The 245539-nt window shown below is 39.5% G+C and overlaps 3 protein-coding genes, 1 long non-coding RNA gene and 1 other non-coding gene across 13 annotated transcripts; 2 read left to right on the plus strand and 3 right to left on the minus strand.

Moving 5' to 3' along the window:
- Positions 1–7775: 7775 nt before the first annotated feature.
- Positions 7776–10970, minus strand: LOC112996616 (uncharacterized). Of its 2 annotated transcripts, none has more exons than XR_010388395.1 (3): positions 10958–10970; positions 10253–10369; positions 7776–8008 (listed from the first exon to the last, which is right to left on the minus strand). It is a non-coding gene; the product is annotated as an uncharacterized LOC112996616 (transcript). The 2 variants fall into 2 exon arrangements; XR_010388396.1 differs by lacking the exon at positions 10958–10970 and adding an exon at positions 10666–10678.
- Positions 10971–11033: 63 nt separating this feature from the next.
- SERAC1 (serine active site containing 1) lies at positions 11034–59884 on the plus strand. 3 transcript variants are annotated; one of them, XM_064509101.1, is made up of 17 exons: positions 11034–11138; positions 14941–15032; positions 16594–16630; positions 16974–17110; positions 18778–18867; positions 19798–19929; positions 22310–22431; positions 24483–24611; positions 26483–26596; positions 28269–28431; positions 31622–31772; positions 33337–33478; positions 34649–34749; positions 35769–35866; positions 36427–36609; positions 37067–37210; positions 59348–59884. In XM_064509101.1, exons 2-17 carry the CDS (start codon positions 14942–14944, stop codon positions 59479–59481), a joined length of 1968 nt encoding a protein of 655 aa, XP_064365171.1. In that variant the 5' UTR covers positions 11034–11138; position 14941; the 3' UTR covers positions 59482–59884. The 3 variants fall into 3 exon arrangements, with proteins under 3 accessions (XP_064365171.1, XP_064365169.1, XP_064365170.1); XM_064509099.1 differs by lacking the exon at positions 59348–59884 and adding an exon at positions 39195–41767; XM_064509100.1 differs by lacking the exon at positions 59348–59884 and adding an exon at positions 39195–41767 and having other exon boundaries at positions 11044–11134.
- On the minus strand, positions 45815–115498 carry SYNJ2 (synaptojanin 2). 2 transcript variants are annotated; one of them, XM_026122204.2, is made up of 27 exons: positions 114868–115498; positions 104149–104235; positions 94914–95184; positions 92384–92609; positions 83595–83678; positions 81765–81826; positions 78886–78982; positions 75217–75389; positions 74730–74811; positions 74369–74518; positions 74100–74265; positions 72483–72674; positions 71022–71106; positions 69694–69834; positions 66436–66628; positions 64565–64723; positions 64164–64320; positions 62263–62380; positions 59980–60198; positions 58671–58749; positions 57241–57409; positions 56703–56867; positions 54245–54379; positions 52906–53018; positions 52046–52154; positions 50481–50683; positions 45815–47153 (listed from the first exon to the last, which is right to left on the minus strand). In XM_026122204.2, exons 1-27 carry the CDS (start codon positions 114986–114988, stop codon positions 46341–46343), a joined length of 4569 nt encoding a protein of 1522 aa, XP_025977989.2. In that variant the 5' UTR covers positions 114989–115498; the 3' UTR covers positions 45815–46340. The 2 variants fall into 2 exon arrangements, with proteins under 2 accessions (XP_025977989.2, XP_025977987.2); XM_026122202.2 differs by having other exon boundaries at positions 74100–74268.
- A 55-nt stretch (positions 115499–115553) lies between these two features.
- Positions 115554–138259, plus strand: LOC112996610 (uncharacterized). Of its 2 annotated transcripts, XR_010388397.1 has the most exons (4): positions 115554–115672; positions 135262–135390; positions 137203–137332; positions 138121–138259. It is a non-coding gene; the product is annotated as an uncharacterized LOC112996610 (long non-coding RNA). The 2 variants fall into 2 exon arrangements; XR_003262506.2 differs by lacking the exon at positions 115554–115672 and having other exon boundaries at positions 135213–135390.
- Positions 132918–197982, minus strand: SNX9 (sorting nexin 9). Of its 4 annotated transcripts, XM_064509102.1 has the most exons (19): positions 197700–197981; positions 194400–194532; positions 177805–177891; positions 175289–175363; positions 173914–174036; positions 161946–162126; positions 161073–161226; positions 159550–159634; positions 158664–158789; positions 158226–158343; positions 155494–155624; positions 154087–154190; positions 151073–151176; positions 148350–148427; positions 142556–142632; positions 141338–141427; positions 139809–139923; positions 138243–138334; positions 132918–134996 (listed from the first exon to the last, which is right to left on the minus strand). In XM_064509102.1, the coding sequence occupies exons 3-19, from the start codon at positions 177880–177882 to the stop codon at positions 134949–134951; spliced, it is 1779 nt and encodes a 592-aa protein (XP_064365172.1). In that variant the 5' UTR covers positions 177883–177891; positions 194400–194532; positions 197700–197981; the 3' UTR covers positions 132918–134948. The 4 variants fall into 4 exon arrangements, with proteins under 4 accessions (XP_064365172.1, XP_025977991.1, XP_025977990.1 ...); XM_026122206.2 differs by lacking the exon at positions 194400–194532 and having other exon boundaries at positions 161073–161223; positions 197700–197982; XM_026122205.2 differs by lacking the exon at positions 194400–194532.
- Positions 197983–245539: the final 47557 nt, after the last annotated feature.

The following is a 245539-nucleotide window of genomic DNA, read 5'->3' on the forward strand; positions in this document are numbered from 1 at the left end:
GCTTACTATTTTTCTTTAATGGCCTATGTCCTGGTTGGAAAAGCAAAATTCACCTCAACCTCTGTTGGTTTGTATGATTAAAGACTTGCTGATTATACCAGTACGTTTATCTACCAACAAGATATTTGAAACCCTGTTTCTACAAGCTCAGCCCAAGGGCTGACTGAAATTGGACACTTTTTTTGGTTGGCATCACCACCACAAAAGGTAAAACAGGCCATTCCAGTGACACAAGGAAATCCCATTATCTTCAGCTCACCGTAAACGAACCTGTTAATGCATAAAATACATTGCTCTTGTTTGTTCTTTCCTAGCTTCCATGCAGAGTTAACATGAGCAAGAGAAAACAATAATATCTGTTATGACACACACACAAAAAAGATTCAGATATGCCCTTGAATATGCCCTGCAATTCTGGGAAGAAATTTTAAAACGGTGTCTCTTAATGTAGAGCAGGACTTGGAGAAGTTTTTGTCTATCACATCACATTGCAGCCTTTAACACTCTCAGTATTTTTCTATATGGGAGGAAAAAAAGCTATCATTATATGTGGAAGCACATTAAATCTCTAATAAAAGGCTTATAATACTCCATTTCACATAGAGTCAGATGCATATAGTTTCTTGAAACAACACTGGCAGTTTAGCTACAAAGACGAATCTGCTCAGGCAGAATCCTCTCAGGTAAAACAGTGTCATTCCCTGAAGCATTCTCTCAGTTTTCTTTCAACATATATTTGAGGTCACATCCATTCTCCCTCCTGGTTGTCGATTATCCCCTCCTTTCCTGCACTGGACAATTATTCTCCCTTAGCTAACTGTTGTATTAGAGAGAAGGGAAAGAGACTTATGCGTTGGTAACAAGCCAAGAAATTCATTACAATCCCTATGAGCTTACATGAAAGAGGAAACTTCAGGCCTACTTCATTGTACAGCCAACCCCCTAAACTGGGGGGGGGAGGAACCTCAATCTCAGAGAGTCCAGAATAGCCTCACTGCACAAATTCTGAAAGTATCTAAATACGTAATAGCATTTGAGGGGTATTTGCTTTTGTGGTACAATGATCACATATAATTTTTCTTTGAAGACCATTAATAAACAAACTTGTTTTAAAAACAAGAGCTGAGGCCTGAACAAAAAAGTAACACCAAATAGTGTCATATTTTCAATAAAAATTATGAGGGGCTATTGCTTTAACAGGAAGCTCATTTTTTGTTTCTGTCCCTCTTTTATCATATAGCATAAACCCTTGGTATTTTTCAACTTTTCTGATATTGCTTTAGCTCTCATCTTTCTGTTGAGTATTACTGACTTCTGCATTTGGGTTAGTGAAAGTCATATTTATAAACCTGTCCAAAGTTGAAGTAACTAATCAAAAGCAACTGTTTACATCACAAGACACAATCAAATGAGCTCAGAAGTTTATTTAGAGCTCACGAGTATAAATAAATAGCAATAAAGAGGAATGAAGTTCAAACAAATGTACTTTAGATGATTATTCTATCTCATGCTCTCCCTTCGGTGGGCTAGATGCTTCAGCTCAGACTGAAAGCAAAAAATTAAGCACCAGCTCTACCCCTAATATCAAAACACCATCAAGATAAAATTTGCTGCTTTACCAAGAAGTAAGAGAAAAGTCTACCATTCAAGCTCTATTTTCAGGGCTCAGGTGCAACCTGAAGTCCTTATAGGACTTCCTTTACCATACCACACGAATTACTGGATCACATGAAAATGCTTATACAACCTAGGCAAAAAAAAAAAAAAAAAAAAAAAGACTGGCCTTCCCCTTCCAAAATATGTTTATATATATGTGCATATACCTACAGGCATGCTAGCGAAGTATATGATATAAAGATTTTACCAGTGTAAGTTGAAGGGAAAACACAAAGGACAGGATTTAGTCCAAGATAAGATACCTAAATTAAGGTATCTACAGGTAGGCTTTTACATATGCTCTAGGTGTCTTAAGCTCTCACTGCAGTCATTGGAGATCTAGACCTCAGTTCAGTTTTGCACATACAGGCACCTAGCATCAGCCACAGAACATCCAACATATTCACATGGGTGTCTCAGACAAGGCATGACATATGAAGGATGTGTCCTACAGAAGCAGCAGCTGAAAGCTGGACAGGATTCCCCATGGCATCTCACATAGCTTTAGACACCTACATGGAGGAAACTAAATTGAGCCCTTAATCAATATAATCAATTGAAAGTGATTCAGCCGATCCAGTCACTAGACTGGTCTACATTTGGATGAGCTGAACATCTCTCTAGGCTCCAGTGGCCACAACAGGAACATAAACCCCTAGCTTTTGGTGTCTTAAATCCAGCCCCCCAAAAAGATCATTGCAAAAGAATGCCGAGAAGCTTTTATATTGTATATCATCACATGCATCGTATGTGCTGTATTTTAAAGAAAATTAATTTTGGCTTGGTTAGCACATATATAAAGTATATATCATCACATGACCTACATTTGTATCATTCTGTCTGTAAGATCAAGTGCTTTAGAGCTATATGCAACAGTATTTGAAGTCAGCAGGAGTTTTTTCCACAGTTAAAAACATGCACCACAAAAACTGTTGAATTTATAAAAATCTAATGTGTGATAAAAGAAAGAATCAATATAACTGCACATAGAAATTTGTCTTGCCAATAGGAAATGTAAAACAAAACAAGCTTCCAAGTTCAGATGCACAGCATGCCTCATGACTTCTGCAGTGAGAAGAAAAACACTACCTGGTGAGAACAAAAACTAACCGATGTCTCCATGATGTACTACATCTCTAACTATCTGCTTCCTAATTTTGAAGTAGTAAGTTTGATAGCATTCCTGACCACTACAAATTGAATAAAATAATCTGGCTGTTTCATTTCATCTCTTTGAAAACAAAAGCCAAAACCCTTTAGAACTTTACCACTCAAAATAAAACTGTGCAAACATTTGCAGAGAGCAAATTGATTGTGCACCTATGCAGCTGTACAATTCAGGATTATAATGCCAGTTTGTAATGCAAGAGGTGGCACAACAGGGACAGAAATAATCTTACAGAATCTATTTGTAAGAACTCTTCCACCAAAGAACAGGGAAAGCTGTAAGAGTATTCCTCATCTGAACACTGCTGAAAATATCTTTTACCAGAGGTCACATTCTTTTTCAGTAGCTTATTACAAAAATGACAAAGAAATGATGAAGTAATTTTGGAATGTACAGGAATATCACGCATGAACATAAAAGCCAAGCCAAACTCTCCTTCCCTACATTTGGCAGGGTATATGAACTGGTGGGGGAGAGGGAGAGAAAATACAGAATTCTGTAAGAATATAGAAATCACAACTGAAAATACTCTCCCCAAAACACAGTCTTTCAATTATATTTATAAAGGAGAAGCTAATCACTTGTTCACTGCATTCACCAAGAAAACACAGAAAGAAATTAACTGAATGTACAGCATGGGAAACTTTAATTAGATATACCATTAGAAATATTTAGATATACCATTAGAAAAATTAAAATTAACACAGTTGACTAGGGAGGTTGTGAAATCTCCTTTTACTGAAGGTTTTTAAGAACAGGCTAGATGTGCATCTCAGGAAAATGCTGTTTCATGCCAGAAGAAAAAAAAACTATACTGTCACTTGGGGTCTTCTCAAATATTCGAAGTTTCTGTAATTTGAAAAAAAAAGTATTTCACCCAGAAAGCATTATTAGCTCCACCAGTTAGGACAAGATGCTTCTGTGCAAGCCCAGTACTGACACCCTGAACAACTTCCATTATTCTGCTGAAAGAGCAATATAAAGAAAGGACGGGGGGGGAGAGGTGGAGAAAGTAGAAGCATAAATGAAATACGACTGAGACAGAATGGGGGGGAATGACATAAGGAAAGAGCAATAGAAACAAAAGCAAGCAGAAAAGAGTACATAGCTTATTTACCAGGATGGAGTATGATGGGATACATGAAAACATTTATCACAATGATCTATATTAAGAGAGACCTAGAAAGTACTGACTGGTAATAGTATATACAATAGCAAAGAACGGATTAAAGAAAAAAAAAATCCTTTCTTTTCCCCAGCTGTAGGGGTTTTTTTTGGCAAAACAACAGGAATTTCTTATGACAGTAACACAATGCTATCAATGTTTGATTCAAATGTGTACTTGTGTCCATGTCAAACCATATAAAGTCATAAGTGGACTCACAACAGCTCACAAAGGGGTAGTATATCAGGCTTCTCTATGTGAAATCAAACAGCATCCTTCTAATTAGCATTCAATAACAAAAGCTGACTTTCCTATGTGTTTGTTCAGCATTTGCTTGGAAGCAAACACATGCTAGTGTGCTGACAACAGCACCACAAGTACCAGAGGCAGAATACCTAGAAAACCTGAACAGAGTAGCCCTTAAATGTATACACCAGTTTTGTTCAGTCTATAAGCTGTTAACTAACATTACACTAAACATCAGGGTGACTTCCTTCTTTTTCCTGTAAAACACTACATACTTCCACCAAGGCCAACATTGGATTACTACTAGCCTTAAAAGTCAGAGTAGTCAAAATATAAAATACCTGTCTTTATAAAACTAACAGATACAACTATACCTATTTCTGTGAGCTTTTAGCAGCATTATCAGTAAGTGTTCCTGCCAATAATCTCTATCTACACTTGATTAGAGCTTTATGTTTACTGTATCTCTAAGTGGAATTTTTGTAACAGAGAAACTTACATTTAAAAAAAAAATCTTTGCTGAAGTTAAACTCAAGAAAGCGTGAAGTATAGTATTTCAGTACCATCACAAATTGCCTTAAATTCTTGCTAGTGTCTCTGCCCCTAAAGACATATCAGTTCAAAAAATATATTTGCATATTGAAACTCCCAAGCAGAATGAAAAAAAATCCAAGAAATAAAGCACACAAATGTACAGACTACTGTCAGCTGTTTTCATACATACAGATGTGTATTGTTCCCCTATAGTGGTGGCAAGAGGAGAATAAAGAAGTACCTGAGTATCTTGTTATGTTCATTAGTGAATTTATCAGCAACTCCTTTTCATCGTAGACCAGTGATTCCCAAGCTCTTGGGATAATACCAGTTGTTATCTCTTCACTCTGCTTCTGTTGACGTAGATTAGGTCTCAGGCTTAGATTTACAATTACTTATGGGTATCACCTCTATGACCGAGGTCTCTCACAGAGAAAGAACTAGCACTGTTCTGCTGCAATGAATGAAGTGTAATAAATGCAAATTTACATTTAAAGCACATCTAGAAAACATGTTCCATATGACTTCTTACTGGGCAAATTATGGGTCATAATCAAAAATCCTGTGCTATGTGGTTGCTTCCTTGTATGCTGCCCTGCAAGAAACAGCCATTATTAGTTTCTAGAACCTAACTCAGGTATTGGAAGTAGACTTTAACAAAGCAGACCTAAGATATGATTAAACAGGCTTTTTCCCTAGAAACTACACTGGATTCAACTCCTTAGACCTCCTAAAGAAAAAAGATGTATATAAAAAAAGCTAACAACTTGTTTATTCTTCCAGCATAGAATGAGGTAAGCCTGATTGGGTTGCAGGGAGGATCTTAAGCTTGACAGATTCAAATCCATTAAATACTTGCTCTACAAAGATTGAAAGCAGAAAGTATAATAAGAATGCACATACAACTGTTTAGTTTACACAGTTTAGAGCTTCTGTCCCTCTGTATTACATGAACTATATATCACTGTAAATACGTATGGAAATATACTCTTACACCCAGTTAATGTGGCAATAAGGCTGTACAATTAACCAGGAGAAAAAGATGAGAACTGCAAAAAAATTTTCAAAGACTCAAAAGAAAAAATCACAATGCAACTGTAACATTAGAACCACTAAACAAAGAAGGTGCAATTCTAATGACTTTTCAGAGACCATCATTTGATGAGAGAGAGGAATTATTTACCTTTCAAAGTTTGGATGAAAAATACACTAGGATTACAAAGAAAGAATATAAGCCACTTAAATGAACTGCATTCATCCATCATGTAATTTTAAAATATGTTCCTTATCTCTTCATTAAGAGAACATCCAATAATCTCCTACAGGATTACAGTTGCAAAGTCAATGTTTGAACAATCTCAGTAAAGAGGTAAGAAACCATAAATCATTATTACTCTCTATTCAACGGGACTTTCTTGTTTACATAGGTACCAAAAGATTCCAACATTTTATTTCAAGTGAAGATGTGTAGCTGGATCTTGAGCTACATGATCGTGGAAGCATCCACTTGCAGAACTAAGGGACCAAACTGTTTGGACCAAAGCATTTATTCTGTACAAACAGAGAGAAGTAGGGGTGGTGGGGAGGAAAACCCTCGAAACAAAACAAAATAAAAAAAATCCCCCCCTTAAATTCCAAAGGGTTATTCACTGATCCAGAAATTTGTAAGCTTGAATATATGTAATTCTGCAGGATTTTATTTTTTTTGTTTGGGAATCAGTTACTCTTCAAGAGAAAATTTCATGTTTCAGATCAAAAAAGCTAACAAAAAGTTAACTTGACATTTACTGACCAAGAAAGCAATGGTGGTAGAGTCAATTAAAGGAAAACTGTTCCTTATAAAAGCATTTCTAATTATTTTTCCAAAGATAAAAAGATGCCATCTCTCTGATGTCCACTGGGAAGAGCTTTGAAAACCAAGTTTCCCTTATAATAGTAATAGCCTAATAGGCTTTCATTCACACTTATAAATCCAAGAGATTTAACTGTTTTGAGCAGGAAGCAGGATAACAAAGAAAGAAAGGCCAATACATCTGTTATTTTTCTTGTTTCTGTATTCTGTATCTGCCATGTTTTTAAGATGAAAATCTTCACAAGTCTTGTCATTATATCCTAGTGGACTTACTGCCCCAATGTGAGATAGTGAGTTACAAATGCAAACTCAAATGCTTTTGCACTCAGTCCAAAACCATAAAATTTTTATTTGTAAATGGCAATAGAGGAGGAAGAGTTAAGCTGAAATAACAACAACAAAAATAAAAAGACAGCTTTCTTTTTCATAGGTAGAGCAAGCAGTCTTTCCCCCTTCCTGTTCACGTACCTTACTGTGACTAGGTATTAGCTGGGGGTGGGATGGGGGGGAGAAGGAACATGACAAGCAGTCATGTTTAAAGGATTAGTCTCCTATTAATGTTCTCTCTTTAAATTTGCTACTGTTGATACGTAGACACATAGGTAAGTATTAAGGGACATCTATAAAATGCTTGACCAAAGGAAAAAAAAAAACCCTTTCATTATGGTGTATAAAAACAATTATGTTAAAGCAGCATCTGATTTCATCAGATCATGCTTTCAACTTACAGGGATGTTACATCAAGCACAGATCATACTTTAACAGACATTCTTTACATTCTGTCAGTCACACTATAACCAGATTTAATCAATTGCACAGGAATATAACATGTCGATAGAGTTCATACAGCATTCCAATACAGAAACACCACTCTAATTTTAGGGTCATACCATTTTACAAGAAAGAAAAATCCTAAAGGAACACAGCATGCATCAGAAGTCTTCTAGGCAAGTGTCTGATGTATCACTTTAAGGATTTTAATAAAGATAAAATCTTTCAAAGAGAATTAGTATCCAATTCAAGAACATTTCATCTATGAAAATGATCCATTTTCTAGAGTAGCCATTTTCACATGGAACTTGCTAAACACAGAGTATCTATTAGAACAGTAACCACCCAATCTATTGAAATTCACTATTCCAAAACTCACGGTCATCTCATTTCTCTAGACTTTACTTCTGAGTAATAGGAAAAGAGTTCTGGTCCATTAACTCGCCCACTCTCTCCTGGAGAAAGTTAACCAGCTCAGCTAATACAAAGACATGAGTTTCATCCAGGTCTTGTATGATGAACTTCTTCCCCAAGGCATTTGACTCATCCAAGTAGAGCAGAAACTGCTTCATTGCTGGGTCACTGTAGAGACAAATATGCATCAGATCCCACCTCACTGTAATACAATAAATTTAAGAACAAGTAAGCAAACAAGCCTTTAAAGACATTTTCAATGTTGTTTGGGAAATAACATTCACTTCAAGAATGGCTTATAGTTCACAATCTAACAAAAGTTTATGAAGCTTTTTCAAAAGCGTCTCTTTTCCAAGGGTCAATGACCCCTTGGAATAATTCACAGATTAAAATATAACTGATAAGAAAGTCCAAACAGAAGAACTGGTTGCTTGATAGGCAGAGAAGTGGCAGTATGCTGCTGTTAAAAAGAGTAGCTTAAAAAATTTACTTTAACAAGGTGAGTTTAAACTTCTATTTCTGTTTTCAGAAATGGCATCACAGAAACATGTTTTCTTAAAGCATTTTTTTTAAAAGGGTAACCAAAACCCAAGAGAGCACTTACCTCACTTGAAGTTGTACAGCACAGCAAAAAAAGTGGTCTTTTATGAACTGTGCCTTTTTTACATCATAACTGAAGTTGCTTCTTTTTCATGTCAGCGTGTAAGTTAATTGTTTAGAAGTAAAAAGAACATTTCAAGTATATAAATTACAGCATAGCTGCATTCTATTAGGCAGCTCGATAGAGGAAAAAGTAGCTTAAAAATAGAAGCAGAGAACTCTTTGATTCACTGTAACTTTGAAGAAGTCAGTATTAGTCCAACAACACTAGTTTTCACAAAACAGGAAAAGCAGGCTCTTTGGCAAAACTGAGTATTTGATTATGGCCAGTGATGCAAGAATACGTGCAGAAAATCGCAACTAGATGGCTCAAAATACTTTCAAAATGATGAATGCGGTTGGTTTGCCAACACAGTAATCAGCAACATCATCTTAAAAAGAATTCTTGGAGTAATTTCTTTTAAATGCTGCATGAGGACCATTACCTAAAGGTACATATGGTGCAAAGGCACTCGCTGTGAAACAAATCTCTTCCCCATACCCCCCACCCTCCCACCCCCAGGGCAACACAAAAGTAACCCTTAATATTAGCCTCGAACCTGCAGAAACATAACTGGAACAAGCAGGTAAGTTTGCAAAGCATGAAGTTTTGAGGCGAGAAGAATGGGACAGCCTGTAAGCTGTGTAAGGCTTCTTCAGAGAAGCCATAATTTATGTTCACATCAAGAAAGAAACAGATCACAAGAAGAGCTATGAAAAAATCAGATACTAGAAATATGCGGTTCCCAACTTCTCCACACCTTGCTTTCTTTAGGGGCAGGGGAAGCTTCATTTTGGCTTGTTTCATTCAGCTGTACATTACTGACCCAAAGCAGTAGTACCAGATGGTATGATATTTGGCCTAGCCGGTATGAGCAGCCTGTGTGATGTTAGGCATTACTCTCAGACTAGTTTTCACACAGCGAGGATGATAGCGTCTCTGTACCCTTTCTTCTAGTACCATACCTGCTAGGAGGTATTTCAGAACTTTTTGTGCTGTCAGTCACCAGTTCTGTTCTCAATAATCACCTGCACCCACAGACTTTCTCATGCTTCAGAAGTTTTGTCAACATACCAGCACAGAGCCAAATCAGTCATCTCAGAACGCAGCTGTAGCAAGCACACAGCTGTATGCACTAAACAGACATGTCAATAAGAGGTTTAGGGTTTTTCTGTTTGTGCAGTTATAATTATGTTAGTAGGTTTACAATGTAAACGTACAGCAGAAAGCATGTCATATAATGCCATGCAATGACTCCACAGATCCTGACTGATGCTTCTCTTTACTTCGGAGTAACCAATTACCCCACCCTTAGTCTAGAGATTTCAGACTACATGTAAACATGTCTACTACACAGACACAAATAGGTTACTTCTACAAGTTTCAAGCACATTCTTTTTAGAGTATGAACTGCAAACTGACACACGTCAGCCTTAATCAGAATTTGGACTGGAACTAATTAAAAAAAAATTCTGTTTCTCTCTAGAACTAGTAAAGAAACATATCACCCATGAACAACAAAAATTTGCAAGCAATACAGAGAACAAGAGGAAACATCTAATGGTTAAGCATAAGTGGAAAGCAACAATATTTTGGAATAGAAAAAGTGGTTTGGAATTAGAATTACCTAAAACTGCCTCTCTTTCTCCTCAAATCACATACATACTTTTCTTCTGTCTGCTTGTTTGGTTATGTAACATTGCTTCTCAGAGCAATCTCAGTTTTTGGTCTAAGCTCTTAAAGTACCTAGAATGTTTCTATCACTAAAGAAATCATGAGGGAGACATGATGAATGCTGTTACTGACCATTCAATTAGAACACCTTTGAGAACATTCACCATCTTCTCGGTCTCTTACAAAGGCCAAAAAGCACAGGTACAAGAAGAAATCCTGATCTGGGTTACACCCACAAACAGAGGAAATCTGGAAGAAAAACAAAGCCTTGGTTGAACTGAGCGATCTTTCAAAATGACGCCGAGAAAAGCAAACAGAAGCCTAGAGACGCTTAAACCCCACCATCAGAAAAGGCCTAGTTTAGGGACAGGTCTCAGACCGACCCCCGTATCCGGACACCAGTCCCACGGCCACAGGCCGAGGCCCCCTCTCCCTTCCCTCCCCGGCCCCGCAGGGCCCAACGGCTGGCGCGGGGCAACTCCAAAGGCTGCCGAGGGCCGCCGCCCTCCTCTCCTCCCCCCGGGCCCGCAGCGCTGCCCGGTTACCGAGCGAGGTGGCCGGAAGGGGCGGCTAGAGACAGGCGCGCAAGGCCAGGCCGGTCTGCGCAGATTAAAGACGTCTCCCTTCCCCGCACACAGCGGCCAGGGCAGCTTCACCCCGCCCTCTGCCGGCCGCCGGAGCCGCGAAGCTCCCGCTGAGCTCCGCCACCGGCTGCGGCCGACCGCTGGAGGCGGGCCACGGCTTTGCGAAGGGCGGCCGAGGCGCGAAGCACGAAACAAGCCCCAACCCGCGCCCGCGCCCGCGACGGCGAACAGGCGCCCCCCGCCCACCACCAACCAGCCGCTCCCCGCCCAGCGGCCCCGCGCAGAGCGCACGCGCGGCCACCCCCACACACCCTCTCGACCCCGCCTCCTTGCCCTCGCCCCCGGATTGGCCGAGCCGCGTGAAGTGTGCTGGCGTCACGGGAGCGCGTGGGCGCCGGTGCCGGGTGCGGGGAGGCGACGCGGAGGCGGGGCAGGTAGCGGCGGGGCGGCCGGGCGCGGGGGCGGCAACGGCCGGGGGGGGGGGGAGGTGTCGCGCCGGGGGGCCGGACTCCGGGGAGGTGGGGGGGCACCCCGGCTCCGCCGTCACTGCGTGCTGAGGGGCGGGGGGCGCTTGTTCCTGTCAAAGGGGCTTTTCCTGTTTTAACGCTGTTGTTATTATTGAGGTTTTTTCAAAGGCCTCGGCCGAGGGGTTCGGGGCCGGGCGGGCCTGGGCGCCCGTAGCGGCGGGTGCGCTGCCGCCCCGGCTCGGCCCCTGGGCGCCAGGCCTGGGGAGCCCCCCCGGGGGCCGCCGGCCCTCAGTAAAAAAAAATCCAGAAATAAAAACGATGTTTTAGACACTCTTTGCTCCGTGCGAGTGTACAGAAGGCAGGGAGCACCTTTTTTCCTTTGGGAGGAAGCACGGGGTTATCCCCGCTTTGCACTTTGGCCGCTTAGATGTTGCATTGCTAAAAAAAATGCGTTCTTTTTTTTTTTTAGTAAACACCAGATGCGAGGTAGCAATATTTCTGCATTCAACCTTTCTGTTAGGGCCCTACGCTGATGTAGTGAAGGAAGTGTTAATACCACAGTATAGCCCAATGCGGGAGTTTATTGCAGGCTCAGCAGCTTGTTGGACCTGTTGTGAAATAGAGTGGAAAATGGGGCTTTTTGCGTTAGATTTGCATATACCTAAGCATTCTTGTTCTCAGGTCGGACCTGAGCCGAGGTGTCTGATAACAAAGAAATGATACTCGTTTTGGCCTCTTGTGTTTTTGCATGGATGTTTTGAATTCAGGGAGTTGTGGCACTTCTGTTACTGTGTTACATGTTTACTAAAGTTTTAGACTGTGGTTAAGTAGAATAAAAATCTTTTTGTAAGGAAGATTTGGCTGTATAATTGTTTTCTAGAGGTGAAAAAAGCAGATTCTTTTATGCTGCAAAGCACATTTTTTTTTTGTTTTGTCTGTGGCTATTACCGTTCTGTGAACAAAGATATTAAAGAAACTACTGTGGGCTAAACAGATTTTGGGTGTTTTCCCATTTTTTCAAGCTTCTCAAGGGGGCTGATGATTAGTCTTAAGCTTATTTCATTGTTTTGTATACCCTATTGAAATGAATGGATAATCACAATGCTGAAATGACAGATGCCAAAAAGTTGTGTTAGTGGTGGTGCTGAGGTAATGCTGATATTTTTTCCAAAATCTCCCAATAGCAAGCAGGAAAGCAGGAGAAATCAGAACTTTGGGGGAAATAGGTAGGAAAAGCAAGAAGGCATATTAATGGAAGGAAACAAAAACGAATTACCTGTTCGAGGAACTGGACACTGACAGTAACAGCAATATATGTGCTCTCTTTAAGAGATCACCTTGAATTCAAAGACAATATCGGGGACTCCCGTATTTCAAAATTAATCGCTTTCAGAGTGTATTTACACACATGATATTTTATGATTTGGAGTTAATTGTCATTGTGGTGATATGGTGACTTAATTTGACATTTTTAATTAAAAATGACTGTTTCCAATACAATCATTTGTTAAATGTCATGGTGATGCATTTTTAAGTACATTTAAATAAATTAACTTAAATAACTCAGTATTTCTGTGAGCATAACTGTAGACACTGAAACTTCACCTATCATAAAATATGAATTTCATGTTACAATATATGCAGCAACAGATTTTTGTGTGTATTTTACAATTGTTGTAAGTGTGTAATTCTTTCTGGGATGGATTCAGCATAATCGTTGCACTTAGAATACTGCGTGTATCTATTAAGAATTGAGATGAAGTCTTCAGCAGAAGGAATGTTCATAATTGACTGTTCATGTGGGTTGCCAAAGTTAAATTATATATTTTCCTAACTTTAGGTAAGTTTTTTAATATAAATAAAAGGTAAAGGGAGTAACATCTGATAATATGTAAATGCCTTGTGAGTTAAGTGGAAAAATCAGTAGGGAGAATGTAAACAAATTCTTTCAAAATGTAGTGGTTTTGGCATAACTTATTTAGTGTAGCATTCTGAAGTTTGTGCACATTTCTCACCCCATCAGTTACATGCAATTGTGCTTGCAGTTTATTACCATCTTTTTTTTCCCCAGTAGTGTTTTAAGAGCAGTGGAGCTGGGGAGCAGCTGCTCATTTACTAGTGAATTTCCACGTAGGGATCTGGCCATAGATTAACTCTGCTAGAAGTGACGTTACATTTCCTATGCAGCTTCTACACATCAAGAAAGCAGAAGTGTTGATAATGATTCAACAAAGAGAAAAAGAAAATTATTGCTGGGAGGTAAAAGAAGAATTTAGTAATTTTTAAAAGCAACGTATAGATTGCATGCGTGGAAAATGGTGTTTTTATAATAAAGAAACTAGGCTGGGCCAGAGGAGATGCATGGTTCTGGATGTACATCTCTTGTTATCCTGGACAAATAGCTTACAGTACATCTGTGCAGCATGATGTAGTGGTTTGAATGAGCTAGTGTGAGCAGTAGAAACAGGAATTGGTGTTTTGCATGGCCTAAAGAGCCTGGGGTTTTCAGGCTTGACTAATTCAGCTGTACTTTCTTTGAACCTTGTTGTGCAGAGATTTAGATGCAGCCTTAATCAGTGGGCTATAGAATGACACCTTTACAGTCCTTCCTGAAGAGTCCCATTTATTGTTCAAAGATGCAAGGTTACACCTAGACTGTATAAGTCCCAGCATGTCTTCTTTTAACGCAGTTCCCCATCTGTAAAATGGAGAAAAGTCACTGTCTTGCATCATAGGTGTATCAAAAAATAAATGCTTTAATATTTCTGAAGCACTTTGAAACTACCATCGTGGAAACCGTATTGCTGTTGAGAAGATTAGTAATTGTCTTAGGTTCTGATTGCAAATTTGCCTACACATTCAAAACTTTGATAGTTCTAAAGTATGTTTTGTGCATTTTTTTGTGACTGCATTTTGGACAGTTTTCTATTTTGCCTCATGTTTGATTTCAGCATTTGATTAATGCAGTGCAATTAGTCTGCCAGTATATGCCATTGTAATGTTGAGTTGCTGTGATCTTTATTTTAGAAAATTTTCTCCTCTTAATGGCTGTTTCTAGGTTTCTCTTTTTCTACATGTGTAAGAGTTTTTCTGGGATGATATGTGCCTTTTATGTGTGAGCATGCCCTATGAGTTTCACCAGCCCATGGAGTCAGAGCATTTTAGAACAATACTTATTAGCTGTAGAGTGTTTTGCATTCTTGAATTTTAACTCTTTCAGCAGAAGGGACTTATAAATGTTAGTTTGATTTGCCTTTAAAAGATAAAAATGTGTATTAGTTCTTGGAGCCCACTTAATCAAAATAACAGGCTTGCTTGATAACACAGAGTCAATTATGAACTTTAAAAGTAGTTGGTTACTAAGCTGTACTAAAGCATGTGTGATACTGAGTAATGTCTTGATGGAAATGTGACCACATCTGATATTTAAGGGAGAATTACCAAGAAGTAGGAAAGGGGACTTAAAAACATAGAAGAGAAATTAATTGGAGATACATACTCATTGAAAATCAACAGTAACATGTAACTGTATGAAACACTGCCTTAAACTTTTGTTGTAATTGAAATGTAGACTATTGCGTTCAGTAGTTCATAGACTTTTTAAAGTAGAGCTTTAATATAGAATATTAAAATGATACAAAGAGCGTTTATCATGACCTTTCTTGTAAAAAGATGAGGGAAAAACCTGCTACAGGTTGTCTGTTATCTTTTGCAAATCAATAATTAACTTTTCTTTCTTTCTTTCTTTTTTTTTTTTTTGAATGTACAGAATGTCAGTGGCCGCTTACTGTATATTTTGCTGTAGAAAAGTAGGAACCTCTGGTCCAGCCACAAAAAGCCACCTACCCTGGAATGATATCAGTAAGTGTAGTTGTTGTAGTTCTATAAAAGATCATTCTGAGGTCTTAATAAAAAAAAATTTTTATGGGTATGACACCTTGCATAATTAAATGATATGAAAAGATATAACTACCTGAATATTTTCTGATCAGAAGCTTTTATATATTCCTGCAGTGTATGCCTGTCTCTGGCCATGCTTAATGTAGTGATATGTAAAATGACCTTAGTAGGTTTCAGTGTCAACATGTCACTGATGTGAAGTGGGTAATTCACATCTCTCAGATGAATACCCTCACACTGATTTACAGTTGGTTCGTGTTCTGGAGTTTATATTCATGCCTGTTGGAGACTTGCTTCTAGGAAAAAGGGGCAGGTAAGAATACAAGAAAAGAGGTAAGAATACAAGAAAAGAATCCCCCCAAAGTACAATCTCATTAAGCTATTGTAAACTCAGTCAATTTTGTAACTTTTTTTCACCCTACAGCTATAAATGAATTGCATCCATAAAACCTTAGTGCCCAGGACAGCACTTTAATAAACTTTGTTTTTATTGTTTCTTCCTCCTTGTTTACTCTTTGTAGTTCTACCATGTTCCCTGCTTAGTCTCTGCTTTCCTTGCCTCCTCCTGCATAGCATGAATATTCTTAGGATTCTAAAGTTTATTTTACAGCATTGAAAGACAGGATATTTCCATTTCTGCTATGCAACGAGCATTGCATTTCTTGCCTTTTTACCTTCTCTGCAAGTTATTTCTTCAGCATGTAGCTGCCTCTCGTCTCCATGCCAGAATTCTTCAAGTCCTGCAAAGGCAGAACTGGTGGCAGTGGGCATGAGGCAAATCTCCAATTCTTGCTGACAAAAAGGAATTATTCATGGTAGAGTGAGATGTGTTCCATTGGGTTTGCTGCTGCTTGTAATAACAGACTTTCTCTGTGTTGGGGTCCTTACATCCAGGTAATCATCTCAACTTTGTCCAGGCAAAAAAGCTCAAATCTGACAGAAATCCTTAGACTTAAAAGGGGAAGCAGTATATGTAATGTGTTATTCCAGATATTTGCCTTAATAAATTAGATTTGATAGAATTACTTAAACAAAAGTATTTTCTTCAGGACATCCTGCAGGACCTGACACAGAACATACATACTGCTGTATGCATTCATATACATTGAAGAAATATCCAAAGTCATATAAGAAAAAGTTAACTCCTTAAAATAATATGGAGTTCCAAGTGAATGCTAATGATGTAGACAAAGTAAGTGATTCTTGCTGCTGAGCAATGAATATAATTGGTAGGATAACAATATTACCCCTGCCTCCCAAAAAAGAAAAAAAAATATCACTGGCAGGATAATGTTTTATCATCTTGCTTAGGAAAGCAGGAAATTGTAATTGAATGCCATTTTCTCTGTCGGAAATCTAGGTCTTGATTTCCTGAAAATCAAAGAGTAGTAGAAAAAATAAATGCTAAAAAGCTTAATTTTAATTGCTGAAATTCTTATTATCTTTGGTAATCAAATGCTAACTATGTTTATATTGAGATGATGCACACAACTTTTTTTGATGTTTTCTTTTCTTTCTTAAGGAAAAATTGCAAAGCTAACTGGATCACTTATATTAGGGTAAGTTGTAACTAAGAAGCATACATATAACTTACATATACAGTTAAAATTTTAAGTCATGTAACTTTCCAAAGATGTGGTGACATTAAGGGACCTTTAGACGTGATAGAACATACTTTTGAAGCATGTTTTCTTGTAGTTATTACTTATTCTAATGATTTAATGATTTTAAATTATTTTCTTTACTATGCTAAATTGAAAGAATCTGTAGGCTATTATATATTTGATAAAATCTGATGTTTACAGAAAAAGGCTGATTTGTACCAAAATGATTGTTAACATATATTTGTCACCTTTCTTTATATTTTAATGATGTTCATACACAATTTTCTTTTATTTAAAGAGGTTTTGTATTCATCACATATGAAGTTCTGTCCTTAAAGAAGTTACTAAAAATTGATACTCAAGCTATACATCAAGAAAAACTTAAATCTTATATATATGTACGTACAACTTCTCTGGATCCAAGTGAATATCAAGGTAAGACGTATAATTTTTTTTGATGCTAAAAATAAAAGCTTAAGAAAGCAGCTTTTCAAGTATATTTAGGATAAAAAAGAACCAGATAATATCAGCAGCAAACATACTAATTTACCAGACATAGCTGGGTATTCTTCCACCGATGTGCTGCTCCCTTTCTGTCATGCTAGGCACTTTAATCCATCCTGTGCCATTCCCATTGCGGGCTTGTTTGGAAGCCCAGGTAATTTGACGGCCGTGTGACCTGCGTGACTTACAGCATTCTCTGTAATCAAATTCCTGGGCCCTAGTGCAGTGTGAGATCTCAGCAGTTCTGCCCTTACACACTTCTCCCTGTGGTGTGCCCCTACATGGTCCTCTACTCCTTAACGCCATAAGCGGCATTGGAAGCCTTAGAGGAGGACCTCGTCTCTGTTTGCCATAATGTCTTCACAAGAATATTGCTCCTGCACTTCAATACAACATTTTCAAGTTACGCTTCTTCAGCTTTTGTACCTTGCATGGCATGGAGTGGTGTGAAACTTTTGTCCTTTTTTTGAAATGCAGCTATTAGACTTGAGTGGCATAAGGTATGTGTAGTACACTTCCAACTTTCTGTATTTCAAAAGCAAATGGTAAAGGAGATATTGATTTTTATTACATTTTGTTTTAAAGTAATATGTGATGTAGCTGATTATCATGTAAACTGCTTGTTTCATGAATCCTTGCATACAGTCCCATCTTATCATTCTTACTTGGCAACATGACTAGATTTGACATTTGTTTATGGAGCTGCTTCATCTGTCACTAGTCTCAGCAAACCTGTATGGATGAAGAAGTGTAACAAACCCTTTTTATTTCATTAACCTTGCACCCAAATTTATCTGACAGTACATGTCTAACGCCACATTAGAAATGCACTGAAGTTAGATTATTACAACATTTTATATGTTAATTTAGCTTTCAGTTTACTTATATCTAATACATGAAATGATGTGTAAAGACCCAAATCAAAACTGTGCCAATCCTTTTTCTTTAAGGAGTATTAACAACTTATGAGACTTACTGTTTCTGAATACATAGACCATGATGTGAGCAATTGTTTAGGATGGTCCCTTGTTATCTGACAGAAAGTATTTTCACAAACTATAATAAGAAGGGAAAAAAACCCACAAGAGAAGAACCCATGTTCTCTTTAAATAGAGTTATATTTATAGAATTATAGTTTATTATTCTTTTACAAATTTGTGTAGTCCTTGTCTTCTCAGTGAATACCAACACCTTTTACAGTTTGCATAGTCAGAGCAGTGCTGTTACATAGGCAACTTGAGCAGATTGTCTGCCTCCGAGCAATATATATCATGCAGTGTATGGGGGCAATATAGAGAAAATCTGGTGAGAAACCTCTAGTCTCATGAAAAGTGTCAGAAAGTCTGTGGCATATAGGTTGGTCTGCAAATCCACATCTAAGACCTCTCCTAAGTTTGCACAAATATTTTGATGTTTCCAGAAGTAACTCATATCAAGAAAGATGTACTTCCTGAGCTCTGTTAGGAAAAAAAAAATCATTAACACTGTTGCAGAATTTATTTTAAGATGGTGGCCTTTTGTTATTTAAGCCGTTTTGAGATGCAATAATGTAAGAACTTGTCTTTCAAACTTTAAACTATCTAAAAATACTCTTTTAGGGATCACGTACCAAGCCAGAAGAGAAATCCATAGAGCGGTAAGGAAAATTCTAGAAACAGAAGCTAAAATTCTCCGGAGACCTTTTAGTGGTAGGTGTTAAAAGCATGGCTTTATCTGTGGTTAATGTTTTGAATAGTAAAATATTAGTCTGTTAGGAAGTAAAATTTTTTCTTACAGACTCAATATCTTTTTTATTTCAAACAGTGGTGGGAATACTGCTTAGTAGTGTTTCATGGAATCTTCTATACTAATACAGAATACTAATATATTTTTTGTGTATTAAACACATTCCTTTTCTTAAAGTAAGTTGAAGTGATGCTTAAGTATGAGTGTGTGAGGGGAATCTATGTTTCCTTTCAGAAGAGGTTTGAAGATTCAGATATAAAGTTAAAATTTGATACCCAGCATTTGGTATACCAAAGGTGTTTTTTGGCATGAAATACTAAGAAAATCATTTTAGAAAGTATGTTGTGCTTTCATCAGAATTGCCCATATTAACTGAAAGCAGCATGGTCTTTTTGTGTGTCACTGCTTTTTAGACTAATTTAAAATAAGAATTTGAATTCATATTAAGAGACTGTGTTCGCTGAGGTAATGTCTGAGGCAAATTACTATCTGTTCTCATTTAACTATCAGTTAAATGATTATAACAATATGTACCTTCATAGAAGAGCTATGAAATTAATTGTTCAACATCTGACCCTCAAAGCTGCTAATCATTTCTAGCTCTTGCTGAAGCCTGGCAATTCTAGTTGGTAAGTGCCAGCCAGTATATATGTGTAATGCAAATAAAAAAAACCTCAATATATGGGATGTTGACTTGGTGCCACTGAAATGAATCAAAAACTTCCTATTAATTTAAGAACCAACATTTTACTAATGTCATTTTTTCATTGCTTATTGTACTAATTTAATATTAAAATACTACAGTCTGAATGACTATTAAGAGCCAATATTGCTGTAATAATGTTAAAATGCACCTTAATTTTAACCTGAGTTTTATTTCTTTTCTGGTAAAGAACACTTCAGCACATTTGATGGAGAAGATCATGAATGTGCTTTATGGCTCCTTTTAAAGAGAAGCCAGTCGGAAGACAAAGAGGTCCGACTGCAGGCTGTCCAAGACCTCGCAAAGAACAGTCATTGGCATGGTAATGTACACTGGTGTACCCTAATTCATCTCAAATGTGACAAAGTCTCAGTTAGTTGCTGCAGATCCGCTGCTAACATGGAAAAATGCTAATCACTGCGAGGAGTGTAAACACACTGAAATTTGATCTAAAATCTCTTTTTAATTGCCTCTAAAGCAATTATTTGCTCATAATACACTGAGACAGAGTGTGTGTCTGCAGTGTTTGCCCACCTCTCTCTACTTCCCCACCAGTGAATCACAAGCACCAGTTAGAATGATATTGCTTCAGTGTAGGAGAGCATTTCATATTCATCAGTTCCTTGGCCTTACTGTTGTGTCTGCCAACAGGATCACCAGTTCTGGCAGTGATTTTTGTAAGGCTCTGTAGGAATGGGATTGTGGCCATGGTTCAATTAATAAAAGTTGGTTAGGAGCTGATAAGTAGTAACAGCTTAAAGTTCCTACCAGTTTGAAACAGCAAACTAGAGGTAGAACACTTATGTTTGGAAGTATTATTTGTAAGCCATTTTTCTATCCTAGTTAATATTATTACTTTGGTAGCAAAGAAGTCATAAGAACGAGTTAAACTTCCCACAGACATAGTCCAAAGAATTTTTTTTTTAATTTACTTTGGTTTAATATTTGATATTATACATTGTATTATTACTACATATTATATGTTATAAATTATCAATAAATTTTTAAAAATGCCTTTCTTTTCTATGCTTTCCCCCTTGTTATCCACCTTCCTGTCGTGTAAACCACCCTCTAAAGCCTGATGTCAGACTTAAGGTTCTTTAGTCTCCCTATTCATTTATCAGCCAATATCTGTGAAACCCCAGCTGAAGGTGTGTGTGCCTGTGTGTATGTGCATGTATGTGCCTCCTCCCCCCCTCCATTACTAGTCTACATAAACCAGATGACATTCTAATCTTGATTCTGATTATCCTGGTAGTCCAATCAGTTGAGCTCGCGCTCTTCCAGTGCAGTTCCATATAATGGGATTTATGTTGTTTCAGATTTCCTCTTTAAAATTCTAATAAATTACTCCAACCAGTTTACATCAAAAAACATGCTTGAAAACATTTGAAAGCTAGGATATAACAAAACTGAAGTTATGTGTACTAATTTAGTGTAACCTCCTTGTGTTCATGTGAGAATGCTGCCTGTTAGCAGATGATCTCAGGATCCTTCCTCTAGAGGTCTTCTGTCTCATTTCAGTGCATAGGATGACCAGTACTCAGGGATCAAGTTGCCCTTTATTTTCTCCTTTTCTTTGTATTCTGTTCACTGTAGTGCTCATTGCTGTTGTATTTGGGTGCTTGACAAAGATTAATTATTTTTGCCAACAACCTCATAAGGGAAATGGGCTTTTTTTTTTTTTTAATCCTGATTTTCCAAAACTGAGCCCTAGGAAAATTAAGGCTGAAAATATGTTCTAGCTTTTGACAGCTAGGAGTGAATTGTTCAGCATAAATGTTATCATTAATATAATATTTTGCTTGTCCAAAGTACAGCTTCACTGACTTCAGTTTGCAGCTGTGATCTGCACCAAAGAAGAAAGATGCGCAAGCTGTGAATGTTGGTGAAATGTGTGTTTTAAATGGCTTGATTGTTTTGTTTAATAATTATGTAACAGTAACAAGGCTAGAAACAATTTTTTTAGAAAAAGTTTAATATTTTATTTTCTTTTCCTTCAATTTCCCACTTGATTTTTATTACGTACCTTTCAGTTTCTCCAGCTAAAAGGTAGGGATGTTTTGGAAAGGAACAGCAGTCAGTATTTAAGCCTGACTTCCCTTCAGTTGGGTGACTGAAGATCTATCCCACATGTTCAATAAGGAAGGGCTACTTAAAACTGTGCTGTGATGCAATCCTGCCTTTTCTAAGGTTACCTGGTTTTATGACTTTAATAACGTTATTGAAACATAGCTTTCTATATCATTTAAAATTAGGTATCTATGCAAGTCTTGGCAGCATTTAGATTTAAGGCTCAACTTTTTTTAATGCTGAACGTAGAAAAACATTTTTCAGATGTCTTCCAAATCTCGACTCAAGCCCAGGAGGTTAAGCTTGGTTTTGCAGTCCTTGTTTTCCTTTCAAAGTGGCAATACTGAATGTTTGATTTCGTGTGTTTTCATCTGATATCTGAGCCCTTTGTCAAACTGGTCTATGATGAACAATTAGTGCCCTGCAGGTATATTTCATTTCAGTATAGTGCTGGTCTAACAACTGCTGTTTTTCCCTTTTGGAATTTGTGACTACAAATTCAGAGCTAATTTTGGAGAGATTTTTCTGTATTCAAGTACATTTATGAAGTAGATCAGAAACTACGTTTAAAACCAATTGAAATACTTCAAGTTAGTTTTAACCCTAATACTAAAGTTCTTGTGCTGCAGATTATCAATACAGTACAGTTGCTCAAGCCTGTGATCAAAGGACTGCTATAGGTTTGGCTCGGTCCAAAGATATTGACCTTCGATTTTTCCTGCCTCCACCACCATTGCCAAAAATAAAGGATGTAAGTAAATGAAAAATAGGTATTAGCTGATTGTTGCTGGTTTATTTGTTTTAGTACTTTCATTGTTAGTAACCACACTAAAGTGGAGTTCTAAAGCAACTAATGAGTTGTAAAATAAAGACCAAAATATGAAACTATATTATAGCAATACAGCCGTAGGGTACATATGCATTGGTGAATAGCATATTGCAAACAAGTAAGGACTGGGGTTTGTTCCACTGTTGTTCTAGGATTAGAACAGTAGTGTCTACGCTATATGATAACCAACATTGATGTTTGTGCCCATTGCTAGTCTTGAACTACACACTGCCTGTCTGTACCTAATAGGCAATGCAAAGCAGATTTACATAGTCATCCTAGTTTGCCTTGTCATTATTGACAGGATCCCACAAGTAGAGAGCACTGCTGGCGGACGTTGCAACCCCACTGCTCGTGTGGTGCCATAGATAAAAGCTGGCACAAAACTTTAATCTTGATTGTATACACAGGGAAGACAATTTGAGTGTGCCGTGGGACTCCCAAGTGTAGATGCAAGGCAAATTAGCTGCTTGGAAAACTCCCATGCACTGAATCACTCATGTAGACACACACTGTCTTTCAGAGTTTTGATGTAGTACCGCAAATTCTGCTGTCCTACTTTTGACATCTTTATCTGCTTATTTTTGATTTTAGCAGTCATAGAAAGGGTTTGGAAATGAGCTTTACTGTTATTACTATAAACTAAATTTTAATTTACTTCAATTACAACAGTACTTGTTATATTTAATTGAATAGTATTCCAATGGACACTTCATTAAGTGGGATTTTAGCTGGTGAAATGCATTATACCTTGATGCAGTGACTAAAAATTAATCAGATAAGCAAATATTTAACATTTAGAACAACTTCAAGTACTATGTCTTAAATTCCCAAATGGCTTCAGAGATTCTGAAGGTGAGATGTGGCTCTCTCCATCCTTTCTACTTACAGTAAAATTTGCCAGTCTCGTTTTCTTAATGTCTAGGCATGCTGTAAAACTATCTCTTTATCCCAGGCTTTTGGGTAAGAACAAATATCTGTTGGATAGATTTGTCTTTGCTTTGTTTTTGTATTAATTAGTAAGTATCTATACATGACAGTGTGAGCAATCCTTTCATCGTATCAGTTTCTTTAATATACAGAATTGGTGCTGAAAGCGTAATATATGACTCTCACAATGCTAATAGAATAAATACTGGAAAAAGTCCCTGTCATAGAATACATGTACATTTTGGTCAACAAAACTTTGAAATCCAGGTTTTATTGGTAGTTATCACTTTTTGGTTTCTCATCTTTGTAACATTATCTTCTACCTGTCAGCCTGGAGGTACTCAGGTTATACTAGTATATGGTTATGTATATATTTTACTATTACAGCAATATGATTGCTGGATATTTGAAGCAAAGAGTTCCCAGTCTGCTACTTACGAGGTTGAAGCAAATCATCCTAGCATCAACTGTTGCTCTGCACGTCAGATACTTCTCTATCTGACCACAGGATTACGACAGGATTACAACAACTGCAAGCTCTATGATTGTGGGCAAATAACATGACTTTGTTGACTCTGTTTTCCTGTCACCTACCTTGGATTCTTGAATGAACATCTATATGAATACTTTGAAGATAAAAGTCTAAAGGAAATGTCTTTTTTTTTGACTGGTAATTTATAAGTTCATTTTCATGCGGCTGCACTAAAATTATTGTGTAGCTGAAGGTGAACTTTTAAGCTTCATGTTCCAAGAGGAACCTTTCTTTTGCCCTTCTAGACTTGTTGGAATAAAGCTACCAAAGCAAGAAGTTTAAAGCCTACTTTTCATCATTCTACTGGCTGATTTTAGAATTTTACATGCCCAAAATCTTTACAGGAGTTAGTATTAAAGTTACATTTCAGAGCACTAAAGTCCAGGCTTTCTGTTTTACGACTTTATTAATGTAGCTGCTTCTATTGCTTCAGATGTTCCTTTTCTTTTATACTGTGTTTTGCTTCATGGTGTGGACTGAATTAAGAGTTATTTGTGCTCCCTTGTCACAGGATTATCCCATAGAAGATGAACTTCGTTTGTTGTTAGTATCTTTACCTCAGACTGGTATTGATCCATGTGTCCGGTACTTCACATCTCTCGCATTACGTGAAAGTAGTCAGACTCTTGCTGCAAAAAGGGTGAGTTCCCACCTGCAGAACAGAAGTATTTGGGTTCTTTGTTGCTACAGAGCTCAAAGATAAAAATATATTTCCTGTATTTCCAAAGATATAAATCTATTTATGAGCACTCTAAGAGTGAAAGAAATACAGAGACTTTGGAACCTTACAACTTGCGTAAAATCACTTCCACATACAGTCTGTGCGCTTAAATTTTTTTTTTTTATCTTTCCCAGCTGTACTAGCTGATACAGTGAGAGATAATACCTCTACTTACAAACCTTCCCATAAACCTGCTATTTGAACATTTTACCCAGAACCATAAGATGATTTGTCACATTTCATCTTACTGATATTTGTTTTTTATTGCTCAAATGATTAGAGCTCTGTTAAGTCTTACTAACAAACTAAGTGACAAGTTATCTGCAGCCCTGAAAACGTAAGCTTTGTTTAGCTATCACATGGAAATGCCTGCCTGCAACAGGCCAGTACTGCCAAAACAGGATTTGGAATAATCTAGTGGTCTGTATGGCCTTGGAAACTAGGAATTCTTCGACTCTGCCTGCCCAATGACTTCTTAAGTGACTTTGGGAATGTCGTTTGAAGTGCAGTTATTTCTAGAAAAAAAATTGTAATGCTAGTTAAAAACTGTATGTATGCCTATGAGCCATATACCCTGAAATCCATATGAAAGGAATTGTTTACTGATTTTTTTACTCCAATATAGTACTATAGAATTAAAACAAATAAAGGAGATTATGTCTATAGTCCGTGGTACATAGTTTCTTCAGTAGGACTTCTTACTCATTTCCAGTTTTGCAAACTTACTATACAATAGGTATACATTGTATTTTGTAATCCAGAAAGAACATGATTTGATCCCTATCTCCAGGGTGCATTTTTAGGAGTAAATGTACAAGAGAATGGAGGTTAAAAGGGAATGAACTATATACTACTGAGTGTATTTACACTGAAGTGACTGAAAGAGAGTAATATGAAACTGTTAGGGACAGCTTTCAGAATAAGAGCCACACTTTTAACATGTTTGTCACAGTTTTCTTCTCTATAAATTGGGATAATACTTACCTGGATAGTAGTATTGCTAATGCAGAACGTTGTCCGCTATCTCTTGTGCATTTTATTTTTTATAAAAAGGTTGTGACTTTTGTAATAAGATGTAATAAGGTGTTTTGTAATAATGATAAAAATGACTGTCTTTTAACTGTGATACCAAACAGGCTTTATTTAGAGATTTCAGAGTGCGAGCGCCCTTTATTGCCTATGATACAATTATGTATAATATTTTTACACAAGGACTCTGTTTCCACAGCCAGAGCTCTTGCTACAGAAGGAACTGTAGTAGGACACCGCATTTGGAAGCTTTTTGACTAATCACAGTATTCTAGAAAACTCTTCTCTCTCCAGATTATGTTGGTCTTTCTCCTGCATGACTGAGACAGATTGTTCTTCAGAGACTATGCTAAGTGCTGAAAGCCTTATTTCCTCCTCTCTCATTTTTGAGACTATATAAGTCTAGAAACAATCTGATTATTGCTTTCTTATGCTTAGGCAAACAATTTTAAAATAAAACACGTATTAACCTAAATGAAAATCCTACATTCCCCCCCCCCACAGTCTTTATTGTATATTTTGAAATTAATAGATGATGAAGACCACTGATCTAAAATGCTATTAAATATTTTTGGTTAAGAATGCTGGACATTTTTATTGTGTACTGTTACATAATTTGTACAATTTAAAAAGCATATACATGTTGAGCACTGTCTATAGCAGCTTCTACAGATCATTACACACTTAACACTTTGGTTTAGAAATGCGTATTTTATGTAGCCATTTGGAATGTGGTATAATTTTATTGCTTCTCATTTCAGGGAGGCTTATGGTGTTTTGGAGGAAATGGACTTCCATATTGTGAGACGTTGAGTAAAATTCCTTCTGAGACAGTAGAACTCTTCTGCTTGCAAGCATTAGTGCAACATTCTAAGGTAATCTGTCTTTTAAACTGTAATTAAAAAGCTGCATTTTTAAACATTCCTTTCTAATGCGCTCTCATACATTGGGAAGGAGTTACCATTTCCTTGTCTCCTACCCCACACCCTTTTTGTAAGAATATTGAGACAGCTGATACTCATGTGAATGGGAGGACAGCAATAATAAACTCATTTTTCTGGTGGAAGTGTCCATAGGATCTATTGTTAAGTATTGTAGGTATTGTTTCTAATTAGCCGATGTAAGTTGCCCTGTAATGTATCTGCTTGTGTCTTCTAAGAAGTTGCCCAAGGCAGCTCTGTCAGAGGCAAGTGGGAGAGAGCGACTGAAGTCAGGGTGGCTTTACCAAGTTATTCTGTGCAGGGCCACCTCCCACTAGCACAGCCAAATGGTGAGAGAGGGATTTCATGAGAAGATGCCTAGTGCTTCTGCTCTGCAGCTTCTCAGTAAGCAAGATACTAATGACACGAAATTCTCAGTGCAAAGTGTGTGTGGATTTGTGTGAGTTCGTGTACATCAGCCCAGGAAGCTTACAAGTGGTCTCCTGTTACGGCTCTTAATCTAACTCTATGGCTAGGTTGCCAGAAAGCAAAGTAGCATCTTGAATTCACTCTAATCAGAAGTCAAGACAGATTATAAACTTTCGGCTATCCATAAAAGTCCTTCTCTAAGGATCTCTGCCTTTGGGCAGAGCACTGAACAGCACACAGCTAATACAGTGCATCTTCCCAGGACTAGTCCGTTCTTTGCAGACACAGATGAGAAATACGAAAGACTTTGTGTAGCAGTGATACGTTGTGATTCCTATTGCTGCACTCTTCTGTGTGCAAGTATTGCTCAGAAGCCTTGAATATTGAGAAATAGCACTGAGAACACCAATTATTATTGGTAATAGGGATGGATAAAGTTCAGTTTGTCAGTACTCCTTTCTCATCCTCCCTATGCATAGAAATTCTAACTTAGCCTAGAGTTTGTTATATTCAGGATTTTCCATTTAAACAAGTTGTGACTGTACTTACACAGAATGTGTGTCTGTCTATGTTGAAAGCCAAAAACTTGAGGACATCAGCAATTCCATATCTACAGTACATCCTTAAGCAGTGTAGATGAAATGTTCAAGTCACAAGCATTTGCCCAAAATCAGTGGTTGATGCTACAGCTGGACCATATTCTGCTTGGACTAGATTGTGTTTTTGCCTTTAAGATCAATAATGATTGCAGTACTATTTGGAAAGTAGAAATACCCTTGTGTTTCAAAGAAAATGATTTTAACAGTTGAATTTTAGGTGGTGGACAGGAAGACAAGTAGCTCCATGCTTTCACAAATACAGACAATTGTCCTGTTCGGATTCTTGAACTTTACTTGAAATTTCATCATGCCAAGTGGAGAACAATCTTACCTCCCACAGACATGGATGAGAGAGAAGTGAAGATACTCAGCATCTTTTAGGTTGTCAATCCATAGGAACCATGCATTTAATATATTAAAATATTTACTCCCTTTCCGATTGTATAGCATAACAAATTCTAGATGAAGTAAGAATTTCTATGTAGTAGATGCTTTGTATTGTATCAGCTCCTTAAAGTTCCCTACTCTGTGTATTAACAGCATCTCAAAAAACCTTCTGCAGAACATCAACTTACATTGTATTTGCTGTATAATGCCAGGTGTCTTCTCACTGTGATAAAATTGAAGCAAAAGGAGGCTTGCAGCTACTACAGAGGATATACCAGCTACGTAAAGATTCTGCAAAAATACAAAGGAACATAATTCGCATTATCGGAAATATGGCTTTGGATGAACGTCTTCATTCATCCATAGTACGTGCAGGTAAAAGGAAAGCAAGTGAAAGTAGTCTGAGTGCCAGATTTCTATTCAAAAATTTTCAGTGGATTTGGTACTTTTGTAGAATGTATAGAGGTAGAGGTGTATCTTTTTTTTAAGCGCAAAAAATATAGACAGTTTAGACAGTGCTGGCTAAAAACTGTTCTGTCTAGCCAATATATGTCAATGCCTCACAGGCAGCGTAAGTTTTTAATGGATGGTGAGAATTTGGCCATGATTAATGTCCGGTTCAGATTACTGGAAAAGATTTTTTTGAGTTTCTTTTTCTCATAGATGGGCTTCCTTGTAAATTAGATTTTTTCTTTCTGGCTGTGTCTTAGTCTCATAAAGGAACAGAGCAGCTTGCAGTCCTTTCAAAATAAACTGAAACATACCCTCCTATCCTCCCTTGTTTCATATTAAGCTAGGAACTTTTGTTAAGCCTTCCTCTGATGCACCTTTTTTCATATCCCTTAAAGACCACTGTTAAGTTCTTCCTTCTAGTTCTAGTGACAAGCAAATAATTCCCAGTGTTTTATTAGGAAATGAATAAAGGCGAAAATAGGAAATAGCAGTGTGCTATTCTATACCTCCATGGTGGTGTTTGCCTCTTAAATACTGTGTGCATTTTTAATCTTCCCATCTCACAAAGGAGAAATAGCAAAGGTACAGAGAAAGACCGTGAGGGTGATTAAAGGCTTGAAATAGCTCTGGTGCAAACAAACTAGACTAAGACTTTTCCTGGAAAAAGCAGCTAAAGGAAAATATGATGGAGATCTATAAAATCATCACTGGCCTGGAGAAGGGGAGGAAACTATGTGCTGTTTCTCATAATACAAGATCAAAGGTTCTTGTACCTTAAATTACCAAGAGGCAGAACAAAAAATATATATATATTTTATACAATGCATAACTAAAGTAAAACTTGTTACAGAATATTGTGAATGTTGAAGTCTTAAAAGAGTTCAAAAAGTGATTAGACATATTCAGAGAAAGAAAAATCTATAAAGCTGTATACACGGATGCCATTTCTTTCTCAGAAAATTCCAGATCGATTGCAGGAAGCTGAGAGGGTGAAGGAGGGAACAGCACTACATTCTTGCCCTATGTTCTTTTATTGTTCCCCAGCTTTCCTTACTGCCCACTTTTGGAGAAAGAGTGCTAGACAGCAGAGGCCTTTGGTCTGAGTTCTAAGACTGTTCTTTCATTCTTACGACTGCTAAAACCACACATATGGAGGAAAAGATCAAAAAAGAAGAGTCAGCAGCTCTTTGGGGCAAAGCTGATCAAGAGTTGATGAGCAGCTGGATGCTGCTGATCAAGAGGTGATGAGAACAATTCCCTTCTGTTACTGGAAGATGTGCACAAGAAGGAACCTCTGAGGGTCTTTTGCAAAATCTGCTGGCACAGGAAGAGAAAGAAAGAGGACACCATGTAGTGGCTGTGATGTGGTGTCTGGAGGCAGAGGGATTCTCAACACATTGTTTTTGGTCCTTCATCTTGATTCATTTGAGAGAGAAAAAAAAACATAGATCCTGCTAGTTTTAATCATGCTAGTTTGGCAGTCTTTCATTGTATTTGGAGAACTGAAAATAAATTTTTAATAGTATTCTTCTTAAGAAGTTAGACATTGGTTAACATATATTCTACTTAGAAATGTAATTTGAATTAATTATTCTTAAAAAATGTTACTTGTGCCGGTTATCAATGGTACTTACATTTAAACAAAAACCACCTCAATCCATTCTTTTTATAACTCTGCAGTGAGCTATTCTGAATTAGCAACTTACTCGTTATACCAGTAGCAAAGTACTGTGAAATCACACCTCTTGTGATGAGGACTTTACTACTAAAGCTAGTAGAAAGGAAAAGTTTGGCTGGACAGAAGAACACCTATTTTCAAATTCCAATAAAACTGAAAAAGATTTTGGAACAGTGCTCACAAATTATGTTTCTTCTCTTTTTCAAATCAGCCTCAATTTGAAAATCTCTCTTCAGTCATTCCAGGTTCTATTTGATTTTAACATACTTGTGATTTATAGACCACTGTAGCTAGCAGCAAGAAGGATTATGCAGAATTTTAAAGAAATAACACACATAATAATAACTTCCTGATAGGACTTTTTAATCTTTTCTGCTTGGAGTTTGCTTATTTTTCTATTCCGTTTAAGTACACGTTTTTTTTTTTTGGCTTGTGTGAACCAAAATACTAGTGATTTGAAAAATCTTGAGCAGTTTAGGATGTTCAGATTCCGGTTGTTGGGGGGAGATGGAGACATCTGGTACAGAACATGCATAATATATAAGCAATGTGTAGATCTGCTTTAAAATATTGGAAGTTCAAAACTGTATCATGGACACACTCCGGATATTCTGGTGTTCATTCTTAAACCTTTCTTTGTGAATATGTTCACTCATGATATGCTCTGGGAAAGGAATTCTCAAACATTTTTAATGTATTTTCTGCTCCTTTCCTCTCCTTAGTTGAACGGTTTCTGCAGAAGGTTTTAGGCAAGATATTATAAAGTGTCTGTTTTTTCTTGAGGTAGCTATGACTTAAAATTGAAGAGTGTTTTAAAGAGGCTTCCATTATTTGTTCTGTTATATTTCTTAAGTATAAACAGCATATTATTTTTAGAATAATGAGGACATTTTAATTTCTTAAAGTTTTTCACGTGCTAGATTTTAAAATTAGAAATGGTTGTATTCCTACAACAAGCATCAATTTTCCCACCTGCCGTTACTCCTGCTTTCTAACTTTTGTATGCCTTTCCTGTGCTAGAAGCCTCATTTCCTCTCCTGCGTACTGGCGTGAGGACGTTGCTCTTCTCTGTCTTTCTAAAGACTTACCTGCAGAAACAGACTGGACATCTGTTCCCTCTCTGACTACTACAGTGACCTATGGATACACTTTCTCTTCCTTCTGAAAAGGGGTCCTCCTTCAGATCATAAGCTGAATAATAGCAAAATACATTGCCTCCTTACTATTCTGGATTTTCACTTTCAATTTTGGAGATTCCTCTCATCTACCATTGGTTTTCCTTGGGTAAAGAGAAGTGGATCTGTTTTGATGTCACTATTTTATGTTCTAACATTTATTTTCACAAGCATCACTTTGAAGGATGGTGTTTCTGAATTCTCTTGTTTGGATGATATTCCTAAGTACTTAATTAGCCACTTTATTTTTGCAATGTAGGTTGGGTTTCTGTACTTGCTGAAGTAATGAAATCTCCGCATGTTATTCAGTCTTCTCATGCATCCAGAGCTTTGGCTAACCTGGACAGGGACACAGTGCAAGAAAAGTATCCAGATGGTGTTTATGTTTTGCATCCACAGTATCGTAGCAGGTAAAGCAGAAGGATCACACTGTACTTTTTGCTACTGGCTATACTGTTCACGTAAAAAAAACAAAAAAACCAAAAGGCTGGGTGCTGCTGTACTCATGTCACCTGCTTTTCCTATTCTTTGACGGGTTGAAGGGATGGGGTTTAGATTCCCACGTATGAGAACAACAGAAATGCTCAGAGCAGTCCGTAGCCATGAAAGGGGTATTACTGTATTGTATGGAAAAATCCAAATACAAACTGAAATGAATTATTGCTTTGTATACATTGCAACCATGTAGCCTTTGCACTGGCTCTCATAGGATGTGGTGCCTTGTAATCATTCTGTTGGGAGCAGCACATGTTGGCCTAAGCTGCAGTTAATTTATGGTTAAGAAATCCCATAAAACCCTGTCATCTTCTTTTGATTGTGATTATATATCTGGGAAGGAAGCAGTTTCCAGTGTGATATGTTATTTAGTAGCAGGTATATTCCCTGGCTCACTGATGTTAGTCAGGTTACAGCAAAAGCTTAATTTGAGGATATAGCTGGTTATATCAGTCTGTATTAATAGCAGATGGAGAGAGTGGTATTTTTCATTATAGAATACAACGTATGAGGTTGGTACTTCCAGTACTTGCCGTACAAACTCTTCCAAAACAGGGTTTCACCTAAAGTTGGTTGTGCTGCATTTTAAACAGCACTGTACCTGCATACTTCCTGTTTTCAGCTTCTCTTGCAAAATCTTGACAAACCTTCTTATTGAAAACATGCAGGTTTCTCTCTCTGACCCATCTAGTTTCACTTCTTCTGCAAAGTGGTAAAATTTTCTCACTGAATTATCTTTGAAATATATTCAGTAATTATTCCTACAATAATTCCTGTTATCATCTGGTTAATGCCAGCATCTCTTACCTTGTGTTAATACAGTAACTGGACCACCTTCTGTAGAGGTGGATTTCTTACAAAATCAGCCAAATATTAACTTGAATGATTAAAAAGAAATGTTATCACTGGAAGGGTCAGCTTCAGTGACAGGATATAGGATCCTTTCCCATTATTTGTGGGGTCTTTCTTCAATGTTTCTTACATGTTAGTAGTGTTGTTGGGAACTTCTGGACAAATCAATATGCTCTTCAATGTTTTGGGATAGTGAATGTCTCATGAAAATACCAGTCTTCCTTCCTTTGAATGTAGCGGGTGTGGGATGGTTGGTGTAGTTCCCAAGCCATTTTATAAGTTAAAAATGTATCTTTTTCACAAACCCTATTACTGTTATCCTCTTTGATCTCCATGTTTCAAATCGCAGCAGAGTTACTGCCAAAAAGTCAGGGTGCATATGTGGTTACCCTACCAGTAGTACTTAGACCCACATGTCCTTTGCCTCTCTCTCTGCTGGATGGATCCCTGGTTCTCATCTTGATACAGGTATCCTCTTTGCAATATCTTGTCCTTCATAAGATAAGGAATCACAAATAGTGTTAAAACTAGCATTTTGGCATTCCTTAGGGTGAAAGTTCTGTTTAAACTGTAATTTGCTAATAGAATATGTACCATCCATCTCTTAAAAACTCTTTTCTGTATCAGTCAGCCCATCAAAGCAGACATCCTTTTTGTTCATGGTCTTTTGGGAGCAGCATTTAAAACCTGGCGACAACAAGATATAGGCCAGCCTGTGGCTCAAAAGGCTTCAGAAAGGGAAGAGGACTATAGCCAGTGCTGGCCAAAGGTAAGAAGGCAATAACATTTTCATACAAGACTACTGCTTTCTCATTAAAGAGAGCTGTCCAGAGGTTCTAGAATTAACCTGTTTGGAAGTTGCCTATCTGGAATCTAAATACCTTTTAATCTGATTATACTAGTAGCACTTTCTGAGTTTCTGGTACACTTTTGTTAGCAAGTTGAAATTTTGAGCAGGCTGTTCTTGCAAAGTAACATCCCTGCTAAATTTAATGCTCTCACACCATTCCTCTTCTAGTAAAAGAGGAGGTAGTGTCTGCTTTCCTCTTAAACTTTTTCATGGAATGCGATAGCTTAGAAAAAAATAGATAAAACTACATTTTATAAAAGTTAAGTATCTTTTCATGCATAGGTGTCTGAGTACCTGAGTTTTTGCATATTTCTGCACAAATATTACTGGTAAATAAGTAATGTCTGCTTTAATCAAGTTATATTTGTATAACCAACGAAGTACCTCTGTAGAATTATATAATATATGTAAAAATACTGGTAGGTCCCCATTGGTAATCTTAGTAATTCTCATATCAGCCAGGAGAGGGAGCCGGGAATGCGTGAGTGATTAATCTGTCTCCAGCTTTTGCCTACTTTGTGGCTGGGGAAGAGGCTAAAGAGTTTGCTGGCACATAATACAAGAATAATAGTCTAGGTGTAAGATGTATTTGGGGATTAACTAAAGAGCGGATATCTTCCTTAACATTGTTCCCATAATAACAGCTTTGCTTCATTGGTGGTAAAGTGCTTGCAAGAATTTAAGTACTTCAATTATAAGCTGAAAAGGTAGATTCTCTAATTGCCAGTCTAATGTATTTAAAATCAGGTTTTAAGTCATTACCAGTAATAATTGTTCTTAAAATCAGAATTTAGCAGTTTATTTCTCTATAACTTTGTCGGAAGTATAATATGCTAACGGTATTGGAAAAGATTTTTGAGGGGGATCATTTTCAAGAAAACACCTGCTTTAAGGACACACTGGGAACACGCTTGTGGAAGAGGCATCATTTCTTATATAGCTCATTTGAACAGTCTGTGAAATGTAAGATAATTTTTCCAAAAAAATCAGTATCAAGCTTAACAGTAGATTACTGTTGAGTATGATGTCTGAGAACAAATGATTATGGATCAAATTCACTTATGCTTTTTTTTTTTTAAATTAATTTAGACATGGTTGGCGTCAGACTGTCCTGCCCTTAGAATTATATCTGTGGAGTATGACACCCATCTGAGTGACTGGAAAGCAAAATGTCCTGTTGAGGCTCATAGGTAACAAATGAAATGCAGTCTGGGGGGGCAGAAAGAAGGGGATATGTAAAGCTAATCCTTGGGGTCACCTGGGGTGAAATAGTCAACTTACTTTTCTTGCTGCATATGGAAATGAAGCTTAGAAAAACCTTGGGTACAACTGTGGTATGCTTGAGGAACCAATAGTGGTAAAGTAAATTAGACTTTTGCACAGTGGTTACCCCAATATTCTGTTTCCGTTGATCGTTTAATTCCACAAATTGTTATGTTATCCAGTTGTCTTCTATGTTTTCTTCTTGTTACGTTGCAAGGAGTAATGATGTCGAGCTTTCAGGCTTAGACTGGGAACTGGCATCAGTTTTGTGTTTGGTTCTACCACAGATTCGTTTTTGATCTTTAACATGTAGCTCATCCTTTCTGGACCTCAGTCTCTTCGTTTATAAAATGAAAACTATTATGATTTTATACTATTCCCATACAAAGTATTTAGAGATTATTATTTAGAAAGTATAACAGAAGGGAAAAAATATCTGTTATTTTTGAATGTATTGGTTGATCCTGTACTTAGTTATTCATTTCCTGTGCATTGCTGCACAATTTGAGCGCTGTTTAGCAAAGCACGTTTGTCAGATTTTAGGTATATTCTTGTTTCAGGGTGCAGAGTTCATTAGGCATTGATGACACTTCCCAAAATAAAAAGATAGTTTTTTAATGATATGTAAATGAAGTTATTCAAAAACGCATAAAGAGATGTGCAGAACTAATGCTAAAGGAAGTGACTGGTGAGTGAAATTAAAAGATCATTTTCTAGCAAGACTGACAAACTGAATTTAGCTCAGTTACTATTGTCCTTGTGAACCCAACCTTACAAAAGTTTTTGAGATCTTCAATTTTCAATGTACTAACAGTAAGTAAGCATGGTCAGCAGGTACATGTACCTAATTCCCTTTCATAAACACCCAGCACTCAAAATTCATTCTGTTTTAACACTGTCATTTAACCTGTCATGATTCATCTTGCTTGTGTTTATTCTTTTACAGAAAGTCTATTGCTTATAGGAGCAACGAGCTTCTTGACAAGCTCAGAGCTGCTGGCATTGGAGATAGACCTCTAGTATGGGTCTCGCATAGCATGGGTGGTAAGAAAATTGCCTGTTTGATATAATGTATTTATCTGCTGTTGTATTTCAGAGTAAACTGTTAATCAAACTCAGTCTGACATGCAGTTATTCAGCATAATTTATCTCCAAAATTTACAGAGATCTAAAAATGCAAAATTTATTTCTACTTTTTTAATACATTCTATTCAATAGTGCATATCTTTTGAAAGGATTTTTTTGCTGATTTTTATTTTTGTTTGTACTGTGTTGATTAAAAATGCAAAATCAAGGAGTTGAAATTTGTATAATTGGGAATCAAGGGGCTAAACTTTCTTCCTGATCAGACATATAGTAAGTGTCATTAGAAGTACTTAAGGCAAGCAGAATAAGTTTGGAGACTTGCATTTGCACCATTCATTGACATTTTATTTTAATGGCTTCTCAGGTTTTTTTTTTTTAACTTAATCTTACATATTTGACAAACTAAAGACTAATCTACCAAAGCAAGAATATGGTTTAGTTGCTTAATGAATAATACAGCATGATGATTATTTTCACAGTCGTTTAAGTCCCTGCATTAATTCAGTTTCTGCTGCCAGGTCTTCTCGTCAAAAAGATGCTTGTGGATGCTTCCAAGAATCCAGAAATGGATAAAATTGTAAACAACACCAGAGGAATCATATTTTATAGCGTACCTCACCATGGTTCCCAGCTGGCTGAATATTCTATAAATGCCAGATATCTTCTCTTTCCATCTGCGGAGGTTAAAGAACTCAGCAAGGGTATGCTTACTTTGTTACCATTTAACAGCAGGAATCTATTTTTTTTTTTTTTAATCATGCTCTCAGATAATGCTTGATAAAAACAACAACCCTCCTTTTTATGTTTAGGGTTGTGTGTTGAATTGACAGAATAAATGTTGTATTTGACTGCAGAGGGAGAAAAAGGAGTAAGACCGAGTTTATAGAAGAGTAGTTTGGGCCGTTTAGCAGTGTAATAACTCAACCTGTGCTGAAATTCACAAACTGTATCTTGTAATTAAATTCCATGCTATACAGAAAGTAATGCTGAAGTGTTGCTTATGATTACCTGAAGAAAGGGGCTACAAACAAAATATTACTCCTCTTGCTGGGGTTTTTAATTATTCCAAAACATTTCTTTGGGAATGCAATCTTTCAGACAAATTCTATAATCTATGTTTCAAGATAACACTGCAAAAATTATGTTACTCTTTCTCAGATTCTCCAGCCCTTAAAGAGCTGAACGATGACTTTCTGTCTTTTGCCAAAGAAAAGAAATTTCCAGTGCTGAGTTTTGCAGAAACCTTACCAACACACATAGGCAGCATGATAAAACTGCACGTCGTACCTCTGGAATCAGCAAGTATGTCAAATAGCCATTCATTTTTATTTAATTTTGCAAATATTCATGTAGGCATTGATGGAGGGGGGAGCGTTATAAATACTATAGTAGAAAGACCCAAAAATACATCTTTTTCTTCTTTTGTTTAAACTTTTGACTGAGTTTGAACTACAGTCATCCTGCTGAGATCAGTGAGCTGCGTGTATATCTTAGTACAGCAGTTGTTTGTTTTGATTTTTCCAAATGCCAATATTATTTGCTTGTTGAAAAGAACAGGGTAGACCCAGATCTAATGTTGTGTTGTTGCAGTCCTTTCATTTGTAATTATGAGTAACTGTCCTCCATCTGTGTATAGGTATGCTGAACAGTGTTTCAGAAGCTCCCACAAATGCCAGCTATTTCCTCCTTTTAAAAAGAAAGAAAATTAGTAAGCTCCTTAGTAAAAATAATGGATCACAAAACTATTTTTCAGTGTTAAGAATCCTTTATCTTTCATATCTCAGATAGTCAAGAAACTTAAATTCAAGCCATACATTTTAAAATAGAGTTCACCTCCTGAAAAGTTCTCTTGGTCTTTTCACCTTTTGTAGGGGAAGAGAAAAACAGGCAGTTCTTTCTCTTGCTTTGTTTACAGGTGTTCAGCTTAGATTTTTTTTAAAGTCTGATATTCTCAGGTTTTACCTGAGCAAGACCCTCTTCTGCACTGCTCAAGGTACCTGTAAGGCCTCAAACAGAAACCATTGCTTCATTGGGCGTTAGATCAGGCTTTCTGTCAGTTAAACCTGCTGGGTTACATGCAAGGTTGGCTGCTCTGAAGAAGGCTGGCTATGCATTCCTGTTTTCCTTGAGTGAATATTTAGTAGTATTTTTCAGTCTCTCTTCTCAAGAAGCAGATTTTTGTCAAAATGTGGCTGATGCAATTTTATTGGTGAGGACTGAAAAATTGGGTACTAATTTTCTCTGAGTTAGCAACACACACACACACACACACACACACAAATGGATAACAAAGTGCACAGATAAGCATCATGCACTTAAAATTTTATAGCATAGTTCTCCTCTTCTCTTCTAGAGATGATATGCAATGCAGCATGTGAGTGCTCTCAATATGGTTCACTACGGTTCAGTGATACCCCACCCATTTTGCTCAAATGTCAGGCTGCCAAGCAGTGCACTCCCTCTTTCTTACACGCTTGCTTGCACACATGCAAGCCTTCATCCTGCTCTAGTGTTGTTTTATGTGGCTAAAGATACAAAGTTCCAAGCAAAAGGTGTGATTTTTCAGGAGGCTGAGTTGAATGCATAATAACCAGAATGTGACAGTCACAGCAGAACCTAAACTGGAACGTGCAGTAGCAGTAATAGCTGTCAGGAAAACGTAAATGCTGTGATGTGTCCTAAAATCCATAGCTGAAAATAGAACACCTGTATTCTGCAAATACACAATGGATTTTTTTTCATTTACCAGGAAAGGTGTTTAGTGATTTGTTGCATATTTAAGGTCCACACTAGTCCTCTTTTTAATCACGTCAAAGTATTTTATAAGGGATATGAACAATTAATAGTGTTGTAAAAACCCTACATTCATTTAGACTTTTTCAGAATGCAGATACTTTAGATTAAACCATGTCCCTGTTCAAGTCAATGCTTAAACTTCAGTACAGTCAGGACTTTGCTCTCAGTCAGGTGCCCATAAATGAAGTTCTGATTATTCAAAGGAATCTGTATGGAGAAATGTACATTTGTGAATTCCCAATTCACAAATTCACAGTAAACTCTAGGCCTAATGGTTTACCAGGGTGAGTTCTGCAACAATATGTAGTTCTGCGTATTAGCAGAGCATATTGATAACAGCTTAGCACATTAAAAAAATTACCTGATGTAAGACAAAATAGCTGAACAGAAGACAGAAAATGAATGAGAAATTGCTAATGCTAGACGTGCATCTCAGTCTAGATTATCTACTGAACTTTGGTAGTATTTTCTTCTTCTTTCCTTTTCCCAGATTTGGGTATTGGAGACCTTATTCCAGTGGATGTTAATCATCTAAATATTTGTAAGCCAAAGACGAAGGATGCTTTCCTGTACCAACATACGTTGAAGTTCATTCAGGAGGTTTTAGTCAGAGAACTTGGCAATTGAGTTTTTACAACACCACTGCTTATTTCATCCATGTGATGTAACACAGAAAAGTTCTTCCCCAACACTTGTTAAGAGGTCTGCAGAACTGCAAAGATGTTATGTGAACAGTATCTGCTGCTAAGATAATTTTCAGTACACCTCCAACTCGGAGAACTCCACATCTTATTTCTGAAATGCATTCAAAATAAGTACAGACTGAAACACAGTACTATAACTTTGTAAAAAGAGAAATAACGTTGGCTTCGAGTGACCATGATTTATTGACAAAGTGTGCATAATTTCTCCAGCAATTTGGCAGGGAAGGGATGGGGATTCAATGGAACAGAAGCGTCACTTGGTAGTCTACAACTATCCATTTGGAGCAGCACCACTAGGCTATGGAGGGTGCCCAGTGCACCTCCTTTTTAGCTAAGAGATGTTTCTTTGAAGGTAGTTGTTTTCATTAAGGTGAATCTACATCTGGGATTAAAGTCTTACAGAGAGGATTAGAAACAACTAACTGAGATGATTATCTGTTGTGTCAAAGGGGGAAAGAAGCATGTGGCCATCCTAAAGCATTGGTTTCTGCCCATGCTAGGGAGTCTGACAGAAGCCTGGGGGAATTTGTCCAAGTGACTGAAAATAGGATTTGGATCGGTGGCCTAGATATGGGAGTTTTTGTAATTTGCCCTTTTGTTGAACAGATCCGGGCAGACTTGTTAGCAAATGCAACATGTTTTCTGCGTGAGGAGGTAGCAGCTTTGCTGAGTAGGATGTCTTGTGTAAACAACTGTAGTTGTTTTAACCTGTTTGTATATATTAAAAAAAAAAAAAAGGAAAAAAACCCCTTTCACGTTCTTGTAGATTTCTGTTTTAATGCTACCAACTTTTGAGATTGCTTTCTTTGAGACAGTTTGAGTCTGGTCAGACTTGGTGCAGTTCTGCGCACTGTCACATGGAAGATACAGAACAGAGGCCTTGCTGTTAATGTTCAGCTTCACTCTTGGGACATACTGAGAAGATGGTACACTTCATTCTCCGGCTCATGGTACTCATTTAGAAGCTCTTTAGCTGATTTAAAGAATAGCATTGAAAATGCCCAAATGGAATAAGACATCTGCAGGTCCTGACAAGATGATGCTTAGAGTGTGAAGCTCAGGGAGAAAATAAGCAAAGCAGGAGAAAATGCAGGTTTCACAAGGTCCCATGAGAAATGCAGAAGATCCCAGGCATTTTGGTTTCTTGAGGCCTAAGTGTACTTATTCATGTAGTAAAGAGGAAAAACAGCACTTTTGTCTTACGTAAGTTTTATCATTATGTCTCTTTTTGCTAGAGGTCATAAGGACACCTTAATAATATTGATGAGAAATAAGTATTCTTCAGAAAAAAAATGGCAGTTTTCAGCCGTTTTTTTAAAGTCTTAAATAATTTGCAACAGTTCAGGGCAGCCTAGTTACAGTCTAATTGTGGTCTCTTTCTTTCCACCTCCAGCTCTCTCTGAAGACAAAAATAGGCTATGGTTAGGCTGTACTCCCCTAGCTGACCATTTCTCAAATAAGGCTTTTATTGATGACAGGAAAGTCAGTAGAGAAGGCTTAAGAGGTCTCTTACCGTCGCTTATGTGAGTTGGATCTCGTATTACTGGCCTCAAAATTATGGCTGTAAAAGCCACCAGACAAGTAGAATGCACCTTGCGGTTCTGTGTGGGCTCAGTGCAGACGTCAGTGTTGGCTGCAGTCCTGCTGGCTCCTGAGGCTGCCTCAACTGTTCCCACCTTAGAGCACTCCAGTCCAGGAGGACACTAAGTCTGAAGAAGCACTTTTGGAAGTTCAGCTTCAACGTGCTGGACTTGCATGGTAAAATTCACAACCCACAGCAGTACAGAGAATGTACAGCACTACACATCAGAGAGCATTTTTTTTTCTTCTATAACCAAGATATAGGTAAGAATATTGGATGCCACTATTCCAGATAGAAAATGTAACAGAACCTTTAAAGGAGTTTATCCTGTTTACACTGTGCTTAAACTTCAGAGTGTAAATATTTTAGAATACTTTGTATTCACGAAGAAGAGGGTATGTGGAATTCAGTTTGGATAGACAAGACTTCCAGTAATGGAATGTAGTGTGACAAAGCCCATATTGACTTTAATAGACTACTTTGGCTTAAAAGGATTCAGATCAATGATATGACACTGTAATCTTATTCAGTAAATGCTTCTATGTTTTGTTGCTATAACTGGAACTCTTGAGGCAACTTTCTCCTTTTTGTAACTGTATGTTTACATGTGTAGCTTTTAAAACTAATATTTTGAGTTGTATGCATTTTTTTTGTTTAGAAGATAGTGCATTTTTAAAAATGTATTAGATATGGTACAAAATGCAGTAAAGGTGAATGATCTGCTAAATGAATGTACTTGATCATGTTCTCTTTCATTAAAGACTTGTGGGATTTTTAGTGATTGTCTTATGCTGGAAAAAAGCAATGTTTAACCTTCACCTAAGGTAAGAATAACAAGCAGTGTAAGCACCAGAAGCACCGTACTGGGGGCACAGCTGGTCATCAGTGTTTTGCCAAATTGAACAATCAGCAGTTGTGCTTTTAGGTTTTGTTTTTCCTAAAAGTGTCTCCTACACCATGTACAGACGTGGGTTCTAGGGCCAAAGGGCGTGTCGTGTGCTATAACGTCTGCTTCCCATTAGAAACTTAAGCTCTTGTGCTGCCCTGGTGTCCCATTAATCCAGAATAGAGCCTTTATGTGAAATTGCTGGGACTCAAACTATGTCCTTAATCCACTAATCCCATCTAGCTGTGAACCCAGCCGCAGATGGGGCTAGTAGGTGTGTTGTACTTGGGGTGAATTATCTGAGAAGATGGTATTTCATCTGCATTGTGGCATCCAAGAGTAACACAGCAAGGCACAGAGGGAGCACTAATAGGAATTTGTCAGTCTATCTTCCCTGTGGTTGTCTAGCACTCTTGTGCAACTTTATTGGTATTTCTGGTAGCTATCATCATCAAACTTTTGATGGTTGTGATTACAGTAGTGCAGACAGGCTTTGTGATTTGTGCTTCAGTGTAGGCACTGTAGGTAACTAGACCACAGAAATTTTCATTCTGGTGAAAATGTTGGTATTTTTCTTTTCAAACTTTTGATTTTGGACAAAAAGGTAAAAGCCAAATTTGGGGCAAAACAGAAATTCTGAAATATATTGGCTTTCATTCTCTTTTTTTTTCAGTGATCACCCACCTAGAAAAACTGATCAGTCTATAGGGAGGAACTGATGGCAACTGGCAAGCTGCAATTTGATTTTCCTGAAGGGAAGCTGTGAAAGGTGGGGGGGGGGGTTCATTAAAAATATGCTAAAGCAAAATTCTGTTCCCACCTCATCTTATTAGTGTACTATTGGATAGTAAAACACTGCTTGCTGCACAGTATCCATCTAAATAGTCAAGACAGACCAACAGTGTAACAAGCTCAAGTATGTCTCTGCAGGTTGCAGTCAGAGCAGTGATTGCAGTCCATTGCATATCCTGATAGTTGCTGAAAATGTCACAAGTAACATCGATGTGAGGTTTAGTCAGGTTTTTTTTCTTTTGTTCTCCATCTCCTGCTTCCCTTTACTTTCCTAAACTTTCTGTGCATGACTGTGCTGTTGTTGGAGGGTTTTTATTCTCCATATCGTTTATAAAAATCATCTTATTGTACTGCCTACATAGAAGGAGTTATTTCCCAGAAATCGCTAGCTCTATGGAAGTAGCACTTCCATAGTGTGATGTGAGCAGGAGGCCCTCAAGATTGACAGTCATCACTGAGAAAGTGATGGTACCTCAGTGAGACTGTGCACAAGAGCTGTAGGGAGGTCAAGGCCACACTGTGGGTTCCCCAATTTTGGACATCACCTGAATGACGGTTCTGGTTACTTAGTCTCTCTCCGCATTGTGGTGGGGGCCTGGCTTAGCTAAGCACAGCCAGACCTGCTCTGCACTTGGGAAACCATTACAAAAACTCAGAGACTGCAAGAAGTGGTGATTTGTTCCTTCTCGCTCAGGATTAAGCCAGGTCACAGCGCATGACTTTGAAAAACACTAGTTGGGGTATTAGACCCCAATTTGAAGGATAGTAAACTGAGACAGCAGATTCCTCATTCTTTGCTGTAGCCTTTTCAGCTGGACTGTCATCTGTTCCTTCCCCTTGATTTGTTGTGATTGAACAGTATGTGCTGTCACTGATTGTATAAACCAGCCAGCTGCAGGGATTCAAACTTTAATGGGTAGCTTGCCACTTACACAGACAGCACCAAAGGCCAGACACTTCTCTTATTCAAGTAGAGTAATAAGGCGACTTTTATTTGACTTGTATAAATCCACTTTAATTGGCTTTCCTGATAACAGTTTCATTAACATGTAAATTAGCTGTCCTAGAGCTGTTAATTATCTTTGCACAGAATGTTGGATATGGTCATGTAAGATACTCTCTTTTTCCTGCTCTTAATGCTTTATACTGAAACATGCCCATAAATAGCCACTATTTTTTATATATATATTTTATTATTTAAGAGGAGCAAGATGAGGCACTATGTCATCTCGTAGGGAAACAACCATCTTGTAGGGAAACAACTGTCTTGCTTCAGCATGATTCACCAGTCTTCCATCATGTTAAACTGCTACTCACATAACAAGCTTAGCACTGGGTTTTGTTGGTTTGGCCTTTGAGGGTTTTTGAGTGTTGTGTAGGTTTTTTTGTTTAAGAGTATCTGCAAAACAAGGGAGCAGAGGAGGATGGCAGGTACGCAGATAAAGGCGGCATCCTCTCTTACAGAATGTCTTGCTGCCAAAATTTGGTAACAACAATGACAGCGCTAGTTAATAATAGTAAGAAAGTGACTGAATTCCCACTTTCTAAGCAGCTGAGAACAAAACAATGAGGTTTTTCCTAGGGAAAAGCATGAACTTTGCACATTTAGCACTGCAGATAGATAGACTTAATCTTAGGCTTTTGAGAAGCAGGACTGCTGGCTTGCTAATAAATGACAGGACTTCATTGTGAAGGCCAAGTCTGCTTGAGCTGAGCAGCAATACTTCATGAGCACTCCATGGTAAGTAAGTGACCTATAATCTCCCCTTAAATGGTTGCCCTGTAAACGCTGATGGACTACTTGCTAAATATAAGAAGGGGAAAGCAAAGCAGGCACACAGGAATATTTGCCTGCAGTTTCTATAGCTGTAATGGGGGGGGGGGGGTGCTCTCCTCCTGCTATTATTTTGAGCCCTAAAGCATGCTCTTAACCCTTTTGTTTACAAGAACCTGCATAGAGCAGATTATTGCTGTTGCTTCTCCATTAGTCGGTGCATTGTTATTGCCTCCTCGGTGTGCTCCCTGGGCTGAGGCACAGCACACTTGAGCAACAGCTTTCTTTATGTAAGTGCACGCTTTGTAAATTTGTCTGTAGTTGTAGAGGTAGTTGCCTAAATTTCTAGCTCCATTTCTAGGCTTTCCAGCCCATGTTTAGTTATTGCGGTGTTCCTCAGTTCTATGTGGCCCTCTGCTGCAGCATGGCCTTAACACCTCTGCTGAGGTTAATGGGAAGCACAAAGCAGAGCCTTCCCTGGTACAAAATGAATAGCCTGCGTGGTTGATGATTAGCAGAAATGAATAGAAAGCATGGTTGCTCTACACACCCACTTCCCTCCGCCTGACCAGTTCTGTGCCCAAGTTGATCTTTACAGGGAGTGGGTAAACTCATTGTTAAGCTGTAGCAACCATGCCTTTCTGTAGGATGGGTCTGCTCCCCAGTCATGCTCTAGTGGCTTAGTTTCAAGATATATCAGCCTTCATCCCACTTGTGTAAAGGTAAGTTCCAAGACCAGCTCTTCCCTCATCTGCATTTAATACACGTGCACATAATACAGCATTTTCTTACCAAGAAGCAGAATGGGAACAGAGATACAACTAATGAATTATTAAAGTTCCTTTAGCATAATGCATTAATATGTTAATGTCCTCTATAATGAGCTGGCCTCAACTAATCACCACATTTCTACAGTATTTGCATACAGAAGCAGACTGCACGGTCTCTTCCAAAAGGGACTGTCATGGTCAACATGCTATGGGATTGGCGAGCATGATGTTTAGAGAAGGATGGCCCTGAACAAAACCAAGATGTTGTTGGGAAAGGTAGCAGAGAACCAACTAGAGATGCCTTTGATCTTGGTGCAAACCAGAATCATATTTTGAAACAATACCTCATCCTTTAGAGTAACTGTCTTTAAGATACGTTGCCATTAACAGCATAGCCCTTAGAAAGGGGTCTGTTGTAATATGGGGGTTCACTTGGCTGGTCTGGAGTAAAAACAGGTATTTCTTACAAAATGGGCAATACCCAATTCCTAGTGTTTCTGCTTTACATCCTCACAGTACACACCTTTTATGTTACTTTATAGACAGAGATGACAGTTTAACAACATACATAAGTAACAGGGATCTCCAGGCCTGCAGCTAAGTTAAAAGTTAAAAGACAACATGTTTATTTCCACAGTGGAAACTTACTGAGAGAATCTTACCACCATAATGATACTGCTGTAGTTATACTGGTATATATTCCCTTTATGGGTGTTTGTTCCAGAATGACTACAGCAGTCTAACTATGTAAGATAACGGTGCTTTATTTTAAATGACAGAAATTGGTTGATATGCAATTTTCACAGGAAAATGTTTTTCTTAAGGTTTTTTTTTTTTCATACATTACATGCTCTTACATGATTTGTACCTGAAATGAAACATTTTAAGATAGATTAATAAAAAGAAATAATTTAAAATAAAGAACTTTTCAAACAAGCTGTAGACAATGTTAGATTGTATATACTCAGTACACTTCCCTCCAGGGGCAGTACGTTTGTTTTTAAACATGAAAATGAAATGTAGTGTTACCTGATGATACATTTCCTGGAATACAGGTCCATGTGCAAAAAATTTATTTTAATTTGTGTCCTAATTATAATTTCTACAGGAACACTAAGGAGAGAAATTCTACAATTCTGAATTAGCATTTATGTTCATCAAGGTATTTCTGTTTTGTTCTAAGACAAGCAGTTTGTTGAACCCCTCTGACAGTGCACCATTGTCTTCATCATCACTAAATGTAACCCAGTGACTGAAATCTTTTGAGCTGAGGAGTTTTAGATCTTCCGGGGCGTGTGCTGGAGAAGTAGCTGATGGTGCCTGTATGGAAAGAGGGCAGGAAAAATCTGTGTCCAGGTCCAAAAGATTGGTGTTCTCTGCAAAGGAGCTGGTATCTGACAGCTGTGGGCACTGGTCCTCACGTAAAGGAGGGCCTTGAAGGTTAGCAATCAAGTCTGAGGCATTTGGAGCCAACTGCTTAGCTGAGTTATTCTCTGGGCTGGCAGAAGATGTAGGAGCTAAGAGAGTAGACTGTTGGGTGGGAATAGGAAGGACATCAGAGTCCTGAGTCTGGGGGCAGAGCCCAGGATTGTTGTTGCTGGAGTTGAACATTAACCCTCTGAAAAGTGGGTTGTCACTGCTCTGGAGAACTTGCAGATGAAGAGCTGCAGGAGCTGACTTCTTTCTTCGTGGTGGCACCTCTGGAGCAAAGGAAGTATTCTGGGGAGGCAGCGCACTGGCCTCTCCCATGCTGGGTGACAGGGGCTGCCTTTCACTGCTTCCTCTGCTCTCCTGAGGCTTCCCAGGCTGTGATGTTCTGGGTTTAGGGACTGGAGTAATCCTGGTGGGACTAAGAATAGCTCTAGCTTCTGGGCAGGGCTCTGGCAAGCCAAAAGGAGAATGCACTGTCTGCTGGTCAAACAGCTCTTCTGTAGACGTGGCCTGAGGGGAAAAAGGAACAAGAGAGATGAAAACAAAAATGGTACCTTAAACTGTGAGTCAGTTCTAATGTGAGTGTTATTGATGGCATTATTGAGGAAAGCTGAGAGTACCAGAAGAAAAATAAAGCAGTACAAAGAGGAGGCTTGACAACACGGTTTTAAACTACCCCTGCTAGTTCTGTTTTTAGGCTTTGGACCAGTGTTCATTTACAGGGTGTAGTATGGGGATAAGGATCCTAGAGCCTGTTCACTCCGTGCGTGAAAAATGCATCTCTTTCTGACCATCTCTCTTTCATATTAGGGTTTTGCTGAGGGCCAAATCAACATAGTTCTGAAGAGTTAGTTATTACATCTCTCTGCTGACTGTAATATAATTTAAGCAAGAAGGCATGGGGAGGGCTAAATTAATGGGGCCATTAGCACATGCCTTTGGTTATCTTGTGATACATAAGCTTGAAGGACAATTAGCTTAAGCTAAACCCAAGAAATGCATTAATGGCTCTGTCCTGTCTCACTGATGCCAGAGACTGAAGCTAAAAATAAACTCTAAGTTATATCCTCTATTTAAAAATACATAAATAAGTGGAGCCAAGATTAGTCCAAGAGGGTAGGCGCTGCTTCAGATTTCTCATTGTGTTATTGAATGAAAGCATTTTAATTCTTTATTGGTCTCCCATAGTATTTAAAGATAATATACAGCCTTCTAAATTTAGTTAATATTTCATAACAACATATCCTCTGCTGTTTCTGTCTATATGCTGTTCTTAAGTTGCCTACATTTGATTGCATACCTTTTTCAAGGAGAGAGGTGGATTGGATAGAGGTTTTAAAGTTACACAACTCCCATCTAAAAGATGGAGGAAGGATTGGAAGACTGAAAGAGTCAAACTGAAATAGATGAATTTGTGCAGATGATTTCATATAGCTGACACCCAAATATCGGTCCCTCTCAGCACCTTCCAGGAGTGCCCTCTGGGCAAGAGTACAAGATAAAAATGAAATAAACTGACCATTCCTTGTTATTGAAAGGAAAGGACACACTGTATTGTTTGTTTTCTTTTGTGATTCTGCCAAGTAGAGATTGCACAAAAACTCCACTATAGAGAAGATGTGGATGCCTTTACAGAGCAAGGTAAAACAGCAGTCCTAATGACTTAGAAGAGAGCTTTCTAGAAGAAGTTCTAACAAAGGAAGAATTTAAAAAGTTGTATTTGCCTCTCTCTCATACTTAAACTGCTTTCACCATTAAATCATCATTTCGGCAACTCTAGGAGGTGAAGAGTTATTATCTCTGTGGTAGAGATCTGACGCAGAGACAAATTAAAAATACAACACCTACAGGCTGGTATTTTTAAGCACTTGTGCTTGAGTAGATTCCAAAGCCCTAAGTGAAAGGTAGAATCCCATCATAAAGTGCATGAAAAAAAGGTAGATGTCTCCGAACAGGACCCAAATCAGCATACCAATCAAGAAGCTGCCTCAAAATCAACAGAGCAAAGTACTCATCAGATGGACAAAAGAAAACATTGTGGTGAAAAAAGGATGTCTTAAATCCTGCACATCAGATGCCCCTGTCTACCTGGGATTCATGGCAGAACTCTTTCCTGAAGAGGTGCACCTCTGCTCAGCCTTTTAGGTAAAGCAGCTGAGCTGAGTACATCAATACTCAGGCAGCCAAAGAGTGCTGGTGGTGACAAAGTCAGGGGGTCTAAGTAAAGCAGCTGAGCTGAGTACATCAATACTCAGGCAGCCAAAGAGTGCTGGTGGTGACAAAGTCAGGGGGTCTAAACAGTCAATGCAGTCTCTTGAGAAACTGAACAGATGTGATTTCCTCCTCAGCGTGACACCTCACACTTTAAGCCTACATCTCTGACAATGCATGTGCCTCCCCTCTCCTTCAAGGTATAGGCTATGCTAGGTGGCTGATGCTTTCCATCTTTCCAGGTGAAGTTGGATCACTGTTCAGAAAATAAATTCAGAACTGAGCCATAGAGAACACACAAGAAGGAACTTATTTCTGCAAGTTAGTGGTTCAGGCACCTGTGTTTGGAAAGGTGTTTACATGGTCCTTGTTTGAGAGTACTGGTGTATTTGACTTTATGACCATTTAATTTTAAAAGGTGATGGATACCTCCACTGGTCATGGAAGTCAAATTTACAAGCTGAGAGAGAAGGTAAAGATCAAACTCTGAGGCCTGCAGAGTTTGGATATCTTTGAAGTAGCGGGCAGCTGAATGGGGATTTACAGCATTGCAGTTTAGGACTCAAGCCTAAATGGACTAAAAAAAAGGCTCAGGCAGCATGAGATACATGTGTGACTTACCTCTGGTCGGCACAAATATCTGTGGCTAAGAAGGAAGCTGAACCTGCATTTCCAATTAAAATCATAATGGCTAGTACAGTCTTCCTCTCTGGAAAGCCTTTTCTAGTAATTATTTTTGAAGCAAGTAGTATTTTGTGTTGGTTTTCAGATCTCTTGTCCATCAGTATTATAAATTTGTCATTTAAATGGTGAATTGTGCATGAAGAGTCTATATCTGAAGCTTTGGTGGGCCAGGAACTCTCCTCTGAATTAGCAAAATCATTCCATTTTGACTCATGTAGAGTTTTGATTTGAAGAGAAGTATTTTTTAAGATAGAAATTTTGTTGCAACTGATTTTGTTTCTATGTAATTTTGTCTCCAGGTTGAACTACAGCTTTTGGATAGATTTAAGACCAAAAAAAGAAAAACAACCATTGAGCTTGACTGAAACACTAATTTTCTGTCTAGCAAGAGAGTCTTTCTTCCTGATTTTTCTAAGAAAAATCTAGATATTGCTGATGGTTCAGATGCTTCATAGTCAACAGAACAGAAATACAGAAAGATGAAAAGCAGTATGGAGGGTGGCTCCCAAATGAGATAGCAATTTATGGCGACTTCCTCCTAGATGAAATTGATGCAATTTGCAGATACAGAGGAAGCAGAATATCAGAGAGAAGACAGTTCCACATATCTTGACAAGGTTTAGACAAACCAGAAGAGCAACAAAACCTAAGAGGATAGACGGACAAACAGAAAAGCTAAATAAGGGTAACTCAGTTTGGTGACAACTTCCTTGAAGTACATGATGATGATATACAAACCACTTTCCTTCCTTTCCTGGTTGCTTAGTATGTTTTTATGCCTTGATGACTGCAATACACAAAACCATTTCAGTGCCTGTTGATTAAGAACTGGGTACAGTGTAAGTGATAGGACTTCACATGAACTGTTTAACAGCCCACCCCTTTTGCCAATGTTCACACAATGTAATGAAGTCTGGATGCATTTTGCCGCAACTATCTTACGTTTTCCACCTTGACTCCAGTCCTTTGCAGGGGTATTGGCTTCTTTGTAGTTGGAACTTTGGGTGGCGGGCGATGAGGCACAAGCACTGGTCCTACCTGCGACCCATGAGAGCGTGGTGATTTTGTGATGCTGGGAAGAGGCTCAGGTTTAGCGAATGTTTGGTTTCTGGCTGGAGTAGACTTTAGTGGATCTTCCTGTAATCCTGAAAAGTAAAAACATTAGTGTCTCATCTTGATCAGAAATGCAGCAGAGACCAATTTCTTTCATGATTGTGTTTTCCAAAACGTGCATGCCTAAAGGGAATATTGCTCAGGCCAGGAATGCAGGTTTTAGAAATAACCACAGACCTGTGCTATCCTGTCACTAGAATGCTTAGATTTCTAAAAGGCAGTTAGGGAAAAATTTCCCTATCTGAAGTATTTCACACCGAAACAGCAATGTGCCACCATTTGGCCCAGCAAATAAAACACTGACTGGGGGTACACAAGTACTGCACTCAAGTCCAGAGTCTCCTTTTGCCCTGGTTGCCTCATCTGGATAAAGTAGATAATGATACTAAGTTCCTCCTGCAGGGTAATTTGGGAAGAACTGTAAATGCCAACTGGTAGTACAGTGCAAGGGTTTGAAAGTGAACCTGACCAGACTAATTTCCTTACCTAGACTGAGTGAAATGTGTAATGTGGATTTCAAAATTAAAGGAAAGTAGATCTGATTTCAAAAATAAGTGTACTATGCTCTCTGAGGAACAAACATCAATCAAAATGTTTTTAATAATATTTTATGATATTTACCTTACCTATTCCAGACTACATTTGCTTTATTCACAAATGAAAAGAGATGTTTTTCTCCTGAACTGAGAGGCTTGCAAACACAGGAAGGAATCTGAGTCTTACTGCATTCTTTCTCATTTACTCAGCATCAGCTAAAACTACCAGCAACCCTGGAGGGTATATTCACACTGCCTAAGTTTCAGCTAGTTTCCTGCTCTAACTTGTCCTTGCAAGAACCTCTCCTCTCCAAGGACTATATGGAGAGCCTATGCAGGGAGTAGCCTTTTAACTTAGATATTCAAGGTTAAGTGGCCTGAACCCCTAAGTAAAAACTATATTTCCTTTATAAATCTGAACAGAATCCAGGTTATTTTCCCCACATCTGTATTGCTCTGCAGTTCTGCTTGGAGTAGTGAGCATTCACTAAACAGAGCAGAAAATATCCTTTACGCAAATGTAAGCAGCTACAACTCTGAAGTAACACAGACAATTTCAGCTGAGGAAGATCCCATCTGTATCTTGTAATTTTTCAGACTAAATCTGGACAAAAATAACCCAAGATGCTCCTAGTAACTGGTTCTACAACAAAATGTACAACTAGAGTAATCTTGAAACAAAAAGGCAAATATTATCAAAACTGACAGAAAACACTATCTTGCAAGAATGCACGTCAGTGTTTAGCTGAGCTTCTGAATAGAAGTAAGTGCATCTGGGCTATGGCAGGGGAAGGATGAAAACAGCAGCAGTTTTCTTTAAATAAAGATTTTAAAAGTCCATTAGAAAGCTATGCTCACCTCCTTTAGCTTCCATAAGACATCTAATAGCTTCTTCTGCTTCCTCAGCTGTGGTGGTTTTGATCTGCTTGACATTATAAGGTTTACTTATTCCGGTACGGACTTTAGGCTTTAAAAAAAAAAAAGAGAGAATGAGTGATCTTGAGACAACTTTTTTCTTGTATACCTATAATCTTACAGCTAAGCTCACACACCATTCAAGTAACCTTCCAGTTTTGTTGGTGGCTATTCAACAATCTATAAATAATCCAGAAACAGTGGTGAGGGGGGACTTCTAGCAGATATTAAATCTTTGCTACCAGCTGAGACAACAAGACAATGGCTCACTGCCGTGGCTGGTCCCTTAACCATTCCCCTTTGTTCAATACATTAGAAATCTCCTCTAAGAAGACAGGAGAGAGGGAGATATTTCCACATTCAAGTCTTTGTTTCTCTGCTGAGATGGCTGGCAGCCTTACTAGCAATGGTCAAGACCTTTTCTGTATGCCAGGCACTGGTGTGGCCCATGAAGGAGCGTAAAGAATTAAACCACCTTCTCACAGTACTGAAAAATTCAAGTTAGCATCCATCAGAAAGCAACACATGAAATAAGCCAATAATGTCTTGGTCTTGCTGCATTCTTTCTCTGCCTCTTTGGCCCTTCTAGCTCCTGACAATTCAGTACCAAGTTTTCTGGAGCCCAGCTTGTCCTACAGTCTACTATTACAGGACAACACATTCAGCTTAGCATTTTCAGCTCAGGCATGTAGCAGACTTCCTCCCTTGAATGACAGGCACATCACATACATGACGTGCAGAGCCTATGTGGATGCGGAAGGCCAGGACAATACCAAATGACCACATTGAGCAGCAGGACTCACTGGTTGCTGAGGGGCTCCGGGTAGCAGCTTTGCTGTTGCCAGGATGGAGCAGGCAGGCTGGCTTCCTGGAGAGAGGGAACCATCTGAAGGGGACTTTTTGCCCGATGTTCCAGCTGGAAAGGGGAACAAAACCAGCTTTTTACATTAAAGAGCTGGTACAACATTTTTACCCATAATGGATCAAAACTGATACCCTGTGAAAGTGCAAAAGAAGTGGTCTCACCCTCTCTGCTCCTCAGGGGTATGGGTACATTATGCAGGACCTTCCTGTGGGATGCCAGGGATCCCGAGTCCCCTCTGCCTGGGTGCTGAGGACAAGGCAATTGGATCTAGGAGGTGTGTTGGAGTGGATTGTTACTGGTCTAGTCAAAGGTCCCCCTTTTTGGGGACAAAATCTCAGTGCAGAATAAAATGATGAAACTGTTTCAGGAAACAGTTTCCTAGTTTGTCTTTTTTAATTAATGTAATAATCTCAGCTGAGTATTAACATTGCATTCCAGGCACAGAAATACAGATGTCAGTGTTGTCACTTCTGGGCAACAGACTAAAAATGAATGGAAATAATGCTGAAGAGCTCGTCTTCCAGCAGTGAGTCTGATGGAACCTTCAAGTTACGACTGGAAAATACACAGACAAGAGATATTTTTGGCTGTGAAAAAAAATGTGCTGCATGGCTTGTGTCATACAGAAGGCCAAAATGATTATGCTGGTCTAGCAAACACCGTTAGTCCAGAGGTAGCCAGAAAAGTAGGAGTAAAAGAGCACTGATGGCCTCTCAGGTGGGTAGAGCTTAAATAAACAGCATGACTTCCCCTTTGTACCTCACTGAAAATCATAAGCCACTTTGCAATTCTTTCCTAAACACAGAAGCAAGAACTGCTTACAAAGTGGAAAAGCACAAACGACTATCCGGAACAAATATTTTGTCAAAGCTTTTAAAAGGATGATTACAATTAAGTCAGAAACAAAGAAACCGTAAGCAACACTCGGTGACTTTGAAAGTCAACAGGCATAAATATGGGTATTTATTTTTCATTGTCACACTTGCCAGCCTGAGTGACGAGTTAGTATGAAACGTATGGACAATTACAGCCTCACTAAAGCACAGGATATTTCTTCATGGAGTACCTGTCACCCTAAAGACAAACTTCCCTTATTGCTAACTGCAGCCACATCAGACTGAAACAGACTGGGAAGCAAATACAAATACATCAATAGCCTGACATTTCAGAGCAAGGTACTGCTTTCTTTATCACCTAGAAATGGGGGGGGCATAGCAGAACAGGGGAAAGCCATGTTCAGCTGGGGCCAACACAACATTAAAGAAAGTTACACTCACCAGGAGGGGGAGGCCTCTGTGGAGGCTGGGGTGGCCGAGGTCTGTTAGGAACGGACAGAGATCTGCTTGGAGACCGCCGGTGGCATTCCCTGCTTGCTTCCAGCTCCCGCTTCAAATCAGCCAGGTCTGCGTCATCTAGAAGAATTTTAGAAAGTATCTGTGTTAGATAATCACTGAAAGAGATAGCCTGAAGCTGGGTAGTCAGGAGAGAGGCAACTATGAATGGTAAACCTGAACCAGATGTCTCAGAGCAATGACATGTGGTTCCTTTCATACTGTCTGCTCTCCCTGAATGTCTCCCTGTTACCACTCCAGGAAACATCTACCCTCTTGTCAAACACTTCTCTCTCTCCTTTTCCGGCATTTATTAATTGTTCATGAAACAGACTGCCTGCATCTGATTCCAGGATTACTAGTCACCTTGTTAGGCTGTGAACTTTGCACAGAGACACGTGGCAGCAACGTGCTATCAATCGAACTATGACGTGACAGCCACAAGGAGGCTACTCATGGTCAATCCCTTTTTCTTCCTTCCTGAACACAGAAATTCCCTCAGAGGACTGGTCAATTTTCCTTGCTCACAAGGACTGTTTTTATGCCAAAAGAAGTCTAGCTGAATAGCTCACTCATCACATCTTTGCTTTCCAGCGATGCCTTTAATCTGATAGTCCTGGGCTGCTCCTTAAAAGAGCAGGCTATCATACCATCTTTCATCCTGTCTAACCTTCTCTGACAGCTGCAGAGGTGAGGAGTGGGGATTGCTTTAGTCTCCCAAGGAACAGCCTGCTAAGGTGAGAGCTTTCACTTCGGTTCTCTCACTTCCCTGCACCGCCCAGCCAGACAGCTATGTTCTTCTGGACTTCAAAATCCATTTGATTTAGTTTTGTCCCTGTGGTTTGGAGAGGATGGGAAAAGAATCAAGTAGCAGCAGTCTCTCATATTTTAAGTACTTTTACACAAGTTCCTGTTTTCCTGAAAGCTGCGCTCTGCAGGGAAGACTGAGCTGCCTCGCAATTTCCTCCTCCCACTCAGCACCAGATGGTAGCTGCAGAGAGACAGACTGTGATCTGCCCAGCCCTCCCCACCCTTCTCTCTGCATTTTCAGTACCTCTAAGCTATAGATATGACTCATCAGTAGGAACTAAGGAGTCACGCAGGCACCCAAAGACACGGCTTAAACTTCTGGCAATAGCACTGAAGACGAGACAAAAAACAACCACCACCCTCTATCTGTTCCCCTAACAGACTGCTGGTTTTTGGCAATGGCTTCTAGGGACTCGTAGTTTTATGAGGGCTATGCCCTTTCTGTGATCTCAAAAACACCATTGTGCTCCTGTCCTTGGTTTCCATCTGTGTCCAACACCAGCCATACAGTCATCATACCCTCAATAAGGAGTTAACTCAGGCAGAATTGGAAGCTCATGGAAGATCTGAAATTGCAGGGACTTTCAAGATGGGCTGAATATATCATATTTTGGCTTGTGGGAGATCGTGACCCCACCTTGACCTATTCCAAACTATACTTTATAGCCTCTATTTACTGTGTGATTTTTTTGTGGAGAAGAGTTACTGTGAGTGAAAAGAATCACTGCAATTCTCTGTAGCTTAATGAATCACCACATAGTAGGCCAGAGGTGTTTGGAGAGCAAGACATCCTATAATACGAAGTGATTGGTTTCACAGTATTTAATAATGACAGACTACTCTGTGGCTCAGGGCTAGTTTTCTAGGTCTGGCCAAGCTGCACTCAGCATGGGACTTAAGGTAGGTAAGAAAGCTGTATATCCCTGTGGTTGTTTGCAAAATCTGTCTGCGTAAACTTATGAATTTCATTTAATCTTTATGAACTCCACTTCTGACTCAACCTTTGAAGATATTAAAGTTTTCATTTTTATGTCAGAAGAGAAAGCACTTCTGAGAGAGTGCCATCAACAAATGAATAGCAGAAAGACAGCTACTGAATCACTTGCTGTGACAGAGAGGTTTTTAATACATGACCCAGCCTGTCTATGCTTGGTCACTGAAGCATGTCCTGATCATATCCCAGTATAATAAGACTGTAGGCTTGGTCAGTTTATGGTATAGTTTATATTGTATTCTGTTCACAGCTTTATCTTCTGTTTACAGAGTCATTTCACAATAATGTGCAAACATGCCAGGTGACCAGGAAAATTGTAACACATTTACAAACCAGCATTTCTAAGCAGTACCCTGCCCTGGGCTGAAGACAAGAAAAGGAAGATCTAAGTTTTATTATTTGTATTGCTACTGCACCTGAGGGCCTCAGTTATAGTCACAGACTCAATAGGGGTTGAGCACTGTATGAACACGTATCAAAAAGACGATCCCTATCTTTGAAGGGCCCACAATCAAAACATAAATGAACAGGGAAATACAGACAAAGGGAGAACAAACAAAAAGCCTTCAAGTCTTACTTTAAGAAATGTACATAATCTACCTTTATACTGCCGTGGTTTTTGTCCAGTATGCAATGGAGATTTGTTTGAAGGTGCTATGGATGGAAAATGCCCCGAGCCCTCAGGCAAATCATCTGTTGTATCTGCTACTAGGTGCTGACACAAAGCATCATCTAAGTAGTCATCCTCATCCTCCATTATATCACCTGAAATAAAATATTAGATAACAAAGACTTTGTGAGCAAATGCATTCTCTTCCTACAACCAGTGATGTACTATACAGGCTGGGCAAGCTTCTTGAGTAATCTCTGTTTTCACCGCAGTTTGTATATATACAGATAACTGTAACATGCATTGGATTTGCTAACATTTTTTAACTTTAACTTGATATAATAATCTAATCAATAGTTCTCTGCACAGGCACAGTACTGGGTCAGGGCTTTAGTTCCAAACCTCTTTCTAAGAAGTGTGGTTTCATTACAAACTAAGATACGAATCACACTCATATTGTGCCTTCTCTGTGCAACCAAAGTCAGCGAAGCGATTTCTCACAACTTAGCTTAGAAACCTGCTGCTCACCTTCTGAGTCATAGTCTAAGCTTGAGAAGTCAAAATTTTCTTCCAGCAGACAGGAGTTTGCTGTGGGTGACATGGGGGCAACGCTGTCCCGTTTTCGAGCAATTTCCTCCTGAAGGCCCTTCAGCCAGTCTTTGGTCTTGGGCCGGATCTTCACTGTTCTGCCTCTGACCTAACACCAAGAAAGAATTATTTTCCCCTTGCCAAGCAACTTCATCAAAATGAGAATACTCCAGCAGAATAAGCAAGTGCTGCCAGTCTACAGTACAACTGCTTCAGAAACTGATGCAACTGAAGCTTCACTTCAGAAGTTAAAGGAAAAAGAAGCACACTTCATACCTCCATAACCTAAATCAGAATCAAGTCTTCGGACTGTAACAATATTCTGGAAAGAAAGTTAGCTTCACAGCTCAGAAGCCCTTCTGCTACATATAGGAATTACTTGAGAAGTACGGTGAAACATCAAATATCATCAAAATGATATTGTGATTGTATCAATGGGGTGAGAAGGGCCCAGTATGAGTCAGAGGCTTTTCAAAAACACAGGAACTTACTACTTGCTGCCATCTGTTAGGAAGCCCTCTGCTCAGATAATCCCAAATATGATTGTTGATCTATATGGGAAGTATATTATTGAGCAAATTAGGACCACAGCTGCTTATATATGTTGCCCTGTGATATTTCAGGTGAGACATACCAAAGACAGCAGCGTTGGCAGTAAAGTCAAAGCTCCTGACCCTGGTTCCCAATCTCTTCAATTGTGCCCATATAACTGTGCTTGGGTCTGTGCTATAAATTAGATCGATGAAATGAGGCAAACTAAAAGATAAAACTCCAAACACAAAAGAAGTGCAGGGGTTAAATCCTTTACTTCTCTGTTGTTTACAGCGCAGCCGCACAAACAGTTTTGTCAGCATAAATGAGGGGGTTGATGAACTGTAGTGCATGTGTGTGGGAAGGAGGAGCAGGGGAGGGGAAGGTAAAAGCCTGCTTCTAATGCTGAGTTTGCCATGGAAGCTAATGAATCATGCTGTTCCAGCTTGGTAGAAGGAGTTTATTTGGTACACTTAAGAAAAACAAAAAACTCTAAACAACAATTTTGAGGATGCTTTGGCAACAGTATAAAGTCACGCATAGTCTCTAAAGAACTGCTTAAAGTGTCAGAACAATGACCGAGTGTACGTATCCTGCAGTGACATCATAAGGCCAGGTCCTAAGCACTGCTTAGTAGCTCCAAGAAAAGTTAGCTCCCGCCCTCCTGAAACTGAAAAATATTAAAAGCCTCAAAGGTTGTGAGAGCTAAGGACTTTGTGAGCAGACATTCTTTGAAATAATGCTACCAATTTAGCTAGAAACTTGAGTGTCTCATTTTAAGCAACCACTTTTGAGAAATTTGGAATGGAATTACTATAATAGATTTGAAATAGTCTTACCTTGATACCATCTATATCCATAACACGAAGAGCTGACTTGCTGTCTGCAAATGTCACGAGCATTTGACCTCCACTGATCCTAGTAAAAACAGGCAGAGGAAAGAAAACTGCATTTTACTCTGCAAGTGAATAAAAGGCCTAAAGGTGACCACAGTAGCTTTGTACAGCTCCATATTTGGTTTTAGGTCTTTTTTTTAATCATGACTGTATATTCTGGGGAAGAACAGGTGGTCTAAGAATTGCAGCTGGGCTCTCCTGCTCTACCTATCTCCCCTTGTGACTCCAGCACCATGCCCATTACTGGGTTGTCCCCAAAGCCCCAGTACAAATGCCTCAGCAGTGCTTTACAGGATATCTAGTCTGTCATCCACATTCCCTCTGCACTGATTTCCTTGGCTATGCATATCCCCTGCCTCAAAGGGCAGGAGACCTCCCAAAAGATTATGATACCATTGAGCTGAAAAGCAATTAAAAAAAAAAAAAACCACACAAAGCATCTTCTTTTCTTGTTCCTTTGCTTCACATGCGAGGTGGTACTAGTGTTCCTGTGGGGCTGCTTTTGAACCCTTGACTTATATTTGGTACTTCATAATACCACACAACAACAGGTCATCCACTTTCCTCATCAACAAATGCATTAAATACAACATAATCAATTTTCTGGTCTTGTCTCGTAGGTTGCAAGTGCTGTCATCAGTCAGGCCTCACCCGGTTTTGCCTGTATTTCTCAAAACAGAAGTCTCATAGCTATGCTGGAGCCCCATACAGAATCAACCAGAAAGAAACTAAACTGCTCTGTCAGAAGATATAATCACACCCTCCCTCTCAGACTCAATAGGTGTTGGAACTGCAAGAAGCCATTTTCTTCAAAAATAAGCAAAAGGACTCCCAAAAGAAATGAGAGCCAGACAGGAAATCCTACTGAGTGTGAAAAAGCATTGGGAGAGAGCAGACCTCCTCAGAGGAAGTGAAGCAGGGCTTAAGGAACTGCAAGCAGAAGCAATACACATAAACAAGGCCTGAATCTAAAGATGATGATTTACCCTGAAACCTCTGCTCTCTGGTGCTGGACTGAATAAAATTCTCCTCCACTCAGCCAAGAGAGCTATTATACTGTTTCTTTAATGAGGTAATAAGAGGTAAAAGATACTCAAAACACATATATTCAATTTCTAATGAAGAATTCAACATGCAATAAAGGCATTTAACATACTACTTTCAAATATAAAATTAACTCTGTGGATACACAAAGGGTATCTCTAGTCTGTATTTGTAAATAGATGACACGCATCTCAGATTCCACATTTACCTGACCAAAACAACAGTGCCATAATCCTCAAATATTTGCATAAGCTCTGTACGCAAGTCCTCAGGAAATTCATTTTTCTCTTCAGGCACAGGGGATAGTAGATTTACCACTACTGTGGCATCCAGTGGTCCCTGGAAAGATGACACTTCCTGGAAAACACTCTCACAGGCAGCTTCATTGACTTCCTGAACCTCTACTTCCACAATAGCTAACACAGGTCTGCATAAAACAAAGGAGAAATGCTTATTTAAAATCAAAAATAACATCAAGCAATAGGAAATGCTTATTTAAAACTAAAATCAATGTCAAGCAATAGGACAGGTAAGAATTTAGTTGGGTGAGGGACAAACGTTATATTGTTAAACCCTTTACATCTATAGTCACTTTTAACTCCATGATGTCAAAGCTCATTGCAAATGTTTTAATTAAGCCTGATACACCTTAGAAGAAGATGATTATTATACATTCTACATGGAAAGAGAGACTGAGCAAATTGCTTAAGGTATCACAGCAAGGAAGCACTGTGGCTGGTAATACAACCCAGAAGTTCTCACTCTGGTGGACTGTTTCATTTTTTCTGCAGTGGAAGATCATGCCTTGAGCACTATCTATTATATATTTACCACTCCTGCACTAGCTGGATGTAACAGTGAGGACACACCATAGAGGAATTTAAACAACTGTGTGTAGCACCTCTGACAAAACTGCAATCTAAAGGTACCAGAATGCTTCGCTCATTATTAAACAGCTATCTCCCAAACCTCCTATACGGCAGGAACGCAATATATTATTTTCTGTTAGACCTAATTCAAGGCTAAATAAGCTGTCTTTCTTCCAAACACTAAGGACAAACACTAAGGTGCTCTAAGTGCATAATGTAGTCATGTAGCAAACATATGCCAATCTGTAACATTACAAGCAACACTGGAAACCTGCTTCTTGAGCCATTTCTTACAGATTACCTCCCTGTGTGTTAGATCTAAATACAATTGGGAAAGCTGTCTGAAAGAGCAAAGCTTGTATTGTCTCTGTGGATGCAATCTACATTCTCAGAATTCCACCTGCAAATATACACAGAGCAGTAACTGGGATGGCTGCTCTTCTAACTACTTCAAAATTGCTGCCTTCCACTTGCAATAGAGCAGGCTCTGGAATATGCATTACCAGAAGATATTAATGCAACAACAGCTAATCTAGAAAGGAATAGTGGGGGGGGGAAAGAGAGAAACAACTTTGTATAGGAAATGTTAACTATTTCTAAAAGCACTGTGAATCGTAATGCATTTCCATGTCAGAAAGATCCAGCTAAGCCCTTTTTCCGGCACAAACCTTGGGAAAGCAAACCCACCGACTGTAATTAAAAAGCAGTTTTTGCAGTCGAGTTTGCTGAAATTGAAAACCAATGCACAACAGCCATGTTTCACAGACTGCATCCTCAAGGTCCTTTATGTAATGAGTACGCTTTGTGGAACATAGCAATGTCAAATCCTTGACACAGAGAAATTGCTTGCAAGAGGCATGTTCTTCTATTGCTGGAGGACTACAGAACAGTTCTCATGTGTAAGAGTACCATGAGAAGTACAGGGCCAGCTGCTGTGATTCACTGAGCTCTGCTATGAGGAACAATACTGTAGCATTTCCAGAGGGCATGCAAGGGGTGTGACAAAGGTAATTCTAAATGCAAGGGAGCTTCCATGATGTATTTATTACAGAATTTGTTTCAGAGAACTGAGGCAGTGACAAAAACTTAACAAAGAAAAGTCACTCATATCCTCTAAAGAGGAGTTAATGATGCAGACCAGCCAGAGGCCCTGGCCTTTGTTTTTTCTTCCTTCTCCCACCTTCGTTTCTAAGAAAAGCCTAGCAGCTTAACACTTTATTACTCTGAAAAGGTCACATTTGGCCCTATGTACATGACTTACTCCTCTTCAAGCCACATAATCCCTTCTTCCTCCTCTCCCACAGCAAGCTGAGTGGGAATCTGTCAGAGCAGCTTGTTTGGGTACCAGGGCTTTCCAAAAACAAGCAATGGAAAGCCCTCAGTTTGCTGCAACTTATCCAACCCTTGCTGAGGTCACTGTGCAGCAGAAATCCGTACACAACTGTAGATGCTTGCCACCCTGGTATAAAACCCATTATGAAAAAAACACCAAGAAACTGAATGGAGAATTAGCCTGTAATGCTTGTTACTATCAGACTCAATTTCTCACTCTGAAGGTGCAGTTCTGTTTGACACATTCTAATCTAGAGGTAATTTCTCTGATTATTTGCTTAGGACTTTACCTGTGGTCAGATGCCTGCAGCTCTGCTCTCCCGTAATACATCAGGGCTCCAGGGGTCCAGGTGTGCCTGACTTTAGTTTCGGCATTCAGATCACTGTCTAGAAGATTGATCTCTCCAGCTACATGGTATAAAACATCATTTAAAACTCACCCTTACTAATAGTTAAAAGCTATTTTATTATGATGCAGCTCACAGAACGCTAGTAGTGGGAGGAGGTTTTTTAAATTGTTCCTGTATATACCATTTAAAGAACAGCTTGTATCCTAAAACACATAGAAGTTAGGGGACAGGAAACAAAATATGGAGTGTGGGAGAACAACAGGGACAGCTGATCAGTAGAATAAGACACATGCAAAATCGTAACCTGAAGGTCACCCAATCAATGATCTACACAGTCTGGGGTGAGAGTCATATTAATATTTTTTCTCCTGCCTCATTATTCAGACATAGTACTTGAGAAATGAATTGCATTACTGAATAAAACACAAGGAGTGAAGAAATAAAAAAAGGCAGTCCCATGCAACTCCAACCTCCAAATGCTTTCTTTGCAATACATTAAAGTAACAGTAAGCACTCCACACTTTATGCTAGAGTAAGATATTATATTGCCATCAATACCATGAAAATTTCTAGGTCACTGTTTGGGCTAATGAGTAACTATTTCTTGCACATGGAGTTGAAAATGAGTTAACATGGAATATAGCATTTCTCCCTAAACACTCACACTGGGGCTACACTTTCTTCTTAGAAAGCAAATGGTCCTCTAGCCTATACCTGCAAAAAAGGAGCAAGGGAAAAGAGTTAGAGCTGAGAGGCTGAAAACCTTTGCTGCCAGCAGAAAAAGAGAGGAACTCTGGTGGCATTAGAAAACCTCTGCAGAGTTGGGAAGGTAGGTGGACAGACAAGTGGTCAGTCACATACCCACGTGGACTAGCTGTGGGAGGCACAGAGTGCTAAATAAAGGAACCTGCCTACAGACAGTGGGCTCTTGCAGGCCAGCTAGATGGGTGCTACGTTCTGTGTGCGCTCCATCAACTAAAGTCTTCCCAGGGGCTAAGTTCTGCCATTTGAAATAAGGGATATACTGGAAAACTTCTTGAAAATGGAGTATTTTCTTTCTCCTAAAATGAAAACAGCCAGCACAGGAGGGAAGTTCACTTACTGCTGCAACTTCCTTATTACATCTCCCACAGTTTTCTTTCTGGATTACACCTCTATCAGTGGTTTAAGCTTCTCATTTTACTTCATTTTTGATTCCTTAAATAAGCATGCATAACTCTGTATTACACTGATATGTACTCTCTGATTACCCTAGTTCTGCTTCATAGTTTTTACACTTAGTCTGTTCATGGTATGACTTGGATTCCAAGCAGTAGTTCCTAGGCATGAGAAAATCCCATCTGCAGGCACAAACAAAATTACTTTTCTAGTAATTACACCTTTAATATGAACTTGTGCAGATTTTATAAATACTGGGAGTTCAGATACACCTGCAGACTGCAAACATGGTTATAAAAACTGTTTCTGGTTACAAAAAGAAACACTTTTTTTATTTTGTTAACTTTCAAATAACACGCACAAATTGTACATGGCACTTCTGCTGTGGTGGCCACTCACGGTCTCAAAGTACTTTACAAGCACTAATTAATGAAACCTTCTACCATTCCAGAGGCTAGCAGAAATGTTCCCAGAAGCTACCAAGGCAGAAGAAGTTACAAAAAAGTGCTTACACATCTACTGAGGTCAACAGAAACAGTAAATCTAGCCTTTATAACACAGAAGTTCACATAGACGTCACAAACTCCCTTTTTCTCCATTCACTAGATTAAATCTCCTTCTGTGGGTTCTGTATGAAAAATGAAACAACGTTCAAATAAAGAGGACGGAAAGACCATACACACCTGTTTTTTCAAATGGAAGTTTTTTTCTCCACCAAAGCACTCGGTCAGTCCAGGCTGGGGTTCTGCACTTATCACTTGTATCATAAGCCTCTGAGCCAACATCGTATTTATATGTTGGTCCAAAATTAATAGTCCCTTCATGAAAGTCTTTAAAAATCTATGAAGAGAAATACCATCTCTTTGATTGAGTTACAGGTGATGAAGCTGCCATTGTGATATGCCAGCTTTCTTGAGCATGAATAACATTCTGATTTTTAAACAAATTTATACATTTATATACTGCAAATACCAATCTGAAAATGCCCATTTTCACTCTCTCAAGGAACTAGACCAGGCCAACATGCAGGTATTCAGGAAAATGATGACTTTAAAGCATAAGCAAATGGGAAAAACTGCCTTACTTTTCCACTGGATTTTTGCTGTTGTAATTGATCAAATTCCAGAAGTGTTTTCCAATCTTGCCGTTTAAGAAAATAAAAGACTTCCTCATACGTTAGATCGATACGATAGTTAAAATCGCCACACCAGAAGACATAGTCATGTGAGAACACGTTCCGCCCCTAGTTGGAGGTACAGAATACTATTTTAAACCACATTCAAACACCCAAATCTTAAATAAACGAAACTGTACATCTCGGTTTCTCTGAAATTCTAAGTACTGGACTTACCTGCCATATTCTGTTTATTAAAAAACAACTCGTGCTAAAAAGAAATAGTTTCTTCACTGTCTTTCACATCGCACTGAGCTGAATTTTGTAAACAAGATGAACAGACTCTAGCCCCTGTTTTCTGAAGGTATGTATAAACTGGGACTACAGTTTTAAATTTGGCTATCATGAATATTTTAAAAACTGTTTATTTTTCTGACACATTTCACAAACAAATATTTAAATATTCTAAATACAACACAAAGTGTTCCTGGTACGAAGGCACATTCAGCAGCAAAGGTCTTGAGTAACATCAAGCTAAGATTTGCTTTTATGTGCACATGTCGCAGTTCTGTAAATGTACTGAAATAAAATGTCAGTAAAAATTCAGTCCACTGCTAAGTTTAACATTCTATACTCTAACCCGTCATTTTTTTTTTCAGTCAAGCTATAAACCTCTAAAACCCAGGGATTCATGAAAGAAATGCTACAGAGCTGTAGCTATCACAGCCAGCACTAGAGGGCACTCTTTATACATATTACACATGGGCGCACACACGAGGTACATCTAGCTATTACAAATGCTGAGGACATAAAATAGTTAATGAGGTATTAGAAGGAAAGACTACCATAAGGACGACTTTATGGCCATTTAGAACGCATATTCTATGCAGGACTTCCAGACTGTCAGCATTATTTCTTACATAAAACACGATCAATATGCTGCATGTGTCAGGCCTCTAAACCTTGCAAACAACAGGGAGTTAAATTTTATGCTTTGCAACCTGAATGCCATTTTTTGCTGACTAAACAGAATACACAAACTGGTCCATTCCCTCCCTGGTTTAGGACCTCTCCAGGGAAATCTGAGAAAGAGCAGCTACAGAAATTAAAGCAACCAACAATTATTAAGGGAAGCAAAAGAGCACAGCCACCAAACCCCACAGGTTACCTGCTGGCCTGAGGAGACAGGTATGAAATAAACCACTAGGGCAATGGATTTGATATCATTCAGGGGAAAAGTTATTCATACAGACCGACAGTCTGTACTTCCTACATTGAGAAAAGCCAGCTGTTCCTTGACAGTGACACTCTCGTGCACAAAACGAAGGGAAAAAAAATTACAATAGCTGTGACCAAGAATGATTCATCATACCTGAGCAGGAACAGCTAAAGCATTGATGTATTGAGTTGCAGAGATGGTCTTTCAGGAACCCTTACTAACTAGTGTCAGCAAGAGCTATCAGTATGTTCTCTAGCTGTAAGACCAGTCACCTAGATCTCATCCATGAGGCCTTAATGTATTTAATATGTCAAGTAAGGAGCACCACTCTGAAAGATCAACCTGAAACCTGGTCAAAGGCCAGGACCTTAAGCACTGCAGCATCTACATTTTTTGAAAGCTGTAGAATTTTCATAAAGCGAGTGCTTTATTGAGTGTCATCTGGTTTCTTGTGACACATTTTCCACTTTGTTTTGTTTCCATTTTGTTTACTACTTCTTTCTGCTTACTTTCTTTTATGCTCCTTCTCTATCAGCATAGACAGCCTAGGACCAATTTTCACAATGTACAGCCTTTTACCTCCCATTAGCAATGTTTCTAGCTTATGTAATTCCTTGCTTACCATTGGAAAGCTGAGTTTCTGCGTGATTTCTTTATAATCTTCATTCCTCTCTTTCACCTGAGTCTGCCCAGCTGTTAAGTGACTGCATATAAAGCAGAAACTGGTACTATAGAACTGAAAACGGATGCTCACTGCCCCTTTATTTCCAGCTTTTCCTCCCATTCCTGTCTTCACTGTGTCTATTGCTACATCCCTGTATAAAAAAAAAAAAAAAGAGAGAGAGGAGAGTAAAAGGCTGCAGGGACAAACATTTAATTGACTTTGACTGCAATATGGAAAGGAAAATCCTGTTATTTACAATGCCATGTTCCCTCCCCTCCACGAACTGATGCATGGACAGGGAGCTTGCTCTTGTTAAGCGTATCTTCTAGGCTGTGAAGTTTCTTGATAATGTCCACATACATATATTTCATGTGAAGTATAATGCAATAACAAAAGAATTAAAACTATCCGAAATTATTTTTCCTCTCTTCTTGTCCCTCACAAACAACATAAGCAAGGCATTATTTCTGAAATATTTGGAATTTCTACAAGATATACGTTTCAAGTTTACCATGATCTTTAAAAAAGTGACAATAACTAATTGTACTGTTACATTCCCTTTTACTTTTGATGATACAGGGATCTATTTCTCATACAGTTATCAATTTAAGTGGTGCTACTATGTCTTGAAACTTAAGTTCATATTGGATACTGGATTTTTTGATCAGTTGCAATCAACCCCAGCATCATGTATGTCCTTCCCATTGAGGACATTTTCATTTCCAGAGAGAAGCCAAGTAGATCTGGACTAGAATATTACAGGCTCTAAGCAAGGGGCAGGGAGAAAAGCACTAAGTCTTTGGGTTCCTGTCAGGTGTTGATGATCTGAGTGTGACCAGAAGATGTTCCAAGCTGTGCCATTTTCCTCTCTTTTCCTGACTGCAGAAAATCACCAGAAAAGACACCCTCAATTGTAAAGGGAGGCAAAGGGGACCATCAGTGTGTTTCATGAAAAGACAGATTTCAACTGCTTTGAAAGAAGCACGTGGTCAGTCTTTTCACTTTAAGGAGTTCTCCCTTCCTGCTGCTTGCCTATCCAATTGCTGAGTGGTATTTACCTGATTTCCATCCATAGGAAAGGTTACATTGAGATAAACCACTGTACATTCAACTGCTTGTATTTCCTTGTTCCTTCATTCTCTCATTTTATTTCTCTTCTGTAACTTCTGCCCTAATCTCTCTAATCTCTGTAAACACAGAATTCCTTTTGCACTTCTGATAATTTTTGTCTTCATTTTCTGGACATGGTGAAAACTACATAGGCATGCAGGCTAGTTGTGGTTGCGTTCACCTAATACATAGCAACACATTAGCATTAAATAATGAAACTCAGTCACTATAATCTAACCCTTCCCTTTTTCTCCGAGTTTCAAAGGGCTACATCTGATTCCTAGCAGTTTGACAGCTGCAACAGAGCCACTATGCTGTGCTTCTTCTGCTTTTGATCTCCATTTAACCAAGCACTTCCTGCTGCATTACTCAAATTTCTTGGTCACGAATCTTGTAATCCAGGTGAAAAGTCAACTACTGACAGATACACTTCTCTGTACTGTTTTATACCATCAAAAAATCTAATTTTTATAATCCCTTTGAAGAAAAATTACTAAGAATGCAACAATTCAAGACCACCTGGGTTACCTGTATTGCATTACCCTGGCTACAGCACTCAATGTTGCACAAGCTCTGCACTGATCTTCTCAGTAAATACGAGCTCAGTGAGAAGGAGGAAGCAGCTTTTGATATTGTGATCACAAAATGTAGTTAGTGGCTGAGCAGTGTCTCTACTATGGAGTGGACGGGTCAGCACTGTTATGATTGTTTTGGCTAATTACTTATTTCCTACCCATTCACACTTACATTTCACAATTCTTGCCCATGGCAAAGGCATTTTAATGTGTAGATCCCTGTGGCTCCGTTCTCTTATCTTTCCTCAAATACAAATGAGAATCTTCTAGGGGCAAGAGAAGTTTGGTCAGGCTCCAGTGACGTTGGTGCTAGTAAACTGAGTACACACAGCTCTGCATCCTCCCAACTAGAGACACTGTTCTGATTCTCTTAACATCCGGTAGAGACAAACACTTAAGGGGTCCTTACAGCCCCTCAATTCTGTAAAATGTCAAAGGACAAAACAACCTCTCCAACCCTCTTCCTCCATCCCACTTCCACCTATTCCACCATTCTTCTCAGGTCTGAAACCAGTGACTTCCACGTTATATTATTACTACTGTCTCTATAGGATGCTATTTTCGAAAAAAAATCTCCAACACTGTTGCTTATACCAAACAGTTTCACTATCTGCCTGGAAGTGTTAGCCCCAGAGAATATATTATATTTGCTCTGTGACAGCTGTGTTAACTATTTATTTTGGGCTGCAGTGGAAGATGCTGATACGTGTCCCTGACAGTAGGCTTGAGCTGGCTGGACAGAGACACAGCCTTTCTCCTTCTGTGCTACCGGGGTTACCGCAAATGCTCTCTTCACAGCAGTCCCTGAAGTTATTTCTGGAGGGTAAATTCTGTCCCACTCTTGGAACTCACAGGAGGTCATTATAATATTCCAGAGCAGCCAACATTACTATAATATTATCCCCAAATATTTAATAAATTTTTCTCATAAAGCATTAGGAGGAGAGAAAGACAAATCTTCAAAAGGTACTTAAGGCTCAGCCTTGCAATAGTACCCTACAGCTTCATGCCATGAAGGTGTCCAAGATGGACAATGTTTGGGGAGAGCTAGGCAACAAGAACTGGATTCACAGATGCCACATTTCTATAGGGAAACAGTAAGGATATGGTTAGAAAGTAAACCCTGCCCTTCAGGCAGAGATGGGCACTTGCCTTCACTTGGTGCTCAGCCACTCTTGGACTTACTAAGACATGTCATTCCTTTCCCACAAAGACAGCACCCAAACAAGGTGCTACACCTGAATACCTCAGGAAGCCTGGCTTCTCTGCTGAACTGGAGGCAAGGTACCAGGATTGCCTGGCCCTTGGGCTACCCAGGAGGATAGTCTCCCAGCTACTCATCTCTGCTGCCTGGAGATGTGTCTCCCCTGCGTTGAGCAGGGACTGGAATTCAGGTTTGCATGAATCCCACCAAGCTGAAAAATCACTCCCACCCTCTCTAGACACATTTCAACAGCAGCTGTTACTGAAAATGGAGGGTTTTTTTGTTTTGTTTTTGTTTTTGGTTTTCTTTTTTTTTTTTTTTTTTTACCTGATGAAGGGGACATGATAAGGCCGAACAAAGATGAAAAGACAAACACCAACAAGCTGTGCTGATGTCAGCTGAATGTAGCGATGAGTCCTTGAAATAGCTTTTTGAAGCTGCTCTCCCCACATCTTTTTATTTGTTGTGCTGGAACAAACACAAAAATCATTTAATGGAATCAAAAGAAACCACATAAAATCAATACAGTGAGCAGATAAACTGTGTCTTAGGTTTACAGACATCCCATTAGGCTCTACATATGCTGACTCCAGAACTGGAGTGCTGTGGGAGGCACAGCAGAGGCAGCTAATATCTCCTTGTGAGCCAGCCCGGAGCAAGCAGGGTCAGTGAGCCCAGCCACAGTGCACAAATGCAGTTATCCCACCTCTGGATATGAGCTGGATTGTGTCAGCCAGGCTTGGAGGGATCTGGGTTTGTTACCCTCATCCACAGGCTGTAACTGGGAGCTGACTGTAGCAATCATAACCTTAAAACCAAAAATCCGTGTCAAATCTTGCGACTTAACAAGATTTCTTTTGCTTACAGCGAGGATGAGATAAAATGGATCTTCTCTGACTGGGAGGTGACTGGCTGCACCCCCAGGGCACTAACTGTTGGCTGCTCTCGGCTGAAGGCTTATGAGTGGGTGCAGACACCTCCTCTTCTGCAGACCTGACTTCTCATCTCCAAAGTCAATGGATACAAGCAGGTATACAGCCAGTTCAGCAGGCGTGCTAAGCACTACTGTAACTTGTCAGTCCCAAAACAGACAACTAACTGCTCAGGCTGAAGAATCAGTATGCGAAACATTATCTTCACGGTTCCCCATCCCAGCTTCTCCTTCAGATTCAAACACACCGGTATGTACCACAGCCTACTGTATATGCTGACAAGCCAAGCTTAGGCTTTACTCCTTCTCTAGCAACAACTTTCACAGATACAGACAATTAGCCACAGACACATTTTGTTCATTTTAAAATTCCCCCATGAATACCTATTATGTTCATAGTCACTGACCACATCTTTCCAACATCAAGCAGGGATTTAAGGACCAACATTAAAACAATGTCAACCATCAGAATACTTTTCTGTCAACACAAAGACTCAAAAGGCTTAGAAAACTCTGTATATTCTACTGTACAGAAGTTCGTGGAGACAGAGCACTTTCAGCACAGTCTGAGTGTCATTTATTAATGGCAAACATATTTCTAGCTATGATTACAAGCAACGGACTTGGAAGGATGTATACATTGAGTATACAAAGGAGAGCTCTGGAGGATTTTGTTTGGTTGGTTTTGGGAGGCGGGGGTAAGGGGAGTATTTTCTTAACCTACCTGGCATTCACAATATTCCCTGCACTTAGTTCAACCATCTCTTCAAATCCCACTGCAAATATGTCAGGAGGGCAGTTCTCATCATCTATTGGCAAGACGGAAAAATGCATACAAGAGTTACTACTTTGTTGTTTCCTCTAACAACCTGTATTGTAATTTCTGCCAAAGAACATACCTATAGTTCTATCTTGGGTATCACCTGCCAAGCTATACATATTCATAGCTCCTTTAATCTAATCTCACAAAACAACCCCTGTAGTTCCTCTGGAATTTTTTCCTGCTTTTCTCCCAGCAGTTGGTCTCCATCTCTCTCACAAGAAGCAGCTCAGAACAGAGCATTATATTGTAGCAATGTTAAAATGAGAAAATAGCCAGTGTTCTCCCTCTCTTAGCTAGACATATCACCAGAGCCACCAGAGCCATTACTCACCATCTTACTACCACTTGTCATCTTACACTGGGTTATCTAACACCCTTACCTTCTTCCTCTTCTTTTCTGACACTGATCCCTATGTAACTGAAACTACTGTCCATACACCAGCATGTCCCTTCCCTCTCTCAATGCCTTTAGTAAATTTATCTGCTATTTTAAAGAAGCTTTTGAAGTTTCTTCTCATCTTCTTTCTTCCCAGCCCCTGCCTTCTTAGATCACCTGCACTATAACCTTAGGTCACCCTAGAGCACTACAACTCTCCCTTCCCTTGCCAAGACCTGTGGATACCACCCCACTGAAACACTGAAGATCAAATGCTCTCATATAATAGTATGAAGCACATGTATCGACACATCAGGTTTGTCAATTGTCTAAACTTCCTTAACAAAATCTGTAAATCAATTACAATACCTGGCCTTGTTCTGTAAATGAGAAATTCAGCAGCTTATTTAAGCAAGCCACAAGCACAAGGGGTTTCTATACTACTGAACAAGGGAAATTGCCTTCAACAGATGTAACAATAAATCTCTTTTTGTCTGAAGGTTTTGACAGTAACATTTCCAGACGAGCTCAGAGTTTAGATTGTACAGATACATTTAGCTGCAGATAAAGACCAAGTAGACATTTTGAGGGCACCTAAACACATAACTCCCACTCACAATGAAGAAAAAAGGAGGGAGGAGTCAAGGAGTAAAACCCAATACAAGATGTGGAATAGGAAGATACACCCCACAATGGAGTGAAAGGGACCTACAGACTTTGAACTGCTGCAGGTCCAAAACAGTATCACTTGGAAACAACCCAAAAGCTGCTCTGACAGCAGCCTCTACATACCACCTCATTGCTGAGGGGAGGCAGCACAAAGCTAAATGGGGCAAAATACATCCCTTAGAATTGAGAGAAAATGCCCTCAGAGATAATGTACTGACTTCAAAAGGAACAGCTAGTCAAAACCGGTGTCTAAATTCACTGCTGTCCCTGCGAATGCCAGAAAATATTGCTTATACTTTTTGACTTCAAAGTCTTACCCTGAAATTCAGAAACTCCAGAGAGCTTAGGAGAATCCAGCAGCCAGTCTGTTAGCTCACTGGTACCAAGGATGTTGCTTCGAAACTGCTTGCCTCCATTCACGTTCCAGGTCCCCATGGCAACACGAACACGCTTGAAGCTTGTGAATTCAAACTGACGCTCTGACATGGCCTTCAAAATACTTGGAGTTACTGATGGAGGGGGAGAGAGAGAGAGAGAGAGAATGTGTTTAAAAAAAAAAAAAAAAAGTGCTGTAATAGAATAAAAAGGATACAGACAGCAGTGGCACAAACTTACTGTTAAATAATGACATTACCATAGTGGCAATGACACTAAAAGAATAACTCCAACGGTAACGGCAGTAACTGCAAGATAACTGGGGTTAACACTGTCAGTTTCTCTTCAGAAAATCAGGCACTCTTTGAAAATAGCTCTACTTTGACACATGGAGGTGAATAGATTGGTCAGGAGGAGAAAAGTCAGTTTTAAAAGAAACAAATTGGAAAGGACTCAACTCACTTTTAACATTTTACTTACATTTTCCAGCACTTCAAGTAATAACCGAACAAATTCTTTTTCCTTCCTTAATCTTTTCAGTTTAGTCTACACAGATTGGACATATCACAAATTAAGACTTAAATCTAAGCCCTAAGAAATTTAGGGTGTGGGGGGAAAGGTAATGAGCAGCACATAGTTCTCCTAAACTAGCACTGTTACGGAGCACTATTCTAATCAGAACTCCTCACAAGAAAAGGCCATATTCATTATTTCTAATGGGTACAGAAAATGAGGAGTGTGCTTGTGTGTCCATCATTAGTTGGAAGGGCAGCTGAGATGTCCTTAACCTTCAAGTACCTGATTTAACTCTGCAATCAGACATAGAGGAGGTATCTGTGCTTTCCTTGTGTTTGCCCTCAGGGGACAAACCCAGGATTGAAGCAGTGCTGAATGGTTAATGTCTATCCTACTAAAGGCCAACCGTTCTCTGGAGCAAAGTGACCACCTGATACTGCTTGTGGGAGCAGATTATCCTGTGTTTGCACACAAGTTTCTTCTCAGAGGGAGCTAGGTTGGTTTACTCTAGATGGGTACAAATGAATGTGTATATGCTGTGGATTAGCAGGGCCCTGGAGTAAAGCAGAGAATGAACCAAAATAACAGCATAAACATGCCTTTGGAGACCCAGAAGGCTAAAAGCATCTGCAAACTGCAGGTCAAAAATAAAGACATCAAAATCTGAGCTCAAGAGACGTGATTAAGTCCGACTCATTTAGGACCAAACTGGGAATAAAGCCCTAAAATTTTTCAACCATTTTAACTCCTCTAAACTGTCAGAAGAGACTGCCATCAACAAGCAGATAAACACACTCAGAAGTCCAATACAAAATATGAGAATTAAGCCCAGGCAAATAAAAGCACACAGAGAAGTGTTATGGTAACTTGAAAGTAGTGTTTTAAATAACATATTTGTGCAAAAGTGGCTTATTAATTATTTTTCCAAAAGGATGCAATGGGTCATATCTGACAGCTGACACCCCCGTTCCCTGTTCCCCATTCCCCATTCGCCCCCGCAAAATACACACAAAAGAAAAGTGAAGGGTTTACACTGGTTTTACCTAGCAGAGCACTGTCGTCCATGAGCATCTTGCCTTTGTCTGCATATTCCTCACTGAAGAAGTCACCCATGAGCAGCAAATTGATGGCTTCCTGCTTTACTGCATCAAAAAAATTTGACTGAATCGTGCGTGACACAGAGCGGGCTCCATCCTTGAGTTTCCCAACCTGCTTTAGACAGGAATCATCAGCACAAGTAATACTGAAGAATAATTCTGACAACTTTCTTTATTGTCACTTGTGAATAAGCAGATCTGCCATTTTCCTTTACCTTGTGCTTCCCCTCAAGGGCACGACTGCCAGTAAATACTCTGCTCAGATTATGACCATTGAGAGTCCACATTGCTTTGTAGGATTCCACAAAGCGCTCAATTATAGATTTAGAGTTCAGCCCAAGACTTTCTAACTGAGCATGCAGGATCTAATTGGGATAGAAAGAGAAAAAAATTGTCCTTAAATATGTCTTTCCCTTTTATTCTCCATTTAAGTATTCCAGCCAGCATCATTCTGTATCATAGAGCTGGCAAGAAAGACTTATGTCACTGAGGCTTATGTCCTCTTTCCCATCTTTCCCACAGAACACACAATGTATGCAGTAGGGGCATCCACGAAAGGTCCTTTGACAAACTCACCTCTAATGCAATGAAGGACTGTATGCTATTAGTACGATCCAGGCAGTCCAAACAATTCATTCGAAAAGTACCTGTCTGCAGACTTTGGTAACCAAACACAAGAGGAGAGGAAGAAAAAGGTATATTTTAAAACGATAGCTAATCATGGGTTGATTGAGCAAGATCACCAAATGTTCAGCCTGAATATACCCACCTGCATTCTGCCAGTACAAGCACATTGAGTGCAACATTTTCCATTACACATCTAATTACCTGATGATGTCTGCAACTCCACATTAGCAAATCCATGCACTAGTAATTTTCCAGATTCTGAACAATGGAGATGCAGTTAAGCCAAAACAGTCGATTAACCCCAAGACTGTACTTTATCTCAAAATTGCATTCCAAGATAGTCAGTTAAGTTCTTGGTCCTGATATAGCAATGAACCTGTGAAGGTCAGAAGGGATGGTGCCTGGCTATATGGGACCATCAGGCCGGGACACTCACCGTGGACTTACATTCTTGCCCTTGGTGAAGATTCCAAAGTCTTCCCAGTGCAACTGTAGTTGAGGCCTCAGTAAGTTTTCCAGCTTCTCAGTTTTCCCACCTTTGGCAAATTGGTGGTAGTCAAAGTTTATCATGGGAGTGTCTTCCGCATGGGAAGAGGCCCATAGCAATTTCTGTTCAGAAAGTGAAAGAAAGAAACAAGTCCCGCTCAAGTCACCGCTTACGGACTGATATCAGCATGCTTTTCATCGTTAGCAAAATTGGACAGTTTACCACAATTTTAACATCAAGAAGTTCAGAGGGAATTTTGAAATGCCAGACATGAAAACAGCAATGAAAGTTCTCTATTTGTTTTCTCTCCAAAAGCAAACTGGGTTGTTAGAGCCCAACTTTCTATGTGGGAACTTAAGCTGTAGCTGCAAGACAGAGCTACAGACTTCTCCTGCTTCCTCAGCAGAAGCAGCTGTGCACTCCCTTAGCCTTGGCTCATGGCAGTCCTGCAGCAGGCAGTCTGCCAGCTCTGCATGGGAGCATGTACGGTAACAGTGATGCTCTGGGCAGACTCCCTGCATTCCTAGAGATACTGTCAGGTGAAACCAGACACAGGACTGGGACCCTGATGGGCAAGTATGTCCAGAGCTGCTTATGGTACATGAGCATAACACGGCATGGTATTTTGTAACCATTCCTGAATGCCCAGATATAGGAAAACATGGCCCTAACTTTAGACAGATGGTAGTAGGGGAGAAAGTAAAAAAGAAATTATGTCCCAGGAACCATAAAGTATTTGTGGTAAACCATATAAGTGAAAGAAGTGGTCAAATACCCTGATTAATTCATCACCCAATTCCATGACCTCACATGCATTTTCATAATCACCACAAATTTCATTATCATGTCTGTAATATATACAACATAACAGTATATTCTGCTCTCCATAGCAAAATCAGAGAGAATTTTTATATTAACTCTAATTATGTAAGCCTTTGTCTATTCCCTCCCTTCCTGTACATTCTCATCTCAAGAGATGGATACTTTTTTCCACTTAGATTGTGACAAAAAATGAACAAAAACAACTGTGATATTACAATAAAAGTCAACATGCAGCAGTTACACCAGTATAATTGTATCAGGTTAGCCAGTAAGCCTTCCATGCAGAGACAAATTTAAAGGTGTTGCACAGTGCTTGGAGAGGGAGCACAAAATATATTTTCATTACACTGTAACAAAAGTCAAAACACCTGGTATCTGCTTCTGAACTGTCAGCACCTCAACCTGCCTTTACAGGCACTGCTAATGCACTTCAAAACATTTACCCACCACTGCCTTGGTGTAAATCATTGTCAGAATATTGGTAACTCTACACTACATCATCGCTTTTATTGTAAAAATAATTATATCTGTCATAGGGGATGCTTGCAAGAAGAACAGCATTCTGGGAAGAATATTGATTCTGATAAGAGGTAACAGCAGAAGTTAAGATGGCAATTTACTTTTTTTTTGTTTGTTTCTTTTGCATGAAGTGATGATTGCGGAGACATTCTGATCCAAGGAATCTGGTAGCTGTGGCAGCAATTACAAGAATATTTTGAACAGATTCAGATAAGATTTGTAAAGATTGCAGCAAGTAGAGTGAAAAGAGGAAACCATGCAAGCAGGCAAGGGAAGACGGAGAAACAGAGATAAACATGACGGAAAAGGAGAAAAATTTTCCCTACTAATCAGTCTCTTATGATTTAGCTTAATTTTATTTTGAGCCCTTAAAAATCCATTAAAGTAAAACCTAATTATATATTCCTTCTAATCATCCATTTATTAAAAAAACAAAGGTAAAGAAAAGATCAAGAGGTTGCTGTTGTTTTGAATGGGTAGGAAATTTCAGTTTCCAATGCTGACAGTCTAAATTCTTTCAGCTCACAAGGCACTCTCACAATTTTCCTAGAATACAGATGATGTTTAAAAATATAAGTAAAAGGGATATTTAATTAAAATAAATGAATGAATGCAAGATTTTTATTCTAGACATGCCGTATTTCTAACTTAATTTCTGGTTCTGTGATCATAACAGAAACAAGAGGTTGAACACAAATAACTTTCAGAAGAAAAGTCAGGTACCATACAACATCCATGAAGATAAATTGGCAGTTATTGGCCAGAACAGTGCCTTCAAGAATGTGTTTACTAAAAATACTAGTATTAAATTCACAAGACATGTCAGATTTGTATTCTCATAGTTCCCTGAACACTTCCAAACTGGTCATCTCTTATCCCTAAATTTCAACTTAAAAAAAAAAAAAAATATATATATATATATATATATATAGGTTTTATATATATATATATATATATATAAAGTTCTCTCTCTATATATATAAAGTTCTATTTTAAAGATAGGGAAAGCAAGAGGTTATAGAGGCTTAGTTATGTCATGCAGAAATTCAGTTTAAAACTGAAAACAGAAGACAGGATCAGACTTTATTACTGTACTTTCTTCACCAACTTGCAAATTTTAGTTACAACCGCTATCTGTGGCTATGCTCTGTATGGGGGAGACTTTCACTTGCATTTTCCACCATTCCTACAATGATCCCCAGCTCTTTCAGAGAAGTAGGAAATAGTTGCACAGAAAGACTATTAAAATGCTGCTTACCTCAAGCACATTATTCTGACAGAGAGGGAAACAAATCAATAACTATGTATTATTTAACTGCAATTTTCATTTTGCTTAATTTCACATGATAAACATTTGAACTCAGAACCGTTTTATCTTTCTGTAATAATGCTAAATATGTTACACCTACTATAGTACTGTACTTAAAACATCCTTCATATTATTCTTCATAAGATATACTTCAAAGTACCGAAGTCTATTTCCAAAGTGACAGGCACTTAGGAGGCAGGCTTCCATCAACCTCCATTTGGAGTGAGGCAGCGAGGCACTGCTGAAAATCCCATTCAGTGCCAATCTGCACTGCCAAGTCTGTACTTGTTCCAGTATTAGTGTTAGTTTGAAAAATCTGGCCTTGAGAATCCTATACTGCACTAAAACTCAGTGCAGCTTTAATTTTTCAATGCCTGACATCCTGAAAACACAACAGATGCTTTCAGATATCAGTTGTGGCTAGGAATGTCTAGGGGTTAGGAATGCATCTCTCTTCAATGTATCAGATTGTCAGCAGGTACTCAGGCAGTTAAATCCCATTACGTTCTGCACAAGATAGCTAATTCCCATTAAATCAGTGCAAGATAGCTTACTTTTAGTGAGCTAGGGTCAGGGCCTGGACCCAAAGCAATTCTGACAATCCCACGAGGCACCTGACTGCAGACAGTCAACGCACAGGTGACTGAATATTGTGACAAAGCAGAACACAATCCTAATTTGCAAAAAGGACCTACATACTCTCAAGAGACTTAGGGCAATTTTTTAAAGTCTGGTTAAAGAGAAAGTGCATATAAGTGTGAGGAAATAAGCAAGAAGTCAGTGTTGGAATCAAGCCACCAGACTATGAAGTATCATCTCTCTGTATGCAACATTTAGTGAAGAGGTAACATTTCTTTAGATCCAATATTCATCACCTGACTTGGAAAGAATTCCCTTCCTCCAGAAGGGAAACAGAACATGGAGGCTCAGAGGAAGTCAGCAGTTTAATACAGAATCGTTGCTTTTACCTTGAAAGCTCTGTTGAGTACCTCCTCTCCTCCTCTGCTTCCCAACAGGTTAACAATCACTTGTTTTCCATACTGCTCTTTCAGAAGCATCATATGCCTATAGAAAAAGCAACCATAACATGTTTTTTCCAGTACCTATTACATTGCCTACCACCTTTTCCAAAATACATGAAGCCGCATTCGCTGGTTGTTCCACCTAGCAGAGGGTTTCAACCATAATAGCTACAGAATTTTTCCTCAGTTTCCTTGCAATCAATTATTAAAATAAAAATTGTGAAAGCATGCAATTAACAAAAAGAGTGCTTTGAACTGAACATAAAAAAGAAGCTGAGGAAACAGGCCACAAATCTTTTGTGTTACTGTCAGTTTTGATATTGTCCTTTGTACGCTTCCACCTCTGTCTGGAAGATGCACAAGAAAGACAAGAGAAGTCAACATATTACACTTCCACAGAAATTGCCCAGCAACTTGTAAGAATGAGCCAACAGTCAGTGGCAGCAATGGGGCCTTGGGCTCCAATCCCAAGGCCAGAGAGTCACAGACAAATATGTGTCATCAACCACAGGGGTCAAACATTTCTGAGCTACTACAACATTGACATATTCACTCTCAACTTACTTTAATTAAGTAGGAAGGTTGGTAAACATAAGAACTGCCATGCTGGATGAGACCAAAAGTCTTTCTAGCCTAGCAGTCTGGCCCAGACAGTGGCAGATTCTTCAGAATGAAATATAAAAATAGGGCAACTATAAAGTGATCTTTCTTAAGGCATATGTTCCCAGCCTCTCAGAATCTGACATTTAAGGGTTCACACGTCAGAGTTTTTAGCCAGATGAAGAAACACCCATTCTCCCCTCAAAATATTCTCTTTAAGTTGGAATGTATGCGCTACAGGAGTTGTACAAGCTCAAGAAACAATTAAATCTTAAAGCCATATGCTAACGACATTGTAGTGGTATTTAAGAGTAAGCTGTGTAGAAAAAGAAAAGAAAAATAAAGTGAGCGCTCCCACTAACAAAAAGCTATTACATGCTGCAAAGTGACGTGCCCTGGCAGAGTGTCAGAGAAGCAGCACAATTCTTGAGGCATGCACTTGTAAATCCTATAAACAGGAATAAGTCACACAGAAAACTATGGAGAGGAGAGAAGAAATAAAAAGTTGGCAGCTTGGCCTTAAACAAATGTTGCAACAGATATTTTCTGGTGCTATGTATGGTCCTGATTCTGCAGCCAGTTCTCTGCATGCCAACTCTTCCAATACATATGCACTCCTCTGACCCCAGCATCAAGGTCCTACTTTTCCAACAATGTTGTTTCCTAACAACAAAACCACTGAAGCTCAGGTTGTCTGCTTGAGCACCGCACTTGGATTTCTCAGGGAGCAGTAAGAGAAAAAAGATCCATTAACAAGGAGATTACCATTTGCTTCTCTTAGTGCCTTCTCAACACATTAACTCTCAAGTGTGAAAATGTAACAGGCTAAACCCACTCTAAAAAACACAGAAAAGCTGCAGCAAGTCATTTAGTTTCAGTGACCATTCCCATAAAAACAGTTGATTGCTCCTTGTCCATTTCCAAAAGACTGTCTTTTGCAGTTCTGCAAGTAGGGGGATTCCTAATTTCATCTAACCTAGAAGCTTTACTGTGCACAAGGGAAAAAAGGAATACTGCAAGTCGATCCTCATGTTTATGTTTCTTATGAGAAGGCCATTCATTGTTTGCATCGGAGTCAGAAAGAACAGGTTCTCTGGGCTAGATGATGTTACAGAGTTGTTCCTTGCCTGAAGCATTTTCAGTTTCTTGGGAAGTGCAAGAGAAGACTGACCAATTCAGTGTTTCCTTATATGATTATCTCTGCTGTGGAACATAAATTTTCAAGATGAAGACGAATTTCAAAGGTATTTCAAATTCAGTGCGATTTAGCAGTCCTAAAAACCTCTGAGAATCTGGACTAGGTCCCACTGGAGCACAGACTGCTACAGTGCATAGTTCCTTTAAATTCTAATCCCTTCAGTGCTGCAAAGCTATTAACAGTCACTATTGCCATCTTTCTTAACAGCTGCCGTAAAGGAAAGCAAGAAGTTAAGAGGCCTTACCTAAAATGAGCTTTAGCTTGGACATGAGCTCTGATTTGCCAAAAACAAAACAAAACAGAAATGAATCACTTGACCTTGCATTCACAATTTGGAAGTTTCCCACAGGCCAAATCTTTTATTTCCATTTCAGGCAATCTTCTCACTGATGTCAAAGGGAGTTTGCACTTAAAAGGACAGCACTTCATAGTCAGCCTTTCAAATGAATCAAGCTAATGAATGGATTGTTTATGGTTTCCAGCTGACAAGAAGAGTTTAATGGTTTAAAGAGGACTTATAAATCAGTCTTCGAGTAAAGCAGAAGAGCATCAGCATGAGAGCATCACACAGCAGTGATTGTAGAAGAAGTTGCTGTTACTTCTCTATAGCAGTAAAATAACGAAGAGCAAGGTGAATTCAGAATGGAGAGGAAGCAGCATTTAATTTTTAATTGCCTGGGATACAGGGGTAAAGAAGATGCTCTCTGTACCTTAATCATAAATTAACATTTGTTGACTCACAAAGGCTTACACAGGCTTTCTTTTTGCATACTACTCAGCAAATTTTAGCTTTTTCAGAAACAAGCCAGAGACCAGATCAATTCAATTACCATTGAAACCAGAAATGAAAATGCACAAAATAAGTGAATAAAGAAAACCCATCTAATAATTTTGCAAGACTTGGGGGATTGGCTACATCATCTGAGAGATGCTTCGCATCTAACGATTTACAGGGAAGGCATAAAGTTGTGGAATCTTCTTTAAATGCCAGGTTGCTGCATTACTGCCAAAGTCAAATGAAGCTTACCTGTCGAATGCAGGAGCATTAGCTTCCAGACCTCTGTTAAGCCTTAGATGATGAGAACCCACCTAAAATAAAATATTGGAAGAGAAGCAAAGAGAGAAATAATTCCCTAAGCTGCTAGACTCCTAAACCACTAGAGGTCTCCCTCTTTCCTTCAGAGAAAACATCTCTTTAACAGCACCAGACACCCCTAACAGACTCTACGCACCCACACACATAATATCCTTAATATAAAAGCCAGAGCTTTTATTAGACAACAACATTTACAATTACAAGTGAAAACATTATCATTAAGCAATAGGATACCTACACATCTTTTTATACCAAATAAATCATGTCTACTAGCCAACTTCCTCTAGCAAATATCCCACACAGCATCACACAAATATGCTGCATGCCTAGCCTTCTTCCTGCCCTTCACTTTGCAAAAAAGGCTGCAGTTATGACAGTTCCATGGATTGTGTCTCCTGACTTGTTTTGTCTTTCATTATTTACACAAACTAAAAAGTATCAGAACTGTCCTTTAAAAACATGAAGAACGAAATCCTGTGCCATGCATCTAATGGGAGTTTTAATATGGATGTCAACAACAGCAACCTCAAGCTCCTTTTGAATGCTAGATACCCCTATTACTACTCAATGCAGAGGGCTTCTTTCCTCTTCAAAAACTACACTGCTAATTATTTATAAGATCATGCATTGTTTTCTGTACATCGTCATCTTTTTTTTTCCTGAGGTTGGCTTATGCAATCCTTTCTAACACTGGTTTCAGCGGTGCTCACATCCAAGGAATAATAATTTTTAAAAAGTCGTAAGTATTCACCAACATGAATGAAGGCTGCATAATCTAATCCAGATTAAGCAAAAATTCAGATCATGTCCTTTCTAAAAAATTGAAAATTCTGTTTAACTAAACATGCTGCCCATTAGTCAAAAATGCTTAACTCAGGGGAAAAGCTCTATGGCTTTATAACATACAGAACAACAGTGCTGGATACAGCTACACCACGGGTAGGAAGCGTCCAAACCATACAGCCAGACCAGCTTTATAACAAGAAGAAACTACTGCTCTCGATGGTGCTAACAGAGGTCATCTTCCTTTTGCACTAAATCCAGTATTTCTGAATGACACTTCGATGCTAGATTTAATGATAAAACAACATATCAAATAATCTTTAACAAACATAAAATACACTTACGTCTTCTATTTTATAGGTGCACATATAGGTGCATATTCATTCCAGTTACTTATCCCTCTGTTCAGAGAATGTGAAGAGTACTACATTCACGTTTGTAACCATATATAAACTGTAACTCATAGACCATATGTAACCTGGTAGGCTTGATGCAATAATCTCCTGGTGAAATCCTACATTTCTGCTTTGCAGATCAGATTAGAACATTATCATGTTCCCTTTTTTACTGAAATATAGCAGACACACTATCTGGACATTACGTTTTGTTTGAAGGACATCAAGCCAACTTGGCATTGCAGAAGAAAAGGTTGTTCCAAGTCAAATCAAAAATGTTATAAAGACATTGCTGTAAGCCTCACTTAAAACATTAGGACAGACATCCACACAAAGACTTTCCTGCAGAGACACATGAACACATGAAAATGTTAAACTTAAGTAAGTATAGCCATTTGCCAGTTTTTGATGTGTGATTTTTTAACATGCAAAATGTCCTACAAGGCAATCCTGAAACGAAAGAGCTCAGCAGTTTCATAGGAGGAGGTCAGCAGCTCATTCAAAAAAATTATTTAATTTTATGAAGCTTCTAAATTATAAGTAGCAAGAGTGACAAGTAAGGTAGGCTTTTTTGTTTATTTACCTGAAGCCCTGGTTGCTCCCAAAACAGTGGAACAGAGCCTCTGATCTGCACAAAGGAAGAGATGTCATCGTCCAAGTAAATTGTCTGAAACAGTAAAATAAAGGGAAAGAGTCCTCCTGTCAGGCATGCCAGTCTGTGACTACTCGATCAGATGACAGTTTAAGACACTGAACTCAGAAGGTGAAAAAAGTAAACAATGAAACTCAGTGTCTCTCCTTACTGCTCAGTCATTTTTCCATAGACTCGCAAGCAGGGAAACAAAGCATAGCATATTCGCTTCCACATCATCACAGCAGATTCAGTTCACTACTCACCAGAAATAAGAGAATTTAAACCACCAGCACCGGTAAGATAAAAGGAATCTTTCATCCACAACGAAGATGGATTTGATCTACTCGTGGAGAGACTCAGGAAGACCAGCCACATACTCTCCCTCTGTCTCTCTCATAATATTTTACTGGGCAAAATGTCATTGCTCCTTGTGACCGATGACTGGTAATGTCAGGTGTGGGATAAGCTTATCTCTTGCTTTATATACTATTTCTTATTTCACTGAATGTTGTGCCTTGTCAGAGCGTCCAAATAAGTCTCAGCAAAAACAGCAGCTTTGCCACTCCCATTCTGAGATACAGTGAACGGTACGTGATCTATTTCCTTTCCAAGAGTTTCACAGCGAGAGGCTCCAAACTCTCCACTTCATTCCCTAATCAGACCTCAAACTCTCTTTTCGTATTTGTTATTATGAAAGCTGTTAACAAACCGATTTTGAGTCAAAGCTACATGAAGAACAAAGGCTCATTTCCCCTTTTGCTTTTGCCCTCTACCAGCCCCTGAGCAAAGCTCTGCGCTGTATGTGAACATAGCACAAAAGGTACTATCTTCAGACACAGAGCAACTGTGGAAAGCCAGGCTCACTCCCCTGGCCTATACTTAGCAGTGGAATCTGGCTGTTTTCCATGTGCGCTATATGATACACATCACTGTTATCTCATGCTTCACAATGAGTCTTCAGCAGCCAAGGAGGAACCATAGCCATACAGGTCATCCAGGTAGCTTCTTCTCTAACCACATCATATCATTTAGCATAGCAGTTGCCAGCTGGCTAGTAGTCCTCAAAACAGAAAACAACATGAAAATGGGTTACCAGACAGCCTTAACGTGATTTGTACTTTTGGATTTGTCACTAGACATACTGCTTGGATGGCTCAGGAGAAGCACCTTCATTTATCTGAACCTTGGCCTCTCATCCTTACAGTTACCACCACTGTAAGATTTTTACAGCTACTCATGTGAATAGAAGAATACCTAAATCAGAGAGGTAGACATTTAAATATTCTGTCACCAATTTCCTCTAATTCCTACAATATTTTTTGGAGGCCACTTACAATTATCCCTATTTCATTAAGAATGAAAGGTTTAAGTGGCTTTATTAAGGACACAAAGAAAGTCAGTGTTAGAATGGTGGGTAGCCCAGATGTGCTGCAAAACTGCACTTTTCAATGTTTTTAGCCTCACACCAATTAAGACCCCTTCTGTGTTACACCTCCTCCTAGTGCAACTCCTGAAAGAGAGGGCAGGTGTTTCATGTTAAGTAGCTGCCTGGAGAAGCTTCCTAGCAAGGCCTATCACTCAGCTTGAGAAACACAGGTCCAAAACCTGCTCTCCCAGTAAGGTTTTTCGAAACATTGCAGTACCTGAGTGCAGGAGTTAGTTACCATGGCGACACAATGGTGCACCTTTCCTTGTGTTTCTCTCCTCAGAAGAGCTTGTCAAACAGTTGGACTGTAAGAGAAGTGAGAAGGCCCTTCATCTTCCTCTTTATCATATCCTGCCTCACTGAGGCAGGTTGTCACAAGATGAATCAGTGACTTCAAAACACTGAATCATCTTTTCACACACAGTCACCAAGCCAGAGGAGCCAATTCTAAGGGAGAGCAAATTTGTGCAGCTCTTCTGACAGCCCCAGGATTCTACTGACTCATACTAAACGAGAATCTGGTCTTGAATCTGAGCAAAGATGAGTTAGAATTGGCTCACTTCAAAATTCAAGAAGAATAATCACCTCAGTGATAAGTGAGATAGTTGAAATTAAATGTTAATGTTTAATCATAAGAATTACAGACAAAGCTTCTACACAGAGAAATCAGATTTGTCCAATATCACCAATAAAGTACAATCTGGCCACTTAGCTTACTGCGGAGGACCAGTTCCCTTACTAAATATATCAGGTTTCTTAAAATCTTCTGGAAACTTCCCATTTTCCCTAACTGAAAAGCTGACAGCTCAAGTGCCTCTTTGGCCAGCTCTTTTAAAACTCTTAGCTGCAAATTCTGTAGACCTACTGATTTAAACAAACAATAATTCTCATTTTAATACCTGCAGTTTAACATCTTCCTGAGCTATGGTATACATAGAAAGCATTTCATCACAGTTTTAGACCATGAATATACATCCTGTTTTCTTTATGCCAAATACAGAAGAAAAATACTGACCATTTCTGCCTTTCTGCATTAACAGATGCTCATATTTCCATTTATTTAGTGATGGAACACTGTCAGAGTTGATAGATCTTTGTCCCTACCATCATTCACATTTTCTGTTCACTGTTTTTCACCCGTTACCTTTTTTTAACTATTTGCTGCTCTATTAAGCTGCCCATTTGGAGAACTGAATTTAAAAAAGTATTAAAACTAGTTGCAGACTATTCCTGTAATCTAATCAGGATGCCTGACTCAAAGCAAACCCTTATTTTTTGTTCTGCCATCAATTCCCCTTCCACTGTCATGATGAGGTCTGATACAGAACTCTCCTATGATGAAATAACATTTTAGAGAAATTGATGTTTTTATACACACCATGTAACTTTTAGAAATTCAGAGGAGGTTTCTGGTAGCATGGCCTCTTCAGTATAGGTCACTCATACGAAACTTCTCCACATTAGCACATTTTTTTCTCTCCTGTTACTTACAGGGCTCATCATCCTGTTCTTCAGAGCAATTCTGTGGTGTTTCACAATCCTCTCACCTCATTCTTGTGACCCAGAAGAATCCAAAACTATTTTCTTCAAAGCTGCCAGTGAGTTGGAAAAAGTATTTCTGAAATGAGTGGGAGTTTTTCCCAGTCAGTCCTTCCTAAACAGACTGTAACCATTTGTTGAAACATTACAACTGTGCAAATGTCTGGGATTCGGCAGAGAAGCTGCTTCATTCCCACCAAATCCTAAAAATCCTTAAGAAGGACTTCTTCATCTACCTCAAAGGGTCTGGCCCATAGAGCGATCCAGTCTACATAGCTGGATAGATTTTCATACTCATTTGCTGCAGTTTCCTCTCAGACAACATAATAGCAACAGGACGCTTCAACATATGTGAAGGACCTCTTAGCCTTGATAACAGATTGCCTGTCCTCTGACCTCTGGTATTAGAAGTCACCATGCATCCATTTTGTCTCCTGCTGCCTTAGACTCTTCTAGTGGTCTCTTTTGCCAGTTTGAGGATCAAGGGTGACAGTGCTGACAGTTCAAGAGAACAAGTTTCTCACCCTTTCTCTTCTGATCCATAGTGCCAGACCTTATATCTTTGATCCACAGATCTTTCCTGATAGCACAGTCAAAGCTTGTGTTTCATGCACAGGCAACCCTCCCCACTTTGAGCAAGAAACAAACATCTCTGTCATCCAGCTGGTATCCTTATGCTGGCCCTCACAGCAACAAGTGCCAAACTGCAAAGTAAACTGCCAAACCTAAAAGTAAACCCCAAAGTGCTGCTCTCATTCATTGCTCAGAATGATTTATTCACTAATCTCTATTGCTTAGCTCTGTTAAAAGGAAATAATTATCCTGTCACAACTTCACACAGGAGAATTCATCACAGACTCAAGGGCCACAGCCATACAGTCCATGATGAGACAGACACTCACACAGCTTGCTCTGGGATCCCCAGCTCTGTCACACAGCCCACAAAAAGCATGGACAGCAGATGGCCTAAACATACCACTCTGTGAGCTCCTTCAACTCAGACCACAGGATCCAAGGATACATTTGCCAAAATAATCCTCTGCCATGCCTGGGGCCATACTAAGACCTGATCCAGAAAATAAACTAACCACATGACTGCATCCATTCCTCTCCTAGAGAGCCATCCAACATGGTCTAAGAGTTGTTGTGAAATACGGATTACTTTTCTTAATCAGTGTCCAACATTTAAACTGGAAGAAGGGAAGGTTAATCCAAATTCATGGTATTTCCTTTTAATTCCTCACAAAGGCTTCCATTTCAGATGCTTCACCAAAAAGTTCTGCATGGGGAAAAACAACGGAAATCATTCATTTATCTTTGGTAAATTACAGTTGTTCCCCATAAGTCATTTAGGGCCATATACTACCACTCTTTGGAGAATAACTGGGGGAGAAGCTGAAACGAAAACAGTGACAGGCACATATATTAAATGAAGAAAGCATGCTTGTTTCTCATCACTATCAGAAGAAAGAATGAAAAGAATGTGACAGACACTCAATTTTAGGAGATTGCTAGGGGAGGAAAGAAGGGCGAAGGGAAAAGTGAAACCCCGGACAAAGCAAACTGTATTCTCAGTGGAGAGCTCTCAAACAGATATGAACAAGGCAAAAATATATAATTTAAATACCAGCAGAAATAGAGGCTGATTTTAAAACTTCAGTTGAGCATTATCTACAACCCTGCAAGCAGGAAGGGCTGCCCTCCCAGTATAAAATACTGGCAGCAAACCTAGAAGCATACATTTCAGAGGTTTTTTCAAAGAAGCTCTCTCTTTTTTCCCCTTCATATTTTGTTTTTGCTTAAATCTTTCCTACCATTTTTTCTTTTTTCTTTGTAAAGATGCAAACCAAATGATCAAACATCCAAAAGTTCATTTAGTAGTTTTACGTTGGAAAGCAAAAGTGAAGTGAGATATCTAACTTTTTCCCTCTTCTTCTCAAACACAGTGAGTCACAGCAGTTAAGTAAGCCCACAAAAAGTGACTCATTGCGGAGCTAAAATGCCATAAGGCTAACTCAGTGGGAGACAAAAGAATACCATCTATGCATAAAAGAGCTGCCTGGAGATAAGACTAATTGTTTCTTCCTCTTCTAAAAAGCAGAAAAATGTTAGAAGTAATTCATTATAAAGGGGGGAAAAGTCCTGCCTTTTCAGAATCCTAGGGTGCTATTTATCCATGAAAGCACACAGCCAGCATGCCACTATACTGTACAGGCTACAGCAAATGGAAACAAAATGTTATTCAGCCAAGATATTACCTCATAGGCGATTAGTCAGTAGTCTACTATGAAAGTAGGAGAGAGTTTATTCTAGGACTTTTACTTCCTAATGGTAAGTGGATGCCAGCTTGAACAGGATCTCAGGCATCCCAGTCGTTAGCCCAGCTTTGCTTTCTTAGAACATGCAGTTTGGTAAAACTACTGTTTATCACCACTAGCAACAGCAACTTCATTTTCTTCTTTAAAAACAAAACAAAAGCATACAACCACACTATTCTTTAAAACTGCAAATCCTTGTTATAATTTTCAATCTGCTTGAGCTTTTCACCGTATAACCATGTCTCTCTTGCTCTTTCGCTTACCCAGTTGTAAAACACTCAAAAGCCTTTAGTCCTCCCACTTCACAACAGCTTCTGGCTGCACAGGAACAAAGCGCAGCAGCTCCTGTGAAGAACCTGCCCCAGCCCCAGCTACTGGGAGCATTAACAACCAAGGACTGCTTTGCCATTCACCAGGGGCCAATCCCCAGCTTTTCTGATGTGATACAAAAGCCATCTTACTTTTCATGCTAATCATTTACAACATAATGTACTCCAAGAATATAATTAAATACAATGAGTTACTTCCAACCCAAGCAGTAAGCAGGGTAGCAAAAGTATTTCCTACAGTTAGACAGGTGTTAACTACAGTGCCACAAATTTGAGGCTGATCTGAAAAAAGCTGACTACCTTTTTCAATATTTTCCTTCCTTTGCATTTCAGCAAGAGAACATTCTTCAAATCCTAAGTAATATACTCTGCCAGTAAGAAGGCACTCAACTAAAATAGCAGACTGTACCAAGTAATTACTTAAAGTGGCACATGTCCCTTCTTCTGTTCCCAAGTCCCATGGGAAAATTCCACTTTTTGGTGAGCAGATCTATCTGTATTTCCCAATGCACTGACAGATTTTCTAGAAAGGATTAGGTATTGCAGGACTTGACTTGCAGTTGCTCTGGAACAGAGGCAGAAAAGAAAATTATCATTAGCAGAGAATTCACAAGCTGACAATGCAGACTCAAGCACTGCAGGGGAAGAGTTTGGTATCCAGCAAAGAGAATTTACAGATGCCTGAATACTAAGCAGAAAGCTGCCAGGACAGCCTACTGGAAATGCAGTTAAACCAGGAAAAGAAGGGACACAAGCAAAAATCCACTTGTATCCCAGGTGAGATTTTGACCACAGGGCAGAAAGTCACATGTGACATTTGCACATACTTTGAGCATGCCTACAGTATCAAACCCAAGAAGTAGACTGGAGAGTATCTGTCTGTGACTCCCCAGGCCTCCTGCGCGTGAAATGAGCTGAGCAATGCAGCACTGTCAAGTCTCAAGATACTTCTACATGTGTCATTAGCAGAACCAGGTGAAGCGCTTGAGGCTGTACCATTAAGGTAACATCTTAAGGGAAATTTTTAAAGTGCCCAAACCTTGCTGGATTTTGGGCAAACAGGTACTTGAAGGCATTTCTACATCATGCTGTGGGGTAACAAAGAGGACAGCACCAAGTGACCTGCTACACTCATGCAGTGCCATGAGGAAATACTGGTGCTAACATATGGACACTTTTGAGGCAGGATGCTATCCTTGGCAGAAGCAAACTACTCAGGCACAGTCCTGCAGTGATAGAGGTATATTTCTTCTGGAACAAATGACACCGATAGCTTAAGTATCTCTGCGATACACTCAACTGTGACACATAGAAAGGTCTCACCAGCCTCCCCTTATGAGCATCACCTATCAATCTACCTCATTGTATGTACACTGCATGGCATGTGTGCATATATACACAGAAGCACATACACACACATATATAAAAACACATTCTACACTACATGCACAGTTTTGTAGACCTGCCCTGAAAACACTCAAAACAACTGAGTTTTAGGAACAGATCCTTGTCCTTTGCTGAAAACTATTACTTGCCAATTTATCTATTCTGCTTATAGAGACATCCATTTCTGTGTATTAAATATGGTGGTTTTGACTGCTAGTAATTTCTATTTCTATTCAAAAAGGAAAGCGTGGTTACACTTGAGTAAGAAAGCACTCATTTCAGCTGGCACAGAAGATTTCAGAATCTTCAGGGTCCAGTGGTTTTAATTCATTTTCAAGGTAGTAAGTTAAACCACGTGAAATAAAAAACAACTGACTGCGTTGCTATTTTGTTTGGCTATGTCAATCACGGGAGCCTGATGAATGCATTTTACCCATGGGCTTGCTCTCCGTATCAGCTGGAACTAAGGTTTCTACAAATATGTAGACAACCTCTGTCATACCACCTCCTACTGGTGTAAATCCACTCCTTAGAAATCAACGTCCATTCCCAAATGAGTTGTACTGGAATTTGCCTGACTATGAGAAGATGGTGGCTTTTCTCTGTGTTTTGATTACTAACCTTTTGACTTCCAGCTGCCACAGTTCCTCTGTGTTTTGATTACTAACCTTTTGACTTCCAGCTGCCACAGTTCCTTTCCTGGGCAGCTTCCTCCTGACTGGTATGATATATGTGAGCACCGGGAGTTCTTCTTCATCATAGTACAGCAACCACTACAGTACCTAGCTTCTATAAATGTTGTCCTCACTGCTCTGCAAAAGTCCTGTGAGGCAGGAAGTTAACAATCACCCTCATTTCAGAGCTAAAAAGCTTACCGTACAAAAGTGAAGGCTTCAATCCAATAAGGTAGACAGGGAGTAACTTTACACTTGAATATTTATGATCATAAGAATTTATATGATTCTAGGTGACTTCCTTAGAACCAAAAGCAAATCTCAACTCTAGTCTTTGCTGAAAAACACCCCCAGCATCCTTAGCCAAAATTCTTTTACATGAGAGTAGACACAGCTATGCCATTGCAGTACAGGGGATTCTAAAGTCTATCCCAGCAAACCTTGCAGCATGGACTATGAAAGATACTTAAAACAAATGAAAGAGGGAAATAAAATGGAGAGATCATTACTTTATGGAAAGCCTTTCAAACAAGCTTTTCTCCAATGTTCTACAGCACAGGAAACACAATGAATTTTAGAAAATGTATTGTATTTGAAAATGTATGCAAAAAGTATAAAATAAATATGACCTTTTCTGAAACAGATTTAAAACAACCCTTTAACATGGACCTTATTACTGAAAATTCTAACCAAGTTTTGTGCAACTGAGACCCTTCTGGTTACACGTTGATTACACATGAATTAAGACAAAGAACTCATAAACACAGATTTTTTTAAACTATTTAGAGTTCACCACAATACCAGACAGCCATGACTTTCACATTCAGGAAAAAAATCAGAAGCATTAATCAAAGGATGTGCATGGAGAAGCCAGAAACACAGGAAAGGAACAGACTGCAAACAAATGCATAATGGGCAAGAACAAATAGACCTGTCATGTGCAGTAGTATCTTAAATATTCCTGGAAAAAGCACCTGGTGAACTCCTCTAATTCTTGCTGGAAACTTTGCACCAATTAAAGTAGAGTGGACTGAATTATTCAAAGCTATTGGATACATTTGCTTACCTGCTCTGTCTCAACGAAGTTGGACACATGCCCATCATCATCCACCCCTCGAATGTGAAACCGGGCACCAGCTCGCTCACAACTGATCCGAGATATGAGGCAGGCTTTTGCCTTCTGGTGAGAAGCATAAACAGTACGAATGTCCACGACACCACAGATCACTTTCAGCAACCAGTCAGAGCAGTTCACCTGGTAGTGTTTGAAGGGTACATGCAGCAGCTGGTTCCTACAAGGGTCAACAACGTACAGATGTATTACTTAATAAAACGAGACAGACAGAAACAGGTCCCATTTCACAGTGATCACTAATTTAAGCAATTAATGCTATGTGATCTCTTTTCTGCTGTAGCTTTGCTTTATCTGAAACCTGGAATGATCAGGAGGTAACTATTGTAAATTACTATGGTGGACAGAACATGGCAAATTTTAATAGCATAGCTACCACCAAGCAGTTTTCCATATACTTTGTACCTCTGCCTTTTAAATTCAGGTGCAAATGTCCCCTCTTTTAGCTCAAGAAATACATTTATATTTAACGGTCCCTTTTTTAAATTACAGTATTGTCAAGCTAGTTACTTTTCAAAGAGTACGGCCTGGACCTTAATATATACCACAGGATGAAAAGCTATTTTAAAACCCACCGGGATTTTCAGGAAGACTCTCCAAACAGAGACTAGACCTGTGAATCAATGGCAATATCATATCACAAAGAGGTCTAGGAAAATTAAGGCGAAATGTCTGTTTTAACCTTCAATTTATTTTAAGATCAACAACCCCAGAAACTTATCATGTCTCATTAACAGTGACATCTATTCTATCTCTTCTTCACCTCTTCTATTCTGATTCTCTTCCCATCTCACTTTTCAAAATGTGCCTTTAGTCACAGATCACAGCCAAGAAAATCCCTCTTACGATCATCCATTGCTCAACAGCAGATCTGTACAAGTTACTACATCTACGTAAACCCCCGAAGAACTGTTTTCTACAGGACAGCATTTCTCTGAAATAGATGCAAGTTAATTTTACATTTTTTTAAGTAAATGTATAACTAAAAGAGCATGTTGCAGCCCTCATCCATGTTCCATATCATATAAAAGGGTGGAACCTCTCCATGGGCTACCGTTGGATTAGCTAGAGGCAGCAAACTGATGTAGAAAGTAGAAAAGTTCAAATACTTATTTCCTCAAGAGGAAAAGTTTAAAAAGACAGTTTAGGTAAGAGACAGTACAGGTAAGAAGAATTGTTTAAAAGGTTGTTCCTTGATTAAGAGATACCTCTATCTTAGGTGTTTCATCACTAGAACACAGCTTGTTTGATCCACATGTCATATTTGACATGTTTGGAGAGCTCTTTAAGAGGGAGGCATAATTTGCACAGCTGAAAGCAAGTTTTATATTTCACTCTTCTTACTTGAACACTAGATCTTATCAATCGAAATCACATCCAGTTCATTCTGGATAAATAATATAACTATATAGTGTGTGTACATATATATATATATATATATATAAAACTATATATATAGTTATATATAACCATATTATTTATCCAGAATGAACCGCTCTCTCATATTTATTTATCATCTACTATGAACTTTTTTGCCTACTTAATATTCACCTACTTTGGGCCACAAGATATATCACTCATTCTAGCAGCATGCCCAGGTATAACTCTGACAGTTACCTGCCAGCTACATTATGTAATGCTTATTTATTTCCAGGACAGCTGTGTTTCCCATGTTTAAAAAGCAAGAGGAAGGTATAGAAATTCAAGCATTCTGCTAGAACTGGTAGAGAAAACAAACTGAATTACCTTAACAGTGAAACCACCTAGGGGAAACAAAACTCAGCTTCTATGGGTTTCCCTTTCCTCTCAACCAAACTTTGCCACAACAAGAAATATTTTTACTTTGTTTTATAACCAGAAAAAAGTAAGTAACACAGAGAAATGTATCACAGGAGTTTCCTTGTATTCAACATACATTTACACCGAGCTGCAAACGTGTTCACATTAATGTTTTCAAAATAAAAAGTAGGGCACATTATTGAAATACCTAACTACAGACTTTAAACTCATATATACTTTTAAGAAATATAAGATAATTCAGTATATGTGATGTGATTTATTAACAATTTCAGTGGAGGTTATGCTAGACTCAGATAACTTTTAAAGCAAATTATTAAAAAGAACTGAAAGGGAAACTGTTCATTACATAAAAATAAAATTTTTGTAGTGTGAACAACACATCTTGTGTTTTCTTTTTAAAAAACACAAAACTTCCAGTTATTAGAATTGTATTTCACAGACAGCTTAATTTTAATTAAACAGACATCACTTGTTTGACCCCATTTTTCCATGAAATTACACCATGATTTTACACCACTGAGGCCGTATGTCCTGTAAAATGACATGCTAACAAAATGAAAGGTGGCACACTTGAAATACACACATTCATTCTCTCTGAGGATGTTTGACCGCAAAGATGCAAATGGGGATGACAGAAGACTTTGATATAACATGCAGTACTAACCAGAAGAACGAGTTACCAGATTCATAGTAGTTATCACCCTGCTTCTGAGCCCGGACAGTCAAGTCTAAGTTTGAGCCTGCATTAGGCCAGGAGAAATAGAACATCCCAGAGTTCAATATTTTCTTCAAGGCAGTAACACGCTCCTCTTCCTTGGTTTCTTCCTGGAGAGGACACAAATCTGTTGCAGTAATTTTGTAAACTTCAGCGTCCAGGATTTTTCCCACCGATGTACAGCCTGTCACCAGGACCAGAAAGTGCAGCCGAGTGTTACCTAGAAGGTGACAGTTAGACAAAAGGGTTACAAGGGGACACAAGTGATGCCATTTCAAATCAGTCCTGTCACCTGCAATGTTGACAGGGCTCCAGCAGAGGTCAGTATCTCTGCTTCAGAAGAAAACAAACATGAACCACAAGCACATGGCCAAAGTTCATTTACATTACCTACAGTCAAAAGGAATTCAGAAAGCGAGTACAATTGCATAATATTCCACAGTATTTATATCTTCCTATCCTTTGCTGCATTAGAGTGCAATTTCCCACTTAGGGTATGAAGTGCACTGACCTTGGTGTTGGGTCACTACTTAAAGTTTCACCCCCCTGGAGAGCATAGAGTTTTCACTGGATTTGATTCAAGTGAAAGATAAACACTGGTCATTTATATTACTGTTCTCAGCTAAATCAAAGTAATGGTCATTTATCTCTCTCATCAGAAACTATTCAGGTTGCAACTGTATTTCAGCTAAAGCAAATATGCTTAAGTCATCACAGACATAAGTATATTCCTCACTGTGGACTTTTCAATTGATTTTTGCATTTTAAAGATACCAAGCACTCAAACCTATTATGGTCTTCAGCTGAAGCCAGGTATGTTCAGGCATTCATAAAGTTTCATTATTACCAGTTTCTGAGACTTTATTGTTTGCATCACAAAACAGAGTGTGCATGACTGTGCAACAACCTCAAGCATCATTAAAAAAATTCTAGCTCTCACGGTTGCAAAGAAAAGCATAAAATCATGAGGCAGTTGAACTTCAGGGCCCCAAAACTGAAAGAGAAATTTTGAAGCTTGAGAACAACTCTCTAATCAAATCATTAGTACATAGTAGGATTTCAACCTCTACTCATTCGCTCTGAAATGATAAAGTAATTAGGAACAAGTGTTCTGAAAACACTGTTTTTGCTAGAAAGAAGTTCAGCTGTTTGATTCACTTAAATTGTCCTCTAATGGAGACAATGTCATCCAACTCACTCCAGTTAGTAATAAAAGATGGAAGTGTACCAAGATTTGTAGCTCCAACACAACAGAAACAACAGCTGACTTGCCAATAGCAAGTTATTTAGCTAAGGGCACAATGACAATCTCAAACAGCAAGCTTTCAGGCAGCAATAGGGAACCATTTCTAGGACCTCTCCTTAACCTCCACGCCAGCATACTGTCCAAAAATGGGGATGGACTCTTGTGCATCAATTAGGGCTTCTGAAACATCAGCAGAGGGGGCCTTTGCTTCTAGATCACACGTCAGCTAAAGAAACTTGGCTGAGGGGTGATTTTCTGCAAGGCCAGAATATTTGCGTAGGCACATGGGGCTGGAATGGCAAGACAAGGTGGGAGATTAGATCTTATTTGTTCTGTTCTGCTGACTTTAGTTGTGCATAAAGGCCAGTGTAGGTGGTATTTATTAAGAAGTTCTGCTCATAGCGTTTCTTTCTGTAACAAGGGTATGCTGTGTTCTCCTTCAGGAGTGTTTTCAAAGCACATCAGTATTTTTCTAGCTGGCACTGTAGTTGAAGGTTAGAAATACTTATAACCTGACAGTTCATTCCTCTTTCGCAAATGATAGAGCATAATTATAATGGATTAAGAGTATGACACTACATCACTTATCACGTCGATAGTTCATACCTGAGTAAATACTGCCTTGCAACCTATAGAAAGGGTTAGGGGTTAGCTATCAATCACAAAAGCTCATAGCTTCTGTGACTTTTGTGAAACCATGCAAAACTGATTAGCCCAAAGTAAACTCAACTCATGGGAACTTGGAAGCAATGTAAAGAAACACTGTTAATGTGCCTTACAGTCAGTCAGTTTCAGGGCCAGAAAGTCAGCAGTGACTGATACAGAGAGCTCTGGCTGGGAGGCTGAGACAAAGCATACAAATACTTTCATTGGCTTCAGTGACCTTAAACTTTCTTAGAGGGCTCCGAGATCAAAGGGCAAAGTCAACATTAAGATAGCCAAAAAGAACTAAAAATTTAATAGCAGTGGGCTTGTTATCTGTAGCTCTGTTCTTCAAAGAGCTTGTAACCAGAGGAAAATAACTGGATCTAAACAAAGCAGCTCTTCGGTTTATGAAGGCTAAGAGGTGGAATAAAGCACAGCATGACAGAAAAGTCAATCAAATCTATACACAGTTTTGCCTCACTTAGAAGCTTTCTACCCCTTAGCAGAGACTTTAGGCTCTTTTTACCACCTTCTCCAATCAACTACTCAGCCCCAGAAAGGGAGTCACATTCATACAGGCAGAAGTCCTGCATCTCTGTTCTCCCAAGCCACTAGCTAATGAGCTCAGAAATAGAAATCACAGCTAAGAAGCTGTTGCAATGTCCCAGAAGTGTCAGGAGACCAATGGCCTTCTGAAGCTGCGACACTCTTTCCTGCCTTTGCACAGTTACACCTTGCATCCACAGAATAAATCCCCTTATGATAATCAGAAGGAATAACAAATTATTATGGAACAGCCTAAATCTTTCCTGTACTTTTCACAGTACCCTTAAAAAGAGGCAGGTTGGCAAAGGAGCTCAGTGTTATACCTTCCAGGACAGGAGGCATACAGCCCAGGACATAAAAAAGAGCTGGATTTAAGCTATAAGCTAGCTGGCTGTCTCTTCATGGACTGTTCTATGAGTTGAGATGGTCTTCAGATCAACTCCAACCTCTCAGATTTGTTCCAGCTACTCAGGATATACTATAACTGCGGAAACCCTGTAACACCACAGCCCCAGCTTAACACAAATCTCTGACCCTAAACCTTGGGAACAGCCCCAAGGCCTGTTCACAGATTATCGCCTCTACCCCATGCCATATTTGCACAGTGTCCTTGGGAATCGACCCTAGGCCGGCTCTGCACTGTCTGGGCTGGAAGATCCCTGTCTGATGGGTTTGTAACTCTTGGCTGGTCTGGGCCAAAACTATGCCAGGGAGCACGCTATCCGACTGACAGTACTCAAGTCTGTGCCTTACTCCAGTTTTATTTACAGCACAGATGTATCCATAGGATCCTGAGCAGAGGTAGGGCTCCTGCTAGTCCTTCACCTTTTTAGAGCCTCACCCAGTAAAATTAACACTACCAAAAAACCCACTGTTCAGCTATTCCTCCATTAATCATATCTCCATCCAGGTCTACAATCAGGCATATTCTCAAAACCAACAAGAGCTAACTCAAAAACAGAAGCACCATGCTCTCTACCATGTGGAAATGCTTCTCTACAGAGTGGGAGCTGTGATGCATCCCCAGCAGTGCAGTGCCGTGGAGATAATAGCTCAAAAAAGAGAGAGAGAAAAGAAAAGAAAATACCCATCACTATACACAATTAAACACAGCTTTCTCCATGTTCCCTTCTTTGCCAACATCAGTTTATGTCTGGAAATCTTTTCTTTCAATCCTAAACCTTTTTTCTCATGATGTCTTGCTCCTGTATCTTTCCTTTCAGTCCATGCTGTCAATGTTTATTTGCCAGTCACAGAAAGTATGATTATTATCGCTGATATACTGAAGTAAAAATTCAATCCATTTACCTATAAATTTAAATGTAAAAAGTTAATATGATTTCTGTTCTGGTATGTAAACTCCAATGAACAATAATCTTTCCCATTGTAAATAGCTACTTAAATATGAAAACAGCTCTATCAACTACAGCCCTACCTATATGCACTTAAATTTAAGGGCGGAAATTGCTTCATTAAATCCTCATCAGGACAGATGTTGTTGCTCCATGCTTCATTTTTATTATCTAGTAAATCTCACAAAAGAATGCAACAAGTGCATTCCTGGTTTACTGAAAACTCCCTCACAAAAAAAAAAAGGGGGGGGGGGCCAACACAGCATAGAATTTCCTAAGGTAGGTGGATTTGTGAGGCCATGGCATAGGAAAGAGTTTTTTTTTTTTTTTTTAGGATAAAACTGTTGTCCTGTACCAACTGTGAAAATATCTCAATTTTAATAAAATAAATAAAATTGAAACACCCACACATTCCCTAAAGCTCGTAGGAAGCTATTCCATTAAGCCCTGAAGCCTTAACTTTTCACAACTGCAGCTCGCTATCATTTCTGTTTCTGTAATTGTATTAAAAATACTGCTCCTTTTAAGTTTCCAGTGATTTTTTTTAATGCTCAAGTAGCACTTTAAGTACTATACTAACATCAATCACAACAGAAATACATCATATGGTCCAGTTACACCCATCCAGCAGCATCACTATGGAGCACATTTTATGGGTTTACAATCCTTGAAAGGAGCTAAACACTATTCACACTTTTGTTTGTTCTTCCAAGACATAAATCACAAAATAGAAAAAACACCTCTAAAGCCATGGAATAGGCAACCACCTTTTAATCAAGTGTAACTCAAATTAAACAAGTAAGTCATTTAAGTTTTAGAATGCTGGAAGTACATCTTCAGAATCAAAAGTAAAATTAACACTGATTCAGTTCTTGAACACAGCAGCCCTGCCAGTACTCTCACTGTGGCCAGCGTAGCTACCTAGGCTTCTGCACTGAGGAACGCCCTGCACACTTGGAATAGGAGACAGGCTAAACTCCAGTCTTATTTCTTCAAACAGGAGCCCACAGTTCTTATCACAAAAAAGTAATTAATGGAAGTAAGCTGGGAGGAAAAAAAACAGTAATTTTCCTTGATGTCCATGTCTAGCACAGTAGCAGAAACCGTGTTACATTCAGCTGACACAGCTGCAAAGTGCCTGATAAATGATAAATGGGGCCAGCACTAGGGCCAGTGAAAAGCAACCTAGAAAATGGAAAATTTTTTCCTGTGAAGTGATCAAGGCTCCAGGTCTAACTTGGCACTTTACTTTGTACCCACAACCATGTCAGCTGCAAACTATTTACAGGGCCCCTCACCTTAGAAACCAGATTTTTTAACTTTTCCAAGCAGTTTAATATACAAACCTTCTTCACTTAGCCTTTCTAAACTTTACACACAAATAAAAGTGATTTAGGAACATTAGAACTACAACAGAGGATCAGAACTATAGAAACGTCCCTCATTTCCCTAGGGATACAATCTGAGATGTTTTAAAGGGAGCTATGAAATAATATCAGAGCAAAAAGTGAAGTGCTCCCTACTAGTCATGCTTACTAGAGCAACACATCTACGAAAAAGCAAAATCCACTGACAGTAGTAAAGAAAAATAAAATATTCTTTCCAAGCCCATGGACCAAATTTTGATCTCAGATACAGAGATAAAAATGTTGACATATTGTCAATCATCATAAATCACCGCAATCAGCTCTAAAGAACACTTTCAAAGGAATGTGAGAAATGAACTGTTCACAGCAATACGTGCTGAATGGCCTCTTACCAGGTTGCACAGTGGAGGCAGAGGATGGAGAACATTTAGCACGGAAACAAGACAAAAATAACTTTATCCATTTTTTAAAAAGCTCTTGTGAAGCCAACTGCCTTAATCGAAGTTTAGCAAGGCCACTACAGGAAATAGAGTTCTGGTATGTCACACCCAACAATAAGCTGCAGTTCCTATATTTAATCTGCTTGCATGACTCAACGCAATTATTTCCCCTGCAGTTATGGGATGATTTCAGAGCTGCCTATCATGAGCTACAATGAAAAACTGGCAACAGTCAATTCTTATTTTGTCCTTCTTAGCTGCAAACATTTCATTCAAGACTGCCTTTTCCTTTTAAAAGTTAATTCACTCCAGTTTTTGCTCTCTCTCCATTCTAATACAATCATACCATAGCCTGATGTTCACTTAGTCTGTTCTATCTCACCTGCATTTTACAGCACAGCAATACTTCAAATGAAAACTCTGATCACTTGTTCAATGCAATCCTGCATTTTTTGGAACTTTGATTGGTTTTATTATATCCCATAAATTTTTCTTTCTTTTCAAAATGGGTGTTGTGCATCAGGCTGCACTGACCACATTTACAGCTGCTTTCAAAATTACACACAGATCAGATTTGAAGGTTTTTTTTAAACAGAAACCTTTCACTTACACATCCCTGTATCACTCTAGCAATTGAGCATCCTAGAAGAATTAATAAGCATGAATGTCTGGGAAGTATTTTCACCCTCACTTCATAGCCCAAAGGGCCACAGCCAAATTCTCAAGTATAGTTTTCAAATGGCCTTTTACTTAACTCTCTTCAAAATCAGCTGGATGTCAGCACCAGAACAGAGCAGAGGATCTGATTCTAAGCAGTTAGCTGAAAATCTCTGAGGAAATCTACAGCAGAATCAGGAAAAGACCAAGATTTCCCAGACCACAGTTTTAGCCTCAAAAATACTCTTTCTCCCTCTTCCAAATACAATTACATATTAGGAAATTTTCAAAAGTAATAAGAAGCAGGCACCTAGTTGTCCTTTGTGTGTTTGAAAATTCTTCCTTTAAATTTCCACACAGTGTATATATATATAAGAGCAAGAATATATATGCAGTCAAATGAATTGAATGTCTCCCCAGATACTGCAGCTGTATTAAACTAAACAACCTACATTGTTGATGTTATCAAAATACTACCTTATACATGTAACCTTCCTGACATCACAGTGTCTAAACCAAACACTGCAAATCCAGCTCTTAATGCATTGCTTAAAATGTAGTTGCCACTGCTAGATCTTCTTTGGCCACAAAATCTTGGCTGAGATACAGCTCAAACACTGTACCATTCATTCTGCTGCCATCCATCTCATAAAAGAAAGCAGGAGAACATAGTGAGTCATGTTAATAGACATAAGTACATGGAAGTGAATGTTATTACTGCTGGGAAACATTAACTTTGTAAATCAGCTTCACATATTTCATCTACTTTCTTGTGAAAAGCACGATTTACTCTGGCAGGCATACAATGTGTTTTATTTGGATTCCTAAGTAGCAATATTTACAGATTAATTAAAGTTCTCAGAGACATCTTTCATGTGTCCCCTTCTGCTCTACAAATATACTCTTTTAATATCCCAGTGGAATATACTTTTAAAAATACTTTCTGTTAATTTAGTGCTTATGGTCTGCAGGTCTCCACTAGTGAGAGAACAATAGCGAGACTCCTGAACAAGATGTAACTCATTACTGATACTGGGCAAAGAACTGGCGAATTATGCCCTTGTTTGCAGCTGCTAAAATGCATTAGCAAAAAAAAAAAAAAAAAGAAAGAAAGAAAAAAGGCAAAAAAGTTACATTACATTCTTTCCTAATGTTAATCTATGATGTAAGCAATAGCTAAAGGGATGGAATGTACTTGCACCGCAGATGAAAGATCTGAGACTGTGAAAAGAATTGAGCTACCTTTTTACTGATGAGATAGCAGGTAGGCAATCATCTTTGCTTTTTTAAACACAGCCAGCAGCAGAAAATGTTTGCTCACCATTACAGCATGACCCTTCTGACTTTTCATTCAATCACAACTAGCAGTTGGTCCTTATTACTAAACTTTTTTTACCAAATTACCAATAAAATTTTTAACAATCCTTTCCAAAGGAGGTCTTGTACCAGCACATGCACGAGACAGAGGTGCAGTGACAGAGCTTAGAGAGGAAAAACTCACACTTTGTGGGTACTGAAATTAAGCAGGTTTTGTTCAAAAAGAAATAAGAACATGGAGAACGCAGAAATAAAGGAACAAAAGAAAAGGTAAGTAGTAAGGCTGAGTATATTTCATACCCCATTTGAAATCATTCATATTTTTAATATGCATACTAAAAAAGGAGTTATTTAGATCCATCATGTACAAGAAACTACCTTCATCCGCAGCTTGAACAGCCTGAATTCAATAGCTGCATTCCTTCACTATTGCAACAGGATTAATTAAACTCCTATGCAGAGAAACAGGTCCAAGCGCCAAGAAAAAGCAACCACAAGCCCTCCATTTTTAATTACATTAACGAATTGATATTAATCTCCATAGAAATGCCTAATCACTCCACAAGAAACAAAACAAACAAAAGGCCACATTAATTTTAAATGACTAGGTGCCTCTACAGTTTTAAATTAGAAAACACAAATCTCTCAGGTTGCCGCCACCACTTCAAATCAACCCCAAGTCGTATGACTCAGTTCATAGGATAGTAAAAAGGATAGTAAAAGACAGCTATAAAAAATTAAGTTTACATGTACGGGTCTAAATATGGCAGTGCTGACACCACCACCGCTTTTGGCAGATCCCTTGACCAAGCACTAAGTTACATGGAAAGCACAGTACTGTAATTCCTCCCAGTCAAAGCCAAGGCTTACTGTCAGAACACCATGGGAACAAGGTGTATAGCGCTTTCTTTAATGAACACAGATAATGTCAAGTTTTGAAGTGTGCCATGTTTTAATATCACTAACTTTTTGTCTTGATGTGTCTTTTTCATCAATGAATTGCAACCTGAACTACCTTCAAATCAGTGACTGCAGTCTTGTTCCTATAACACACCATTTCCATTAACATTCCTCCTGTAGACTGTGTAATAAAAAATCCTTTGCTAAATCAAGATTCCCGGACTGTACAGAAATTTACAGATATGACAATAAATATTGTGTACTATACTAGCTGAAGTTAAAGGCCTGTTTCTGCAAATCCTTATCCATATGAATTACCCATTTAGAAGAAATTTGAGCATTATAGCAAGGACTGGGAGTCAGTACGACTGCAGTCTCAGGTGGCCACAAACAGTCACTGTTTAGACATGATCCTTCAAAACAGAAGGGGAAATCAGTGTTTGGCTTGGACAAACGTGGTAAAAAAAAATTACAATTATTTTCCGGCATCGAAGAATGTTAGACAAAACAAAAGTGGGAAAAAAAACAAAATCACTTGGCTGCATGCTTTTGACACAACATAGAAAAAGAAACAGACCTTTCCCAAACTGTATGTAACAAAGTCCAATTAAGTTTTCAAAAGTTAAGGAATCAGACAACTTTAGCTATTTGGCACTACAGAGTACCAGCATGTCTGGGCATTTTATAATCTCACTCATACAGTCAGCCACTTACCACATTTAAGTTGAAGTTCCCCTAAGCAGCCATAAGCATCCAAGAGTTTTTCATATTGTCCTTTAATTGCATCCTTTTCTTCTGGAGCTAAGAAACAAAATAAAAGGCAGCAAACCTTAGTTTTCCAGGTCTTACCAAGTTTTCAGATTGCTATAGTCTATACCAATCCCTCTCGGATAATTTCATGCAATAAACAAAACTACAGTACACACATAGGTTTACACTGCTTTAAGAACACAGTCATAAAGTGGTGGGACTGCTCTATGGCAGCGAAGTGCCTCTGCCCTAGAAGAAAGAAGGGCACAAACGAAGTTTCCTAACATCACGATCATAAGTAATGTTGTTATTCTACTGTGCAAATATTAGCAGATGCTGCATCAATATAAGAAAATGCAAAGGCACATACTGAGACATACAACTTTACACTTCTAAAATAAAAATCAAAAAAACCTTAATTGGCCATAAGCTAAAATGTAATATATCTTTTCTTGACATACAGTTAGACTATTTGCATAGTCTAATTTCAGATAGAATCAGAAATATGTATTCAAGATAACATGATCTGACATAGATAGCATGTCAGAAGTTGACTTCAAGAGGAACTAAACTTATATTTTAGTGAAGTAAGAATTTGCTGATTAAAAATAAATAAATAAAATTAAAGGGCCAGATGCTGTTAGATTAGTATATTTCTGCAATAACTGACTAGCGGAGTTATTAGAGTCCCACAAACTGAATATTTAGATATTAAGCCAGAACACAGCCCAAACTTGTCACTGGCTACATTAAAGCAAAAATAAGTTACTTCCTAAACTGGCAAGTCTGTATTTTGTATATACTTCCAAACGGGGAGTAAATTTAGCCTCATGAATGAGGAAAACAGGCTGTGGTCCTCAAATGTCCATTTACTTCTTGAAGAGCAGATAAACAGAAACATGGTACTTCTAGAGGTTAGCCAATGCTTTAGAATCTTATACTCCTATTAAACTTCAACAGTTAAAAAAAAGTTGAACCCCCCTGGCATAAAAAGGACGAACTGAACTGCCTGCAATGGATGATGAAACAGAAAACAAAGAAACAGACTTCTCATAAACTCAAGAAGCAAGCAGCTCAGAGAGAAGCATGGAAAATAAACAAAAATCTCATCTGTCTTTGACATTTTTAACTAAAAGGAAGAATAATTCCACTCCCATAATTCTTCTTAAGTCCTTAGTAGAGGCAGCCTCCAAAGGAAACAAAGACACATTTGTCTCAGTTTTTGTATCTGTGATGATTAAAGAGGACGAGATTATTTTTTCTTATTTTTTTTTTTAACATCAGACTTGCACAACTTATCTACTTTGCTTTCCTAGAAACACTGAATGGATGATGAGAAGCTAGTAAAATGTTGATACCACACATACCAGTGAGATAAAACATTAGCAACAGAAAGAGGATAAAGGATCTTTACTGGGTAATATAAAACTCTCGGCAGCAACAGTTGAAATATTCAGCAGCAGCACCTCTTACGAGCTGAGACTCTGGAAGCTCAGTTCTCTGGCCCTTCAAAGAAAACTTCAGCAAAAACTGTTTACATACACTATAGAAATGTTTCAATTAAAAATACCCTGCTCTCTTGGGCCTTCTTTATATACATATATATTTTTTAAAGAGGTTAAAAAAGTTATGTTTCTCCTTCTGTGTCATCTTTGGCAACTAAAGAAAGATAGCAACAACACACTGATATTTTTCTCTCATTTGTTCTGTCTTAAAAGCTTATCCTCACCCCCTTTAAAAGAAAAAAGAAAAAACATCAACAAAATCCATGTTTCAAACATTCCACCTGTATGAAGAAAGAATGTGACAGAAATAGCAAAGGAATTCAGGTCTCTGATGTGGGGGTTTGCAAACTGGCAGGCTAGGCATAACCTGAAAGCATTCAAAAGGCATCCTGACAGCACAGTGATACTCTTCAAAATAAAATTATGGGTTCGAAAGCTGGCTTCTAACATGGCTGTTAAGAGCATGATCCAAAAGAATGGAATTTATATCAGTGCAGAATTAAGCAACAAAAAACTCATGCAGCTAATGGCAAGATGCAGTTGACATTGGCGCCCACAGGAGCCACCAAAGCTTCCCAGGTGGAGCAAGCAGCATTACATGCACATCAGTCAGCTCCTGGCATGCAGCTCACAAAACACACCAAACCAATAGCTTGGTTTACCAACAGAAAAACCCCTTCCCTCTGGGCAGACCTTTGGACAGAACATTTGCCAACACAGTAGGATCAGTCCAGGCATCAGCCTCAGCAGAGCTACCTGAAGGAGTCGGCTCCAAGAGGGTCCTGGGCTGCACTACCACTCTTTCAGGCTGGCTAACAACTTGCCAACAACTTCCATCATACGGAAGATTCTTTTATTTACTGTATGGTCCATTCTGCTCCTTGAAGCAATTTAGATTCAGAAACCAAAAAAGTGACAAAGTGATCTTTCCATGACCACCTCCATGTATTCTCAGAAGACGCACCACGCTTGTAAGACCTCACATGTGAATAAAGCAGGAGACAATGTGCCATACAGACATAGCTGCTGGCCTATGGTCCATGCAGATGCAGAGGCCAGAAAATTTTAGCTTGTAGAGACCAGATTTTGCGGGAGGAATATTATAGCTACTGATGGACTTGGAAGACTCTTGTCCCATCGCACTCGTAAGGTGCATTTAAAAAAACACCATTTCCCAGTATGGTTCTGGCCACAGGTGGAACAGGGACCAGGCCTCACGCAGAAGAGGCCAGGCAGGCATTCTCTGCCCTGCACAACCTCTATAAAAAACAGTCAGGATTCAGGAGCATTACTTGTTTTTTCCTCATACCCTGCAGCACAGCGATGTCTCACTCAGTGCCCAGCCTGCACACAAGTAACAACACGGCTGCATTCCTGCTGAGCACTGCGAAGCTCCATTGTATTCTGACTAGCCCAGCCAATTTTTAATTTGTTCGGAGGGGGTGAGGGAGAAGGATCCCCAACAACCACCATTATGAAAAGCAATACATACAAAAGGATGACCAGCCAAAGCATGATTCTGAAAGGACATTGCAGAAGGCCTGAGCCAACTTTGTACCTTATTATTAAAAAGAAATATTTATAAATCTTAATAAATTGTATTATTAAATCTCAAGTAAGTGGTATCAAAACCTAGTCTAAAACATCTCTGGGAATATTTGCTATTTGCATATCATGCTAGCACAGAAGAGCCAGAACCAGAAGGTGAATGTCTAGAAACAGTCAAACAAAACTAACATATGTGCTATTGCCTATGCTGGATGAAGAACAGCGTTAAAGCGAAAAATTACTACAGAACTCTGAAGTGTTGTAGTCGTAAAGTATTATGGAGTTATCAAGTAACACAAGGAAGAGTTCTTACTCTTTACATGTGTTATATTTGCCCTGAAAATAACCTTTTAAACACCAGATTTTTCTTTCTTTTACTAGATTGCCTAGCCACTTAGACTACTGTACTTCCCACTCCCTCTTTTACAGACCCTTTTTCTCTAAGACAGCTGATGACTTTGAAAACAGCTGCAGCATTTTAAGGAGTTACTGCCTTTCTGCTGGGGGCTGCTGCACCCACAGTTGAGCCACACTGACAGATCACGTGCTCAGCCCTAATCTGCTTCATTGCACAAATCAGAGAGTTCTGAATAATTTCAGTGCTGGTTTAACTAACCCATTTGACTTCTCACTACAGCAAATTAAAACTGTTGCATAGTTGCTTAACATTATTCTGTGGGTGGTAACACACAGGCAAACAAAGAAAAGGAGATGGGAATTACGGAATTAAATTTTTCTCTTTGGAAGATTTAACAGAAGAACACTAAAGTAATTTTCATGATACTGACTAAAATGATTCCAGCTAGATTCAAAGAACTTAGTCTATGATCTAACAGTATCAGAAATGGGGCTAAAAAAATATTTTAATCCTGCTTTAGCTACAACATTTGACAGCTAGGTGGGTCCAAAGATACAGCACTTATCCAATCACTAACTCAGTAACATGAAAATAACTTCTGTGATTTTCTGTTAAGGTTCCAAAGAGAAAGTTTTTATTCTGTAATGGTTTTCACAAAAGCTCTGAAATGCACAGGCAGCAAGAGCTGTCTGCTTGCAAACCTAGGAAGACAACTGGGTGCTGAACTGCTCACATGTAGAATCCTTTATTTTCAAGCAGGAGAGAGAGAAATATATTTTCAAGCAAGAGAGAAAGAAATATATATATCGGTAATGAAAGTTGGTGCTACAGAAGTTGATGAAACTCACCTGAAAGATTCCTCATTAGGGAACAAGTCAAGTTTTTCAAATATATAGTGCATTTGTTTATTGTTTAATAATAGCTACAGATACTAAAGAGTACACAGAGCAATTACCAAGCCCCACTGAAACTTCCCACTTACATTTTTTAGTAAACTTTCCTTCCACTAAGCATGTAATTGATTGAGTATCCACCCTTCTGCACTAATTACCACAACTGTGTTGTGTGCACACTATATGCATTCCTCAAGCATCAATTATTTAAAAGCTCCTGATCTAAATTATATGTAAGGTCAGCTCAAGATTTTAACCCCTGCAATACAAGACACACACGCTAATTCAATGAAATCAAACTATAATAAAACCAGTTAAAAGTGACCTTTTCCCAAAGCGCAAAATATTTCACAACCACAGAAAAACACCATGAAGAGGCATATACACCTGAAGTCCCACACAGACTACTGAAGCACAACTTCTCACTTATAAATTGCAATTTTTATTTCATGGCTTGCAGGAACCTTCCAGATTTAAGCACCTTCCTTAATTCAACCCTTCCTCAGGGCTCATTCAACTCCCACTGACTTCAGCAGGAACCTACATGGCTCTTCAAATATATGATGCTCCAAACTTCAGTGATGGGAAGAAGAGGGCAGAAAGGTACCATAATTCCAAATCCAACATTAAGGATAGAGACAGTAAGACCTGCAACAGTCAGGTGAAACAGAAGACAGAGCTTTTTAAGAAAAAGGTCACAGATTCTGGCTCTCTCCTGTACTTCTTAAGCCTGGTTCTGCAAATATTTAGACATCTGCTTAGCTGTAAGTACCACTATATATATATTTATATATATTCTTCAGTGTTTTAAAGTATTTGTAGAATCACAGGTTTGACATGATGTTGCCTCAATAACTTGTTTCCATTATTTGTGCTTCTTTTAGCATTTGGGGAAAGGGGTATGACTTTCTCCCAGAAAAAGCAAATACATAACCAGACAGAAATTTCATACACAAGAACATATGTGAGAATGATGATTAACTTGCCTCCAACTTTTGTTTTCTGTCATCCTCAGAGAGGCCTAAAGCACTCTGTTTTATTTTCATTTACGTTCATTATCTTTCACCACTAAAACCTTCCCTTTTACATTCAACCTAAGCTACACAGGTGTTATGCAAGTCAGGCTGCATTCTGTAATACAGGTAAAGCAATACAGGTGTGTGGGCAGAGTTACAGTTAAGAATGTCTGGCTGTTCAAAATGTTAAATAATGTATTTATCCATTTTCTAGAAAGCAACATTTCTGGTTGAAAATACAAGAAACCAAAAAAGTAGCATTTTGGAAAAGTCAGTTCACTGGTATTATATTGGTAACATTCTGATTCCAGTGAGAGATTATGCTTTCACATATAGTATAACCTGTATGTATATATATGAATATATATTGATTCACAACAGAAGAAGAATGGACTCATGAAAACACTAGGTTTCTACTGCCTTTTCCTGTGGTCTGAACCAGTCATCTCAAGAGAAATCCCACCTGTGGAGCTTTACCATTATCTTTATGACTCCTGTCGAACACTGCATATATTAACAGAGAAATTGACAGTTACTACAGACATAATCCAGCAAGCAACATTTACACCTGAAATGAGTCATGCTGAAGGGCTCATTGTTTTAGACAGTGTATAGAAATAGTGTATAGAAATACATCCACAATATGTCAGTCATCTCACATACACAAGTTTGCACAAGTACTGGTGTTTGATTTCCATAGCCCCATTCAGTGGCATATTTATACACATAAATACAAAACTAAAACTAATTGTAAACTGCAGGTACAGACAGCACAGAGATTGTATTCTGTATGAAAAAAGCACCTAGGTAAGTGCCACATCCTGGTTTTACATCCCTCCCCCTGCAAGGCTATACTCAGATTTCACTCAGAGTATTGGCACAGCCACATCACAGAGTCACCACACAAACTCTACCCACAACTGAAGCTGCAGAGCAGCCACAGAGCTGCTCTGCAGACTGTATACCACTTAACCATATGCAAATTTGTCTCCAGTAAAGGCTTACTTCCCGGATCTGGGAGGTTATTTTTTCTGGAGAAAAAACATGCAGTCTTACTTGTAAAAACCTGCACTTTATCATCATTGTATCTCAGTACTTTCAAAAGACCGCAGTAGTTTAGGATCCGCTGTGATAGGTGTTGTACAAACCTTTAATAAAGCTAACTCCAGAATCAAAGTGCTTACAAAAAAGAATTGTGTACCCTTTAGCTCTGCCCTTGCAAAAACACACATACTGTGCTGAACTTCTCTAGCAAAACACTTCAGTTGACAGTTCACTGTGATTATCTACTATAACGAAGTTAACTAACTTTAAAAAAAATTGAGCACTAGAGCCTCAGCATGCAGTTCATTTCACCTATAAAGTGTTAAAACTGTAATGTGCTAGAAGTAGGAACTGCATTTATATCTATATTCACTACCGTGCAAGCAAAAGCTTTTAAATCAATGACAATTTTCCTCATCCTTCATTACTGTAAGTTTCTTTCACAGTATAAGCTAACTAGTGATGTTCTAGTCCAGAGAATCCCTGGAAGGATTGTTTCAGGCTCTCACCCATCCTTCTGGGGAGGACTAAAACTTTAGGGTAGCTAATGGCAAAAAAGGCCTCTTGCAAAACGTACTGTTAAATTCTAAACAGTAAGTTTTACCTCTCCCCCTACAGTGACATCATGAGAAGAAGAAGAAGAAGAAAACTGTTTTTAAAAATACTGTTTAATTTATAAGAGAACAGAAAATTGTGTGGCTACCCTGTTACAGCACTATACAGAAAAGTTAAGGGGCTTGGGGTCCTGTAGCCAGGCTTCCCTCTGTTTTTTGTTTCCTTGACTCTTTCAAGAGCTGCTTAGGCTAAACTCCAGTGATAGCCTGAGTGCCCTTATTTTATAAGCTGTTGAATTCCTGGACAATTAAGGATCTCCAAAATACTTTCTCACTACTGAGATATCAAATGTGCAACTATTTTTCAAGTTAAAAGTATAAAATTACTGGATGCTGAAATTCTGAACTATAACCGATATACAACTAAAATCATCATGATTTTTACATCCTCCTGAGGTAGGAAAAGAGCATCTAGTCTTCTATTCACAACATAATACCAATTTTTTGTTTTACATATTTGAAAATATTTTATTAATTATGGGTTTGCTGGAGGTCTATGGCCTGTGTAGACACTGTGCTCATACAAGTGTATGTTTTTTAGATTACCTGCTTGTAACATTTCTTATTCTAGGATGGTTCTCACTCCATTCTGCCACTTGAATTAGATAATAAGAAGGGAGGTAGTTCAACTGAAAACATTTAAGTCTCTTCTGGTACAAAAATATTCTAGAAGCAACTGAAGTTTCAAAAAAAATGCAGATGTCATATACCTGCTCAAGTCCAAAGTGATATGTGGTAATTATGGAAAAATAATAATCATCAAGGAATAAATGTGTTTTCAGTTCTTCACTGTCCATCCATTATTCTATTCACATGAGGCTGCTGTTGCAGAACTGTATAAATTGTTGTACAACCTCAGTGCTCCAGGTATATATATTTGCTTTTATACAGAGTGTGGAAGCTTGCATAAGGCACAGGTATGCAATTTTTAAGACTGCATTTCAGGGATGGAAAATTAGGCCAAAGTTAGTATAATCCTAAGGCTAGTATATCTGAAATACACATATACAAAGTGTTAACCTTCCACTGAAATTTGTTATGGTCAGTACAAACCTAAAGTCTAGTAAAAACAAAACAAAGTTAATGCTGTTTCTGGTATCACCCTGGCTGTGGAGTTTCCACTTCACAATTCTTGAAAATTTACCATCACAGTGCCTACTGTTGGTTTTTCCCTCCTTTTCTGGTCCTTTGTTTCTTCTGTTGTTTATAAAGCAAACTAAGCAGGCTCAACTGGATAAACTAGCTTTTCCCTAGAATATAGGAACTAGCCCAGGTAGGGAAAGAGAAATTAAATGAATTAAAAAGATAAAGCTATTAACATGGAGCAGGCTGGATGCCAATGCATGAATGATTACAATTTTCTCAAGAGGTGACATTTGACTTTCAAAGTCATGGGAAACATGCCACTACACAGACCACTACTCAAAAATGTTTGCAGAAAATTAATACACATTTTAAATGAGTCTACATAAATTCTCTAATCTCTTTTAGTTATAGCAATTCAAAATGGAGGACAGCAACACTGGGGGAGAGAGCGCTATTGTAATTAGTTACACTGCAAAAAATCTTACCAAATACTAGTGATACAAATGGCTGAGTCACTAGATAAGTACCAGTCTCTCAGTCTTCTTTACGCACATTTGCTTTAGATAGCAGAGCTGCTTTGGATTTTCATCACAGTAACAAAAGCCTGATCAAAACCCATTGATTCCAATGGAGAGCTTTAATGCCAACAGGTTTTTGGATCTGGGAAAGTGGCTACAGTGTCAGTACTGCCAGACTTTCTTTAGTAGAATTTGCACATCACTTTATTAAAAACTTACCAAAACAACCTAGAAAAATGTTACATTTTTTTTCTGCACATTAGGTCTAGTATTACCAATGAATTCAAGAAGAAACAAAAGCTACAGAGTATTCTGCAATCTAAAATTAAAATTCAAAAAAAACAGAGTATGACAGTAACAGCTCTTTATCAGGAGCGGTCAAAGTTTTTCCACTATCAGAACTGTTTTCATGAAAATCATCTGCCACCTGTAGACCTTTTTTTTGGCTTTCTTCATACATAAAATCCCTAACATCTGAAAACGAAGCATTTTAGTCTGGATGCTTTGCCACAGTGTATCATGGAAGATGCAATTTAGCTTCTTCATGCTGCCCTCGCTCTCCTCTGTGGGCACAGATTCAGTGCTGACATTGTGACTGGCATTGTAGAAAGCACGAAATACACACAGTTCTTACTACAAAGAGTTTACAGTTTAAATCTTCCCCCTTTCCTTTGAGCTTCTAGAGTACAGACTCCTATCGCACTGTAAACCGTAGCATGACTGCAGGAGCAGGACTTTTATTACATGCAAAACAATTTAATAACACAGCACAAGGACAACATGTTCCCCTGCAATGCTTATTGTACCTTACATTCTCAATCACCTGTTTTTTCTGTAACTGTCTAAACATTAGCATTGCATTAACTCATGGGCAGCAAATATCAAAACGCAAGATGAGACACCCTTGAGCATGTTTGTGACTCCACTGCCCCAGATGAGAACAGAGATCCTCCATTAAGAGCCAAACACTCAGTTAACAACTATACACAGCACAACCACAAGGGTAGGAACAGCACCGCAGCAAGGAGTTATGTTTTTTTCACAGGACATTAATTTCAAGTAAGTCATCCAATGCAATCTCTGTTGTGAGCTGCATGTCTACACTGATGGCTGGGACCTGATGTAGTGAAACAGAAGTTTCAAGAGGCACAGGCTCCTGTCCCCTTATCTGGAGCCTCCTCTGCAGTAAGGCTTGTACAAGACTCGCACAGTAGAGGTGCTCAGCACCGTGGCCACCAATGTAGGCAGGTGGCCTCTCCTGCTTCTCCCAGCTTGGCTCCTGGCGAGAGGGCTAAGGGCACCCAGAGCAGAGAAAAAGCTGGTGAGGGGCAGACCTGGCCTGGGGTCACACGAGGAGGAGAAGCTGGCTGAGATGCCGGCCGAGATGCAGGCCAAGGCACAGCACAGGGGTCACCCCATAGCTTCAGCCAACAGGCAGGCCCTGAGGGCCATGCCAGACACGGGGTTTAAAGCGAGGGGGACGAGTGCCCTATGGTTGGTGCCCTGCACATTTTGCACAGGTCCAGGTCCCCGCACTCCCCTTCCTCTTCACCCGACAAGGAAGAGTGCGTCTAACCTCCCAGGGATCGGCCACTGCCACCACACCCCAGCACCGAGCAGTTGTCCGCAGGTGTCCACACCTCACTGACATCATGCTCACACGCCATGCATCCCACAGATGCCACACGCACACCCCACAGGCACAGCGTGTGTCTCACAGGTGCCACATGCACACCCTATGCATCCCATACACCACGCACACACCCCCAGACACAATGTATGTCTCATAGATACCGCATGAGTCCCACAGATGCAACACTGTGGACAGACACTCACACCACACGCACCCTACAGGCACCAACACGCCTTCCAGACACCCCGGATGCTTCACACATCCCACAGACACCCCCCACATCCCAGACACCCCAGAGATGCCACACACGTCCCACAGATGTATACCTCACGTGCACCCCACGCACGTCCTCGACACCACGTGTCCCACTGACACCCCAGACACCCCCCACGCACCCACACCCGCCGCAAACCCTTCCCCCCGCCCGGGCCCACGCGGGAAGCCGCCGCCCGGCGCGGAGGCACTTACTGAGTGCCGCCACGGTGCCGGCCTCCAGCAGCAGGCAGTCCTGGCGGCCGCGCGCCTCCAGCAGGGCGCTGGGGCCCGGCTCCTGCTTCCAGAGCAGCCGTAGCCCTTTGCTCAAAGCCATGGGAGCCGCCGAGCACAGGCGGCAAAGCGCGGGCGGTGCGGGCCTGGGGGACGTGCCCCACGACGCCCGGCGCGGGTGAGCCGCCCTCTCCAGAAGTGAGCGAAACGGTGGCAGCTCCCCGCGCCCGCGGGTGAGGCAGCGCAGCCGCTCGGGGGGGCCGCCGGCAGACCCCCGTGCCCCTGCGGCGGGGGCGCGCGGGGGAACCCGGCCCTAGCAGCCCCCTTCCGCAGCAGCGAGGGCGGGGAGCGGCGGCGCTGCCCCCGGGAGCCGGCCGCCTCAGCGCGACGCCGGCGCGGAGAGCCTACGGCTGCCGCTTCTCCCCCTCCCCTAGCGCCCCAGGGCCCGGCTACGGCCCTGCGGGGGCAGCAGCGCCAGCGAGGCGCTGGGGGCGAGCGGTCCCCGAGGGCTTTTCTGCTCGAGCTCCCGAGGGCGGCCGAGCGGGCTGGATTTCCGCACTTCCCTCCTCCCCGGGGAGTCCCCGGCAGGGCGGGAGCGCCCGCCCGCCCTCCTCCTCCTCCTCCTCCTCCTCCTCCTCCTCCTCCTCCTCCTCCTCCTCCTTCCCCTCCTTCCCTTCCCTTCCCTTCCCCTTCCCACCCACGGTCCCTTGTAAACTTTCGAGAGTTGACTTTCTTCCTGCGGCTCGCCGGCGGCGGCTCCTCCTTCCCCCCCGCTTCCCCGGCACAGGTACGAGCCGCCGGCTGGCGCCGCCCGCTCTGCCCTGCCCCGGCAGGAGGAGGGGCAACGGCCACTCCGCAACGGCTGCTCCGTAACGGCCGCGCCTCGCGGGGCGCTGTGGGCGCCGGGCCCGAGCGGCGCCGCGGCTGTCTCCCCGCCCCCGCGGCGGGTTCAGCCCTCGGCTGCGGGGGCGAAGCCACGCGGGGGAGCTCCGTCGCCTCCTCGCTGCGGCAGAGCCGCTGGGGCGCCCGTGTGCGCCTCGGGCCGCCTAACGGCTCGGCGGCAGCGCGTGCCGCCGGCGGGCCGCGCCCGCGTGGGCGACGTGCAGGGGTAGCTGAAACGCCCGGAGGCGCTGAAGCTTCTTTCTGCGCCTCAGTGGAAGTCAGCCTGCTGCCTGAATTTCCCCTCGGGAGTTTTCCGTAGTCCGTCGCGCTTCCCGTGGGCTGCCCGCGCCGCCCGGGCCTGCCTCGCCCTGGGTGGCTGCCCCTGGCTGGCGGGTGCCGCGGTTCGCGTTTATGAAATCAGATAGTGCAGTTCCTTGCGCAAGGCACTTCTTCTCAGAGTTCACGAGGCGTTTCAAATATGCCTGGAAACCTTGCTCCCACCTGTTGTGTATAAAGGATTTTGAGTTAAATGTACTTTCTAGTACACATGAAAATGCTCTTCTTTCTGTAATGCTGCAGAGTTCCCATTGTAATTTCCTGTGAAGACTGTGTAGGATGAAGTGCTAGGTTTTTCCAGAGTTCAGCCATAGGGAATAGGTGGACAACGTAGGTGCAGGTACACAAACTGAGATGAGAGAAAATTTGCAAAAAAATTTTAGCAGGAAGACTAGTGCTGCTTATATATAAGTAAACATGATTCTAATTTTATTAATATGGAGGAACACTACTTTACTTTTGCATGTAGAGAAAACTGCAAAATTCCAAATACCCAAAACACAAGCTGTTGTTACTGTCTTGCATTAATGTTGAGTACGTCAGTCAAGGCTGTGCTCTGTCAGGTGGAATTTAACAGTCTCTGCCCTCGTTGGACTTGTTGCAAACGAACTGAAAAGCAAACACCTTTTTCCCATGTCCTGCACCTGTGTTTGTTATTTTATAGCTCTCAACACTAATTAAAAAAGATGAATTTTATATATGTTTATGGTGCCTTTTTAAATAGATGGCATTTTGACAAGATCTGACAGGGAAAGTGGAGTTGCTGTTTACAAAGGGCGTTTTTTTCTGGATCCTTATCTTCAATGCAGTTTGTAAGGGGAGGTAAACAATGATGGGCAGCTTAAAAGAAATGACCCAGAAAAGTGACCATGATGAAAAAATAAGTACATATAGCTTAAAGTTTGGGGGGGTTAGAGGGTGTAAGAAACACAGAGTGTGGATAACTTCTCTATTTTAAACAGAAAAAGGATGTTTTGCTGTGGATTTCTTACAGAAATGGCAGACCAAGAATCTATTTATATCTTTGTCATGTTTCCCTAGAGGAAAGTGCTTACCTGAGGTAAAATACTGTAAGTATCACTTAAACAATCAGAGTTGTCTAAGACAGTTATATCAGAGATTATTTTAAAAGGTTGCCCTGCATCATTCACTTACATGTTTACAAGAACAAAAAAATCTCCTTTTTGAGTCTTTCACCTTTGAGGGGTGTTTCTTTAGAGTCCTCCTTCAACTTCACTAATGCATCATGAGAGTGAACTGTCACTTGGAGGATGCTGTTATGTCACTTTTTATTGCCTGTACTTGTAATTTGTTTGTACTTGTCCCTAGTAGTTTTTGTCATTAGTGCTTTTCACAGCAAGTTGCAAGAACGCAGCTGTTCGGATTATTAATGAAAGCTCAGTGTCAGAATTGTTGAACAAAATACTAGAGAAAGCACTGGTGCACCTAGGATAATTTTTTTTCAGCCCCTCAAATCCATTTGAGGAGACAAAGATGTAAGAGGGAAACTCAGGTGAAAGTGGAAAGCTTCAAACCTTTAAGTAGTGTGTATGACAAAGCACTGCTTTGCAAGTGAGGCACAGGTGACTCTTTTAGTGAGTCTCTTTTTACCTCTTATGCGTAGACATGAACCTTTTATGAGAGTTCCAGTTCCAAAGCATCCCCCATTAATACATTCTCATACCAGAGAGATGTATTTTTAAAGGTGTGATGTCATGATTACTGAAAAAGCAGTAAGTCAATTAATTAGGATTTGTGTCACCGGTCAGCTATCTTACAAACATGTAAGAGTGAGAAAGCAACAATCAGAAAATGTCTGAAATAGAAGAGTGGTGAAAAAGCCAGGCAATTTACAATCCTCCTTTGAACAAAAGCATTTCCAAAGCGAGGGCTCGGATAAAAACCTTGCTTGGTATGTTAGGGGGGCATGCAAAAATTTTCTTTGCCTTAGCGCAGCCAAGATCTTTTCATCTAAACAAACCCTCTGTAAGTCAATGCACGAAAATCCATTTTTAATGGAGAATGTTGAGACTGGAAGCTCATCTTTTAGCTGACATTTGCAGTTGAGCTGTCTTTTGCTGTGGGGTATTTATATATGAGTACTATAGAAACTGATTACTTCCCATAGTCATTTGAGGAGCCCCCAGGTAAAAGCATTCCCTTCTGCATGACTTCTGTTTTCATTCAGGCCACATACCCTCTTTATTCCTTAGTATTTCTTCATTTCCTCCTCTGTGCTCGGTGGACTTTTTTTAGCGTTCTTTTTTGATAGTTCCCTCACATTAGCTTCTTTGCTCTTCCTAACCCTCCCATCTTTGGTTCCCGTTGTAATTATCACTTTTTCTACCTCTGAGCAGCCGCATATATTTTGCGTTGCCTTCTGAGTGTTCCCACAACTAACTAGTGGGAGGCAATCTTCCACTGTCCCTGCTGCCTGCAGCTGAGAGAAGCAATGGGTCAGTGGGCCATCTCTACTGTTCTGCATGCAGAGAATAGCAGGAGTATTCTGAAGGGTGAGTATCTCTGTCAGCAACAGTGCTCCTTTCCTTCTCTCCTTGCAACTGCTTTTCCAAATCCAGTCTTTAGAAGAGGGGGAGGGAAATCCTTCTACTCTGCCCAGCAGAAAGGGAGGAATCCTCAATGTTTGCTGACCACAGAACTATGTGAAATGCAGTTCAAACAAAATTGCAGCACTGGTCTGCTAGAGAGCCAGTCTCTATAGTAAGAAGATAGCATTCAACTAATGAATAAACTTTAGTACCTGTTAACTCATCTGTGTTATAAATTGTGTTGAAGATAATGTCTGTACTGCATTTATACTTTACATTTATACTATATTTTTTATGTATATATAAATGTATATATACCTTTATACTATATTTTTAAGCACAGTTCTTTTGCTATCAGTAGATAGCAAAAGACAATTCAGCTGTTATTTTACCTGCAAAAGCAAAGCTGCCTATGGGAAGCTGTAATTTCGGAGTGCTTCTGTGTTCTCAGTCATTAATCACTTTGGCTTACATCTCCAACCCCTTGCCTTCCCGTCCCCTCTGTTTACCTCTGAAACATGCTGTGCATTATAATGACTCCCACTCCCAGGTCTCTGGTAGTGGATGTTTACAGGATCTGGACAACTGCCTTACTGAAAAAGAGTCCTGCACGCTGACTGTAGCAGGTGGCATTGTGCATCAGAAAGGCACAGAAGAGGAACAGCAGGGGTGCTGCAAAAAAGAGTTAGCAGAGCAGGGCGCCTTGGGCTTTGAGTGCTAGCTGCCTGACAGAGCTGTGTGTGCCCCATATCCTGCGCTTTGGGGAGCAGAATGGGTGAGTGTCTCTGTAGCATTACTTGGCTTTCCATGTGCTATTGAGTGGTCTTAGCAAACACGGGGACCTCTGTACAAAAATGCTTTGGTGATATTTTTAGTCTGTTTGTTTCTTGTGTATTTGTGTGCATTCAGTATTATACAACTAGAAGCAATGGTAATTTGTTAAAAACTCTGAATCTAAAAATCAAGGATTACTTGCAAGGGCACTGCCTGGAGATTTATGGCCACTTGCACATAGCCTCAGTAGTCACAAATTCCTCAGGAAATGTGTGCACCCACAAGGTCATTGAAAACATTTTGTTTTTCTGCTTTTTCCCAGAAAATTTTGATTTCAGTAAGGAAGAAATGGGGGAAATGCCTGAGTGTAGCTTTTCCTGCACATGACATTCAAAGGAATTAGCAACTGCTGTTAATATGCAAAACCTTTTATTGTTTTCACATTTTCTAGTTAATATTAGAATAACTTGTATTTAAAGCTGAATTTGAGGCAGAGAAGCATTTGCCACATTTGTAGGCTAAATGCTGAAAGTGTTGCTCTGAAAGTAGCTGTGAGTTTTTAATGCCACCTCTTACATACTCTGAAACTGAAAGAAGCAGTTTCTATTCTAGTTGATTACACTTGTCTTGACTCTGCAAAGAACTTTGTGTGCAAAAAAACTGCTATTTTGTAACAGAGACAGTCTGATACACTTGGAGCTAGGTCACTGTTTCTCAACAAAAAGTCAGGGACATTTCCTTTAAAGTAACTCTGAGAAGAATAAGAAGCACAAATGATAAATTAGTATGCTTTATTTGTGTGTTTAGAGATTGGCAAAGAATGTTTGACCTTGCCATGTGTGCAAGAGGAGTGATGCAGAGACATTTGCTTAAGACAGTGACAATATTTTCAACTTTCTGCTCCTGTTGACTACCTTTTCTGACCAGCTACCCTTGTTCCCTGCCCCTGGGGTCTGTGATCCTTACAGGAGGAAAACAAACTTTTAATATTAGTATTTCTGTATCAGTATTACCCTTTAACAAATTATTTGGAAGGGAGAGGGGTGGGTTAATAAAGCAATCTGAGATCCTAGTTCAGCAAGACACTAAAACATATCCCTAACTTTAAATAGTAGACTTAATCACACAGCTCCTTACTTGGGTGAGACTTCTCAAGTGAATAAACAGTGCAGGTTCAGCTGCTAAAGGGGGTTGGACTGGAAGCCAACTGGCTCTAGATGTAGACTGAATAAGGACCTATCTAGCTGGAGGCTGTAGCTCCAGATTGGCAGAAGATTGGTCTGTAAATTCAAGCTCAACTTGTAACAGAAGTGGCTGAGAGATGCTATGGGGGAGTGCTAACTGTTTTATAAATACTGCTAATGAAAAAATTGTGTTTCAAGTGTTGTTGGGAGGCCAGTGGAATTTCTCACCTCTTCCACATATATTTTAACTGTGTGTATGGTAATTGAAAGTGATCTATCTAGAGAGGCAGATTGACTCCGCTCACAGGTACTAGCCTTTTCTTAATAGACTATTTTCAGTAACAGCAGCTGTTTTAAAGCTTAACTTTATTCATCCCAAAACTATGTGCAGATGAGCAGCATTAGTCAGACAACGTTTATTTAGGCAGTAATAGTGACCAGACAACCAGAAACAATTTTTATTCTTCCTTCCAGACTGACAAGCTTATGATTAGTTGTAGGTATGTCTGTCTCATGTTCGAAGCACTAGGAAGCCACAAATTTTTCCACTCTTTCTTGCCTAGTTTTCTGGAACTCCTTATAGGAAAACCAAAATGCTTTGCAAAATGAAAACTTCAGATTTAAAGTGAACAGCTTAATATCCACACAGGCAAAGACACAGCGTACAAGTTGGTACCTTTTTTTCAGTGAGTCTTTGCCTTTCCTTATCTTCTGACAGACTGTGTACACCTGTCACACTGTGGCACACTGTGCACACAGTTGATTAAACATCAACTGTGAAAGCAGAATTTCCTCATTGCCCCATATCCAGCTATATGATTTTGATGAGGGAGAAGAGGCCATCCTCCTGTCTATGAATCGACTATGAAGAAAACTGTAGATAGAGGCAATCCCAAATTGTCTGTTTTGGCATTTCTCTAGTGTTCTCTGCTACTGTCATAGACAGGGTACTGGAAGAGACAAACCATTGGCCCAATACACCAACGTCAACCCTAATTTCATTCCTAAATAAAAATTGAACTATTCTATTGACTCTCCATACCTGTAAGAAGAGAGATCTACATGGTTGTTCAGAATCCATGAGTTTCATTTTAGATTGAGATGTTTTAGTTAGCCCGAAAGAGAAGAAAACAAGGGTGGAAATTGCAAGAATACAGCAGGAAGCAAATTATGATACAGAGGATGAACATAAAATGTAAATAATTAAAAAGAATAGGAAATGGCCTTGTATCTTTTAGATTAACTGAGTCATAAAAAATTTGGGAAAGTTGAGAAAATGCAGAGAGTCAAGTCACAGCAGGGTTTCTGATATATCTGGATAATCTTCAAGGTGCAGTACATTTTATTTCTTGAAAAAATACTTGCTTCTGATCCCTCTTAATATGATTCATTTGTAAATGAATTCTGTTAACACAAGACTTTAGTTCTTTTGTCCCATTGAATAATGCAGACTCCACATCAGAAAAGAGGAGCATATGGAGCAGATGAGTCCTACAATGAGGCATGTGAAATTGAGAGAGGTGGGAGGAGGGGGCAGGGAGAATTGAGTTTCTGTGCTCAGTACATAAGTCTAATTAGTGTTAATTTATTTAAAGCTCATTGAACTAGAGTTTGCCCTCAGTGTGATCAGACATTCAGGGGAATGTCCCACGGAGTTTCAGTGTGTAAGCATCAGTAGAAGTTTGAACACCCGTGAGGATAGTGGACTCAGTTAACACGCTCTATTTTCAGTGTTGGCTGTTTAGAGTTGTAGTATTTTCTAATAGGATTTTGTTAGTTTAGCTAAGCACATGCTCCTTGTGTTCACAGAAATGAATATATAAAAGTAATGGAGACTGATATTTCTTAAATAGTCTCACTTTCCAACTCTCTTTTTGCACATATAACACAAAGCTGAAGCAAAACTAAGAACTTTTTTGTGAACTATTGGGGCTATTGGACACAACCTGTCTGTAAAAAAAAAAATTCTGATTTGTTCAGGTATTTGAACAACAACAACAAAGTGGTCTGTCTAGACAATATCACTTTAAAACAATCAAATCATGGCATAAATAGATTTTTAGAAACTAAGTGCTTACCTTCAGAAACATGAATTCTTACTAAAGAGCAAATGAGATCACTGCTTTCCAAGAAAAGGTAATTTATTTTGGAGAACACAAGAGGAAAAAGTCTCAATTACTATTCTTTGACTCTTATTTGATCTTGGATAAATTAATATATTAACAACCTTTTACTTTTTCAGTACTGCTCTTCAGAAAGATGTCACAGCTCTTTAAAAGCACTTTAAACACAGTGTGTGGCAGCACTGATCTCTGTCAGCAGCATGGTGGAACGCAGCAGCTATCTAGCAACCAGTACCACAGTTACTGAGAAAAGGAGCCATATATTACTGTGTCTAGTGAGCTAGTATTTCTCCCAAATCTTGAATATAACTGAAAACTGCAGTTCTTATATGCAGGTTCCATGGAAAACATTTCCTAGATTTAGGATTTATTTGCTGCATCTTCCTTAGGATGTGCATTTTCTAGCTAGTGCTGTTAGTAATAGGCCACTGGTTGCATGCCAGATAATAACCCACATCATAGGAAAACGCCACGTATTCGGTCACTGTCTCAAAGCAACCCAAACTCTTGTACACAGTTTCTCTCTCCTAATATCATGTCAACATTTTTTCCATTTTACCTGTTTCCAGTAAAACATATATGGTGCTTTTAAATTCAAGTTAGGCCTCTTTCTCTTGTTTCATATTATAAAGAGATCCCGTGCAGTATTTACATCTCCTGATGTTTTAGAAAGCCCTGCCAATGAATTTTCAGATGTAGGAGGGCTTTCAGACCAAAAAGCAAGGGGAGCAAGGGGCAGTGGAATAACACATTCACATGAAGGCGAACATTCTAGTTTTACCAGAAAGATGGAGGTTTTTCTTTTATTAACTGTTTTCTGTAAATTTGAAAAAGCTTGTAAAATGGCATTGGGCAATAAATATCAGGTATTCTTTTCCCTCTCAGCAGCTTTATGACAAGCTTGGAGGAACAGTGAACATGAGCTAGTTCAATTCAGAATACTTAATGGTGTCCCTCAGTACCATGCCAGCGATAAACTGGAAAAGGATTAGCCTATGTGAGAGAAACAAAAGTTAAAATAGTAACAGAAAGCAAAACGGGGAGGGGGGTGTTGAGCTATTCCACAGCCCCATAATTTATTTGAGTCTATACAGTGAATGCAAAGTAAATGACATGATTTTCTTGAGGACAAGATAACGCTATGGAAAGATGTTATCTCCATCAGTTCTGCTGTAAAGAGGTAGCTGACTGAACAGCACAGAGTGTGAAGGAGGGCAGCAGGCCAGAAAAGAGAACTGAGGAAGTACCATGATTCAATATTACTTGGACAACCGTTTGACTTTTTAAATTACAACTAATGCACCAATGAAATTCATCAGCTATGTGTATGTACAAGTAAACGTAGATAGGTTTTTTCATTCTTGCTAGTCAGTATTTGATTTTTAACAGTTTAACCAGTTTAGGTGTGCCATTCTCCTCCACTAAAATAAGATTTTGCATTTGCATCTTTCCCTATAGTCTACACACTGTTCCTAGGACACTGTCTCACTTTTGGTCCCAGCCACCATATGGGGCTTACTGATACCCCAGTAGTACCAGTGACCTGGGCAGGCTGGTGCATTTGGGCAGGGGTGGGCACCAAGTGTGGGCAGGCTGCATTAATCTCCGTATTAGTAAAGCAGAGGTGGGGGGAGACTGCATGTCAATGTGTCTGGATAAACTCAGCAAAATGGGGATTTGGTGGGGAGCCAGCTCCTAGGGTGTGAGAATTACAGTGCCATGTGTTTACATTGGAGGGGGGCAGGGGAGGCTTGCGTGCGACACCAGTGTTTTCATCTTCCCCTCTGTTTGAGTATTACTTTCAGTCACAAGCCAAAACTCAGAGCCCTACTTTTGTGAGGCAGCCAGTCCATCATCATTCACCTCATACAGTGGCTGTCCATTGCTGTTTTTATCTCTGCTTCATTAGCTCTTCAGATCACCTTCCTTGCTACCCTAGTCACCAATTTCATTTTCTGTTCCTCACTCTGCCATCATCCTTCCTCTTCTGCATCCCTACCCTTCCCATATCCGTGCTTCATTCTCTGCTGCTTTTTCAGTGGCTCTGCTGATCATTAGTTTCTGTTATTAGTGATCCTGATACAGTAGGAGAGTTATCGCTTGGTCATTCCTGCAATTACTTCCTGTGTCTTTAAAAAAAAAAAAAAAAATGCAATGGCAGCTTTCCTGTGCTCTTTTTACAGAGCAGCTATCTTGGATAGGATTCTCTGCATATTTTGGTAGGAGTTCAGCTGAATTCTCTCTTCAGTCCTTCCAGAAATTTGAGGTAAACTTCATCTAGTCCTGGAGATTTATTGCAAACTACATGGAACGGCCAGTACTGGTACAGATCATTTCCACATGGAAACCCTGATTCACAAAGTTCATAGCTTGCCTGAATAAAAGCAGGGATGCTCTATGAGCTTTAAAAATGCCTCCAAAAAGTGAGAATAACTAAGCTTCGTTCAGTCTTAGAAGTCTTCTCTCAGAAGGCGTACTCTGATAAAAGTAGTCATCCTGGGTAGGCCAGGATACAACATAACACAGAGAAGCTATTATAAAATGACTACTCTTAAGCAACTTAAAGAGGCAGATTTATGCATGTTGAATGGAGTTAATATTTTTTATCTGGTCTTGACCCCTTACCTAGTGCTGGCTATTGGGTTCCACCTAGTGATGGCTAGAGTCGCACAGGAGCAAACACTCAGCTATCCTGGGGCAGACTTCCAGGGCTGTTTACTAACTGTGCCAGAAGCTGTACTGCATGCAGACACGCTCAGTCTTTCTCTCTGTCCACAAGGCCAACAGATGTGTAGCAGCAGTGCAGCCACTTCCGCAAGGCACAGAGCAAAATGAATAAACTGGAAAGTCTTAGCTTGCTCTGCACAGGGCTAGCTAAGGTGTCACTGCATCCTGAGGAAGGGGGCGGGGAGATAATACTGTAGTGGACAGTGACAGTGTGTCGCTCTCATGTGTTTCCCCATGCTGCAGAAGGGTTTAATACCAGCCTGTGTACCAGACATATGTGCATAGCCAGCCTGGCTAATTACTGCTCTCCCACTCCAGGGTGGTGAGAACCACAGCCCAGAGACCCCCCCACAGCTCTGCCATGCTAACTGTGCAGCTGCATGTGTCTCTACAAGCTCCCTAGCAACCCTCCAATACAGGTTTTTCTACTGGCTGGAGTATCCCAGGCCTCCCAATAAGGAGGAAGTGATTATAACGTATGGGCATGTTATTGTTAATCATTCATAGCGCTATCATGCTGAGCCTTGGCCCAGGCCCTCATGCTGAGAGGTGCTATACAAAGATGAAATGAAGAAGTCCCAAGTGCAAAGTCTTTACAGTCTAAGCATTTTTTTCCCCCCTAGAAACTTTATTCTACTTATATTACAGGGTTTCTTTGATGAAGGAGCAAGAGCAAATGTGCATCTGTCTCCTGCCTTGTCTGTCAAGACTGGTATTGCTATGTTCAGTGAATTAAAAAATGAAGATTTTCTTTATTTTAATCGAATTAGGCCTCAGCTGCACATTTGAGGATGTAAGTACGTCAATCATTTCTGGTGACTGTTGAGCTTCCAGCATCACCTGCTGATGCCAAGGCTCCCTTTCTTGTAGCAGTTCTCTTTCTTCTCCTGGCTGGCACAGGCTATAACTAACTAAAGTGGGACAGAGATTGGTACAGGCAAGAGAGAGAATGAGCATGCTGGAAAAAGAGGAAAAGCATATTTAAATGTTCCTTGTGAATACAGGGTCCACACTCAGCTTCAGTTCAGATTGCCCAGGGCCAAGTCCACCAAATCATAATGTCATGAACTAAGTAGCCCCCAAGAGAGGCAGAATTTTAGCATCTAGTATCTTTGTTCCTGCTTTCCAAAGACTTCCTGTAGCGCTCGAGGACTAGTGCTCCAATAGCCTGCAAGAGCCTTTCGTGCACTGAATTGCTGTGCCCCACAGCAGTGGAAGAGGTTCCACATAAGGTGGTGGTACAAATCATGCCCTTTAATCAGTGCTGAGGTCTGCATGAGGCAAGGGCAAAACAGGGTTCAAACAGTACTGGAAATACTTCTACAGGTCAGAGGCAAAAGTCAACAGGGAGCAGGAAGAGGCAAACCCTCTGAGGGCAGGAAGCTGAGTCAAGTGAAACAAAGTGGGAAGCAATGACTAGCTAATAGAGTGAATGTCTGGGAAGAAGCAAGGTGAGAGAAAGGAAAAAGGAGGCATCAGAGGGAAGACACTGCCTCTCAAAGCACACAGTGTTACTCTCCTAACGATCTCATGAGAGATAAGCACCTTGGAAAAATACATACATACACATATGGGAGCAATACAGTCATTTCCATTTTCCTCAGGTTAAAAATCCTGTTTTGAGAGCTGCTAACGAAGCCCTTGCAGTGAAAAATTGATAACACTTTATGACAACGGATAAGGGCAAATTACGGACAAGGCAAGAAAAAGGAGTGTCCCTTCATTGCTTGTGCCTTTTCTCCTTTGCTAGAGGTGTGCCTCAAGGTGGAGCCAGCTGTTTTCTTGCAGAGCTCACTGTGGGTAAATGCTCCTCATGGAGGTGGGTGGAAACAACTAGCTGCTTAACTTGTACACCAAGTATATTTGGGGCTGCATTACTCTTGCAACAACATGCCTTGTTCTTGCACTACAACACTGAGGGTTTTTTTTTTTGTTTTGTTTTCTGCACAACACACAACTCCTTGAGGAAGGACTGTTTTATTCTACTATTTAAAAGTGACTTAAAGCCATTAGCAACTTTTATTAGAGATAGCAACAGTATAAACATAGCATCTCACTCAGAGAGGAGCTGTGCCAGACAGCACCTGCAAACAGAGCTTTTCTGAATTCTTCTCTTGTTCTAGGAGCAGACCCTAAGTCCTCTCTTAAACTACTGCAGTCCCTGTGAGTTGTCCTTCTCTCGGGCTGATTTATACCACATTAGAATCAGACTTCCAACTGCTTCATCCATCCTGAAAACTTATTTTCCAGTATAGCAGTCTTTAAATAGCAAACTCCTCTTACTGATTGTGAATTTGGGTTAAATTTTGGAAGACTTGAATAAACATTTACATTAGTTTTGTTTTGTTTTTCTGCCAAGAGTTAAGACTGTGTTTACTAGACTGGCACTAGTCCTTACTCCAGTAAAGTTTATCTATTGCTAAAAAAGTATAAACATGCTTATACTAAGGAAGAAGCTTTTTATTCTTACCTCCTTCCCAAAGTTTTTTCGGGGGGCGGGGGGAAGCCTTTGCTGTAAGTTTGCAATTTGGATCCAGCTAGGAAAGTGTTGCTATTTAAACAGGGAAGACAAATGAAGAGTTTCCTTAACTTCTCACCTTTCTTTGCAAACTTAATGAATCCTGAGCAGTTCAGTCCTGGCAAGTGGAATCTGAAGGGAACCTTCTGGGGCGCAGTGTAAATCTCAGCAACTCCATTCTAATAGCAGTCTCTTTTATATTTAGCTACCATATTGTAAGAGCTGTTATGTTTAACTTCTCACTTGTCTTCCAGCTGCTGAATTTTTAAACAAATCTTTACTGAGCTGAAAAGTATTCTATAGGAACTAGACACCAATTAGAAAATTGTTCCTCATCTCTGCGTGGCCTTCACCTTTGAGAGGCCTTCCCTTTTGGCCATGGTCTAACTTAGTTAATCATACATAATTGTATGCACTAAGTCTGCTAGAAGCTTGATTTATTTGCTGATTGTGGGAGCAAGGATGGTGCATTAGCAAGTGAGCAGAGGGTCCTATCAAGGAATAAAGCTCCATGAGAAAAGTCAGATTGTTTAGCAGTAGCATTTAAATTACTATTTGTGGAAGAGAACAGTGTTTTTAAAAGCAACTTGTATATTTTTGGCCATTATTTAAATAATAATCTGCCAGTTTGCAGGTGGGTATAGAATAATATGTTGGGGTACTATAATCATAATAGTGGAAAGCATTAGTATGCATTGTAATTATGCAAAGACCAAGATAATACTGTTTGGAGTCAGAATAGGAAGGAAATATACGCATTCCTGAATACTTCAGCTGGACATAGTCTTCCCTTGAAAATGTAAGGCAGAGAAAGTAAACATAACGAAGAGAAGCATTTTAATTAATCTTTTCATTTAATAGGATTAGAAGATGAACTTCTGTCTACCTAGATTTATATATATTGCAGTTTTGTGCTTTGTCGAGCTGTTTTTGATACAGCAATATCGTTTGCACGATCCTAGAACCTAGAATTTGCACGATCCTGTATAGTCCTAGAATCTGCTACCACTCTTGTATACAAAGACTGTACAGTACAATAGCTACTACCTTACTAGCCTAACCTAGTTCTTCTGACATAATTCCAAATCTGAAAGAAGCCTGATACATTTTTAGCTTCTGCATTAGAAGTGCTGCTATGTTTATCATCCTGTTTCTTCCATGGCTTTCTTTTGTTTTTGTTTTAAAAAAACACACTGATTTTCTTCAGACATTCTACTAGAGTTGGTTACAAATAAAAAGTTTGCCCCTCAAATTATAAAGGTCCTGTTTTCAGTCTCTCTGTCCTCTCCTTTGGCACGGAAAGTAGCAGAAAGTGCTCTTCACACTCCCTGTTCTGTAAACTGCAGTCTTCTGCCCGACTATTTTCCAGTCTGCCATAGGTCAAATTCATTAGCCATTGAGGCATCATATAAATGCAGATGGATACAGGATTTGCACTATGATAGTCAATTTAATAGGTTATTCTTGCATGTACAGGGAACACTACCACTGCAAACCATCCAGAGCCGTGGAGTTAGGCAGCAGTTGAAGGGGGGAGATAGGGGAGGCACTGGGGTTACAATTTTGAATTTAGGTGAACTTCAGCATCAAATTCCTTCCTCAGAATTAATAGCTGGGTTTTGTTCTCAACCCTTCTACCTTCTTGGCATGTGATAATTGATTTGTCCCTCAATTTCCCTACCAGTGAGATACAGAGAGAATATATATCTTAGTACAGGTCTTTGACAGCAAAAGGTTAAATATTTGTTTCCCCTTTCCTCCTGCCTCTTCTCCTCCCCCTCCCCCCTGCAATAACATTTCCTGTAAGGAAGCTTATAGAAAAAATCATGTATATTCAGACTAGGTTAACTTACTGAAACTGCAGATGTAGGAATTCTGCTCACCTGGTGCTTGCTTTCATATTGCTCCATTCTTTCTTAGTTGAAGGCAGACATGGTTCTTTAGCAGGAAGAAGTCTGAAGAAGTCTGAAGAAATGTGATGAGACACTGAAACATCAGAAGAAGTCCCCTTGGTCAGACATCCACCAGGCGGCTGCGTTTTCATCCCAATACCCTTGACCTGCTTTTGGTTTAGATAATGCGCAGAGCTCTTCCTCCCCTGAGCTCAGTGCCACATTTACAGGCACAGCCTTTCTGCTGGTCACCTTTCAAGTAAATAGGACCATACAGTCCATCTGCGCCACAGCTCCAGGACCAAGGCCAACCCTTCAGATCCTAGCAGCATACTTTCTAGGTAGTCCAGCATGGTGGAATCGGTGGGTTTCCCTGAAAGACATATTATGGCTGAAAGTGTATACAGGTTTCAAAATATAGTTATTTCTAGCAGGAACCCATGCAGGTAAACAAAAACTGAATGGTGACCCTTCTTTCACGGCTTCTGACTTGTCTTTAAGACAGATCTTTACAGGACTCCCTGAAAAGGAATTAAAACCTCTGAAGAACAACTTTACTTCTTTTCAGACTTGCAGACTCTCTCTGTCTTTTCAAACTCTTCAGGCAATGCTCTTCTAGTCTCCTGGCCAAGCCTCTTCTGAGCTAGCTGATGACAAATGCTCTTTTATAAACCTCACTTCTCCCTTCCTCTTTATTGATTCTGTTAGATGGTCAAAGAACCTGCCTGGTTACCAACCCACTTGGCAGATCCCTTTTCTCAGTTTGACCCCTTTCTTTGCTGTACTCACTGTCCAGACTTGTTAGCCCACTTGGACTGGCTCAGCATTTGTTAGCTAGCACAAACATTGCACATTCCTATCTATATATGTGATACATATATACACATACACTTTTTGCTCACTTTTCCTCTATTCTTCACTCTTGGCAAGTGTCTTTGGGAACAGACTAACAACTGAGGTCATAACTAATGTACAATTGAAAAGAAACCAAATCTTTCAATACTTAAAAAAAAAAAAGTCTCCAAAATTTTTCTATGTTTTCTGTAATTTTTATACACCTACCATTTTGTCACTATTCCAATGATGTTTTAACTTCCTGGTGCTAGCAACTTCTTGCATTTTGTAAATTCTACTCTATCATACATGTTTAGGAAAACTATCTCTTGGGAATAACAGTCCATAAATTACTGTGAGACTGACATATTTCATAACATAAAAGAAACCAGTGGGGAGTAACAATTTTAGATTTGAGTCTTCTGAGATTCAATTACAACAGGAGGCAGTATGAATTAAAGGTGATCTTGGATTGATAAATGTTTGCTAAGACACAATAAGTTCATTAGCATGTAATTTAAAAAAGTGAATAGTCTGTAAAGGCAGCAGGTGTAAGAGGAAAGCTAAGGGAAGCAGAAGTCTGCTGCTAACAGAAATAATAAATGCTACACAACATATTGCTTCCTTGCTTCAGCTCTGATGGAAAAGTCTGAGACTTACTGAAATGTATTTTAAGAGAACACAGCCACAGGCCAGAATAAAGAAAGAACAGTATATAGTAAACATAAGATAGCTGGGTTCAGATTGGCAGGACATGATTCAAAGAAATCAAGTTTATCTTGAAGCAAATAGATGCAAAACAAAGAAAGAAGCAAAAAACCCCACTGTAGATGACAGGAACCTGAAGTTCAGAGAGAAGTTCAGTAAAATTGTGGTAGGCCTACCAGTGAGAATCTGAAAGAAGGCAAAAAAAAAAAAAAGTATTTTAAGAAAATGACCAATTAGAAAGATTAAAAACAGGCAAATGCATCATTTACTGTATCTTTATAAAACAAGGAAATGATACTATCAACCTAAATTCAGTGTCCCAAAGATGCTAAAACAGTTTAAAAAAAACTGATGTGCAATTAGCCATGAGATAAAAATGGTGAAAAACAGCTAATCCTAGTTTGTTGAGAATCCATGTAAACAGTCAAATATCCTCCTGTGACTAGCTGATTAGTCTAATTAATATCAGGGGATATACAGGCACAATACAAAAGGATTTCAGTTAATAGTTTTCAGTATCCCACATTCAAATCTCATAAGAAATTTAAGGGACTATATTCCAAATATGATGGCTGTGTAGAAGGTATGTAGTAGGTAGACATAAAATTGGTTGAAAACTTACTCTAAAATGTATTAAAGAGTTGGAATATGACATAACAAGTTTATCAAAAAGAAAAAAACTGAATGACAGTAACTTGGTCAGAGTTATAAATACACTGATAGAAGTGCGTATTATTTTAAATTGAACATATGGTTGGGAATTACTACATTTCATTTGCTACAGACACATAGAAAGTTCTATGCATAGTATTTAAATATCATATAAAATTTAACCCAAAAATCTAAGGCATTTGATTTCTTTCACAAAAGCTTTGTGATAATGTCACTGTTTGGATATACCGCACCTTTGACAAAAAGCACAATGAGCCAGGAAACAGTTTTAAGGCTTTTCAAAGCCTTATTTCCAGAGATTAATTATTAAGCTATGACAAATTAAAGGAGGGCAACTGCTCAAGTCCTACTGAAACTTGGTATTCTTGTTTTATGACTGCATCTTCACTGCAGAGATTTTCTATAGCTCCCAAACTGCCCAACCTAACTATGCCAATATTCATGTGTCTCACTGGAGAAGAAAAAAAGGGGGGGAAGGGGACAATCTAATTTCTATTCTGGGTCAACACCATGCTAACACAAAACCATGAATACACAGTAGTACTGTGCTCTACTTCTTGTTTGCAGTCAGAAGGGTTCCATCAGCCACAAGATGGACTGACCTAAATAATGAGGGCTTATAACATACACGTAACCTTTGTTGTTTTGCAGTTACTGGCACTATTATACCATTAAGTTCTGATGCCTGCTTCATAGAAGACGCATGGCTGCTTTCTTATTCCTCAGATGGCCAGTGTGTGTAAGCTGATGAAGAGCTGTAAAGAGTATTTGCCTCCTACTGTATCATCTTGTTAAAAAGCAATATGATAATTTTAAAAGAAAAAAAAATAGCCTTATAGATATACATAAATATTTATTAATCAGTTTAACTTCATTTTCCTAGAAGTCCTTAAACAGTTTTGCTTTTTGCCAAAAGAAGTGTTGCGTCTCTGACATAGTTGCTAAGATCATAGCTTCCTTGCACTGGAAATGCACAGCTTACACTCAGATTCCAAAACAGTCTGTTCAGGATAAAGAATCTTCAACTTTAGTGCATACAGAGCTATTCAAAGATTGGTAAAAAGACCTCCCTTCCCTCTCTCAAATTAAGAATCTGTTACAAGGACATTTCTTTACCAAAAAGTGCATATAAAAATGCCAAAAAAAAATGCTGGCTTGAAAAAACTGATTTCAGAATTTACTGTACATATTGTAACAATTTATTATATAAGCTGCTTCTACATGCAGGCAGATCTTACATTTGGTGTAAAACATTTATACACATTCTTTACAATTTGTACATATTTAAATGGCTGTATCAAACAACACTGCACTATGGAATTTTGAAAGCAAACAACTAAAACCGGGAGGAGGAAAGAAAAAGACAAGGCTTACAAAATGTGAACAAAACCCGTGACACTGAAAAGCATCTGGACTTCGGCTTAGTCTTGTTTTGGTTTCAGGTTATTCAGGCAGACCCAGATTTTTCTTCTGGGACACAAATAACACCAATGCAAAACAGAATAAGGCAACTATTCAACCAGCAGACTGTACCTGTTACTTAGAATGGCTTGTGGGTAAAATGCATTATTTTTTGCTAAAATGGTTATGTTCTATGCATATTTTAGCAAAAGCAGCATTTTGGCTTTCCTGCTTGCTTATGGCATTAAGTGAATTACTGTAGTTGGTACCCCTTTTGAACAGGTTGTTTTTTGTTTTTTTTTTTCTTTTCTCTTTTCCTTCTCTCCTTTTTAAGCCCAGGCTTCAAATGGCATTACACTAATAAGGAAGATGACACTGGGCCACTCATTAAAATGTGATAATCAAAGCACAGAGTTTTTGTGATAACTGGTGATGTTATTCAGTATCTTTGTCACCCTTTAGTTTGCATTAGAAACTTACAAAATGTAAACCCAAGCCACTAGCATACCATACAGCTATGTGAAGACCTGAGCTTGGTAGGAATTTTGGTACTTTTACCAGTTTGGGTTAGATGTGACTGAGTGTCCCCTTTTGCTGAAAAACTCAAAACTCCTAAAGACATAAAAGGGAAGCTGGCCCTGTACAGCACTGAAGAGCACTAGTGCCTTATGGCATAACATTTGAGGGGGATTAAAATGCTGGTATGGAGAACTTGTCTTTCACACCTTCGTGAATGGCTTGCTCTTTGTTTGTGCTTTGTCTTTTACACAGTGCATAGTGAGGAAGAAAGAGAGCCTGACACAAGCTTTGAGGCTTTGTGCCACAAGAACACAAGATTTAGTTATGAAGAAAAGAAGAAAGGGAAAAGTGAATGAGTATTTACCAGAAGTCATAATGAAAACAGTATGCCATGGCTGCATAGGGGAAGCAAAACTTCTAAAAGAAAGTGTTCATTCAGGAGAGTATCATGAATATGTACCAGAAACATACATGAATATAATTCCTCCTGGCTACTGAATTGCCAGCAGAGAGCTGAATTGGATATAATGAGAATTAAAACAAAATAACTTTTTCAAGCTTGTTTGCTTTCCCACTTAAAAAAAGAGATTGTAATTCTGATGTTGATTAAGAGTATGTGGAAGAACGTCTGACAGATGCAAATCTACATGTAGTCCATGGCAACACATTAATTTGATGATTTGGATCCCAACAACTGACAGCATTATTTAGCTGCTTTTATTAAATAATGATACAAGGGGGAGAGCATTCAAGATAAAAAGAACCTAAATATTTGATAGATTTAGGCTGATAAAGTAAACATTTTAAATCATTTCTTTCTTTTTTTGCAACTGATTTTTTGGTTCATTTTTGGCTGGCAAAGGCTAACAAGTTTTTATTGGCATTGCCCCCAGATCAGAAAAGCACTTCGGAGTTGTTCTTCATTGTTGACTATTCCTTATTCTCTACATCACAGGAAAGCGGCTGAGTGCCTGCCTCAGCTTTTGTGCAATCTGAAACAAAGAAACAGAACATGTTAAATATGTAAAGTATACAGAAATAAGATTTCAGGTTGAAAGATTAAAAAGAATGTTCCCTTATCTTCCAGAAATGGCAAAGTGCTTCATCTGCATCCCTGATATATACAAAGTTGACAGCATTGTACATTCAGCTCTATTAACACAGCAGATACAACATGGTACCTAAGCACAGGGAATATTGTGCAGTCAGTACACTTGAAGTCTGACCTGTTGGTACTTTCTTCACAAATTCAAACAGATTTTGAAAAGGACCAACTGTCGGCACTGTCACCAGAAGTATTGTTTAGACTGCAGTAATGCATGACCTTGGTCTTGGAAGACAACTGTCTGTTCAGGAGAAACATCTGTTAATCAACAACTTTGACTGGTAATGACTGAAAAGTGTTTCAAAGTTTTTGATGTGGTTCTTCATGCTGCTAGAGTCCCTCCAGCTGCACCTCACTATCACAATGAAGACTGCTTTGATTCCATGTTTTATTATAGATACTCTAGTCCAAAATCCCTGGTAGACCCAGGCATGAAAACAATTGAAGTAGCAGCACTTTTTTTTCCCCCTCCAAATCTCATCCAAGGTGTAAACTATGTCCCTCTTTGTGTCATTTCACTAAGACTATTCAGATAACCCATTCTAGCAGAGCAATGGAGCAAGAGCTCAAGAAAAAAATTTGGAAATGGAATGCTTGATCCAGGAGTCTGGGGCTCCACTAGGCTTCTCTCCTTCCAGTAGAGGCACTGTTATTACACAGAGATCCTGTATGAATTTTCTGTGGCTTGTTCTTTTCTAACATGCTAAGACACCAGAAGTGGACATCCTTTCTAGTGTATTTTCATGTACAACACAGGTACCCAGGCAAGGATCTGTCTTTGGGTCAAATAGGAATTTTCTTTGAGAATGTTTTAAATCAGATAAAAATCAAATTCAGAATTCAATAATCAAATACACTGGCCCTTTTGGTGCCACATTCTCATTTATATTAAGAATGCTTTACTCCACTTCTGTAGAATATAGAGGGAAGGAGGAAAAACATGCAAGAAAAATTTTCTAGCAACATAACTGGCATTTTATAACCCTATAAATTTTTTTTCCATTTGGTCAGAATTCATGATTTGAAAGATTTGCCCAATAAGAGAACAGGGTAATGAAAGTTGCATGTACTCCCCCACATCTGTTGAACAACTTAAGAGTCACTAGGATGGTGTGGAGGCAGATGTTATGATAGAGTATACGAACTTGCATTAATGCTCCTTTGTCTTTTTTGGTAGAACTAAAGAGAAATCTGGTAAAACCCGGTTATGTCAGAGGAAAAAAACCCCTGTACCTACAACTTGTCTTGGCCAGTTCTGCCTACCGTAAAAGCAACATCAATCCCAGATCATTTTGCCTGCTATCAGCAGGCCAGAGAAAACCAGTTTTTCCTCCCTCACTCCTGGGGGGTGGGGAGCCAAAATAACCCCAAAAGAAAAAAAAAAACCGAAATCCACCACACGCCCGTCTAAGCAAAAACCCCTTTCCCCCACTCAAAGCCCAAACCCCAACTTGCTTACAAAGCATAACAGTTCTGGTGGTTTACACCAGAGCTGCCTATTTTCATATGCAGGATTGTCATAGCATTCAGTTAAAGACTACTCTTGTACATACACTTTTTGCCTTCTTCATTTTGTGCTTTCACTTCTCAGGTTAATCCAACATAAGTATTGTACTCAGGAACAACAGCACACTGCCTGTTAGATTTCTAGCACTGGACTATGCAGTATAAGAGTCATTTTTCAGTCATGCATAGCTTTCAGGAAGTGCAACCATTTGGCCAGCAGTTTTCTATGCTGGATGTCTAAACTCAGGCTGATGTTATCCTAGAAACTTGTCAGCTATTTTTAAGAAAGAGATGGGGGGGGGGGGGAATATATATTTTGCTCTGCCCATGTTACCAACAGCCTTCTCTTCACTTTGGATCAGGGACTTGTTATTTGGCTGGAGGAAAGCAGCAATACTGGAGAGGCACCTTTGATCATTCCAAGGGAATCCACACAAGCCTGGCTGAGCTGCAAGCCTTTAACTTCAAGGTTAATGGAGAACTAACTACTCAAAAGATCCAGTTATCAAACATGTTTTGATACCCATAAGGTAGGAGGCCTAAGGAACTAAGCCAGATTTTTCATGAAATCTTCTCTCCTGGAACAGGGCCACACATCAGAGCTGAGCTCAGTTCCTGTGCTCTCCCTCAGCCCTTACAGCGCCCAAGCACCTCATGTGTGAATGCAGATCTGATCCCTGTACTGGAGGAAAGTGGAAGATTGACCCAAGGAGACAGGTGAGGTTATGACTGGGAGAGAAGAGAACTGGCACAGACTGGGCAGGAGATTTGAAGAAGGTAAGGGAAATGTGTGCCTAACCTCATCAGGTGAGACAGAGAGAAAATAAGCAAGGTGACCTGAAGTTCTCATCCACTAAAGATACCTCTGAAGCCCCTCTGGCACCTTTTACTGCTGTGAAGGGCAACCAGTTGCTTATCACTCCTTTAAGTGATAGAACTAGGTTCCAGCACTCTCAAACTCATGTGTTTTCCCAGGATACCACATTAAGGAATTTGTTCTCAGGCTTCACTTCAAGAAACAAGGGCTGACATGCATAAGAAAACAATGTTAAATGAAAACTAAGGTTGTAGGTCAAGTTCTTGGAATAAACATGTTAAACCACTGTAAGCCCACTTCTCCCCTAAACATATACATCAGGCTTTAAATCACAGATGCTTCCTTTCGCCCTCCCATTCAATGGAACGGAAGCATCCCTCGAATGGCTTACTGTTGTATTCAGTGCTATAGATCTTATTTATTGCACATTATTCAAACTCATTTCTGAAAATAGATTAATTTTGTGTGCACAAAGCTAAAACAAGCTCTCGGTAATTTTGGCTGTGGCACTGAAAAAAAAAATCAAGCTGTCAATTAGCAATAATGTTTCTCAGAACTGTTTTTAGGTCTAATATGACACAGAATCATAACACAAAATAGTATCTATAGAAAAGTATTATTTCAACTCATCTTTTGTTCTAATGGAGGTTTTTTGTTTGTTTTTTAAACATGTACAATTCCTTTTCAGACATCTGCTCTCAGGGAGAGGCTCATACAAAAAGATGACTACGTGCAGTGAGCCTTTCACATACAAGGAATGTAGCAGTGCAGCATGTGCCAAGAAAGTGGCACTGAAATACTACAGCTTACCGTTTCATAGAACTGTGCCTGCTGCTCCAGATACAGGCGAATGACACTGTTGTAGTCATAAATCCGGTTACTGTGGAAGTGATTCATCTCAGCTGTAATCAGACCCAGGAGGCAAATTATTTTTTTAAGAAGTGTTCATAATTCAGAAGAGTTTCATTCAGTTCAGGTTAGTTACTGCGTAAACAAGCTCAGTGCCCAGCCCTATCAGTATAGTCACTATTTTCACACTTGCACAACCCATTTTGTCCACAGCACTCAAGTTATGATGGAACCATTTGCAAAACCAGTAGGGTGTCCTTTACTCACTGACACAACACAGACACTTCTTTGATACAGTCAGGTTCTTGTTACAGTACTCAAGTGTACAGAGATTTGAGAAAAGAAAACCACCAGGATTTTATCCTATTGAGGTAACAGCATTTTCCTCAAGTTTTCCAAACAAAATTTAGCCAAGGCAGTCAGATTTGGAAGGGTATAGGTATTAAGTTGCAAGCCACAACTGCTAGTAATTAGCTCAATGGCAGCACATCCAGCAGTGTGCACCCATTCTTGACTGAGGCTGTTTCAGTAGTAACTTAAGGAACAGCATTACTGAGTCCATAACACTTTTCACCACATCTCTGTATTTGCACCTTCCAATTGAATTGATCCAACCAGACTACTGAACTTGTCAGATCACTAAACAAGGCACTTTGACTTATGGCTGAAATAAAGTTAAGCATATTGAGATACTTATAGAGGGAGAAGAAATACTCTGTAGATACTTATAGAGGGAGAAGAAATACTCTATATCTTAACAGTCATCCTAGAGGTCTTTTTCCATGATTAACAATGGACATTAGAGTCATTTTGCATTAATGTGACCAGGAGAAAAGTGGATGACTGTGGGTTTTTTTGTTGTTTGGGGGTGGTGGTGGTGGATTTTTTGTGTTTTTTTGATTTTTTTTTTTTTTTACTCTCACCTCTAAATCAACTAAAAACAACTCTCAGAAATAAGTAATCCCACTGAAGTCAGTAACAGGAAGCATTTAAGGGCTTTGTATCCTGCAGGATTGAGCCCTGGCTCCTTACTTTCCCAGTTCAAGCCCACTGTGCTACATCTTGTACTTACAATATTTCTAACACAGACAAAAAGTTTGAGTGACATTCAAGGAACATCCAGTAAATAAAATCTTATCCACAAGAATATTAACCTCAGTTGAATCTTGTCCGATAAAGCCATGAGTCAAAGAAAAAAAAAAAATAACTTGTGCAGGTGCTGACCTGCTTCCTGCATCTGGCCCAAGCTCTTTGAGAGACACAGTCAATTGAAAATGAAAGAATTAGTAGTCTGATGTTGTTTGTTTGTTTTTTTAATTGTGTTTCCAAAATATAAAATATGAGACCTGAAAACCAAATAATGGGCAAAATAGCTATAGTTAGAGAATAGCTAGAGAAACAAAGGGTGACCAAAAAAAAGTCACACTAGCTCTCACTATCGTTCCTGGTAGAGCAAAGATTCTCTAAGTTTGTTACTTAAGAGCTGTCTTTTAGAAGTCTACAATATTGTCATCTAGCCTGTTTTACCTTGTAGTGCATAAGCCATGGTGCTCACACGTTTCACCATGTTCTGTTTGTCTTGTGGCGTTATCTTACTGGTCGCAACTAATTTGTCACTCTCCTTCACTTTTTCTATTGCTCCCTGCAGGAACCAAAATACAGAAAGATTAAAAGAGTAGTCAACTTAAAAGAATTTTATAGTCATCCTCAGTGCTGCTAGCCACATTTTGGGCTTGCACACTATACACTATACATACACAGTGACCAATTCTGCCTTCTGGCATTTTCACCTGAAGTTTAAGAGTGCTAATAGTTTGCAAGAAGTGACTTAAAAAAAACAAGGCATGAGCTCAGTCAGAAACTGAGTTTGGTAAAGACAGTAATATACAGGGAAGTATATAGGAAGGACAAAAGGACCAAATTTCAAAATATAATTGGCTCTAAGATAATTAGGCATTCAAAAGCCTCAAGCTACCAGATACCTGTAGAATCTTATTTGCACATTCTACAGCATTCAGACAAAACACTATTTTCCAAAAGGCTCCAATTCACTGTGATATTTGTGTGATGCAAGGTTCTCTCAGATTGAAGATTAAATAAACAATATAAGAAACAAACACCTCCCTCTTCACAATATATTTGTAGTGCACTTTCTTCTTCGTGACAAACAATATTCAAGAAAATCTACATGTCTCTTGGCTATAGGCTGATGTTTCAAAACATTTTTTCTGCATTTTATTTGCACTACTATTTTTTCCAAGTATGTTGTGAGGTTGGGCACCTTAAATATCCAGAAGAATTAAATTTACTGGAATATGCAAAATGCTTTATTTGCTATTCTTGTAGCAAAGAACATACTTTTACATTTAACACTTCAAGTGGTTGGAAAACACTTCTGTTCTTGTTTAATATTTAACATTTTAGTTTCTGAAACAAGTAATAGCTGTCACATGAACACGTGGACAATTCCAGGAGAAGAGAGAAAAACAGAACATGCAAAACTAAAAATAATGGCTAAGTTCACTGCTTTATTGTATGATGGCTATCATGTTACAGAGCACATCAGGTTTTTTTCTGGTGCAAAGTTATGTCTGTTGCTCTATTTTTAAAGATTAAGGAAACATATGGGCAGTGCATGGCTGGATATCACATATCAGTAAGTCAGCTATATAAATGCAGGCTTTTTCCTACAGTATTGATATAATTTAGTGTCAAGTACCATGTAAAATTCATCAATATTACAAACTGATACTACTGCTATTCACCATTTAGGGATGTGAAGTTACCCTAAAGAAAACCCTGAACCTTCTAGTGCTCTGCTATAGCAGCAAATCATGATATTCAAGTCAAATCATGATATTCAAGACAAGTTCTAGGTTCCCTCCCTAAGTATTTCTTATTTAAAAAAGCCATCTTCACAGAAGCTTTCCATGTTACTGGCAGCAGGGGCCAGGCTGCTGTGCAAATGCAGTATAACATACCAACACTTGTTCCTGTGTTCTGTAGGTCTTGCCACTGCCTACCCCTTACTAGGAAAGGCCTCCTCCCACACATACCTTATGAGCTCCTATGATGTCAGGGAAGCAACCAAGAAATCCCTTATATTCATGATTTGTTTCCATCAGAAAGTGGAGATCTTTCTTTGGCTAATAAACAAAAATGTAGTATTAGTTAAAAAAAATCTGTGGCATGTTAGTATCACAGACACCGAAAAAAAAGATGACAAAAAAGAAGGGAGAGAAGAAAAAGGAAAAAAGGAAAAAACATCAAACCTAAACCTCAACTGCTTGTTGCAAGTTTCATATTTAAACAGGTTTTTGCCTACTAGAAAAATAGTAGTTTGAGGTAAAGGGAAGAGTTAAAGGATTCTGAAAACAGCATCAAGATGAAGTGTTATGCCTGGCTGCACTCAGAGGTGAAAATCTTCCCATCATTTGTAACATATAAGGGCAGGTAAGTACAGAACCTTTATAAAGATAAAAGCTCTTTGTAGTAAGACACTGAGCACCAGTGAGCAGATGCCTTGGTTCTGTTTTACTCAGCATTGGTTATGAAGTGACAGGTTTTGCCTCAAATTTCCACTGTAGAGGAACTCCTAGCCATAGCAATGGCACTATTAAGCAACAGCCTCATTGCACATAAAGATGTGCCTAAGCACATATGCATCTCCTTACTTGCTGATTTGGAAAGTCATTTTAAGAATAATTTCCAGACTCAATATTGAAATCAAGATGCTCTGCATTTTGGAGACTTTAAACTTTACAGGCTGTAAACACAAATTTATGACTAGAAAACAGACAAATTATTCAAAGCTGGATTACAAAAATTCAAGTTACTGAAGCATACAATTGCATGTCAATATATAATGAAGAGCAGCAAGATGAGGATTCTGTGGTCATTTGAGGAAAGCAGGGAGAAGGAAATCCTATCCTTGATTAAATCTCATTCTGTTGCATCCATAATGAAGATGGCCCACTGACATCAGAAAATGAAGCAATTTAAAGAGGAAATAAGCATTTTAGAAACCAGAAAGTGAGCCTTTTTATCCAAAAGAAATACCCTCCCATCATTTCCCCCAAGCTGACGTGTAGTCGAAAAGAGAAGTTGAAGGTACATTTAAAAATATTAATAGTAATTTCATTGAAGTGTGAAATGCTAGTGAAGCACTAGCTTTTATTATGTTTTAACAGTAAAGAAAGAAAAGTCAAAAGAAGTGATGCAAATAGGAGATAAGCTTGCACACAGTGCCAACGGACACATTAGAACACTTCTACCTGATCTGCTACAAGACTGGCAATTTCCTCATAGGTTTTTCCTGCTTCTGTTATTGCTTCATTAAGATCAGATTCTCCTAAAAGTAAACATCAGTGCTCAAATTATATCACAGGCACGAGTTATGATTCAACCCAAATTAAAAAAAAGGGACTTATTCACAATAATAAAAGCCTATGCATCATTTTATACCCAAAAGTAATAAAGAAGTTGGAAAAACAAAAACAACAACAAAAAAACAAACCACCCAGCACTCTTAAGACCTTGTAGAAAATGAAAGCTAGAGGGACTATTTAAACACTGCTCTACTGTAGTAATAGTACTATTTGCTTCCACATTTAATTAATATGTAGTTTAAATACAGTTATTCCTACACACAGGACAACAGGAAGCCTACCGGAAGGAGAGGGGAAGGAGGACAATGAGGGTGACACTAGAAGATACCCCACCTGCAGATACACTAACAAAGCTGGAGAGACCACCTGCCATTCCAGTTTTTAAGTGACTTTCATACCTAGTGAGCAGCAAATTCTCCAGTATGTCCTACAGAGCAACAATGATAACCTAAACCACTCCAGCAGCCCTGGACCATCATTATTAAAAGGCCAGGGAGAGGGAGAGGCAGGCCCAAGTTTTTTCCCCTTGTCAACAAGATTCCTGTCACTTTTGAGAACTCATATTTTCAGGCTCTAAGAATTTCAGATTTTATCTGAGAGACTGTTTCTAGCCTTTGTCATTATGTAAAATAGATCGAGGGACCCCAGAAACTACAGCTAGAAGCACAAATATCACCACAAATCCCAAACTAGACAACATCACAAGAGCTATTACTAGCAGAACATGGCTACGTGGAACAAAAATGAAAACAAGCCTTACATTCTTGTTTTTTCATGACACTTCACCTTCTAAAAACACCAGTTTCCTTCCATCCTTGTTACCTTATCCAAAGCATGTAGTTAACAGTAGAGAAAGCAGGTTCAGGCAGACAAGGGGGAAAGTATGTAACTTGCAGATGTTGAGTATCAGTTCAAGGATTTTTTTCATCCTTTCAAACATGTCTTGATATTAGCTAAGAGTTACAGTATTTTACAAGGTTTTTTTTTATTCTATGGACATATTAATCAGGAACTCAATTTCCAATTACCAAACCTATTAATCATTAATTTGAATATTAAAATCATTTCTTTTACTCCCACATATGAACTCATCTGTGTTAGAGATTTAATAGACAGGACAGGCTGAAATGAAAGAATCCTAAAGAAAACAGAATAATGACTGAATGTTCAAGTCTATCAATCAGTTCTTATTTTCCCTTAGACTGGTTTCACAAAGCCAAAAGCTTTGCGGAAGAGCTACTGAACTTAAGTGCTAGCAAGTCCAGCAATACAAACACAGCTAAAGAAATGGCTCTTTTTCTCCTATTTCTATTTAAAAGCCTACCTCTCTGGCTAAAATAATAAAAAGTTTTAATATGAAGTCTCACTGACTTCATGAGTTTAAGAGGTACATAATGCAGAAGGGATCTCGCTGATGTAAGACTAAGAAGTTTCAGGGAGATCGATTTCATTATTTCAGGCAGATTTAAACAATGTCATTATTGCATGGTTCCAAGTCTGCTCAGGAGTTACCTTGAGCTAAACAAACTGCTGCTTAGGCAACTTGTTCCTAGATTTTGCAACAAAACATTATATGGCTTCAAATAGATTCACAAGCCAAGCTGGTCTAGGTGTTGCTGTTCATTTTATAACACCATATAAAAGAAAATTACTTTTCCTATCTGAGCAAAAAGAGGGAGAAAGTGTTTCTGAGTAGAAAGAAACTCCTCCTTTCTATGCAGAATTCACCCAAGAGGCTTTCACAGATTGGAGCTGCAAAAAATCCAGACAAACCCTTCAAACTCTGGTCCTCTCTCATTTGGGGGACAGCAGGGCACGGAGTCAGCTTGTAGAAGGCACAAGACATGTTCAGAGTTTCTGCTACTAGCAGAGACATTCACATTCCTAAAAACTGCAGCTAAAGAATGGTTTAAAAGTTGGTCTAGATGGTGGATCCCAGCAATAGACAGGCACACAAGTGGCAGAAGAATATTTGTGTCTTCCCACGTTGCATCCTTTGGCCTTCTATACAGTCTTTCACAGGTAGTGCCAGGGCAGCCTTAAAGAATTAGGATTCATTGTCACTTGCACCCTCCAAATTCAAACATTATCAGCAGCGTCATGTCATGCTCAGTCTGTCATGCCTTACACTAGGCCTTTGAGAAGTTACAGCATGCAGTTGCCATGCTCACCCACCAAAGTAACTTCAGTTTCACCAGCAGATTGCTCCCATTAGTTGCTCCTGGCATGGGTTTCAGTCAGAGCTTTGCTACTTCGACAGGGCCACATCTCCAGCAGCCTCAGCTTCTGGAGGCCTGTGCAAGATGCTAAGTTGGCAATGGGCTGCAAAGAAGCCCAAGTGAAGAAGGCTAAGCTGGGTAATAGGTCCCAGTGCAAGGACATACCAAGATGTCAAGGCATTCTTTCATCAATGTAAAAGTAGAAAGCACCACATGCTGCTGACATATTTACAACAAAATGAGGGCAGCATCCATTAGCTAGATCCTCAAGAGAAGCAGAGAGGCCTTAAAAGCATTGATTAAAGACACTCATAAAAAGACCAGCTAAAATTACCAGTAATCTTCTGCAGCTGTTTTAACAGGAGTAGACAGTATACAGGTCCCTAAAGCAATAAAAATGTCATGGGGAGATGAAGGGAGATGTGAAAGCACGGGGAGTCTTTTGGAGATGTTTGGCAGTGCCTCCTAGCAGTTTAGGTGGTTGATAAATGCCAGTGGTTATCATCTGAGGGAACACGTCAGGCATACTGAGAGAACTAACATTCTGTAAGGCAAATGATTAGGGCCGCAGATTTTTTTTGCCAAGAAGTTTTTTTCAAAGCAGGTTTTAACAGAATCCAGGAGTAGGGAAAAGAAAGTTTGATGTACTACAGATTACTTGTAGCAAGTAATTTTTTCCTGGGAAAAGTGCACCTCAGATTGGCAACACCTAGCACATGAGCACCCTGGAAGGCAAGATCTGTCTGTTGTTAACTGGCAGGATAGTGAAACTCATATATAACTACCTAAGAAAATTCCTGAGGGGTGATGTAGAATTTGGAGATCTCACTGTGGTTGAATGGCATACCGTAGACATTACTTTCTTAATATAGAAAAGAGACTTGCCCAGATTAGGCACTGCAAAAGGAAAGTCATGCTATTTAAGCTGTGTTAACCTCAGAGCATCATACTTTGCAATAAGATAAGCAAGGTGCATCAGGCTGCAAGACCATTTCCAGCTGTATTCTGGAACTGTCTAATGTCTATGTTTTTGGACATGGATCATATTTTCAGAGCTGATGTACTTAAAACAGATCAGACAGTACATAGGTCTATGACCAAACTAAAAGAGAACCTTCTGATGCATCGTTAAGTTTTAAATATAATCTTGCTTCTGCAAAAACTAGGGACAGATTCCTTATATGCATTGTGGATGGTAACTGATTGCTAAGGCTCATTCTGTAGTGTAAGAGAAATAGCAGGATTAGGTCAGTTTAACAAGTGGATCTTAACTAAAGCAGCCTTAGACTTTTTAGGCTGGAAATTAAGTGAGAAGGTAGTAGATATTCACCACACAAGGCTGGCAGGGTAAGAAGACAGCACTGATGAAAAAGGTAAACTTGTTTTAAGTGGCATTCAGAAATGAGGTTGTTATCTGTTCATGTAGGCCTTCATCAGAATCAGAATATCTGAGTCACAGGCAGGCTGCTAGACCAGTAGATAGGCTGAGGGCAGCTGTTGAAAGAAAGCTTGCCAAATTCATAAGGGCAGTCTGATGGACTCCAGGACAGCATCACATTTCAAGGTGAGCATTCCCTACTAGCTAGTATTGCCTTGCTAGTACTTCTTCATTCAGAGGAATAGGTCTAGTACCTTCTTTTAAATATTGAGATTAGCAAAGTTGCATCCTATTGATCCACATCCAGGTGCTTATGTCTCCAGCACAGAGCCTGCTCAATCCACAGACCACTATTTGAAACAAGCATGAAATGAAACTGCACATGAACAGCAGCAGGAGAGACTGATGGCAATAGTGATGGAAGACATTTAACGCAATACATACACTTCACTTGTTCTTTCTTCTGGGAACTGAACTTTAAATGCAAAGAATCCCATATATTCCTAATTCTGAATGAAATACACTGCTATACCAGTGAAATCAAAAAGAGCAAAATGGATGGGATCAAGACAGAGACTATCAGCAGGAAAGATCATATTTTCCTCAGCAAAACGCTGGGGTGCAACCAGGTACAACCAGGGAAACAAGGGGTAACATCCCTGTCTTGCTCCCAAGTATCGTGGGATCTATTTTTCGTACCATTCAAAGATGCTGGAAATCAAACTGAAGCTTTCCTTCGTAAGGCTGAACTGCAAGTTTGCATCCTAGCTTTAAGCCATATTGTTTTCCCTTTACCCTGGTAAAAGAATGTGTGTTATAGTTCAAGTAATTTTCAGTCCTTTCTCAAGAACTATTGCTACAGATTGTATTTGGCTAGGGTTTACAATTCTCTAACCCATGATAAGAATATATAACTATGCAACTCGTCTGTTCATCTCTCACACCAAAAAGTAAAGTTTAGGCAAGACGCTACTCTCTAATTTTAAATAAGCAATCATCCTGTTGAAACATGGGACAAAAGAGGGAGAACAAACTGCAGGGAGTATACTTATTTCCAGTGTTTTGAGCAGCAGAGATCCTGAATTTCAGAACTGGTTCCATTTTAATACATGGCTTCCGGGTTAAAAAAGTTTTAAGAGTACAAAGCAAGGGACCGATTAGTAGTTAGCAAAGTAAGTACTGGTTAACTAAATGGCCTAAGATAGACTTCAGGAAATTTCTATGCTGTAACAATTAAGGTTTTGGAATGGAGCAATTCAGCTATTAAGTCTCGGGGGGAAAAAAAAATTAAAAAATTGGCTTAAGAATTCTGGAGAAAATGGACCCAATCAGGCCCCTTTAGGATAGAAAATACTTTCTGATTACTAGGAAAACATATTAGCAGAATTTAGCATATCGAAGCAGGATAAGTTTGGCCTAAATGCTACCTTTTAGGAGAATATGAAGTCTACAAGAAGAAATGGCAATCTATTCCCCCACCCCCACCCCTCCCAGAACTTTCATACCTAACATGACAAGCTCCAGTACTTTAGGACTCTTGAAGGAGAAGGAAAGGTGAAGGACAAAAATAGGCTACAGCAGGCAACCCTCTATCTCCAATAATGGCATACAAGAGTCTTTTAGTAAGTTTTCCATCCTCACGTGGAGTTACTGTTTCACGAAATAAGTCACACAACAGTTTTGGGTGGCAGATATTTTCAAGGCTGCATTTTTCTTCCCTTCCCTTTGATGTAACACAGAAATATAGGTCACGAGAAGATGCTGCAGCATATTTTGTTAGTCAGGCCAGTGACCAGATTATATATTAATGAGATCAAACTAAACACCCTCCCCAAGCCATCACACAGCTGCACAGTGAATGTAAACAAGATTGCAGACTAGGAACAAAAAAACCCGCCCAAAACAAACAAAAACCCCCATAATATATGGGGAAGCTAGGTTTTAATATTTTGTCAGAAACAGACTGACATGTTAAATATTTTAAAATTCAAAGAGCAAAGTATTAAGATCTTTGACAAGAACTATAGCATGATCTATTTAATATCTTTTGTTGAGGAAAGTGCAAATGAAGATACAGAAGCACCTTGGTATCCACTGGTGCTGAAGACCATTGCCAGGCTCTGCAATGCTTTTCCTATCTTCTGGTATTCCTTCGGTAGTGCTGCAAGTGGGAAAGGGATGGGAAAAGAGGGAAACAAAAGCAAAACCACAAAAGAGTAAGTGTGACTAAATCTGCAGCATTTCTAGAACGTGACAAAAACAGATGTCAAAAAACCTAGGTTTTTTTTCTTTTTTCCTTTCTAGTGAAATATTTAGTCACATTCTTACCCCATCCCCTACTGAAGTTCCACAATTGGATAAAGCAATTGCAATCTGGCTTCTCAAAAGCCACAGCTGGGGAGACTGTGTGTGACTGCTATAGAAATCTCGCTATACTCCTAGCTCAGTCTTCCAACCTATGTACATAGTGAGTTTTTTCTCCTCCTCTGTGAGCAGCCTCTATCTTCGGAGAAAAAAATGCTGAAGTGATGTGGAATAGAGATCTCATTAACATTTTAAAGAAGGGATTACTGTACAGACCTATAATACCTAACCTCTCCTCAAATCATAGATTTTATTTTTAAAGATACTAGAAACCAAGATTTTCTGGGAATAAAAATTGAGGTATCTGGATTATAAAATTAATTGTTAGTCTATTTATTAGAAGTGTATGTATAAACTGCTTCCTCACAGTGAGGTCAAAAAGCTGTGATTTATGAGTATGTACTCAATTATGAACTATTTGAATACCATCACCCCAAAGGCCTAAAAAGCAATCTGAAAAGTGAAAATACTCTTTATAAACTACTTTCACTAGCAGGGAAAAAGAAAAAAAAAAAAACAAAAAACCACACACACTAGATCTGCTTTTTGTTTTCAAGCATCTGTATAAAAGAGGGTATGCTGTTTGGGTATAAAACCAGTTTTCAGTTCCTCTGGCATGACACAATCCAGATGTTTATAGAAGGACCCTTGCATGGTACTGGTGGTGAGGAACCCCCTGTCAGTTTATTGATCCTGTTGGATCAAATTCTTGCCCAGAAGTTAGTTTATTCTTTGACAACTGATATTTCTTATCTAACAGGTACATATTAGAATACTAAAGTTCTGTTATAAGCCATTAACTCATTACTCCATCCCCAGTAGGAACTCCAATGAAAGATGTCTGTTTTTTACATGCATTTAAGAAGGTTTGATTGTCAGTCATTTTAAATGTTACTGAACAGAATGCACACAGATATTGCACAGGAAGTGCCAAAAATACTTCTCACTAGGAGTTGGGACTAGTGTTGGCAGGAGAGTAAAAGTTATATATTATATTATGCATATATAAAAAGACTACTGAAGTTCTTATGTTCTGCATGTCCAGGTTTACCTGCCTCCTCTTCTACTCTGTAGGAATGTCCGGAAGGTCCAAACAATTTGCCAACACGATCACATCTGATTTGTTGTGTTTACACTGGCTAATAGCTATAATTATTAGAAGAGTCATTCCATACCCAAAGCACTAGTGTCATAAATGTACAGAGATTATGTTGTATTTTAGTAGCAAACAAAATACTGAATTTCTACTGTAAGTATACAGCCCTTAATTTGGGGATTTTCATCTCACTTGCTCTGTATAACTGCACAGCAACACTATTTAGAAAGTTGCTTCTGAGGGACCTTATTCCCTCTCCGCCCTCTGCTTTCCCCTCAGTATCATTTACTAGTGAAATGAGAGCCGTACAGAATCAGAGCAAAGTCCTGTGAGAGAGCAGAGTCCAGGTTAGACTACTTTTGACCTTAGTAGCAGGAGTGTCAATCATGTGGAGTGTTAAACCCTCCTCTTCAAAGGAGGGTAATTTAATTAATTTAAAACCACATCCTACGGGCACAAAGGTCCAATGTAGTCACCACCAGAAGAGACTGTGTTCCTTTACTTCACATTCTGTCTGGTCAGTCCCAGATGTTCAGCTGCAATGTGAGACTGAGAAGAGAGGCAAACAGGTAACTTAGGATATGTACTTACTCCAAGTCTGGGGACAAAGTATTACATGGGAATAAAAATAAATAAATACAAAAAATTGGAGATTTGAAGAGATTTATGTGATAGGTCTTTGGTAGCCAGACACTATAGCCTGCCCTGAAGTGTTTCTTATTATGATCCTCAGCTGTAGTACCTGCTTCCTTTCAATAGCTGCCTTGTGGTGGCCACAAACACTGAACACTGCTGTGGACTAGGAAATTAGAGCCCAGGCAGAGACATAGGGACTTGGTGTGAAGTTCTGCAACCCTAAATATCTGTGGGAAGGAAGAGACAAGATAGGAGAAAAAGAATTTGGCTAAAGAATAAGTTAGAATCAAGTTTTTTGGGTTTTTTTTTTTAGTCTCATTTCACCTTTAAATCACTCCTCCTGGCATGCAAGAATCCTGAAAGGGGTTAATAAAATAGAACCATTTATAATTTGATCAAAAAGATCTACTTTGCCCATGTTACTAAAGTCTAGATGAACGACAAATATTTTTAGAATGAGTCCAACAAGGATTTTTAGCTGGATGATTAGAACTACTTAACTTCAACAATTTTAACATATGGGCAGGGAACAGATATTTTCTGTCATGAGAAAAATAAAGGGGGGAGGTGAGTTGTACACTTTATACTTTCAGACACTGAAAGCAAACAGAAAGGCATATAAACCTCATGACAATTTAGGATTTTCCTTGATTAAAAAAAAAAAAAAAGGCAACACAGAAATCACTGCTGAGTTCAAAAGGGACACTTACGCCCTGTACAGCGTTTCCAGTGCTCTTGTCCCACTGTCAGAAGCTCTTTAACGCCATCATCCATTGCTTTGGTGAACCTACCCACTGCATCACACTTCTGTTCTCTGTGACATTTGGAAAAAAGCAAAAAACAAGAAACAGTTTAAACAAATACATTAGTTTAGTCTATCCCTAAACACACAAGTGAAATATTTAGCAGTGCCAACTATGTCTGAGAACAACAGAAATAAGTGAATTCCATGAAATCTCTACCAACTCTGATACCAGTGAAATTCCTTCTTCAGATCCAGGCATTTCTCATGCTATTTTTCATCTGTTAAGAAATGTGTGGACCAGGACTATCATTCTTACTATAGTTCCTTACCTTAAAAAAGGCTACTAGCTAAATATCCTCTTTGATGGGCTCATATAATAACAGAAGAGCCAAATGCATATCTAGAGCACTAAACACAAATAAAAGGACCTCATACTGACAGAAAATATGTTAGAATAACAGAAGTAATAAAAATCCATATAACAAGGAATAAATAAAGAAACTGTTCCACGTATACATTTAAGTCTGAAGTAGGTGAATAAAAGGTAATAGACCATTTCTTCTATGGAAATATATACACACATAATTTAATATACTTTGACAACATCTAAACTTTCCATCAATATAGCACTGCATGCATAGTAATGCTGTAATTTTCCATCAGAATTATTCAAACTGCATCAGATCTTACAAATGCTTTCTCCAGAGCCTGCAAGAGTCAGGCTCTTGCTCCCAGCAAGGCAATAGCAAGCGACTCGTCCAGGCCCCCAGAGCCAGTGCAGCAGCTCTCGGGGCAGCCCAGAGGCTCCCACCACCCCACCAGCACCTCCAGCCCTTGGTTGGCAATTCTCCCTGAAAAGTTACTTGTTCACATGAAGACAGGACCTTGGCTTTTTAAGAGCTAAGCTGCCACGTTCCTTGTTTTACTCTAGCTGCCCCAATAGCAAGCTATCCTCTTTAATTTCAAATACTTTCCTGTGGTCATGATACTGTAAAAGTTCAGCCAGCAGAGAGTTACCATCCTTGGGTCAAAGTCAGGCTAACACACAAGAACAAAACCCAGAACTAGCAAAATGGTTTCAGTAAATAATGCCTTTCACTGGAGAACCTAAAAGCTATTGGAACAAGCTGATTTATAGGGGTAAGAGCTTTCAAGAATACATATATATTAATTTTTATATATTAAAAAAATCAGGTTTTATTTTCAAGGGTAAAGTTATCTTTTTTGGAAGGAGGACAGACTATTTAAGGAAAAAAAACTAAAGCATCACAGCTGCCCATCCCAATAGACTAACAAGATGAAACAACAGAATTAGGTGGATAAACTGAAATTGGGTTGATTTACAGTAGGAAATTATGATAGGCGACTGACTTCCAGCAAAGCTGCTCAATAAAGTATGACGCTCTACATGCAGTCCCCTCTACTGTCATCACTACTGCATCCACTCTGATTAGAGCTACAGTAAGTTGTAAACAGTCACTTAATCCATATTCACGAAATTATCTTGTGGGAAACCAAGTGAGCAGATCACTACCTTCTCTCCGCCCCACCAGTCAACAACAACAAAAAACCCTGTACAAGAAGTACACAGGTAAAGTGATTGGAAAAAGAATGGCCAAAGATTTCATGCATGAGCTGTTTTTCTCTTTTCCCTCATCACATCACAGAATTAGTAAAATTCTTAGATGATGATCCAACCAAGCAAGTTAAGAGGTACTGCTTTCTTTTATTTGATTGTTCTGGTGAGATAGGGCCTGAACTCACAAAATAATGAAAGGAAAAGGCTTACTCAAAAATACTCGAGTGATACCAATAATGCCATACAGCTGTGAAGTTTCAAAGATGCAGTAAGCTGTTCTCCTCACTGTACTATTTCCATTCTTCTCATTTTTCTGAAAATGCTACTACATAATTAACCATTCCAGAAGTAGTCCCACTACAGACACTGGAGCGTGATGTGTATTGCTGAGGTGTTAGAGTCACACCTGTAATGCTTGTAGTTAGGCCTCCAGCACTGTCCTAGCTCAGGAGCTGATGATATCCTCTGGGTATTATTCCCTATAGGCAGCTTGCATGTTCTCACCTTGCTTTGGGATCTAAATGTCTACCGGGACAGAGGCTGCTCGCTCTCCACCAGCGGCTGTCCCTGTCCGACTGCTCCCCAGCACATCTCGGGCTCTATCTGAGTTGCCCAGTTTGCGGGGTTTGTGCAGACCAGCTCCCACACATGCTTCACAGGGCTGACAGGGTTGGGCCTGGAAGTGGCAAAGTGATGCCACTCTATGAAATCTGTCCCAGTGGTGGCCTCGCTCGACACCACAGAAGTGATATGTATGTACACAGTATATATACATATATGCGCATACATATTTGTACAAACATATCTCTCCATTTGTACTTCCAGAAGGCTACCCCAAAGATGTAATAACACATTTAAAAATGAAATTTGATCATTTAAATCACTTCATTTGCAACAGCTTACCATTGATTCTAGCCATTAAATACTCCAGATATTTCACAAACTTCTTTTTTTTTTTTACCTGACGGCCCACCTACAGTTATTCTAAGCTGCTTGGAGAGTCTAGCACACCTTGAAAGTGTTCAGAATAAGGGGTAAAAGAACAAAACATACTATTTAACTCCACAGGGTCTATCAGTGCCCTGTCTTGGCAACTAGTTTTGTTAAGTCTTTTCAGGATCAATATTCAAACTCTGAAGTCAGAGAGACATCATAGGGAGCTCCTCCAAATTTTAGAGGAGCTTATGGGTGAGCAGGGGAACACCCACACATACTCCCACACTCATTTAAAAAAATTGAGCAAAGCACCCATTATTCATCTCCACCTTAATAAGTATCTCTTCAAAACTATGAATACATGCATGTGTGCATACTTGCGATTTAGTTTTAATACTTGCAATTCAGTTTATGTTGTCAATAAGGATGTATAACATTCATGCAAAAAGAAAACATCACCTTACATTTCTACCATGTCCAAGTCAGGAGCTTCTGGCTCCATTGTAGAAAAGATCAGAACTCCTACAGTCTCATCTTTTTCTGCTTTTCTCTTTCCTGTTTTCCACTCCTTGAGGGGAAAAAAAGGGGAAAAAAAATTTGACCATTGCTATTCATCCACCTTTAAATACATAGACCTAAACAATGAATGAAACTTCTAGAACTAAGCAATAGTGCACCCACACATTAAAGTCTTTTAGATGAAATACTTTCAGTGGGGCCAGGGTTTTAGAGTTTCCCCTGCCTCCTTCTTTGCACTTTATTTTCTAGATCCCAAGGTGAACAGAACCTTCTTGTATATTACTGAAGTACAGAAAGGCAATTTTATTCAGCTGTGTTTGCACATGTGATAGTGCTGATTTTAGAAGCTAGTCCAGAAGATCATGAGACTATTACTCAATAGCCATATTAAATTCTTAGTAGGAACTGATAGGAAAAAAGTTTAAAATTCCAGATGTATTGCAACATCAGTTCTCTTTACATCAGCTTGTAAGTTAGTTAGATCCCACGAACAGCTAACTAGCTAGCACAGTTACACAACTCTGCTCTGGCCATCCAAATAGTCCTTCACTAGGACTGTAGCTTACTATGTTACTAAGCCCTTACTTAGAGGGTTACAAAATAATTCAGGTAGGAAGGGACCTCAGGAGGTTTCTAGTCCAACTTCCTCCTCAAGGAGGGCCAGGCCAGCTGTGAGGTCAGACCAAGTTCCTCACAGCTTTGCCCAGTTGGATCTTTAAAACCTCCAAGGATCATTTTATTTCTTGAGCAAAGTCTGTGTGTATTTAAGAGTATAACTATGTGATGAGAACAGAGTTTTCTTGTTCTTTCCTCAGTACTAGATACCCGAATTGGTAACAGAGTTGGAGCTTAATCATGGAGAAATAATTATTTACAGAAAGTGAAGATATTAAACCTCTAGCAAAACATACAGGAAAATGATGTATAACAGGAAAATTGAAGAGGGGTTGTTATATCAGGTAAGACCGCAGTTAGCAAAGCTATACCAGAGGACTGTAGTATCTAATAAATCCAACAGATGTGGATCAGAGCAACAGTCAAAAGAATCCTTATAATTGTTCTCTTTCTACTGAAGGAAGACTGTACACAAAACAGTACTGTAAACAAAACTGCTTTAAAGAGACCCACTTCTGTTACAATAGCAAATAGCATTTTAAAAATGAGAAATAAACTTGCTTTGTAATCAATGAGTTAGGTCTACTAAACCTAGCATTTTGCAGCTCTTCATTACTGCCCACTGGGGGGCAGACAAATCAGCAGACTACAAAAACTAAACTCCTATCTGAAAAGGGTGATGGTGGTAGAAAACAATTTTTCTTTCCCAATCTTTTTGTGCGAACATTATTTCCTACCTTTTCATCTCGGAAATTGAGAAATTGCTGGAAAACTTCACTTTCTGAAACAACAGGATGGCGACACATCCTTGTCATCCAAGCTTGCAGCCTCTCCATACGCATTTTGATAAATTCTTCTTCAAAGCGCCCTGTAATACATTGAACAAGGATTGTTACATTTCCACTTTATTAGCCTCAGGGGTTTGTTTGTTTTGGTTTTTGTTTAATTAAAACAGGAGCTGTGATTTATATCCATTGTAATAACCCACCAGATAATGTTTCTTTCATGTAAATTCTATCCACGCAAATCAGAAGAGCCTTAAAGTACAGTATATTGATTACTGCAGAGTATTGCTCCTTTTAAAGATGGTCAGGAAATATTAAAACCCTACAATCTCCACACCCAATCTGAATCAATTGCTGGGGGGAGGGGGGAGGGAAGGCAAGAAAAAGGAGCACTTTTGGATGAAAGACAATGTATTCAGGTCATCCAAGAAAAAAGCTAGACACAGGCTCAGAATGTAGACAGCTTATGGATACAGTTTACTCAGTCTTTTGGTCACGATGATGCTCAAGAGAGTTAGAGAAAAGGAATGTCAAGGCCTAGCTACCAAGATGTCATGTCCTAGCTAATAAAGCATTTGAAACTACTCTGCTCACATACAAATAGATTCAAAAAAGCAATACCTCCTATAAATATATTTCTTTATACATAAATGGATATGTCAGAAAAATAACAAAAAACCCTGATAAATCATATGTGCAAAATGAATAGAATACATACACATAAGACTCAATAATGGATTTCTTTTGTAGTTAAGAGATTTAGCACAAACTGTTTTAAAAGTAGGTAACCAAAAGAAATATTTCTACCAGTACTGTTTCACCATTGTATTTATAAGAACCTTTCAATTTTAGCACAAACTGGGTCTTCGAGAGAAGCATGCAATAAGTAGTGCACTGTGTTGGACTTCTAAAGTGTACAGTGAATAGGACGTGTCTGAAAGAGATGAGAGATTCCTCTAGCACACCAACTGTTCCAGTTTCCATAGCAGGGTAGATGGCAAGCCTTGAACACATGTACTCTCTCAATATAATCCCACTGTATAGTTACTATGGTAGCAGCTCACAGAGTTCCCCCCCCCCCCCCCACACACACACACTTTTTTTTTTTTTTTTAAATTGCAAATAAGGAAACTGGCAGTACTACAACCAATGAAAAATTAAATGTTGGTATGAGCACACTTCCTGCAAATTAGCTAGCGAAACAAAATAAATGCTATAGAAGAAAGATTATAACCCACACTTGTACCTTGTTCCTTGACCTATACTGAAATCACAGTGGCATTCCTGTAAGGCAACAGGAACAGTAACGTTTGGAACTTGTAATCTAGTCATTAGGTATATCACCACCAGCAAAATCATGACCCTCTTCTGAGCAAAGTCAGTCTACTTGCATAGAATCTTGCTTTCCCAAGACTAATTGGCAGAAAGAGACTTTTCTAGACAGTCTTCAGAAAGAAGCCTCCCAAACACAATTCTTCAAAGAGAGCGTCTTCGAACATTTCAAAAAAGGGGGGGGGGGGGGGGAGACCACTTTTTTGGCATTTTTGGCATGAGACTAACAAACTGGCTTCTCCCATAGATTCAAAAAAAAAAAAACCAACAAAAAAACAAAAAAAACCCAAAAAACAAAAAAACACACCCAAAAAACCCAAAACACCGCAAACATCCACAGGCAAGGTTTAATTGAGATACCAAACTCAGTCTTACGATACAGTTACAATGAAATCTGGAGACCCCATCAGGTCTTCCGCTTTCTTTTTTAGTTTACATGCAGACATTTAAGTAAAAATACTGGTAAATCCTAAATATGAGGCTAGCTAAGGGGAGGAAGTCACTTCCTCACTTTTCAGTTTCCTCGGCATTTATCCCAGCATGTGCATCAATGCTTAGCTTTCTTCAAACACAGCAGAGCTGTTGCATTTTTAGTGACGCCCACAGACACATGGTTGGCTACATGCCGGCTTTTGTGTATTTGTTTTTGGCTGGCTGTCTTAAATACTGTGTAAAAATCTTATCAGAAAATACACAAGTGGAAATAGGCAGAAGTAACACATTTTCCTCCTACACAGGTGTCTAATCTTTTCTTCACATACACTCGAGCATATACGTGTCAAAGGGGAGCCAGAGACCACTGAAAAAGCACATATACTTCCAGATACGCAGTGCAATGGCTGAACTCATGAGTGTTTAAGAGTTCAATCCCACTTTCCCATTCAGAGAGTTTGGTCAAGCTGAACTAATATCAAATGTGGCAGAAAATTATACCAATGAAAGATGCTTTTTAATCAAGTATCAGGAAAAACAGCTGCAACCTTTTCGTTACAAGCAAAACCAAAAGTTTGCCAGGGACTAGGATCCTCCCTTTCCTCCAGAAAATGCAAAAGAAATGAAACCAGACAATCAGCAACCACAGAACATAAACATCTCTTCTCTCCAATAATGAATATTCTTTTCTGCAGTAACTAGGGTTTTCTTAATCACTAGGTTAGAGGACTAAACCCGAGTTCTGAAATACATTCCTAGTGGCAATACTGTGTTATCAACAGACCCTCATATCTCATCATCAATTCTGAATGCTGAAGATTCTCTTACCACTTCTCTAAACATAATAAAAAAAGAAAACACTAAGAAATAGTGAAATCATGCACAAAAGTGATCTCTAATTCACAACTGGGAACACTTACCTGTTACTTGCTTGTCTGGAAGAGATGGGATTGGAATGGCTAATCCAAATTTAACCAGGAGACGCTCATATAGCCAATCAAAGTGCTTGTATCTGTGGTTGACAGACCGATTAGTGTTCTGTAAAAGAAACACAGCTCTGAATTTTGACAGGCATCTACAGATAGTGATATGAAGCAAGGGTGTCCAAAATAGTAGACAGATTTAAGGCTCTACATAATAACTTTTAGTTACATTCCACAATGACAGAAGAATTGGAAATGGGGGGAGGGGGAAAGGGGAAAAAAAAAAAAAAAAAAAAGACCAACTCTTTGAAAACAACCTGACGGCTATCACTTTTAGCTTGTGTAAATTGGTAACTAGGTTGTAACAATATTATTTATATGTACAAGTGATCTCTGTATTTATAAGATAGAATATCCTGTTTCAGATACACTTACAGTGCAGGTCAGCTGATATTCAATGTAGCTCTTGAGACCATACATTTTGGAACCTTTTTTGGGATCTGCCACCACACAGTCAAATGTAGAGGTAGGATAAACCCACATTGGGCCGTAATCACCAATCTGTCAGAAATTGCAAATATCTTTATTATAAATACATCATATTGTACCAGGTGCAAACAAGATGTGAAAGAAGCCTGTTTTGAAAACTGAGATCCCAACTCCCTCCATTAGAAAGTTTCCGTTGATTTCAGCGAGAGTTTGAGACTCAAGAAGTGTTACCAAATCTCTTTTTAGGGTCTACTCCTACTAAGTTTCTCCTATAAGGATACTGGAACAGTGAACTGTTGGGAGACAGACACTGTTGCAGATTGCTACTTACCACTTTTCACTAGAATATCAAATGTCCAGAACAGTCTATTAATTAGATCAGAAAGTGACCTGACCATCACAACTGAAAACTTTTATGAATGTAGTTCCTCCATATAAGAAAACTATCAAGACAGCTGACAGAGTGTATGCATCCACTCTGCATTCTCCCCCAATATGGCTCATTTTCATAACCATGAACAACACAGGTCCGCTGTCCAGCATGAGAAAAATAGTATTAAAAAGAAGAAAAACAAGAAGATCCCCAGCACACTTAGAAGAAGCAAGGAGTTAAGACTTGACCCTGAAAAATCCCTCAGTGGTACAGGATTCTGAAACATGGTCTACCATGACTTGAAATGTTTAAATGGCATACAGTTCTCTTATGATAGTTCTGTTTTTAACTGTATGTTCTGTACCAGTTTCTTCTGACCCAGATACATGTAAAAGACCCTGAGGCTAAAAGTTAAGGTGCGGAAGAAGGGGAGGGGGAGGAGACAAAACACACACTCACTATTATGGGAATTTTCTCTTTGGGTTTTGCTAGCTGCTTTGCCAATAGATACTGTTCCATCCCAGGTTTTGCAAATCCAGGAAATCTAATCAAAAGAAAATCGAGCAATCAATTTACTCTTTGTTTCCCCCTCCTTTGACTTGCACAGAATTCCCAGACACTTTAAGTAAACAAATTTTAACATTTCTCAAGTATAGAGAAGAGTTATCCTATGTGAAATCTGTGCTAGATGTGGATTTAACAACCAGTGATTTACCCCCCAAAAAGCAGAAAAGCTTAAGCTATTAACGTCCAGCTTGTATTTGTGTAATATAGGCCCCTTACAGTGCACAGTAGCTACTTGTGCTTGCAGCCCATCAGAGCAAACAAGACAACAGGACATATAGTAGTATCTGCCACTCCATCAGAGCCCACTCCCTGCAGGGGCGCGCACACACACACACGCACGCGCACACACACACCCCCTTCCCTATTTCAAATTATGAGAATTCAATCATCTGAAAGAACAATGAATTATATATTCTTTCAATTATTTAACCTCACTCATATTTAGAAGCACTTATCTACCAATTTAAAAAAAACAAAAAACTAAAAAACACCACACACACACTGTAATGTCCTACAAGCCCACACAGAAGGGCTTGCAGAAAACAAGAAGTGTTTCTCTTTCTAATTAAAATACTTAGCCCTTGATATACTGCCAGTCTACTATTTGCTTGCAGAAACACGAGAAGTAAAGTAGGGCTTTGCAGAAGAACTGTGCTTCTGAATGAGGTATGTTTATGCTGGTCGTACTACATGGATTTGCAACAAGTAAATGCCACAGTGACACAGCAATACTCTTGCAAAACTGGACAAAACCTCCACTGATGAACAAAGTCTGTCTCTGCATGACAAGTCCTTAAGTTCAGTTACATACCTGAGGAGACAGTTATTCGATATCATTTTCTGTTCTTTCACTCATTTTAAGATTACTGCATGGTAGCTTCTCAGACTAATAATAGTTATAGAATAAACAAAGTTTTTAATTTTAATCTACCAATCATGGGGGTGGCGGGGTAAATCAAGCTTCTTATGACTCAAGGATCAGCCTGGGCTGATGCACCAATACAGGAGAGCAGAACTGTCTCCTACTTCTAGCAAATTGGTAGTGAACTCTGGGGAAGCATGGCTGATCAGCTTTGCTATATGGACAAGCCATTCATCACCTTTCACTAAGCACAGAGTGCTAAAGAGAACTAAATTTTAAGAAATAGTAGGACCGGAAGTTCAGCCCCTATAAAAACATCATTTGACTGTATGTTATGCCTCCAAAAATATACAGTTATGTCATGTACTCCAGGCCTTTCACAGATTTATCTTCTCTGATCACTTAGGGACAATGCTGAACTACAAACCCATCTCCACTTTTACCCCAAACCTGCAATATTTCCACTATATATTTCAAGTAAGTTGAATGGGAACACACTTCCACAACTCAAATTCCAATTCTCTTCAGTGTATACACATTTGTTCTGCATTACTTGTTAAGTGGCAACTTCATAGCAGCTGCACGAGAATTTGCACGCTGGGGCCCCCCAGCTTCTGATGGCTCAGTCTCCTTGTAACCGAGATAAGATGGTGAAGTTGATTTTGGGTCATCCCAGTCATCATCCCAATCGTCGTCATCAGCAGCTGCTGAAGTACAGAAAAGGAAAAAAGAGAGAACTTAAATGTTTTCTCTTTACAAAGAGGAAGCAGCCACCTCAGCACTTCTACACAAATAATCAACAAGGTGAAGATATTAAGTGCTAGTTCAGTCTTGTATTTTTTTTGAATCTTCATCAGCTCTTCCCTCCCCTGCCATCCCAAAACACAGCTTACTGAAATACTACACTAGAAATCCACTGAGGGGGGGAAAAAAAATGCTGGTGTGTTAAAGTGAATTCAATGGTGTTCCATATTCATACAGTCCAGGTTAGCATTCCCCAGATAAAAGTTCTCTTCATTTAGGCTTTACCACAAAACAGTGAGAAAGCCTTCTGAAAGGCTATCCAGTCCTTCAAATTCAGGGATTAGACACCTCTTCACAGGCCTGAGGGCACAAATTTAAGGGTGTACATTTTCAGAGTTCTTGTCATGCGTGTTGAACATGCCTGGGAATTGATCATTTGGGCACAAGCCTGGCTTGCCAAATCTCCATACAGGTTTGAGGTGTACGTTATCGTACATCACCTGAACTTTTTTTTCTAATTAAAAACACATTACTTCAGTAGCCAGTTTACCCACGTGGTGATTTGCTACTAGTAAGTTTTTCAGTTTTATAAACTATATTCGGTAGTTAAGAAAGGTTAGGTGGTTCCCACATCTACTGCTTACCTATCCTAATTTACTCAAAAATAAAAGCATTAGCACACCTGGTCCTTGATATGCTTGTGGATGACCAAGTGCTGCTGCTTCCCAGTGATTTGAAGCACTGTTTCTCTGCCCAGCTGTGCTTTCAGGTTTTGTCACCCAGCTATCACCAGCATTTCCATTATCCCAGTTTCCAGACTTCCCAGCACTCCAGCTTGACCAAGGATCGCTAGCATTGTTTACCTACATTATAGGAGACAAAAATGAAGAAAATGCTGAAGAAAGCAGAGAAGACAGATTTTCTTCTTGGAGCCTTTGCTCCCCTGCTGAGAAACTATAAGTCTGCATTCAACATTTGACTGGTTTGGTTTAGAAGCAGCAGCTAAATCTCAAGTTCCCAGTTACGCAGCTCTTATAAATGCAGTAAGCACCTCAAAGGCCTGATTAGGTTTTCAGTAATGTGACACTAGTACATACCAGTAACAGTGTTCCATCTCCCTAGGGAAATCAAATTATTTGTTCCAGCAACGTTATAAAGCACTCTTACCTACAGTAATTATTTTATACTAACACCAGAAGTATAGTGCATGTGAACTATCATACACACAAAATCACAGACTAATTTGCATAGCCAGAAGTCAAGGACTAAGACTTTACCAAATGCCCTATTTTACTAGAGTCAGATTAGTGGCTTCATTAGAAGCAAATCATAGCTTTCCCATCCACACCATCACTACTGGTGTGACAGTTCAGGAGCTGTGCCCAGCAACCTGCTTGGCTTCCTTGCCAGGGGTTACCTCATTTACAGCAGAGATGAGGGAAGGAAGCAACTATCTCTGAGGGAAGAGTCCGGCATCTCCCTGTAAATCTACTCCCTCAGCATAAGCTTCTGACAACAGTAATCCTGATGCGGAGGCGGAAACCTCAGGGAAAGAGTGCACAGTAAATACATCTCAAACTACTGCATCAATTTGTCAAAGTTTATCTGTCAGTACATTGGATTAATAGCTTAGCATCCTGCTTGTCTCTTTTTGCTTTTAACGCTACACTTTGAAAAAAGCATTGACTAGCTACGTGTACGCCCCTCCAGACACTTTTAGCACAGACTAGCTGGCAGTAAGGAAAAATAACAAATCAAAACCCACACACCCAAACGTAGAAGAAGGAAGAGAAGGGGAATGAAAGCAAACGGTCTACAAAGCTCATCTTGCTCAAAGGGAGAAATTCTGAGTTTTGCAAAAAGAAAAAACCTCAAGACCTACAGAAGTCAGTGCATTATCCTTATCATGCAGTAGCATCTCAAAAAAGGTAAATCTAATAGAAATTAATTGCTATTAGATGATAAAGTTTCCATGAAGTTTAATGCATTTGCTAGAACAGAACATTTAAAAAACTCACTGAAATCCACGTTATTCTTCTCAAACACTGCAAGAGTTGAGTGATTGTTTATTCCACAAAAAAAACCATGAACAACCTCACACTGCAAGTCCACATTCTATGCCCCCATCCCACCCCTTCAATTCCTATTGCAGCTTGCAGACAAGTCTATTTCTCTACAAAACCTGAGTAAGAGCTGGTTCACTACGTGGATTTGAAGCATTCTCTTGTAAACAAAAAGAGCAAAAAAAACCCTTGTTTGTGCAACAAATAAGTGTTCAGAAGATTAACGCTGCAAGTATTTTCTGGCATTCAATCCACTTAAAAAGATAAAAAACCAACTACTTTTACAGATTTTTAAATTTAAGGCTGCAGTTATGATTTTCCTTTAGATTCCTTGATGCTACCAAGTGTCAAAACAGTCCTAACAGTAAGATCACCACATTTTTCCACCACTTACTAGAAAAATGAATACCCTTTTCTATTGGACACAGCTGTAATTATGCTGACACACTACTGTTCTACAAATTTAGCTCTTTACGCTAATAATTTAGCTCTGCTAAAGAACTTTGCTTTAAATTTTTCCAAAAATATAGTCTTCTTACAGCTAGACTTCACAGGCAGTATCAAACCTCTGTAAGACCCCAAAATGCTCGAGACCTAAACTGCTGAAATCATATGGCAGCAGCTCTTTATGCCCAGAGTCAGGTAACTCAGTTGCACGCATGAAAGTGAGACTTCCCCAGGAGCTGGAGATGAAGGCCAAGCCTCTGCAAGGTGGGAATCACCATTCAGACGATTACTGAGAAATAAGCAAACCAGAGAGCAATAGGTGTCTCTAGGGCCTGATGGAGAGAGCAGGATTACGTGGACAGCTTCTAGATAGATAAGGGTTTGAGGGTTTTTGAGGAATAAACTGATCTGAGAAGAATGCTCTCTTGGGGAACTAGATTGCTGAGGTCTACTTAATTCTTGGACAGCTGACACACAGGACTACTCCCATGCATTATAAAGAAGTTGCCAGTAGCTTACAGGGCATCAGTCTGCTCTTCCTAGGATGTTTACCTGATATGAGATTATATAATGAGAGAAAACGTCATACCTGCCATCAGAGTTTAACATCTTTGCTAAAGGAAAATGCATACACATGGGAAAGAGTGTGCCTACTCCTAACTTAACTTAGAGCACCTAGAAAAGTTTGCATAACATTCATTTGCATATACTTCTGCAATGTATGTTGTGCTGATGACTGGCAAATGAAAGTCCCAAAGTGGGATGATTGCCAGAAGGCTGAGTAAAGTTTTCCTCTCCTCTGTAGTTCATGTGAAACCTGGTACATGAGTGGGTGGCAAAGAAAGCTTAAGATCTGCTGCGAAACAAAGGGTAGGCAATAATATTAATACTGGGTGCACTACTAAAAAGAATGACTGTCAAGAGAGATCACCTCGAAACTTAAAGACAGCTGCTGATACACGTTGTACAGCAATGTTGTACAGCAAGAGGAAGTGAATTACTCAAACTGTTCTTTGCAACTAATCCATCTTTCTTCAAATGCTTGCCTGTGTACATGCACACTGTGAACAAGTGGCAGCCAAGAATCGCCTGGAGAAGGGTTCAGGAATCCAAAATCCTCAAGGTCCCACAACACTATGGAGGCCCCAGCAGAGACACAGCATTTGTTAAAAGTACAATCGCAGCCCCATTCAGCAGCTCTGCAGATCTCAGCAGCCGGCAAATTTCATAAAGCCACTATTTGCGTGGCTGAGCTCTGGTTGAGTGAACCCTAATTAAACCAGCAAGTATTTTGTAAGTGATTAAATTACATTCTCACACCTTTGCTTTTCCAGTAACTGAAACTAAGAGTCTTCTGGATCACTCTTCAGTCAGCACGAAAAGATGAAGAGTCGTTTCAAAAACTTCTTCAGTCAATATAACCTGACAAAGCACACCTAACATCTAAGTATGCAAAGCAATCCTCAAAAGTAAACCCACAAGAAGAAAATGCCATACCATGCATACTTAAACTAATCAACCTCCAAATGAAAGGTTGTGTCTCTTCCCTCCTCCTTGGTTAACTCAAGGATAACCTCCTTAAAGGCATCCAATTTTCCCCTTTGCAGACTGTTATGGCCTTGCTCACTCCTACTGTTCGGGGGTACGGGCGGAGAAAGGCTATTAGGGGAACAGAAGAAGGAGGGAGCACTTTACTATATATTTTAAGATTCTTCCATTAAGGGCAGAATATGAGTGCGAGTCTAGCAAATTTTTTGAAGACTTAATTATAGCTGAATAAGGGGAAAAAGCCACAACAGGAAAATCCTCAGTTTGGGGATGTAAGGTTAGTATCTTCACCAAATGAATCATGAGTGAAACAGGAAGAGATGTCTGTTAAGAATCCAAAGTCATACGCAGTAACACTAAGAAAGGTTGCTAAGGCCTCTCTCTCTCTCTCTGCCCTGACTAAGGATCTTTTTTGATGCCAAATAAATTATTCCTGGCAGACTTTCTGGATATTAATAGTATGCTTCTGATGAAGAATTGATCCATTCTACTCCTGAGGGTCACACATCAATCCAGACATGATGCTCAGATGCTAAAACTCAGCTGAGTAGCTAAAAAGATCTAGGTAGCTGTGCCACCTAGATGATAATCTCCAAATGTAAGAAATACACCTTGAAATCTACTCTGAGAGACAGAGGTTGTGCTGAAGCAGTGAGTAGGGAAAGTAAGTCCAAGCAGATAAAGGGAAGTTCAGGAAGCCATCCCATGGCCCACACTGCTACGTTACACCCTTGAAGAGGTGTTGAAAAGGGCAGTTGAATGGCAGGATATACACAAAAGTCACTGTGGCTTAGTCGAATAGGTCACAGGAATGAACGTACTTCTCCAACTTTATAGCTTCCTTAGTTACACACATGGAGACAAAGCTTCGGGGACAGTCAGACACTAAGTTCTCTAGATAACAGTGCTTCTGAATAGATACATATACAAAGAAAATAAAGACAGCCACCCTAACAATCAAACTCATTTTTCCAAGAAGGAACATGAAGGGCTAAAGGCTTACACTGCAGCAATCACAGATTTGTATTCATTATGCGGTATTTATCATGGAGCAAGCATGTGCTTTAGCAGATACTGAAGTAGCTGCCATGCTCATGATACTTCATGCCCAAGCTTACTTCTTGGTAAATCATTCACATGCATATACCTTAACATGATAGTCCTTGGCACCTCTTTCACTCTTAAGGCCCTCTTCTCTATTGCACCATTTTAACTTATTCTCTCCTTAAAGAGGTCTTCCAGGAAAAGCAAAAGTGGAGGTGGGCTAGGCTTTAGGGGACATCTCTAGTATGGACTCATACTAGAGACTTCTTGTGGTTAAAAGCATGAAACCAACATGAGAGAGGCCCTCCAGAAGCAGCTGACAGAGGCTTTAGCAATGCCTCCTGAGGCCCTTGCTTGCTCCTCAGCCACTCCTGTCATCTTGCTTCCTTCTCAAGGTAGCCATTGACCAGCACAAGGACCCCTCCAGTATAACCCCACTATCTCCTTCACAAGAGTCTCAGAAAGAAGCTGTGCTTTGTCTGCTTGCAAGCCAAGCCTACCTGCCAGGCACTCCTTGCTTTTAGCCAGAAAAAAAAAAAAAAAAAAAAAAAAAAACAACAGTGGAAGAACCATGAAGAGCAGAACAATTATGGTTTTCTGTTCTTTTTCCAGTTTCATTCCTATTTTCTTACCTGTGAGGTCATTTGTAGCCTAAGTGGATAATAGCCTGCATTGCAAGCGCAGGATTTCCATCTCTTGACTCCTGATTCAACTCAAAAAAGTCATGTTTCAGGTAGAGAATGGTCATTTTGGAAAGATACATAATTTGAACTTGAACAAAGAACAGATATCAGTGATTGGGGCGGGGGCGAATCACATCTATTGCCAGATCATTCCAGGTCACCCTCACTGCTTAAAGGAAGTGATCTTTTAATTCAAGTTTGCTTAGTTTCAACTTTCAGCCACTAAAAAACCCTGCATACATTTGTTCAAGGAGTAATCGCAGACTTATGTTTTTGTCAGCCAGGCAGGCACATGTAAATGGCAACCAAGTCACATCTTGACATCTTCAAAGAGGACATAAGGAGGGTTTCTTGAATCTTCATTATAAAGGCACTTCTGCTATTGTAATTATCCTTGCCTTCTCTTGAGCTGACTTCAATCCCTAATGGTTTCTTCTTGAAGCACAGATGAGAAATTTCAGACAGTTTTCCAAGGAGCAGTCACACCAATACCAAAAATAGATGAAAACAACTCCCTATTCTGATGTTCTCTTCTAGACATCCCAGGATCAGGTTATAACGAATAAACAAAGTTTCCATCTTTATCCTTTCTTTGTGGGAGAAGCACCATCTATTTTTGTTGTGTAACAGACTACAGCGTTTTTCCTTTATGTCTTTCTTGGAGTTGAAGGTGATGACCACCAAGGCTTTTCAGATTACCAGTCCAAATGCCAAAGCTTACTACTCAAAAATAAGAAGTTCTCAGTGAACAAGAAAAAAAACTTTTAAAGCAGAAGATAAAGAATACACTGCACTAAGTCTCCTGCTGTAGGGCAGGGGGATAAAATCAGTGCAACGTATGAATGCCACATGTCGCAGATCAGTAAGTATGCATGCAAGTAGAAACACTCATACAAGAGCTGACAAGACTGTCACCATCACCAAATTAAAATATTCTGGTCATAACTGGTCAATGGCAAACTGCTAGGCCATGATGCCACTCATAAAACAAGAAGGCAAATGAAAACAAAGCTATAAAGAGAAAGAGCATGCAAGCACTGTAAATTGCAAGACACTATTTTAGAAGTAGTCAGATTTTGCCTGAGGCTACAAAAACATTATGAAGAGTGATGGAAGTACTGCAGTTTAACAACTTGCTGCCTGCCACTTGAGCTTTTGCATTCCATTAGGGGACATGGACACACACACACACACACAAAGATATATCTACCTATCTATCTTAAGACAGATCTGTAATTTGAATTGGTACAATCACTCATCTGCCATTTTTTTGGGTTTTTTTTTTTAATAAATATGTAAATACAATGCATTTCAAAGCAAGCAAGCCTCTTTCCAGTATTTTATAGCACTGATTGCCTGGAATTTTTGTTAAACAGGTCACAAATTCCTTTTACAGGTCTGAGTACAATTTTGTGACTTAGATGTGAGAAAAAAAAAAGTTGCTTTCAGGCTACACTTGAGAATGGAGGATGTTACATTGTCATCTGTAACAAGAACTGGAAGTTACTAATCATGAAAGCAGCAAGGCGAAATAAAACACTTCAGGTATTTTTTGACTTCTGAAAAATAATTTCACCCACAACTAGTTTTGCTTGTACTTCTATTTAGATACTTTTTATGGTATGCCAATAAAGATTATTTATGCACAGAGTAACTTTACATTTAATTCTATAATATTTAATTATGTATGTTTAGAAACATACTTATTTATTCAGAGTTACAGAATCAAGAATTCTTAAAATCCATAAACTGTTACAGTTATTGCAGCTTCCATGGTGAACCTACCTGCATATATTTTATGATAAGATATTTTAGCATACTGGTTTAACAAGCCAGACTGGACCCAACCAAACATAAATGAGTCATGCATGTCCCATGACAATATTTCTACCTTACTACAGGTACGTAGCAGCAACAAAGAACATGAATGCTGTTGCAGGACTGCAGGAATTGATGCAAGTCATAACTTCCACAGAAGTGCAATAGTGCATTTGTATTATAAGCACTGTATTTATTTGCTTCAGTCTTAACATTTACTGTTGTTTATAATATTTCCAGGAAGCATGGGGGAGGGCAGGTATACAAATTTAACAACTACAGTTTGTCTGTCCAACATTAAGCTGCAACTAGTAGAAGGAAAACGAAATAAAGCTCTGGGAATAGCTTTCTTAGCATTTTCCTTGTGCATGTTCAGTACTATGTCTAAATAACAGGGAACTTATGAGTTGTCTCAGTTCCTGCACACCGAACTAGCAGTTTTCACTAGTCCCAGTCTTCTGAAAGTAAAGGCTTATTCTATACATAAGATAGTCTATTTATATACCCTTCAGCAACTGTGTAGCAGCTTTCCTTCTTTCAGGGAGAGAGAAACTATCTTGAGTGATTTTACATTTACTACTGGGCAATAAAATGTGAACACAGTAAGATTCTGTTAGTGGCTTCTTGTTCCTACTCAGGGGCCTGTGCTACTCAGCCCACAACACACCTGAAAACATTTAATGTGTAGGTTTATTAAAGTTACACTGGAATTAACCAATAAAAATCTGCAATTCACAAAAGCATGAACTTGCAGGATACATATTCTATCCGGAACCAAGAGCTGTACAGTCAGACTTCTACAGTAGTAGTTTTGGCCATGATCAGAGAATCAGTATCAAGAAAAGGGAACAAACTCCTCTACAAATACGACCTATAGTTAGTAAGAAGTATTTTTATATCTTAAGAGCTGTAGATGTGGCTTTACAGTACCTATACTGACATAATGGGTGATCCACCTCTGACCTGAAACAGGTAGTATTCAAATTTTTTTTTTCAATTTCATTATGCATTTGTATTTAATACTAGGTTTTTGTTCTTCAGAAAATAAATAGATTTTAAGCTACAGGGAGAAGGGAGGAAAAAACCTGCATACTAAAATATATAATATACTGAAGTCTATGCCATTTCTACTATATGTACAAACACATGTTATAAAGGCTATAAGTAACTACACTACCTTATGACTAATTGTACATACGGTTTGTTTACAGACCACTGATGAAACTAGTGTACAGCTAAAAAAAGGCTTAACCTCTCAGTAAGGTGACTACTTTGGTCCAATGGAATCAGTCAGATATACACTATTTTTTAAATGGAAAGGTCCAGTAGGATAATATTTGTTCACATCTTTAAAATGTTTTAAAGTTAAATAAATGAAAAGCCACCATAAGTTGTGGTTCAGAACAGATGCAGATCATTACTGTTAAAATAGTCATTTTTGAAGCTGGAGCATGTGTAAAATTAACACAAGCACAGCTTTGACTCAAGAAGCACTATTCTTGATCACCAAGTGCAGGTTCCCCAGGAACAGTTGGAGGAAACTACTTGGAATAAATCTTAGACAAATCTTGTATTTCCATATGTACGTCAACTACCAGCTCCCCAATTACCAACACAATACCATCGAGCTAGCAATCTCTTGGTCACTTACAGTAAGAAAGAAGCGCTATTAAATAAAAGTGAATAGCAGGATATCTGTTGTTGTTACAGCCCCTGTAAGTGACTTGGAGTCAGAGTAATAATACAAGGAGGAGGGGGAAAAAGCCACTGTTAACTTTAATCAGAGATGAGAAGTTTTCCCTTCAGTGTATCCTAAGGTACTTATTTGGTTTGGCATGCCGTAATTTATATTCATTTCAGTGCCATTTATTACCAGTGTTACTTTAATAACAGAATAGTTGATGGGTAAGTTATTGAACTGTATATATACATTTACAATCAATAATAATTTAAAAAAAAAGAAAATCTAAGAGTTGATACACTTACTCACTGGTTGGCCCAAATGGCAGTCTAAAGTTAGTGGCCTGCATCACCTTGCAAAGGAGCGATGGTTTGACAGGGAAGACAGAGAAGAAAGACTTCCTATTCCCTTCGCTTCCTTTCTCCAGCGCTACAGGGTCAAAACTGCTCAGCTCTGCTGTGGGGCCAGGGCTGTGGCCTCTGCGTTTGGCAGCTAAGGGTTACTTAGTTATTATTATTTTTTGACTAATACTTTTTTGTTTTTTTAAAAAAAAAGATCAGATGCTACACCTGCCCATAACATCTGTGACTTAACATCATATTCCCCTATTTGTTCTTCCTCTTCTCTATTTTGAGTGTAAAAAAGTCACACAAACAAGGGAAAAACTGACTAAACTGTAATTAACTTCATTGCTTCCTCTGACTGACTGACCCCCTACAGGCAGCCCTTTGAAACATCCAACTCTTCCCGGCTAGGCGGGTACGAGCAGAAGATTGGATTCTTATAAAGCAGTGGCTCTAATGAGAGGCTAATACTCGTAGGAGACTAGCAACACAGTATGGCCCCTCAATGCAACTCTATGACTAGAGCCAATGCAATCCTCCAGTGCAGCAGTTTTCCATACACCAGAGCAGCAACATTTAACCTCTGTATTTGGCATCGTGAGAGGTACACAGGAGCGATGCATACAACTCTGATACCTCCGTTTTACAAAGAAGTCACAACAAAGCTTTGTTGAGAGCAGGAAAAATGTCCTGCAACAAGAAAGCAAACAGGCTGAGGTGTCTTTTTGTTGTTGTTTAAATCAAGAGGATGACCAACCATAAAATTTTTGCAAGGAGAAAACATCATACACTAGAGAACTCTCTGATCTGGTGGAGAAAGACATAATGACAGCTGGAAGCTGAAACCAGACTGCTCAATATACAAATTAAGTCACAAGTTCTTATTAGCAACAAACAAGCTACCAGATGAACATCAGAAGCTGAAGAAAACAGTCTTCAAATCAAGATCTGCTGCTTTTCTAGAAAATATATAACCAAACAGCAGTTACTGGCTCAACTACGGGACAACTGGGGAAAACATAGATCACTTGAGACAAAATTCTGACCACACAACAGTATGGTTCCTGATATGGGGGTGCAGGGGGTACATGCTTACCAGCCTGCCGCAATGTCTATTAGTTTCCCCCAGATCTTGGGCTTGGTTGCATCCAGGTGCACACTCTCCTTCTCTTTCTCGTATTAATATTAGCAGCACAGTACTGCTACAGTACACTATGGCACACCAGTTCTCCCAACTGCTTCACACAGAATTGACGGATAATGGAGAGGACTAAGACCCTGATAAGAATAAGGAACTGATACAGAAGATTCAAGCTCTTCACATGAAGTTAATGTAACTTTGTTATGAAGAAACCACAAATTGTGTATATTACAGGGCCAATATACTGCTGATCCTTAATATTACCTGGCATAAATTGTATTATAATAAGTGTCCATATTTTACATTTTTCCAGCTTCTCCCCCCAAAGTACACTTTTCATAGAGAACTGCTATTCAGTCTAGTTGTTTACGACAGAATAGATACATTTATTTTAATTTTTCCTCCTGTGTAGGCAAGCAGGCTTTTCTGCCCTCCTCCAGGCATATGAGTACCTTGTGTTAAGCACCGACCAAGCTCTGATAGATACCTCTGCTACCATTCAAAGTATTCTGTATTTATTTTGCTGCAAGTAATTCCTCCTAGATTAAGTTAAATTATACTCTTCTCTTTCTTCATAAAGAGAACAGTATTCAGATTTGACAGAAGTAAATGCTGCAAGTATTTCAAGCTTCCCCAGCCTTAAAGTTTCCCTAAAAAAAAACTCCATAGAAGGAAACAAAATTGGGGCAGGTGTAACAGACAAGGCAGAAGAAATGAGGCTTCCACTCTACCTTCAAAATTCCTATGAATTTTACTGAGGTAGAATAAACTTTAGTAGAACAAACAAAAGTCAATGCTTTTGGATCTTTAACCTAACAGGTAGTTCACGAGCTGTGTTTAATCCAAATATTCAGTTGGGCCTTAATTAAAATATTAAGAGAGAGAGAGAGAGAGAGAGCGCGCGAGCGCGTGTGTGTGTGCATGCGTGTAAAAGATAAACACCCACAATTTTATTTATATATACACAATTTATATATTTTTATATATATATATATATATATAAACAAATAAACAAACCACACACACACACAATTTGTTGATCAACAATGAGACAGTCACAGTGAGGTCTAGAGTTCTGAATACACACACAGAGCTGTTCAGGAGCCAAAGAAAAGATGCATTAATATCATGCCTTGGCCTGGAGCATGATGAAGCACTTTGAGGCACCACGGGAAACTTCCCCCTACTCCACTCGCTCAAACTTCTCTATTACACGGTAGCAACAATGCAAGCTATATGTGCTCACCAAAGCATAGGTAGAATCTTTTAGTTTAAAGCTAGGCAATCGTGTATAACTCCTGGCAGCTGAATACAAGGAAGCATAAACTAAACACTACACAGTAGATGAAATGTTGTATCCACTGTCATACAAAGATATACCGTATATAGTTCAAGAGAGATCTCTGTCCATCTTAAAGTCCTGCAATGCAAATTATAGTTAAGAAAACCAGTAGCTAATTTTTAAGTGCTCCACAAGTTAGGAGTGCATCTCCAGCTGCTATGATGAGTAAAGCATTTACTTTCCAATATGCGAGACCTCTACATGCTGCTGTTGGAAAAAGCAAGTTTTGTTCTTCTATTGACCTCTGGTTGCTAAAGAGTTTAAGTGTTCCTGCAAGAGGGATATGCTGCAGTCTGAAGACCACAATAAACAGCTTGTGTTTAAGATAACATATGTCCTGTTATGTCTAACCTGAAACTGGATACTTAGTAAAATGACACACTGGACAAAAAGCTATGAATAAAGAAAAAAGAAAGGAATGAAAAAACCCAAAACATATCCTTCCAGCAAAGCCAACGTCAACCACTCCTTCAACTGACCAGTGACCATGCAGGAACTTGCTTCATTACCCACTGTGCCTGAAAAACCTACAGACATACCTGATTGTTGCTCTTAGCAGCTGAGTTGTTCTGAGCTGTATTTGAAGAGAGGGAATCAAAAAAGGCTTGGTCAGCTAATGAGTTACCACAAGTAATTCCATCTTTTGCACCTTCATTTATAATCTGTAATAGAAAAAGTTGTAAAACATTTGCCATGCTTCCATTAATCAAATTGCACTGATTATCTTGTATAATCATCCTAACATATCACTAGACATTAAGATTCTATGACAATTCTACATCAAGGGTTGCATATGCCATTTTTGAACTCGAATTCAATTGTACCTTCTACTAGAAGTTGTGGGGTAACGTGGAGGATTTATCTTCACAGCAGATGGAACTGGTTTACACCATCACAGTGCAACATGGAAAACCTGTGGCAGTGAATACCCATCCACAAATTCGCTATGGATTAACAGGGATGTTAATCCATAAGCAGTAACTGCTTGGAAACTGAGACGATTTGTTTGGGACAAGTTTGGAGAGCCAAAAAGCTACCAGACCATGAGCTCACACTAACTGAAGGAGAAGGAAAAAAGAAAAAAAAAGGGAAGGAGGAAAAAAAAAAAAAAGAAGAGGACAACAACAAAAAAGCACCACCACACACCCACAAGATTATGCCAGCTGGCATTCCTTCCTGCCTCATACACTTTAAAGAAAACAAAAACAAAAACAAAAACCACAGTACTGGAAAAGGAGGGAACAAGCCTTAAGAGGAGATTGCAGGAATCACAGCCAGAAGTCTTGACCCAGCTACCAGCCTGTAGACTTACCAATACTGGCCTCCCCAAGAAAGAATGAATAAAAGTTCAAGAATTACATTTTCCACCCCCTCACCCAGGCATTCCAGTCATTAAGCACACACACGCACATGCACACTGAGGAGTCAGCCACTGGCCCTCAGGAACAAGATGAGGATGCAATACTGTATCCTGAACCCCAGAACTGCGGTTCCACTCCAGAGATTTATGGGCATGTGGCAAGTCAGCCACAGCAACATCATCAGTGTGGACTTTATTACTCATTTCATTTTCACATCTGCATTCTCAGACATGAAAACAAAACAGTTATTGGATCATGAGAGACCCAAAACCAGAAGGAAATTCAGAGTAGCCAACATTCACAGCTAACAGATTACCTGTATTCAGTACAGCCAAACTCCCTTTGCATTTCTTGGGAACTCACTAAGCAGCGCAGTAATTTCAAATTAGATGTTTGCACTGATCTCCAAAATCACCTACAGTTGCTTCAATGAGATTAAGTATTCTGAGCTTTAATACTACAAGTTTAAGCAATAGAGTCTCATCAGCAAATCAGAGGATGGCTTTTTCAGTAGTTCCACCTTCTTAGAAGTTAACACGCTGCAGCCACTTACTTCAACGTAATCTGTTGGAACAAGTCCCCTCTCTCCTTGGCTGTTTTTTCCTTCTAACCAGCCTCCACCAACATCCTAAAAGAAAGGAGGGGGAAAAAAAAAAAAAAAAAAGGTAGTAGTATGAAAGCAGTTTTGTGATGGATCCCACAGCATGCTTTAAACAATTCTGGAGGAAGCAGCATCATGCTTTAAAATGCAAATTGCAACGTTTGAAAGACAGTTATGACTGTATGACCATGAACATATTCACTTAAATCTCCTGAAGCAGCAGAGATTCATTTAAACAGAGAACACTGACCCATGCATGTTTCACAAGGCTACTGTGGACTTTAGTTTTAACAAGCATGAGGAAAAAAAGCTTGATTTTGAGCACCTTTGATTGTTTATACCACAGTCAATTCTTTGGGCACAGATTGCATCAAAACATACAAGGTTATTAGTGTGCTGTTTCCAAAGGACTCATTCAACAGGCAAAAAAAGACGACTCAAGCAACAAACTTATTGGTAACGTCTGTAGAACTGCTGCTCCACTTGCTGAAGGTGCAGTAGTGTCTGGTGAGCAGGAGCTGTGACCCACAAAAACATCCAGGATAATCTCGAAGTTGAGAGGCATGTGCCAGACAAGAAAGAGTATCTCTAGGTCTTCTGTGTAAGTCTAATATCACATTGGTAGGTCTCATTCTATTTGTTTGGAAAGACCTAACGCACTGCAGCCTTAATCTTAGTGGGGCAACCTCTTTTAACTTGTTTTAGGCAACATAGACGTACATTCTACGTCTGCTAAAAAGCCTTTGCAGACCTTTACAATTAGGCAAAGTCAATTCTAGGACCTTATCTGGAATAAGCCAGTTCTGCCCAAAATTCAGTTGTAACAACAGTAACTGAACTTCAGGATATATTGGTTTTACTTTGTAATGGATATATTTGTTTATGCACACTTTTATTCTTTCACTTAGGAATTTTATGTAAGCCTCTACATAGTAAAGAGAAGTCTGTTTATTAATTGACTATTTCAAACAGTAAAGTCAATCACTTATTGGAATAAGACTTCAGTTTGCTTTTTCTTACATGCCTAACAGCTTACACTCAAGAACATAGAACAATTACACACCTCAGATTATAAATTCAACCAGTTTAGTTAATCTGCAAGTGTAATGACTTTTTGAACCACAAGCAACATTTGCACCATTGCACTTTACAGCAGGCACCAATGGACCTTCATGACTTGAACTACTGCTCTCTGAACTTACCACACTGAAAATCGAGAGCCTTTGTAGCTATTTATCCCCAGTTACATCATGGATGGTATGAAATAAATACCTTTTTGTTTTTGTTGTTTTAAATATACTGTCTTCTGAACTAGCAAGAACTAGCTTAAAAGTGGTAAGTTATTTGTTTAGCCCTACTTATAATGTAAAACAACATTAACAAATGCCTTCACTTGGAAACAAACTCATCTGCTGTGTGTGGAATAGAGCAGTTGTTAATTTTGTTGTTCCTTTAATCTTGATAAAGTTTATTTAAAGTGTTACTTCTGCTACAGCATAGCATCCTGTTCTTCAGGAGGGTGCTGGTTCTATTAAATATTTGCTTCAAATGTTTAAGCCAGTGGAACTTAAATGATCAGGACTACGGATGATTACACTCTTTAAAGACTTGAGTCCTACAGACTAAACTAAGTTTCTTATAGAACCAGATTAAACAAACAAAAAGAAAATCTTTATGCCAGATTATCGAACTTTTGAATTTTCTGTAGTAGTATAGCTCAGGCTTTCTTGTGTGCAAATAAACTAACATTTTTGTTACCAATGTAAGAATGTTACAAAAGAATAAAAGCATACCCATCATAAGTTAGTATGTCAAATGTCAGTGCTCAAGAGTACTATTAATTTTAAATTTCCTTGACAGTATTATCTTAATATTTTCCCCACTCCTCCCCTGCACCTTGTGCATATTGCTTTAACTGTGAAAGGACCACAGATTTAGTAACAGATGTTGTGGTAAATTCTCTGAGCATACCAGTGCCTTGGCATGCTAAAGTCTTTAATTAAAAACTCAGAAAACCTTGAAGCAAGCCAGTGTCAGAATTATCATTTAAATGCAACTCGCAAGTATGCAAAAGATTACATACACCCCAAAAAAGGAGACCACTAACCAAGCAAAAAAGGACACCACATTTAGATGTGAAAGTTCTCACCACCATTAGCTCCTTCCTCCACCTTGGCAATACCCCATTTAGAGGCAGGGGGAAAAACGCTGAGCAAAGAATTCTGAAGTGTGTGGGCACAGGCTGACAGGGCTGCAGGAGATGGCCCTGTCCTCCAAAAATTGTGCTCATTACATTTGTTTCCACAACATTACTAGAAAATTCTGTGCATTAATTTATTTGCTACTTTGTCAGGGGAGGGTAGCCAGTGCTTTCTTCCCATATGTCACCTAACACCTCTTTTCTTCTAATTGCTAGAAGTAAGTCAGGACATTGCACTGAAGCCTTGTTTCCATATCATTTGTCTTACCGGGTTGGTAATTATGATGATCTCCCCTTCACTAACAGTCAGCTCGTTATTTCCAGGCTCAGCAGCAAAGTCATACATAACACGAGCCTGTATGTGGGGAAAAACCAAAACAAAAAAAAGTAAGCCTTCTCTCTTAAGCAGACTGCATGGAAGAACCATCAAAACAACTCTTACTCTTAACCAGGAGAAGCAATACTAGGTATGGGACAGGCTGAGTGTACACGGAGTAACAAAACATGTGGGATGCCAACATTTTCTAAATTTGAACTCCAAACTGAACACTACTGCAAGCTTTACAAGATGAGAGTCTCCTGCAGAGCTTGTTAGAGATGACCAACATTTTCCAGGAGGATTCACAGTTTAGGACTGGCTGTTCTCTGCAAGGCCCAGGACTATCTGTATAACTTTTTCCAAGCAGAGAAGGAAATACTAACTTTAGCAAACAGTCCAATTAATATACTCTTCTACAAGACATGTTCCAACTTAATTTGCGTAAGGGAGAGTTTCATAAAGCAAGCAATTCAGAAAAAGAAATCAAAAGTAACTGCAGATTTAAGTAACCACTGCTGTATTTAGAAACATGTAACACTGCATTTTGAGACTTTCTTTGCATACAGGATGAACTATGCAAATGCCTAACAAAGAGTGAGAATAGGCTTGTTATATATTTGGGGGCAGGGAGAAGGAAAGTAGGGGACAACACAGCAAAAACATATCCCAGTTTAAGTGTTTAGACACAATGGCTTTATTGGGTACTGACTACTATAAGGCTACATAAAATGTTACGTGGGAAGCAGTGACAAAGTTGTCTAGCATTTAAGCAACAGTTCTGCTTCTTTATGTAAGGAATTGTGACATAGTACAAAATCATATTCCCAACCATCTTTTTGTTGTCTTCTATTGAATTCCCTCACTGATTTAAAAGTAGAGAGGACCGCCACGAAATACAAAGTAGCGACATTTATTTTCTCACAACTGTTGAAATGGATGCAGAAGAGACAAAAACTGCATATATTTTGCCCTGCAATCTTAAAGGAAAGTCTAGAATCAAGGTTTTAGTCTTCCATTTAGAGTGGCATACTAAATAAATTTCAAGCCTGGAACTCAACAAGGTGGCAAGATACCCTTTACTTGTGCTTCTCTTCCCCCAAAATAAAACTCATTGCCCTACTAGAACATATAAATAATAAAATACTATATAGTAATATAATAATAACATAAATAACAAAAATTATTTATACTCAAGTTTTCAAGTTAACCACCTGCTCTGGAAGTAATTAGCACATTATTTGGTTCGATAGATGCCAGTGCAGAAGTATCAAAGAGCTGCAAAATGGAAAGCTAGACTACAGGTCAGGCAGTCTAAATAGCATTGCCTGTTAACATTTAAACAATTACAAGAAACTTTTCTCATGCATCTGAAACAAGAAACAAAACTATAAACTCTACTCTTAAGCCCAAGAGAGGAGAGGAAAACAAACAAGTCTTCATTGGCTTAAAGATTAGGAGAAAAGCCATTCCTTAAGAGCAAGGGATTTGTGGTTGCATAGGAAGGCCTCCAAGAGCAATGATGTGGCTATTTTACAGGCCTGAAATCCACACACGGGACAACTAGGAAGAGAAACATTTCTCTGTCCTGGTACACCTGCAAAGAATGATGAAAAACTCAATATAAATTACATCATAGCTCCTATTTCCCCAGCTCATATAGGATGAGGAGCAGCAGAAAGCAGGAAACACAGTAGCTCCCATAATACACATTGAGGATGCAAGATTATGGCCTTGTTTTCACCATGGAGATGGGAGGTGGGAGGGAAAATTTGTAACAGTGTTACTATGTGAAGATGTCAGACAAGGCACACAGCAATGAGGTCCTTGCACTTGAATGTCAGGGGTAGGCCAGGAGGGGGAAAATGGAAAATCAAAAATTGTTTTGCCATAAATATACAGTAAAATGACAGTAAAATCTCTGTGCTAAGCAAGTTATGTGGGGGGGGGGGGGGGGGGAAGGAGGGGCAGGAAGAGACAGACATTTGTCATCAAGCCTTGCCTGTCTCAGAACTGCAGGTTGTTATGATCCCCATGGAGACACTCCTTCCTCTGACATAAAACCAGAAAAGAAAAGAAAAAAAAAAACACCAAAAACTTTCCTTCCCCACATTTTAATTTCTTTAAGCCTGGAAATATTTCTTGCTGGTCGAGAGATGCTTTACTTGAGTGTAAATACACACAGAGAGGGGAAATAAAAACCTTATGTTGTAGCGCAGCTGACTTGAAGCTAATCGTGAGTCATTGGCACAGCAAATCAAGTACTTGGTCTTCACTACTAGAGAAGTACCAACACTGAAGAAAAACCCATGTTCCAAGTGTGCTTAATGCCTCCTACCACAAAATCTTTTCCCTAGGAATTGAGGCTTTCCGCACTTTCAGATTACATTGTGCAAAACAAAGATGAACAGAAGAAAACTGTTTTCAGTAATTGTGCCAACTGCTTTCCTTCCTGCAGGAATCAGGTCTCTTCCCCCAGCATTAATGGAAGCAACCTGTTGATCGTGCCATTTTTCCCAGCAGACTACTGCTACTTGACCTGTTTCTGCAACGCGATTTAACAGAGCTCAGATGCTAGACATCTTGGAGAAGTCCGTTTTCCTCACAGTTCAGAAGTTTTTCTTCCCTGGTTAAGTACAACATAGCATTAAAAGTTCTTGCTTTTACTCCCAGCAACAAAGAGTTCACTAGGACATGGGCAGGCTTTACTAACCTTTAGGAAAACTAGCAAAACATCCAAAAATAATGACTGCAGTGCAGGGAGCATAAGATACACTTGTTTCTAATAATTTAGAGATCAGATGCATATACTCAGTTCTTCAGATGTATCACAGAGATAAAAGTAATTCCAAAAATTCAGAGCCATTCAGCTTCTAGGGAAGGAAAGACCAAAAGAGATGCACAGGATTTAATAAGGTCAGAAGGCCAAAGGGTAGCCATTCGCCTGCTCCAAATTCCTGTTTCAAAAGTTGTTAAAAAGTCAAGGACAAAAAGGCTACAAACCCAGTCATTTGTGCCTTACTGTAGTGTGAGAAATTGCAGAGAAGAAAGACTGGCAATACCAGAAATGGTATCCACAGGTGCCATAGCCACACAAATGGATTATTATAGAACATTAAGCACTGGAGGTACATCTGTAATCTAATCCATATGTTGATGTCTCAAATATACTTCCCAGATTTTTCTGCTAGCATTTCCCCCTTGCACTTGTATTTCTGATCTCTTTCCCCTACTTTGGGGATGAATCCCCTAAGAAGTCCTGGAAAATAAGCTGTAATGCTACTGTCAGACTCCTGAGATTTAATGGCAAATACTATCAATTCAACCCATTCCAAAGTGAGTACACTTGCAAAATTGTGACTAAATGTCAGTTGTTTCGTCGCTTTAATATAAGCATATTGTTAACAATTAAAATAAACAAAAAACCCTTCCCTCTCCCCTTCCACTAAGCCTTCCTTAGGCAATGACATCAGCCTCACCCCGTTTAAGTTTTTGACAATCTGTTCCAAAAACACCATAAAAAGTAAAATGGTTTGTTTCTGCAATAAATGTTCTTTCCAAATTACTAGCCACAAATATTACATCCAAGTAGCAGTTACAGCTTGGAGTTAGATCATTGCCACTTATGCAAAACAGCATGTGGATACAGAGAGAACAAAGTGTTTGACCAGAAAAGGATTTTAGCTCCTGTGCACTGCAATGCATGCATCAGACATTAAAGCTAAGCTCTATGGATGTTTTGAATATTTATAGAAATGGGACTCTAACAAATGAAAGAAAATTCTGGGGAAAAAAAAACCAGATGGAACACTACAGTTTATTCAAAAGCATAGTATTTATACATATTAGGAGCACTCATCAGGTTTAAAAAACTAGATGTGTTACAATGACCATGATGTATCATATTTACTTCTCATCCTATGTAAAAGGATCCAATGATTGAGGAACTGCAGGAACTTCAGAGATTCAGATTCTTAGTGAGTGGAATAAAGGCCATTACTTCATTCACAGAAGTACTGGAACCTCTCAAAACAAGTAAATGAGTAGCTAAGCAATCCATTAAAAAATTAATTTAACTTACTGAAGTTAGATTTCTTCCCACACATAGGGTACAACTGATTCTGGATTCTGAAGTTGTTTCCCAGATCCTTTGAGAAAAAGGATTTCTAGCTCGAAAAGGTTTGCACAGATTTCATTGACTAGACACAAGCCCTAGTCATTGTAATGTACATCTACTGCCTGACGCTGCTAAGGTAGGAGTGGAGCTTCCAACACTTCCCCAGAGAGTTTGTGACACCCTGGCTTTCATCCCAAATGCTCCCTCGAGTGAGAAGAGCCCAGTACAGATTAAGTGCATACCAATGACAAAAGGGCCCTCTGCTCCGCAAAGCCTCTGCAGCCCTCAGGAGCACAACCATTCTGCAGAATGAGAGGGAGGTAGAAGTCTTCTCTACAAGGCAAGGACAGTGAGAAACCAGCACTAATTCCTCCTTATGAAAGGAAAATGAGCTTTTCAGGCGTACAGACACAGACATTTAAATCTTAATATGGAAAGGGGAAAACAGAAAGCAGTAATTCTCAATTTTACACCAGCATTCTTATGACCTGATTGGACTTGCTGTTAAGTTACACATCTGGCCTGCTGTTTCCCGATTTACAGATTTGCTGACCTGTTACAGTACAAGGCCTCTCTTTCAGAAATTTTAAGCATCACAATCAATCACTGTCTCTTCAGAACGGTAATTTAAGTAATGTCTAAGCATATAAAATACAAAGATCCTTTATACTGAAAAGCAGTACCTAGACTAGTGAAAGTATTATTCCTCTGCATATTTGGAGCAAAGTTGGCTTTTATCCATTGGTTACTTCTGTCATTGAGCTGAGTACCTTCTCCACCTCCCCCCAAAACCTTAAAAGCAGAGATTAAAAAAACAAGAGCATTTGCCAACTGATTTATGCAGCAGGCATAAGAATATGAAACCACAACTGTCAGTGTGTCAAGATTCTTGGTATAAATTAAGTGGGCAGGAAGACAGCTAGAAAAAAAAAAGTCATTAATACAAAATTCTAATGAAGGATTATATCATCACTACACCAAATTACTAGAACAGTATCCAAGATTTTTGCAGACATCCTGATGGACTGGCTCCTCTCTATTTGTCCCAGAATCTATGAACAGGTGATACAGAGACAGAAGCACCTACTTCTCCTAAGAATCTTTCTGCTTTTTGTAAGATGTTTTAATCAAGAGATTCAGCTCAGATGCAAGAGCAACTTGCCCCAAGCCAGACACCTGCATCACAGCTCACCTGCAGGAGGTAAGTTTTGTCCTAGAGAACTAGGACAACTAAAACTGCTGTGTACTCCTCTCTGGTTAAGAATATACGTACTAACAGTTAATGCACGTCAGTGTGCTCACAGCTGCTTTTACAGTAGTTAGCCTGTCTAAACCTCTGTTGATAAGAATGATTAACTACACCCAGTGATCACTTCACTGTATTTTGTTCAAAACTAAGTGGTTTTGCAATGCCAGACTTTTTGAAGGAAAAATAAACCCTGATACATAATGAAAGTATGCGTCATAACACTAACCATGGCAAAGTATCAGTGACATCCACTCAAAAATTTAACACATCCTTGAAAACACTTTCCCAATGTGATTCAATTTTACTGTATTAGAAGGAGAGTTCATTTGTTATGCCATAGACTTATCTGTTTCAGCCATCTGTTCAAGTTTAGGAAACTTATACCACAAGATGACTGTTCCTCTAGGACAGCTGGCAGTGACAGATAAATTCAAAGGAAACATCCATAGAAGGCTCAAAGTGTTAAACTTCTGCAATAAATGCAAGGCTTCCTTTTAGTAGTTAGCACATGATTCAGAGCTTGAGCCATACAGCAGGGCTCTTTTCGAGGGATAGGGATTCACATGTTTAATTTGTTTGGTGGCACTGTCTCAGAAAGACAGCTGTTGTATCACAGCAGCAGAGATGGCACAGGCTTCCAGGTTCATACTTGGTCTCCAGTTTCAGGTCCTACCCTCCCATGCAGTTGGTGACAGCAGCTCCCTGGCACACAGAAAGAGGACCAAATTCCACGTTTCTTTTGTGGAAAGGAAATGGGGCAGATAAGTCTTTCTAAGAAATCTGCATCCCACTAGAGAGGCAGACACCATATTTTGGGAAGGCTGGTTGTAAACAGTGTCTTTAAAAGAGAAAGAATTGTTAGCACCAACATCTTTTTTTTTGAGCTAGGACACTTATTTGCAAGTGAATTAAAATTTCACAGGGCCTTGATACAAAGCAGACTTCTGAATTTTTCTAGGACAGCAGCTTAAGCTTTTAGCTGGAAGGAGTAATTAAGGGCTTCTGGTCATCCCAGATAACTCTTGTAACATTTTGGTTACGAATAAACAGGGGATATACATAGAGACAGAGATAACTTCATAAAGCTTTTCTACAGCAGCTACATCATTCAATACAAGTATTCTCCTCTAGGTCTAGTAAACACGAACCTTTGAAACCAGTTACCTGTGAAACACTGACAAGCGCTATGTTGATTACATCTGGATGCATGGAACTGAGATACATTTCTGTCTTCCTTGACTGTTTTAATTCATTCTCAACTATGAATTTTTTATGACATTCTCTAAAAAAGCTGCAAAGCACAAAAGGAGAGGAAGCAGAATACCCAATAGACTGGTTCCCTTCTCCCCTAATCACCTCTCATCTTTGTCTAGAATTTCTCACATCAAAATTGCAAAAAGACCACGAATACTTTATTTTCATATCACCTATAAGAAGCAGGTAGGTCCCCATATAGATGGGGCTAAGGGCAACGGAATGTCAACAGCTGAAACACCAATTCAGCTAGGCACGTACTTAAGTCAGGCTGTGCTGAGAGAACGAACACCAAAATACAACTTCTAAACCTGCCATAATTTCTCACTCCACTGTGATTCAACACAGTTTTGCCTATTCTGAAAATCTTTTAGTGAGTGTTCAACACCTTTGTTACAGAAAAACAGTTGAAATGAAAGATTCCCATGAAAAGCCAAGCAGGCTACTAAATTCTGAGAGTTCTTCCAATTCCATAAACCTGCAATCACAGCAATTGTAAGTATTTATTCATTTTCCTGTTGCACAGAAAGTTTTGTATTAATCTCAGATTAATCTTGAGATGGTTTTTCCATTTTTGGTTCTATAATCTTTGATCTTTCATAGCATTTTGTTCTATAATTTCCATCTAATAGTTTCTGAAGTAGCTGACTACTACTTAGAACTGCAAAATTTGTAACTTGGTATCAGCTGAAAAGTCAGCATTAAAACTGTAACTTTTTTCACTGCATCAGTGAAGCTACAGAAATTTATGTAACATATGCAAGTTTTTAAATGACAGTTTAACCACTGTTCCATTTCACCATTAATAAACAGCCAGAACAATGCTTAAGTCACCATGCTTTAATGAATGCATCTTTCAGACAAACTCTCAGCAGGCCAAAACATACGCTAAGTCCCAGTGTTCATACTAAGGGAACAGTGAGAAGTTTAAGAATTGAAACAACTTGTATCTAAAGAGCTCAACAACAACAACAAAAACACACAGAAGAAAAAGAGCCTTTAGAACACAAGTTCCTACCTTTAGAGGCAGGAACACCCCTCCAGAGAACTATTCACTGAGTACACTACCTTTCTTCTGACAGTGGCTATAAGTTACATGTATTTTATTTTATTTTATTTTTTTCTTCATTTATTATGAAACCCAAGCTCACCTATAAGCCAGTAAGTACTCCTCTGAGACAAAACAATTTTTCACTGAAGCAGTTGCAACATGATTTAAAAAAAAAAAAAAAAAAAAAAAAAGTCTCTTCATTTTAGTCCAACTATCACAACTCTATCAGACTGCTTAGACTAAGTGTATATTTGTATGGTCTATGCTGAAATATTAAACAGCTCTTAAAGTGCCTTTGTCCCTCGACCTAGAAAGGCAGCTACTTCTGTCTTGCCTACTGTTGAAGAAATCTCTAAACCCAGTCACATGCTCTTTTTACAGACATTCCCAAGAGGCAAGAAGCAAACAAAAAAGTGAAGGTGGAAGCAAAACAGGACACTAGGGGCATTGTCTCTATATCCCTACAGAAGCTTTAGTTTAGGAATCCAAGAGATTATACATAGTTTTGCAAACTGCCAGTTACAGTGATAAGGATTCACTGCTTGTCTTTTTAACTAACACAGACTGAATGGAGAAAGTTTATAATGTTTATACACTGCTAAGCATGATCACTGTTCTTGTGTATGTGTTCAACAATATCTGCCCAGGGAAAAAGAAACTACTAGACTACTAGAGTCTGAAGAAACTGAACTGTCAAGTGCAACTGGACTTACATTAAACTACTAAAAACTGAAACTGACTTGTAATAAAAAACTCCCTTTAATGCTATATTTATTTATTTCCAAAAGCAATTGTTTTTTGTGTTGAACTGCAATATTAGAACACTGGCCCCTCCCAAAAAGGAAACCGAAGTCTAGTCAAGTAGGTCACTCCACCTTTGCATTAAGATCACATTATTCAGCAACCATTACTCCAGGTCCCCTCACCACCTGTAACTGGTGGATCCCTGCATTAACCTTAATCTGCAGAGTAATGCGAGTTGACAAATTTGTCTCTTGACCTCCTGGCTCACTTTCTTCCAAGCTCTTTTTCAACTCTTAAATAGTTCAATAGCCTGAAGCTAGTCATTTGAAATTAATATCACTGACTATGAGCACATTAGCAGCAAATTGAACACCAGATTTAAAAAAAAAAAAAAAAAAAAAAAAAAAAGCTAAGAAATAAGGACTTGCATCATTTCATCCTGCTAATCAAGCATGCTTGTAGACAGAGGAGACTCAGAACAGAGAACTCCCTTCACTGTCAGTGTAGGCATGTGCCTACACTACTTTAGGGTAGATATTTAATGGAAGTATTCAGACTGGATTAAAAGGTCTACCTAGTATTGCAAGTAAATAGTTAACAGAGCATGAGGCATTTCCCTTTATACCGCCCCCCCAAAAAAGATTCTCCAGTGGATGATGAAGCACAGGGAATGATGAAACATAAAATTTGAAGTGTTTATGGAGAAGGGACAGTAATGAAATGCTCAATTCCCACCAAAACACATGGCTTAAACCACTAAGAATACCTTGAAACACACCTTGAAACCACTTCTAAATGTTTGTGTGTAAGAAGGAAGACAATAGGCAAGCTTAAGTGGTAAGGAGACTGTCAAAATGACTGCTTTAGTCATGAAGACAGTGGCTTATTAACCTTCCTCAATTCTGCGTTTCTTAAGAGGACTTAACTGTCTTGCTGAAAATAATTTTTGGCTAAGAAAGATAGCTACACCACATCACCCGTCCCACATACACACACAGCTGATAACCAGCTTTCTTTGCAGAGAATTTGTGCCAAGAACCACTCCGAACTTTCATAAGAAGGTATTCACATAAAGCTGCATTTTTATCAACCAGAAAACTAAGAGGGAAAGCAGACCACTTAAAATCCAAATGCAGCAGTAGTTCTATGAAAGGATCCAGCTGAAGTCAATGCAATTCCAGCAGACCTTTAACTTGCCGAGATACCATAACTGCAACTGGAAGGCAGAGGGGAAGGAAGCAAAGGAGCCCCTTCAGGTTTTTCTACCTGCCCTCAGAGACAAGGGAACACTGCAATTCTTTAAGGTTAGTCCAGTTCATTTGTTGTCACATGTCTTGATTTACAGAGAAAGGGATTCTTCCCATCTTTTTTCCATAGGAAAAAAAAATCCAAAAACAAAACACATCAGCACATCCCAAAGTCAAATGCACTCCTGGCCAGCATTACTGGCAGCACTCACACCAAGAGCTTGCATTTGTAAGTGAACTTCCACTCATTTTGAGAGAAGGAACACTTAAGATGACGCATTGTTCAGATCAAGCAGCTAGGACTAAAAGCTCCAGATGCAGTAAGGATTGCAACATTTATAAGATTATTCCTATGCTGAAGATCTCTTAAACATGCTAGAGGGTAACATCTTTAAATCTTCAAGTATTAAACCAAATTATGCACCTCCTTCCTGTGCAGTTAAAAAATAGGTAGGTAGCTAGCCACTGCCAATGAGCATGAATAATGCAAGTAGAACCTAAAATATTTCCCCTGTTTACGGCAGAGCTTACTAGTTTTGGAGTTTGTGGATTACCTGTAACAGCTCAGTAGTTTCAAAAGCCAGCATTCAAAGGCTGATACTTTCAGAGAACTGTCTAGCACATGCTTGTAAGTTTTAGCCACAAAATGCCATTAGAAGAGCTGCTTAGTTATCTTTCGCAGTGTTTGTACAGACGTAACCGTGGGGTACTACAGAGCCCAAGGAAACAGTACCTCACATATGCAAGTGGTACAGAAGCAAGGGACATGCAAACGGCAGGCAGGCAAGACACCCATACGATTTAGACTTGTTTCCACATACTGACTTGGATACTCCAGTGAATCACATCCAAGCTTTCAGCTGGCTTATGTGCTGAACTAAGTTTTCCTCCTGCTTAAAACCATGACTTACAAACCAGTTATCAGTTATTAATGATGTATTAACAAAACTTTTAATCATAACTAAGGAGCCCCAACTATATCGGGTGACTTTTTCAGAACTGATGATTTGCTGCACTGTTCCAAATGCCCAGAGCTCCTCATATTTTCCTTTCTAAATATGAATCTGTTCTGGGTCCCAGTGTGGACTGTGGTCTAAGCAATTTCAAACATGAAAAGATTAACTCCATTTATACCAGGACATACAACTGGAGCAAGGAGAGTATGACTTTGTATTTACACATTTGGCAGGATGTATTTATCTCAAGTGTAACTCAAGTCTCTGCCTAGATTCGATCATTACTGTGTCTCTGAAATCAGACTACTGTTTACTCAACCAACATTTAACTGCATATTGCGGAAGTCTGCCGCGCTGCCTCCCCAATACCTGCCCCATAAACTTGAGAACAATGGGGCAGTATCAGATCTCCACAGTTCTGTCCCCAAAGACAATGAAGCAAGTAAGAGGTAAAGGTTTCAGAAAACACCTGCAGCATTCATCCAGAAAGACTGCCATGTTGTGACCTACTCATTAAAACAATCTGTAGTTACACAATCGCTTCTCCTTTATGAGAGAGGAGATCATAGAACAGTAATTATTCCAATAATGGGAGACACAGTTCGGTTAAGGTTATCTAAGGATCTTGAAGCCTTTTCAGACTGAGGACACTATTAGAGGTGCCAGCCTGCACATTTATTTGGTGAACATTTCAATGTACCAGCTGCGAAAGGCATTCTAGAAGTGAACAAAGAACTAGCAAAGCAGACAACCTGCATGTTAAAGTGATGCCATTTCAAATAAAGCTTGACCTGTAAAATACAGAAGGGAGTAGTCTTACTACACTGAAGCCCCGAACACTGATAAAACTCACAGGAAAACAAGTGCTCAGTAACATGCTAACTGAATACACCAAGGAAAGAGTTCAAAATGCAGCTAACCAGATTCTCAGCTTGGAGTTCTGCTAAATCCTGTTACTAACTCTTGAGTAACCAACACTAATTAGGACACTACGTTTTGGGATCTCATAGTCCTTAAAAAAAAATTTAACGAAAGCTTAATAATTGAACTTTTCTTATATTTATTTTTATATTACGATGACAAGTGAGGATATTATTATACCAGCATAAATATATTACCATTTCATCAGATTAAGTTATTTTAACTCCAGAAATTGGCAGTGTTCAACTATTTCAAGCTTCTCTGTTGAAAGCATAGAAAGTTACCAGACCCTGTATAGTTACAAACTATTCACTTCAAACTGCAGCTACAAAGCTCTTCTAGATCTAGTCAGAGAACATCCAACACTTAAACTGAACATTAGTCACCTGCAATTTAATGCAGTGTGCGTTAGCACTAAGATCAGCGGTCCTTCCCTATCCACTTTAAGTTTACCAAAAAAAAAAAATTAATGACAGAACTAGAACCACACATCACACTTTAGTAAGTCATGCAATATTCAAAATTCTTCCTTTACAGATCTCCATCTTCCATTATCCAGGAATGAATTTAAATTGGACACCAAGCAAACTTTCCTTCTCGTAGAAACATTCATGGTGACAGAAACAATGAAAGAAGTCATGGCAGCAAGTTTGAACTGCTACTTCCTTATAGGTTACTAGAAAATTTGGAAGCTTTATAGAATACAGAGCTGCTGATACAACAATCACAATTCAACACCCATATACAAAGTTCTAGGAATATGGTGTAGTTATTTGCAGGCAGAAAGCTACTTAGTTTTATATTCCATAATCAATCACTTTCAGAAAACAAGTACAGGACCATTAAGGGAGGAAGTGGCCATACTGCTGATAGAATTGTGCTGGAATTAGGTATGCGCTATCCACATTATTCCATCATATGTTATGGTGATTTTCAACTATATACTCATATCTTACCTCAAAAAGAAAGAAAAAATTGTTTACGGCAGTGGAGGGGATAAAGCATTTAAGCTTAATTCTCAGATCTGAAGAAGTTTCAGGATGAAATGAAACGCCCCATCACTAAAGGCCTTAGCACAGCAAAAAGATCGATTGTGCAAGCTCTTCAAGGAATCCCAGAACTTAAATCAGAACTAGCAGAAACAATAAATACAGAGCTCTTGTATCAATAGTCTTTCTTTTGGAACCCACCCTCTAATCATGACAAAGAAAAACATTCTTACACAGAAGATAGAACCAGTTTAAAGCCATCCTAAGAGAATTTAGAGTTTTTCTTGAAAATTAGCCGTTCAGTTGGATCGGCCAGGAGAACAAGCACTTTGTTTGAATTTAACTAGAATCAAAAGGACAACTTATTTTAGCTCTGAAAGTTGAGAACTGTAGTCTCAAAAGGCTGAGGAAAACAAAGCAAGTTCAAAACCTACCGTATATAAATAGAGACCATATGAATACCCAAAAGAAAACACAATAGCTTCCTTTCCCAAGGAGCAGATGGCAAGTCGGAGCAGAAGTCAGTAACACAGAGATAAGTCATAAGAAAATGCCCATTAACAAGTTGTACACAAATCCCACTTCTTGCGAGAACGGTACTGAAAGATTTCACATGGGCAAGTCCCACTTGCGGAAACCCCAGGTCAGGCATCACTGCCCATCCCCAGAAGCAGCTGTTTTGCCTCTGGCTCTCAAGGGGCCTCCCTCAGATTGCATTGCCTAGCATCTTCCTACAGCCCCCTCTTCCTCCCAGCCATCGATTTCGCATATTGGAAAACCCCTGTAAAGTAGTTTCCATTACGAGGTACGGCCCAGAGAATGGAAGCACTGCCTTTAGGCTGCTTTGGGGGACCTGCTCTGAGATCACAAGAGGAAATCAAGAGTTTTAATTGACAAAAAAAAAAAAAAGGTCACACACACAGTGGTTTGACTGTACCTCGGATGCTTTCTGACTGCACCTCGGATGCTTTCTGTGAGCACTGCCCCCTTTTATGAGTGGTGCCCAGCACGACTCCCATGCCCTTCACACCATGCCATGTCCTGAATGTCCTCTTTCAAGTACAGAGCAGCTGAACAAAAGTTACACCTCGGGCCTTTTCTCCTTTACTGTGGGTCTCACAGAAGGACTGTCAGTTACACAATCCTGGTCTTAATTGCTTTCTTTTGACAGAGATTTCTTAGCCATACAAAGCTCAAAGAGGTCTGCTTCAGAGAAAGAGGGGTAAGGCTCAGAGCTCAAATGAGATTTTCCAGGAAGCCAAATGCATACACTTTTTTCCTTTTCAGTAGCACTTAAGTTTTGTTTTCCAAATTTCATGTTACTTGGGAAGCACCTTTTTGACCACAAGTTGCTGAGAAAGCAAGAATACAACTAAAGAAAAGTAAAAACAAGTTCTGATATTTGCACCTCTCAATATAAAAGTTTAAAGTGAAATTTAACAAACTTCTAATTGTGAAGCATGCTTTGCAATAGACTACTTCCAACACTATTAATGTTGCAATTGCTTGTAAATATAATACATGTGGGAGCCAACACATATAAAATAGCAAAGCTATCGTACCATTTTTCCCTTGTCTCTTAATAAGCTTTAGCCTCTGCAATGTTCTAGATGTTCCTAATCAAATAAGAAAGCTTTACAGAGAGAAGAATGCACACATTCTTATTTAAGGAGATTTTAAGATCAGATGTTCTAGAAGAGGGAGACAATTCACTGAGGAAAATATCAAAAGAATGGTGTAAAATAAACTACTACAAAGCCACAGTTAACTAATGATTGCTTGCTGAAATATTGGTACATGGAGAAATTCTACCATAGTGAAAATCTGAATCACTGAGTCTGTAAATCAGAGGAAACTTAAGACATCTGATATCAGACTTCCTTCTCTTTAGCTGCTAGAACCGTATTTTTAAGCAATGACCTCTGGTAATGAGTCTCTGATGACTCAATCCCCAAGTGCTTAAAATAACTTTGAAAAACTGAGTCACAGGAATTATTACCCAAGCATAATATAACGTCACACAGAATCTAATCACCTCTCCAGCTTCCTAACACAATTTAGTTACACAAAATAAGGCTTTCAAATGAAAAGCCTTGTGCCAGTAATTGCAGGAACGTAAAGTAACCCACTTACCACAGAGCTTCAAAAGGCCATAAAGCCAGACAGAGACAAGAGAGTAGAAAACCTGTATCTTAATAAAACAATACAGTGTCAGTTCTTCTTGTGCTGTTTAACTCATCCTGACATCTCACTATATCACCAAGTCAGGGACTCGGGGTAAATTTGCATTACTGTGCATTTTCACCTTCCCCAGTATTTAAAAAGAAAAAAATCTGGGAAACGTTTTCACATTTATTTAGTTTTAAGTTAAAAACAAGCAACTTTTCATAGGATCAAGATGACTAAATTGAAAGGATTTACAGACAGAGGATGTGACAGATCAAAAACAACCACAATCTCATTCTCCGTATTAAGTCTTGATTTGCTGTATTTTCTAACAGTGGAACACACAGAGTAGGTTATGAAGTAATCTGCACAGGAAACTTTCATCACAACTCACAAACATATTAAGAAAATACTCAGTTAACAAATCTTAAGATACAACTTCCTAGAAAAGACTTTTGACTTTCAAAGTGATGACAGTACAGAAAACAGACTTGCGTAACGTGAATTGTGGCTGTTTTGGAATGCTTAGCATACTGAGGGATACTTCACTTTCCAGCTGCAAATCAGAACAGAGAGAATTGGTTCTGCCCGATTCATAAGGCAAACATACAGTCTCATGGCGACACAACCAAGAACGCTTCACTGGGCCTTCTTTCACAGAGCCTTGCACTGGTAAGGGCAGTACAGAATGGAAAGGAAGCAAGCTGATAGGAAGGATACAAACCTGAGAAAAGTAATCTTTAAGTATCTTTAGTGCTGTTATTCCACCCCCTCCCCCAATTTTCATATAAAAATCATGATCTTTCCTCACCACAATTTTTTTTTTCAAATTCAAGTATATAACATTCAAAAGAGATATTCTAAGGTGATGAGATGGACAAGACAGCCTTGGACAACAACAATATATCTCCATGTATCCAAAATACTGCAAAGCTATACTTTCTTAAAAGAAGGTATTGTTTTTACTTGAACAAAGTATTCGTCCTAAGAACTTTCACCTCAAAGGACTTCCTCCCATGAAAAAAGGCCCAGTCCTATAAACAGAACCAGACAAGTGAGTTCCTAAAATAGACAGGGCATTAAACAATACAGAACATAATGCTGGGATACAGGTGCCCAAGGTTACAGAGGGACAAAAAGCCTTGATATTCATACCAACAGGGGTCTAATCTCACGGACTTGATCAATACTTCTCTTTAACCTGTGAAAGTCATGTCACTAACTTCACCACTACTACTCTTATAAATCAGAGTTTGAAGGATCAGCTTCTAATTCCAACTTCAATTTCAATTTAAAGCCTTCGCTGTATGTTAGCAGCACAGGTTCCAAAAGACCATTCTTGACCATCAGCGTGCATTTGACCTTCTGGCTTCTCTTGTCATCTCTTCTGAAATTATGACTTCACAAATCGCAAAACATCAGGCTTATCAAGAAAAAGAATTGCTTACATTATTAAATAATAAATGCCCCTAAAAATAGACTGAGGTAGATGGCACATTATTTAAAAGTCAGCATATCACTTCCTGACATTTCTAGCTCTCCCTACTCAACAAAACTCAAAACCAAAAGAATGTGTGAACTCAAGACTTTGCAAACTTTAGTGAGGAAAGAAGAGAAAGAGAAAAGGCCCAAGTCAAGAAGCAGGAGGAAAAAAAATTAAGAATGGGAATCTGATCTGCATTTGGAAATTTTAAGCATCATTATATACTTTTACACTTAGGCACTTTTTGCTTTTCTTTTTACGCATACTTAAGGAATTAGTGTGCTCAATTCAATGCTTCTGAAGGAAGCATCAGAAATAAGGTATCCAACTTGATGTATCTGTTCTCAAACACGAATCGACAACTGCCTACCTGTGAAGTCAGGCTCAGTTAAGTTACTGCTCCTCAAAGCATTTGAAGTTGGGATCTCCTTAACAATCCAATTTTTATTTTTCTTCTTCTTTTAACATGGCTCAATTTTTGTAGCATGTGACCTTGAGCAGGCCTTTAGGGAAACAGAAAGGCCACAGCCAAGTTACAGTAATGATACACAAGCAGCCAAAGAGCTGCCACCAAAAGGCTCAGATTCTTTTTTTCCTGCTTTCCCCTTATATTTCCACCCTCCATCACAAAGACTGTTCTCTCCCATCAGACCTTCTGTGCTGGCTCTGAACAAACTGTTAGCCACTTTACCTCCCTTAAACAGGGGAAAACTGTCCCACCATTCCAGGTAGGCGCTTTTTTTGTGCACGCTACTTTAGCAAGTTACAGTAGCTCAGAGGCAGGCCTGACAAGCACTGGAGTCAACTGCTAGAAAGTTCAGAGAGCCCAGGAGTAGAAGCAAGGCAGAAGGAGCAGTGGCAACTGCTTGGACAGAGCCACAGCCTTCAGAGGATTTAAGTCCTGCAACCATCCCTGCCCTGTTTCAACAAAAGACTGCTTCCTTTGCCAATTTACAAATATTCTAGGAAAGCATTAGTAAAGGCCTTCTTTGATAGATATAACAGTCTTATCCTTTAAAAACTTTGCATTATTTCAATAGGAAATCTCATTAGCTTAAACGGTACAGGGGAGAGTCAGGAGATCACAAGACTGTAACCATATCTTCACACTGCAAAACTCAAGGAGCTGAATTGATGCAGTTTATCAAAGTGGGAGTTAGGAGCAAACTGACCAGAGTTTACAGACTAGCTATGGAAGAAAAACCCATCTTCCCTGTCACCCCCCAAAACTCTAATGATTTGATAGAAGTGTTTTTACAGCGAGCGGAAAAGCGGATGATAAAATTGGAAACAGAAGCTAGGAAAAATTCAGATTCAAAGTAGAACAAGTATCAACAGCAAAAGGGTTGATGGTTTAATTAAAAAAAGGAAAGAAAAGAAAAAAAAAAGAGTCAGGCTGGATTTTCCACTACTGGAAGAGTGCAAATCTAGATGGAACCGCACTCCCACCCCCTGGAAAATATATTCCAGTTAAAACAGGAATTAATTCAGGAAACACTAATAGCCTGTGCAGTGCAGGCCAGACCTGACTGACAGCCAACCCTACCAGGTGTGTAGGTTCAAATGCCACTGAGGTTTGAGAAATTCACACCCCAGAAGACTAATCATAGTTTAGCCTTGTTAACATTTTTATGTACAGTTCCGATACACTGCATATTTCCTATAGAACTAAACTATTTAGGAAGGAGAGGAAGGAGAAGGTGGGAAGTCTGTTTACGATTTAAAAAACAAATCTGACTTTTCAAGTGAAATAGCAACTGGTTAGTTGGCAGCGTTCCTAAACACTGTTTATTGAACACAGTCGCTCCCTTGCACTGTTGAGAGAAAGAAAGAAAGAAAAAAAACACTATCCTTTTTTATAGGTGACATTACAAAAAGTTTAACCAATTAAAATCCAGAATAGGATAATTTGCAGAGAATGACATACCTCATGGGTCAAACTTACAGAAAATAAGGTCAGCTTCTGCTCTCAGTTATCAATATATGAAAATTAAAAAAAAAAAAAAAAAACAAGAACCCCACAAGTCTTCACTGAGTATTACTTCCTGATGTAAATTAGTATAACTCAAAGTGTAGAAGAAAAAAAACCCCCAAATACTTGCATCTTTCTCACCTAATTTCAGTAAAGTTCTGGTTAGTTAAGTTAGAAATCGCATACCCATCATTCTGAGTGGCTCCAAAAGTTTATTCCAAGAGAAACAAAGTGCAAGTTTCCAAATGTACAAATACAGGACTGCATGCATTAGGCAGAGAATAAGCAGAGGCCTGCACATCCTCAAGATTGGATGATAAACAGTATTGTATTCCAAATGCTAAGCAGATACTATGCATTACTTCTATATATGTGTATATTAGTATGTAATTCAATTTTTCTTACTACCTGCAATAGTTAAATGTGTTCACATATTATTCATACACACACCCTGCAACTCTGTGATCAATATTAAAGCTGAGTCCATTAACAATATTCTAAAGCCTGAGCAGACAAAAACACAAGTTTCACTATACTAGTACTTCTTAAAGCGCCTAAATGATTTTGAAACCTAAACCACTCTCTTCTGTGCTTCCAAAAATGTTACTACAGCATGAATAACCATCTACTTCAATGGTTACCGAGACTGCTCCTTATATATTAGATTCAACATATTCAAGATGCAGATTTTTCAACTGTTGAGAAACACAGCATGAATAAGAGATGTACTGCACGAGATCCATCTGAATAAAAGGAATTTTTTAAACTGCAGGCCAAGTTTATGGAATCAGATGAATCTGAAAGCGTTACTTCAAATATCAGAAAGCCTTCCACAGTATGTGGACAGATGACATTTGTTTGTGGATGTTAACTCACACCTACACAAAACAGAGACAAGCCAGTATAGCCACTTTCATCAGCTAATACAGTAAATAAATACTGTTAATTTAGAAAGAGAGCAGTTTCAGATAGGATGTACTAATTTTGATGGCTGCATTAACAGCGGACACCGTTGAAGAACAGAGCAAGATAATTTCACTTCCTGCAATTTTTTTTTGTTGTTTAAATGGACCCTTTTATTAACAAGTCGCACATTATACAGACCTGGGACTCCCACAAGGGAGAGGAAAAGGAAAAAAAAACCCCAACCTTAGCACGCCTACTTGGCCGGTGACAACCAAGCAGGTTTCTATCGACTGGCTTCGAAACAACGCTCACGGCCTCCCCTTTAGTAACCCTATTTTGTAAGGCCGGTAGGCGACCACAGCGCGGTGTGCGTGTGTGTGTGTGGGGGGGGGGTGTCACACTTCCCTCCCTCCCTCCCTCCCTGCGCCCCTCGGCCCCGGCCAGGGTCCCGGGCCTGGCCAGGAGGGGAGGGAAGCGGCGGGGGGCAGCGGGGCGCGGAGCAAATGGAGCCGAAAACAACTTTCCCCTCCCCCGGGGTTGGCGCTGCCCCGGCCGCTCCCCGCTTCCCCCCTCCGCGGCCGGCGCCGCCGCGGCCTGGGCGGGGAAGCGGGACCCCCCCCCAACCCCCGCGGCGAGGGGCTGGTGGCGGGGAGGGGACTGCTGCCACCCCCAGCCCCGAAACGCGGCCGTTGCTCACACGGCGCCTCCCCCCGCCCGAGGGGCGCCGCCGCCCGCTGAGCCCCCTCCGCGGGGCCTGCTCGGCGCAGGGGCGCTGCTCCGCGGGCTGCTCACCTTGGTGGCCATGGCGCTGCCGGTGCGGGCCCGGCCGCCGCTGCCGCTCTCCCCTACCCGCCGCGGCTGCTCGCTTGGCGCGTCCGGCCCGCCCGCCGCTGGGCCGCGCCTCCTCAGCGCCCCCGAGTCGCTGCTGCCGCCGCCGCCGCCGCTGCCGCCGCCGCCGCCGCCGCCGCCCGGGGGCCGTGGGGCGGCTCAGCAGACAGCGCGGGAGCTGGACAGGCGGCGGCTAACGTAGCCGCGCGGCCGTGCCCCCTCCCCGCACCCCAGGGCGCCCTCCCTCCCCCGGCTTCCCCTTCCCCCGCTCCGGGCTCGCCCGGCTCCCGCGGCCGCCGCTTCCCCCAGCCTCGCCGCGAGGGCCGCAGGCAGGCGCGCAGGGACCCGCTGAGGCCCACCGAGGGCCCGGGGAGCCGGACCGAGCCGGGCAGCGGGGCCTGGCCCCCTCGGCGTTTTCCCTCAGCGTTTCTTTCCCTTTTTAGTCAGCATTTGCTGTCAAATTCCCATTCCTGTTGCGCCCCCTCACCCCCCCTCCCCGGCGCAGCTGGGGTGCGGTGTGCTGCCTCACGGCGTCGTTGGCCCTGGCCTCTGCTGTCACATGCCACGGAAAACTTTGAAGATCTACTCTTTGACTGTGTGCGTGGAGCAGGGTCAACAGAAAGTCGTTATCTCTCGGCTCCTTTTGAACAGCGGCTTCAGAGCAGCCGCACATCAAATAAACAATAATTTTTGCTCAGCCGAGCCCCCTCCGTGGCTGTTGGAGATGTGCTTCCTCCGCAGCCTCCTGCTCCAGCTGGGCTTTGTTGTATGGTGGTTATTAATAGTGCAAAAATTACATCAAGAAACTGGTCAGGATTGCTACAGGTCCCATGAGACACTGCAAACATGTCATAGAAAATAGCTGTGATCCCACTCGATTTCTTTCCCCTGATGGGAGGCTGAAACAAGGGGGGAGGGGGAAGTCCAGCAGCAGCGCTCAAACAAGGTGTGTGCACCGTTTGCAAATACAATTGCTTGTGTGTATGTACACATATAGTGTTTGATTTGGATCAGTAGATGTTTAATTTCTGCAAAAAAGAAATAAATAGCATAACTGTTCAGACTGCCAAGGAGATTCCTAAAGAGCAGGTATACTGTTGTGAAGTTACACAGCTCTTTATAGCCATATTTCCTTGTCCATAGAAATTACAAACCTCTCTGCTGCTGTTGGTATCATTTCCCACTGAGACAGCTTTATCAAAAGCAAAAAATAGATCCCCAGGTTTTTTTAAGTTGGAAAAAAGGTTTCCTTTTAGGTAGCACAAGTGAAATAGTTTCTGTGGAGAGTGAGGGTGGGAAATTAAGAGGAATCCAGCTGTTTAGGAGCCACAACTTTTCAAAGTTGAACTGATTAATTTGAGAAGTTTTTGAACCCCGTTATTTCAGTTTTTAACTTTTTCAGAATTCAACTAAATATGTGCGATGGTTCCAGTTTTTTTTCTTTGTAACAGCAATATCTGAAGTGAAACCTTTGTATGTGACCCACAAATAGCCTTTTATGATACTGCATTTAATCTGAGGTATTCTATTAAGGATCAGTTTTGCCATGTGGTCTCTCCTAGACTCATATTTCATCCATTTTAGAAGCCCTTTCTGAGCAAAACTCTCTGAACCCCTGCTTTGTCTGTACATTGATGGACCCCGTCCTTCTATTTTCTTCCTAACAATCTTTGCAACATTGCACGTTTTGAACTCGATCACACTGGTGGCCTAGTGAAGATGTTTGTTGTCCCTGGTACAGGTTAGGTGGAGACAGTCCCTCCTCCATATCTATATGGGGCAGGAGAAGAGCCCTACAAGAGGCTGACTGAACAACAGGAAGAAAGGTGGAAAAAGGGGCTTCAAAGCTTGGGTGTGAAAAAGCCAGTTTCTTTCTAAATCCACAGGAAATAGGGATTTATCCATAGATGGAAAGAAATATTGCGCACTGCAGATGTGTTTGTCTCTGGCATTGTTAGAGCCAAAAAGAGGGGAGTTCCAAGAAAAAAAGCAAAACTTGCTAATGTCTGCTTGGATTTATGCCTCCTCCAGAGTATCGGCTTTTGGGGTAGAGGTCCTAGACAAAGGTGCCATGTACATATACCACAGTGTAAAGGAAGTATAACTAGCTACATCCACCCTGCTAGAAAGGAAAAAGGGCCTGGGACTGATTCCTGTTCCTGGGGCCAATTAGCAGTATCTGCCTCACGTCTGCACTGCCTAGGGTTAGCTCCTTGTACAGCAAATTTGAGTGGCCGACAGATAGCTGGAATGGTTTAAGGCCGAGTTAGCCAGGTAGTTAACGATTAAGCGAGGTGGACGTTCAGGGATCTTGTGCTCAAGGTCACTCCCTGTCCCTCTTGCCCGGTAAGCTGGCCAGACCTGCTGCAGAGGTGGGGTAAGGACCAGTTCTCATAGGTAGCAGGCTGCGGCACCTTTCTGCACCTGGAAACACCAACCTGTAGTTGAAGGAACTTTTCACCTTATAAAAAATGATAGAGGTGTGTGGAACCAAGGGACCCAGTGGTGCCTTATTTAGAGATTCCCAGCTGATAGGTATATGAAGGACCCTATATGCATTCACCTTGTTTTGATATGTGATTTATAATGCACTTGCAGCTTTTGCATACGCTTGAGTCTGTGTCATTCTTCACTTGTTGTCAGAACAACTGCCAAAAAAGCTTAAGGCTACAGCTGCCAACCAGTATGCTTTAACAGAGCCCTGTGGGCCCATCTGAGGGATAAGGAACAAAGTCATGATTTATTGGGCCTTTCTATATGCTTAAAATCTCCAGTTTACAGTCATCTTCTGTGAGTTACTCCTAAAAATAAGTCTTGCTCGACACATTTGGGAATGAAGGCAATGTTAGCATTTCTTTCAGGGTGAAAAAGTGTTCTGGGAAAATTATTTTGATGGGTTCTTGCCAATTCTATTTGCAATTAATTGCTGTTAATTCTTGCATCCACAAAGATTCAGAATCTCAGGAATCACTTTGGATGCCAAACAAACATATTTCTTCTTAGCAGCAAGCTTTATTATTGCTTGGCACTAAGGGCTAAATACAGATGAATTGCAAATGAACATCACCTAAAATTTCCAAAATTTTCTAAATTAGTTAATTTTCTGCTACCAAGCTGAGGTACTTAAGGCTAGGTTGTTTTTTGTTGTTGTTTTTTTGTTTTTTTTTTTTTTTAGCTCTAGACATATAAGAAATCTCACTGACTTTGGGTTGTTCACATACTTAAGTATTTTGTTAGGCTGGAAGTAGCATGCTGTATACGTGGCTTACCAGCTCTCAGACACAGTTGGCTCTGTATTCATATTGTACTAAAACTCCAATGGATGCTCTAGTAGTTAAAAATCTCCACCTCAGAAAAACACCATCAAGAGAAGACGACCCTTTACTTGGTGCATCAGTTACAGTTTTTTGGCGTTCTCTTTATAGGTTTCTAGTAAATACGTATTTTGGCACTTAACTTGTCTTGTTAACAATTGCCTCAGCAGATTTCAGTGAGAAGTGATCTGTTCCAGAGAAAAGGCTGCCTACTCCAATGAAAAGCTCCTGTCAATGGCACTGTGCAAATTTTTTACCTGAAGCTGGACTCTGGGAAAAGATATGGGGAACATGCCCCAAATACTGTTCTCTGCTGGGCAAGGCCTGCCTGTAACTTCAGGATCACTGAGAGTCAGTGTTCCTACAGGTGCTGACTTATCCAAGCTTGCTAGGGAACAACGAAGAAAAAAATCGGGTTATTCAGAAAACCTGCAAGCTGAAAAACAGCTACAAAAAGAACTTTTCTACAAGAGACTTGCAGGCTTCTAAGCTGCCGTCCTCGAGCACTTGGTGGGGTAGTATGCCCTTGAGTCCTCCCTGCTAGCGGGCTCTGCCCTTGGCATCGCCTGCCCACTGCAGAGGAGGGACCCCAAAAATGACCAGTGACACTGAGGAATTTACCGCAGCCACGGAGGGACCATCTGGGACAATTTCATTATCTTCAGTGAAATAAGTGGCAACAACTTTGCAAATGGAGTGGTCTGTCAAACACATGGAATCCCAAAGTCTTTTCAGGAGATGTGCTGAGAGTATATTGTCCTAGTTCTTTATTTTCAAAGGTATTTTATTAAGTGAAAAACATGGGTTTTAGAAGTTTTTTTTCTGATGGAGAGGGTTGAGGGCTGTTGATAGGAGGTGGGATATGTGCTAAAAACTATACAGTAACATCAGTTCTACATTGCATATTTTTAGCTCAAGAATGAAAAAAATTACAAAAGTAAATTCAATTGTGTAACTCAACACTGCTAATTGATCAGGAAAGGCTAACAGTGACTAGGGAGTAATTACAAAAATAGTTCACATTTTTCTTATGCCACTTTTTAATCACTGTGATTGCCTTAACTGCCTGATACACCTCTTGTTTTAAAAAAGAGCAGACATCTCAAATTTTCAAAGCCTTTAAACAAATTGTTTAAGAAATAACTTAATAAATCAAAAATAATGGTGGTGTATTCTTCATTTGCAAAATTCATATATACCTCTCCCCTCAGAGGTTCTTCTACTGTAGTAGTTGGTTTCCCTGTGGCTGACCGGGCAAGTCTATTTTGGAGCTGGGTTAACGCTATTTCTTTGGTGCTTCTGAGAAATTTGCCAAAGAGCAATATAAAGTATTACTTCCTCCCATCTCATCCCCACAAACTGGACAGAAAACTATAGGTGCCACCACATACATGAAACCTAATGTTATTTGCACAGAGTAGCAGTGGAGCAGCTAATGAATCATATTTGCACATCTCTCTGTACAACAGGGCATCATTTGCAAATTCTGCATAAAAAATATATTTAATGAAACATCTGCCAAGGAAAAATGTGATTCTTTTTCTTTACTATACATTGGGAGTCTTTGGCCCCGAACTCTTCAATCATTTAGTATTTGCATCAAAGTACTATAGCCACTCATTTAGGCAGAACTTTATATGGCAGTGTAAAATCATGCTCAAGAGATTACAGACACGCTCTTAAATCTGACTTTGTACCTGGTGCCAAAGGAAATGCAAGACCACTATCAAACTGGTAAGCCAGCCAGTCTTGAAATACCTTAGGATGTTAGGTCCGTATTTCCCAAGTCCATAAAAACTGCTGTAAAAAAAAATTGCACTCAGAATTGCAGCCAAATCCTCTGAGTTTTTCATGCCCAGATATTTGTCTCTGAATAAGCAATTCTGAGAAAAACTCTGCTTACCATGTATTTGCTTTTGCTTTAAGGGCTTTGTGTCCTTAGACCTCGTGATCAAATGCCATTATTACTTATCTGAACTCTGGCATGCTATATGGTAATTCTCCCAAATTCCGATCTGACATAGTTATACTTTTGATAAATACACAACTAAGATTATTTTTGTACTGTGTGTGAAAAATGCTGTTCTTATTTTCTTTATGCTGGGGAAAAGGTGTTATGAGGATGGGAGGTTTTTCTTTTTTTTTTTTTTTCTGTTGGTTGGTGGTGGTTTTTTACACATTGTTGTGAAGCTAACAGTTTTAAGTCATGCTGGACTCCCTGGACTTAATTTTCTCTTTAAAAACAGAAAAAAAGAAACCCTGCTGACCATTGAAAACATATGAACAAGCTACACAGAAAAAAGTGTGGGTGTTCCAGAGGCAAAACATTGTTGCGGTATGCTTTTGGACACCGCCAGTTTTGAAGAGCACTTTTTTCTCTTTTCTGTGGAGCTGATTGCAGAGCTCATGTTTTGGTGCAAATTTGGTCACACTTCCTAGACAGGATGGGGGCTTAAACACCTAGTGCATATCTTCATCAGTGAGCTCCACGACTAGACAGGATGGGGGCTTAAACACCTAGTGCATATCTTCATCAGTGAGCTCCACGACTACAGCAGTTATGAGTTTGCTTCATCGTGATAAGCTATTCTTTCTTCAGATCCTCTTAATAGTATGTTGTGTAACATCTTCTTTTCTCCCTTTTGTCCCTGTAACTGTAACAAATGTTTTGACCATTTCTGTATTTTATTCTTTTTCTGCCTTAATAGCAGAATAATAAGTATTATTTTCTTACCAGCACAAGCTTTGAAAGCAATGATATAAAAATTATGGCTTCTTCTGCAAGGAAGTAAATAGACTTCCTGAAACATTGAACACTAATGTCGTTCTTATCGTCCTCCCTTTTCACATTCCCTTCTGGCCTGACTACCCCAAAGGCCTTTCATGGCCTGTACACTGATTGTTAGTTTATTATATATGCTTATATCTGACCTAGAATACTTGTGCATGCATGTGTATCATACACTTTGGATGTTTTGCATTTGGCTTTTATGGTAACATTTTACATTCATTTAGGTTTCGATACAATGACTGTGATGTCAATAGGTTTTGAACTTAGCTTTTCTGAAAAATGAATATAGTTTAGTAAAAAGCATATTAAAAAGTATTTCAATCTCCTGCTGCTAAATGCACTGTTTCAATTTTGTTCTTTGCTAGCTTTAGCAAAAGTGACTTCCCATTAGAACTGTTGAGTCTTACCGCTACTGACTCTGTCCCTGAGGAGTGCTGGCTGCCTGGGGCTTATTTCCAACGTCTCCTGTGCTGTGGGAGGCCCCTGCCAGCTGGAGCGTCTCGGGACCGTAGTCTCAACAAGTTGAGCAACAGAAGAAGAGCATGGTCTGCTGTGTATGTCAACTAACTGCACATGTGGCTCTGTGACAAAGTCACACTAACTTTAGGAAGCTAAGGGTTGCACCTAAATTGTCTTCCAACACCCAGGTTACTAACAGTACTAAAGGTGTAACTATTCTTTGCAGATTTATTTGTAGTCATAGTACGATGGCTAGGAGGAGAGGATACCATCTCAGGGCTTGTTGCATTACTTCACATCTGGACGATGGTCCACTTATTCATCCTCACTGAGTACCTGACTTGTTGAGAAAGAACTTTATAGAAGGCTACAGAACCAGATTAAAGATTAGAGCCCACTTGCTCTGGTTTCTGAGACTTTACATAGGGAAGCAGAGGAACTCGTTTAGTTTTGCCAGTGTAGCATCAGGCTGGAGTTTTCCAAGGGCGCCTAATGAAACTAGGTACAGGAAGCTCACTGAACATGGACCTTGGGTCCTTCACTATATATTGTCTTTACACCCAAATTAACAATAGCACATTAAGTATCAAAACAGTGTGAGGCACTCTTCGGTCTGCATTGTGATAGTGATCATGGAAAGCAACAAACCCTGTGGATAAATGTTGTTTGTCATGGGTGTTTAATTTTTACTGTAAATAAACTAAGTTGGGTGAATTATCATTTTACTGACCTGACAAACATGGATCTTGAATGTGTTTTACTCATAATTCAATGTTTGTTTTCCAGCATTCCAGTGTGGAGCACTCGCACTTTTTCTCCCCTAACATGGACAGATATTTTGGAGTAATATGATTCTGAGTTTTCAAACTGCTTGTGTCTTTCCAATTCTAAGAGATTTATTACCTCACTGCATTTTTTGGTGTTTTCATCATGGCAGTTTGGGGGATTTCAGGGACTCCAGCTGACTGTGTTTCCGTATGAAAGTAATTGGGTATTGTGGCATTCATATAGTGATATCACTGTAGGTCTGGACCAGGCTTTAGTGTCCCTTACCCCTTAAATCTTGCTTTGAGCCACTGCTTCCTTTAGAAATAATGATCAAAGAAATGACTTCATAGAAAGAAATTCTTGATCAGCAGATTCATGAGCCCATCTTTAATGAACACAGCTCAAGATGATGAGAACTGCTCCAAAACAAATGCAGAGTAACATTAATTTCCAGGAGCTAGTGTTCATACATGTTTCTCTGGTAGGGTTAAAGTGGGCTACAGTGAGAAGAAGAATTTTGAAGCTTCTCTATCATGCACGTTTATTTCTCCTTCCTGTCAACCCATGTCAGATCTCCAATGCATAGACTGTCTTACAGTACAGAAAAACCTTCCCATAAGAAAAAGGAATAGATAAAGTGAAAACTTCAATGAATTTCATTCTATTACACTGGATAGTCTCCATTTCTACAGTTTTTCCTGTCTTGAAGATGGAGCTTGGAATCTTGAGGTCTCTCTTAATCCGACTTTTTGTGCATTGCTCTTGCAAGTTATAGCAAATAAAGAACATGCTAGCCTAATAATGAAATAAAATTGTGCAACAGAAGAAAAAATAATGCCTGTGGCTAGATGCTGGGCTCCAAACATGCTTTGTAGGCTGCATACCTTGCTTTGCTACTGAGGAATTATGCGGCTGTGGGCAGGTCAGAAAATGTTAAGTATCTATGAAATTGTTTGTAATCACTGCCTCAGATTTGGGTTTGCAAAAAAGCATTTTTATTTGGTTGCAGGGCACAAGACAATTCATTAGCAGGAGTATTAAATTAGTAGCTGGGAGTTCCAAGACACCTTATAGAAACAGGTGTACAACTCCTTTTGAAAAGCCAGTATTGCTAGCAAGACCAATAAGTCTGCTCAAGCATTTAATTTATTACCAGTGCTACAATAAAAATGATGCCTAGGGATTTAAGTGCTTCATATCTTTCTGTGTGTGAGTGTCAAGATGTTCAAAACTAGTTGACAGCTCTTTTCTTCAAACAGCTCTATCAGTTTTGTAAGGGCAGATGTCCAAAATAAACCTTGCAAATATTTCCTGGAAATCTGACTCTCACAGAGAAGTAAAAAGAGCAGACAGAGGTGAGTAAATTTTGCAGTGTCCTTTTCCAGAGCATGAATTTTCTTATTTTTTGGGAGGCAGCGAAGTCTGAAACTTGTTTGAATGAAGAGCTCTAAATGCATTCTGTAAACCAAGACTTCCCCTTTAAGTTTGCAGAATATTCTTGTCCAAACTTTTTGAACTTGAGGGGGACATAACAGATGCAGCTCTCAGTCATGTGCCCTGTTTGTGGTTAGCCACAGAAAGCCAACTTTTTTGATGCTAAGCTTTACTTTTTTTTTTTCGAAGAAAGACTGAACACAGCTGCTCTTGACATCGAAAACAGTTGCTGAAGAAATAAAATAGAAAAGCAGTATGCTATCCAACTGATAGATGAAATCTATTGCAGTGAGTTTACTGAAAAAAGGACCTCCTGTACCACAAAATACCTTTTTAAACTTGCCTGAACCCCAGGTGTGCATTTTTATACCGTATCACATCATTCTGTTTGCCTATGGGAATGGTTTTACCTAAAAGGAGTCCTTTAACAGGAGCTTGCTGTCTTTTGCTTGTCATTGCTACTTGGGCCAAGCTCTTTACAAGAATGAAATATAGCTGTTACAGACAAAGTTGTCCCAGAATTGAATTGAAAGGAGACTACTTTAAAGTCATTAAAACAAATGAAAGAGGAAATGTGACTGGAATACATTAAAAAAAAATTTAAACACTGCAGTCAGTGAGCCACAGAACCTACTAATATTTGTAAATTTGCTTTATGAATTTTCTGTGTTATTTCCAAGCTCTGTTTTCCAGTGTAAATATGCAGCATGTGCACTTTTTTTCCCCATGGTCCAAACAGATGTTTAGGAACAATATGACTGTTCGCTCTCTACCTGCCTGTGCCCCTTCCAATTCCAAATTTATTACTTCACTACATTTCTTTGTCTGTGTTTTTATCAAGGCATTTTGGAGGACTTCAGCTGAAGGAATTTATTCAGTTACTTAATTCCCAGGTAGTATGAGAAGTTTGCCCCATAATATTACTCCAGTAATTGAATTGGCTGCAAATGTTATCACTATTGTGCATGCTCCTTTCCTCCCTGCAAGCATCCTGACTGTCTTTTTCCAGAAAGTGAATTTAATTCTGGATATACTACCAAAAATATTTCTAAACCACTGGCACCTGCCTTAACACTTCTCACAGGTAAAGCTCTTCCAGCAACCCTGACAGTGCCTTATGGCAGCAGAGGAATGAGGCTGGGGTGTAACGTAAGGCTGTGCTAGCGTGTAGTATCTCTTTACAGTTTTATAGTTCTTTGTACAGTGGCAGTCTCTGGGGATCCTCATTATGATGAGTGCCCTGTGTGTGGAGCACTGTAAACGCACCAAACGTCTTGCCTGCCTTTCCGATGCCCAGCACTACTATCGCGCTTGCTAGCTGGCTCCTCCTTTGACTCACAGGGCAAGCTGGAAGCTTTCATTCCACATCAACCCCCCAAACTTTCTTTTCCTTGGAGGTTCAGTCAGAGTCAAATTGAACCGAAGCATTTCCTAGCGCTTTTTCCGGACCGCAGGCGCCAGCCTTTTCAATCCAGCGCCTACGCGGAGAGAGGCATGCCCTCACTGCGACAAACGTCCCCAAGTCAGTGATGCAGCTGTGACACAGAGAAAACCCAGGCCTTACCCTCATCCTGCTGAGCTTCAGCTTGAACCCAGCTGGCAACCAGCATTTGCTTTTTCTCGGGCTAGAGCTGCTTAGAAGCTTCGTTATATAAGAACACGCTCATAGTTGCAGACTTCTCCTCAAGGATGGCTGATTTATAGCCTTGAATTCTCCAGGCTCTCAGTCATGTGATCTGGGAGAGGATGAGGAACAGGCAGAGAGGAACTTCTGCAAGAAAGTTGCTCATTCAGAATTAAGAGCTGTTTTCCTGACAATTCAATTCATATGTACTCTATGCTAGCAGTGGCTGACACGATACATAGATGTGTTTGCTTTGAACAAAGAGGACTGCTCCCTTAACTGAACGTTTAGAGTCTCCTGATTCAATCCCGGTGTGGTGTCTCCAACCTGTGTAGATGCCGTTATTCCCTCTGCACCAGCTGGCTTCCTGGAAACTCCTCTGCGGCCAGATCTGCAGCAGCAATCACTACTGACTCTCTCTGCTCCATCAAAAGCCTGTGGCTGTGTTACAGCCTTGGATCTGATATTCTGGAATAATTTTCTCTCATTTCCTTTTTTGTAAGATGCCAAGTCCTCCTTATGGGTGTTTTGTTTGAAGAGAAGTCTTGATTTCTATTATCTTTAATTATAGTGGATGTGAGAAGAGACACTTCAGGCTGTTTTCAGCTGCATCCCTCTGACAATATGCCTCCTGTAGGTATCCCGTTAACCAATATTATTTGTTTCACGCATCTTTCCAAAATAACTTACTCCAGGTATTTATTTTCCTTACCAGCTGGCTTCTGGGACCTGAATGACAATAGGCAGTTCAGAGTAATGGCATTTATTATTTTCCTTACCCATTTAACAGAGTCCAGGTTTCACAGTGTCAAAATAATTTGAATGTTATTGTCCTGCGGAGAAGTTAAATCAGCAGATTTTGCTGTGGGCTTTCACTAAGCCAGTCAAGTGAAGTAAAAGGGCATTGTCTTGTTTTAAAGCATCAGCAAATTAATCCCTATGTGCTGAGAAGCTCTCTGCTGACATGGTGCCAACTTGCATCAGCACGGGGCCAGGGCATGCTGCTGCCGTGCTTTGCTCTCCAAGGCTTTTTCCTCTGTTGCCAGTGGCAGAAGTGCATGGGGCATGGTCATGACCATGTTAAGGGCTGAAGCTCGTGTTAAAATAAAAGCTGGAAGTGTAATATCTTTTCTGTATGTTGATGGCAGCTTTGTGCTCCTGTACTACAATTTGGCTAATCTTAAAATACCTCTTCTGTACAAAATTTTCTGCACTAATAAACTGTGTCACAGCGTAAGCTTATTTCTATTTGAATCAAATAGGTGTTTTACTGGTCAAGTACAAGGAAAACCATTTTACTGTGTAATTTTCATGGCAGAACAGGTCAGGGGTTCCCCATAACTTCAGCAGAAGTGCTCTCTGGGCCACTGACTGATTCTCATTTCTGGTACCGTAAAGTCACACAGCCCATGGAACTGGAAAACTGCTACTGCTCTCAGCATCAATTAATGCAGAATATATCTGTGCTAATACAAAAAAAACAAAAAAACAAAAAAACAAAAAAAAACAAAACCCAAAAAACAAAGAAAAAAAACCCAGGAATCAAGGCCTCTATAGCATTCCTTCATCACCATATATCAGAGAGGTTTTCCAAGCCTCAGTCACTGTTTGTACTAGTAAATTAAATGAAATCATTTATGCCAGTAAACCATTAGATTGCTGCCTGGCTCAGCTGTGGCCCATGCCAGCCGCTGCCCTCCTGAACACCTCGTGGGTGTAGTTTGAGAATTACGACCTTACAGAGATGGTCCCCAACAGGCAGCTTGCAGGCAGCCCCACCGTTGCAGAGAGGAGCTGTGCGGCGCCAGCTGGCCTCCTGGTCTGTGGAGCTACGGTCCACGCACTCTTTGTTTGCTAGTATAGACATAGCCTATAATATCAGCACCAACCTCAATAGCCTAAGTCATTAAATTAAACACAGACTGGGATGAACAATACCAGAGTGAGAGCCCGACAGTGACAGCACAGGAATAACCTTGAGTTTAGACAAGGCACAGAATAAAGATCTCGAGTAGTCAGAGTTTTACAAGAAGATACATGAAAACCTTCACATCTTAGGCGGTTTCCTCTTCAGTTAACTGCGTTCTGCCTGCCAAGAACTCTCTAGATGATGCTAATTAATTAAAATTTTTCCTTACCTTCTTCCATGACTATTTTTAATTAGGGAGCCATATTATCAGCTATTTTGAAACATCTGCTTTCTTGCACCAGGAAGATGGCTTTTCTTCAGAGCTGGACAAAACTAACTCTCCTTAAAGGTGAATTGTCTTCAACTCCTTCAAAAGTAGAATTTCAAAATACACATTTTTTCACCAATTTTGAATTTACTGACTTTGAATTTCATGAGCTGTCCACTTTGTTTTTGTGATTACGATGTTGGGAACTTCTATTTTGCCATATATCCTCTCTGATGGATATCCTTCTACCAGCTCCTCACTTACCCAGCATCCCGTTTTCCCAAGTAAACATTCCCAGCCTTCTCATTCTCTTTATATGATTTTTTTTCCCCCGAGTCCTTGATTGCTTTATTGCCCTTCTTTATAGTCCTCCCAGCTTTTATAGCGTGCTGCCTAGGATGCTGGGAATGTCCCCAATAGGCAGATAAAGCCTTCTTTGAGTTTTCTAAGGTTATAATAGGCATTGATTATTCACCATCCTCATGCACCCTCATATCTTGTAAGTGGCTTAAATTCAGATCCCATAGCTCTAGCCTGCTTTGGGGACTGCAGGGAGAATAGAGCGAACACTAGTTGGGCCAGCCCTTGCCTGGGTGGGGACTGTGACAGGGCAAAAGTCTAGGCAGAGGAGACGGAATCAGGTTTTATGTAGAGCAGTAAAGAGGGAATAAATGAGATCTGTCTAGCGTGCAATTTTCTGTGCCATTTGAAAGAGAAATAAGTTTATTATGAAGTGGAAAGAGGAACTTAACTGGATGTTTATTCTGTGGTTATGATAGGGTGAGTAGCTCAGTAATTAGTACAGGTAAACATGCTGAATCCTTTTGGACTGGGTGGAGCTGCTGGGTTCGGGCAGTGACAGACTTCAGCCTGGTGGATGCACAAACGCTGCCACCGGGAAGGGAGGATGGAAACCCTGCTGAGCCCCGAGGACTGGAGCAGCATGATTTAGGGTTTCTCAAGAGCAAGCCTGACACAGGACTGTCACTATGTAGGTCTTGTGTTCAAAAGTGAGTCACATACTTTGGGTGCCTGCATTCACCCCCTGTCATTACGACTGTCAGCAACCCCCCAAGCCCAGAGTTACTTCTGAACATGGGACATAAGACTGGATCACTCAGACATGAATGTAGTTATGCAGTTTCTGGTTTTTAGGGTTCTTGGCGTTCCAGGCAAGGCTGATGAAATTTTTCCACCGAGTCTGCTTTTAAATGAAAGTACTGAATTTTTGAGAATGACATTTTTATTTCTTTTAAATCTGCTTTCTATGAAACAAACACACCCCAGGTTCTCAAATGAAAACTTACAGCATTTTTATAACTTACTAGAAAGGGAAGAAGAAGAAAATGCCTATTCTTGACCAGCCATAATCCTAAATTATTCAGAGATGGCTTCAGAAAACTTTCAATCCAGATCACATGCACTCTGGAAAAGGTTCTCTCTGGTCTATTCCACACCTGATTCTTTCCAAGAATACTGCAGTATTCTGTCTGGGCCTTTGCTTTAATTAGCAAAGTGTGCATGTGTCCTTCAAATAATGTCCTAAGCTAGAAAGGTTAAAAATAAATATATACTAGCAGCTATGCTTCCATGATAATTCAATTGCTGTCTGAGTTGCTGTACATTTATTTCCAAACACATATAGTTCAGTAGATAACAGTGTACTTGCCAAAGCCTACGTAAAAGCTAGAAAACTGTTTTGCAAAGATAACCTCCTTTATAATAATGTAATATATAGTATAATATATATAGGATAATGTAATGTATAATTTAATAATAAATTACAAAGGAACAAATTTGTAATAAATTACAAAAGAATGCTAATTGTCGCATTTGGATTACAAAGCTTGATTTGGATAAACTAACACATGAAATAACTTGAAACAGCCTTTCAGTCATTTCTTTGAAGATCTGAGCTTTGAGACCTGCATAATTGAGTAGTGAAAATCTGAAAAGCTGATGCATAATTGGTTTTAACTAAGACAACTTTCATAAATTTGTAGAGCAAATTTTTAGAAGTTGCTGCATTTTCTTTTTTAGAGAAGTTTAAAAAAATAATAGCATTAAATTCTGATAAATGAACAATGATATCTCTGACATAGGCATGGACTTTTTTTCAGAGCATTTCTCTGCTTACCAGATTTTGGGGACGTCTCAGCTTCAAATCTCTAATAAGCCAAGGAATGTTCCCTAATGCTCTTCAAAAACTCATTCTTAGCTGAAACCTTTGAATGGGTGAATACTGCTTCTCAATTTACATTTTCAAAAGCTATTCCACTGATAGAGATGAAAAATTAATACATAAAGTAGCTATAGGGGAGAGTAATACTCAGTATACATAATACACAATATTCAGTGTAGAGAAATAAAAAGGGGAAAATAATGTTTAGCAAAATGAGAAGGAAGTTGTAGTTCAGAAGCCAGCAGGTGATACATATTTTGGGTAATGGAAAGGTAAGTTCTAGCCTAATGAGGAAGGAAAAAAATGTTGATTCTTTAGTATAAAACTTAGTATTTTGTCTTAAACAATGTGCTTATACTTCTATAAGCATAGCATTTCCTTTTACATATATTATAAAACAGGATGGGATGGGAAATAGGATTTCAGAAGATAGGAAGAAGGCTGTGTAATGCCAATTTTACACAGACGAAAAAAGGGAGAAGCAGCTGATTATAGTCTTTTCAGTATGAGGAAAGCATTTGGAACTGTCCTGGCCCTTTGGGAGCGGCTGGGAAGTGAGTGAGCTGTCAGACTGGGTTTACAGCAAAGTGGTCCCAATAGAAAAAGAGCATATGTGTCTAGACAAGGAAAGGAGGTCATATTTAAAAGCAAGCTAGCTAGGGTAGAGACAAAGACTGATCCTAATCTCTTAGATATGTTAAACCTGTTTTAAGTAGCATTTACAATTGATTTGTTTGGGGGTGGAGGGTGTTAAGCACAGAGTAGCCCACATTTTTTAAATACGACCTGTTTTCCTAATCTGGACAGGGACAAAAATGGCATTTTTTTCCTTCTTTCAAAGAGAAACAAAAAAACCTATCAGCCAAACTAGTAATTGATGTGGGAAACAGATGTGTTCTGAGTGGATTTCAGTCAAGCTTTTTAGTAACATATTTTAAAGATTAATTGAAGAGCTTTAAAAACATGGTAATGATGCTTGATCGAAGGGAGAAGTTTTGCAGGAGGCAATGAAGTACACGGTGGCACAGCATCAGAGAGAAATAACTGGCTCTTGACCCAGAATTTTTCACAGCCGACAGGAAGTCTGTTCTGGGCTTTGGGAAGAAGTTTATTGGAGCTGCAGAGCATTGCAACACAGGAGGGGCCCCAACAGCTTTATCCTGGCAGTCCACTGCCCTTCTGCTGTATCTTACCTTTTGAGCTCCTAAGCTATTTTAGTTTACTCCACTCAGCAAGGAAGTTAAATAATACTCTTTCCTATTAGTTAACTCAGGTGCAGAGAAGTTACACACAAGATTTTGTAATCTTTGCCAGGTTGGTGATCACTCACTTGCATGTCTTACCCCACAACGATCACTCACTTGCATGTCTTACCCCACAACGGTGGTGGGACTGCTCATGGGTTTTAATTGCTCCTCAGCATGAGTAAGGATAATAGTGCCTAGCCCAGCTGCCTGGATCACAAGGTCACATGCAAGGCATGTGGCAGAGCCAGCTGTAGGATGAGTCTCCTTATTCCAGCACCTCTACTGATCAAATAGGCACAAGTTCAACAATATTAAAATATCAGCATACCTACAGAGGTTAAATCCAATTGCAAGAGGTAACACACAAATCAAAAAACAGGGAAAAAGGACCCATGGACAAGCATCGCCCAAAACAGCAGACCCCATGTAGGAAACCAAAATTCAGTCCAAGATGCCCTAGCTGTGACTTTAGTGGCTTCATCTGAGGTGTCCTGCCTTACCTTGGGATTCCCCGTGCCAGACTCTGCACTGCAGGCAGAAGCAGCAAGCAGAAGAGTGGCAGCAAATGCTGCCATAAGGAGACTGCCTGGCAAGAGGGAGCAGCCCACCTTGCAGGGATGCAGAAGACAGCAGCAGGGCATCAGTCAAAGCTGGTAGCATCCCTACTGGAGGAGTTGGTCCTGTGAACTATTCATGCTCCCAGTGGCCAGAGCAAGACTTTTTGCTGCAGGTGTCAGTGGACCAGAGGAAGAGAAGCCAACTTGCCTGTTTAATGATAATAAGAAGATATGGATAATGAGAAGAAATTTAGGTGGATGGAGTCCACCTGTTGAATAAAAGCTCTGGGTTCTGACCTAGGAAAATCACTAACCAGGTCTGTGAAGTAAACACATACTAATAGATAGTATGAATTATGTTATCTTCTATGCTAATGCTGAATTGCTGTATTTCCCAAACAAAAAATTCTGTGGGACTTCGTATTCCCAGGGACTGGCAAACTGGTAAGTAGGAGAGAATTATTATATAGGTGACCGTGATATTTAAATCCAAAGGGCCAAAAGACTGGCGGTGATTTAGCCAGGCACTTGTAGCTACCTCAGAAAGTGTCCTGAGTCAACTCCAGCCTCCCAACCACTTCTGGTAGATAACTTGTCCCCACAGAAGACTATGCTCCGGGACTTGCTCTGACCTTCTCTTGTCACTGAAAGCGCCAGGGCAGGTGCCAGGGTGGGTGGCAGCATCTTTCTGTCTAGAGTAATCTCCAAGAGGGAGAATTACATGAGGATAAACGCAGCACGCGGCATGCTAGCTTCTATTTTTCCTGCTCTGAAGTGCAAAGGATGTTTTCAAGTTTATGGTAATGATTTCTTGATGAGGCTTTTAAGACTCAGATGTGTTTCTGTCTTATATGAGATTCAAACAAAGCAAGATTATTTAGGAGATCAATGCTGATTGTTCATTAGGAAAGCTTTCTGCCAAGTTCCAATCCCTTTTGGCTTTGCCTGAGCTGTGGAACATGCACATTTGAATTTATTAAAGCAGAGCAAATTTTTGACTACAGAAATTTCTTTTAGCACTTAAATAGCAGTTCAAAACAAAATAAAACTTCTTACATTCTCTCAAACTTCAGGAAATTTTGAATTGTTCCTTTAGGATTTTTTTCTTGTCTCATTTTTCAACTTTTCATAATAGCATAAATAGAGCTTTACCAGTAAATATTTATTTATGGAGACTTTTGAGCTTGGTGGTGCAAAGGAGTTCTTGAATTAACTCCATTCACCAGTGGACTGGCACTGATACTGCACAAATACTCTTAAACCACACTCTCCTCAAGATCCTCATGTTGATTTCTAAAACTTAGGCATTATGTTGTCCTTTTCATAGCCCAAAAGACCTGGGATAGTTTTTATCCCCCCACGGGGAACCCTCACAAAGTTTTACTCTCAACAAGGCTTGATTCACATATAGGGGCTACCCTGCACTGTGTAATTTTAAAAACAGAAACAGACAAACACATGTAAACAGTACATTTTCTTGGGCAGAAGAAGAAAGTTTTAAAAGAGAATTTCATAAAATAGAGAATAATGTACTACCTAATTCTAATATTTCATCATTAAAAATAATTATCATGTTACTGACACACCCATTTACTGACCGTGGACAAGCTTTGGATCAAGTCACAAGTCTGAACGGTCGTTAGGCAGATGAAATAACCTCTTTTCACTGATGGGAACACGTGTCAACGCAGTCAGCAAGTAGGCATGGGCTGTCAACAGATGGAGTGGTCTTTTTAAAAATTTAAATCTGTTGTCCTTTAAAACAACTAGTTTTGCAGAAGGCTGCAAAGTTATGCTGTTGCTGTCTGTGGACCCTCCTACATGGCTATATGGTAGGTATGGAGGAATAAGTCCTGTATTTTCTGAGTTTTTATAGTTCCTATATCAGTGAGCAGGTGCAGTGATTTGCAAGGTTTTAATGTAGTTTCCCATCATTGCCTTTCCCACGCAGGTCTCTCCAGCGAGAGCCAGCACTGCCACATCCACGGCAGGTCTGCCCAAGGAGCAGAAACTTCTGTGAGCAATGAGGTCATGGAAACTCATTACAGCTGAACCCTCATTTACAGTAATGAAGCCTGCAAGGTGCTGGCCACCCCTGCAATTACAGAGTGCTGTAGCAAAGGGATGCGTCCAAAGAATGTGCTCATTCAGTGGCACGCTACAGAGACTTCACCCAAATGAGTTTTGGCAGGAAATGGAGGGCTCGAAAATCCATTAGGGAGCAATGCTTCTCCCTGTTCTCCATAGAGACATCTGTTCTCTTCAAATTCAGAAGAACTGTTTATGTAGGGACAAATAATTTGTATCTTGCTATGCTAGCTTGTCTCTATTTCTTTGGTTTTTCAATATCTTGTTTTTGAAAGTACTTTCAATATTACAAGATAAGCTATTTCATAAAATGTCATGGAGAGCGAATGAGTAAGTAGGCATACATGCACATACCTATTCTGTGTCACTAAAATTCACATGCACTTTAAAAACTCTGGAACATGTTAAACTCTATCTCTTGGGCATTTTTTTCCAGGATCATAGTCTTAAGAAGGATACACCATTCTGTGATCACATAACAACTGAATCGATTTTTAATCTAATCCCACTGATTTTGATGGCACTGTAACAGAGTTAAATTTGATCACAGATCTTCACAACCTAAAATTGAATGTCTTACCATCAGTGCTTTAGAGTGACACATTTTATAAGGGAAAAACCTCTCATGGTTCTTATCTACTCTGTTGTTTTTATGACTTTGTTTCATTCCAGGATGAATTATTTTTCTATTGAAGGCAGTACATACAATTATTTTTTGTTGAGCTAGATATTAAAAGCACCTCTCCCAACTTAGACATGTAAGAGAGCTGCATCTTAAGTCTTTTCAAATGTTTATTTACTCCTAATCTTACAGCTGCACTTAAACCCCAGCCGTGTGCTCTGCCTTGCTGTGTGCATGCTCTTTTGGCCCACTGCCTTTCTGCTTTTGTGTCATCCCTGGACTGTGCCAGTGAGCTTTTGTTGAGGACATTTCCACTCCAGCTGACATTGTCCCCGTCACCTGAAGGCTCACGCCCAGGAAAACATGCAGTGATTCATCACTGCAGCCTGGAAAGGCAAAATTATCTGCTCAGGAATTCCAGAGTCATTAGTCTGTGGCTGTTTCATCACGTGCTTTCCTCTGGATAGTAGGCAACTTCCTTTTCTGAATTGTTTAATGCCTCTGAGCCAGCAATCATTTAATGGATTCTCTGCTACTCATTATTTACTTATCCTCCCTAGATATTTGGTTCTGGGTGCATCATGTTTTTTGTGTGTTTGTGTGTGTGTGTGCGCGCGCGCGCATGTGTTTGTTTTTTGTTATGACTTTCTGGGCAAATTGCATCATGGAGTGAATCGCATTGTTCTACCAAATCTTTCCTCTGCCGCTATCAGACAATATAGTCTATTCTTTCCACTCAGATGCAATAACCACAAATAAAGACTGTGCGAAGAGAAAGTCAGAGGGAGCTGGAAAAACAGTGAAAGATGAAAGAACCGACCTCTAAAAGGTAATATGTATCGAAGCAATGCTAACATGCAGGTCTGTTATTCCTAGGGTTTCTAGAGCTGATCTTCATCTGCAAAGCATGAAGTCAGCTGTCCCGTATTCTTGCTCGAAGATCCTTGTACTCTCCTCTCTGCAAAGAGAGCTGCAGAAGGAAATGGCCCAATAAACATGAGTAAAACCATAGCTGACGTCATATAAACTGCCTTTTTGTGTGGAATATCTGACTACTTTTTCAATGTAGTATAAACTCTCCGAATATACATAAAGTTAGATTTTAAAATAAGCTCAGCTTTCATGGAGTCATTAAAGAAAAATGTTTTCAAACAAATTTTGCACCCATTGCATAGAACTCATAGAAAACCTGGCCCTTGATAGCTGCTATATGGTGCCTGTCACAAATACTTCGGAGGAAGCAGAAATTATCATTATACACTGTTGGAATTTATCTAATTTAGATTATTATTAGATTTACATCAGGAGGAACAGATTTAAGACAGCTTCTTGGGCAAGAGTCTATGGGGTTTTTTCTTCTAAAATCACATAGCAGGTAATAAAGTTGTGGCCAGTAGAGGCAGTGAGAATATAAAGTAACACAGCTCTACAACCTCTACTAGATCTAGAATCTCATCCTAATGGCCCACATACATTTAATCAACCTTAGCTGCTGTGTTTGTATCTGTTTCAGACTATTTTTATTGAATATTTTGCATAATAACAAATAAATTTTCAAACATCTTCAAAGAGCTTCCCAATTATAACCCTCAGATATTTAAGCTTCATAGAATGACCCATACTAGAAAATTACATAATTAGATACAAACTGGAGCAAAATTCAGGATGTCTGATAAAATATTTCTTTTTCACAAGCCTGAGAAGGAAACTCAGTGACATCTTGAGAAGATGGATGGTATCCTGCAATTAAGGGACCTCGGTTCTGCAAAAAAGACATTTCCCTTTCCCAGCTTCTCCACTTACCAGAACTGTATTGCTTACTTGTGAGGAAAAAAAAAAAAAAAAAAGAGACAGATGGAGGTTATTTCTTGAACAATATCACCCTGCTAAACTTAGGCTAATCTGCTTGTCTGCCTTAGGACGGTAATCATCAGAGGGATCAGGAACTAACCATTATCACCATGTTGTTGCAGAGATGGCAAAATATGCTATGGAGAGGATATGTGCAGCTGGATTTGGTCTGAGGCATTATTTTTTGCCATCTGCTGAAACAGCCAAGGACCTTACTTCCTTTGCACTTCGTGTAATAGGCCTTCTTACTGGTTCCCCCAAAACAAGCAGGAAAAAGTAAGGGCTACTGTAGTGAAGTAACTCCTATTGTTTCTTTAAAAGAATTGTGAAACCACTTCATGCTGGTCAAGGATCCAAGAGCAAATCTTCTTTGCTGTCCCCATAATGCTTCTGTCTAACACAAGTTACTAAAGACCACACATGGGCAGTAACATATAACATTTCATACAGTTTTGGTTTGCTTACTCTTCCACTCTGTATCCCAGTTTGCTCCAGGAGATTGCATTTCCTGAAAACTAGTTCCTAAGTCAGAATCACTCCCTTTATTACCACAATGCATCGTAACTGGAAGGAGCATCAGATCCTCTGTGCGCTTTCCAGAATCCCTGTTGTGCCACCTGCTCAAATCTAACACATCAGAAAACTTCAGGCATCCCAAAAATGTGCCATTAAGACTGCACTTTGTGTCATTTGTGAAAGAAGCATCATATATTTTCTGAAACAATTGCTGCCACAACCATCACCGCTCGCTATATCCACTGGTTTGGCTCTAATTACTATATTCATTTTTTAGAAGCAGATACATTCTTAGGACTATTGATATGCTAAGTAATCTGCGCATACACCTTAAGAATTAGATTTCCAGTTCAACTGAAGAACTGAGTATCTTTTTTCCATTAGCAGGTACAGACTGACAGAAGGGACACAAATTCTTAAGATACCAGAATAACTGTACCCAGTGTCCTAAGAAGCATTTCCAAAAGAATTTCCAAAATTATATGCCCATGCTGATATGAATTTCTGTGAATTAAGGTATGTTGGTGCTCACATTCTGTATTGAAAAGGACATAGTTTCCTACTCTTGATTTTTTTCTTCCCTAGCTCTGTTCTCAGATTTCCTCAGACTTCATACACTGTGTTTGTTATGCCCTTAAAAAGTTTTGGAGAGTGATTTTTTTTGCTATTATTATATAGAGTGAATATTATAGACAAAACATTAAAGATAGAACTCTGAGATCTGAAAATATCAGTTGTACAGAAGACCAGCTGGAAAGAAAGAGCTGAGTTGCAGGAAAAACAGCTGAATTTGATCTTGAGATTGACAGTGAAGATGGACAGGAATTTCCAGCTTGGATTCAAGGAAATAAAAGTAATTTTGCATAGAAATTGCAATACGTATTGTCTGCATACTGCAGTGCATTTAAATAGTTTCATACATACTGAAGATGGTAACCGCTTCCTCTATTTTCGCTTAATCGATATGTTCAATATTTTATTTGGTTTAGATGCTCGGCAAGTGATGTTTTTAGTCAGATTTGCACAACTGGATCTGACTTACTTAAGGCCAACATTTTCCATTTGCCTCATATGACTCACTTTTGGGAAAGATCAGCTTTCTGGGACTTGTGGCCATTTGTTCCAGGGTCATCTTTACTGACACTGGGTCTGTTTAGACAGAGGCTTTTTGACACAAATATTGCGTAAAGCATAAATATAGCACAACATCCTCTGGGACTGTTAGCTCAGTCACAGAACTGGATGCTTCCACTAAACAAAACCAGGAAATGGTCAAAAGCATCTTGGATAAAAAAAGGCAGGGGGATAAAGATGTAACCTTTTCCTCACCTCATAAAGCCAGGACCAAGAATACAAGCAAGCTAAGTTTATTTAATTCAAGCATCATATTATTCTTTCACAAATGCTGCTAGATATAAATACGCTGTATCCTAAAAATATAAAGCAATGAAGATTTTGAATTTTCTTTGCAAATCAAATGGCACTAAGAAAATGAAGAAAATATTGCCATTCACAACACTTTAAAGTTTACTGGTCTTCCCACGAGCAAATCCCTCACCCAGAGGATTGATTGTGAAAGTTCCAGTCTGGATGGAAATCTGGCATCAAATCCCTCTGGATTCATAATACTAACAAACTAACTAAAAACACACAATGCTTTCAGAAGAGCTATTTCCACCTATTGAGTTAATAATGTAATACACATTTTCTTCTTGTTGTCCTTTTACAAGAGCACTCCAAATTTACACGGAAAATGGGTCTCAGAGTGCCCTGGGTCTTGGTTCTCGGTCCGCTCTCGCTCACAGGGCTTGGAGGAGCGGCACAACTTGCTCCCCGGCCAGTCTTCTGCGGGTGCAAATCCTCTCTCTCCCTCTACAGGTACGAGCCCTCTGGCGGTCCCTGGGCAGGCCATAGCGGCCCTGTGTGACTGAGGTGATGGGTGTCTGCTCAGCCGTGCCAGCCTCAGCGCCGCGCTCCTCCCTGTGGCATAAAGCAGCTGCGGTGCAGGGGGGATCTGGCTCTGCAACTCATCACAGGAACTTGCATTAAATTCATTCTCAGAGCACCAGGCAGGGACAGACGAGATTGTGTTCACTTGCACACAAGCAAGTATTTATTCTGTCCTTTGCACACTGCGTCTCTCATAGGCGCTCGTCTCAGCTTCCCGTCTCCTTGAACAGGAGAGAAAACACAGGGACAGAAGCCGAGGACTCCTGAGCTTTAATTTGACTTCTGGTATTGACTCATTGTTTGGCCTAACTTAGTCATTTAACCTCTTTGCTTTCAGTTGCCTCACTGAAGAAGGACAAAAAGGTTGGATTTGGCTAGACAAGATAGGTCTCCTCAGGAAACAAACACCAACGCTGTTGCAGAGAGCAGCTCTCTCCGGGGCAGCTGGACACGAACAGAGAGAGCAAAGTGCAAGAGGCAGATTCAGACTCTGACCTGTAATATACTGTTACAAATCTTTAACCTTTGAAAATGATTTCCCTGAGCCCTGGTAGCACAGCTGCCTGTAGCTGACATAACGTAGACACGAAGCTGTTCTCTCTTCCCTTTTTAACACAACAAATCACAGCTTAACTTTGCGTATGGACAGTGTGGCCCTGCTGGTTTGGAGGTGGTGGCTGGCTGCTGTGTCACCCCCTGGAAGCACAGGGTCACGGCAAAGGCAGAAGGTAACCATGGGTTTGAACCCAGAGGCCAAGCTGTGCTGCGGATGGGCGTCTGAAGCAAGGGATGTCTCCTGTCTCAGAAAGCATCTGAGCAGCCTGCCTGACAAAGAGGGAGCTTCTAGGTACCCGCTGTCGCACCAGCAAATCTACAGCATGAGAGGCAAGAGAAGAAGCTCTGCCCAAATACCCAAGCCAAAACAGAATGACAGTTTAGGTGGGTGTGTTACGGCCTGGAGAATTTCCTCCTAGCAAAACAGTGAGATAAAATTTGCATTCTGTGACCACCGTTAAGGATTGTTCTAAGAGAACTGAACCGGCAGAGCACGTAGCTTTGTGGAGGCCAGGTCTCACATAATATAACTAGCAGTATAACCACATGGCTTTATTATTATTAACAACACTAAATGTTTAATTCATTTTCTTTCTAGTTTCTAGATTTAATTCTGTTATAGTCACATGTCCACCACAGCCATAAAAATGAGGCTGGAGGTTGTCATTTAATCCTTTGGCTGCAGGAGCTGAAGCTTGGCAGAGCTACCCAATAGCTTTTGATAAAAGCATGAAAGCTGGCAACACGAGCACCTGCCAACACGAGCACTTGCCAATATTAACAGATAGAAGAGATGTGAAAACATTTCCAAGTGCCAATGAAGGAAGTGAAATGCTTTTTAACTGAGGAGTATCTTTCAGCCTGGATGAAGGTGGAAGAGGGAGGTGAGCAGTTCTGGCCAACACCGCTCCACTAAGCAGAGCTTTAAATACCTGCCAGAGGACCGGCTAGCTGACTGCTTTTTAATTCCTTTCACTCCTGCAGGGACACAGTGATGAAGCGCCCAACCAGAGTGGAAATCAAAACTCCAGCACACACACATATGTCCCACACGTGCTATTGGTGCTAGTGGGCACCATCCACAGGAAAGTGCAATTTTATGTCTCCATCTGTAAGCCAAAGCCTGCAGGTATGCCCTGTGGAGGAAGTGCAGTTGGGGGCGGGGGCGGGGGGGTGGCAAGAACAGAACACTTAACTCCTTTTTCTTCTCCAAAAGGAGTAAAGCAGAAGTCAGAAGAAGAATGTCAATCCAGTAATTAGGAATTGGCCTTGGGCTTGGAAGGCCTGCTTCAATTCCCTGCTCCTATGCTGCCCATATGAGCTTAAATTAGATGCTTTGGAGGAAGCCCACAAAGGAAATAAAGCACCTGCCACCTATTTATGTGCCTGAACTCCTATTGAAATTGCCAAAGTAGGTATGAGGTGCCTAACCATCTTCTCAGAGGTGGTCTTTACAATCTGTGCTGCCAGAGAAGTAAAGATTGTCTGTTCAAGACTTGAGGGGAGGTGAGAGGTGACAGAAAAGCCCAAACATATTTAGCACCTAAGCACGGTGCCACAGACAGGCTGCGCGTGGGTAAGATGAAGTGTGCTACGATGTGTCTGCCAGCACATATCCTGAACTAATTTCAAGAACAAATGCAAGCTTCTCAGACATGACAGTGACAGGTCCTGTATCAGCACCTCAGACCAAAGTAAACCCTCTGTAAACTGTTAAACATCTCAGGGCAGCTTCAGCCCAGGGAGCTGAAATGGGGGAAACTCCTATATAGAAGCATGTAGCCTCTACAAACTCTTGGAAACTCCCATGTTTTGGCCTCACCATTAGGGAGATTATTCTTATAGGCCAGTTCCTATCCCAGCTAGAGAATGTAGCGTAAGATCTTGGCAGAGATTTTTTCCCCAAATCTCTCACAGAGCTTTTGTTGCAGAAGGAATGATCTGGTCTTAGGAAAAGGTTTCAGATCTCACACTTTTTAGAGAGGAAAAAAGTCAAAGCCTGCTGATTAAAAGCCTGATTAAAAGGTATTGCAATGACTAATACACCACATGGAGAGATAACTCACTGTCTGTTTTAGAAGTAGGGTTCAGACCAGCTGCTCTTCACAGAGCCTGTACCATCCTGAAGGGATTTAATCAATACTGTGCCACAGTAATGGGCTATGTGTATTAAATCCCCTGAACTTTGCAGAGCAAATCATGCTATATACTGTCCCATATATTCATATCAAACACAGGGATCATCATGTAAAAAAACCTGTACAATCTGGAATATAAATGTTGTCCAGCCTCATGCGGAAGGACATTCTGCTTCACAGTGGGCTTGCAATCTGTTAAGACTCAGGTTGGCACTGAAGCAGTAGTTACAATTCAGTTTAACATTTGGGCAGGCAGTAATTGCATGTGGGCAGGCTGAAGGGACATTAAAATTTTTGAAGCAGGACAGGACAGCTAAAAGTTTGGCAAGTGGAGAACAAACTCCAGGCTCAGAGGAAAAGTAAAAATGGAATGTAATAATGATCCTACTTTGTTAATCCGTGGATATCTCTTGCAAATGCACCCCAAACAGAGGAGACACGATGTACATGAATACAACTTGGGAAGACAGAATACACAGCACGATCAAACCATTCTTAGAGTCTACAGCTTGTCACCTACATACAGAGACAGGCTTTTGGATTTGACCTTGAGATAAGGAAGTATGACTTTCTTTCCTGTCTTCTATACGAACTAAAATGGAGTTTGGAACAATCACAAAAACAAGAATGACACCTCAGGCAAGCCTGACTGAGCATGAGATTATTCTTGTACGCATGGGAAAATGATAAAGAAAAGGTCAGATGATTCAATCTGGGGAAAAGTAACGCTGTTTCAGAGCACTGTTTTCTGGGTGCTTTGCTTAGGGAACCTTTATGGTAGAACCAGGAAGGAACACCTTCTGCAGAGGTGCTTGATCAAACCTCAAATTACCTAGCTCGGTAACAAGGGTAGTACATCCCCGTTAGCGTGGTACACAACCTGGAACAATAACCTCTGCTGAGAACATGTTGGGAGCACTCACTTCTGCTCTCATTCACCAGAATCAAACAACATTATTTGGTTCACGGGAGTAATGTTGAAGTCACTCCAGCTGAACACCTGTGTAGCAGACAGCAGAATGCCCCCCTTTTCATTAAAAATGCTGGATGGGAAAGGTGACCGGCTTCATGCACAAAAGCTACAAAGATTCTGACATTCAGACAGCCTATTTTTGCCTTCGTAGAATGGTTTTGAGATATCAACCATAGAAGCAACCACTTGCAAGAGAGTCCCACTTGTCCGAATCTCTCAGTGGCCTGGGAGGGAAGCCTGAGCAACCTCTCAGAGCCAACTGCAGTCAGTTGTGGCTGTCAGCCTTTCCTGCCCCTCTCATCGCAAGGGCTTGCATCAGGATTGCACTAAAAGGCACAAGGGGAGAAGAAAGGAAAAGCATGGGCATAAATGAGGGTCCCTGGAGTGGAAATACCTCAGTTGGAGCACCTGGGGGTCTCCAGAAGTATAACCTAAGATCAAAAATACATGAGGGCTGAAGCACAGGTGCTTGGGCAGCAGGTACAGGCTTCTGCCACCACTGCACAAACACCAGGGAGCCAGAAATCAAAAGGAAAATCACTGCGACTTACAAATGTATGAAGGACTGTCCTCTGCCACGCTCTGGTGTCAGTAAGCAGGCACGTTTCGTGGCTTTGTCAGCAGTGTGAAAGCAGGGTTGAGAGGACCTCAGTGAACATAAGGGAATGTAAGAGAGCCAGTCAATCCTGGCATCTGACAGGTGCAGAAGGCAAAGATCCAGAGAGGCTTACAGCTGCCAGGAGAAGATGCAGGTGTCTTTACCTGCATATGGAATACCAAGAAGCAGAAAATACAGCACGATAGAGCATTCATGTTAAAAATACTCACAGTTCTCTACCATGTATACCTTACCACATCCTGATTACTGGAAGGCAGTACAGATACATACAAGACCTCATTCTGCTGAAGCCAGAAGATACTTTTATCCTAGCATTAAAAAAAAAAAAAAGTCTTTGCATTTATAATGCGCCAACGCTTAATTTCACTCAACTTGGAACCCCAAGCAGCAGTTAAGATCAGCACAGAAACAGCCCATAGCAAATATTATTCAAAATGTAGTGACTGCTCAACAAGCGCATTATTGATTACATATTATATATACTAATACAATATGACAATCTAGGACAAAGCAAAAATCAGGTCTACGGCTTTAAAGAGAGTGCAAATCCAAGTCATCACATAAATCAAAAATTATTGAGCCTTATGCATGCTTTTAAAAAAGAGCAAAACTTAAGTATTTGTTTGCTACACAGTAGCTGTAATACAATTGACCTGCTTGCAGCAACAGGTCTGGAATATGTGTGTGATGTGTGTGGAGCCGTGGATGGTGCAGGGGCCGATTCCAGCTGGAACAGGGATGCTGACAGCAGCTACACAAGGAAACAGTCTCAACAACAGCACTGGCAAACTCTGGAGAACACGAAACAGGAACAAACATGAGCAAGCTCTTAAAGAGTAAGAAGATTTTAGTCTTGCACAAGTATGCTTACTGATAAAAAAGTATGGAAAAGAAATAAATTTAAAATACAGTTTCTCAATTGAAAAGTTTCCAAATTTCCTAGAAGCTATTACTGTGCTGTTTAACTTCAGAGGCAATGAGTAAAGCTGGTCACACTTGCTTTTTGTAATTTTGAATAATTCTAAATTTGTGGTTGCTTTGGTTGCATTGAACTAAAATCATTACATTACATGTAATTAAAATACATATAAAAGCTATTCTTTTTAAATCACAATGGTTTTCTTACTAAAAATTCAAGAGAATGGCTTATCACACAGCTGACTCAGAGCTGCAGGGAACGCAGAGATGAGGGATTTGGCTTTTTGGGTTTGTTTTGCATCTGCTTCCTCATCTGTGTTCTTGGCTGCCATAAAGACAGCAGCCTGCTACTGTTATCTTGCTCTCCAGTCCACAGCTGGGACTCGTGTGCTCAGACATGCATACATCTGAACTCCCTGCAGTCTGTCCCCCAGTTCTTCAGAATTTAAGCATGCAGATAAATAAATACCACAGGGCTTTACGGAGAAATTCTCTGCTATAGCCTAAATAAATAAATAAATAAAAATCAGGCTTTTGAGCTCAAAACTGGCCTGAATGATGTGTTGAGCTTACAGAGGGAATAGCATTAGAGGCATACAGTTGTCTGAGATAAATAAATCCACATCGAAATTGAAAATTTATAAAGAGTGCAAATATCATATATAAAGATATATTTTCTTCTTTTGAACTCATCAGTTACCACTAATATTTGTAGAACTTTTCTGGAATGGATATAAAAAGGAAAGAACAAAGAGTAGCTAAATCTTACTTCAGAAAGTGATGAACGTTTTGATCCTGAATCATGGTTGACCTCTCTCTGCTGCATTAAACCCAGCCTCACCAGAGGACAGGTGAGGCACAGGTGGTGACAGTGCTCAGGGCCCCCCATTGCCACGTCTCCTTGGGAAGGTTTACCTGGTCTCCCAGCCCACTCTGCCCTGCTGTTTTTACCAAGACTGACAAAATGATCACACCAGGAGCACCAGCTGGGGAAGCAGACTCCCTTCTGAAATGTCTGCAGGTCCCAATTAGTACTGCGGCTTCCCATGCAGGCACTGTGAAAATGTCACGTGAGAAGCAAGCTGTCCTTGTCATGGTGAAAGATGCTTTACCGAGAGCTTAATATTTGTTCTCTCAACCTCTGTTGAAGAAGGTCATGTACGTTAAATACAGGCTTTGACAGTTTAAGCTCTGCAGTTACTCACACTGCCAGGCAGCTGCACAAAAGGAGGTTTGACAGCCCGGGTTCATCTTCGAAGTCAAGGTGGCCTAAAAGGAATTTTGATGGGGTTTGCCTGGGGCAAATCTCAAGAACTGAGATTGATGCTGAAAACTTGTTTTTTTGGGTGACTTGACTGGATGCAAGTCCTGGAGAAAGATATTTCTGGAGACAGCCGGTGAGTTGGGTGCTCTGCTTCTGAGCGGGAAGAGCTGAGGAACCTGTATACAATCTGTAGGCACTGCTGTTGAAGAACTGGACTTGCATGCATTTTACAAAAAAGCAAATTACATTGGAGCCTATACCCAGCGATGAACTAGTACCATACACAAACCTTGGACAAACAACGCATCTATTTGCTTTGTCTCAGAACTTTAGTATGGAGGTTGAAAGTTAGCAAATGAAAAACTTAAAAAAATATATTTTTGGGTAGGGAGGCATGTATTTAATAATTAGACAGCAGAACTCTCTACCACATGTGTCACAGATACCAAGATCTTAGCTGGAATCAAAAGCATCAGACATTCTTAAGGAATGACAAAAATATCCAAAGGTGGTATTCTTCTTCTTCTTCTTCTTCTTCTTCTTCTTCTTCTTCTTTTTTTTTAACAAGAAGAAACAAACACCACCATCCTGGATGTTACAAAACAGCTATAAGTCATCAGGCTTCATAACTTAGGCCAGCACTTTCTAAGAGAGATGATTCCATCAGTGCTGCTGGCAGGATATTATGCATTTTCCTTCTGGCCATTGCAAACAAATGAAACTGGACTAAACAGATCAATGGCCTGATAATTGCTCTATGCTGCATTTTTAATTAAGCCTAAAGAACTTGTAACTTACAAGAACACCCATTTCTACTTCCAAAACCTTTTCTGATTTCATGTTTTAGTATTTTATTTAATTTTTTTATTTAATTATTAACCTTTTATTTAATTAATTAACAAATTTTATTTAAAATTCTATAAAATTAATTTCAATTAAATTTACTTAATTTTATACAATTTTATAAAAACATTTCATATTTTATTATTAATTTTATTAATTATATTGAGAGATTTCACATAAAACACTGACTAAAAGTATCCTGATTAATAAGCAAATAAATTAACAGATCTCCAGGAACCTTTTCATTCACCAGACCCAACTGAATTAGTCAAAATGATTTATTAGGACAATGCAAATACTACCCCTCCTGCTCCAAGGAAATTAAACTAGAAGAAATAAGTCTTTAAATTCAGTTTCTTTTGAACAAATTTGATCTACTAGTTGATTTTTAGGGCAAAAAAACTACCCTCTTCATCAAAATTTTCCACTTCTATACCAGTGCTAGTGAAAGAGAAAAATAAAAGATACTTTTTCCTGAAGTTTGCTAATCTGATCTTAGTTTAGAAAAGTTCTTGGCTGTTTCCCTGCCTTTTTGCTAGGAAAGAAATGATAAACATTTATTTTAGCAAGCCATTTTTATAAATCCAGTGCTCCAGAAAGAAATAAAATTCACAGGGTTTTTGGAATCCTCTCACGTTCGTTCAGGCACTGGGAGGACAGTTGCAAGCTAAATGAATACGGCAGGGCCTCATTCCCTTGTGTCTGTTGCAGACCTATAGCACAGCCATCAGCTGACTGAAGTCACAACCCCTCCTCTCCTTGCAATCCACTTTCGTATCACAACAGATTCACTTGAAGACAAACAAACAAACAAACAAAAACAGCCTCCCACCTCTCCCCTCCAAAACAGCCACAACTTAAAGCTACAACCTGGAAAACTGGCATTCGGGTTTCAGTACTTTTAATGATGGAAAGAAAATTAACATACATGTGGGTAGCTTACCCTCCAGTAGTGTAGTAATTTTAGCCAATCTGAAGACCTCTCAATCATCTCTAAACACAGGTTGAAAGGACAAAAGATGATGTGCAGAAATAAGACTATTTTAATGATACAGACATACGTACCATGTAGAAATGCAGATCACAGAAAACCTACTGGTCTGCACATTCTTGGCAGATAACAAGAAGGATCTTAAAGACTAACAACAAGGATGGAGACAGCTCAAGAACATGTTCAGTTTTGGACAACTATGCAGTTGTAGTGAATGAAGAGGAGGAGGAGTCATAGTTATGAGTATTTAGTAACTGACTCTGCACACTGGCAATGGTCAGAAGACTGCAAGACTGCTAGACTGCAAAGAGAAGTTGGAAGTATATTTGCCTTTCTTCCCTTTCTTGTTTCACAGATTCTAAGCATAATCCTAGCATTAGAACAACATCATTTTATCACCATTTCTCAAGTCTCTCAATCACTCAGGTTTGCAAGACATTAGTGAATATAACTGATCTATGCCAGCAATGAGACTGGATCATGGCCCAAATACATCTGACAGGCCAGCAGAGCCTGCAGCGATCACCGGCAGAGGGAGCACGGAGTATGAAGTCACTTTTGCACAGTCTCCCTCCAATACATGGACTCGTACCACCTATCCGATAATCATACTGTGGGAGCCATCTCTTTTGCTCAGTGGCACAAGCAATAAGGACTCCGTAAAAGCTGAGTTTCACAGTCTGAAAGCTGGCCTCAGCATGCCTGAGAAGGACTTCTCTCATATCTTGGAGAGCAAGCTGCCACTGCCACGTAGCTAGGAGGAGAGACATGATTTAGCATTTCGACACCTTGGCACCCCTGCACCCCGTGTGCAGCTCTCGGCAATCTGAAAGTCAGATTTATAATGAAGTCAATAGAGCTGCAGGTTTGCACCAAGATCTTCTGAATGAGGACTGCAGTTTGTCCCCACAGATTCTGGATATAGGCAGGAACAGGCTCCACTTAAGTACAAAATCATGTGACTTGGCAACTCCCTACACCAAATTCAAAGACACTGGGGAAACACTGCCTGGAGCAGTTGACCGGAGAAGGTGTCACCTAGAGGTTCCCAGCTCTGCTCCTGGACCCTGATGATGACTGTTCTCCCTTCTGCTAGTGACTGGTACCATCTTTGTGACAATGACAGTCATTTGTTTCTTACAAAGATAGTAAAAGGAACACACAAAATATTTTTTGACTTTTTTGTGCAATGCAGCAACAACAGTGGCAAACAAGATCAGCCCATTTTTTATGGGCTACCAACCTGAAGTCCAAGAACTGCAGGTAGTCTGGGGACTGCAATTTGGAAGCACTAGACCTGATTCTTATGGTATTTTAGATACCATTAGATCCTTGTATAGCATCTAACATACCATGTCCCAGGTTACCACAAACTTGCATTCAGCAATGAACCATAGGAAATGCATTCCACTTAAGAAGTATAATGCCACTTTGTAAACATTAATTTAAATGCAACATTGTCAAGTTTTCTCTCCTTATGGGATGGCACAAGAATAAAACCTCCCAGAACAGAGGCAGTTTAATGCCTGACTATAACTCAGATAGTCAAGGCAGCAATTTTCCTCTCCTTGTTGACTATAACCTACTGTGACTATTAATGTCAAAATGTATGTTTATCTACACACAGACATAATAAGCACAATGTGTGTAGGTATAGGTATGTTTGTACACATATACATAAAAATATATATACGGTAAATGCCTGAGTGAATAATGGTTGATCCATGATGATTCTACAATTCAGTGTATTCTTTAATCACATCAACAGTACAACACATAGTACTCCATGTCCTCTGGGATTTATCTAAATCTCGAGCATCTTCAAATGACCTATTGAAAAAAACGATTACAAAAACTCAACCAGAGAAATTGTTCCTTTTTTTCGCTCAACTATAGGATTGTTGATTCCTCCTTTTATCCAATATATATGTGATTTTTATTTAATGGCACTACGAGGCTAGAAATGAAGAGAAATAAATTTTGTTTTCTCCACTGGAACTGAGAAATCACTGCAAGCTCTGAAATGCCCATAACTGCAAGCATTTTTAAGTTTACAGAAAGTACATATGTGTTTTAGCTTTCCTTTTTAGTATTTTTCTTCCTTTTTTTTTTTTTTCAAAGGAACAAAAAGTTCCAATAAGAAATCTAAAGTCTCTCTATTTATAAAGGTCTTTTTTAGATATACATACACATAGACATATACTTATACACACATGTGAATATTAGAGGCTGGTTAAAAATCCTGTTCTCTTTGGGACCAAGATTTTACTTTTTGCCAGAAATTGGGTTCCAAGCTATGCACTCCATGTGCATCTTTCAAGCAAGTGTCTGAAAGGTGAGAACCTGTTTGTTCAAGGTAGATTCTAAAGTATCCACAGATCAATGTACAAGAAAGGTCTTATAAATCACATGGTGATACTTCTTCAGAATACCCTAGCAGCCTCCAACAGATGGCAGCTCCGGGACATCCCTGTCAGGTTTCCAGGCCACAGAAAAAGGTGTACAACCACAGATATGCAATAAAGCAACATTTTTTGACATTCATCCAATTAGTTCATTCTAAACTAAAATCTAGATGATTTTGTAGGGTTTGGGACTGCAGAACATGATAAACCTGAACCCCAGAATTCTCAAATTCTAGATTACTTGTGTTTGTTTTCAACATAATAAAAAATTTTAACTAAACACAACTCCTCTCCCGGGGGATGAGAGGGCATATGCACACTTTACGTATGCAGAAACAGAGGATTAAGCTTGTTTGCTTTTCTGCCTGGAAACTGTGTCTTCATACAGTAACACAATGAAAGTTCCCAGAATGAACCTAACCAGCGTGTAGAGTATCTGGCATAGTAAATACGATGACAACAAACAACTTGCTTGAGATCACGCAGCAAGTCAGTGATTCAACTTCCTGACTGAGCTTAATCTATGGCTTAGTCATTAAGGGCAGGTCTGCATGGCACTCTTACCTCAGATGACTGGCTCTACTGACTGAGAAGCAAGGTTAATTAACGTAAGATTATGGTGCAGAAATGCCTTCAATGGTTCTCACTCTTACAAAAATCATCTTAATAATACTGTATTCAGGCGAGAGTTTTTGCTTTTCTCCATCTTCAACAAAAAAACACAACCCTAAAGATCATGCGGGTCTGAGTGTATGTGAAGTGTCAAATTTCCATACCCATGGCCAATCTAATTTTTGTACTTCCCACTTTATAAATTTCTTTCCTGGGTAACCTATAGCCTCAGCCAAGTGGCTGGTTCAGAGCTCTGTTCTTTCCAGGCAAAAGACATTTTGCAGCCCTCCAGAGGACCCTTGCCTTCATCTCTGCGTACTGGGATTCCAGCACTTCTCTGCAAAGTGGTGTGCCCTGCTAAAGCCTGACGTGCGCTCTAGGCTATACTCATCTTTCACACTCCCCTCTTCCTCTGCTACTGTTTTACCTCATCAAGCCATTTGTAAATAATAATTAAAATTTAGGAAGACTGAACCAACGGTACTGAGTTGCCTAATTAGAGCAGGAGGTAGAAGTACCCAAAAGTTCTTGCATACATGGGTTTCATCTGCTCCTTAGATCTGCCCTTTGAATGCTTCAGATGCCTTTAGAGCACTTTATGAAGCACACTATAAAGAACATGCTAGCTGCCAGTGATTAGTAACACCCTTCTGGCCCTATACAGCCTCTCATTGAACAACAAACACAAGTAATCCTGCTTAATTCAAGTTCTCTGATAAATAAATGCAGCAAAAATACAATAAATCACAGACAGAGAAACAAGCTGCATTTCCACTATGGGAGGGAGCAAAGGGGTACTAACCGGGCTGGTTGGTCTGAGCGTTCAGAGGAAGGACGGCTGCAGGCAGCTCAGACCGCTGAGCCCCAGCACATTACACACCAGAACAAGCAGACTCAACACTTACTGGGGCATTGCTGGGGAGCACTGGTGTTCCCTATGACTGAGAAGGAAGTCTCAGGTACTAACTAAACATTTTTAATCCACAAATGCTTTATAATTGGTAGGTGGCTTGAAATTCTGTATTATATTGCAACTAATTGTTTGTTACTGTTGGGGTTGTCTGGGGTGAAGCATGGGAAGCACTACTTCTAAAATCCTTTGCCAGGAGCTATGAGGAAGCAGCTGCTGGAGAGTAAGCTCAGTCTGCCCAGTTTGCTGAGCAAGTACAATTCATATGCAAAAGTGAAGTAGGCTTCATGGATCCAAATGATTTTTGAACATCACATCCTAAAGCACAGAAGAACTGTATTCAGATAACCTCCTTATTTAGACTTCAAACAGGTACTAGTTCAAACTAGTAGAAATATAACAAACATGCTCCTTCTTTCCTTCCTTTTCTTCCTTCACCCTTTCTCTTCCCCCACCAATCTCCCAACAGCCCTACATTTCTGAATGACATAAAGATATCACACTCATGACAGGCGCAGAATGAGATACTGAATGGGTAAGTAGTCGGACAGTGTCACACCAATGTCTCCCAGAAGTATCCCTTGTCCAGCGTGTAGGAACCACCAGGACCATGTAGGCAACACATGTAGCACTGCAGCCTTGCTGGGAGCATCTGATGCAGAGGTACTAAGGTAACGAACGCCTGTCCTGCTACTGTGTGGCGCGGCCTAATGCAAGACCTCATATTGCCAATAGGCTCTCATGGGGGTGTCTGGAAAATGAAGTCCTCTGCACCGGCTGCCTTATCATAACAAAGAATGGGGATCTGTGTTGCACTGAAACTTCATCACAATTGCATGAAGAAGACAGTGAGATCTCTTTCCAAAGAACCATGCTAGTTCCTTTGTGTATTTTGGAAGAGCTGGCATAAACAGACACTGTCACAATGCATCCCTTACAACTAAAAGTTACTCAAAATTTCCATCATCTTCCTTATGCTTTCAATTAATACAGTAAGATCTAATTACTTGTTTAGCTTTTCTTAATTTCGTTGCACTTTAGAAGTATTGGAAATAAAATCAGTAAGAAGTTCTAAATCCACTAAGGAGTTTCCCAAGTAGAATTAATCAAGCCTCATAAGCTTCTCTAAACAAGCATCATTACATCTTGTTTACAGACCAGCCCAAAATGTCCCATGGTAACAGACAAGAATAGCGTTCAAGCAAGTACACTTGGCTGGGCAGCACTTCTTCAGTAAAGAATTTAGGGCTTATAGTGCATTAAACTGTACCTGAGTCATGACACCAGGTTGTTGTGAAAAAGGCAAGTGACAAAACGGGTAAGTGGAAGGTTTCTGTTATGTGAACCGATCCTGCGCTTCCCTCAGCACTGACTGGGTCTCAGCTAGAGTCTCACATCTGGTTTTACACAGGCACTGCATTTCCCAGGATGCTACAAGCCAGTTGGAGAGCTGTGAGAAAAGCAATGACAGCAGTTAGAGACCTATACTCCGATCACAGAGTGAACCAACAGCATGTTTAGCCTAAAGAAGAGAACAGCAGCTGCTGAGGCAGAGGAAAGAACAGTCTGCTCAACATGCCCCAAACAGCCGCGGCAAGGAGTAACGGCAGTGAATTCTGTTCAATCAAGGGAGATTCAAGTTAGACATTAAGAAAATTCATCTAATGGTGAGGACACCAAAGCAATAGAGGAGGTGAGTCTGGGGAGGTGGTGGAGTCTCCCTCCTTACTGACAGTATAGGCAAAATCTTTGAGGTATGACAGGAACAGGTATTAGTGTGTCTTGGGATGTGAGGATGGATTAGATGCTTTCAAGTTCCCTTCCAGCAACACTTCCTAATTTCCTGACTTTAACTTTTTAACTTTTTAAACTTTTTTTTAACATTTTCAATCCATACTTTTTGCTTCCTGTGAAATATAGTCTATTCCAGGATTAATACCAGCTAAACCTCTTTACTGGGCCAGACATCTCTAATTTAGTTTTCTCAGAGTGAAAACAAGAAGACAAACAACACAAAACAAAACAAACAAACAAAAAAACCCCTTACAGAATATGTTTCACTTCTTTGTAGAGCTAAACATTCTCCTCCCAGAGCTTAGGACATGGGTTAAATTACCACAGATGATGCCGATTTTGAGATTGGGAGCCTTCAAACAGGGGAAAGAAAACAAAAACAAAAACCCAGATAATCTCCCAAAAGGTGCAAGACTTCCTCACTTTCTCGAAAATTATAAAAGACAACCCAAAACTCTAAATCCCACAATTTACTGAGGGCAGCATTAAAACAGCAAACGAAAGAGGGTCCTAATCTGCTTACTAGCAAAACCTAATCTGTTTACTAGCTCACACTAACCAGTACGCATCTAACTCTTATCACAGCAGAGAACTGATTCTGAATGCTAAAAATTGAACTTGGCATTGACATAAGCCTATTTAATTGTTATTGTACGACACTGACATGAAGCAACTGTGATCCATGCATTTGCAGATACAGCAATGGAGAGGTCATATGAAAAGAGATTCCTTTTTATTTGTGAATGTGGGCACATAGACAAAGAATTTGCCTTATCTGATCGAGTTCCCGGATGACACTGCTTTGTATAATACTGTGTGCCAGTGTCAATACCTACTGCATATGATGGGCAAAACTATCAATTGCTTACCAATTTTGCAATATTATAGGTAGGCAGGAAAAGAACCTCTCAGAAGACCTTGACTGCAAATATAATTTTATCTTTTGGAAGCAAGCTCTTTTTTTTTGGCAATAAGAATGACTATGAAACTCTTTCCTATGCACTAAATAGCTTTTTTATACTAGCAACCCAACAACCATTTTGCTAAAAGCTTTCACAGAACATGCATTCTTCAGGAGTTACTGCAATTTTGCCAAAATATGTTTTTATAGATGAAATGCTTGTCAATACAGGAACACTGAATATTTTCCAAAAGAAGAAGAATGCTGCTCTGGGAGGAACTACAGGCTGTTTTGCAACATTCCACTGTTGTAAAAGTGATTTTGAATGGTGGAGGTGAGTTTTCTGCAAAGTCTGTTACTTTTTCCTTTGCCTGAAATGCTTTCTACATAGCTGTCTGTATCAGATCCTGAAAAAAGTAATCATTTTTCTTTGAATGACAAACATAAGAGTTCCCACTTGTAGCGCAAGGTCTTTAGGCCATAAAGACATAGGGATGATAGCTACACAGAGGTGTTGTGTGGGCCTGCTTCACAGAGAGGATTTTCACTCAGTTAAACTAACAACTGCAGTAGAAACTCCCCATATTATCACAAGTGAGTACAATTATTGCTGAGAAACTTTCCTTTATAAGGATACAGTGATTATTAGTTATAATCCCAGTAAATCAACATTCATTTAAACAGGCAGAATGGCATGCACCTTAAGATGAGGTGATAGATGTAATGCATTCATTTACAGCACGGATATGTGCAATATATTTCCACAGGAAAAGAACCATCAGATTTTCTGTGAGGCTGACCTAGCGCGTGATTAAACACAGCTGCACTATACCAGGCAGTTATTCTGGAAAAAACCAAAAAACCCAACATATTTTTTTCTAACCAATAACAGTTTTAAATGCTCCGGTTTAACAGTACAACTCAACAGGGTTGTCTTCCTACTGTTCTCACTGTTTTCTAGTCCTAATTCCTGACATTACTGAACATAGAACCAGCAATGCAAGAAAAAAATTACAAGGAACAGAGTTGCTCTAATACTGAGTAAACTGTGCTTCTTTTTGTGTACACCTGCTCATCCTAGTGTTAAGTATTCTCTGAATTATAGAAGAGATAACCTAACTTCATCCCTTCTAGGGACGCAGGTACTAAATCATTTATAAGTCAAGTTGTCCACCAAACCACTTACACAACGTATTATCTGCTATTTTGAAGCTTTCAGCAGACTTTCAATTTAGCTCAAGGAATGGCTCTAGTTCAAACTCAGAAACAATGGGGAGTTGCAGAAATGCACTGAAAGCAGCTCTTTTCCATGCCATACTTAGAGCAGGAAAGAAAGCCACGTGCTACACAGCTTTGCATGCATGTGGTTGAAACTCCACACTATTGCAGACTTGCATCTAAAGGAGGTCAAAGCATAGAGCAAAATTATGAGGGGCGTCAGGCAGTACGCTGAGAGCAGAGCTGCCACTGAGAGTGCCCTAGGTGGGCCGGAGGAACGGGCAACTCCCTGCACCAAGGTGGGGAATGGCCCCGCCACGCTGCGCTGCACGGGACCGTCACGCTGCCATCACGAGAGAAGCACCGAGAGGCCGAGTCCCTGGAGCACCCCTCAGGCAGGCAATCGGCAGCCCAAGGCCGCCAAGTGAAGAGGAAGGGACAATATATTCTTCCGTCATCTAGCTCATACACAAAATTGGTGTATTTCCAGTTTAGGAAGCAATTGCCAATGTTGGCTGGAGCAGTGGTGACAACTGACATTTAAGCGCAAGTAACAAAGGTGACTGTGGTCAGAAAAAAAGAGCTACTTAAAAAACCCAGAAATGTTTAGCAGCTTTTTTCCCATGTGAATTGAGTGGGGCTTTTGGGTTGTTTTTAAAACAGACTTCAGTGACAAAAACAATACAATCTTGTTTTTCCGTTATTTTTTTTGAAACCTATGCAACTGTGGGGAAAAACCTGTGTTTTTTTCACTCTACGCATCACTAGAAAATGCATATTCAGTTGATCAGAATCATAAATCTAACTGTATCTTTATTATACCTATATACTCTTACTTTCACTAAGGAAACTAATGAAGACCTACAAAAGCCATAAAAAAAATAGCATTCAGATCCCAGGATGTCATAGCCCTAAAAGGGAGTGCAAGAAAAGGAAAAAGTTGTTTATCTGTAAACAAGAGAACCTAGAGACAGTGAAACGAGGGAAGCTACAAAGCCCTGTCCCAACGATGAGATATATTTAAGGCCCAGTGGAAAGCTACAGACCTCGCAGTCTTAACACCACTGATCTAAGAACTGAATGTCTGAAACTCTGCTTATAGTGGATTCCCCCTCCAAAGAGCTGTGATGAGAAATCAAAAGAGGAACATTATCTCTATCAATCAACTTCCTAAAGGTCCCCAACAAGAAACTTACCGGCAGAACAACCCTCTGATAAGGAAACCAGAAAAACAAAGCAGTGCTGGACACCATCCAGAATCAGTCATTGCCACGGAAAGGAAGAAACCAGGGGACAAATTATAGAGGTAAGTATTTATGCAACTCAGATGACAGAGAAGAAACCTGAAAACATTTCCTGCTCCTTGTTTGGGGCAGAACTGTGATCCCTCACATTTCCATTAGAAAAGGATTTACCACAAAAAAAGGAAGCAAAATACTGCCTAAATCTTTGAGAATAGACAGAAGCAGCACCTCAGATCTATACTGTGATACTATCTTGGGACATAGCCTGGGTCTGTGAAGTCAGTAGAGCACCTTGGTGAGAGATCAGACCTGGATATTTATTTGTATTGTCAGTCTGAGCAGTACAGTATCAGATATGATAGACACAGAATGCTGAAAAGCTGTGTTACTAAGAAGAAAAGCAGATATTCTATACTCAGAAATAGTACCATGTGCTTTTAATCTACTTCTATCTTATTCAGAAAATATGGCTTTCATCATTTAATTAAAAAACAATCTCATAACTCAAGATTGATATTAAATCAACACAGTATTTGCGATTTATGTACTCCTGAAAATGTAAAACAAAACAAAAAAATCAATCAGGGCTTCCTGCACTGGGCAGCGAACGCATCCACTAAGCCATATTTTTCTGCTGGAAATTCAGTATCTAATCTAAACTTATTAGAACTTTAAAGACATATCCAAAACTCAGATTTCAAACAAAGAAACAAGTATAGTTATATTTCTAAATTACTTGCAAATTGTAAAATTAATCTTAGTAATTTATAATTTTACAGCATGTTAGTACTCAAACATTTCAGTTGTATGAAGTAGCTAACCCTAGAGAACTGTTCAAAAAGTTCTTTATTTTTTTTGCTAGCCTTACTACCCTTTAAACTATATGACCTCTGTAGAAGAAAGTAGATCAGCAAGCAAGAACCAATACCTGGCTCACACCTATCAATCCACTTCTGGGTGATGGTCAGACCCAATTACAAGTTAGCATGAATTGTGCTGACAAGCAACATGAAAATCTGCACTTGGAAATGGATAGCCTGCCTGTTATTGTGGGAATAAACTCTTAATTCATGCAGGCTACCAAACCAAACCAAACCAAAAGTCCTAAGTCTCAGGTGTTGCTGTGTCTGCGGGTAGGGAAGGGGGGAAAATAGCTTTTGGTATCAAAGATAAGCCTTCCTATTTTTCTTCTCTAAGAGAAATCAAAAAAACAAAAACAAAAACAAAAACAGTTTCGGAAAAAGCAAGAGAGAAAATTTCATGAGTTTAGGGACTGATGACTTATTTGCGTATTTTGGTATAGGATTCTGAGTATATACAAATGCCTCTAATGCAGATGTTCAAGCACGAATAATTGGTAATGCAAATAGCATGTTGGGTCAACAACCAACCCCTAGAAGATAAGATACTAACAAATTGTAGTTTAAGGGGCCTGTACTCATGCTTAATTTGCACACAGTCACCATGAATCATGTAATGGGCTCCATGCAGCAGCCCCACTCTCACGTGATTTTCCTCATGACATATATGCAATGCATCTGCCATTGTGCTGGAGCTAATGATTTGTCATCGTATATCTTGGTAAAAAGACAGTAAGTTAAAGACTTCGAGGTCTCCTCTTTAAAATCTTTACGTTGCTTGATGTTCCCATGTAATGCTAGTAACCACAAACGGTTTGTATGAATCTGATACAATAGTGCTCATCTGAGATTAGATAAAATCCAAAACACTGCACAATACTTCTGTTTTCTCAAATGTAACCTGATGTTATTTCCTTACAATCAAAGAAACACATTGCTTTAAGATTTAACATTTTATATATGTATTCTAAGCAGCACTATGCTCTCTAATTACATCTTGAAACATACATAAGTAAAATTCGGCAGGATACTATCATTATTACAGTCCATGGAAACGCACAGGAAGAAGAAATGCAGTCATTAATCTCAAAATACTAATCCATTCCTCAGGCATCAGCGTTACCAATTGTTATGTCAAGAATGTAAGATGAGAGCCTTAGATGTACATTTTCAGAGCAACTGACTGTTAAATAGATAGAACAGGATAGGAGAGCAACGAAGCTTCCCATCGTTCAGAAAAAACATACACAGTTAAAATGATACAATCTATTTACATCTCTTCAAATAGATTTGCATAAATTAAAACAAAGTCTTACCTGTAGAAATCAGCAAAAAGCTCTTTATAGCAGTTGATATTATGGCTCATAAACTAATGAAACCAGGATGTACAACAAATCAGGCCCCAAGATTTGTGGACAAGACATTGTCACAGTGAGGGGGCGTCTCAGGGAGGTATGTGATGCTACTGAAAGCGCATCCCTGAATTGCACGCGTTAGTCTTGCATTCGACAAAATCCCCAAAGCACTTTCTGGGCACACCATTAATACCTTCCTCTTTTAGGCTTTTTTTTTTTTTTTTTTTTAATTTATTTTGAAGAAATGTGCCCTGTGAAATCGCAATGGCTAATTTTGACAGATTATGAGGTATTTTGCCTTTTTTTTTTTCCTAATGAGGAAGAGTACAACCTCAGCATTATGAACAAGAGGAACAATACAAGTTGGTTATGAAAGCTACCTATGGCTTTGTTTACTTTCACAAGCAGTGACATTAATAGGAGTAGATTTCTGTAGCAAAGTATGCTACAAAATATGCCAAAATATTGGTGCTGATGACCTGATGTTCATACTGTATGTTTTGGGGATTTATACTTTGGACTAACTCCAGTCTGGTCCCGTTAGCATTTGGAGGGCATTAGGTGTGCCCCTGGAATGTACCTTCTGGTTTAGTTTTATTTAAAAGAAACCCAGCTTTCACGTTACAAGACCGCTCCATAATACGAACCAAAGTGCTAAGCAGAGAAAACAGGAAGTTTCACTTCAAAGATGCATTAAGATACTAATGTGGAGGTACCCCCAGCTTCCGGAGCAACAGGACCAAATGCCAGAGGAAATTCAGTCATGGGACCATTTAATCAAAATGGTCTGGATATTCAGCTTCTCACTCTCCCTCACCCTTACATACCTTCCTTATAACATATTTTGGCCTACAAATACAATTTTTTACTAATTTTTTCAGCGTTTCCTATGCAAGCATATGGCCAGTGTGTCTCTCAGTCTCCACTTCCACATACAAGAACATATTTCAATCAAATCAGATAAAAGAGTTGAAGTCTTGAAAATACAGAAGTCCTATGCGCTTCATGAGAACAGGCAACCGGGAGACGACACGCTCCTCACGTTCCTGCGTGCCTCTGCCACCCTCAGAGAAGGGCTTTGATGCAAGCTCAGCAACAGCATTAATTTCAAGAGAGGCCACATACGAAAGAGCAGTCGGAAACTTGGCTTTTTTTGTTGCAGACACAGGGTTTCTCAGGAGTCACAGAAGTAATGGAAGATGTGCATGAGGTGTCAGGTAAGCGCAGAAAGGGGTGGAGTGACTAATGGGGAAAAGACCGAGTCAGATGCATCTGCCTGCCAGACTGGAGGACCCTGAATCCATGTCCCCTGCGGTTTTCTGAGAAGGAGGTGGAGAACAGGATGATGGAAGGGAAAATTTACCCTAAAATGGCTGATCCGAATTTTCTATGCCTCTCCGATATCAAAATCTGGAATCTGAAGCAGGTCTTTTCATACTGTGTGCACCAATTCTGTTACTATTGTGTGGTAAAGTCTTGTGACACAAATATTAAAAAATATTATTAAAAATTGAATCGTATAAATTAGAGTAATAGCTGTTTTTAGTATCTCTGTCTTATCCTATCAGATGTCTGATTATTAAATAATTAATAGAACAAGGTATGATGTGTTATGGAATATTTATTTAGGAATGGAAGAGAATTTTAATCTTTGATTTTATAGAAAAAGTATTCAAGACTAAGACAAGAATATTAGAAACAGCTGCTACTTCTGTAATTATGGAATAAAACATTTAACCCTGTTTTCTTCTTCAAAGGTAATTACAATAAAAGATTGACATTGTGAATATGAAAACAACAGTAGGAATTTGGGATATCATTTTAATATTTTACTATTTTATTTAATAAAATTAAAATATTTAATATTTGAATAGGGATGATGAGTCGTATAGGTAGTAAGTTGTATATGAAATACACAAACCTACTATTCATTTAATGATTAACTGCTATTTGTGTTCCAAAAAGTTTTTCAAATTAAAGTTTTCAGAAGCTGCAGAAGTTTTTCAGAACCTTGTTTTTCCTTTCAATTTAGGATGAAAAACAAGAACACAAGAACTAGGTATTTTCTGCATGCTGCAAACTTAGATGGTTAGTTAGCTCCACTGAACATGTGTCTAATTTTCTGTGACCTACCTAGAAGGACACTTAGCAGTGAAATAAGCTCTTGCTGTGGTTTCTGCCAGGAACGCCACCCTCCAAGAACTCCAGCCAATAACCACAGCCGAGTGCCGCACTAGGACAAGGCACATAGCAGGTGGCTGCCTTAGGGATCCTATAGCCACTTGGCTGTCTGTTGCAACACAGTTGTGGTTTCACCTGCAAACCCACGCAATAACTGCACGTGCTTACATAAAGTTAAATTAAAACTCTCAACTACAAGCAACCTTTTTTTTAAATGGAGAGAAAAGAAATTCCCCGATGACAAGCTGCGCTAGTGCTCTCTCTGCTGACAGCGCAGAACACTCAGGAAACAGGACATCAGACTCTGCCTAACACCCTTTGCCATCAGAAACCTTGTGCTTAGCAAAAATACACTCAACAGGAATTACTTACTCATACCCTTCACACTAACACTGCATCAGCTACATTTCCACCACCTTGACTGAATTTTGCAATAATTTTTAAAGTTCATTCCCTAATAAGCACGAAACCCACATGTTCCACCTCATCTTCCACCTCACTATTGGCAATTCCCAGTACAGTCACATCCCTGTATGTTAATACAGACACCCTATGGAGCACAATACCAAAGTGAGACACTTTGGAGCCTGCCAATTTTTTTAAATTGTATATGGTGGTCTAGGAGCAAGGTTCCTTTGAGAGGAACCCGAGAAAGGCTCTCAGATGTCTTCTCGCATCAGAGATCACTCCACCAACTTACCTAAAGTTGGTCCCTTCATGTCTTTTTGTGTAACTACACTTAAATGCACACAGATAACTTCCAGCAGCTACTACTTTAGCATTAGGGGAAGTTAAATTATGGTAGGGTTTACCTTCTTTTTCTAGTTTTGTTTTTCCTAGTTTTCAGAAGAGAAGAGTTCAGCAGTATAGCTGAACTCAGGAAGGGCATCAGGATAATATTAACATTTTGTTGCCAATGGAATTTTCTTCAGTAAATACTGCAAGGTACACATCTCTGAGAGACAGATTTATTTGGTTTGTAAACCGTAAATTTTATCTGGCTTGTAGTCTTAATTTCTACTTGCACGCTAGTCACAGAAACTCCGACTGAATTCCAGACTAGACCACTACTTAAGGAAATAGTTTTCCTTATAAATGAGCAAATTTAATGAGGGAATCACCAGGAAACACAAAACCCTACTACACCATTTTTCCAGTGCAACAGCACTTCTGGTATGAAAATACAGAATGCTAAAAAATTACCAATTTTTGACGTAGTCAATGTTTTAAGCTTACCATTAACTTCAAAGGGGCTGAGATTTCAGCTGTTTTTATGTTTACCAATGTATTTTCAAAACCAAAGTAGGAAAAGATATCTGGGAAAGGAGCTTGAAAGCACATCAACTACTCGCATTTTTCCTCATCATCTTCCTACAGCTCTTTTGCCTCAAGGTCTGACCTTACCTCTCTTTAAATTTTTTTCATAATCAGTTTTAAGAAATTTCTTACAAAAATATCTGAATACCAGTAAGCAATGCTCTTGATTTTTTTTAATTCTATTCTTTAAGCTGTCTTCCTTTTTTCTCCTTCTTTGTGACTTTGTTTATTCCTCCTCCATCTTCTTCCACAGCTTATAGGTAATTCCCGTCTTCATCCCTGTCACCTTCTAATCTTCTCTGTTCTGCTTTCACTCAGACTTCTTTCATCTTCTTATTCCTGCCTTCTGTGACCTACTGCAGAAACAATTTTCTATTTTATCTCTTTATAACTTCCTCAAGTTGTTCCACCCTCTACCCTGTACAGTTCGGGGTGACTGTTCAAATTATACAGTTGAATGTTAACAGATACTTGCATGCTGTTGACAGAACTAAACTGCTGCATCAACGCGGAATTAGTATAGATTTGCACAGGTTTAAATAGCTCACTTAATCCCACCAGTCTTTTTGCTGCCAAAGCGGTGCAGTCAGCCAGATGTCAAATTGCAATGTCTTTGAAGGCTAAACTACTGCTTTTGGCAGTAGGATGCTAAAACAGATAATCAAAACCAGAAAGCATTGACCCAGATAGATCTTGAAAACTAGGACATTTCCAGCATAAATGAACTGAATGTGTCTGTCTGAAACACATTCCATTCATATTTAGGGCCTAAGAATACTTGGAAGTGTGTTAAAGTGTGCTACCTGATTCCACTTTGTTTTTCAAAACAAAATCGCTTGGGCAGCAACTGATTCTCAGAACAGAGTCAGTCAGTCAAATACACCGTGCTCATGATCAGGGTACCACTGGTGAAAGAATGGGGAGATCAACAAACACATGATGACAGTCCCCTCATATAACTCAAAACAGGAGAAAATTCAGGTAAGGATTAGATCTCTCTACACGTTACTAAATTCTTCTTCAAACTGTATTAAATTTGGGGACTAAAAGACTAGCAGAAGCTCCATTTTGTTAGTTCTACAGAGTTGCTCCCTTGCTTAGTATTTTGAGCCTCAGACACCAATTT

The sequence above is a fragment of the Dromaius novaehollandiae genome, chromosome 3 (assembly GCF_036370855.1).
Source record: "Dromaius novaehollandiae isolate bDroNov1 chromosome 3, bDroNov1.hap1, whole genome shotgun sequence".
Lineage (NCBI taxonomy): Eukaryota > Metazoa > Chordata > Aves > Casuariiformes > Dromaiidae > Dromaius > Dromaius novaehollandiae.

Bases quoted from the DNA above. Each gene is read 5' to 3' on its own strand.
- SERAC1 (XM_064509099.1), top strand. From the start codon at position 14,942: ATGTCAGTGGCCGCTTACTGTATATTTTGCTGTAGAAAAGTAGGAACC. The intron at 16,631-16,973 runs GTAAGTTGTAAC...TTTTATTTAAAG, and splicing joins ACTGGATCACTTATATTAGG to AGGTTTTGTATTCATCACAT. The intron at 28,432-31,621 runs GTAAAAGGAAAG...TTTGCAATGTAG, and splicing joins TTCATCCATAGTACGTGCAG to GTTGGGTTTCTGTACTTGCT.
- SYNJ2 (XM_026122202.2), bottom strand. From the start codon at position 114,988: ATGGCTTTGAGCAAAGGGCTACGGCTGCTCTGGAAGCAGGAGCCGGGC. The intron at 95,185-104,148 runs GTAAGTGGCTGA...GTCACCTTCTAG, and splicing joins GGAACTTCAACTTAAATGTG to GTAACACTCGGCTGCACTTT. The intron at 64,321-64,564 runs GTAAGGCAGTTT...TTCTCTTCATAG, and splicing joins AGCAAAAATCCAGTGGAAAA to ATTTTTAAAGACTTTCATGA.
- SNX9 (XM_026122205.2), bottom strand. The intron at 155,625-158,225 runs GTAAGTGTTCCC...AATGTATTACAG, and splicing joins TCCAGACAAGCAAGTAACAG to GGCGCTTTGAAGAAGAATTT. The intron at 139,924-141,337 runs GTATGTGTGGGA...TGGTTCCTGCAG, and splicing joins ACATCATAGGAGCTCATAAG to GGAGCAATAGAAAAAGTGAA.